At 39.5% G+C, this 288,358-nt stretch overlaps 9 protein-coding genes and 3 pseudogenes across 27 annotated transcripts; 9 read left to right on the top strand and 3 right to left on the bottom strand.

Annotated features, from left to right (window-relative positions):
- Positions 1-1,108: 1,108 nt before the first annotated feature.
- On the bottom strand, positions 1,109-37,856 carry LOC148369324 (peripheral plasma membrane protein CASK-like). 10 transcript variants are annotated; one of them, XM_088331286.1, is made up of 29 exons: positions 37,032-37,856; positions 32,307-32,419; positions 29,847-29,952; positions 29,271-29,348; positions 28,801-28,873; positions 24,633-24,735; positions 24,366-24,541; positions 23,975-24,097; positions 23,816-23,899; positions 23,600-23,699; positions 19,949-19,966; positions 18,746-18,870; positions 18,435-18,512; positions 18,276-18,356; positions 15,811-15,999; positions 15,592-15,670; positions 15,432-15,517; positions 15,212-15,280; positions 15,055-15,135; positions 14,908-14,943; positions 14,198-14,236; positions 13,194-13,390; positions 12,964-13,079; positions 6,696-6,776; positions 6,526-6,606; positions 6,198-6,400; positions 4,553-4,636; positions 4,338-4,364; positions 1,109-2,615 (listed from the first exon to the last, which is right to left on the bottom strand). In XM_088331286.1, exons 1-29 carry the CDS (start codon positions 37,088-37,090, stop codon positions 2,439-2,441), a joined length of 2,862 nt encoding a protein of 953 aa, XP_088187412.1. In that variant the 5' UTR covers positions 37,091-37,856; the 3' UTR covers positions 1,109-2,438. The 10 variants fall into 10 exon arrangements, with proteins under 10 accessions (XP_088187412.1, XP_088187415.1, XP_088187414.1 ...); XM_088331289.1 differs by having other exon boundaries at positions 6,696-6,761; XM_088331288.1 differs by having other exon boundaries at positions 15,055-15,123; positions 18,746-18,867.
- LOC148369325 (putative G protein-coupled receptor 34) lies at positions 27,080-28,991 on the top strand. The gene has a single exon (XM_088331311.1). It carries the CDS (start codon positions 27,113-27,115, stop codon positions 28,265-28,267), a length of 1,155 nt encoding a protein of 384 aa, XP_088187437.1. The 5' UTR covers positions 27,080-27,112; the 3' UTR covers positions 28,268-28,991.
- Positions 37,857-47,257: 9,401 nt separating the features above from the next.
- pou6f1 (POU class 6 homeobox 1) lies at positions 47,258-58,882 on the top strand. Of its 3 annotated transcripts, XM_088331303.1 has the most exons (12): positions 47,258-47,593; positions 48,146-48,221; positions 49,592-49,671; positions 50,580-50,751; positions 50,840-50,976; positions 51,074-51,302; positions 53,507-53,739; positions 53,815-53,943; positions 55,674-55,907; positions 55,970-56,111; positions 56,188-56,359; positions 58,287-58,882. In XM_088331303.1, the coding sequence occupies exons 4-12, from the start codon at positions 50,589-50,591 to the stop codon at positions 58,630-58,632; spliced, it is 1,785 nt and encodes a 594-aa protein (XP_088187429.1). In that variant the 5' UTR covers positions 47,258-47,593; positions 48,146-48,221; positions 49,592-49,671; positions 50,580-50,588; the 3' UTR covers positions 58,633-58,882. The 3 variants fall into 3 exon arrangements, with proteins under 3 accessions (XP_088187429.1, XP_088187428.1, XP_088187427.1); XM_088331302.1 differs by lacking the exon at positions 49,592-49,671 and having other exon boundaries at positions 56,191-56,359; XM_088331301.1 differs by lacking the exon at positions 49,592-49,671.
- A 3,275-nt stretch (positions 58,883-62,157) lies between these two features.
- tfcp2 (transcription factor CP2) lies at positions 62,158-74,182 on the top strand. The gene is made up of 16 exons (XM_088331309.1): positions 62,158-62,466; positions 62,692-62,875; positions 63,879-64,030; positions 64,659-64,735; positions 65,518-65,623; positions 66,401-66,507; positions 66,679-66,831; positions 66,918-67,028; positions 67,328-67,416; positions 67,488-67,536; positions 69,297-69,390; positions 69,533-69,623; positions 69,718-69,824; positions 71,198-71,340; positions 73,187-73,238; positions 73,302-74,182. The coding sequence occupies exons 2-16, from the start codon at positions 62,754-62,756 to the stop codon at positions 73,337-73,339; spliced, it is 1,491 nt and encodes a 496-aa protein (XP_088187435.1). The 5' UTR covers positions 62,158-62,466; positions 62,692-62,753; the 3' UTR covers positions 73,340-74,182.
- LOC148369322 (U2 spliceosomal RNA) lies at positions 72,726-72,817 on the top strand (annotated as a pseudogene).
- Positions 74,183-75,496: 1,314 nt separating the features above from the next.
- Positions 75,497-85,908, top strand: csrnp2 (cysteine-serine-rich nuclear protein 2). The gene is made up of 5 exons (XM_088331310.1): positions 75,497-76,082; positions 79,137-79,307; positions 79,409-79,671; positions 80,875-81,171; positions 82,301-85,908. The coding sequence occupies exons 2-5, from the start codon at positions 79,151-79,153 to the stop codon at positions 82,955-82,957; spliced, it is 1,374 nt and encodes a 457-aa protein (XP_088187436.1). The 5' UTR covers positions 75,497-76,082; positions 79,137-79,150; the 3' UTR covers positions 82,958-85,908.
- A 55,307-nt stretch (positions 85,909-141,215) lies between these two features.
- Positions 141,216-196,434, top strand: itga5 (integrin, alpha 5 (fibronectin receptor, alpha polypeptide)). 2 transcript variants are annotated; one of them, XM_088331276.1, is made up of 30 exons: positions 141,216-141,660; positions 157,402-157,532; positions 164,259-164,359; positions 164,811-164,934; positions 165,951-166,012; positions 166,089-166,134; positions 166,219-166,344; positions 166,427-166,471; positions 166,718-166,761; positions 166,914-166,970; positions 167,193-167,245; positions 167,372-167,580; positions 168,535-168,726; positions 168,796-168,841; positions 169,887-170,000; positions 171,731-171,786; positions 173,471-173,628; positions 173,700-173,837; positions 180,545-180,612; positions 184,247-184,397; positions 184,492-184,584; positions 185,672-185,751; positions 185,837-185,917; positions 186,014-186,119; positions 187,681-187,839; positions 188,199-188,306; positions 192,867-192,980; positions 193,120-193,221; positions 194,576-194,698; positions 194,778-196,434. In XM_088331276.1, the coding sequence occupies exons 1-30, from the start codon at positions 141,455-141,457 to the stop codon at positions 194,859-194,861; spliced, it is 3,177 nt and encodes a 1,058-aa protein (XP_088187402.1). In that variant the 5' UTR covers positions 141,216-141,454; the 3' UTR covers positions 194,862-196,434. The 2 variants fall into 2 exon arrangements, with proteins under 2 accessions (XP_088187402.1, XP_088187401.1); XM_088331275.1 differs by having other exon boundaries at positions 184,489-184,584.
- Positions 196,435-197,929: 1,495 nt separating this feature from the next.
- Positions 197,930-262,266, bottom strand: rapgef3 (Rap guanine nucleotide exchange factor (GEF) 3). 4 transcript variants are annotated; one of them, XM_088331281.1, is made up of 27 exons: positions 262,161-262,266; positions 238,508-238,552; positions 230,508-230,614; positions 227,730-227,851; positions 225,774-225,945; positions 224,470-224,554; positions 224,295-224,355; positions 222,051-222,127; positions 220,315-220,461; positions 220,133-220,233; positions 219,542-219,630; positions 219,388-219,466; positions 217,782-217,932; positions 215,850-215,932; positions 215,674-215,704; positions 212,247-212,322; positions 211,100-211,237; positions 210,911-211,008; positions 209,238-209,363; positions 208,213-208,397; positions 206,644-206,734; positions 206,504-206,554; positions 204,649-204,736; positions 202,879-202,943; positions 202,755-202,809; positions 202,586-202,660; positions 197,930-198,792 (listed from the first exon to the last, which is right to left on the bottom strand). In XM_088331281.1, exons 1-27 carry the CDS (start codon positions 262,194-262,196, stop codon positions 198,674-198,676), a joined length of 2,553 nt encoding a protein of 850 aa, XP_088187407.1. In that variant the 5' UTR covers positions 262,197-262,266; the 3' UTR covers positions 197,930-198,673. The 4 variants fall into 4 exon arrangements, with proteins under 4 accessions (XP_088187407.1, XP_088187403.1, XP_088187404.1 ...); XM_088331277.1 differs by lacking the exon at positions 262,161-262,266 and adding an exon at positions 245,424-245,821; XM_088331278.1 differs by lacking the exon at positions 262,161-262,266 and adding an exon at positions 245,424-245,821 and having other exon boundaries at positions 202,586-202,657.
- LOC148369318 (U2 spliceosomal RNA) lies at positions 247,179-247,334 on the top strand (annotated as a pseudogene).
- A 3,237-nt stretch (positions 262,267-265,503) lies between the features above and the next one.
- Positions 265,504-271,576, top strand: slc48a1a (solute carrier family 48 member 1a). Its single transcript, XM_088331274.1, has 3 exons — positions 265,504-265,964; positions 269,341-269,508; positions 269,582-271,576. Exons 1-3 carry the CDS (start codon positions 265,835-265,837, stop codon positions 269,716-269,718), a joined length of 435 nt encoding a protein of 144 aa, XP_088187400.1. The 5' UTR covers positions 265,504-265,834; the 3' UTR covers positions 269,719-271,576.
- A 2,675-nt stretch (positions 271,577-274,251) lies between these two features.
- Positions 274,252-281,764, bottom strand: tmdd1 (transmembrane and death domain 1). Of its 4 annotated transcripts, none has more exons than XM_088331273.1 (6): positions 281,691-281,764; positions 279,918-279,998; positions 279,632-279,805; positions 279,001-279,114; positions 277,384-277,560; positions 274,252-274,591 (listed from the first exon to the last, which is right to left on the bottom strand). In XM_088331273.1, exons 2-6 carry the CDS (start codon positions 279,991-279,993, stop codon positions 274,329-274,331), a joined length of 804 nt encoding a protein of 267 aa, XP_088187399.1. In that variant the 5' UTR covers positions 279,994-279,998; positions 281,691-281,764; the 3' UTR covers positions 274,252-274,328. The 4 variants fall into 4 exon arrangements, with proteins under 4 accessions (XP_088187399.1, XP_088187397.1, XP_088187396.1 ...); XM_088331271.1 differs by having other exon boundaries at positions 281,509-281,746; XM_088331270.1 differs by having other exon boundaries at positions 281,513-281,746.
- Positions 281,765-281,958: 194 nt separating this feature from the next.
- On the top strand, positions 281,959-282,073 carry LOC148369314 (U2 spliceosomal RNA; annotated as a pseudogene).
- The last annotated feature ends 6,285 nt before the right edge of the window (positions 282,074-288,358 follow it).

Raw genomic sequence — 288,358 nt, 5'->3', positions numbered from 1 at the left:
GATTTGCACCTGATATACCATCTTATTTCTCTTCATCAGATGTAGTTTCACCAAAGCCAGTGCCCATCCTCGGAAAAAAACTAGAAGAATGAGAATAAAATTAGCAAAGGCAGATTGTTGGCTGTTGTAAAAGGATAGTGGGATGTTTAGACGTGTTCCAAGGGATGGGCAGGGCACCTGTATGATGCGGCGGGGGAAAACCAGAGAAAGCTGTCGGGCCCTGCTGTTGAACAGAAGAGTGTGTTGTGTCACCCTGACCCGAGTGACACGGCCGCTTTCTTGTGTCCCGTCTCATCTGGAGGGACAAAAGCATGACCAACTTGGGTTGAGGTGCATAATTTGTTTGGGTGTTTGGGCACTCGGGTTGGTCATGGTCCCAAAAACATTTTTGTGTGTTTTTTGCTAACCTTTCCCTTTTTTTATTTGCTTTGGTTTTGTGTATGCGTTTGTCCTGCTGTTGGTCAACCATCTCGAGGGATATGACCATGACTGTTGGCCACAAACACCAGCATTCATAATCTGAATACTCTTAAAGGGGATTATTCCCCCAAATAATAGTACGTGTTTGTGTGGTGGGGGAGCTGGACATATTTTAAAAAAATTAATTAAAAAAAATTTAAAACCCATAAAAATTAAAAAGGGTGCAAAGCCCTACAAGGCAGCATCCGCTCCCATTCCTCTACTCAATACACTCCCAGAGGCACACCAATCCCAGCCCTGGCAACAGCACCCACCAGAGATCTGGCCCTGGGCCACAGAGCTACACCACAGTGACGACCAGCCAGCCCCCAGCCTAGCGACGAGCCAATTAATTTACAAGTACAGCCCCATGAGAATGTTTTTTTTTTTTTTTTTTACCATATGGCCGCCTGAGCAAAATTTAGTTTGACATTCGTGCACTCGAGAAAAGCATGTGGATTAAGGGTTAAAAAAGAATCAGGAGTTCATTTCGGATGGGAACAGTTCACCATTTTCAGCCAAACTTAATGAGTCTCTTTGCTGTAAATCAGGTTCTTACTGTGCCCGACACCCACCAGGTGATGGTGCATTTATAATAAAATGTTGCAAGTTTTCGTTTTGCATAACAAAGATCAAAACAGACAATAAATTCAAGATAATGTATATATTTTTGTTTTTTACAAAATGAAATAACAAAAAATGTCATACACAAGAGCTGCTTTGGACATTTACATAAGTCATTTACACACAAGTTAAAATGAGAACACTTGAAGAGGCACAAAAGCAACCGTACACTTGGAAAGAATCATGATGTCGCGTGTGACGGGGGAAGCATTGTGCTACTTCTGGTAAAGCGTCAACTTCATGTTAAACACCGAGCTTCTTTTCATCATAGAACACTGGCTCTTTCTCTGTAGTTCACACAAATGGCATACCATTGAAACATTTATACGTAAAAGGTTTGACTTATTTACTCACCCTCGAACAAGAATACAGTACCAGACTTTTTTTTTTGTTTAATAAACATCTGTTAAGATAAAAAATATCGGCTCCAACATTTGATTTGTCTCAACATACATGAAGTTGGACAATCTTCTTGCACTGTCATGACACGTCGCACAAAAGTAGTAATGAAAGTAGAGTAGAGCAATGGCCCTGGTGGTGTGCCAAAAGAAAAGGGGGGTGTGCATAGATGTTACAAATCTCTTCCCCGTGCCTTTTCCAAGCAGTTCATTTCAACTTTGCCTCTCTACTTAAGTGCTATGCGGACCTGAAAGTTACAGATGATTCTCCGGGCAGACTCGAACGAATAACACACACATCAAACTGTGTGAGTAAAAAAAAAAATGTTCTTTTTGTGCAAATACCAATGTAAACAAAGTTTGAGAGGGACACGAGGTACAATAGATGATTTAACAAAATGTGCTCCTTTGACAAAATGGTGGGATCAAAAGAGGTTTGGGAAAACAAAACTGCCAAGTTTACTGTGCTTTTTGTTGGGTTTGGTGTCCAGCCACCTACTTGTGCACACTGTGGCAGCTTCTGATGTGCTTCGAGGTTCCACCGGTTTAGCCACCCGGTTCCACAGAGTGCCTTTGAGGACACATGTAAACCTGCTTAATGCGCTAACTGCTATTGCCGTATCAGTCATCCGTCATTTCAAAAGCATACGTACAAAATGTACTATGGACCACACCGCCTTCATCTATGCAAGGACAGAAATGTATTCACTTATTATCTTTAGCATCGCTATCACTGAGGATGGATATGTATATATGTACACATTAAGACCTTCAAAAGCATTGAAAGACCAAAAATATGCCACAGTGGCATCTTCATGAGGTTGCACATTATTTTCTTACAGCTTCATCTAGAAAACATAAGATTTTGATCAACATTCCAGCTAATTGCACTGATGTGACACATCCTTTCTGGAGGCACTGCAGATGCCTCAAGAGTTAGTTCCTGCTGAGACGAGCTCAGTACACCCAAGATACAGGGACCCACTGAGGGGTGTTGCACGCCAGCTCCACAGCTTCCTCCAGCAGGCGAAGAGTGTCCTCTATCTCGTTGTTGATGATAGTTTGATCAAAATAATGGGCGTACATCTGCTGCAGCATCTCTGACTCTTTCTGGATCCTCTGCAGGGAGTCATCCTGACAAAAACATTCACACATGACAATATATGAGATAAAGTAGCCGGTGAATGCATTCTCTCAATACCGTTTGACGGATGCTTTACTGAGTAAATGAAATTAAATGATCTGCATTTATATAGCGCTTTTCAAGTCAATGACTTCCCAAAGCGCTTTACAGTGTGCTTCACATTTCCCAATAGCGGCAGTGATCTGTGCAGCCATGTAAGGCGCTAACCTGCTTATTGGGGGTATTGGGGGTTCAGTGTCTTACCCAAGGACACTTCGGCATGTAACACGGACAAGCCGGGATTCGAACTGGGATCCCTTAATCCTAAAACGATCGCTCTACCTCCTGAGCTACTGCCGCAGTGTTGGGCCTAATGCGTTACAAAAGAATGTGTTCCAGGAGCTAATTACAGTTTTCGGTAACATGTAATGCAACGCGTTGTTAAAAAATTGTAAGTCAACTGATTTTTCACACTAGTATTCCAATTTCGATGTGACTTTTGATTGAGTAATGATGAGTAAACAATGTCGACAAAAATCGACAATAGAAATGGTCGACAATGACAACTACTTTTGCCAGACATATTTTTTCAACAGACAGAGGCAGCTCTAAATGAATAGAATCCCTGCAGGGAGTCGCACATGCGTAATAGCATCTCTGTTGAGCGGTAACTATAGCATACAGAAATGGCATGGTCAACATCAACTACACGTACCAAAACTCCTAATCTTTGGAAGGATTTTAGCCTGGATACGGCCAATAAAAATACTACTTGCAAAGTTTGCAAAGCAGAGCTTTTGTATCATGGCAGTAGATCAGTGACGCACGAAGATTTAAAGAGCACATGGACTATTGAACAAAACTGAGACTTACCTTAGTAATTTTCAAGCAAGTCAACACACTTTTGATGACAAGTATTGTACAGGTATATGTAGCTATGGAATCATCTTGAACGTAGAGGTAAGATCTTAGGCCTGAATTTTGGCTTAAAATGTCAATCTTTAACTCAGGTCGGTCGGGCTTCTCATTTTTTTTTTCTCTATGGGAAGATCTACACAGCATGTACTTTTACTATTATTATTATTTCGATAAAAAATGCTTACCTAACTATCAGTTTAACTACAAATCACTTGATCTCCTCCACTGTGTTGGGGTAAAAGACACGCGGCTACCTCCCTTCACCTCCCTCACGTCAGACGTCATTTCTGCTTCAATAGCTTCCAAGCTTTGTTAACTTTCTGTTTTTTGGTCAAATCTTTCACTATTTGCTGCTTGTAAACATGAGCACATAATTGATGATATAAGTGTGCAAAATTTTGGTCTTTTTGTTTTTTTTAATTCATCAGGCCAGGAGGAAAAAAAGAAAATGTTTTGTATAGTTAGTATACATGTTTTTTCCATTTATTTTATTATGTGGCTGCTTTAAAGTAGTTTTATTGGTCTGGCTTCTATGAGAGTATATAGGTAGGGTCAAGTCAAGTCAAGTCAAATTTATTTATATAGCCCTTAATCACAAAAATGTCATTTGTAACTAGGGAGTAACTTTCAGACTACTGCGCTACTTATCTGGTGGGTAACGAGACTTTTTAAAGTAACTAGTAATTAACTAACCACAGTTTTTCAGTAACGCGCCCAACACTACTGACTAAACACACTCAAAGGGGATGTAGGGAGTTGATGTTGAGCAACCCACACAGCTAAATGCGCTGAAGATGAGCAATTATAGTACTTACAGGTAATTTGCGACACCACTTGGGAAGCTCCATTGCAAATGGAAAAAAGGCATGCCAAATAAAAGACAAACAATCTTAAAGCAAAGACGGTAGGTGATGAATGCATAAAAGGTTAGGACAACACTGGCTGTTCAGAAAACTGGATTTGTACAGCCAATGTGTGCACACATGAAAGCACACAAACAATAGGGAACAACGGAAGGCGGCTATTGTACCTCTGTTGAGCCTGGCGTGACCATAGGAGCTGCGATGAAGACGACATAGGGAGCAAACTCAGCTGTTCGGAGAATCTTTAGGGCCTAACCGGAATCAAAGAAAAATTATAAACACAATTATACTTTTATTAATTGCTAGTATTTGTGGGTTAATTCCCCAAAAAACAAAACTGATGACATAACTTCATTAGTGCTTGGGATAATTTTTGGGATGGAAAGATGCGTGTTATCGATATGATATTAAAGTTATCAAAGATGTAAAGTGAGAGTAAAATGTATTTGATCCCTTGCTGATTTTTTGGGGTTTGCCTAGTAATAAAGACATTATGATTCTAGACTCTAAGTATAGATGTATTTTAACTTAGACAAAATATATATATATCAAGAAAAAAAACTTAATATATTTTAACTCTTACTAAATTCAATGAGGGAAATAAGTATTTGATCCTCTAGTATGTATGAGGAATTCTGGCATCCACAGAACAGTTTAGAGACTCCGAGTCAACTCGTTAACTGAATTCAAGTCATCAATACTTACTATCACCTGTACAAAGGACACCTGTTCACAGAATCGGACAATCAGACAGATTCCAAAATCTTCAACATGGGCAAGACCAATGAGCTTTCTCAAGATCTCAGGAAGACCAACAGAAAGACTATTTGCAACACTTTGCGTCGCATTGGATTATAATCCTGCAGTGCCCGAAAGGTGTCCTTTCTTAAAAAGGCAAATGTGGCAGCACGCCTAAAGTATGCCAATGATCACTACAAAGATACACAAAGTTACAATGAGAAGGTTCTGTGCTCAGAAGACACCAAATTCAACTAGATAGATAGATACTTTATTCATCCCCATAGGGAAATTCACACTTCTAGCAGTATCCTTTTGTTGTTTAATAACAGATTAACAGGATGGCCAATTAGCGGTGCACAAGAAGGATTGGAGCAGCGATTTAATACAGTTCCAAAACGATAAAATATTTTCACTTTGCAAATGTCTACAAGAAAATTAACGCATTGTGTCACGATCAAGACACTAGGTTGGGAAATGCATACAAACTCTCACTCTTTCCTAGCACAGCAGACAATCTTAATAAAACAGCGATCACTCAAGCACAGCAAGAAAAAAAAAAAAAAAAAACATTGTTGGTAAATAGCCGTGACTTCATATTTTGTTATTGTCCCGGTATTTATTATGCATCCTGATTGTTATGTATTATTAATATACTTTACATTTTAATACTAGCTCGGTGGCCTTGGGGGTATGGCGCCCGCCCCGAGACTGGGAGGTTGTGGTTCAAGCCTCGGCCGATTCATACCTAAGACTTAAACACTGGTACCCGTTGCCTCCCTGCTTGGCGTTCAGCATTAGGGGGTTTGGTCACCTAATGACTCCCAACACCTCAGTTGGGTTGAGCGAGGGGGCTGGGAATCCCCTCCTCTGAATCAATCTCCCAAAAAGAGTCAGAAATGACTCTAGCCACCTCCCACTAGGGGGATATGGCTGTGGTATATATAATATACATTTTAATACAGCGTATAGTTCTTATTGCATTATTTACTCACACCTTATTTCAAAAATTTTAAAAACAAAATATTTTACTTATGATAATGTGTTGTTCTCGTCTAGTGTTATGCGCTTCACCTGTGGCTCAACATCCAGAATGGAGATCATGCCCTGAGCATGGATCTGCCGAATGGTTTCCAGCCTGGTTCCGTACATGGCGTCTTCGTGACTACCATATTCCAGGTAGTCATTGTTGCTGATGTCCTGCATCATCTGATCATGAGATACAAAGTAATAGTTCTTTCCATTTTCTTCATCCTTCTTTGCAGGCCGGGTCGTGTCTAATGGAGACATGAAGAGAAGTTTTCATCTTCGAATAAACAAGTACAGGTGGAAAACAATTCAGACAGCCAAACAAAATAATAGTAATGAGTGATTGTGCATGTTGGGCACAAGTTTTTCTTACGAGGGATGGGGTAAGCAAAGCGGTCCGGATGTTTTGTGATAAGTGTGTTCTTTATGTGCCTCCTGCCAACTCCATGTGCACCTGAATAGAATTAGAGATATGCATGAAATGACAATTTGATTCTCATAATAAGTGGAAGCTTAATAGAAGTTTTGACCAACCCTACTTACCAAGTAAAACCAGTGTTTTTCTCTTGAATGAAGGAACCCTGACAACTTCCTCGTATGTAACGAGATCTAGTTGATCAAACACTGCCAAGAAAAGGTGTTATTAAAGTAATGCAAAATATGTAATTGAATGTTTTCTGGGTTAGAGAACACAAACAAAGTAAGACAATTGCATGACATTTAATAACAGTACTTGTCTATTGACAAAACATGTTTTTGCATTCAAAGGTCAAAAACATAATAGGGAGGAAGACGAATAACAGCAATGATGAGTAGAAGTAGACTGAGATACAAAAAAGGGAAAGGTTGAAGAGGAGAAACAGAGATATAGAAGTAGGAGAAGAGAAAATGTAATAAGAGGGAAGGGAAGTATAAAAAAAGGTGAACAAGTAAAATATAAGAGGAGTAACATCAGAAGAAGCAAAATATATGAGGAAGATTAGCAAAAGAATAGGAGAAGATTGAGAAGTAGGAATAAAGAGAAGCAGAAGAGCAAGAAATAAAAAAAAAGGAGGAAGAATGAGTTAAAGAAAAAACAAGAGAATGAAATTGAGGATCAGGAGAGTCAGAATAAGAAAAAAAGACTAAGAGGAGGAGCAGCAGAAGGATAACAAAATGAAAAAAACAGACGCTGGACAACAGCTCGTTGAAGTTACTTACATGCAGCCAAGTCATTGGGAATGAGAGAGCATGAAACATGGGCAGAGGGTGGGAGCGCAGGGGTTAATAAAACACACATTCAAATAAAAAGGAGACCAAAGTTGTTGTTTAAAGTGGATATTTAGATTGGATAGTGTCTTTAGGGGGGCAGGAAAGCAGGACAAAAAAGATAGGTGCATTTGATTGTACATATTTCTGGATGCATTTCGATGTGTTAAGAGTCTTGTGAGTCTCAATCTGAAAAAGCTAAGTGTGTATGGTGTTTGTGCAAGAACGCAATAGTGAAAAATAAACTTGAAAAACAAAAACATTTTGTGTTATATTTTGTATGTGGGATTGCACATTAAAGTTTGCTGAGAATGTTTACAATTTAAGTGATGGAACAACGGCCAGATTTATTTTGTGCTGTGTTGAACTATAACTGATGAAATTTATAGACTGAAAAAATTAAACCTAACTGAAACCGAATGAAACCACGAAAAACAAACGTAAAAATTGACAATCTTAAACTTTAGTTTCTGCTCAAAGAACTTAACCTGGAACCGTTAATCTGTCACAATTCAATAGGGAATACAATCCATAACGACAAGAGGCAAAAATATAAAATATTCTTTTTCAGTTTTATGTAACTGAGGGAACAGACTAAGGCATCAAGGTAAGGTTGCTGGCATTGATGTGCAGCATAAATAGAACCAAGAGTGGTTTTGCCATGAACGGAGGGCACGTGTCCCCACGAATATCGACCAATCATCGTTTTGTCCCCACCAATTTTATGTGAGTAATTAAAAAATGTGCTATGTCCTCACCAATGCCAAGTCCAAACATACGCCCTTGTCAACAACAAAGGATCTACCTGCCAGAAATTGTTTTCTAGTGAATTTGGCAAAATAGAAATGCTTTTACTTTTGATTGGATTTAACTACTGACGTCTATTTTATCAACTCATTCGGTGATTCACTTGTACCAGCTGAGACAAACTACAATGCTACATAGGGCACACTACAGGACATGCTGCCAATTAAAGCCCATTGACAAACTCTTTGCAATGTCCCCGGTATTCACTATGGATGCCGTCCGTCATAGCATAGCCCGGTGCTACTCATTGCCCTACCCACAATGCCCTACTTGACTACATGACACACTTTGCTTTTTAGCACTACAGTGGAACCTCGGTTTTCGAACGCCTCTCAGTTCGAGCAAATCAGTTCTCGACCAAAAATTTCGAGAAATTCTTGCTTCGCTTTTCGTTCAAAACATCGGAGTTTGAACGCCGGTACGCTAGGGGCGATGCTGAGCAGCGTACGAGTGTAGATTGCCCCCACCCCTCGTGAAGAACTGTTGTTACGGCAACGCGCACTCCTTCTCTGCTTTCGTTTTTCAAAAGCGGTGAAGGGAGTGTTTTAACTCCTAATTATGCCTCGGAAGAAGGTTGGTGCAAGCAGCAAAGTTGCTACAGGTGAAGAAAGAGGAGTAGTGCCTACAAATATTGCATTTAAGAAAGAAATAATAGCAAAATATGAAGAAGGTGTGCGAGTTTCCCTTCTTTCAGGAATACAGCATGGCATCTGCAGACAACCGCCAAGGTAAGAAATCCTACTCATAATTATTTTCTTTATCCTTTAACAGCTCACCACTTGTTGTGGAGACCCGGGTGCTAAATGACGTGTAAACGACCTGATTTTTTTATTTTTACATGTTCATGTTAGCGTAATCTTTCGTACGGAAGATTACGCTAACGCGAACGTACGATTAGCCTGGGTTAGCTTCATGTTTACTTTCGTGGTACACACGAGGTAAAGACGCGGTATGAACATGCTAGGACGTGCTACGGCCGCGGCCAAGACGTGGTTACACGCGGGTAAGACGCGAAATTTTAGCGGGTAATCGCGGGTGGAGCACGGTCATAGCACGTTTGTTCTGCGCCTGTATCGCGGTGTTATCACGTGCATTAGCGTGTGTACCGCGTGTAAGCACGGTCAAACGCGATGCAGCCGCGGTTACCCGTGATAAGGACGCGGAACAGTCGCCGGCGTCCGTTTCGCGGGCATACCACAGGTAAACAGCGGGTTTAGCCAATTTTGCACATTTTCCACCACGTCTGCTTCACGGGCAGAAATTTCTGGCCGTGATTCAGCCTCGATACGCCCGTGAAAGGCTGTGTGACCGGGTCTTTACATTTACTCAAGTCATTATTGAGATGACTGCTTTTTACTTCTACTTGTGTAATATTTTTCTTAAGTAACACTACTTTTACTTGGGTAACACACTTGGGCCTGCAGTTTGGCAGTGAAGTTATATTATTCAGATAACCATCATAAATAACATGCTTACCAAACCATCAGTTTAACTCCAAATCAGTAAATGCAAAGAATTTTTCATTCTCGGTTTCACAGTAAAATATTTTTCTTTGCACCTCTACAAAGCTTACGTCAGAAGTCATTTGCACTTCTCGCCAAAAGCTTACCGTATTTTCCGCACTATAAGGCGCACCGGGTTATAGGGCGCACCCCGAAAAAATAGTTTTTGGTCCTATTTTTGACATACATAAGACGCACCGGATTATAAGGCGCTACAATGGGAACGTGGACAAAACAGTCAGATAGTTCAGTCCAACTTATTACCCCCTTAACATTCCCAAAGCTTGCAAAGACGCAAATACGTGTCGAAAACACGTGCGGATGCGGTGTCCGTAAGATGTCACTCAAATGCATCGTTCCATCATTCGGAAGGTTAAAGTCTTGGGATTCAAGAAATGATAACAATTCCTTCGTATCTATTTTCTTTTTCGCTCGCAACTTTACTGTGCATATGACAATAAACACTTGGAATTGAGTTGAATTTAAAAATAGACACTCCATTATCTGCACCGCTTATCACAGAAACATCGAGTTCAGTCTGAAACAAGATACAGGGATCATATAGAAAGCCGGAGTAGCTCACCGAAGTCGTTGTGTTCATAATAATGTGCAGGCAATGTCCTCTTATATCCGTGAGGGTAGTAAATCCAGGAAAATACAATATTTACAAATACAGAATAGAAAAAAATGCTTTCTCTATGCAGTCAGCCACATGCTATACGCATACGTATTTTCGGCCAATTGCAGGCTTTGTTTCGCTGTTTAAGCCAATGGCAGCCTGTAAATTATAAAAAGGATCCGCCTCTTGACCTCCGAATAACTTTAGCCAATAGTGATCGTTTCAACTGATGATTGACACGTCTTTTTCGGCCAATTGCAGGCTTTGATTGCCGTTTGAGCCAATGGCAGTCTGTAAATGATAAAAAGGATCCGCCTCTTGACCTCCGAATAACTTTAGCCAATAGTGATCGTTTCAACTGATGATTGACACGTCTTTTTCGGCCAATTGCAGGCTTTGATTTCCGTTTGAGCCAATGGCAGTCTGTAAATGATAAAAAGGATCCGCCTCTTGACCCCCGAATAACTTTAGCCAATAGTGATCGTTTCAACTGATGATTGACACGTCTTTTTCGGCCAATTGCAGGCTTTGATTGCCGTTTGAGCCAATGGCACTCTGTAAATGATAAAAAGGATCCGCCTCTTGACCTCCGAATAACTTTAGCCAATAGTGATCGATTCAAATGATGATTGACACGTCTTTTTCGGCCAATTGCAGGCTTTGTTTGCCGTTTGAGCCAATGGCAGTCTGTAAATGATAAAAAGGATCCGCCTCTTGACCTCCGAATAACTTTAGCCAATAAAGATCAATTCAAATGATGATTGACACATTGGTTAGCCAATGAAACGCCGGTAAATAAATCCCAGCATCCACCGCGTACTACTTGGCGTTCGGGGGAAAATCTAGTCGGCGGCTGCAAGTTAGTTGGAAAACTTAATTTTGATCCATAAATAAGGCGCACTGTATTATAAGGCGCATGGTCAGCTTTTGAAAAAAATAAAGGCTTTTGGGTGCGCCTTATAGTGCGGAAAATACGGTACAAGCTTTACAAACTTTCTTTCTACCTTTCGGCTGTATATTTCACTATTTGCAGCTTGTAATCTGCAGAATATGATTTTCTTTTTGGTGCCATTTTGTTCAGTTTCATTTCACTGAACTTCGCCCAAATGCACACTTTGATTTGAGGAACTAAGCCCGAAGGAAACCTGAAGCTGCGTACTTAAGCCGAAACGCACATTTCGGCGCTAAAGCTCCTGGCTTCTTTGGCTTGGTCCCTTAAATCCAGTTAATTGGTCGGGTTTGGGTTTATATACCTGCGGGCAGGGTCGGGTTTGATCTACCTCAAATCTAGCGGGCGATGCGGATCTATAAAACCTAAAACAAACAAGACTCAAAGACAGCATCGTCCCTAAAGCTGTCACAATACTTAACTCAAATCTGCACTGAACAGACATACTTTGCACTGGGTGTCATCTGCACCTCTCGGTCATATCAGCTGTATATCAGTGCAGCTGGACAATAAACTGGACTGGAATGCCAACACAGAAGCTCTATGCAAGAAAGGTCAAAGCCGACTGTACTTCCTCAGAAGGCTGGCGTCCTTCAACATCTGCAAAAAGCTCCTACAAATGTTCTATGAGACTCTTGTGGCAAGCGCCCTCTTCCTTGCGCCAGCGTGTTGGGGAGGCAGCGCCAAGAAGAAGGATGCCTCTCGTCTTAATAAACTGGTGAGGAAAGCGAGCTCTGTTGTGGGTACAGAGCTGGACAGCCTGACAACAGTAGCTGAGAGACGGGCACTGAAAAAGCTGCGGTCAATCATGGACAACTCATTACATCCACTACACAGCATCATCTCCAAACGGAAGAGTAGCTTAAGCGACAGACTGCTGTCACAGTCCTGTTCCACGAACAGACTGAGGAGATCATTTCTTTCTCATGCCATGAGGCTCTTTAACTCCACCCGGGGGAGTAAAAGCCCACATTAAACCACACCCCCACATTGCATATTACCCTATTTTTATTAGAGTGTGTATCTTATGTAGCACTATTTAAATACTCTATATCAACATGTTCCATTGGGTATTTATGTATTATATTCCTTTTACTTTATTATTGTTTTATTTTCAACACAAGTATACTGCAGGAAGTGTGAATTTCCCTATAGGGATGAATAAAGTATATCCATCTATTTATATAGGTATTTTGTATTAGCATTATAAAAAAGCTATATTTATCATTGATTGCCTTTATCACAGTTACAGCCTCCTGGATTGCATATTATGTTTTCCCTTGTGTTGTGTAAAACATGTTCCATTGGGTATTTATGTATTATATTCCTTTTACTTTATTATTGTTTTATTTTCAACACAAGTATACTGCAGGAAGTGTGAATTTCCCTATGGGGATGAATAAAGTATATCCATCTATTTATATAGGTATTTTGTATTAGCATTATAAAAAAGCTATATTTATCATTGATTGCCTTTATCACAGTTACAGCCTCCTGGATTGCACATTATGTTTTCCCTTGTGTTGTGTAAACAGATACTTTTCTTTGCATATTGGTTGTACACACTTCGAAAATATATGTGTGTATGTGCACTATATGGGGCAGCATTGAATTTAATGACAATATGTGTAATGACAATAAAGGCGTTCTGTTGTATTATATTCTATTCAAACGGCACTTGGTTACCTGCATTGTGCTTGGCCAAGTACTTGTCTTTATATTGTTTTTTCTTTTTGCCAAACCACGTGCAACTGGCTTGCTGTTCCTGTTTAGTCTTCTCCATGGCTATGCATGCTACACGCCTTCAAAAAACACACGGCATAGTGACAATATTTTAAGTTATGAGCCCATGCTTGCAAATGAACCAAGACAAAACTTCTGAGGTGGTGACCTCAAACAGTCATTTTGTCACTCACCATTCTTGCAGCTCTGGAGAAGGGATGAGACCTGCTGTACCATTCTTGGTGTTCTCCAGCTTTCCTTGCCACCAATTGTGGTCATCCTTGGAGATAATCTGAATGATGTCACCCACTCGGAAACAAATGCCTGCTTCCTTACAGGGTATGAGGTCATCTTTTGTTGGGTCATATTCAAACTGAGCACGAACATAGATCTGCGGGAACAGAACAGCCAAGCATGAATTTTATAAAATATCAACTATGATCATGATTGCCATTGAATATGTTAACACGGTTTTTTTAACAGTTGAACAAATGCAGCTTTTCATCTGAACCAACTGAAAACACTCAACTCTATTGAGAGCTATGAATAAAAATATGCTTCCCTCAATTGTCACACTGTTATAAAATTTAAAAAAAAAACTACAAAATAAGATTATTAACAATGAACCAGCAGATACAACTACCCGGCTGGGCCTGCTGAAGCTGAGAAAACACTGCACATTATTGTCTTAAACATGAAACCAGAAAAATCTTATTTTTAAATATATGTGCAAACAAATGTCATGTTATCACACCTTTTAGCCATCACTGTAATTGCACCCCTGCAGTCTACTTGCTGATGCAGGCTCTTGAAATTTTGCATCCTTTTTCCTTTACAGGTGCACCAATGTCAGATTTCAAATCCTGAGTAGCAACATATTTAACATTCATGTTTTTGTTTGTTGACCTTGAGAGCGGCTTTGTTTTATTATTGTTCATCAAAGAGAACACCTGTTCACAAATATAAGTAGTCCCAAACATGGCTAGCACCTTTGCTGGACATCAGCTTTTTTACACCTTTACTGCCCTCTAACAGCAAAAATTAGCATTTGGTTTCTATGTATTATAAAACAACATAAGTTTTGATAGAAATGAGCTAAAGACTTTTTTGACATACCCAGAATTTTACGGCGGAAACGGGCTGCACGGCGTAGTTTCGACATGCTTGTTCTAAATGCATCCACGAGAAGACATCTTACCTTAATGGACAATTTGTCCTGGATAGCAGGTCTGGAGATCTATGGAGTTGAGAGAATTACAAACGTATACATAAATCATGCAGTGGCATATGTTGTGGGGTGCAAACAAGGGGAAGAGAGCTTCACAACTTTAAGCTAAATGATACATAGGTCACGGTCAGAAAATATAACATCAGAAGTACAGGTGTGCCACTTATGAACTTTAGAGCAAGTCATGTTAATTTGTATAGTCCTTAATAACAAAAAGTCTCAAAGAGCTGCACAGACCAAAAAAACTAAAAAAAAAATGTTCCCAAAAATGTTAATTAAAAAATATAGGGTTTATGTAGGATCAAACCAGGAGGTAAATGCAATTCTTTATAAGGTCCACAAGATAGCGACAAGTATTAGGTAAACAGGATCTTGTCCTTAAGCCATTCAGTTGTGTAATAGAAAGGCAAGGTTATTTTTAAAAAATAAAATTTGACAGTACAGAAGTTACTTTAAAAAAAAAGTTTATTAAAAAACGGTACTTTTACTGGTCAATTGTTTTTTCCTTGAGTAATAAATAAATAGATAACTAAATAAAGGTTTGTAGTTAGCGTGTTGCGGGACATTTTTGGATTGCAACCTCTGCGAAAAACTATAGATTACCGTAAACACATACATGCCTCTTTGGCCAACACTGTTCAGTCAATAGTGCAGTTAACCGGGGGACAAAAAAACCTCACCTGACGAGCTTTCGGTTGAATTGTTGCAGGCAGATCCTATAGGGTAACGGATATGTTGTCAGAAACATGAATTGCATTACTACTGATGCTACTTTATGTGTATTGCTTACTTTGTAAGTACACAAATGACAATAGAAGTATGCTTACCAGGATAGAGCTGTTGACACTTGCATGACCATTAGTAGCCGAATGTTGAGATAAATCCGGTGACTCCTTCTGCAACAGAATCTGTTTCAAATGTTTTTGTTCTCATTTACCAGTAATATACAGACTAGTAAGAATAGAATACAATTTGGTTCCGTACCTCACAAGATTTGGACTGTGACCGGTAACTGGGTACTATCTTGAATGTGATACTTCCCCTCATTTCCCTCTGTGGACAGCAAAAACTTTAAAAACATGTATGCAAACATGATGGGAGTAAGATAACTCATATGAAGGCTTAGTGTGTCCTTTCAGAAATATAGACGCCTTCGTGCTTCAGGCGATTAAACTAACACTAGGTTACTAAGTTGCCAACTCACAAGCATTTTTTGGAGCTGTTCTACAGTTTGATTTGCAACACTGATGCCATTAATCTCTCTGATTTCATCTCCTACGTGCAGGGTTCCTGAAGTAAAGGAGCAAAAATTGTATGAATTTACATCCTATAACATGTGAACGTGACATGAAAAGAAAGTTGACCTTGCCGATGAATCATTCCGCCATGCATTATGCGAGCCACTATGCAATGGTTGAGCTCATTCATTTTTAGTGTAATGCCCTGTCAAATACAAACAGCAGGTCTGAGAGACGTTTCAGTGAGCATAATTTTGAAAAGTTAATGCAAGTATAAAACAAAAAAGAAAAGTTTTTAATCTTCGGAAAAAAAATATATGCATGTTTGCGTGTGCGAGTGTGTACCATGGCTTCATCTGTGTTCTTCTGGAACTGTACCAGGCGAACTCTGGTTACATTTTCCAGGTCCATGTCACCGTTGATACTGTCTGGTGAGTCTCCGTTTAGGTAAGGGGATGTAGGTGGGGGTGTCACTCTAAGTGCCTCATCACTGTAGACTTCATGTGCCACCACATCATGGGTCTGTAGCAGAGCCTGTGCAGCAACATAGAAAGCATTTATTTAAAGCTAACAACACACTAAGTTTTTAGCATATGTTTTTGGGGAAGGAATTAAAGAGTGTGGCTTACACTAATCCTCTTGAGGACACTGATCAAGTCACCCCCCAATGTATGTTTTACTAACATTTAAAGTACACTGTATCAACATACTTGCTTATACTTGAGCATGGAAAACAGGTTTCTTCTAGAACTTAGAAAGTAAGACTACATTTAATATGGGAACGATCATCAAATTCACTTTCAGAAGTGATTACTTAACATGAATTCTTTAAAAGTATTACTAAGAGCTTGGCACATATAAAATAAACACCATTAATAAGTTTGCAAGGTATTGCACGGTAACAGGATAGAAGCGGACCAAAAGTGTATGACAATACTGAAGTAAATACCAATTTAACACGCACATCCATTAATATTGTGTCAATGCATGCATAATACTGCTGCTGTATTCCATGGGGGAACTATTCTATTTTTCACACCATGACTTTTCAGGAAGCAAAGAAAGTAGCATTTCTTTTTAGGGAACACTGTGTTTACACTAAATTTTGAAAAGTAGAAAATTGATTATATTTTGACTGAATGTTTGGCCCAACATCAATGATTTACAGATGAACCCAGAAGTTTGAATGCAATGTTATAAAAATTGTTAGGAAAAATAATTTAATTTTGCCCTCAACTTACCAAAAGCAGATAAAACTGGCATATTGCAATGCCAATATGCTGTCCATTGACTGAATGCTACAAAAAACAAGGCCATACCTAAAGGCAGACCTCAAACCTGGGTTCATCATAAAAAATTATGGGAATGTAAAAAGCAATTACAAGAGACTTGTACAAGTCTGGTCTTTTGTTTTGTGAGATATCCAAATGAGTTTAAGTTCCACATGTTTTTGTACTAATAATTTTATAAATCTTTTCAGAAATGCCAGGTATAGGTTATTAACAAGATATGTAAAAAAGATGCGGATGCAGATGCAAACAGGGAATAAGCCTTAATTTTTGGAGGCATGCTCCATGGTCTGAGACTCAAATTCAACTGTGTCTATAATGAGCATTGTTACAAGATACCTAGGTATAAAAGTAAGGGCTTACAAGCCAGACAGCCCATCGCTCATTACACTAACCAAAGAAATAAAGCAAAGACGAATGCTCTTCCCCCTGAGATTCGATCTGCAACCTAAGTGGAAATGTTTAAATCTAAGCTTAAAACACACTTCTATTCAATAGCATATGAATAACCTATATTTTGTGTTGATAATATGTGTATTATTTTCCCTCATGTAGGTTTTAGATGAGGGGATGGTGTCATAATGGTCTGTAGTTTGCAATAGTCTTTGATCTGTGCAGCCCTTTGACTCTTTGTGATTAAGGGCTATACAAATAAACAGGACTTGACGACAAGTTGACAAACAATGTTGACCTGGCCTTTTTTTTCAGCAATAAAATTATGTATTTCATTCATATTTATCAATTCGACAATACTACCATGACAAACATTACTTCTTTCCCATTACCAAGAGCGTGAGTGCCAAATTGTGGCAGTTTAGAGCGCTATGTAGGACATTTTAAGAAAATAGCAAAGACACGGTGAAAAAGACTAAACATGTACAAGCATTCCTAAATAGTAGAGCTAATCGAAAAGTTCACATAACATTCAAGTTTAAAAGTTACAGTAATATGTTCATATTAGCATACATAGATTTTTCTGTTCCTTACATTTAAACACCAAAGCTCAGATATAAAAGGTAAAAAGAAATTCACCTTTCAAAAGAAATAGTCCACACATTCCTCGTGCCTCTCTAATCAAGCTCTAAGTTTGTCCACAACTTCCCTTCTGTTTCCGCTTTGACCATAATTACCAGAAGAGCGTGAAGCCTATCAGAGTGACTTCTAGTCCTCATTTCTGTCCCCAAGCTTTTCCCTGTCAGGTCTAACCTCACTAACCCAGCTCAGGTGTTAAGCAGCTTTGGGTGGCCAGGGTAGGTGTGCAAATTCCATGCAGCACTCTACCCCCGAGACACAGCCTGTAATTGCACTCATGTGCACTGGCACAAACAGACAAAAATCCCCCACAAAATAAATAAAAATATTAGTATCCTACATTTTTTCCTCTTTGTATTGAGCAGTTAATCTATCTGCTCAAACAATGTTACCAAACAAATCGTCAAAAACTCAAAATCGAAAATTATAAATGACCGTAAATGAGATTGACTATTATTTGAATGCATTTGTGTGCATGTGTGTGAGCACCATAAAGTGGGGTTGAGTAAGGATCCTTCTGAGCTCTCTGGCTTCTGTGTTGTCTGGGTAACAGGAGACCATCTCCAACACCTAAAATAATGTAAAACATTAATAACAGACACAAAAAAAATAAAAGACTTTTCCTCATTAAAATAGCAAAAATCTTACTTCTTTTGCCCTCTGCACTCCATCACTGGGGGGATTTCGAATTTGAGGAGACGACCTGCTGTTTATTTTGTCGTATAACTATGAAAACAAAAAAATAGAGGGATAAAAACGTACCAAAACCTCCTTCAAAAAAATAAAAAATATTCAAGCAAAATAACTTCTTGTCAAAGCTCTAAGCATGTTTATTTTCCATTGTGCCTGGTCACTAGCATTTTTTCCCGATAGACAAAGGAATGGCTGGCTTCACAAAGATATCATAGGTCCAAATCTTAGTGTGACCAAACAATGTAAGCTTATAAATGTCAACTCACATCTAACAGGGTGTGGAGTTGCTGATCTTGGAAGACACTGTGGAGAAAGTCCATATCTTTCTCGCTACAGTCTGTCAAAGCATGAATCTCCTCTAGACTGTCCAAAACCTGTGATACTGCCCCTGAGTATGGAAACCAAGTAACCAAGTAAGCCACTCAAAATAAAATGGATGTCATTTAGTAGGGCTGGGTAGTACGGACAAAAGGTTCGACATACTTGGGGGTAAGTACGAAGTACAATGAATACCCTAATATCTAAGGGTTTTATTTTTGTAGTGAAATGAGAACAATTGTTAATATTTTGCATTTGAAATAAGGCATGCCACAAGAAGACAAGGGCCATATGATAACCATTAGCAAAACTATGATGATGCTGGCAATACTGCAAAGCGCTGTGTCTCTCTTCAGCCCTTTCAATTTGTTTCCCATGTTTTGCAATTTCTCAGAAGGAAAATGGGTTTAATTTTCATCAATACATTTCAAAGAGACTGCTAATACATTCTGCAAAGTGGGTGCACATCATGCAAAGTTTGTTTAAGTCAGTTAGTAATGAAGAAGGGGGGCAGAGGTGCTCAGAGTTCGGTCGGTGGTAACTTTAAGAATATTGAAATTGACAAAGTTAAATGACAAATTTAAAATAGTTCAGCATATTTTTAAGATTGATAGATCACCCAGCCCTACTCTACACTCAAATAATGTCACAGAGACCTCTCCCAAAACAGTCAACACAGCACAAAATGCAGTGGTCTTACTACTCGAAACCGGCTTGCACAGACACAAAACAACAAACAGGCAATGAAGACAAATGTAGAATGATAGTGCAGACAAAGGCACAAACACAAAAACGGGTAAGCAATTATTTAACCTGAAGTACCTGCTACATTGCCCATACATGCAGCAAAGCCAGAGAAAGAGTAACAGTAACATCAATATGACAAGAAGGAAGTCAGATCAAAGTCACAAAGTGGTTGGTTTTATAAAGATGCACATTCTTAAAGAAGGAAAACATATCTCAAATATTTTCACTTTTTTTTAACCAGTTTAAAATAAATTACGTGTGTTAATTCTTAAAATGGTTTTGGTCAGCTTCTTAAAAGGAAGATAGGGGGATAAAAGGGCAGGAACATCTAACACAAATACAACTAAAAAGGGACAGGAATCAAGTTAAGACAAGGTTCTAGATGTGGGGGCAAGGGTACGTACTTTCTGCAGCTAGAAGCCCTAAGAGCAGCAAAGCAAAAAAGAAAAGCATTAAAGGAGATTGACAGAAACAGTTTCGCAACAGTTTGAATTCACAATTTCAAACAAGTATATGTAAGGACATAAGAACAGAGAAAGAGCACTTGCAGTGTAGTGGAAAAGTAATATCAGCAGAAGCAAAAATATACCCTGCACAAAGAAAAGTAAAAAAAAGTCTCGGACAGACTGCAACAAATGGACTAGGAAACAGGAAACCCTGCAGCAATTAAGAAGCAAATGTGTAGTTCTAGGTTGTTTCATAATCAATGCACTTGAATGGAAATCTTGTTCTTAAATTTCATATTTAAGACGTCACTGCTCGTCACAGACGAGGTGGGCTGAAATGTGTTCGCCAAATAAGAGTTAAACTTTAAATAACTTGCATTGCAAAAAATATATATATGGTGGCCTTCAAGTGCAGAGAAGGAAACATGCATGCTTGCCTGCCCAGTCTGCAGCTCTCATTGAAGGAAGTGAGAGTTGGCTGTGACAGGAATTTGGTGCAAATTGTGTATCAGAATCAAAAGAAACAGGAAGCACTAACCAGACAGCTTGTGGTCACTTCAAAAATTGCCACAACCACAAAACCAAAATAATTGACCTAATTATGTAGGTCATTTTACATAATTATGTAATTATGTAAAATGACCTAATTGTTGATCATTTTCAATGTATTGTTATTTTTTGCACAAATATTCTGAATGTGCTATAATGTGTGCAGTATTTTTTACCCCCAAGGTGTTAATGAAACTTATTTACCACAGAATATAAAGCTGTGTTCAAATGATCCTAAATCAATTTTATTTCTGTACAATATGAGTCTCTTTCTAATCTTAGTTATATTTTTAACTGTAGTATTGTAGCACTGCGATTGCCCAAATTCAGCTGGGATGGGCTCTCGCATCTGCATGACCTTTGTGAAATAAGCCGTTGGTAAATAAATTAATGTAGTCTTGAGAGCTTACAAAAGGCCAACAATTATGCCACCAGATATAAATGTCTTTAAACATTGCATTATAATTTATATTAGTGAGAAAATGATCCAATATTAAGATTATCATGATAACCAAAACTTTGGAATCACTAATATAAGTTTGCAAGAAAAATGACAGGTTAAGTGAATTGCATTTAAAAATGAACAATGATAAACAAATACAATGAACAAGCTTTATAAGAATCTTGCAATCCTCAATCATTAAAATCACGGACGAGTCGGGGAAGTAAAACATTTCCGATTACAAATAAAAGTAATGTTTACATATACGACACTCAAGAATGTGTCTTTTGTGGACGGTCTCTAACAGGCCGGATGCCCCTATCAGGCATGAATTCTTCGCTGCTTTGATGACAGCTGAAGAGGGCATAACAAGAGTAACGACAATAAATCTTTGACACACAGCAGCAATAATCAAATCTTTAATTCTATACATATAGTGATTACAGTGGGACCTCGGTTATTTCAGTTAATGGGGACCAAAACCACCCGCGATAAGTGAAAATCCGCCAAGTAGCGGCACACATAAAATAAATAAATAAATAATATATTTTTTTTTTTTTTTTAATTATCTTATTATTCTTTAGACCTGCAAAGCTCTGAACCCGCGACGCCCCTTCAAAAATGCTTAAAAAAAAAAAAAAAAATATGATTTTATTTTATTATTATTATTTTTTAGACCTGCGAAGCTCTGAACCCGCGAACATGGAACCACAAAGTAGCGACGCCCCTTCAAAAATGCTTAAAAAAAATAAGATAAAATAATAATAATAGTAATAATTATTATTTTATTCTATTCTTATTTTTTAGACCTGCGAAGCTCTGAACCCGCGAACGTGGAACCACGAAGTAGCGACGCCCTTTCAAAAATACTTAACAAAAAAAAAAAATATATATATATATATATATATATTTTTTTTTATTATTATTTTATTTTATTACTATTATTTTTTTTTTTTAGACCTGCGAAGCTCTGAACAAGCGAACATGGAACCACAAAGTAGTGACGCTCCTTCAAAAATGCTTAACAAAAAATAAATTAAAAAATTACAAATAAAAAAAATAAAAGTTAATTATTTTATTTTATTATTATTATTTTTTAGGCCCGCGAAGCTCTGAATCCGCGAACATCGAAGTGCGAAGTCCCACTGTATAAACACCTTGACTTTTTTGTAAAATTTGCCAAAAATCCCAATCCAAGACATACAAAAAAGTCAATTTAATGCTGTTTTTGAACCGTTTTGGCCCACCAGGGGAACGCTAACGGGATAAAACAGGAAGGCGACGTGATGTGCTATGCACTTACACATCAGTGGAGCTGCAAAAACTGACAGTCGCAGCAGAAAACTTTGTTTTCGTTTCCATAACAATTGCATGAATGAGGTAATAAAGTATTTATGCCACGTCACAAAATATTACATTTGCAATGAATCACTCAGTTAATTAAAAATTACGTGTTATATTATTTGTATGCCTAAAAATCCATTATATATTCAACTCTGTGCACAGCCATCAATTTAGAGCACAGGTGTCAAACAGGCGAGCCGCGGGCCAGATCAGGCACGCTTAGGATTGAATCCGGCCCGTGAGACAACACACAGAGAAGCGCAAGAGAAAAACAAGCTGCAGGTTGAAATATATCAACTTGATGTTGCCAAAGCCAGGTGCCTCTCACAAAGACACTGTACTTGTATTCATTTCTCTCTCTCTGTCTCTCTTCCACACCTTTTCTCCCACTCTCTGTCTCTTTGTCTCTCTGTGTCTTTTTAACTTATTTGACTCTAACTTCCTTTTTTCCTTTTATCTTTCTCTTTCGCTCTTCCTACCCTTTGCGCTCTCTTTTCTCTCCATCTGTCTTCCTATTTCTCTTTGGATTTCCTTCTTCCTCTCTCTTTCTTTTTCCCTTCTCATCTCTTTTGTTTCTCACGCTCTCTCCCTCTCACTCTTTTTCTTTCTTTGTCCTGCCCTCTCTCCTTTTTCCTCCCTCTTTCTCTTATTTCTTTATCCCTCTTTCTTTCTCTTTAATCTACTAGTCCGGCCCCTGACAGAATGTTTGTTCTATTGTGTGGCCCCAGAGTTAAAATAAGTTTGACACCCCTGACTTAGAGGAATATTTATTGTGAAGGTACAACAATATTTATTTATTTTTAAACCACTGAAATAACCGGAATGAGATTCATTTGGACAATGGTGGTAAAATGCCTTTTTTTAATTATACCACCCAAACTAGTAACTAAATCCTGATTGATTTGTTTGTGCATTACATGCAAAGTTAGTTAAGACTAAACCTTTTTTTTAGTACAAGGAAGATTTTTACTATCCAAGTCATCTAAGTTATTATCCAACTCTATTTTCAATTTTCAAATAAGAAAAATTTAAATCGATAAGTAATTCTGACGAAGACATGGTTATTCTTATCTATCCCGGCTGACGCTCAAGGAAACTGTGCGGGTCAGATGTATCGACATTTCGTTCTGTATACACGTGTACATGTGTCAGCCTTTATCTAATGAAACACAAATCCTAATATGAACTTGTTGTTTAATAATGACTTGAATGTTCCTAGATTTAGGAAAATGCTTAAATGCATTTATTGTACAAACTGTTATGTTGGGATTCACCTGATGAAGTCGGGTCATCGGAAAACTCATGAAGCTCCTCAGGAGGATCACCGTAATAGGAATTAAATTTGTGGCTTGAGACAGCAGCCAGGACCGCACCCTGCGACATACAGAGAAAATAACGTAAATTGGAAAGTCGGTAAAGAGGAGAGAACACATCCTCTCTTTAAATATAACTTGGTTCACAGAGCTTAGTATGTTCAAAAAGATGCAGACCTTCAGCTTCCTCCTAGCGTTAAATTTTCTCAGCTGTTCCACGGTTTCGGGAAGGTGGATCTTATAAGCATACCTGTCCCTCTCCTATATAAATGCAGTCAGCGTTAGAATACACGCACAAGATACAATTATGTTTCAATGTGAATCTTTCAAATTTGCCTTAAGCCAGGGGTGGTTGAGAGCCTCGTAAACAGTGATTCTTTCTGCAGGGTCCTGCATCAACATGCGTCTTACTAAGTCTTTGGCACTCTCCGAGATGTGGGCCCATTGGCGAGGGTTCATCTAGACAACAGTTGCACACAAATATTTTAGAACAGCTTATTAATTTAGCCCCAAGCTATAAATAAAGCTATAACAGCAAAATTTTCTATACAACCACGAAGGCTTTACAGGTAGAAGCTACAAGACTTCCTGTTGTGACATGCAGGAAAAATAACACAGTGTGCAGTATTTCCATGGTGAGATGAGAAATCTTGATTTTAAAGACTAGCGCTGTTACAGCATACAGCCTGGAGAAATACATATTGAGGCAAAAGGAACAAAAACTCACCTTGTATTTTCCCTTTATGATAGCCTCAAAAAGGCGATCCTTTGTGCCATAGAAAGGTAGGCAACCGGACAGTAGGATGAAAAGTATCACCCCGCAACCCCACACATCCACTGGCTTGCCGTACGGCTCTCTCTTGACAACTTCTGGAGCCATAAAGTGGGGTGTGCCAACACGACCTGAGAAAAACAGCCACTTGTCATGAGAGTGAAAATTAAACATACAATGTTAACAAGGAAAAAAGGAATGTGTCAAATGTTGTTTACACACCTCCAGCTACCAGGCCTGATTCTCCCAATTGTATCGCCACTCCAAATCCCCCCAGTTTCACTGGTGCCGAATTTTCTTTAGAGGCCAGTAAAACACAGTGGGGCTACATACAAGGACAAGAAACAAGAGCCGTACAATTTCATAAACATCAGGAGTGACAAAATGAGGATAACTGCTTATCATTTACCAAAAAAAAAAAGAGGTTAATATACATCCTGGCTTTTTATTTTGGGTCAAGTATACATCAGTAAAAACTGGTGTCAATTTTACCATTGTGTCCCACTTTTGAAAGATTTGTTGTTGTAGTGCAACTTCTGCAAAACATTTGTCAAGTACCCTGTACAGAAGCTTAATACATGCGCCATCTATTTGAAAGTGAAACTCTTTAAACCCTACTGGAGTTTACAGGTATCATCTCGACTTTTTATCTCCTCCTCTGCACTTCTTACCCATATTGTCATGTGCACTTGAGAATAAAAAAAAAAAAAAAAAAAAATCACACTTAAAAAAGGTCACTATTTTACGCCCTTCCCTCTTGGTATGATATGAATTGATAATAATAATAGCTCATTGTATTAGAGTTCCATATGTTCAACATAGGGCAGCACGGCGGCACAGTGGTTAGCGCGTGTGCGGCACAGTTCTGAGGTCATGAGATCGAACCTCCTGTGTGGAGTTTGCATGTTCTCCCCGTGCTTGCATGGGTTTTCACCGGGAACTCCGGTTTCCTCCCACATTCCAAAAACATGAATGTCAGGTTAATTGGCCGGTCCAAATTGTCCCTAGGTGTGACTGAGCAAGTGAGTTGTCCGTCTCTGTGTGCCCTGCGACTGGCTGGCAACCAGTTCAGGGTGTCCCCTGCCCACTGCCCGAGGATGGCTGGGATGGGCTCCAGCACCCCCGCGATCCTTCTGAGGATAAGCGGTGCAGATAACAGATGGATGGATGTTCAACATATTCTGTTGTCATTATTGTATTTGTTCTTGTACAACACCCACTCTTAGGTGCCATGCTAGTAACAAAACAATTTTACAAGTGGATATTTCTCTTGGTGGTTGGTAAGAAGGTGATAAGTTGTGGAGCGTAGTTTAAAAAAAAAAAAAAAAAAAGGGTCACAGACAGCCCCACTTCCTCTCTTGATATAGAACTTCAGAAAGTACTGAGACTCATGACAAAACTCACAGAGATCAGAGGAAAGACGCATCATCAAGTGCAGAATTCAACAGAAAAGTAAGCCAGTCAAAAGGTAGCAGAAAATACCTTATTTTTTATTGTATGACATTTAATCTTGTTGATTTTTAAAGGTGAGAGGAGGAAAGAGCTTTGGACCTTTAACGTGCGGATTTTGCTTGGACTTATGCAACACTAAAAAAAATTTGTGCTGATGGTAAGTGTAAAGGATGTGTGATTTTTTTGAGACAGGTAATAAATAATAGACAAATTAAAATAGTTTTCAGCAGAGACCTTTTAGGTCCAGATGTCGATAGGCCACCATTTTGTCAACCAGGGGAAAACACAATTGTAGTCTAATAGTGTTTCAATTTATCTTTCAATCCGAAGGACTGGAGGGAAATCGAATTCATTTCTTTATTATGTAGGATTTTGAAATTGGATTGCAAAGGCAAACCAACTTTTTTTTTTATGTAAAAAAGGGAAATTGTCGTTCAAGTCAAACTAAAATATATCATTAAGTTGCAATTTTGTAAGTTTTATCATTTTAAGCAGGCTATGAAGACACAATATTAAAACTGATTCCAAATTTATACTATTGTTTGAACATTTTGCGCAATATTTTTTAAATTACTCTTAAGTACTTGTTGGGTTTAGTACTTAGATTTAAAAAAAAACCAAAGTGATTGATAAGAGTGACAAAACTTTAATATTTGTATAATTTGAATTGCAAAGCCTTGCCTATATTATCTTCCTTTTTTAAAATTTCAGTTAAAAAGAAGAATGTCTGAAGATTACATGTTTGAGTTAAGGAAATTTACCTTCACCCGTCTCTAAGGGGCCAGAGATGTGACGTGTCCAATCAGTGACCCAAACTACTACATGCAAAAATAACTAACATGGATGTCTTTTCCCTCCTCAGAATACAAAATGTATTTCCTGATAAATTATTGGCTGAGAACATAAACAATGGATTTTTTTAAGTATTTGCTTATGGTTGAAAGATGTCAAATGTGAAACTCTTTGACACCATTTCTGATTGTATGAATGCAAGTATTGATGAGACTTTGGATGAAGCTTTTGAGGAGCTTTGTCTTATTAAAACAGAAAAAAATGCATCCTTTGCAGTCTCTCATTTCTTGGAGGTCCTCTGTTAATACAATCTGTTTCAGCAGTGATCAGCAGGAGTTTGTATCCTTCATAGTTTTACCATTTTATTGTATTTTAAATGTGTTCCTTTTTTGTATCTGTCAAATCTTTTAGATTTCCTGAAAACTGGTCAACTCCAAAGACAGCAACCATCAAGCAAAATGGACATCTCCAATGCATCGTCCCCAATATTGGTCAATAGTACTCCCGCTCACATTTCTCTGTTCTCACAGTCAGCCACATCCCTTACCACATTAGCCCTTATGAGAACCGCTGAGGACATTCCTAACCGGACTATTTGTTCATTAGATGATGCATCACTGCGTCTGCCACTAGCTGTTTTCTATTCCCTGTTGTTTATCCTTGGCTTAGTGGGTAACCTCTTAGCCTTGTGGGTCTTTCTTTTCGTTCAACCAAGCCGTAACTCTGTGCATGTATTCCTCCTCAACTGTGCAGTGGCAGACTTAGTCCTTTTGGCATGTCTCCCCTTTCGAATCTTCTACCACATTATTGGAAACCGCTGGCTACTGGGACATGCAGCTTGCAAGCTGGTGGGTAATTTATTTTATATGAACATGTACATAAGCATAATGCTATTGGGACTTATCAGCCTAAATCGTTACTTGCGGCTTAGAGGGAAGGGTAGATTGACAAGAGAATCAGGGTTGCGACTGTGTGGTTTACCATGGAGTTGTGTGGCATGTGGAGCCCTTTGGGGGCTTTCTCTGGTCGCATTGGTTCCCATGATTGCTACAGCAGAAGACAAAGAAGACAACCACAAATGCTTCCAATTCAGGCAGCGCTGTTTTGCCAGAGGGAAAGCGTATTTCAATGTGGTACTGGTAGTATTGTTTTGGATTGTCTTCCTAATACTCATGCTGTCCTATGCCAAGATTGCAAATAGGTTGATGAAAGTGTCACGAGACAAGCCAGAACTTCCCAATACACATAGATATCAACGCACAGCAAAAAAATCTTTTTTTGTACTTCTCTTGTTCACCCTCTGCTTTGGTCCCTACCACATTTTTCGGCCTATCTACATTTATCTACAGCTCAACGAGACAGTATCATGCAATTACTTGTATGTGGCAGATCACATCAACGAGATCATGCTGGTATTCTCTGCATTTAACAGCTGTTTAGATCCTATCATGTACTTTCTTTTGTCAGGCTCGGTGCGAAAAACCGTCCTCAATGCACTTGAAAACAGATTATTTCATCGACTTTTTTTCCAAAACGAAGTCACATCCAATAGCTCAATAACAGAATTCCGTAGGACCTCAGCATCTTTGGCTTTACCAAGAACTGTAGACTGAGTATTCCACACAGGTGCCAATCAATTGGGTAAATGAGCTGAAAAATAAAATTCTAGTTTTGTTTTCTGAGAACTTAAATACACAAACTGTGTTAAAACCATTTAGAGTGTAATGAGACGACTTGGGTTTTGGGTAAGTGCCAGATATCTCCATCTGGTTGTTCTTTTGACTATGAGAAAAGAGAAATGTCAATATGTTGGAGATCATTGCATATAACAATTATAAAAGGGCCCGACAAATCATAACTGATAACAGAACAATGGATCATCAAGTTATCATCCCCTATTATAGTTCATTGGAGGTCATTCATTGGTAGGATCCAAATGGGTCCTTTGAAAAACAAAATGGTCCTTGTCAACATGCGATTTCTACTAATTTCTACAACACATTGAATAAAACAGTTATACAAGTCATTAAAAAGTTATATCTTTAATAAACTTGTTTGTATATATCATTGTGTTTATGTTATTGTAATCAGAGAGGAATAATGTTAAGCAGAATTTTAAGTTTCTTATACTATTCAACTCACTCACCTTAACATCCCGGTGTATGACATTGTTGTCATGGCAGTAGCGAAGTGCTTCCAAAATTTGCTTCATGTAGTGACTATGAACAAATAAATTGCATACATCAATTACAGTCCTATTTCACAGAGCTATATTACAGGAAATTGACTTTTTAAAAACAGACATGATTTGTAATTTGAGGTGCCAATCTTCAAGAGCATATGCAACTTTGTTTATTGTTTTTTGCAGCAGCTGCACAGACCAGAATGTAAGAATGATTTACTTTCCTTCTGACAATTGTAAAGACTCAAATATTCAAAAGATCATCTACCCAGATTTTACTGCCAGGTGTTTGGTCTTCCCTGAGCAAACATGCAACTGTGTGTGTCTCATGAAATGCAACAATTTTGAAAGTACAGTTTTTTTAACCAGACAGCAAAAATAACCACAATCCCACACACTTTCCATTCAGAGAACTCTGATAACAGGCATCTTACCTGGCCACAGCTTCACTGTACACAAATCCAGCATCTGCTCTCTTCACAATTTCAAAACAGAGGTCAGCTCCATCCATACTAAGGGAAATACAGAATTTGATTACATTTGGATTTTAAGCAATTGCTGATAGTTACTAAATCCTTCTGGAAATAATGTAGAAGGTGACCTGCATTACACAGTTCTTTTTTAATCATTTGTTACAGTCAACAGTTATAGCAAAAAATCATTTTTTTAATATGTAACATGTTTTGTAGCAGAATAGTGATTTTTAATACAATAAACCATTACGCAAACAATGAAAATGTGCCATTTCATTCCTGATAACATTAATTGCTTCATCATCATTAGCAAATTTTGTTAGCAGCATACTTATCAATATCATATACGTAACTGACAGTCTGGTCGCGATACAACAACAAAACCCCCGGAACAAATGTTAGCTGTTCAGCAAACAAGGATGTGACTAATGAATTAAAGCAGTTAGTTGCTTGCTTAAGCCCTAAATTCATTTTCAGTATATAAAACCGCTCAATATGAACAATATTAAGAGTTCTTAGAGTGATGGATTCACGTACAATTCAAACACCATGTATAGCATGCCATCAGAGCTGTAGGTCTCCAGCAGTTCCACAATGTGTGCATGTTTCAGCATGTGGCAAATGCTCGCCTCACGCTTTAGATCTAAAAAAAAAAAAGATGACACAATAAACTATCAGACTTGATTGGAAATAACAGGCGAGTGCTCAAAAGTTCTACGTGTGTTTTAAATTAACATCCAAACGGTGAGAAATGAAGTACGTTTATGTAAACATATAAAGTGAGGAAGTCCATGTTATTAATCATACTGAGGTAAAGGTGTCACTTTTATTTAGTAGCCTGCTGTGTATTATTGTGCATCCATTTTCCAGCCTTTTGTTACGACTACTTTATTTTTACTCCTTATTGGATTATTAAGTGTAATCCCATTTGACAAAATCGTCTTTAGGATAAAAAAGGAAAAATTACTTGTTTCGGGGTTTATAATAACGACACAATGTCGCTCTCTCTCAGAGCATAAAGCATTTCTCCAATACACTCTTTTTATGCAAGGTAGACAGACAGAACGTCTTTCCCCAATGAACAGGTTGTTTCATGCACTTGTATTCAATTAAAAAATACTGCTATTTTCTGTACACATACTGCTTACTCACCACACTCAATATGAACAGCTGTCCGTGCAGATATATTGAAGAAAGTTTCAACCATGTTTTAAAGTTGTTAAGTGCTAGATTTCCAGAGTTTAAGCATGTTGTCAGTCGTTACTCATTCCTTTTTTTGGTAGTGTTGCTGTTCAAATCCTGACAGGGGCACTCCAGATGGCCCATTGTGTGTGCCAAAGTGCAAGAGATTCAGACATGGATGCAAATAAATTCGATTCTGTCACTAAAAGTTGTTTGAAATACACAGGAGCAGTGTTGAGACCAACGTGTTACAAAGAAACGCAATTATTTTTCTCAGTAACGAATACTGTAACCCTTATAAAAAAACGTTGTAACTCAACTTTCATTATAACATGATACATTACTCTACTTATTAAAAGCGGATGATTAATTACAAAGTTCTCTGAATCCTAGCTGTTCCTCTTTTACTTGCAGTCTAGATTACAACCCAACATCCACCAACAATGGTGAACTGGTTTATATTGACCAACAAAGCACAACTAAATGCAGTTACGGTGGCGCTGTCTCAAGCAGAGAGTACCAGGAAATAATTCTTACAATACACCATACCTGGGAAGCTTTTGGACAGAACCTAGAAATGGAGAAGGAAATCTTCATGTGGTTTGAAACCCAGAGACAAAATGGATATGAAGTGTCTCAATTAGGTCTTTATTTGCAAGCTCTCGAGATTGCACAAGCTAACAAATATAAAGGGTTTACCACTTCCACAGGTTGGTGTACACGTTTTATTTCATTATGTGGCTAGTTTAAAGCAGTTTTAGAGTGGCCAGCTTCAATGTGAGTGCATACAGTAATTTGTAACAATATTTTTACAAAAAAAGCATAAATAAGAAGGAAAAAAAACAAATCGCACTCGGAGTATAAATCACATTTGGGGGGAAAACATATTTCATTAAATCCAACACCAAAAACATACATGACATCTTGAATGGCAATTTAAAATTAAAATGAAATAGAGAACAAGGTATACACATACGTGCATATCTTAGACATGCGTGTCACTAACAGTACAACATATTAAGAGTTATTCAGATAAATCTAGCATAGAGAACATGCTTACCAAACTTTCATTTTCACTCAAAATCAATGAATGAAATTTTCATCCTTTGTGTTACTATAGACGAACCGGTGTTCTTTTCCTTTCTGCTTCTACGTCACTTACGTGATACTAATTGTCGCCAGTCCGTTACAAGTCTCTTGCTAACGCCATACGTTGTACTTTTTGCATTTTTGGCTGCATATTCTCTTTGCAGCTTGTAATATGCAGAATATTATTTTCTTTGTGGTGCCATTTTGTTCAGTCTTCTGAGTTGTTTTTTATCATTTACCAGTGTTGTGGTGAAAAATGTCCCCTAGCGTGAAATGCCCCGTACTCTGCATACGTGATTTTCGCAATCATCACTAAAATGACTCTGCATTTCATTTGGGGGGGGGATTTTAAAGAACAGAAAGAATAGAACAGTAAATCACAGAGTGTTTTCACATAGCTCAAAATCCCTTTTGAGCTGTGTTTTCACATAGCTCAAAATCCCTTTTGAGCAAGTTGAAAATATTTACTTTGGCGAAATGATGCTTTATCTTCTGAACGTTCGTGTCCCAATTGATAAAAAAAGGGGGACAGTAATTAGTAACTGTAACCATTTATTTCTCAGTACCGTGTCCAACACTCTGCATGAGGAAAAAAAATCTGATTTATTTATTAATGTGCAAATTTTGGCTATTTATTCTGTGCTCTTGCTTACAAAAAGGTTGCATCTTGCCCATCAGTGATTCAGGTGAACAAATCTCAATATTTAAGTGTGAAGCCTTTCTAACCTTCAGTGCTGAGGCCGGGACTAGAGGTGAAACTTGCCACATCGACGATCTTCACAGCAAACTGCTGGCCTGTGTCTCTGTTGATGCAGCGGCGCACAACGCTGAATGGTCCCCTAAAATGAATAGCACTTTATTTTAGATACGTTTGCATGCATGTGTACACATACAGTGAGCACTCGTGTGTTTCCAAAAGTTGGGGAGGTTTGGAAACAATCACCCTCTTAAAATAAAAGCCATTGTATCTTTTACATAAATATCATCTGAATGTTGAAGGTGCATTGAATAGTGTTAAGTTTAAATTTAGGACCACATACTCTGGCCATATACAGAACTCCATCTTTTGTGTCGGGTTGCTGGGTATATTCCTCAGAGCATGTAAAAACAAAACAAGCACCAATCTTCAAGTAACCAAATATTAGAAATCTTTGTTCTATTACCTTTTAAACAATACTGAAAAAAACTTTGGCTGGCCAAAACTTGCTAACTTTTGAGTAGGTTGACCTCAAAATTGCTTATTCTGTTAGGATACTAATTACATTATTTTACCATATTGTTATAAAAAAATATTAGATATGGGCAAAGCAGAATGTATGAATGGTAGCAAAAAGGAGTTGTGCTACCTAACGTACTTTTAAGAAGGAGATGAGATATTAGGTGTGACGGGTAGAAAAAACATTTACTATTTTAAGTGAAGACAAAATTGCCTCAATTTAATAGCAGCATATGTTTCTAGGTAAATGAGAGACGTTAGATGAGATTCTCAGTAGAAAGATATGTGTTATATCGATTGATGGTTACCTGAACATAAACTCCTCACCTCTTGAGCAGCCGTTCCTTATTGGCAGCTCAACAGTGGAATTAAAGGAATGGGACCAATAACTTTTTATGAATTAGATAGATAGATAGATAGATAGATAGATACTTTGTTCATCCCCGAAGGGAAATTCACATTTCCAGCAGCATCCCTGAGCTGAGAACAATCGAGAACAATCGAAAATAACACGGGAGCTGCTGGAGTGGCTGCCATTCGTGACGGCGCCGGAAGAAAAGATTCAATTTGAATCATGTACAAACAAACAAACAATTGAATCATGTACAAACAAACAAACAAACAAAATATTCATGTTTCAATAAGTGGAGTGTTAGGAGAATCTTTACAGATAGTACAGCAATTAAAATGTAAGCTTAGCATTTTAACATTTTAGGACCGACCTAACCCAAATTCCGGATCGGCTTAAGATCTTACCTCCACGGCAGAGTAACTATAATATTCTTCCAGATCAATAGATGGCAGAAGATTGCTAATTGATTATACTTTGAGACCAGTGATAGATGGACATGTTTTGAAAAGGTAATGTGCCAAGGAACTGGACCCAGATAAAGGTGAAAATAAAGGTTAAAAAGGAAACTAAGGCAGCAAATAGCTCAAGCAAAAGCAATGGCACCATTTGCAATTAGGATTTATTTTCAGTGGGTTTTCAATGTTGGGCACCCTTAATCCCTTTGTTGTCTTATGTGTAACTTATGGCGAAAAGATATTGGTGCTGGTCCAAAATACAATGCAAAAAGTCAAGTACTAATTTAGAATAAATAAATGGGGAGAGCGACAGCGAGCAAGCTAGAGCAAGAGAGCGAGATTTAAATGTTAAAACTATATACTTGGCTGAATCACGGCCATAAATTTCTGCCCGTGAAGCAGACGCTGTTGGACGCTTTGAGATCGCAATACAGACGCGATACAGCCGTGCTTTACACGCGGTAAGAAATTCACACGCAGATGGCCGCGCGAAAAAGTTTTGCGCTGCGCGAAAAAGTTTAGACCACGGGCGGCACAGCGATGCAGCCGCGGTTACCCGCGATAAGGATGCGGAACAGTCGCCGGCCAATTTTGCACATTTTCCACTGCGGGCAACCACGGGCAAAAAAAAAAAAAAAAAAAAATAAAAAAAAAAAAAAATATCACAAAATTTTACACGAAAGGCTGTGGGACCGGGCCTTTAAAGGCTAGACTGAAACCACATCACCATTTTGATACCTCTGATTGTGTGGTCACGCTATGTTGCCACCAAAGTAAATCAGTAAATTATTTTTAAAAAGACAATTGACAAATGTTACCTAATCTTTTTTGATAATACAAACATAAATCTCATTCATGCATTGACATTTTTAAGAATTGCAAAAATTGGATTTAAGACATTTTAATGCCAATTAAGGCCTTATTTTAAGAATAATGAAATCAATTCCCTCTAAGACGTTAACGATCCGCAGGAACCCTGCCTCTACACTAGGGGTAGGGCTACACGTTTTGGGAAAATACTTAATTGTGATCTTTCAGACCAGTATTGCAATTTCGATGCGATTTTCGATTTTAAATGGAAAGTGCATTTTATGTGCCAGTTTTGTTTTTTGTGAGTACTTAACCCTTGGATGCATGACCTACCAGTACATACACCTTTCCATGAGTGGGGTCAATAATGTTAGTGTGACCTGTACAAGTTTGATATAAATGCTACCTCCATGCTTATTAGTTAGGCAGCGCTCAATTTATACAAGCTAATGTTTGAAATCTTTGTAGGCGTAGCCTGTAATATGATTGGCTAGCTACATCCTGGCTAGACCCACAGTAGTGCATACATATCACATCCAATAAGTTTTAACAATTTAGCTGATTTGATTCATTTTTTTGCAAACTCATCACAAAAGGTTTCTTTCAAATAAAAAAAAAACGTGACACAGTTCTGAGGTAATGGGATCAAATCCAGCTAACAGCCTTCCTGTGCAGAATTCGCATGTTCTCCCCGTGCTTGCGCGAGTTTCCTTCGGGCACTCCGGTTCCCTCCCACATTCCAAAAACATGCATGTCGGGGCAATTAGCCGGTTCAAATTGTCCCTAGGTCTGAATGAGTGAGTGAGTGAATTGTCCGTGTATGTGAGGCTTGTGACTAGCTGGCAACCAGTTCCGGGTGTACTTTGCGCACTGCCCGAAGACGGCTGGGATAGGCGACCCTACTGATAACAAGTGGTGAAAATAATGGATGGAAAATCAAGTACGAGGGGCTACCGGGTGTGGAAGGAGATAGTCACTGCTGTCGAACAGAAGCTTAAATGACATTATATGCTTCCTACATGTAAATTTCACGGAGTTTCAGCCTTTGAAAACCAGATGCTAAACTACTCCACCCAGAACCTAGTTCCAGTGGCCCTAAAGAAAATTGAGTTTGAGACCCCTGCTCTACACACAGTGAACAGTTTTTAAGAAATAACTTTAAATCCCACCATATGATTTTGTTGATAAAGCAAAAATGGGAATTAATCGCATTTAAATTTAGACGATGATTTTAAAACGGCTATTTGAGGGTAGCACTAATTTCATACAAATAATGTGCATGTTATTTAACTCTGTTACAATGAGTTAAAAAGTAATCAAATTCAAAAATAAGTAAAACAAAAAAGTCAATAAATAAATAAAATGCCAGAAATGTTCGCGGCAATCGGGTCAGTCGTCTAGGAAGGGATGCTATTTTTTCCATAGAGTTGGTGATTCTACACAGTATACGGCACATGTGTAAAACTCATGGCCTGCGGCAGTGGCTCATGAGGTAGAGCGCTCATCTTGGGATCAAGAGATCGCAGTTCGAATCCGGGCTCCTCCGTGTTACATGTCGAAGTGTCCTTAGGTAAGACACTGAACCCCTAATACCCCCAATAAGCAGGTTAGCGTCTTACATGGCTGCACGGCCGCTATTGGGAAATGTGAAGCACACTGTAAAGCGCTTTGGGAAGTCTTGACTTGAAAAGCGCTATATAAATGCAGATCATTTCATTTCATTGCCACATGATTTTATGTGGCCCAAGAGATCAGGGGATTGTGCAATTGTGGCCTGTGCAGTCCTTTAAGACATTTAATGATTATGGACTACACCTGGGGTGGCGAACAAGTTTGACTCAAAGAGACAAAATTTTGAACCGTGAGAGTCAAAGAGCCACGCCACGCACTGACCCGCATTAGACGTAACCTACGCAGATGATTGGCAGTCAGTTGTGTCCGGAGCCGCATAAAAACAGCATATCTGCCAAATTAATTTCAAAATATTATTTATTATTAACTCTGATGGATTCTAGTGTGTTTTAAGAGGGGGAAAAACTAAACATAAGCGAGGCAAAGAACCTCAGTATATAGAAAATATGATGAGGCAAAGAGCCGCATTCTTATTGGCCAAGAGCCCTGGGCTATACTAATAAATGTGACTTGAAGCTCATGAGAAAAATTATTTGCAGTTCCAAACATATCCACTAGATGTCGCTAAAGCTAAACACCACTCCCAATGTTGTATTTGAATACGATTAATCGACCAGAGAACATTGCCCAAACCCATTCTGTTAATTTACTCTGAATAAGTAATGGACGCAGCAATTAGGTCGCTATGAAAAATAAACGATTTAAAAAGGCACTTCAAAAATTGTTATATAATCAAATCTTACATCTCTGAATGAAATTTAAATGTTGAGCCTCCAAAAGAACCCCTGTCCTCTAATTTAAGACACCAGAACAAAATTAAGACACCAGAACCAATTTAAGACACCCAAACCAAATTAAGACACCAGAACCAGGCAAGGTCTAAGTATTTTGAGCAACGCCAACTCTGAACTATTCCGTCAGAAAGAATAGAACGTAATAAGGTATTTTAAATGACAACAATATACATGTACAAGGCCCATACTCACTTTCCAATCACCTCGCACAACTCGTAGACATCTTCGAAAAGCACGTCGTCGTCCGCCATGGTCCAAATGGGAACCGGGCTGGAGGAGCTTGCCAACCGCCCCTTCACGATAATTTATAATTTGCACACGTAATCACTATGACTTTTATACCAATAATGTGTTGACACTGTTGTGAAACACAAGTATTGAATGGAAATAACTGCGTCCGTCACTAGAGAATCTCCAACGGCCCGCCCCACCTTCTGGTACTAAGATCCCTGTGAGTGGGCTAGCCAGCTAACGGGCTAGCTGAACCAGGGACCAGACCGCAGAGATCGGATAGTTTCCTTTTCGCATGACTGTAATCTGCATTATTTAACCAAAAAGTAACGCAGAGTGTTTGGCCCCATTGGTAAAAAGAAAAAAAGAAGAGTTCCAGTTCGGACCACGGTGCTGATCTTCACCGCAAGCTAACGAAGCTATCAAAAATACTTGGCTTTCTGGGTTGAGAGGCTAGCTGATGAGCTGGTTGACTCCGGTACGCCCAATACCTCTCAAAATGCATGAAGGAAAATTCAGCTTCCCATACAAATGCAGGAATCCCCCGGGATGGGGTCGATGACAACGCCGACGCATTCACCGAATCTGCTTCTTGTGAACGCCCAAATAGCATCCAACACTTCAAACGTTGGATGCTGCCAGTCGCTCTAAGATACACAAATCTGAGCCGAGTGAGCCAAAATGGCGACCCCGCCAGGGCTAGTGTCACAGATCTTTCAATGGCAGAGCCAAAATGGCGATCTCCGGGTAACTAGTTTCCTGGGAACGGTCCAGCCATCCGGAGTCATTTTTCTGCGCATGTGCCAGTTTTCCTCCAATTCCACGTCTTACGTCACCTTTCTTCTTCACATAGCTGGCCCAATGCACAAAAATACGGCATTTCACTCTGTGTGTTTCAGTGACCACGTATTTGACAACATAGACGTATGCAATTTTTGACACCGGGCTCAAAAGCGGGGTTGTCGATAATACGCTTTTTTTCGCGATGTCTGCTCTTCGTGTCCTTGCGTACCGCAGTTTCAGTGGCCTTGCAGCAGCCCTTATTCCTGCGTCCACATTGTCGTATAGTACTGTATTCCGATCTTATGATGTGGTCATCGGTACAGCTTAAAATATTTTATTGCTTTTAAACGCAGCATAGCTTATTCATTAGCAAGCTCTGAAGAAACTATCAACAATCTTGTTGATGGGGTCTGTGTAAAGGGAACCTCATGTTGTGTTGGTGGGTTAATTTTACCCGGGGTCTAACTAAGTCCTGGGAAGTAGTTAGTTATATGCAATGCCGGAGTGGCTAATTGGGAAGAATGGAAAATTTCCCGAAGGATCGACTCATGTCAATGTGGAGTTTGGCCTTGCTGGCTGAGAAAAATAATGTGAACATGTATCTGTCACTTGCATGATCTAAACTTACTCATACATTAATTCTCAAATCAGCAATTTGGCCACATTCAGCACAACAGAGGAGGTGAGTTTTACTACCTGGGGAAATTCTCCCATCCCAAATTGGAAATTGTTTTGGCCCACCACTATTCTGTAGCAGTCAAGTCACATTTTTATATAGCTCTTAATCACAAAATGTCTCAAAGTAAAATGAACACAGAACCGCACAAATTATATGAGACGGGAAAGATGGAGGGCATAAAGGTGCTAGATGGAAAAAAAAGCCACCGGGAAAAAAGAAACGTGTTAAAACAAGGACCTTTATCATTTATTTCACTTATCTTGCACTTTTTGCCTGTCGTCTGTGTCTCACCAGTTGTGTGTTGTGCTATGTCTTTGCAGAATTTAGCAGTTAACTGGCTTTACCGGGTGGCTCGTCTCACTCAAATAAGCTCGAAGTGATGGAAAATCAGTCTCTTTTTCGAGAAGCAGCTCTTTCGGTTTGGCTCACTTAAAAGCCAACTCTGACAGCTCCCAAAATCCTCTTCAGATTTGTTTTTGTGGTTTATATCCATATACTAAAAATATAATGTAACATTATGCACAAAATTACCTTTGGTGGCAAATAAAGTTAAAAAAAAGAAGAAAAACAACAGTGAAAAAAGGAAAAACAGGAGAAAAAATGAAGAAACAAAAATAAAGGAAGAAAAAAAAGAAGTAGAAGACTCAAAAGAATCCAAGCAAAATGAGAAAAATGAAGGAAAAGCAGGAAAAATAAGAAATTGAGCAAACACGCTGAAAAAAGAATAATCAAGCTTTGGAACTTACTTACTTACTTATTGCTCCAGCGAAGGTCGGGGGGTCCCGTCCCTGTGCGTTGAGCCGACCAGATGAACCAGGTTTTTCCAATGCTGGCGGTCTTGTGCCAGCTGTTCTGCATCCTCTACGGCAACTCCGTGTTGTTGGAGGTCGCCCGCAACGACGTCGAGCCATCGAGTGCGGGGTTTCCCTCGTGGTCGTCTCCAGCCTGCGGCCTTTGGGTCAAACTGGAGAATGGCTCGTGTCGGATGGTCTGGTGGTAGACGAAGGACATGGCCAAACCAGCGGGTGCGGCGTTGTGCGACCAAGGAAGATGCTTGGGGCTGGCACGTGCGGGCTCTGAGCTCTTTATTGGAGACTCGCTGGGGCCACCTGATGTTCTCGATGGTTCTGAGAGCCCTGCTATCAAAACCATCGATTCTTGTGGCCAGGGTGTCGTTCAGGGGCCATGTTTAAGCTTTGGAAAAAAAGGCAAAAACATGAAAAAGAAGAAAAAAGCAGGACACTCACAATATACAGTAACTTCCTCATCTACCATTTCGGTGGGCTGCCATATAAGTTCCTGTTGAGCCTTTCCTGTACTCAGGTTGCATGTGAACGGAGTTTCTCTGCTTTAAAATGTGTGAAAAATAGGATAAGAAGCTCACTGTCTTCATGTTGATGTACACAGAAAAGGAAATTTTCATACATATAGACAATGACATTGTCATCAAAAAAGGTTGCAGAGACCAGTGCTTTGCTTAGGAGGTTTGAGTTTTAAGTAGCATATTTAAAATGTGTGTAGTGAAGCTACTTAATAAGAGTTTAGTGTAAAGCCTAACAATCTGTTGAGAATGTAAATGCAATTTTCATATCAAATGACCGATACTGTACATAGGTAAATATGTTTTCATCCGTATCAGCATCTTCATATTGTTTTCTCATCTCATCTCATTAGCTGCACCGCTTATCCTCAGTAGGGTCGCGGGGGTGCTGGAGCCCATCCCAGCAATCATCGGGCAGTGGGCAGGGGACACCCTGAACTGGTTGTCAGCCAATCGCAGGGCACACAGGGACAGACAACTCGCTCGCTCATTCACACCTAGGGACAATTTGGACCGGCCAATCCACCTGAAATGCATGTCTTTGGAATGTGGGCGACGGAAACCCACGCAAGCACGGGGAGAACATACAAACTCCGCACAGGAAGTCCAGTAGCTGGATTTGAACCCACACAGGAGGTTCCCAAGACCTTAGAACTGTGCCTGCACACGCGCTAACCACTGTGCCGCCGTGCTGCCCTAATATTGTTTTCATTGAATAAAAATGGTGACGTGTTTTCTGTTAACCTATCAAGAAATGCCGGAATTTCCTAACAGTAAATATGCATCATAAGAGCACGCTGCTGTTCCAATCATTCAAATTCCTGGGCTTTGGGTAGAAAATTCCCGGGCTGAAAAGGGGGCCTACTCCGGCCTTAGTTATTGGTACTCACTACTTCTTCCAAAGAGTAACCGAGTTAGTAACTGAAATACTCTGTAAAAAAAAGTGACTAGTTACCAGAGAAAGTAACTATTTTGTTGTATGTCAAATAATTTGAAATGTTCTGAGCAGTATTTGAGTCGGTTGAATAGAAAAAAAACCTGACAATTGTGTTATAGAATCTGGTAATATTTATTGCACCTCACTAGCAACATATGTATCCTACATTTGAAGTGCAACAAATATAAATCGTAAACAATATAAAAAATAACCATCAGCAGTAAACGACTCAAAGTGTGTTTATGAAATTTCACAAAAATAAACAAACAAAAGAAAAATTGAATAACAAAAGGAGCTAAATGAAAAAAAAGATCTATCTATCTACCCTGGTCATATCCCTCGAGAGGGGTAACTGACAGCAAGACAAACAGAATAAATTTGACATTTTAACATTAACACATTAACACTGCAAAACATCCATCCATCCATCCATCGATCCATTATCTGCACCGCTTATCCTCAGTAGGGTCGCGGGGGTGCTGGAGCCCATCCCAGCTATCTCCGGGCAGTGGGCAGGGGACACCCTGAACTGGTTGCCAGCCAGTCACAGGGCACACAGGGACAAACAATTCGCTCGCTCAGTCACACCTAGGGACAATTTGGACCGACCAATTAACCTGACATGCATGTTTTGGGAATGTGGGAGGAAACCGGAGTGCCCGGGGGAAACCCACGCAAGCACAGGGAGAACATGCAAACTCCACACAGGGGGTTTGATCTCACGACCTCAGAACTGTGCCACACACGCGCTAACCACTGTGCCGCCATGCTGCCCGTTAATCAGTATATTACCAACAATAATTTAATGCAGAAAATGAATTAATAATTTGAATAAGAAAATATATCATTCTCCTTTTTTCTACAGTGAACGTCCAAGCTACTTAATTTTTGAACTTTTTTTGTAATAAACCTCATTCATGTCCAGCAACTCAGTATCTCACAACAAAATGTAATTCAGTGGTACCCAAAGTGGGCGATCTGGGGGGGCGGTGAAGACGAAGGGGACGGCAGTCCGAAGTTTGAACGTTTGTTTGACGATTTGTACACAACACTTTAGGGCTGCACGATTAACCAAAATCGAATCGACTTCGCGATCTGACGTAGTGCGGTTGTGTAACCGCAAAGCACTGCGCTTTTTCAAGGTTTTGTACTGAGTTTTGGCCAACCGCAACTGTTACTGTTCGAGTTTTAAAAGCGCCAGCCAATCAGAGGCAAGTTTTAATAATAGCACAAGCCAATAAACGCGATTCAAAGTTTGCAAGCACCACATTATGCCACACCCACTGTGTGAGGTCATTGAGAGTCATAGCGGACTCCCTAAACATAGTCCCAGAGTCAACAAACAAGAAGCAAACGAAGCTTGCACCGAAGAAGTGCGGTATATCACTAGTTTGGACCTATTTTGGTTTTGACGAAGCGGACGTGGAACAGAAGAAAACGCCCGTTGCAGAATTTGCTTTCGCGTAGTCGCTAGGTCCAGAGGAAACACAAATTAATTTGTTCCAGCACTAGGAATTCACTTGGGATCCAAAGGGGCGCTAGCCTCCAAAAGTTTGGGAACTATTTGTCACGGTCGCCTTGGTGACCAGTCTGCCCCGCCCTCTGGGCAACAGCTGAAGCAGTTCAACTAATTGTGTGTCTGATTTAAGGCTGCATTGTGGGCTCTGCGGTTGCTGGTTCATTAATACTCATTCTTCACAATCCCGGTCTGTTATGCCTTGTCCTGTTTTAGTCTGTTATGCCTTGTCCTGTTTTAGTCTGTTATGCCTTGTCCTGTTGAGTTCGTGCCGGAGGAACTCTGTATTGTTCTGTTTTGCCTCGGAGTATTGGGCGACTTTTATTTTATTAAATAAAACCTATGGATCGTCAACGCATTTGAGTTCTCCCTTCATGCCTCCTGCCTCCGTTCTGGTCCGGTCCCCTTCCACGCCACCACGCCTCGTGACAGAATGAACCCGCCAACAATTGAACTCAGCGAACGATCCCAGCGCGACTTGGGGAGAGCTGGAGTGCGCAGTTTGGCAGGCGCCTACTGAGTTGGCCTTCCCTGCCCGTTCGAACCACGGCCCCGCCCGTCGTGGCCCTTGCTGTGCCTCGAATGGGGTCCCAGGAAGAATTGACGCCTGCCTGCCCGACTCCCGTGCCGATTGCCTGCTATTCCCTCTCCCCTGCGTGCAAGTCCGACTCCGACTCCGCTGCCCGTCGGGCCAACTCCGACTCCGCTGCCCGTCGGGCCGACTCCGACTCCCAAGCCTGCCTGTTCGACTCCCAAGCCTGCCTGTTCGACTCCCAAGCCTGCCTGTTCGACTCTTCATGCCTGCCTGTTCGACTCTTCATGCCTGCCTGTTCGACTCTTCATGCCTGCCTGTTCGACTCTTCATGCCTGCCTGTTCGACTCTTCATGCCTGCCTGTTCGACTCTTCATGCCTGCCTGTTCGACTCTTCATGCCTGCCTGTTTGACTCTCCCTGTACTGATTTTGTCCAGTCTTTCCTGTCTTGTCTTGTCTCTTCTGAACCTGAACCCCCAGAGTCTGACTCTTCTGAACCTGAACCCCCAGAGTCTGACTCTTCTGAACCTGAACCCCCAGAGTCTGACTCTTCTGAACCTGAACCTCCTGAGTGCGACTCTTCTGTAGAGGCCTGTCCTGTTTACCTGTTCTGATTTTGCCTGTTCTGATTTTGCCTGTCCTGTTCTCGTCGGTTGTAATTTTTTCTTTTTGGGACCTCGGGAGCTGTCCCTTAAGAGGGGGGCTCTGTCACGGTCGCCTTGGTGACCAGTCTGCCCCGCCCTCTGGGCAACAGCTGAAGCAGTTCAACTAATTGTGTGTCTGATTTAAGGCTGCATTGTGGGCTCTGCGGTTGCTGGTTCATTAATACTCATTCTTCACAATCCCGGTCTGTTATGCCTTGTCCTGTTTTAGTCTGTTATGCCTTGTCCTGTTGAGTTCGTGCCGGAGGAACTCTGTATTGTTCTGTTTTGCCTCGGAGTATTGGGCGACTTTTATTTTATTAAATAAAACCTATGGATCGTCAACGCATTTGAGTTCTCCCTTCATGCCTCCGTTCTGGTCCGGTCCCCTTCCACGCCACCACGCCTCGTGACACTATTGTGCTAAATGGTTGCTATGCTAACATTGAGCTAATACAGTATGACGTTTTTCAGTTGTAGACCATCATTTTTGTAAGGTTAGAAAACGTTTTGTGTGGGGCAACTTTGTGTTAGTTTAATATGTTTAGTCCTTGCCAGAGTGCACAGCTTTTGATTTAACGGTGACCTAATGTTAACCCTAAGTTAATATTAAGCTCCTGCTGAGGTATTCTGGGAAGAAAAACATCCTGATAAGTAGAAAAAAATGTTTCTGTTATTTGTCATTCAAATGTACTAAATGGTTCTGTAAATATGGAGAAAGTTTGTGTGGTGTAAATCTTGTGATACTTTTGTGTTTAATGAAAAAAAAAACAGGTTTGAAGCCTCCCAATATATATATATATATATATATATATATATATATATATGTAATATAAGGAATGTAACACATACTGTATATATCTATATTAATTGGAAAACATTTAGAATAATTGTGTGATGTTTGCCCTCAGAAACCATTTGATTTTCCAATACCAAACTTTTTTTTAAAGTGCCAGGGTGCCACTAGGGTGCACCAAAGAGCCGCGTACGGCTAGAGAGCTGCCTGTTGCTAACCCCGGGATTAGGCTAAGGAGAAAAAACACTTGTTTCTTGCCCAATGGTCCTAATCCCCAAGTCCTCTTTTATTGTATTTCCAGTGCTACCAAATAGTATGAACTCAATGAGTTTTTTGTAGTTTACTGCACCTGTTTGCAGCAAAATACAACATACTTTTTCATTTTAATAAAGCAATTCTTATTTTTGCATTGACAATATTTATAGTTTCATGGTCCCCTGCCCACTGCCCGGAGATGGCTGGGATTGGCTCCAGCCCCCGCCCCCAGGTGTTGTTGGGTTCCATCAAACTTGGTGAACAAAGCTGCTCCAAAAATGTTCCGGCTTTAAACATTCAATGTTTAATGCTGCCTATAAAGTTTAGGGATACGTCATATTTCAGAGCAAGATTTGACAGCTGTTCAATAGTCAAACTACTACTACTACTTAGAAGAAGCTCAATATTTGTGCATATTAAGCACTAGTACAATCCTCCCTGGTCTTGCAATCGCAGAATTATTTCCTGATTTCTTCTTTATTCTGAGTGTCTTATTCACTGGCAACATACGAATGGAACAATTACTAACAAATATTATTATAGAATAATATTATAATTGCCCCCAAATCTAAATATATCCCCTGTTAGGTCCCCACTGCACCCTTTTAGGCCCATAGACCTAAGGATGTTTTGTTTTTTTTAGCTAATCTAGCTGTAGCTCTTTAGCGGATCAACTTTTAGCTTGCTAACTTTCAACAGAAAAACAACATTTTAATAACTAAATGTAATGTGTTTTTTATTTTATTTTAAATGTACTCATTAAACATTTTCCATTATTTGCCATAACAGGGTAAAACTTTAAGATTGCCTCATACAAGGATAACACATTAAAAATGAAATAAAATCAAATAAAAAGTAAGGAGGGTAGAAGTTGAAATTTACTTCTTTTTCAACAGTTGAACTCAGCCAAAATCAAATGAATTCACTTCCTGTAAATGGCTTGAATAGAATTGTAGCCTTTAGGGGAGGGGAATTTAGCACATTTAAACCAGGTGGAAAATTACTACTGGCACTCTTAGAATTTTAACAAAATAGCAGGTAAAAATATACATTTACAACATTCAATTCCACAATGAAATTAAGTTTAAAGTAGTTTAGCAAATTATCAGAGGGCAAAAATGGATTTAGGGTGTTATGGCCAACAATTTTTCAGGAAGTAGATTACATTCCACAGCGGACACGATATAATTGAGTATATGTGTCACCAAAAACGTTATCTATAACCCACAATAATATTTAAAATGCATTTTATTTAGGTTTACATGATTGCAAAAACTTAACGTGATTATTTACAGTACTTTTCATACAAATTGTTCAGATTTTGCAGAAAAAATAGGGTAAGAGAAAGAGAATCATACAAATGTTATTGCACACGATTGTGAAAACGATATACCTTGAGACTTCAGTTTTTTTTTTGTTGCCGCTAATTGTTATTGCACTTATTTTCACTGACATTTTTCCATGATATACTTTTTTTTTATTGCAGTATTATCATAACGTGGGCCAGTCTCAAAGCACTACGTTGTAAATGTTTTTGCCTATTCATCCTGACAGTCGTTTATCTTTTTTTTCTTTTTAAAGGGACACAGTGTAATATTTAGTGTCTCCATTGATTTAAATAATTGGCAAAACTACATGAACTATTATACCCATGTTAATTTACATATATAGTCAGTTGAGAAATATGTATTTCTTTTACATAACGGAGTCCATACCAAGTAGTCGCTGCCATGTTTGTCATGGACAATCCATCGCATCCACTACACAGCATTATCTCCAGACAGAAGAGCAGTTTCAGCAGTCTTGTACTACGGACAGACTGAAGAGATCTTTTCTTCCTCATGCCATGAGGCTCTTTAACTCCACCCGGCAGAGTAAAGGCCCACATTAAACCACACCACCTACATTGGATATTACCGAATCTTACTGCAACATGTATTCTGTGTAGCACTATTTAGTTACTTTATATAACACGCTACAGTGGGCATTTGCACGTCACACTGGGTATTTGTATATTGTATTCTTTTGGCTTTATTATTGTACTGTTCTCAGCTCAGGGATGCTGCTGGAAATGTGAATTTTCCTTCAGGGATGAATAAAGTATCTATCTATCTATCTATCTATCTATCTATCTATCTATCTATCTATCTATCTATCTATCTATCTATCTATCTATCTATCTATCTATCTATCTATCTATCATCTTGCTGCTGTGCTGTGCTCATTTGACACATGTTTCTGTTTGCCGGCTTAGACAATACTGTGACATCAAGTGGTCAAATATTACACAATGTACATTTAAAGTCTTTATTACATATTTACCCTGGAGTGCCATGTCTAATCGTTTCATACAAGGTTTTAAAATGTTGATTTCAAAGACAGTCAAGTCAATTCAATTTTTGGTTTAGGATTTCTTGAACGTGTAAGAGTATAGAAATATGTATTGCAGATTTTATACTGTATCTTGCAGAGCTTTCGCATGAAGTGTTTTTTCAAGTAATATTCCAAACACTTTGTGATGAGTTACTCTGGTCAAGTAACCCATTGCAGCAAAGAAAAACGACTATTGAGAATCCCTAGCTAATTGAAATCCAAGTTAACCGAGAATAACACAGGTACTACTAGTTTTGATGAAATAGTGCATATCTTCGAGACGCCCTTGTATTGACTGTATTTGGGGCGCGGGCCCTTTAAGAGCGCCAGGGAGCCACTCAACTCGCGGCAGACATTTTCAATGCAAGATTTTTTTTTCTTGCATAAATTATGTTCATGACGTAGTGGCAAAAAGGACACATTTCTATTGATTCTCGCAGACTTTTTGCTTCACATGGGATATTGGGAGGCGCCCGAAGGCTCTTTTTGGTTGGTGGGGGGAATGAGCCCAAATGTTTGCATCGCGGCGAGTCGAGACGAGAGGCCAGATCCCCCAAAACATAGCAGCCCTCCTTCTTATCAATGCAAATGGCTTTTGTGTGTGCAGCCACTGCGCCTGTCTGGTAGCTGAGATGCATTTTTAATTAGCTGCGACTGAAACAAACTGTGGCGAGGACCCTTTCGAAGAGGTAAGTTGGCCGTTTTAAAATTGCAATACAAAAACACTCTAAAAAGGCACGACTCTCTCCCCCTCATTCACGCTCAGCATTTATACAGCGACGGGAAATGAGTTGGGGTTAATATGAAATGCTCGTAATTAGCATAATTTATATATTTATGATCAAGAGACACTGATTCATGACAGCGAATATGGCAGTTTAGCGGCGATGTCCTAAAGTGACCGAGAAGACTTTTATGGGTTAGAATGGGGGGTGGCTTATGAAGGCGAGATCATAAACCCAGCGAAACTTTTGGGACATCCGCATTTTTTAACTGCTCCCCGTTGGCGGGAAAGACATCGTCAGTAAATATCTTCTGCTTTTCCATTTTTGTATTCGTCTCATGCCCGCAATCTGTGGAAGTCGTCCAGCTTGCATCTTGTCCGCAGCCAAGTGCAACACAGTCGGGCCTGTTTATAGTCCCCCCTAAATAGTTTCCTACATAAATAGACAAGAATACGAAACATTCCATTTATAAAGTATATATAAACTGGCTGATCAGGTGTTTTATTTGTAACCCAGGAGGGTAGAGGTGGCGCAAGTCATGAAGTCCCAGGATCTTCCTCTCGCAGATGCCAAACTTACTGTCAATGAGCAGGTAAATCAGTTAGCAAAGAACGCCTGACACACATACTGAACATCATCATATAATGAGACCATGTACGCCACTAATGTCGAACATACGACCGTTTGAATGATTCAATCCGTCCTGCCATACATTTTTGAGCATACCCAAAAAGTTGTTTCTATCAATAGTCATGATTTTTGCAAACATGTTTTTTCATAACTCCCACTTGAGTTTGGTTAGCGTGGTAAATTTATTCAGGTGAAAACTGCATTCACTTAACTGTTAAAATAAACCAATTATTCCATTAAATGCCAAACATTAAAGTCATTTTTTTCCCTCTGAGTAAATGTGTTATACTTGGAAAGATCCCTTGTCATCTGTAATTATATGTAGGGTAGGCAACTGCAGTAGCCTGGATGATAAAGCATACTGGAAAAAAACAAAGCTAAAATTTTGATTTTAAAATGGTTTCACTGATCTGGCCCACCTTGAAAAAGAAAGTCTGGATACGATCCCATAGCTAAAATAATATTGACATCCCTTATGTACACAAACATCTCATCTCATTAGCTGCACCGCTTATCCTCAGTAGGGTCGCGGGGTTGCTGGAGCCCATCCCAGCAATCATCGGGCAGTGGGCAAGGTACACCCTGAACTGGTTGCCAGCCAATCACAGGGCACACAGGGACAGACAACTCGCTCGCTCATTCACACCTAAGGACAGTTTGGACCAGCCAATCGACCTGAAATGCATGTCTTTGGAATGTGGGAGAAAACCGGAGTGCCCGGAGGAAACCCACGCAAGCACGGGGAGAACATTCAAACTCCGCACAGGAAGTCCAGTAGCTGGATTTGAACCCACACAGGAGGTTCCCAAGACCTTATAACTGTGCCTGTACACGTGCTAACCACTGCGCCGCCGTGCTGCCCGTACACAAACATATGCCCACTAATTATTTTCCATCACATCCATTCCAATCCTTTGATTGAGATGTTTATCAGTACAACCGACACCGAATTTTGAGAAACTATTAACACAGCATTCATACATTACTAAAATGCAATCATTTAATAGACAGTAGTAGTGTAAAGCAGTGGTGAGCAACCACTGGGCCATGAGCCATTTGGTCCCAGCTTAGCATCGTCGTCTACTCCCTGTCCTACTTTGTATGCTTTATGTATGATAAATTCCACCCTGCAGCATTTTACATGCTCTAAAAAGGGTTGTTGTGCATGGATGGGAACTGTGGCTCCTGACTGCTGTGCCAAGGGATGTTTGAAAGAAAGCACTGCTTAGGCTGCTTGTTGGCTGATGCTTACATTGTTTGTCTCTGTTGCTGTTGTACTCATGCACCCTTCATCTGTATTTTAACATGCGTGGCTTCTTTGTCCTCCTTTAGCTGTTCACTGTCTGAGTGCAAGAGTCTTTTTTTCAGCTATTTAGACTCACCATTTGAAATAACCTGCCAGAGGCAACCAGGTATGCATTGGCTTCTTACTACCTCTTTTTCATTCTCTCTTGCTTGCCCTAAATGAACTTTGTACTCCAGTGACCATTGTTTCCCCCTAAGAATTTTGAGAGACCCTTGTGGGTGGACAGTCTCGGGCAAAGTTCTTCATGTCTCATGTTGGTTTAAGACCAGGCGATGGTGTAATTGTAATCCGCTGCAGTCCTTTGAGACATTTTTGTGATTAAAGGGTATACAGATATATGCGACTTTAGGCTTGTGAGGTGATAGTTTGAAGCCTTCACTTAAAAATGAAAGTTTAATAGGGACAGTGGTGGTTTTTAGAACCTTCTAGTGGTAGAAAATAATAAAAATATTGATTAAAAAAATGAATCCAAAATACATGGACTATAATTTAAATTATCTTTTTAAAATAAATAAAACTTGCATGTATTTTACATAACATGAGCTAATTGTCGTCCATCTTGCTGCTATTGGTACACAAAAGACATCAAAAAGGCTGGGCAAGAAATTGGGAGGTACAACCCCGAGCAAAAAGTACGTAATCACCAGTCTTGAGACATTTTATATTGTAGAAAAAAAACTTAAGTCACAAACATGAAGCAATCGTAAGGTTATTCCAAAGTGCAAAATATTGGCATTCAGAAACACTAAATTAAGAAAAATTTTGCAATGGTTAGTAAATGTTACTTTTATAGAGTAAGTGCAGGGAAATAGATATGGAATCACTCAATTCTAAGGAAAAACATATGGAATCATCAGTTTTTGCTCTGTGGCATGATGCATTGTCATCTTGGAAAATTAGTTCATCATCCCCAAACATTTTTTCAATTGAAAAAAAAATGGAATTGCAAATAATTAATAGAACAAAGCACAATGTCTATCAGTTGTTCAATACTTTCCCACCCTTCATCTTTAGGTCATTGTGATGTCAAGTCATGAGACGATTCGTGTCCTCGAGGTTGAGGTTGATTCATCTTTGTCGGTACCTGAGGAGAAGAAACGTGAGAATAAAACTGAGGGCGGGGCTGAACCTGAAGGGTGCCACCCAAAAGAGGACCACGCTGATGCCCACAAAGCTCCGAGAGATGGTGAGCTGAAGCGGCGCAGTAATTTCCAAATTTGTTCGTGAAGAAATGTGCCAAAGTCTCTACCTCACTCACTGTGCTCCTGCAATAGCTGGAAAGCAGCAAGTGACATTAGGGGAGGAGCAACCTCCTGCCATTCAAGGCCTCAGTCCAACTTTGCCAGTCAGTATATCATTGCCGCAGCCTTCTGTGCCTGCCGTGCCCATCACTGTGCAAGGTTGTCCACAGGTATGTTTTTTTGTTTTTGTTTGTTTTTTGGAATTACAAGAGTATTTTACTAGGCCAAACAACATCACATTAGCTAGTCTGTAATTTTACCACACAGATTCTCTCACAAGAAAGTCTTGCCACTCTGATGACAGGCATGTTGGCCCAGACGGGTTCCCTGGGCCAACCTCTGCTCATCCCGATCAGTATGGCGGGCTCCATCAGTGGCCAGGGTGGACTGGCTGTTCTCACCCTTCCAACTACAAATGTGGCCACGCTTTCCGGACTTGCAGCCGCCGCCACACAGTCCACAAACTTGCTTAAACTTCCCTTTGCTGGCTTTCAAGGTAATTACTACAATGAGTCAGGGTTTGTATTTATGGGTCAGAATAACAAAGTTGTTAAAGGGACATTGTGTATTAGTTAGAGCCTCCTAGAGGTAAAAAAAACTCAATTCACTTGAAAAACAATATTTATTTGAATAATAAGCAAAAATGCATGAACTATGATAAATGTACATTCAATTTTAAATGCTAATAGCTTAAGAAATTTGTATTTATTTTGCATGACATGAGTGAGGCTCACCAAGAGAGCTGACATGGTTATCCACCATTTTACTGCTATGGGTCACACAAACATTGTGAAAGTCGGGACAGAAAAATAATAAGGAAAATATTTTGGTTGGATCCGTTTGAGTATCATGATTGTCTGCCATCATACTGCTACGGGTACCCTAATAAACCAAAATCTTTGTTAAAGTTAGATGAAAAATTATGTGATTTGGTCACTTTGACTCTCCATTGTTAGTATTTTTCCCTGTGCTTTGTAGCACTGTTTTGGGGTTGTATTATACCAGGGGAACCTTTTTTTACGCACAACAACAGCAAAAAACAAAACAAATAGAACTAAAACCAAAAAAAAAGAACCCACAACAACAAAAAAGTACCTCAGCATACTCAAGAAGAGCAGGTAAAATGATTCACCCCGCTGGAGTTGGTGGTTACCCACTCATGAGACACCTGAACAGTATTGCAGGAAAAAGCAAGATAAGTGCATAGATAAATAACCATGCACAGTAAATTATACATGAGACAAAGTTAAGAGTCCAGTGGGGTGGGTGGGACAAGCAACATGTAATAACATCAGGTAGGATAATCATTCTGGGATGTCGGCAAAGTTCATTTCCCTTCCACAGTTAAGGAAGCCAGACCATCTTGAACATATTAACATAGCCCTTAAGTGTATATCTAAATGTTTTCTAAGTGCAGGTACTGTAGGGTAGACTGGATCGACACAGTGTACAATGGAGGGACTGATTTATTTTATTAGGATCAAGCACCGTGCTTGTAATGCGATGAAGGTTATGATGTGTTTGGTTGCCTTAGGTAATTTTAATGTGATTGAGGAAGTTCCAAATAAAGCTATCATATAATCTATCCGGTTTGATAGGAGAGCCACATATCTTTGAAATGATTTGAAAAATCTCCAGAAGTAATGCAGAGAAGAGCATGACTAGAACATGTGGGTGTGATTAGTTGGGGACTGATGGTAGCGTGCGCAGTTTGAATTAACATTCTCAAATATTGGGACATTGTTTGATCCAATCAGCTCTGTGAAGAAATTTGGTCAATATGAGGCCCTGTCGTGCGCATATTGAAGGTGTATGTGTTCTCTTTAGAACGTGTAAGTACATCTGAAGGTATCTAAAATGGTTGTTATGATGTATGTTGAATTTGGCCATAAGTTGCTCAAAAGTTGCAAATACGTTATCGATATAAAGATCCTTAAGTATGCTTATGCCCTTATTAGACCAGAGAGAGAAGGTATTGTCATCTATAGATAGTTGAAAGCTAGGGTTTGAGTTATTGGTGTGGAGAAAGGGATTGCTTGAAGACCAAAGTGGCGTCTAAATTGATTCCAAATTTTGAGTGTCATTTTAACACGTGTTTTTTGTATAAGAGGATTTGAGATGGGGGAGTGTAGTTGAAAAGTAATTGATACTGGCTAAGCAGTAGTTTCTTCCATTCCCAGCCAAATTGGAGGTGAAGTCATATGCTTGCGCACATTGCAGCCTATACTGAATGTCACTCTGATTTGCTGATGCAAAACTTCAACATCTTTAAAATCTACTACCGTTTGTCTTGAAAGTACACTTGCACATCCATTAATCATTCGTCATTTGCTCAAACTATACACTGGAAAAATTATCAAGGAAATGGTAGAAAGCAGATGTCACACTCCCATGTGCATTATGATGCATCTCATTGGCTAATCGTTATGGAAAAAAATCCTCATGGCAATCCTTACTAGCCTTATAGGTAAAAATGCACTACAGCGCTTGTGGTAGAATCACTGTGATTCACCCCTGGCTTTAATTCATTAAAAAGGGGAACTTAGAGCCAGATGTACTCATGAAAAGAGCCACACTTGGCTCATGAGCCATATGTTCTCAACCACTGCCCTAACAGGATCAATATCTATATTTGCCAATAACAAATGTAGTGATCATTTTGTCAATATCTTTTCAGCTCTTGGTTATTTTCCCTTACAGCTGCTACAGTGCTAAATTCGGTTCAACCTCAGCTACAAACCAACACACAAACAGTGTTCCAGCCTCCAGCAGGTTCCATACAACCGGTGCAGACGGAGTCGCAGCAATCTTGTAGTGGCTTGACGTCTCAAGAAGCAACAGCTCAAGCCGCCCCTGCCACTGCTGTATCTCCCCAATCCAACATATCGGTGGCTGCGCTGCAGACTGCAGGGCTCTCTATTAATCCAGCGCTCGTAAGAACGTGCAGGACATTTTAGCCTAACTACTCTTGTTTATATCATTTTTAACATTTAATTGTCTTTACTCAGATCAATGCTGCATCACTGGGAGCGCAGACCCAGTTCCTCAGTTCTCTCACTTCCAATCCCATTATCACCAACGCTATGTCCAACATGGCAGGCATCACAAGCCAGATCCTAACAACCACACATGGACAGGTGGGTCTCAGGCTAAATATGAAGTACCATATTTTCTGCACTATAAGGCGCACCTAAAAGCCTTTATTTTTTTCAAAAGCTGACCATGCGCCTTATAATACAGAGCGCCTTATTTATGGAACAAAATTAATTCGCAAAGTCTTGCAACTAACTTGCAGCCGCCGACTAGATTTTCCCCGAACGCCAAGTAGTCCGCGGTGTATGCTGGGATTTATTTACCGGCGTTTCATTGGCTAACCAATGTGTCAATCATCATTTGAATGCATCACTATTGGCTAAAGTTATTCGGAGGTCAAGGGGAGGATCCTTTTTATCATTTACAGGCTGGCATTGGCTTGAACGGCAAAACAAAGCCTGCAATTGGCCAAAAAAGACGTGTCAATCATCAGTTGAATCGATCACTATTGGCTAAAGTTATTCGGAGGTCAAGGGGCGGATCCTTTTTATCATTTACAGGCTGGCATTGGCTTGAACGGCAAAACAAAGCCTGCAATTGGCCGAAAAAGATGAATGCGTATAGCACGTGGCTGACGGCATACAGAAAGCATTTTTTTACTATTTTATATTTGTAAATATTTTATTCTCCTGGATTTACTAAACTCGCGGGTATAAGAGGACCACGGCTGCACATTATTATGAACACAACGACTTCGGTTAGCTACTCTGGCTATATATATTATCCCTGTATCTTGTTTCAGACTGAACTCGATGTTTCTGTGATAAGCGGTGCAGATAATGGATGGAATGGAGTGTCTATTTTTAAATTAAACTCAATTCCAAGTGTTTATTGTCATATATACAGTAAAGTTGCGAGCAAAAAACAAAATATAAACTAAGGAATGGTTGGCATTTCTTGAATCCCAAGACTTTAACCTTCCGAATGATGGAACGATGCATTTGAGTGACATCGTACGGACACCGCATCGGTACGTGTTCTCGACACGTATTTGCGTCTTTGCAAGCTCTCGGAATGTTAAGGGGGTAATAAGTTGGACTGAACTATCTGACTGTTTTGTCGACGTTCCCATTGTAGCGCCTTATAATCCGGTGCGTCTTATGTATGTCAAAAATAGGACCAAAAACTATTTTTTCGGGGTGCGCCTTATAGTGCGGAAAATACGGTAATAATAACATATTAACCATACTGTGTGTATTTTTTACTCTCATTTTGAGAGCGTCCTTTGCATCTCAATAATTAGGCTAATGATATTAGTATAAGAAATACTATTTTGTTTTCACTTGTGGAGACGGAATTGATCTACTCAAAAGGTAAGAACAGGCCTAAATTTTAAAAATCCAGGCCAACTTGACCCAGGCCATACACAACCCATTAACTTTATTTTTCGGACTGAAATGAAACAAACACGAAATTGCATATTTCATTTGTGAGGACTGTGGAGGGAAAAGGGAGGGAAGGAATGGATGCATCAGTCAGAGCACTGCTTCGGTAAATGGGTGGATCACAGCGTTCAAATGCGCAGGAAATCTTCTAACTCTGTGCCCCTTTTTATTAGATAAAATTACATTTAAAATTCAACGCCTTTCCTATTCTATCCAAATTATTTGTTATGTAACTTGTATTCCTTTGTTTTTACTGTTCATACATCACTTAAATATACATAGCTGGTAAATAACCATACTATTTTTATTCCATTAAAAAGTTTAATTAAATGCTTTTTGCGCGTTTCCTGTTTTGGAGTGATTAATGATCTTATGGCCTTTCGTTTCAGGTGATTGGAACTCTTCCTTTGTTGGTTAACCCTGCCGCGCTGGCCACGGGGGCTGCCACTCAGAGCCTCCCCATTCAGGGTCTGCAGGTCCAGACTGTCACACCGCAGTTTCTCCTCAACACCCAAGGCCAGATTTTTGCTACGGTTGGGAACGGAACTGCCGCGGTGGGCGCTCCTGCTACCGTCCTGCCCAAAGCTGCTGTTCCCCACACAACATCCAAACCAACCACCCAGGTAAATGTAATGCCTCGTCTTGGGTCAAAATATTTCTTATTCATTTTGTCTATCTCAATCAGTCACAGGTATCCTCAACAGCTGCCACCCAGTTACCAGTGGTCATTGCTCCACAACCGTCGGTACTCAAGAGCGCCACCTCTCCTCTTTCATCGCTCCCCATTTCCTGTGGTGACATGGCCAAAGTGGGCCATCTTGTCAGCAGTACGTACATTTTATACGTATATGGATCATTAATATGTACTCGTAAGTTTTGCACAGCATATTTATTCCCTACCAGCAGAACCTCATCAAGCTGCCAGCAGTGAGGAGGGCATTAATTTAGAAGAAATACGAGAGTTCGCCAAGAATTTCAAAATACGACGGCTTTCGTTGGGACTGACGCAGACTCAAGTGGGACAGGCTTTGACTGCCACAGAGGGCCCAGCCTACAGCCAGTCTGCTATTTGCAGGTGAATATAGTCAAGTCATGTTTATTTGTAAAGCCCTTAATATACTGTGTATTGTCTTTTTTTGCAAACATCCATCCATTATCTGCACTGCTTATCCCCAGTAGGGTCGTGGGGGTCCTGGAACCCATCCCTGCTATCTTCGGGCAGTGGGCAGGGGACACCCTGAACTGGTTGACACCCAGTCGCAGGGGACACAGGGACAGGCAATTCGCTCTCTCATTCACACCTAGGGACAATTTGGACTGGCCAATTAACCTAACATGCATGGTTTTTTTGGAATATGGGAGGAAACCGGAGTACCCGGAGGAAACCCACGCAAGCACGGGGAGAACATGCAAACTCCGCACAGGAGGTTCGATCTCATGACCTCAGAACTGTGCCGCACATGCGCTAACCACTGCCCCGCCGTGCTGCCCTTTAGGCAAACAAGTAAGAACAATTAACACAATTAGCAACCTTTACCATAAATATTTACTAATTTACCCAGGTACTTTACACACAGGATAAATCTTTCAATCAGCTTGATAGTACATTATAATGTAATTGCATCAGAAAACTTGTACTCATATGTCAAATTAATCTTTTATTTTTACACTGCAGAAAAGTTCCATGCAATCAGTTATTGATAATCATTTATGTCACAGCAGTGTAATAATGCTCATGATACTGCTCATTTTAAAGGATTATCTCATTCTTATTTGTTAAGAAAACAAATATAGTAATATGTATACTTAAAATTATATTTTAATTTAGACTTGACAACAGTTTTGATAACTGCTCCGTTATAAATAAAATATGGCCCGGTATTGTCATAATCTAACAACACTCATGCAAATGAGTTTTAAAGAAAAATGTATACGGCCAGGGTTCCCGCAGATCATGAATCTTGAAAGGCATTATATTTATTAGTCCGAAAATTAGGCGTTCATTGGCAATAAAATGTCTCAAATTTGGCTTTAGTCGGGCCTTTCAGGGCAGACGCATATCTTCTGTCTTTCCACAATACACATAGCAACTTCAGACGTTTACCATGGGAAAGTGTAAATTTAATGAAGTGGCTGTCCGCCATGGCTCAAAGCTGTGCCAGGTGATGGGTATGAGGCACTATATATTGTGTGTAAGGAAAACAAAAAAAAAAAAATATATATATATATATATATATATATTTTATTTTATTTTATTTATTTTTTTTCCCAACTTGTTTTTTTTATTTTGTCGGCTTGGTCTTAAACTTTAGAATCAAATGCATTAAAAGTCTTCAGTCTTGAATTAGGCTTGCCTTAAGCTATTGTTAGATCTAAAGCGATCGTTTGCGTCTTGGAGAGCTTAACAATATTGACTGATAGTAGGAGAAATTCAGACAAAGACTTTTGGTATTTTCTCAATTGCAATTGGAGAGAGAATTCAAGGTTTGAATCTCCCATCATCCCGTTTCTCTCTCCCTTGCTGCTCCACCTTGCTCATATTTTTATTGCAATCCCAACAGGGCGGAGACAAAAAAAGAAAAAACTACTATCCCTCCTGGGAAACAAAGAAGCAAAGAAAACTGTAGAAATGCACATTTTTGAGTAAATACATTTTAAACCTACTTAACAGCTATAGGAACCCTTATGTCGCAATGCTTAGAGCAGTGTTTTTCAACTTTTTCTAAGCCAGGGCATGTTTTTTTACATTGGAAAAATTTTGCGGCACACCACTAACCAAAAACGTTATATAATGATAATTTATAATACCCCCAGTTTTTACAGCACAGACACTTAACAATGGCATAATATTTGCAGAAAATTATTCATATATGTTTTATAAAATTTTTAATTTAAAAAGTGACATTGGATAATTTGTCACGGCACACTAGTGTGCCGCGGCACAGTGGTTGAAAATCTCTGGCTTATGGGGACCTTCAAAAGGTCTTCTTTTATTTCTGTAGGTTTGAAAAGTTAGACATCACCCCGAAGAGCGCCCAGAAGTTGAAACCAGTGTTGGAGAAGTGGCTCGCCGAGGCAGAGCACTGGAACCAGAAAGGGCAGCAGAACCTGATGGAATTTGTCGGTGGCGAGCCGTCAAAGAAACGCAAGCGACGAACCAGTTTCACGCCTCAAGCAATCGAAGTCCTCAACTCCTACTTTGAGAAGAACTCGTTACCGACAGGTCAAGAGATAACAGAAATCGCCAAGGAGCTCAACTACGACCGGGAGGTGGTGCGAGTTTGGTTCTGCAACCGGAGACAGACACTGAAAAACACAAGCAAAATTAATATTTTTCAGGTCCAGTAAAAAATTGAATTTTGTAGATTTTGCTGTTAATACAAGGTGATTTTATATAATGTATATCTCGTCTAAAGCAGGGGTCGGGAACCTTTTTGATCCAACAAGCCATTAAAGCAAATTAATAAATAAATAAAATATATACAGACGCTGCCCTACTTACGAACAAGATACTTTCCAGACGATCATTCGTAAGTTTAATTTGTTCGTAAGTTGCTTCAGTGCTATATTTTGTATGGAATGTATGTTTAAGGTTTAAGTATGTTTAATGTTTGTATAAGTATGTTAAGGCTTGTATCAATAACTTGTATTGTTTTGTACTAAAAAATAAACATTTAATAAAATAAAATGCTTTATAAAGATTAAGTTAAGTTTAACTTACCTTTGGAAGATAAGCTTCAAGAGTTAGGGGACATCCTCCTCCATGGTAGAAAGTGGCCGAAAAAAAGCGATCCAACCATTTTCTCAACCACATCAAGCTTTCTTATTCCACTTTTTATTTCAAAAGAAATTGCTCGCCTTTTCTTTACACTTTACACCAACCATATTAGATAGATGCACGTGAAATTAAACCATAAAAATGTCAAAGTTCTGGAGAGACAGTATAGTATATGTCTACACACAAACTAGAAAGAGGAAGCCGGATTTCTTCGGAGTGGATGCTCGGTGAGCTCTCACAGCGCCACTGTCCTGTACTCGGAAAAAGGTGCATAATACGAAATCTAACTTACAGCAATGTCCAAGTATTTTTCGACCTCCCCAAAAAGAATCTTCGTTTCTACCGTTTTTCGTAACTCGAATGTTCGTAAGGAGAGCGTCTGTATATGCAATAAATTTTATGTATATATATATATATATATATATATGTATATATATATATATGTACATCAATTTTTGTGTTTTGACAGAGGTACACCATATATTTTAAGGCAAAATGCAACAAAACTGCCAATCCTGCCCTCCAGAAAAAAAGATGCTTCTTCAGCCCATTTTATTTGACTGTTTGATGATTTTGTAAAATCTATGAAACAATAATGTGAAAGCCTGTGTCCCATATGAAATATATATATTTCTAAAATGTGTTTCCCTTCTGCAGTTAAGAGTGTTGAGGCTCATTTTTGTCCCAAATAATGGTTTCAAAACAAGGTGCGAGCAAAGTTTTGTTCTAAAAATGTCACACAATACTGCAATTGATGATACTAACATTTACCTTCAGTGCAGAGGGTTCTGGATGAGGATGAGCTCTGCCCATTCCTACCGCTTACCCAATCAAATTGCTCTAGAGCTTTTCGGTGTTTAAAGTTTGACATGTGTCTTTTCATCACAGCCAAAATGGGGTCTGTTGGTGTGATACCTTGACTGAATACTGTTGTTAAAATTGTATCCAATATATTCTGGACCGAACCCAATAAACAGCTAGTATTGCACGTACGATAATCAACTCCCCATGTAAAAACAATAGTATAAATTGTGCATGTTTTGATTTTATCTCAGATTCACATATACTCATGAAAAGAGCCATAGGTTCCCGACCCCTGGTTTAAGGACTAAGTGCAAATATGGTACTAAAATGAATCCCTGGGTTTCAAGGCCAATGAAATATTTGCATGGTCGTCTTGTTAATGTTAACACATTTGTTTGACTTACCTGTGTGTATGTTGTTGCATCTTCTCATATCTGAGTAATGTGGGACCTCTGACAAGGAACACACCAATACTGATAGCACTTAATTATGTTAATCTGTTTGTAAAATTCTACCACAGTCCTTTATTATTACAGCATTTAGAAAGTGACAGGTTTGTCACAGTGGTTCTAAAATGTCTGGAAATATGAAATGGTTTCAAACCGATGTAACAATTGAGATTTTACTGATAGTTTTTTTTAGGGGTTTTTTGTTTTGTTTTTAATTTAACCCTAGAGGACAATTTCATTTTCTTGTCTATGCAGCCACAACAATATCCTGCAATTGGTCAGAGACAATCATCTGTTTGATAATCATGAACGATAAAGTCTACTGTGTTGATTTTATATATATATTACATCAGTATTAGGTGATGGTGTTTTTAAGTTGTAGTTGCATTGAGGCCACTAATGCAAATGTAATGTCTTAATGCAGTTCGTTGAAATTGTCATTAACCTGTATTATTTTGTCATAAGTATTGCTGTTTCCATGCCTTTGCTGTCCTTGATCGATGATATACATCCATTCTCCAGGTCAGAAAGATATTTAGTATTCTGGGAAGGTACCTGATTTTCATGATACTCAAACACCATATTTCTGTTTTGGGAAATGTAATTGTTGTAGTAAAATGCAAATTACGAAATGTCATGACTTGAGTGACGGTCTTGTTTGTGGAATATTATTTTTTTTTAACAGCCTGTATATTTAACCTAATGTTAAATGTAATTGATTGTTTGCACTTTATTGTCACGGATGAAGTAAAACATGTTAAAGATTTTTGAACTATACAAAAATTACAACCATGGTGGTGTATCAATAATGACTTCTACATTCTTTTAAAATGTTTGAACACTATATTGAGATTATAACAGAAAAGCTAATGCTAGGTGATATTAATGTGAATCTTTGTAGATAGATACATTTATATGATGCAAAAACTTAATTTGGGGGTTTTCTGTGAAGGAAATCATACATGACATTCAATTCGATCGTAAAAAAAACGTCCTTTAATTTGAAAGTTGTTTAAAAAAGTGAAACAAAGATTGTGTTTGTTTTAGGCAAAAATGTAAATAAATTGTCAATCAATTGATGTTTTGTGATTACACAAAAATATACCCTCACATTTTAAAAGACCCCTTAAACGATGCACTCCACCTTTACATTGAAATAACCTGTTTTCCAGCTGAATTTCAGAACATAGCAACTGATCAGAGATGACTGAAAAATAACCTGGAAAAAGGGTTAATGTAATTCACTTATTACCTCACTGGGCGGCAGTAGCTCAGGAGGTAGAGCGCTTGTCTTTGGATCAAGAGATCGCAGTTCGAATCGAATCCCGGCTCCTCTGTGTTACATGTCGGAGTGTCCTTGGGCAAGACACTGAATCCCTAATGCCCCCAATAAGCAGCCTTACATGGCTTCATGGACGCTATTGGGAAATGTGAAGCACGCTGTAAAGCGCTTTGGGAAGTCTCGACTTGAAAAGCGCTATATAAATGCAGATCATTCAGTGCCATAACATATAAATATGTTTTCAGAAGCATTGTCCCAAAGTGTAAAAATGTATTTTATTATTTGTTTTACTGAGAGAAAAAAAATTAAAAGTTATGTCGCTGCTGATTAGTAAGAAATGGCAAAAATTGCCTGGTTCCAATTTGAAACGTCTGGCATTGAATGAGTTCAAAAGTCAACTAATCATTTTTAGTTACATCAATCGCGATGGAGTTTGTATTGATGATGAAGTGAAGATGGAGAAATCTGCAGCACTTTCAGAAAATACCAACTCCACGGAGGAACAATACAACCGTCACTCGACTGTAGGTGGCAGCATTGTACATCAAATTGTAACACGAAGAAGAGCCATGCACGGAATTTACGGAGCTCAGTTTCCTGAGCAAGATAAATAAACAAAAGGAAGTTACAGTAAATAAGAAATCTGTTTTTTTGCCTATTTTGGCAAATTCAGGGTTAAACATATGTGTGTTAAAAATTATATTATGTAGTCGGAAAACCTAACGAGCAGAGCCAATTCCTTCGCATCGCTTTGGTTAGCTGCTTCCCGTGACGAGCTGGACATGTTTATTATAGTTAACAGGAGCGGCGGCGCACATGATGGCATGAAAACTTTGCGCTACTAGCAAGCAGCTCTGCTCCGCTTCGTCGTAAGTAGATATTTATTAACGTGACCGCAAACTCTCCAAATATTACCAATGAATAATGTGGTGAGCATTTCTGTGGTATGCATTACTTCAAAGCAGTATGAAAGTTCAATGTACAGTGCTGGTCATCGTGTTACCGTTAGAACTTTGCTCGACATATCACCCATCGTTTAGTTTTTAAAAAAAAAGTTGTTTGGTGCGTGGCTGATGTTGTTTTTTTTACCTTAGGGGTAAACCTGATTGAGGGTCCAATCAGAACCAAACCCCATCGAGATTTACACTCTGTCATCATGGCTTGGGCTCTGAAATTACCGTTATCTGACGAAGTGATTGAGGCCGGACTGGTGCAGGACTTTGATGCCAGCCTATCGGGCATTGGTCAGGAGCTTGGTGCAGGGGCATACAGTATGAGGTACTGAATGATTTAGGAAAACTGATCCCAAAAGATTTCTTTATGTACTCATCCCTAGGACGTTTTCAGGGGTTAGCACATTTTCCTTGTACATAAAACGCCCCCGGTTCAATACCGGGTGGAATCTTATGTTGGCCTTGAGAGGCATGGGCGCCCCCAGGCTTTACCTGCCCAAGACACACCGCAGGAAATGGTTCCCCCACGACCCTAGAGGTTAAGGGATCCAACCAACCAACTCACCCTTAAAGTAACTTTAATGCTCTTGACTCTGCTGGTGATGTCAGCAAAACCTTATGAGTTCATATTTGCAAAACATTTGGCATGCTGTGTCCTTCATCGGGCACATTTAGAAAATGTACTTACCCAGAGATGTGACTTTAAAGACAGACACATAGAATCAAATTAAACATTTAATTACTTTGCAGAACCAGCATGTGATTTTTCAACATTTTTTACCAACTCCAAGTATCTTGGCGTTGGGATTTGCTAACAATCCCTAGATTATAATGAATCAACTGTCAGGGTTGGATAGGGTTACTTTAACTGGTTTACTTTCAATTACTTTTGGATTACTCCAATACCAAATATGCTAATAAAAGACAAAAGAAACAAAATATGAATAAAATTATGACTCACAACACTTGGTAATCTTTCTCTCCTGGCTTTGATCTCTTTGATCTCCGGCAAAACTAACATAAAATGCGACAGAAACAAAATAAAAATAAATTCGAACAGCTTGCCAACATCATTTTTGCCGTTCCATGTATTCCGTGACTCCCTAGGCCTGCACAAAATTTAGTCATTTTATTCATATTTAGTTTCTTTTGTCTTTTGTTAGCATATTTGGTATTGGAGTAATCCAAAAGTAATTGAAAGTAATCCAGTTACCCTGTCAACTCTAGCAAGGATGTCGTGAAAAATCGTGAATATAAAGTTGCATGCAATCATCTGTGTCACTTTTGTCACTGCACTGACAGTTATTTTCTGTGTATTTGACCTTTAGCGACGTACTTGCCCTGCCCATCTTCAAACAGGAGGAGTCCAACTTGTCTTCGGACACCGACAACAAGATACTTCCTTTTCAATATGTTTTGTGTGCTGCTACCTCGCCTGCTGTTAAACTGCATGATGAAACACTCACCTACCTCAATCAAGGTCAGCATTTGCACGCTTAACTGGAATTCATTTGTAATGGATTTGTTGAAAGCCGCTAATTATTTTATTTTTCATAGCTGTAAATGTGGCATTTCCTACAATAATATATTTGAAAGGCTGTTGGGAGGATGTGTTTTAAGTTTTAGTTCTGTGTTTTGTGAAATGTAACAGCACACACATAATTTTTTTAATATTCACGTGAATACATTTCTATGAAACATAACATATTCAGAAACAAACACCCCCCAAAAAGAAAAACATTTTATAGTAATGTATGGATTTTCATTTAGCTTTTGGTCTTTTCAAGATACTTTATGTTGAGAATAAGACTGATTGTTTTCTTAAACATCGTTTGAATCAAAATGGTTTATTATTCTAATCTATTTTTATTCGGCACCTAATAATGATGATCAATTTGTCTTGACTTTGAAAAAGGATATTAGTTATATCCTGTAACAAACGAATACCTTTTGAAAATGTTTCTTGAAGCAATTTGCAAATAAACCAAAGTCCTAAAATAAATTGTTTTCAATGTGGATATTCCATTATCTTTGTTAAGACAGTAACTTGTTTTCTATGTTAACTAAGGGTTAACTAATCGCCATTTCTCATGCACTTGTCAATACAGGGCAGTCTTATGAAATTATCATGCTTGATAATCGGAAAATTGGGGAACTTCCGGAGGTATCCGGTAAAATGGTTAAGGTACGTCATTGTAAACAAATTATGTATTTTTTGTTTGTGTCATTTTTGGTCTTGTTGGCCATTGAGCTTGGTTTCAATATCATTTTCCCTATTTGATGGTCGAGAATGTTAAAGAGCGGTTGGAATATGATCAATTGTTCATTCATGTTGTTACGCTTTGATTAAAACAATTGAGCGTCAACACTGGCAACAACAAGGTTGGGAATTTTTTTATCTCAATTTGTTTCCATCTAAGCCCACTGCCTATGGTATAGAAATGTAAAATAATAAACTGTTTTCTTCTATACAAAGGGTGACAGTGCAGTACAATATTTCACACTACTTATGTGACAGAATTTGTGGTTATATTTGGATTTCTCTTTTTCCTTTTTCTAATTCAGCTGATGGATCTGTCAACTTAGTTTTTACGGTTACCACACAGCGAAAAAATGGATCACTTTTTCACAGCAACAAAAAGGTTGCTTTATGGGTTTTTGAAATCATTTTAGAATATTTTTTTATGAAATCTGTGTTCTGGGAGTTGTACTGTTTAAACCCGATTAAAATTGCAATTTTCCAGACTGACGGATAAAATCGAGAATTTATTTTATAGCCATATAGCCCAACTCTAGATTGTAACCAGGACTCAATCATATGGATGGAAATTTTCACAAAATGCTAGAAAATTATAAAATACTTTTTCAGTTTGCGTTTTTTGTTTCCACCAGATAATATCTACACAACCATCCTAGTGGTAACATCAACACAAACTTCATAGATATGCAAATATGTGTGATTTGCAGAGTATCATTCGTGTGGTGTTTCACGACCGCAGACTTCAGTATACAGAGCACCAGCAGCTGGAGGGCTGGCGCTGGAACAGGCCCGGTGATCGCATTCTGGACCTGGGTGAGTTGTTGACTGTTGTTGTTTAAGACAACGCTTGTTTATTTGATGGAAGCAAAGGTATTTCTATTGATCATGTATCTCATTTCTGGACAATCAAAGGATTTAAGAGGTCTTAATAGAATATTAACAAAATAATCTTGAAAGTGAGACAGTACACCTGTACTCGGTCCCATTGGTCTATACCCGTCCTGACCCCTGCGCCGTCTTGCTCACGGCCGCCTCAGTCCCACCCTTAGTCTAGGCTTGGCCACAGCCGGGTCAGGGGCCAGTCCACCCTCGGTGCCAGTGTGGTCTGGCCGCCCTTGCAGACAAAACCTCAGCCGCCTGGTATGCAATAACTTCACCGCTCCTTCGCCGCGGGCCTTTAAAGTGCAGGCCGCCGCAACCGGGGGGCGTCCGGCGCTGGGGTCCCTCCCGACTTGGGGCCTACGTCTGTTTGTCAGAATAGGTGCGAGATTGGTCTTAAATTTAATTGGATGTGGTCTTGAAAAGTTCTTAAAAAGTCAAACATTTAAATGGAGAATACTGGGGGAACCCTGATAGTAAATAGGTGCATAGTAACAGTGGCAGTTGCACAGTACATTGTGCTAATGGTCACTTTAGAGGGGAATTCGGGGTGGTTATAGCACTTGGAAAGAAGCTGTTCCTCATTGATGGCAAGGACATGGATATATTGCTGTGGTTTGAAAAATACGACCTAATATTTGCAACCGTGATGTATGTATTTTATCTAGGTTTTCTGTTGAGAGTCTGTTGGTCATTTTTTATCTGTTCCAGATGTCCCCATGTCAGTGGGCATTATTGACCCAAGGTCTAATCCTACACAACTAAACACTGTGGAGTTCCTTTGGGAACCATCAAAAAGAACCTCAGTTTTTATCCAGGTACCAAAATCCTCCTGATTGAATTAATTTCTCAATATCCATGTGCAGCTTACAATATAAGTAAGGCAAAATTACTAGTCACAATTATTTATGGAATTAGTAAATGACTGTTCTCATTTCTAATTCCATCATCTGTATTGTTTTTTTTTTTTTACTTCTGAACAATGGTAGGTTCACTGCATCAGCACAGAATTTACTATGCGAAAGCATGGCGGTGAAAAAGGGGTTCCCTTCCGCATCCAGATTGACACCTTTAAAGAGAATGAGAGCAGCGAGTACACTGAGCACCTCCACTCCGCCTCCTGCCAGATTAAAGTTTTTAAAGTGATCTTTTCTCAACCAATTTTTGACTTTTTCATCTGTATGATCTTCTGGAGTGGAGTCGGTAACACAATGGGATGTTTTTTCAGCCTAAAGGTGCAGACAGAAAGCAGAAGACTGACAGGGAAAAGATGGAGAAGAGGGCACCACAGGAGAAGGAGAAATATCAACCTTCGTATGAAACTACAATCCTCACTGAGGTTAGTTTATTTATATTCTTGCTTTTAAGATCATAAAAATAAATCATAGCTCAATTTAGAATGGTGCCGAAATGTGTCCTTATCAAATGTAATAGTATTCTTCTTGCTAAAATGATCGCTGTGTCACTTCTTGCTGCAAGTAAGCTATTTTTATAATGTTGATAGAACCATGCAAATATTATATCTATATCTGAGCACTTACTCTTTAACCTTCCTTGAAAAGTCGAATCAGCAGCCTTGGCACAGCAACACACAAATACCCACTTGATGCAATAACAGAACCATTGGAATCTTCACAGTGTTCGCCCTGGCCCGAGATCACATACGTCAGCAACTCTCCATCACCATGCTTCAATAGCACACAAAATAGCTTCCCAGTTGCTGAAGGGTAACACGTGTTCATGCACTTGGCTTCTTCTTACTTTCAATCACACTGAAAATATTTTTCATCCTTTTTAGAAACGGGTCACCTAACCACCAGCCTGAGCCTGTTGTTCAAATAGCAGATGTAAGTACAAGTGACGTTATTACGAATTGTATTTTTTTCTTTTCAGTCATCCTGGAGTGTCGTGTCTTATCTCATGGCTTACAATGTTCACTATGTTGTTATCAATAAAAATAAAGAGTATTGTAGTCTATTGCATTGCCAACATCAGAGTATGAATTGTTAATAAATCTTTAAGAGCATAAGCATTGTTTTATTTTAGTGAATTTTGGATTTTTAATTTATTGTAAAATAGAGAGAAATGTTATTGTATTGTCTGAAGGTTTTGCCCATATCAACTATATTTTTTTGTAATCATCAGATGTTTTAACTTGTTCTTCCCAGTTAAGTAAAACACATTATAATTAATATCAGCAAAATTGTGTTATCTAGCAGATGGTTGATTGTTTCAGCATTTTTTTCTAATCTGGTAAATACTGTTTCTAGGTGGGTAAAAAAGCTATGACATAAGATCATTTTGTTTATTTCAAAGATAATTTTTTTTGTTTTATTCCCAAAAAATAATAAGCTATCATTTCGTACAAAGGGGTTAAAATGCTTTTTTTTCGGTGCATTGGCTTTTTTAGCTTATACACTGCTTTGCTCAGTCTAAGTATCAATTTTCTTATTTTATGATATTTTATCTTGGTTTTTCTAGTAAAGTAGGAATATATGTACTACAAATGAGCAATCTCGTCGAGCAAGTGGTAGATTGTTTTGCTCATCTGAAAGTCTTTTTTTTATCTTTGTAGAAACATATTTCTGAAAATAAGCGCGAATATCTACCATGAAATTCGATCATTTTTCCCTTTTAAAAATTATTGTTATTTCATGCAAAAAAACCAACAAGATAAAATATCTTAAAATAAGAAAACGTAGCCTTTAATTGTGCAAAACGTGCAAATGCAGTAAGATAATACATTTTGGATGAAAGTCAAACTAGCTTCAGCAAAACGTGTTCAATCTAAACCTTTCGATACCATCAATTTATGAATATTAATGTCTATATACGAGGGGTTTCTTGTACTACCTTAGACGGTAAAGGCTGAAACAAGATTTTTTTTTTAAATAATTCGATACTTAAAAATCGGATGAAATGCATTGGGATCATATAATGTGGCGCCCCTTTCCAGCATTTAGCGGTTGTCAATGGGACTAGTAGATATACGAATACTAAACTACAGGTATCATCCGATTTTCGACCTGGATCCGTTCCAACCTATCGGTTTTTAATCCATTACAATGGCGCCATCTGCTGCTACGTACTGAGTGAAGTGGTAGATTGCTGTAAAGGTTGGCTACCAATATTGTCGTTAATGTTACCTGGCTGCTATTTCCTGCGGTCTAAGACCTTGAATCTTAATTGTTTTTTGCATCTGCTTGCTGTGGTCGTAAGTACAGATAGACATAAATCGAGCAGGTATTAAGTCATATATTACCTTTATTTGGTCACAGCAGCCCTAAATTTATCGCACTCTGTTTAAACTGTTACATTATTGATACTTGTTTCAAGATGTATAATTCCAGGTTGAATGCGATGCTCTCTTCGCACACCTATTATTAATATCGTCCAAGGTATTTTATCTCTTTTGCCAACTTTACCTTGCACTATGTTGTTTTTTTTCTTTTTAAATTTACTCTGGTTATCACATTTTTAGAATTGAGAAAACAAAGAACCTGTATTAACATGTATATTAAATTTGTCTTAGGATAAAACCTTGCTTGCTTTTAATTGCCTTTACCTTGTGATACTGCAAACCTGATTGTGCTCTTTCCCTGTTAAGAATTTGTTACCTGCGGCGACGCCACAAGATGCACAACAGTGGCTTCTCCGAAACCGTTTTTCACCTTTCTCTCGCCTCTTCACTAATTTCTCAGGTAAATACTCAAGCCCTCATCGACTAATGTTCGAAGAGTTGTTTTGTGTCAAAGGTACTTCTGCCCAATCATTTTTACAGTTCTTAAAAGTACCATTGTAAACATCTTTGGATTTGCTTTTATAGAATTGTTATTTTTCCAGGAGCAGACCTGTTGAAGCTGACCAGGGAGGACGTTATTCAGATCTGTGGCCCTGCAGATGGCATAAGACTATTCAATGCACTAAGAGGACGGTGAGTACAAGGCGACATCACGCTGTAGTTATTTTTGTCAAAGAAAAGTAAAATCAACTAAAAAGGGCTTTGAAATGTTCTGTGTCTATGACAGGGTGGTCCGTCCAAGATTAACAATATATGTGTGCCAGGAGTCTCAGCAGGCACATGATCAACAAACCAAACATGAGAATGGAGATGCTGCAAGCAACACTTTCTTTAGTCAGTGCACATTAACTTGTTTCCTAGTTGGATAAAAATAAGTAAATCAGAACATACGATATCAAGGTAGATATTCTTAATACATTTGTAAACGATTGTTGTTCATTTCATAGTAGGGCTTGAAAAAATTCTGGATTCAAAAATTTAATTCGGTTAAATGGAATGCTCAACTCCACACAAAGTTAGGTTAAATTTTAAATGCAAGTAATGTTGAAATCAGTCAGTGAGAATGTGATCTACAACATGCATTTGTCTTTCAAATTGATGTGTACTTGTATTAAAAAAAGTAATATCTGATCTTTATTTTACATTACATGTTCTTTGTAGCCTCATGAAAATTAGCATTCTGTGCTTGCCTGTAGATGCTAAGCAACAGATTCCAGCCATTTTAGCCCTCATAATGGGGTTGCATATTTGCCACTTTTTTCTACTGAAAGTGACATAACTGTGTCTCAGGGTTCAAATAACCAATCACAGCTTAGCTTTAGAACCCAGTTGAAGCTCTAGGCCTGTGTTGATAATTCCTACATTGCCAGTAATTTATAAATGCAACTCAGAATGGCTGAACAAAATGACACTGAAAAGAAAATCATATGCTGAAGCTTACCAGCTGCAAATAGTGAAATAGACATCTGGAAAGTAATCGTGCAGCAGAAAGAAAGATGGAGTTAGTGAGAAACTTGTAAGTTACTGGCAAAACGCAGAGGTGACAAATGAGTGTGACAAAAGCGAGGTAGAAGAGGAAGCGGCACATCGTCTACTTCCCGAGATGGGGGAATTGTTTAAAAGTGACACTGAGAACCAAGATTTAATTGGATTTATATGTATATATAATGTTATTTTCCTTCCTAATTATGCGTGGGTTTTTTGGGGGGCTGGTGCAATTCATAATTGCGGCAGTAGCTCAGGAGGTAGAACGCTCGTCTTGGGATCAAGGGATCCTAGTTCGAATCCCGGCTCGTCCGTGTTACATGTCGAAGTGTCATTGGGTAAGAGACTGAACCCCTAATACCCCCAATAAGCAGGTTAGCGCCTTACATGGCTGCAAGGCCGCTATTGGGAAATGTGGAGCACATTGTAAAGCGCTTTGGGAAGTCATTGACTTGAAAAGCGCTATATAAATGCAGATCATTTCATTTCATAGTCCGGAGCGATTAATAGTCCGAAAAATGTTGTACAACTCTTCCTACGTGTTAAATTGGCAGTTCAAGAAAATCTGACTTTAACACTGCAGGGAAATTACTTCTTTTGATAATTTACACAAAGTTTGACCAAAACATCAAAATCAATCGTCCAGGTGTCATGTTCACAGAGAAAATAAATTTTGATGCTTAGAGTGATTGACTGATGCCATTTACCTGTCCCTCTTCAAGTATATCATGCAATCTACCTGGAGGAACTTACAGCTATTGAGCTGACAGAGAAGATCGCGCAGCTCTTCAACATCTCGCCTCGACAGATCAACCAGATCTTCAAGCAGGGTCCTACTGGCATCCACGTGCTTGTCAGTGATGAGGTGAGGGCAGACATCTTCACTATCGTACAGCATGTTGTATTTTCTAAACTTTTTCTTTTGCTATGATTTAGCATAACAAAATAAGTCCTTGAAAGTTTGAACGCCTGCTAAATGGCTACAGATACAATGCAGTAATATTATAGCTTATTTTATCTCACTTGAATATGTGAGGTAAGTAAGTTTCTTGCTTTTTGACAAACAAAACAAAAAAGAGCTAGTGCAAACAGTTTGCCACCCACTTTTTTAACGATAATCATAACATAACCGTCAAAATCCTTGTCCTCTGTTTCTGATCAGAATATCCTCTCTAAATCTTCATTAAAAGATTCGCTCTCTTCACTTTCAGAGTTACGTTCAGGGTCACTTTGCGAAAGCTCGAACAACATTCCCGCCCAAGCATCGACTATCCGTAATTTCATCATAATCCGCTGTAAGTTTCTGTGCCACCATAGTCCTGGTCAGGGTGGAAAAACAACAGTTTCATGAAACGAAAGTACCAAGACAATGACTACCTCTCTAATTGCTAGATACGCCACGGCGTTAGCATCTAGGGTGGTACTTCTGCAAACAGTGGACGCATTGTGTGTGACGTCACATATCTTTTTCTGCTTATAAAACTTGTGCCGAACACTGGAGAAGGCATAAAAGTCACAGGAGATCGCATACATGTCGCATTTAGTTGAAAATGTGAACGATCTCACAAAAACATCAAAGTTCACGTAAATATGTTTTCAGTCTTGACTCGGCTAAGAACCTTCCAGTCTCGGGGGTGGGCGCCCAAATCCTTAGATCACCAAGCTGGTCGCTGTCTGCCGGTACACATGAGACGCAATGCCCGATGGGGTGCACACCGCACAACCTCTAGCAAAACGGAGACTTTTATGTGCGCCTAATGGTCGTGAAAATACAGTTAGCATTGTAAATTGACAAACGTTTTTTAATTTATGCGGCTATGTATTTATATCTTTACGGATGACCCAACTACTTCCCACAATGCTGTAATCTTCATTCAGTTTATAATCCTTATAAAGACTGTGAGTCGGTGATACTCTGCTGTATTACAGTGGTCCCCAACCATTTCTGTACCACAGGACGGTTAATGTCTGACAAAGTTCACGCCGCCCAGCCCAAAAATAACATCAACAACATGGTACTGTGACTAAAAATAGTTTGATAATGACATAAAATCGAATGCCTTCTGTTGTGTCATCCGTATCCCTAGCTGTCTTGTGGAAAAGGCCGCAGCTTCAACTGTGATTCTGAACTTATCAAGGAACTTACATCTTATGAGATCCTAGATGTATTGGAATGTGAAAAGTGTTGGCATGTGCCGGTCGGGCCCCTTGTAGTGTATCGGCAAGTAAGGAACTTACAGCAATGCTGCAAGTTTGATTTTTGCAATCTGGAGATGGAATAAGAGCTTGCTCTGTCCACTCCACGGATCGGCCCGGTGTTGCAGTACCTCCGGGAACGGTGCATTTGCACTGATCGCTGCATGGCTTTACGGTACGGCTAGGACCTTGACTCGGCCTCTTGGCTGAGAGCAAGTGTCTCGGCCCCTTGGCTTTGTAGCGTATTATGATTTGACCGATAATGGATAATTGATAAAGAATATAGAACAATAAACCTTACAAATCTTGATCTTGGCTACCTCAGCCACTGTTTGCACTATTGAATAAAAAACAATTCTAAGGCTGAGAAGTAAACGTCGAGTTGAATGAAAAACAGAGTTTAATTTATTTGCATTCATATTTTTCCTTTGTCAACTGCCTTCATGTGTTGAAGCACTATGAGATTTTCCTTTTACACTTTGAATATTTTCTTTTCCCTTTCTTCTGCTTCTTAGATGATTCAAAACTTTCAAGACGAAGTTTGTTTTGTTCTGGACACAATGAAAGGTATTTGACCAAATAATCCGTATCAGTATTATTTTTTTGTAACCACGACTGTTTTTAATGCAGATGACTCAAATGATGGTTACCACATCATCCTGAAGTGAACCAGATCGAGTTGGCCCTCTCATCTGTCTCGCTTCGCCCTCCTTGTTTTTCCCGGATCACATGGAGACGCTGCAGGAAGCCTCTTGAGGCTGCACGGCAAGATACCAAACACCTGGCCTCTTCATGTCTTCCTTGGGAGGGAGTGACTCTGTTACCACGGTGACCAAGCATATCGCCCCTTGTCACCCTGTTGTTTTTTCCCCTATATGGCTGTGTTCTCCTGCTCCTTTGCCCATCTCTTCAGAGTGAGTTACGTTAATGCAACTAATGCATTGGGTTTTCAAAGACGTCAGTGCTCTCGAATAATGGTTTTCTTTCTTTTAACAAATTCTAAATGGAAATATTACTCGAATCAGTAATAACTAAATTAGGTCTGGGATTGAACTAAAAGTTGAGCTAACAGTGACATCGAGAAAGAATGAACTGCAGTTTTTAACATTTTTAGCATCTACTAACTAGGAGTTGCACTAATCATATGTTAGAGACAAAAATGAGTGAAGTACTCAGCACAAATATTAACTTTTCTTGAAAATCGCATTAAATAAACAGATATTAAAAGTATGTTTTAACAAAGCATTACATTCATTAATTTAATGTCTATGTGTATGCATCCAAATGTTAGCAATAGAGGAGCATGGGGTACACCAGTGTCTCAGCTGTAAAAAAAATGTCAGTCTTTGCTTTCGTGATCAATTAAACAATTTACATCCAAGTATGTCATATCTTGTCAGCCTTGATATGTATGCGGCCTTGTTACAATTCCCCACATGTTGTCTCTTTGAAATACCAGCTAAATAAACTGTTTTTTTTTTAAATAAAAAGGATGGATTTGGTTCTCTGGGCAGATTCACCATGTCAACCTTTGTCAGTTGCAGTACATTATAAATACAATTGAGCTACTGTACTCAAATACCATTGGACACTATTTTGGAAAAATTGGAGGTACTTACTAAGTCGCTCTTTTAACATTTGTTGATAGTTTCTCAGATTTCCATCAGAGTAAATTTTCATTAGTAAAAAACCTTCATTGAATATTCTGCAGCTGACTCAATACCTTCCACTATCCCAGGGGTCTTCAAATGTGGTGCCCCTAAAGACAGCTAAGGTGCCTGCAGATCTGGTTCGAAAAATGCTCACCAGTACTGGTTCATTGTGATTTTCTAGTAATATGTTTTTTAGTGGTTGACTGACTATTAGACCCTACATCCAATAATGTACGTGGTTATAACATGGCAACGTCCTCGTAATACATTACAAGTTATTTTAGAAATGTATAGTAAACTAGGTGCCCTTTGCACTAATGGGTAACAAAAAGTAGCTCTCAGCTTAAAAAATGTTTGAGACCCCTGCACTATATATACTATTAGAGACGAACACTCTCATTATTATTAATTCTTATGTAACGTGTATGCAGCTATATGTAATGCTGCTATGAGTTAAGTTAAAAGAGATAACATTTACAAAGTACCGTATTTTCCTAACTATAAAGCGCACCTAAAAAAACAATATATAATCTGGTGCGCCTTATAAACCTAAAATTCGGTGGATAAAATCGGATATGCGTAGTTACAATTAATTGACTGCATGCACAGTAACCATTTATGTTTTTTTTTTAATAGTTTCATTTTAGTGGTGACCCCGGTCGTCATAATGTTCATTCATATTCTATGAAATCAACTATTTTAATTTAAATGCATTTTTATGCCACCCACTTCTTACAGTCAATTTAATTTCATGCGCCTTATAGTGCAGTGTGCTTTATATATAAATTATATATCACAAAAGTCTATTTTTTTGGGCAGGGTGATTTATATTCGGAAAATATAGTCTAATTACAAGAGGCCCTGTTTTTACGTTTTTTAGGTTGAGCAAGTCAAGTCATGTTTTTTGTATAGCTCTTAATCACAAAGAGTCTCAAATGGCTGCACAGATCGAAGACTATTGCAAACTACAGACTATTATGACACCATCCCAATAAGTCACTTTTGAGCCATTGCTTTTTTAAATACCCACTGGAAGTAGAAATATACTCTTAAACTATTATAAAGCATACCGATTAAACAAAGACAACACAAACACTCAATTTCCCAGCATCCTTTGGCACAGAAAATAAATGCAACGTCATAAGAGACTATATATACACGCGTCCGCCGGGAGGAATTTTGGGTTGCCATTGTTAAATTGTAGCGACCGGGGCCGGTCGGGGTGAAACAGGGTCGTAGACCGTCTTTTTGCCCCAAAGACGGCTGCGACGTTAACACCGGAACCGCAGAAAGAATCTGAAGAAGAGACTTTGCCCTGCTTACCGTTACCGGCCTAGCGAATGTTTTAGAGAAGAGGCAAGCGAAAGGGAAAGAAGAAAAAGCCGACTACGACTAAAGATGCCAGCGAGGCTCTCTATTTAAAGCCCACATTCAAGAAAAGGAAACTAGTTTACATTCATGAAAATATAATTTTCATACGGCGACCTTAAAGCGAACGCTCCTTTCGTGTCCGTTAAACTACATCCTAAAGAAGGCTACGGTTCGGTGTTCTTTTTTCCACCTCCTTTTTAGAACAATGAGTAACGAGTCCCAGAAGCCTCCTACCGTCTCATTGAAAAGTGCTACGCATTGACAATCACTTAAAAGAAATTGCTGCGAGGCCAGGTGCCCAGAAAAAAAAAAACGCTTGACAGGGTGTTGCACATAATCCATGAACGGAGAAGAGAAAGGAGAAACGAGCTGGTATTAGCCAACCCAGGTAAGAACAATCGTCTTTGTCATTGTAAGCGTGCTTAACCACGCCTCACAATTTGCACGTGAAAACTATTTTTACAGACCCACTATTACCAAATCATCTCGTATCACATTTAACTGTTAAAGCCATGGTTGGTTGCACAATGGAAGCCTGCTTGAAATTCTGTAAACTGCACTGTCATCACCAGCTTTTCACTCTTCATCCTTCATTTAAAAATCTTTTTAAAATGAAATATTTTTCACAAGCATGTATATGTTCAAAATCCACATAAAGCCAGTTACAAACCGATGAACAACCCAAGTTGTAAAATGCTGTTCTTAAAATCGCTTCTTGATGGCTTGAATAGGTTGACAGAGGGCATTGCACTTAAAAAATCGGATAAATGATTACTGCACACATCTTTGCTGCTTCTTCAGAGTGTTCAAATGCGGTAAAAAATGCTGCAATACAAGGTCGCTCGTCAGTGATTTGATATTGTCTGGGAAATGCAGCGTTGTTTGTTAACAACCTTAACCCGATTAGTCGAGCATCCCAAATTTGGAGGGACAGAGTAAAATATTATCACGTTGCAACAGTTACGTATCATCTAGACATTTTCCAAAGTATTTTGTATTTTTTGTAGTAATTTAATTTAGAATACTTATAATATATAGAACGTGACACCGTTTGAGGCTGTTAGTTAACATAGTTCCCATAGAAAATTCTAATAGATAAAAGAATCTTCACCAGGGTTCTCCAACCTTTTTATTACTATTTAACACAAAGGGGACCCAATTTGATGTGCATTTCTAAAATAACAACTTTTCATGTTTTACTCTTTAGTTACTATGTCATTACCAAGTTAATTGTTGGAAGTAGGATTGAATAGACTCATTTAAACACTGAAAAAAAATCATTTTACTATAAAATCACAATGACCGAACACGTGTGACGTATTTCCAAAAGAGGTTAGCGGGCGCTTTAGTTATCTTTGCAGGCACCACGTTGGCGACCCCTGACCTGCACTATCGTTCACTGTGTCCATAATAAAAGCAAATATAATGTTACCCCTAAAAATCGAGGGTTGATGCCCCAAAACATACCCAACCTACTACAATTGTTCAACTTTGAAATGGTTCCCATAGGGTGTAATACACATTTTATGCTTCTCTGACACACATTTTTACACCTCTTAAAGAACTCTGCTGCTCCATAGCCATTTTGACATCATCCGTGTCTTCAAAAGGGAATCATTGATGCAAACATGGCAATGTTCTCTTGTCAGGAACTGTAAGGTGATCATTGATTTGTGTGCAATGTCATAGTCAAGCAGCCATGATGATGAAATTTTTTTTTTTGGTTTGAACAAATTTATTGACACTAAAAACAGAAAACAATCATGACAATCTCAACAGCAATTAAGCACATTCACAATTCACGTGCAATAAAACACAGGGAATTTGTCCTTTGTCCAGCTAATGACAATTATATTAAACCGTTAGGCAATCAATTAGGCTCATATTTGCAGTGTATTAGAGACTTACCACTTTCCTTCATTATTTAACTGTTGGTTTATGACATGATCATTGAGCAAAGGGAGTTTGCCAACTTGGATTAAACAAACTCTACCAGGTTGTTTAAGCATTTAGTGGCTGCTAGGAACCAACATGCACAGAGGTGTTTAAAAAATAAACATCAGAAAGCGCACACACACCCTCATTTGTATATGTCTAATAAAATCCCTTTATTATTTCATCTTAGATGGTACCCTTATATGTACCTGTACATTGATGTGGCTGCTTTAGCATGTTGGCTGCATGCAGTAATAATAATAATAATAATAATTTCCTTGTATTGTCATTCTGTGTAACAATGTACACAGAACGAAATGTCGATTGCACCTGACCCGTTGTAGCGAGCCGATGCAGCCGCAGCCAACAGAGGGCGCCGCCGACCACTTTTTAAGTCTTAGGAATGACTCGGCCGGGGAGCGAACCACCGACCTCCCAGTCTCAAAGCGGGCGCCTTACCATCTAGGCTACTGAGCTGGTATTGGTTAACTACAATGCAAAATAAATAAATAATGTTTATTAAAGACTTTTTGATGCCCCGGGGAATATATATCCTGTGTATTAATTACTCAGAATTTTCTCAGCTTTTTTTAGTCAGTGCACATTAACATGTTTCATTTTTTGATTGAGCAGTGATATTTGTTTCTCCTATAGGTCGTGTAAATTGATTTGGCATATACTTCCTTTTGAGGATAAAATAATGGATAATAATTGTAATACTGTCAAAGTTCTAATCCTCACTAAAGTAATTAAAAACTCCTAAAATGTCGAGTGGCCCAAAAGTTAAGCCTTTCTCCTTTCACTGGCTGATGATAAAGCATGTCCTTTGGTGTTCACACATCCAGGTTGCTTTCTCTCACCCTCTCAATGCTTGTGTTCCCAAATTCTCATGTTGTGCCAAGCACAGAATGCACACTAAATCATTAAATACATTTAGGGTTAATTAAATGCTTAGTCATAGCACACGGATGATGTCTAAAAATGTTTCCTTTTTATTACGTTATATAACATTATAACAAGCCAATTTAACTATTTGCATCATTAAAGCTCTGAAGTGACAATGCAGTTACTTGAAGTTGAGTTTAAAATGTGTTGACATTTTTATCTAGTTGTCATGGTAATGCTACAGTTAAAATTTCCTTTCTTCTCAGTTTGTCTTGCATAGTTTGTCTTGCATTGTTCGTCTTTTACTTTTTTTTTAACTACATCATTTTAGATGATATTTGTTGTAGATTGAATTTGTTCATGAAATGTCGTTTGAAAAATCTATAAAATACATGCTACGTAAAGATACTTTATTTTTGCTACACAAAAACATTAGAAATTGAGGGGCATATTTTCCCATGGTTGATTTTCAATCTCAAAACTCAAACCCAATGGCCAACTTTTTGATTAGACACCCATAGTAGCAACAGTTGGTCACCCACAAGCTGCCTGGATTTGCTAAGTGTATTTATTTTTAGTTTTTGTGCACTTTTTTGTCTCTATGATTACTGGTTTTTGCCAGCAAACATAGTTTCCATGGAGGCAGGTTCGTCCCTTATCCTCAAACGAAGATATGAAGAAGTGGACAACTCTCCTTTTTCTACCCCCAAAGACTCTGACGATGACATTTCATGCAGCGACAGTGCCGACAGTTGTGACAGTCTCAACCCACCCACGAGGTCAGAGCTCAAACGTAAGGAACCCTCCTGATTATATATATATAATGTGTGCACAAAATAATTGAATATGTAACATAAAAGACATAATTTCCATTCTGAATGTTTATCCCCCCAGCCACCTCAATCCTCAGACAGCACAAGCTGACGCCTGGAGGCAAACGGGTGCGTTTTGATGCAGTGACTGTATATTATTTTCCCCGGAGGCAGGGCTTTACTAGCGTGCCCAGCCAAGGGGGCAGCTCGCTGGGCATGGCCCACAATCACTCATCCATCCAACGTTACACACTGGGCGAGTTTGCTCGGGAGCAAGAGAGCAGTCACAGACATATGCTACGCCAACACCTACGTCAGGAGAAACTCAATGCCCGCAAGATGAAGGTAAAGAAATAACATCAAGCGCAAGTTGGGCTCTAAACTCGTTCAGTGCCATTGACTGCTACAGTGGTCAAATATTTATTTTCAGCAGGCTGGCAGTGAATGAGTCAATTGGGTACATAAGAAACCAGTTTATGGTTTCTTGTTTTGCCTGCGTCTACAGATGTCTGACCAGCCATAATCTGAGATGTCACCATAATACATTTAGCCAATCCAGTCAAGGTGACATCATCATTATGCATATAAACCAGTAGGGGTATCGACATTCGTGAAGGAGGCTGAAGCCGAGCAAAATGACTTCAAAAAAGAGGTCAGCAGTTTTTACTGTGTGAGCAGCGGTTGGGAAAGAATGTTTTGCTCTTATTATGAGCTCATCTGGCTCAGAGATAACATTCTCTATTTAATGCATTTAGGCAGGGGGTGCAACAACGTGTTTCTACCATTAGTGGGAAGAGCACTGTCGCACCGTTTTACCTTTTAAGGCTGGTAAAAAGAAATGTCATTGGGATTCCTGGATATTTTTTAAGTGTATAGCTTGCACAAGTTGAAAACAATTTACAATCAACAACTCGCATGACAAATGTTTGTAGATTTTAAATATGTCCAAGATTTACATCCATAACATGCAATGGAGGACAATAATGAAAAGTGATTACCAATGCTAGAACTCTGACCACCTAACATAGCTTAAAATAGTCTCATATCCTTCTTAATTAATGCAGTATTTTGTGACCTTGTTACTAAAGCACTCGCTTGCATATTTTTGGAAGCCATTATTTATGACAAAAATGACAGTCAAAATGAACCTCAACGATTATAAGTAACTGCAGAAAAAAAGACAAATTTAAGTCATATATTTGTTGAAATCGTACACAGGCTCTGGTATAATTTTTATTTCATATATTTTCTAAAATCATCAAATATCACAGTGAAATAAAATAAACTGAATAATTGGGTTTTGCCTGGACTTCGGGTTTAGCGGCATTATTAAATTTAAGTCTTAAAATATATGTTGTGGCTCTCACTGAAAAAATAATTCTATATATTTTGCTCTCATGGCTTCTTGAATCAAAAAGGTTACCGACCCCTGTTTTTACAATCTTGATCAAGCCAAAGCACATAATTACAGGAAAAAGTGTGGACAGGATCTGTTTTGACGACACACTTTACTAAATGTACTGTAGTTGACTTGGTTGTCGTTCACAGCTGACCAGGAATGGCACAGTGGAATGCGCCCAAGCAGAACTCCTTACTCTGGACGACGTGTCGGACGAGGACCTTGATGTGGACGCTGTGGAGGTGGACGACTGCTTCTTCCTTCAGCCACTGCCCACTAAGCGGCGCAGAGCTCTTCTCCGGGCCTCTGGAATCGCTCGCATCGACGCCCGAGAGAAAACGGAGCTCCGAGCCATTCGCCTTTCCCGTGAGGAGTGTGGCTGCGACTGTCGTCTGTACTGTGACCCTCGACACTGTGGCTGTAGCCAAGCTGGCATCAAGTGCCAGGTAAGAGGGAGGGTCACCTTCTAAACTACTACCAAAAGTTTCTCATCTCAATTAATCTAATATTGCTTGTTATATATTTGTTTTACAATACAAGCTTGAAGTGACACTATTACACTGTTTTCACTCTAGGAGCACAAAAGAGCGCAGTTTACCTATGTGAATAAAGTCCGTCCTTTTTGGAATGTGGAAAAATGATCTGATATACAAATTGATTGATGGGCTTGCGCCAAGAGAAAGGTGGGAAAAGCAAGCACTGTAAATGTGAGTTGCAGCAAACGCATATACAATTAAATATAATGCTGTAGATTTTATTTTTTTTATATAATTAATTAATGAAATACTTGAAGACAATTGCTTTGGTTACTCTTATTTAAATCAGTGTCAGGATTAGTCATTCCAAGTGAACTAAATGCTGTTTAGCATTTAATCCCAAGGCTTTGTTTAATTTCCCTTGTCCTCAGCTTGCTCACAAACTGACATGAAGGCTTTAATTTTATGAGCAGTCTTATGTGTCACATAGCATTACTTTGAACGGAGGTGGGTTTGGTTGCATAGCTAATCAAGTCGTGCCGCGGGATCAGAGACAGGGGGTTCTGCACAGATTTTATTCTGACGCCTATGCTTATTATTTAAATGCAGGACATTAGGTTAGAAACCCGATGGCAGTCTCTTCACAACTATGTGTTAACAGCTAGTTGCTGAAACTTGATACAGGAGAGGCAGGTCGATAGGCATCCTAATATTTTTTCATTATTAGTCTTTTATTCCAACTCTTGCATATTTATTATCAAACTATATTGAAGATCAAGACTTCCACAGATCGTGATATCCTGATAAAATTCCCTGAGCAAAAGTGGTATTCTCCTGACACATGTCACTTGCTTCTGTGTATGCCTAGTTCAGCAAGGATCTATTCGCCAAACTGCATTAAAATCATGTCCCGCAAGTATTCACACTTTGCCACAGATGATCTTTTTACAAAAATGGAGCCCATCATTTTGTAACTGCAATCTTTGTAAAATAAGTTTGTGATGATATACTGTATTTACTGTTTACTTGTGTGCATGACCCTGCAATGTAAATAAAGTTGAACACTACTCACAATAATAAAGCCTGTTTTGTCTTTCAGGTGGACAGAATGGCCTTCCCATGTGGATGCTCCAGAGATGGCTGCGGCAATTTAGTGGGCCGAGTCGAGTTCAACCCGCTTCGTGTCCGAACACACTACCTGCACACCATCATGAAGTTAGACCTGGAGAAGAGGAGGGTGCTCCTACAAGTGCCAGGGGAAACGTGCGCTGAGTCGGTGCGGGTTTCATCCCCGCTATCCACTTTCTCTCCAAACCAGAACTTGCAAGAGAGCGAGGCGCGTGGTTGTGTCTTTGAGACAGAGGAGGAAATCCTTGAGCGGGAGAATGAAACCGCCGTGTTGCACCTGCAGAGTGCCGAGGAGCAAGAAAGGAGAGAGAGGGAGTCTAGGCCGGAGGAGCCGCAGGTAGAGGAGGTTCTTCTGCAGGGGCCTTTCCCAAATGGGCCTGCTGTGCTTTGCATTAACCAAGAGGAGGAAAATCCCAGTGACCTCAGAGACTCCACCCCTCTCCACTATTACCAACTCAACTCCATTGAGCCAGTCATTCTGCAGACAGCTGGGGAGGAAGTTCAAGAGGGTGAAGGGGATGAGTTTGACCGGTTGCCAAGTGACCAATTAAAGCTCCATCATAAAGGGTGTCAAAAAGAAAGAACGGAAGAAATTGTGCCCTCTCAGCCGCTCCATCCTGATGTTTAGGAAGATTTTCTTTTTTTTTTCTTTTTTTGCAGACGTTTTGCACAAATAGCGTCAAAGTAGTAATAACATAATTGGCGGCAAACTATGTTGCATTTTTGTCAGCTGGAGCACATGGAGGTCAGGAGTCTAATCGGTATACATAGTCACATTACTTGAATGTGAATTTTGTTGGGATTGGTGAACACAGCCTTATGCAAAAAAACAAGATGAAGTCCTTGGTGACATTAGAGGAATTAAAACAAGTGAGTTACATAGTTAACACTTTGTATTACAGCAGATGTGCGCGTGTGTCTGTGTGCGTGCTGCAGTCAAGCCAAATGACGGCAAAAAATGACCTAATAATCCTGGAAAATACTTGTTTTCATGTGTACTGTATAAGAGTTGGTGTGATTGTGAGGTTGTTTTAGTGTCGCACCTACACACACAGAGATTGTCTGCGCCGGCCTATGCTTGTCTTTCTCAAGCGAGATCTTTGTGTTGTAGTTACCAATATATGTGCTATTATTTTTTTTGTGTGTGATGGATCTCTTGTAGAAGATGAGCTGGTAGGACTTTTCCCCACCTAAAATGTGGTGAAGAGCTAATTTAACTGATTTCTGCATCGTGCTCGCTCTGCTGTTGAAATGGCATGCATTTGGGTCATTAATTGCCAGTCTCAGTTTTACAGACTTAGATAGCTGTATTTTGGATTTTGCAAGTGGGAATTAAAGGCTGGTCTCGGCTACAGTCTGCAATAAGCAATACCACGCTCTTTTCAAGGGGACTGAACATGGAAAGGATGGCACTTGTAGCCCTTATCTAGAATGTAACACTAGGCCTGTTCTGGAGTGTAATCATTGGCTTACTTTATTGACCAACATAAATAATGGCGGGGCTACTTGGACGCTACATTTTATTATTCACATACTATTGGGCAGTGCAAGACATGGTGTGAGCACCATTAATGCATTTATAAGATCGAGTAGTCAATGGACACATTTCAATGTAAGAACTGTGCAATTATGCTTTTGGAAAATCAACCAGGCCACTTGGTGGATGGCTAAATTTTACTGAGCTGCGAGAAAGTGTGAGTATACTGAGGTCTCTTTATGAATGAGTGTCTGGCTGTTTTTTTGCATGTAACTTTGGATGATCATTAAAAATTGTTCTGAGGTCAGTTCAAGAGTTTTAACTTTGGACCCGCCTCACAGTGGCCTTGCATGGGCCTGCTCATTTGCATCTGGGGTGTAACACCCTCTTAGTTGTGTCCCTTAACTCTTTTCCAGAGTGTGAGTCTTTTTTGTTCTCAAGTGTTGTCTTTTACTCAACTGCCTTTTCGTGATTGACTGACCATTGACCCATACTATGCTGCGCTATCATCATGTTCTCAAATTTTTACCAGTGATGTATTCTTGAGTGAAAAAACATTTTGTTTATGCCTAACCTCAGTCCATAATTAGAGGGTTAACACTAGGGTGGTAGGGATCTAGTGTTGTGGTTGCTCAGCTGTCTTACCAAATAACAGTGCTCTTGCTGCAGAACGTAACCTTTTAGGGAGCCAGTTATTGAGTGTAGCGCTGGAGCCGTCTTTGTGCTTAAGAAAATGCCGCAGATTTTCTCTGGAGTCAATGTGCTGTCTTGAAATGACACTCCTGGCCTGATCCACAATGTGGCTCTGTTTTAAAGGCCAACCTCTGGTTTGTTCAGGAGTCAGTCTTCTGCTGTTTTTATTGTTATATCCTAGGCCAGATAGACTTGTAACACGAAAAATATGAGATTTTTTTGGGAGTAGAATACTCAACCTGTCTTAAAATGTCCTAGGTTCAAATCTCGGCTTGCACTAGAGTTGGAATGAATCTTCTGATCCAGAAGGGCTAACTCTCACAAGCCTTGAGATTTTATTTTGAGAGTTCCAAGGAGAAAACTAAGCATATTTTAGAACCTTGGGGTTGCAGTGTCTTCCAATGCAAAGCCTGTACTGGAAGTTAACCACCAAAACTGTTTGTTTGTGTATTGCGTTGGACTGTCATGAGCTGTGCTGAAGTAAAACCCAATTTGTTTTTTATATGTTAAAACGTTTCTTTTCCGTTCAGAAAGGGGGCCATACTGTAAGATGTGTTGCTTTTCCCATTTCCACGTCTGGCAACTTGAACCCGTTCTAGGGTAGCAGGCCTAATCTTGAGTTCAACACCAGGCAAGTTGTGAATTCAATCGTCAGCTCTAAAATTACCTCTATTAAGTTCAATTAAGTATATATAATGGTACCAATTTAGTGAAATTAAATCGTTTTTTACACAACTGCTTCTGAACAAGAGATGTGTCATATGAATAAAAGATCATTTAATGGTAAATGTGTCATTGTGATGTGCTTGCGTGCGAGTGTTTTTCTATAGTTCTACTGTATATAGGAAACTTGGAAAGCATAATAATTAGGAAATACTGTTTTTGAGGAAGGTGCTCATGCTAAAGATCTGGTTGCTCGTTTAAGATTTCGTAATTGGTCATGCAGTTGGAAAACACGACGACACAGCTTTTTTTAAAATTTTCTTTTGTTTAACCGCAAGTTATTCTAGTGAGCTAGACTCTAGGGTATCCATTTATTTTTAGATGCTTCATATTTTTTTGCATTGGGTGTGCTAACGATGATTGCATGTAATTTTTAATATAATTGTTTGTCTTTAATTTATTTTAAGTCTTGTACCAAGTGAGCTCCACCAAAGCAGTGGTCTTCCCCATCCTGTGAGGATGTTTCTCTTGGCTTTGTGGCATCCCCTTCTTCATGCTTGGCTGTTTGCCATTAATTTAGCCTGGGCCCACTTGCATATGCTACTTGTGTCTGTGTGTTGGAGATAAGTGCGATTGTTGAAATGCGGAAAAGGAAAATACAACTCGTGAAACTTACCTTGAGAAAATGGGCTAGTGAGTAAAAAAAATCAATATGAACAATAAAGCGCATATTTAAGCAAAGTAAATGTGTGTCTTGAATTCCTCATTCGATGTGTAAGTCACAAATGTTGCAACGCTAATATGAACCCATGTTTTGCTTTCGCAGGCCTTTCCTAGGTGCGGTATTTTTTAGCAGCCAGTCGAGGGCAGCACCTGCTCACTGCTTGTCTGCATACTCATCGAGCGGTCGTCACAAATTGACCCTTTGCAGGCTTCGACAGGATATGTAAGGTCGAGTAGACGATTCCAGAAAGGAAATGACTGAAACAAAAGTTTTCAGTTTAGCTCTGTAAATACGATCCATCCAATTTGCTCTAATATTGGCCGTGTGCCCTGCTTTGTGAATTGGAAGCTCACTGCAGGGCCTTTGTGAATTCTAATGAGGGAACACACACACTACAGTCAGTGCTGTCGCAGCAGAGCGTGTGACAAGTGGCCTATCACAGCACCTGGTATTGCTAGGCGGACTTCCATCGGAGTATTAACCAGGCTCGACCCGGCTCAGCTTCCAGAGACCGGACCTTCTCAGGGTAGTTTTAGCTGTAACAGAAATAAATATTTCCTCTAGAATTTTTAATTCAGGGGTCTCAAACTTGAAATCGTGGCCTGTGGGATGATACTTTGAGGTCCCTGCCTTAGTCAATCAATCAATCAAAATGTATCTTTTATTATACTTTTTAAGACAACAAATTGCATGACAAAGAGCTGTACTGTACATCCTTGGCTAAAACGATGTCTATCAGTGAATTACTACACATTCTCACTGAAGATTAGGCAGAGGGGCAGGAGCTCCAGCGTTCACTAATGTCTATCCTAGAACCCTACATGTTAAAGGTGTGTGTTTCAAACAAGAGTTAAAAGGGACAGTGAATATTATACACATTCTGGTGATACAAAAAAAAAAAAAAATAATAGAATAAATCAATATTGTTTTGAAAAAATATGAGCTGAAATATGATGTGAACTTGCATGTTTTTGAATAGGTCAAAACTTAAGCCTTTTTATTTCAACATTAGCCTCACCTATTATGCAATATGGTTACTTTGAGTATTAAGTGTTTGTATTCTTCCTTGTACTTTATAACACTTTTTTATTTGCACAACACAATTCAGCTCCATTTAGTGGTCAAATAGAACACACTGTCCCTTTAATGTAAGCAGATGCAAATTATGGATTCGTTTCTTAATGAATGATTGATATATTTTCATATTAATTAATGTTTTTTCAACTTTAAATTATATTTTGTGTGGCATTAAAAAAAAAGATTATTGAACAGTGGAATGCCTTAATCAGAGATTTTCTTGTGAGAATTTTGCTTCTCAGCCTAGCGCTGGCTGCAGCCCAAAAATAGAAACTCTAGACCCCTGGTCTATTGAAACCAGATATCATTAGTATGTATTGGAGATCACCCTGATTGGACTTTCACAGACTGTGACAACCATGAATGGTTCCAGACTGATATTTTACAAAACCAGTAAGCATAAAAGATGAGAACAAGTAGTACAAAACACAAATTTGGGAATCTGGGAACGGAACTGGATTAATTTCCTGTCCCTCTGTCTCATTCGCTAATGCACACTTTGAACGAATCCTATAAAAAGTCCCTAACCACCATCTTGTCTCTTGGCGAATACCACATGTCTGAAATCCATGTTGTTAAATTCTTGCTGGTATGATAGGCCATGTTCCCAATGTGTTGTGCAAACACATAATGTTCCAGTGACCTCATTTCCTGTTAGACAAACATGGGTCCACTGTTGTACCTGCAAAAACTGGTGGGTGTTGAGTGAGTGTTTCTTTGAAAGATTAATGAAGCGGAGTTTTCTTAAGGCCCAAAATTAGATTCAAATTTTGTCCCACACAATTTTAAACCATTTGTGTCCGTCAATACAATTAAGTTTGTATGGGAAAATGAAAATGGATAAGATTGGGGAGCAAGTAATTTACAACACGGTGTGGAGTAACACTGGTGAAAAACCAGTATAACTCACATTAATAAATAATTTCTACCCAAAAAGGAAACTGGATAAATGACAAACATTGACCTTTTCATGCATTGCCTCTTTGTGGCCATGACCCGCTCACAAGATGAAGCTGCACAATAACTATTGAAGTGAAGCAAATACAGAGCGTATTTCAAAAATATATACCCAATAGACTACCAGATATTGCAAATTTAAAAAACTGTAAATGTGAAAACACAGCTGAAGTGCAACTACGTTGGGCCATCTGTGTGTTGAACTTTTGCACGTCAGATTTATTTTCACATTTCTAGAATATTTTCGGAACATTTTTTTTTGTTCGAATTTAAGTCTAGTATCTGTCGTTCCTACACCAAAATCGAATCGGAAAAAAAAGATCATTCAATGAGTGTGTACATTTATAGTTGATTTACTTTTTGTTTTTAGTCTGTATTATTTGGCGCCTCCTAGTGGTGAAAAATTTGATCAGTTAAAAGAAAACAATATGGAGTTAAAGAATAAGCAAAAAGCACTCTGTGAGCGTTTCAATCGCATCATGTATTGACCCTTTGCTCATGTGACGACACCATGACGGATGGCAGTAAAAGCTAGTAAATAGTGGGTGAGTCTAGTAAACGGTAGACAAAATCAACAAAACAGCTGTACTATTCAACCCCATTGGCAACAACTAGTCAAATGAATATTGTGCAGCTGTCGAATGAGGTGGCTCCCCTTGTCGGAAAGCACAAAAAAAAACTGAGAATAACATGGGTAGATACCTACCCGTACCTTTTTCCTCCTGACATTCACCTATCTAACCAAATTGATCAGTATGCCTGACTTCAGTTCAGATGAGCTGTACAAATATATTGTAGATGGAGTATCCCAATACACTGGCACTGATGTAAAAGCTTATGAGTCTGGTTGCTTACCAGTGCTTATGGGTTTTGAGCCTAAAAATGTACTCCCAGCCCCCCTCACGTAAACATACTAAGATGACTTCGTATCTTAATTTTTGGGGGATACGATAGAACAGTAAAGCACGGAGTATTTAGAAATTAGTTTTGAGCATGCTGAAAATATTTACTTCCGTGAAATGATGCTTTATCTTCTGAACGTTTGTCTTCCGTTTGATCCGTTCATAATCCAACAGTTAGTTTTGACGTGATAAGATTTATGGTAGAGCACATAACAATTTTCAATACATGTTATATTTGGAAGATAACTTTTTTGAATCGCTGGTTAATCCGAATAAAAGCAGCTCTTTTACGTATCCATCGATTGGTGAGAAATTGCAACAGTTAGACACCAACGTTAGCTAATTGTCTATGACTAACTTAGTGGTAGCTATATTGAGTGTGTTTGAGGTAATTCATACTTACTTATCATAGCATTGCTCTGAAATACATCACATGTTCCTTGTAAAAAAATGCTAGCTGTCAGTGTTGTGCCTCAGTCCCTTTCTTTGATTGCTTATAAACATCGCTATCTTCTGGTTTTATCAAAAAAGATACAATAAAATGCCAAATCGGGCTTGGAACCTTGCCGGATAGCACAGCCCACCACATAGCAATACATCACCACCGTAAAACGTTATGGTTATATTCTTCTGTCGTCATTATTGATATTTGTTTCAACTCAAATGCTTGTTTAAGCGCTGAAGGCTACGGTGCTTCTGCCGTCCATCCTGGCTTTCATTCTGCCGGGGAAAGTAGCGTGACGTTATACTCCAATGGGCACTCCCTTCCCTTTCCCCATCATTCAAACTCATATGAACAAGCCGTCATTCAATTTGGGTTGGAAATCTCAGATATGGGCTCAGGTTGCACCTTGGACAACAATAGAATAGAATAGAATAGAATATACCTTTATTGTCATTGTTACAAATGGGCTAACATATTGTGACAACGAAATTGGGCATGACACTCCAGTTTTACACATAGTGAGGGTATGAGCAAGAAGATAAAGGAACAGAGAAGATAATGTTATAAAACAAGGGGAATAAGGCTATAGTTATAATTTACATGGTATTTACACAACAATGTCAGCATGTGGGATGTTACATACAGGGTTGTCGTGATAACGTTGTATCGTAACGGTTGTGCAATATTGCATTTGGTGCAAAGTCATCATGGTGCAAAAAATAGTCCGCATATACATTGGTGCAAGCATAGACATCATAGTGCAAAAAAAGGAAATGGTCAGACATTGTGCAATTTGAGCATTAAACGTAGTGCAGTCGACATGTGCAAGAACAAGACTTGAGTAACATTATTTTCGTATGAGGTAGTGTTGGCACGAGTTTTCAGTTTTTGTGCGGTGTCTGTTGAGCAGTGAACAAACATAGTGCAGACAGCATGTACGTGAGTACCATTTTACATACGTGTGAGGTATTTTTTTTTTTTTTTTTTTGCAACAGTTTTCAGTTGTTTGTGCGGTGTCTGTTTAGGGTGGTAATGGCTGTGGGGAAGAAACTGTCTCTGAGTCTGTTCGTTTTTGCTTTGTGTGACCTGTAGCGCTTGCCGGAAGGCAGCAGGTCGAAGAGATGGTGGCCGGGGTGAGAAAAGTCCTTGACGATGTTTTCTGCTCTGCTGAGGTAGCGAGAGCAGGCAATGTCCTCCAGACTGGGCAGAGAGCAGCCGACGATTCTCTGGGCTGTTTTTATGATCCTCTGGAGCTTTTTCCTGTCTGCTGCTGTGCACCCCGCATACCACACCGTGATGCAGTATGTTAGGATGCTCTCCACTGTGGCTTTGTAGAAAGACACCTGCAGCTGCTGTTTTAGGTTATTTTTCCTGAGCAATCTCAGGAAGTGCAGTCGCTGCTGGGCCTTCCCTACCACCGCTCTGGTGTTTGCAGACCAGGAGAGGTCGTCGGCGATGTGCACGCCCAGAAATTTGAACGAGTGGACTCTCTCTACGCAGTCTCCTTTTATGATGAGTGGTGCTGGAATCCTGCTATTCCTTCTGAAATCCAGAATCAGTTCTTTTGTTTTTGTTGTGTTCAATATGAGGTGGTTTTCCGAGCACCACGTTGAAAGTGACTCAACCTCATCCCTGTATGCCGCCTCGTCCCCTTCAGAGATGAGGCCGATCAAGGTGGTGTCGTCAGCAAACTTAATAATAGTGTTTGTGGGGTGGGTCGGTGAGCAGTCGGAGCTGTAGAGGGTGAAAAGCAGGGGGCTCAGTGCACAACCTTGGGGGGAGCCAGTGTTCAGTGTTAGGGTGGGAGAGACGTGGGTACCGAGTTTCACCGACTGTGGGCGGTTGGAGAGGAAGTCCATTATCCAGTGGCAGATGGAGGGAGAGAGTCCTAGGTGTGCAAGTTTCTCCACCAGGATCTCCGGGATAATGGTGTTGAAGGCTGAGCTGAAGTCCAGGAAGAGCATTCTGACGTAGCTCCCCCGGTGGTCCAGGTGTTTCAGCACGGTGTGAAGTGCTGTGTTTATGGCGTCGTCAGTGGAGCGGTTTGCCCTGTAGGCAAACTGGTGGGGGTCCAGTGTGAGTGGCAGGGAGTTTTTGATGTGCCGGGACACTAACCTCTCGAAGCACTTCATGACCACAGGCGTGAGAGCTACAGGCCTGTAGTCGTTGAGGCTTTCCACTGCTGACTTTTTGGGGACGGGAATGATGGTGGAGGTTTTGAGGCAAGGTGGGACGGTCGCCTGTGACAGGGACCGGTTGAAGATGGTGGTGAAGACCCCAGCCAGCGGATTGGAACAGTCCCTGAGTACCCTCCCTGGTACTCCATCCGGGCCAGTTGCCTTCCTGGGGTTTATGGTATTCAGCGCACGCCTGACTTCGTGCTCCTGAAATGTGAGGGAGTTGCTGCTGGTTGTTGATGGGTGTGATGTTGCTGTATGTGGCCTACCAGCTTCAAAGCGAGCGAAGAACTGATTAAGGTCCTCAGCTAGTGAAGCCTCAGCCTCAACAGTTGCCAGGTTGTGGCCTCTGAAGTTGGTGATGTGTTGGAGGCCCTGCCACATCCTCCTCGGGTCATTTCCAGCGAAGAGGTGCTCGATCCTCCTTGTGTAGGCTGATTTTGCTTCCTTGATGCCTCTCTTCAGGTCAGCCCTGGCCACCCCGTAAAGAGCCTTGTCTCCAGACCTGAAGGCGGTGTTGCGGTGTTTGAGGAGGGTGCGCACCTCGCTGGTCATCCAGGGTTTTTGATTTGGGTAGTTTTTGACTTTTTTATATACTGTGACTTCATCCGTGCAGTAACGGATGTAGGATAAAACAGTGTCAGTGAATTTCTGGAGGTCATGGTGTTCAAATACCTTCCAGCAAGTTTGATCAAAACAGTCCTGCAGCTTGGAGAGGGCTCCCTCAGGCCACGTTTGTATTGTCCTCGTTACAGGTTTTGTTTTCCTTCGGATGGGGGTGTATGAGGGGGTAAGGGATAGGCATATGTGATCCGAATTTACTAGGTGGGGGAGGGGGGAAGCTTTGTATGCGTTTTTGATGTTGCTGTAAACGCGGTCCAAAGTTTTTTCACCCCTTGTTGCACAGTTCACATGTTGATAGAATTTTGGAAGAACAGTCCTTAAACATGCATTATTAAAGTCGCCAGCGATAATGAAAGCTCCGTCGGGGTGTGCAAGCTGTTGAATGTTTATGGCAGCGAGTAGAAGGTTTAGCGCTGTGCTAGCGTTAGCATCCGGAGGAATGTAAACAGCTATCACAATGAGCACAGTTAGCTCTCGCGGTATATAGAATGGTCTACACGATACCGCGAGAAACTCTAGATCGGGCGAGCAGTGTGCATCAATAATTCTGCTGTTATTGCACCACGCATTATGTACGTAAATGCATAGTCCCCCACCTCTTTTTTTGCCGGAGTCTTCGTTGCGGTCGTATCGGTGTAGCGTGCGTCCTGTTAGCTGAACTGCAGCGTCGGGGATCCGCGGGTCAAGCCATGACTCCGTGATCACAAAAATGTTGCTATTCCGTACGAAGTTGTTAGTAGCTATCCGCAGCTCAAGCTCACTGATTTTGTGTACGATGGATCTGGCGTTGGTCAGGAAGATACTCGGAAGCGCTTGTCGGTGTGGTAGTCTTTTTAGCTTCTTCGCTAGGCCTCCCCGAGAACCTCGTTTTTGTTTACTTTCCCTCCGCCGTCTCCGTCGCTTGTTGGGCGGGCAGGCAACCCAGGGAGATCCCGGTGGTCTTCGTATGTCCTTTGGGATGTTGTTGTTGGTGTTGTAATCGTGAAATGAGTCGAAATCTAATCTTAGACCCAGGTTAATAAGTTCCTGGCGACTTAAGGTGATAGTTGCCGAACAGGTATTTATCAAAGAAAGGATGAGAGATAAAAGAACACTTAAAGTAAAAAGATTTACTGGAGAGCCACGTGAAGCCGCTGCGTATAGTCGCGCCGCCATGTTGGAAAAAAAAATAGCAGTGTGGGAACCACGGCTGACAGCTTCAAAAGGCCCGGTCAAAACATCGATGTTGTAGGAAATCTGCTTTTGGAAATTAATTACACATTTCAGATGAATTGAAAGGGTTATTTACGGTCGACCTGAACGGATTTTGTCAAAAGAGGATTCCTTCGTGCTCCTGATGAAGGACTTGAAGTATCAGCATGCAAAACATAGGACTTGCTGGCCTCACTGGGCGTTTAGCTTCAACGTGGCTCTGCATCTGTGAGCTGATGTCAACTTTTGTGAGTATTTGGAAACTTTAATAGATAACAGATCGCTTCCAGCAAGAGGCTCTGGAATGTTAAAGTGGTTTCTGTTTACATGTTCCCGGTTGTCCAGTTGCATCGTTATTCATCTTTTCCGCCTGGGGCAGTAAATGCCTCCTTAAAAGATTTTAGTTAAATGATTTTTTTTCTTCAAGTGGCTAAGATGTAATCCTGTAAACGAGAAAAACTACAGTATACCCTACATATATACTTTCCAAAGAGATACAGTATGTCCGGCGAAGTACCGAAACCGACATGTGAACGTCAGCATGGTCTAACTGCATTCTGAACGCTGTAATATTAGAAGAACAAATGAGATAGCACTAAGCTAACTGTTAACATATCTGGTAACTACAATACCTGCACCTGTTTTCCAGTGTATTGCACATAACTGTAAAGGACTAACAGGATCGGATAAAAAAGTCATATGTTTTTCAAGTCACACCCTACAAAAGCAGACTTGTCACGGATCAAATTTCAATCTCTAGAAGACTCTTCAATTTGAGTGTTTGTTGTGTGTTGTTACCACTTGTGAATAAAGCAAGGGTGGTGATAATGTTTTCATTTGGGTTACTGCCCGATGATTGCTGGGATGGGCTCCAGCACCCCCGCGACCCTAATGAGGATAAGTGGTACGGCTAATGAGATGAATGAGATGAGATATTTGAAATATAATATTGCCCAGGACACACCACAGGAAATCGCTGCCCCTCCAACCCTAGTGGTCAAGGGATCAACCCACCATATATTGTAGGGGCACCATTTCCTGTGGTATTTGTATATACAAACATAATGTGCGTTTTGCTGTTCAAAATAGCAGAGCAATGTGACTAACTAAAATAAAGACATCACCACCTTTTTTCCAGACATTCAAGTAGGTTACCCCAGAAGTGAAAATTTCCCCAAAATTTTGGAATTCTTGGTTTTGCCGACTCTGCAGCTTTCCTGGAGAGAAGTACTCTCCCAGGCCAAAACAAGTTTGGCCAGGAACACAATCTTTCAGAAGCAATCAGGTAGGTCACTCTAGAGGTAAAAATTCCCCCCCAAATGGACTCAGAACCGGACAGACACTCCCTCCTGACTATCTACGCCATTTTTAGAGGCAGGTTGCCCCAAAAAAGGCTGATTGGGCTTTTTAGTTTATCTGAGTCAGCAGCTTTCCCAGTAAGACACACTACACTCTTAGACATGTGTGGCCAGGATCACAATCTTTTCCAAGCAATCTGAAAGGTCACTCTAGAGGTGAAAATGCAGACAAAAACGGACCCAACCCAACTTTGTTTTCCCCATTAGGGCTGTTCGAACCCTCATTTCAGGATTTTAGATTCCATTGGGACTCAATCTTACTCTTTTGGTTTTCCACTCTCTTGTGCCAATGACCCCTGCCAAAGGGGGAAATATCACCCAAGAATGGTTTCACGTCTCAATGCTAGTGAAGCTCACATCCAGTTTAGTTTTTAATATGCTTTCCCTCCACTTTTAGGATGTGTGGAGCCTGCCCCAATTTTTTTCATCCAGAAGGTGCGAAGGAATTGTTTTTGTTTGTTTTTATTTTGTTTCAAAAACCTAAAGGAAACCAGATATTCATTGGCATCTTTAATCCTCTCTAAAGTAAGCTATAAACTTTTTTCCTAAACAATGTTCGGGTAGGGCAGCACAGCGGCGCAGTGGTTAGCGCGTGTGCGGCACAGTTCTAAGGTCTTGGGAACCTCCTGTGTGGGTTCAAATCCAGCTACCAGACTTACTGTGCGGAGTTTGTATGTTCTCCCCGTGCTTGTGTGGGTTTCCTCCAGGCACTCCCGTTTCCTCCCCCAAAGACATGCATTTTCAGGTGGATTGGCCGGTCCAAATTGTCCCTAGGTATGAATGAGCGAGCGAGTTGTCTGTCCCTGTGTGCCCTGCGATTGGCTGGCAACCAGTTCAGGTGTCCCCTGCCCGATGATTGCTGGGATGGGCTCCAGCACCCCTGCGACCCTACTGAGGATAAGCGGTGCAGTTAATGAGATGAGATGTTCGGGTAAATAAAATGTACTTTAACTGAGAAAGTTGTAATTTTTTTCTGTCCTACTGTCAAGGTTTTCAGCGTTTGGGGGTGGTGTAGGTAGCAGTAGAATTGTCAGAAACTTTAAAGGCACACTCTGTAATATTTTTTCCGCTAGAGGTCACTGTACTGTCGTGCAACTGGAAATGAGTGTTATGAAGAATCAGGCAGAAAACAAATTATGGAGATTCAAAGTGGTGATATCACGCTATTTTTCTTCTCTTTTTCTTGCCGAGCCTTTCCTGCCCACTGCCCTGAGATAGCTGGGATGGGCTCCAGCACCCCCGCGACCCTACTGAGGATAAGTGGTGCAGATAATGTATGTAGCAGCTTCCTCTAGGTAAATTAAATACAAATTTCCTGACCTAGTAGCACATATATTAAACAATGCATGTTTATATGACTGTTCATGTATTTCTTATTGTTTCGATTAATATTGTTTTTTTTTAATGAATGTAGTTTTATTTACGACTAGAAGACGCAAAATAATACATCATTTCTCTCTTAGAAACAAACTCCGTTATTTATATATTATAACTCAGGTAAAAATGAATGCACTTGTTGACTTCAGATGATGAAATACGTTTACTCTGAGAAAATGGTGGTTGATTATTATTATTAAAAAGACCTAGCTGGTCTTGAATGTTTGAAAGGTTTATAGAGTTCACCAGGCAGTCATGTTTTCAAGAATGTAAAAGGAGGACAGTCACTGTTCTCTTAGATTCTAAGACTTAGAATCAAGTTAGTATTTGGAGGGAAATAAAAACACTGATGAATGGGTGGGCCTAATTGATGTTTTATTTTACATTAAAAAGTAAAAGGTCTGATTCTCGGACAAGGGCGTAGGTTTTGTCTTGCCATGGGTAGGGACATAGAGCATTTTTTAAGTGATCACATAATATTCGTGGGCACAAAACGATGGAGGCTCGATATTGGTGAGGACATATCCCCTCCGTCCATGCAAAAAACATGCCCTTGTTCTCAGTTGTATTGGAAAAATAATCCTGTGTGGTGTGACGGGTTTTTCATTCAGCACAGTAACAAAGCACATTCGGTAACTCGATAAAAGTATTTACCCGGTTTAACAAAGGTCCTGCCATGCTATTCTATTATTATGTCTTAAATATGAGAAGTGCAACTGGCAGACATGGAGATTATGCATTAGAAGCCAAGAAGTCAACATTGGGTCCATCCCACGCTCCAGCTGCTCCTAGGGAAAACATTATGGTTGAGTACTTCCTTGACATATGTTACTTTTCCCACCAGACCCCCACCGGGATCCCGCAGAAGTGGGATTACGTTTTGGTGAGAATGATGCCAGGCAACGTCCCAGCAGCAGATCAGAGATAAAAAACTAATGGTAGAGAAGCTGTGTTGAAAGTGATTTAGTATGAACATATCATTGTTTTTCAATAAACTGCTTGAATCAATAACATTCTGCCTTTACTCATGGCAAATGTTTTTTTTTCTCAATGAAACAACACAGAAGAGGACAGAAGAGGGTAAATAGGAAAACAGCAAACCTGAGAAAAGAGAAAACTTCTGTTAGTGAGGATTTTACTGAAAAATAAAACATAGATAGTATAGATATTATTGAAACTCTACGTTTACTCAAAATATATCCGTATAAAGCCGTGTATGAAAAAAATTGTGTTCGTCATTCAACACTTGTGAGAGTAAGTTAAAGACAATGAATAAAATAAATAGTGTTGGGTAGGATTTACACTGCACAAGTTACATCTCAACTCAACTCTTCAGTGTTGAATGTTAACAATACCAGTGGTGTGACTTTTCACCTCTTGTAAAACTTGACTAACTCTCTTTAGAGCTGGGGAGAAGCCACCAAGTCATGTCACATTTATTTTTATTGCCCTCAATCACAAGATGTCTCAAAGGACTGGACAGGTTGCAGTTACACCATCCGCTGATCTTAAACCAACATGCGGGCAAAGAAAAACTCAAAAACTTCAGCATGAGGACAATAAGAAACCTTAAGAAGAGGCCTCACAAGAGGTAATCCCCCTACCTTGATGACCAGGGTGCAGTAGATTTAGCATTGGGTAACAATACACACATCACGTCAGTAAGAAAAACATAGGTAAAATGTAAAAACTTGCCCGGAAAGTGCATGACAGCAACAACGCAGCTACCCATCTCTGCCCGCTGGTCGATGCAGACGTTGACTTGCTTCAGGTTCAGACGCTGACTATTCCGGATTCGTCCTTCTCCCTCGTATCACTACCAACCAGGCCGCCGAAAAAGACAGGACCAGAAAAGTATGAGATGGGCATCAATCATAAATTAACACTGGTTATTTTACTGTGTAAGTGGCAATTGAGAGACTGAGATACTTGAAATAATTGGATTCTTGTGTCCTTTAGATCCAAGTTCCCTCCACCCAGTGTTTGGTCTCACGAGATTAGAGAGCACCGTAGTGTGTCAGCATGTGACCCCCCTTCCTATGGCCCCTTCATTAGGCCCCTGCAGAGTGCAACCACTCACCTGAGTAAGAGAGGTCACTCTTCTGCCCCTAAACAGTACTAATCACAGACTAAAGTGCCGAACTCCGCCTCCTAGCCAGCTACCGGCAGGTGGATCAACGCACTCTTTGTGGCATCACCTGAGGGTCTCCTTTCTTGTTTGTTTGCTGATGACGGCTGTGAGCCACACACAAGCCTTTTATGTGGAGTTGGGGTCCGCAGCTGCTTCTGCTGAGAGATCAACATATGTACATGTCTCCTTTGCTACCGAATCACATGTTCATTGTTGTCCATTTTGATAAAAACAGTGTTGGGTACGTTTCTGAGAAAAAGTAATTAGTTACAGTTCCTAGTTTCGTAATATAAAAAGTGATTGAGTTACCCCTCAGATTACTGACACCAAAAAGTAGCGGATTACTTGGAAAGTAACTACTGTATCTAGTTTCAAATTACTGTATACACTCGAATAGAAACAGCACCCCTAAAACTGCTTTAACATAACCACTTAATAGAAGTAAAGGAAAACGTGTACACAATGCCAGAGTGAATAATCAGGAAGAACGGGAGATTTCCTGAAGGGACCTCTCGTGTCAAAGTTGAGTTTGGGCTGGCTGGATGAAAAATGAAATCAATCAATTGCACTAACTGACCTTACTTGTTCATTCATTCTCTGGTTAACTATTTGGGCACATTCAGTGCAACAGATTAGGTGAGTTTTACCATTTGCGAAAATTCTCCCTCCCTAAATTTTAACTAGATTTTGCCCGCAACCACTCTTCTTCTCTGTAGATGTAAAATGAACACAAAACAGCGCGGATGAAATGCGTCAGGTATGATGGAGGGCAGAAAGGTGTAGGTGGAGCCGAAAAAGGCAGTAAAGGAAAAAGAAACGCATCAAAACAAGGACTGATCTAATTCATTTCACTCATCTTGCACTTTATTCCTGTCATTAATGTGTGTCTCTGGAGGTCCATCCATCCATCCATTATCCACACCGCTTATACTTAGTAGGGTCGCGGGGGTGCTGGAGCCCATCTCAGCTGGCAAGCAGTTCAGGGGGACACCCTGAACTGCTTGCCAGCTGAGATGGGCACACAGGGACAGACAATTTGCTCGCTCATTCATACCTAGGGACAATTTGGACCATCCAATTAACCTGACATGCAAGTTTTTGGAATGTGGGAGGAAACCAGAGTGCCCGGAGGAAACCCACGCAAGCACGTGGAGAACATGCAAACTCCACACAGGAGGTTTGATCTCATGACCTCAGAACTGTGCCGCACACGCGCTAACCACTGTGCCGCCGTGCTGCCCGTCACCGGAGGTGTGTTGTGCTATTTGTTTTCAGAATTTAGCAGTTAACTGCCTAGCTCCTCTCACAAGAGAAATTAGGATAAGGAAAGAAAAAGAAAAAAAAAATAAGAAAAAAAGGAACAAAAGAAAGAAGAAAAATGAAAAGGAAGAAAAAAGCGGGTCCTCTCACAATATAACCTCCTCACAGATGCCTACCTTGTCATCAGGCCGGCAAATGAGTTCATGACCCTTCCCTTTACTCTGGTTGCATATGAGCGAAGCTTCTCGGCTTTAAAATGTGTGAAAAATAGGCAAAGAAGCTTCCAGTCTCAGGAACCCTTCATGCTGATGTACTCTAGAAAGGAAATTCTCATATCTATAGGCAATTACATTGTCATCAAATAAGTTGCAGAGACCAATGCTTTGCTTAGGATGATATCAATGTTTTAAGTGAACTTTATAGTGAAGCTACTTCATAAGAGTTATAAAAGTTTAGTGTAAAGCATAACAATCTGTTGTGAAGGTAAATGTCAATTTGATTTCAAATGACCGATACTGTACATAGGTAAATATGTTTTCATCAGTATAAGGATCTTTCTATAATTTTCCTTTGAAATAAAAATGGTAAAGTGTTTTCCGTTAACTTACCAACATACATGATGTTCTTCCCAATTAAAATTCATCATAAGAGCTCGCTGTTCCAACTAGACCACTAGGAGGAACTAAATATCACATACTTTCCCTTTAAGTATCGATCACCACTAAATGACCTCCAAAAAAGAAAATTGCAGCTAAAAAGCGAAGGATTGCATTTTTATGTTCTAAGGGGTTTGTAAATTACAGATCTGCGAATGGTGCATTCAGGAGTATTTTGCTAAGACGAGCCCCAGTTGGCCAACCCCAATAAGAGATATCTATCTATCTATCTACCCTGGTCATATCCCTCGAGAGGGGAACTGACAGCAAGACAAACACATACAAAAACAAAGAAGATAAAAAACTGAAAAGTAGCAAAAAACACACACAAACATTTTTGGACCATGGCCAACCCAAATGCCCAAACACCCAAACAAGTTAAGCACCTCAGCACCCACGTTAGTCATGCTTTTGTCCCTCCAGAAGAAACGGGACACAAGAGAGCGGTCGTGTCACTCGGGTCAGGGTGACACAACAGACTCTTCTGTTCAACAGCAGGGCCCGACAGCTTTCACTGGTTTACCCCTGCTGCATCATACAGGTGCCCTGCCCATCCGTTAGAACACGTCTAAACATCCCACTATCCTCACCTCATCTGTTGCACTGAATATGCCCAAATAGTTAACTAGAATAGCAAGCACTATGAGGTAATTGTTATGCTCTTACCTCTTTATGGTCATTAACTGCGAATTGAAATAAACAGCAACATCCTTCATTATTTACTTACAAATTCAAGAAAGACATCTATACAATTCCTGACTCTTTCTTGTGTTTTATGAACGCAGGCAACAGCCAAAATTCCCCAAAGGATAAAAAAACAAAAAAACAAGGACGTTTTAGCGGGAGGGAAAGCAGGATAAGGGTGATTGATGTTTTATGAAAACTGATAAAAAAGAAAATTACAGAATGGGTGTGTCCCTGCTTCAAATATTTGTGAGACAGTCTGTCCATCTATCATTACAGTAGTAAAATAAATTGAATATGTAAAAGCATTCCTCAGATACTCTCCATATCTTTTCTTCCTTATTTTTTTTACAGTGAACTGGTCCATATCTTTTTATGGTGCTAAGTGGAAAATCCCAAAAATATAGAAGACACCTGTTGGACATTCCATCTTTAGATATAGGTCGTATAGCAAAGTTGCAAGATAATATTTTTCCAACGTTAGTTTTCAGTGGACTCGTTAAGTCACAATTATATTGTTCACAGAAAGGCTGCCTAGACTACAGACCAAGGGCCTTTAGTGGCCCACAGATCATTTTTCAGTGGCCCACAGGGTAGACTAAAAATGATGTATTTCCCTGAAAATGTGTTAAATACAACCTGCCAAATTTTGTTTGTGTGTTGTTTTCGTAACATCATCAACTCACTTTATTTAGATAACTTTTTTGATATCTGATAACAACAAAAAACATTCCCAAAACGATTACAATTGTCTTAATGTCATTGATAACATGTTAACAACAAGATTAGACATGGCACTCGAGGATATACATGTAATAAAGAATCTAAAGAGAAACATAAAAATGTCACAATAAATAGTTAAAATATTTACAAGGTACTGCTTGGAAACTGCCGTAAGCTGTAAGTGCATTGGAACAAATGTGCAATGAAAAAGGGTACGATAACATTCAGCAGCAAGATAATTGCAAAAAACACATGTGTCTATACATAGGCAAGCTCTATATCTTTTACAGTCTTGTACGCCTGTCTAGGGTAGTGATGGCCCTGGGGAAGAAACTGCGAGCCTGTTAGTCCTTGTTTTAATGGACCTTTAATGCCTACCAGAGGGCAGCAGGTCAAAGAGGAAGTGCCCGGGGTGAGAAGAATCTTATATAATGTTGTTTGCTCTGCTGTAGTATCACAAAAAAAACAATCTTCTCCAGACTGTGCAGAAAGCAGCCAATAATCTTCTGTGCTGTGTTGATGACTTTCTACATTTATTCTATCTGCTGTCGTGCTTACCACATCGTCACGCTGTATGGTATTTTGGTATGCTCGTTAACTGTAAAAAATATTATAATGTAGCGAGCAGAGACGGGAGTCGTAGGCGGAGTGTCAAACAAAGGTGCCAAAGGACGCTGCTTTAATAACATGTAAACTTGCGATAACCAAAACAAACACACCAGAGTGGCTAGAACCGGTCGAATTAAGAGTCCCCCTAGGAACTCGCTAACTAAACAATAGTTCCGTGGGTGAATTATGTACAACCCACTACACAAGCCCCCCCAGAATTCACCCAGAGTCAAAGTCTCTGTGCCTGGTTGGGACGCTGACCCGGCCACTGCGGGTACAAGGAGTTGGAATAGCAGGGGGGTGAGAGCTTGTGTACTCAGTTGGAAAGCCCACAGTTGCTGGGGGCGGAGGGTCAGAGTGGGTACCCACGGGACCGAAGGGTCGTGCCGCAGGAGGACGGCCGCGCCGTGGGGCTTGGGCCAGTTCCAATGGCTTGGACATATCCATGTGGGCAGGCTTAACCCTGTCCACGGAGACAGTCTCTGGCCTACCACCGATGTCCACGACCATGGTCTTGTCGCCATGCTGCAGGACCTTAAACGGTCCATCATAAGGAGGGCGCAATGGTCCGCGGTGGGCATCGTGGCGAATGAAAACAAAACCAGCCGAGCGCAGGTTGGAGGGAACCCGTGAAACTGGCCTGCCGTGTCGCGATGTGGGGATAGGCACAAACGCTCCCGCAGTGCCCTGCAAGATGGACTTCTCCCTGGATGCAGCCCAGGGTGTCGTTGGGTCTGGGATGAAATCACCTGGCACCCGCAGCACTTGACCGTAAACCAACTCAGCTGAAGAGCACTGAAGGTCCTCTTTGGGAGCGGTCCTCAGTCCCAGCATGACCCAGGGTAGCTTATCGACCCAGTCCCCATCGGTCAGGCTGGCGCGCAAGGCCGCTTTCATCGAGCGGTGGAACCGCTCGCACAACCCGTTAGCCTGGGGGTGGTAGGCAGTGGTGCGGTGAAGTTTGACTCCAAGGCTCTCGGCAACCGTGTTCCACATCTCGGAGGTGAACTGTGCGCCCCTGTCAGATGAGAGATCTGCAGGGGGTCCAAAACGGGCGACCCAGGTTCCGATGAACGCCCGGGCCACATCGACAGCTGAGGTGGAAGTCAGCGGAACTGCTTCAGGCCAACGGGTCGTCCTGTCCACCATCGTCAGGAGGTAAGTGAAACCGTGTGAAGGGGGCAGTGGGCCCACCAGGTCAATGTTAACGTGGTCAAACTTCCGTTCGGGGATGGCAAATGGTACCAATGGGGCCTTGATGTGACGGTGCACTTTGGCGCGTTGACATGCCACGCATGAGTCGACCCAGTCCCGGACGTCCTTTCTCATCCCTTTCCACACAAACTTCTGGGCCACTAGCTTAATGGATGCTTTCCTGCCAGGATGAGACAGGCCATGTATTGCCTCAAAAACAGCCCGACGCCAGCCAGCAGGGACAAGCGGCCTAGGCCAACCCATGGAGACGTCACAACAAAGCTTGGCCCCTGAGTTTCCGACCGCAACCTCCTCCAGCCGCAAACCAGTGTCTGAGCTCTTGAGCGTTTGGATGCCGTTATCAGAAGCCTGGTCCACACTCATACTGGAATAATCAAGCCCCAATTGCACAGCGCTGATGGTTGCTCTGGACAGGCAATCCGCAACCACGTTGGACTTCCCAGCAATGTGCCTGATGTCAGTCGTGTATTCCGATATGAATGACAGCTGGCGCTGCTGGCGGGCAGACCATGGTTCGGACGTCTTGGACATGGAGAACGTAAGAGGCTTATGATCAACAAAGACGATGAACTCACGGCCCTCCAAGATGAAACGGAAGTGGCGAATCGCCAACCAGATGGCAAGTAGTTCTCTGTCGAATGCACTGTATTTACGTTCTCTGGGGACCAGCTGGCGACTAAAAAAGGCGAGTGGCTGCCAAGCATTGTCAACCCACTGCTCGAACACAGCACCCACTGCAAGGTCTGATGCGTCTGTAGTCAGTGCGACTGGGGCTCCGGGGGCTGGGTGAGCCAACATGGCTGCCTGGCACAGCGCGGTTTTTGTGTCCTTGAATGCCTTGATCCTCTCAGCGGTCCATTCAACAGCTTGATTGGGTGACCTACCCTTGAGGGCTTCGTAGAGTGGGCGCATGACATCAGCGGCTCGGCGAATAAACCTATGGTAGAATGTCACCATGCCGAGAAACTCCCTGAGGCCCCGTGCTGTTGGCGGCTGAGGAAAGGTGGAGACGGCCTCTACCTTAGACGGCAGGGGGGAAGCCCCATCCTTGGTGATGAGATGCCCAAGGAAGTGGATGGAGGGTACGCCAAAAACACATTTCGCGGGATTTATAATCAGGCCATGCTGACTGAGCTTGGTGAAGAGGTCTCTGAGGTGCTCCAAGTGTTCCTCTTCTGAGGAGCTGGCAACCAGGACGTCGTCCAGGTAGACGAACACAAAAGGCATGTCCCTGAGCACTGAATCCATCAGCCTTTGGAAGGACTGAGCGGCATTTTTCAGTCCGAACGGCATCCTGAGAAATTCGAACAACCCAAATAGAGTTATCACGGCCGTCTTCGGTATATCTGAGGGATGCACTGGCAGTTGGTGGTATCCGCGCACGAGGTCCACCTTGGAAAAGAGAAGTTTGCCCGCCAGGTGTGCAGAGAAGTCTTGAATGTGCGGGACCGGGTAACGGTCGGGCGTGGTAGCCTCGTTAAGGCGGCGATAGTCCCCGCATGGGCGCCAGCCACCGCCTGGTTTCGGGACCATGTGTAATGGAGAGGCCCAGGGGCTGTCTGATCGGCGAATGATGCCGAGACGTTCCATGTTAGCAAATTCGGATTTAGCAACTGCCAGTCTGTCTGGATTGAGTCGTCGGGCCCTGGCATGAACCGGGGGCCCCTTGGTTTCAATGTGGTGCTCAACCCCATGTCTGGTCGTGGAGGCTGAGAAGGTGGGCTTCGCCAGACTGGGGAACTCGGCGAGGAGCCGGTGGTAAATATCACCGTCCAAGAGAGAGCTGGACAGACCCTCAAAAATCCCCTTGTCGCGGACACACGCGAGAGAGGAGAAATTCAATGCGTCAACGAGGCGGCCATTTTTCACATCGACGAGTAATCCATTGGCACACAGAAAATCTGCACCAAGAAGAGGAAAAGCAATATCCGCAGTGACAAAGTCCCATGTAAACTGCTGACCCCCAAAACACACGTCCACTGTCCGTGTCCCGTATGTGCGGATGGGGGTGTCATTGGCAGAAGTTAATGGAGGTCCATGTGTTCCCCCCCCCACATCGTCCACAGTGGCAGGGAGGACGCTCCTCTGGGCGCCGGTGTCACACAAGAACTTTTGGCCGGAGATGGCGTCCCGGATGAACAGTAGCCGGTTTCTTGCGCCTGCACTCACGGCCGCTACAGAGTGCAGGCCTCGAAGTTTCCCGTCGCGTTGGAGGTGCAAGGGGGACGGCACTTCTTGGCCCTGGGCCCAAAACGTGAATGGTAGTAACACAGACCTGACACATTCTGATCGTCGGTGGCCGCGCGTGCCTTGCTGGCTGGGGGCGTCGCACTTGTTGGTGTGTAGGCGCGTGTAGGGGCCAGCACCTCATGTGTGTATCTATGCGTGGCCAGGAAAAACCGGTCCGCTTCCTCTGCCAGTGCACGCGGATCTGTAATGGTTGTATTTGCAAGCGCCGTCTGGACATGCGGCGGCATGTGACGCAGAAAAAGTTCAATGAAAAGAAAATTTGGCTCTTCGGTGCCAAGCAAGTTTAACATCATTTCCATGTGATCCGATGGCTTACTGTCTCCTAAGCCCTGAATAGCAAGGAGGCGTCGAGCACGCTCAGAACGCGACAGTTCAAAGATTCTGAGGAGATATGCCTTCAGTCCCTTATATTTATCCAGTTCAGGAGGGGATGTGATGAAACTCACCGCTCTGGCTGCAGTTGAGCTCCCCAGAGCAGACACCACGTGGTAATAGCGAGAGTCATCGTTAGTGATTCCGTGCAGGGCGAATCGAGCTTCTGCTTGTGCGAACCACGTTAGCGCTGATGACTCCCAGAACTCGGGGAGCTTGAGAACGGGCGCGTATGCCATGACGGTATGCTCAGTAGTATGCACAGCCTCGGAAACTTCCACGAGACTAATGTCGGGGTCACCAATGTAGCGAGCAGAGACGGGAGTCGTAGGCGGAGTGTCAAACAAAGGTGCCAAAGGACGCTGCTTTAATAACATGTAAACTTGCGATAACCAAAACAAACACACCAGAGTGGCTAGAACCGGTCGAATTAAGAGTCCCCCTAGGAACTCGCTAACTAAACAATAGTTCCGTGGGTGAATTATGTACAACCCACTACAATAATATTACTAGTGCCCCCTTTATTCTATTTTTCTGAATGTTGTACTCAAAGTAAAAAGCCAAGGCACCTCTGGACTATAGAGTCAAAGAGAGCATTTATCTTTGCATTGTTGTGAGTGTCTCAACGGATCTTAAAAATGAATTTTGTGTAATATTACTGCCATCTAGTAGTGAGGTAAAAGATCGATTCTGTAACACTTGTGCTACTGAAAGGTCCCACTTTGTGAGTCTAACATTGACTTGTACTAACAGCATAAAAACTAAGCAAGAGATGACTTGCTGAAATAACTAAGAAGACCTGAAAGCAAGAGTTAGCTGCAGTGGCTAAGACCATCACTAGCAAAGGCTAGCTACATCCGCTAACAAGATCTGCTAGCAAGAATCAGCTGGAGTGGCTAACATGACCGGCTAGCAAAAACCAGAGGTGGGTTGTAACCTGTTACATTCATTTGAATAAGTTTTGGGACATTTTGAACTTTTAGTACTATTTTTAAACCACTATTCTTTTTTACTTTTACCTGGGTAGATTTGTGAGGAAGAAACTGTACTCTTACTCCGGTACATTAGCCTATATTGAAGCTGTTACTCAAGTACATAATTACGTGTCTCTCTCAAGTGTAAACAGCAATAAGCCAGTTGGTTTGCAAAGAACATTTTCCCCCCAAGGATTCTGTGTCGTTAAAATTGTTCCGTATTTAATTTTATATCAGTGAATATATTAATTTATTACCCTGTGTTTTTAATTCAACATGTTTTACATAAAAAAATGTCAACATAGTTTATTTGTTATTGCACAGAATAGTCAACATGATTTATTACCATTTTGTTGTGTGTTTTTCAGAGTTTCTGAGAGGCTTGACTTTTGCCTAGTGTGTTGTCTGGTACGAAAAAGTTTAAAGGTTACACAACATAGCTGCATCCTGTGGTAGAGTAAAATTATTATGATATTGTACAATAAAACATTATTTCCAAATTATTAATTCATTTGGTGCATAATGTCACATTGTTATTGGCAATAAACTCCCCAAAACCTGCCTTTTTCGTTTTCTATTTTTTTCTTTAGCTTTTTTTATTATTTTTCCTCACAGACTGAAACACACATAGACACACAGACACACACCTTTTATACGAGTTTATGAGCTAGTTTGTTGTTCTGTCTTCAGAGCTTGTTAAGAAAATACCAGGGCTTTAAATGTGCTATTTGTACTTAATTCTTTTTGATTTACCGGCATATGATTATTGTTTTACTTTCTATTAAAGTACTTAAATTTACCTTGATTATTTTAATCTATTTTAAAATCAAATTTAATATATTGCTGATTGGATCGATTTTGATGGTTTGATGATTTCATTGAATGGTTGTATATTTTTTTTGTTTTTTTAAATAATCAAAATATAAGACATTGCCCGCTCGGTGACCTTGGGGTAGGGCGCCCGCCCTGAGACTAGGAGGTCGCTGGTTCAAGCCTTACAACATTGGTACTCATTGCCTCCCTGCTTGGCGCTCGGCATTAGGGGCTGGAATTGGGGGGTTTGGTCACCTAATGACTCCCAACACATCAGTTGGGTTGGGCGAGGAGGCTGGGAATCCCCTTCTCTGTATTGATTTCCGAGAAAGAGTCAGAAAAAGACTCTAGCCACCTCCCACTTGGGGGACATGACTCTGGTATATATATATATATATATATATATATATATATATATATATATATATATATATATATATATATATATATATATATATATATATATATATATAGAGAGAGAGAGAGAGAGAGAGATATATATAGATATATATATAGATATATATAGATATATATATATATAGATATAGATATAGATAAAATAAATTGCTGCAATTATTCAGTACTCGAGTGTTTCCTTTATTCAAGTAATTATTCGGATGACTACCTTTATTCTACTCGAGTCATATTATTCTGAAGTAACAATACTTTTGCGTTAGTACCATTTTTGGCTACTCTGCCCACCTGCAGCATAAACAAGCAGGGCCACATAGCAAGGACTAGCTGGAGTGACTAAGAAACCATCTAGAAAGCTCACTGGACTGACTAACAATAGTGATCGTAGGTAAGATCGGGTGAGTTTAAGATCTTACTTCTAATCCTAGCATAGGCTAATGAGTATAGCAAAGAAAATGTGATGCAGTAGCTTAAATGAAAGGACTCAGCAACAACTTAGCTTCCTTTGGCTGTGTAAAATGTTAGGCAGTCGTCACAAGACACTAAAAACTTTTGCACAGTTCTTCTCTTTTGGGTATCAGTATAAGAACGATAGCAGCCTCCCAGAGGGTTTGGTGTACTTGTTTTCTCTGGGCAGTTTCCGCCCACATCTCAAAAACATGCAGGTTAGGTCAAAATTGTCTGTGGGTATGAGTGAGCGTGTGAATGGTGGTCTGTCTATGGCAGACCTGGGCACTCCGGTCCTGGAGGGCCGTATGTTCTGCATGATTTTTGAGGTTTCTCTGATCCAATACAGGTGATTCCAATCACCAGTATCGTTAACGAGCACTTGCTAGCTTGCTAACGAGGTTATAATTTGTATCACCTGAGTTAAAGAAGAGCAAACTTCTAAATCTGGCAGGACGTATGGCCCTCCAGGACCGGAGTGCCCAGGTCTGGTCTATGGTGTGCCCTGCGCGGGCTGGCAACCAGTTCATGGTGTCTTCTGCCCACTGCTCGAACAAACCTGGGTTGTGCTTCAGCACCCCACAACCCTAGTATGGAAAAGCGGCAGGGAAATGAATGATATAAAACTTTTTTTCCATAACTGTACGTGACATTTGAAGTTTAAATGATAAGAGCCTCACAGAAGTTTAACCTGCTCAGCAGTCTGTTCTCAACAACAAGGAACTTTGGCATCTGGTATGCACCTACGGAAATTCCTCCAAAGCATTCCTGCCTGCATATTTTTTCTGCTTTTGGATAACCTTCTCTTCCAGAGGTTTTTCGAAATAGACCCCTTCTGTGTGTGCAAACAAGTGTTACATAGCCAGGCTGAGCACGCATTGTTGAGCCACAACAGCAGAATACAAGTCAGTTTAAAACCAGCCAATTGAGAGAAAAAAATGGTTAATTGTAGGGAGCAACATATCAAACACAAAATATGCGAAGGCAGCAAGATAGCAACTTTATTCTAGTGATTAAAGTTAACAAAAAAGGTTCTTATGATCGGCGCTGCACATAGATTAAGCAAAACTTTTTTAAGAGCTTTTGTGTATTAATTTTTTTGCCTTATATACAATGTCGGTCCATATCAGGTAAGTAACGAGCAAAATACATTTTTATGACAGCAAGTAAAATGTAAAAAATTAGGGGCTCAGATGACCAGTTCATATTTACAGCAGTTCGTTTCTGTCATGATTACTCATTGCCCTCACCTGTGCCCACTCGTTCGGCGCCAGCTGCTGCTTGTTGCCTGATTGATTCACCTCATATTTAAACTCAGTACTCCAATCACTCCTTGTCAGTCTGTCAGCGAACCTCCGCATACGCAAGGCAAGCACTTTAACTCTGGCACCCGTCGGTCCAAAATCTTCATCCGTATACTGCTCGTCTGCTCCTGATTTTCCCGATCGTCTCTGGTTAGTGACCCATTTTTGCCCATTGACCACCTTCTGATCTCCCGCTCCGGCTATTGACCTGTTTTTTTACACTGACCACGCTCCGATCCTCCGCCCCGACGAATCACTTCCGCATTCCTATCACGCTCCGATCCCGTGAGCTGCTTGCTCCTCCTGTCCAGCAATCACTGGATCGCTGGCGTTTGTTTCCTCGCACCTGAATTCCTCTATATCCCAATACACCTTTGTGTGAAACGTTAAGCGTTTGGGTCCACCATATGTTCCGGTTCTGACAGTTTCATACATAAGTTAAAAATTAGCGTTCACCCACCTTAAACACATCATTATTGTTGTTGGGTAAAAAAAGAAAAATGCCAACGACAATAAAGCATAATTATTACAATTAACAATATCAGAATGTATTGTTAAATATTTAAAATATACTTTACTAATAATGTTAATAATGTTACTATTATTATTTTTATATTTATTACTATAATAAGAGATCTACTAGTTAGCATCAGTAGTAGCAAACTTACAGTCTTTGGTAGGGACTGGTAGAAAATTTTCCAAGACTTATCCTATTTACACTTATTAAGACATTCAGCATTTAAATAAATCCTAACCAGATCATCACGATAACTAAAATGAGCACCATAAATGAGGGAATTACCAATGATATCCTTGGTCTATTCAGTTATTTTAATGGCTTGCAGCCAAAGGTGCTTTTGAAAAAGCCTGTTTCCTCTTGAAATTTGACAAAAAATGGGGTTTCTTAAAATTTGTGCACTCGTACACACAACAACTGGGCATGCTTTTTTTTTTGTAAATTGCAACTCTAAAACGCAATTTAAGATACAAATCTTCTCTCACTCTGATCAAACTCGTACTGCTACTCCTGCTGTTTTGGGTCAACAATGTGCACGGATCCTTTGATGATCCAGGAATAACATTGGCTGGAACGGGGTCTATACAGTGAAGCTACCGCAAAGGGCACAATACATTAGGAACCTTGTTAATCAAGTCAGGTTGACAGAAGGGATGTTAGAAATGATAACAGGAAAGAAAATTTGAAAACCGAAAAGTGTCCGAAGAACAAAGGCAAGACTTGTTTGCGCAGCACACTGCACTTCTTGGCCGTGTCGTCAGCATCCGAGCATTCTTTATTGAGCTCCGCTGAGCCAGCGAAGCGCCCTGCCCAGCTTAGCCAGGCCCGTACTCCACCTGTGGCTAACATCATCAGTATGACCTGCACCACAACTGAGAGTCATGGAAGCAATTACAGACATGACAACGCACCGCGCCATGACAGTGGAACATCAGCGTAAGCAACTTCATGACACATTTGGCTCTCTACCTCTGTAAAAAGGATGTTGTTTGGCTCGTCACTTAGCTCCAAATTGATAACTTCCAGAACTTCCCTGTAAGTTTTCAGGGCTTTGGCTAAAATATTCCAGATTGACTTATCTCAACTTGGACTCTTGGGAGTTTGTTTTCTGTGGAATGTCAGAAGTAGAGGAAAAAGGTAGAAAAGAGACTGTCTAAAACACAAGCCACAAAACATTCAGATATCATTATTGTTTAAGGAGACCAAGTTGAGTTTTACACCCTCAAAATGAATATGAAAGTGTTATAGTAATACCAAAAAACTTCCATAAGGATCTGGTGCAAAATACAAATCTGCGTCAGGATTGTGACTGTTATGTAAACATGGAAACCCTGATTATTTACCGCAGAACACAAACCAGCATTTGGGCCAAATGGCAAACAAAAAGCAGACGTGTGAGGCTGAAGTTGACACGCAGATGAGTGAGTGTTAACTCCCTTGTGGGAATTTGAGACTTGTCTATGCACCACAACTGATAAAAGAGGTGCCATGATACGAGAGCCTTCAAATTCAAATGAGAAAATTCTCCAAACCTGACACATTGAAAGATAATATAACTTAGTTGACTGGTTCCCTTTTGCAGCTTTATAAGTAATCCTATGTGTATAAAATCAGAAATGTGAAGTTATGTAAATTAGGGCATTTGTTCTCCCTTCTGATAAAAAATCAGTGAGGGATCAGCCCTCATGTGTCTAAATAAAAACTTTAAGGTGTTCACTTGGCCATGGCACTTGAATGTGGCATGACATATTAAGCCATGTAGCTTTAAACTATCCAGTTTCGCACAAATGGATTGAAAATGTGCTTTTATTCAGCATAAATTCAACCAAACTGTGCAGTTTCACACTAATAAAGGTGTGACTGAATTGAAAGAAAATCATTTTGGTAGCAAAAAATAAAACAAATATCCCTGTAATAAATTTTCGGTAGCATGAGAAAATGCCGAGTGACATTTTACGCATTGTTTGTGGTAAAGCTGTTCAACAAAGCTCAAAATTAATAACAGGTGATCCGTGAGGACAATAGCTACTTAATAAGTTTGCACAGTTGCTGGACACAAATTGAGAATTCATTGTACGATTGTCTTGTGCTTTGACTGCAATTCATTAATCAATGTTTCAGCCAGTTTTTCCAACTATCATCGCAAAGTCCAATTAAACTAAGTGCAAATTAAGTTCCATTCACACAAAACTTTACACACACCCAAATTATTTTCAGGCAATGGACGCCTCGCTGATGATTACATGGTGGCCGACGAAGTGTCGGCGCCGATTGACGCTCCCCCAGATAACATCAAGTAGACGTCTCTTTTGCAACTGAAAGAGAAAAAGCAGACGGAGTGCTGTATCTGAATGAGATAGCAAATATATGAAAGTGGTGGTAAGGTTGTGGACCGTTCTGGGTTCCTTTTGATCAGTAAATTTGAAATGCCAATCTTCCAGTCTGTGTTTTAATCCTAGGAAGGTCCATTATCACCTCATCAAAGATTGTTTTGCTCTATTTATGATGACAGACAGGATTTTTGTGGTTATACATGTATTGCTTTCCCACCAAATTTCCACAGAGGATGTTAACGTCATCTTAAATACCAACACTTGGTCATCAGTAGAGTTAAGATCGGGCCTAAAAAATCCAGCCCAACCTTTGCCCGCATGTATAAAAGCCTGCCCCAATCCGAGCCGGACCAATTAACTTGATTTGCAGGACCGAGCCTGAAGCAAACCCGAAATGTTATATCTATCTGTGAGCACTTGGGAGTAGATGTTAATTTATGATAACAAATTGAACCTGTCTTTTGTATCAAAATCTAAATTAAACTAGAAAGTATAAACACTGAGCAGTGATTAGCGCGTGTGCGGCACAGTTCTGAGGTCATGCGATTCCTGTATGGGGTTTGCATGTTCTTCCCGTGCTTGCGTGGGTTCCCTCCCACATTCCAAAAACATGCATGTAAGGTTAATTGGCCGGTCTAAATTGTCCCTAGGTGTGAATGCCTGAATGGTTGTCTGTCTCTGTGTGCCCTGCGACTGGCTGGCAACCAGTTGAGGGTGTCCCCTGACCACTGCCCGAGCTGTAATGGGCCCCAGCACCCCCGCGACCTTACTGAAGATAAGCGATGCAAATAATGGATGGATGGACCGCGATCTCTTGTGGCCAAAACTCCCGGCCTTGAAACACCTCAGTGCACTGTTATGTTAGCGTAGCAACATCACAGTTAGTTGTGACATTATATTGATGTAATCACAATGTTGCCATGGTACTAGCTCTGACACTGACAGGGTGTTACGTGCTCCTCCAGACATTTATGCACAGTACATGTAAAAAAAAGGCAGTTAGAGAGAAGCCTGGCCCGACCCGAACATAATGATTGACAATTTAGGCAAGTCCCGGGCTGAATTTTGGGTCGAGCTCTAGCTCGGGCTTAAGTTCTTACCTCTGGTCATTAGTTTGACAGCTAATGATTGATTGAGGCACTTGTTACTATAGGTGGTATGGTTGTCGGCATTAAAGGGTGTCTTAGTCCTACCTACCATTGAACAACCTACCGCCCTACCAGTGATGAATGCTGGCCAAATCTTAAATATTACCAAACAAATGGTGTTCAGAAAACAGCACTGGAAACATTTGGCTATACTTCCTCCTAAATCAGCATGTCACTATGTGTCTTTCCCCTAGCACTTTCATTCAGGAAGTGTGAGAGTTAGCTTGTATTGTGATTCATCTCTGCCACCTGGAGAAAATGTCTCACTTACTAAAGGCACTGACCATTCATGGTAATACCTGTCGAACATGGTCACCGACACTCGACGTATGCTCTCTTGTGCTGATTCATTTCCCCTAATGATCAGCCCCCCGCACCTTCTGACTCAAAGCCGTCTCCCGACGTTCCTCTAAACAAGGCAGCGTGCTGCTTTTGTTGCTCGCCTTGTTTCCAAAGCACTGCGTTTGCCTGTTCCCAACAAGAGACTTCTTTTCACACTCCAGATTCTCACACTTTAGTGTTTGGGTGTTCAAACGACATCTTGTTCACACAAAATTTTCTCTATGAATCATCTGTTTTTTTGTGCCCGAATTGCACAACAAGCCCATCTGTTTGAAAAAATACAATCCTTGAAAATAAAGGGAAGTTACTCTGAAACTACAGAAATTAATTACTGAAGCTTGAAAAAGTAGTAGCAAATATTCTCATAGTTTGATAGGTAAAATTTATTGTGTCTGCATTTTTTTCCTTTACTTGTGACTAAGTCTACTTGAAAAATGTTTAATTGTCTGAGGTGAGATTCATCCAAAGTGCCGCATAACACTACCAAAATAAGGCTTGTTTTATGCTATAGAAAGACTCACAGTTTGAATAGGGAATATTCTGCAGTTCTGCTCTAAAGTGGAACAATATGTAATTGGAAAAAGAAAAGAAAAATAAAGAAAATGTGCTGTCTTGAATGCTTTAATCAATTTAAAGTTTTAAAGGTGCTTTAACTCGAGAATTTAAGCAACTTTAAAGTTCCATTATTTATTATGCATTCTCAAGTGGAATAAAAATATTACCTGCATGAAGAAAATATAATTGATTTAAATATTAAGAATAAACACATGTGTTATCACTGAAACAAGCAATTTTAAAAATAATAGTAGGTCTATAAATGTGTAATTATAATCCATGGCTTCCTAAATGACAATTTTTCAAAGTTATCTTATACCAGTTGTGTTTTTAGCATTGGTTTGTCCCAGTAATGTGCAGTGGGGTTTTGTGTCTGGTATCACAGGACAACAAAAAACATTGTAGTCAGTGCTTATAGGTAGCGAGCTAGCCTGCAGTTGGAGCATTACACTACTTTGGATTTTCTATTTAAGATGAAAGGTAGGTTCCAAATAAAAAATGGAGCACAGTGAGGACCAGACCCATAAGAACATAGCATTTAAAGCTCAATTTATATTTACTTTATACTAAAAAATAATAGCGTGTGTCTGTGTAGTCTAAGGCAAAATATATAAAAGACCCTAAAATCGAAAAATAAAATTTAAAAACATGGAAAATTTGGACATTGTAATTCACAGGATCAGCTGAACGACATCTAAAATCATGGAGTCATCTTTCCCGAGCCTTTGGTGCGCAATAATAATCGCTGGTGGAGAGTCACACAACCGCCCCATTGCAAACAGTGGTACATTCATAAAAGTCAAACATTTTAGCTAAAACAGTGGAGTGACTACATCTGTCCTGTTACGGTACTTCCTACACACTGTCTTTGTTTCGCCTAAAAAATATTGGAGGGTGGGTAAAATGTGGAGTTGTGGGTCCCGTCTATTTTTGGCCTATTGTAGTCTTTTGTCTATTCTCTCTTCAAAGTCTCTATATTACATGTTTTTCCCTGGAGTGCCATGACTAATCTCGTTGCAACATTGATATCAATGACAATAAAGACAATTGTAATTTTAATGTACTATATAACTGGCACCGCGGATGAGTGGCTAGTGTGCAGCCCCATGGTACCAAGGTCCAAGGTTCAATTCGAGCTACTGCAGCTGACCTGTGTGGAGCTTGCATGTTCTACCCACCTCTGCGTGGGTTTCCTCTGGGCACTTCAGTTCCCTCCCACATTCCAAAAACATGCATGTCAGGTTAATTGGCCGTTCCAAATTGTCCCTAGGTGTGAATGTGAGTTGTTCTCTGTGTGCCCTGCGACTGGCTGGCAACCAGTTCAGGGTGTCCCGTGCCCACTGCCCGAAGATAGCTGGGATGGGCTCCAGCATCCCCGCGACCCACTGAGGATAAGCAGTGCGGATAATGGATGGATGCATGGGTATGTGGGTTCCTTTGTAATTTGCTGAGAAACACTTTCCTTAGATGTTTGCAGTCAAAGCACATACACTCTATATTAGCTTTCAGCTAAAGGTCTATATCAGGGGTCTCCAAACCTTTTTCAAGGTGAGAGATACTTTTTGTTACTAATCAGCGCAAAAGGCACACAGTTTTATATGCATTTCTAAAATGACAACTAATCATGATATTACTATGTTACCACCAGGTTAAATATGAAACGTAGGGTTAAATGTCCTCAGTCAACTAATAATTAATCATTTTGCTAGAAAATCAAAATGACCCAGTACTGGTGAGCTACTTTCTGAACAGTTCCCAGGCCCCTCAGCTGTCCTTTGAGGGCACCAAGTTGGAGACCTTTGGTCTATATTTTTCCTCATTTAATCAATTATAAAAGCAATTTAGAGGGAAATTGTCATTTGTGTTTTTTTGTTTTTTTGCACCCTTGTGCAAAAATAGGCTAAGCAACCCTCATGGCAGTTTTTCCAGGTTTACAAACATTCTTCTTATGACATATTTAGACATTTAACAGAATTGTCTGAAGTTTTCAATAATCTGTGCTCTGTGCAGGCCCTTAAGACTCCTTGTGATTAAGGGCTATACAAATAAACATGACTTGACTTGACTAGAATGAAATAAAAGCTAAACCGTTCTTCTCCATTCTCTTTTTGGAGCCAGTCAGACGTGGCCAGGTCAGGGGTTCATCTGACGACGTTTGGCCTATTGTAGAGCCTCCATTTCAACCCCCAACCTGATCATGTGACACAATCCTCCTTTTTTTTTAACCATTAACCATGGGTGAGATAGTGTCTTTTCCTGTTGGGTGTCATGAAAACGTGAAACATTTTGTTATTGTAGATGGAATTAATCGCTCTCCCTGCACAGAAACATACTGGGCTTAGCTGCAGCATAAAGGAGAGCTCAGAATATGATCTACAGTATATGATACAACTTAAATTCGCTAATTATCACCAGAGGTGGGTAGAGTGGCCAAAAATGTTACTCAACTAAAGGTACTGTAACTTCAGAATAATATTACTCAAGTAAAAGTATTTACTTGAATAAAAGTGAAAAAAGTACTTGACTCAAGTACTAAGTAACTGTAGCAAAGTCGTAATTATTGATTTTGTAAAACAACCATTCAGATCATAAAATTATCAAAGTCCATCCAACAAACAAAAAAACACATTTGGAGTGCAAAAAGAAAGAAAATGTCTTGAATGCTTTAATCAATTCATGAAATGAAATGAAATGATCTGCATTTACATAGCGCTTTTCAAGTCAAGACTTCCCAAAGCGCTTTACAGTGTGCTTCACATTTCCCGCAGTGGTTAGCGCATGTGCGGCACAGTTTTGAGGTCATGGGATCAAACCTTTATTTGTGAAGTTTGCATGTTCTCCCCGTACTTGCCTGAGTTTCCTCCGGGCACTCCGGTTTCCTCCCACATTCCAAAAACATGCATGTCAGGTTGATTGGTCGGTTCAAATCGTCCCCAGGTGTTAATGAGCGAGCTAATTGTCTCTGTGTGCCCTGCGACTGGCTGGCAACCAGTTCAGGGTGTCCGTTGCCCACTGCCCGAAGACAGCTGGGAGGGGTTTCAGCACCCCCGCGACCCTACTGAGGATAAGCGGTGTAGATAATGGATGGATGGATACATCAAATGAATTAAGCACTTGTGGCACCAAGCAGCGCATTTAAAGCCCCAATACTTATCTTATCAGGGTTTGCAAGCAGACCAACGAGCTAGCCCATGAACTCGAACAAAAGAGACATTGCATATTGTAGCTGGTGTTTGGAACCCTTTTCAAGGGAAACATGCTTTTGATGTGAGGCCAAGGGTACACTTCCTCTTTTCATGTTTTCATAGTCGGTATTGCTAAGCGACATTTTCCATTTGTTTCATCCGTAAACAATCTCCCCCCCCCACTGGAGTTGAATATGGCCCGTGACGAGGCTGCTACGTTTGATTGGTTGAACATGGTAGAGCCTGGTGGAGTTCTGCGTCAAAATAAATGTGCCTTAGAGGAGACAGACATAAACGTACTTACGTGGGGGGATTTATTAAGTAATGAAGTAACAACTTCGATGTTGCCTAATAGCGGAGTAAAAGTATGTTTTTTTTCTTCACAAATTTATTCAGGTAAAAGTAAAAGTAGAGGGATTTGAAAATACTCCTAGAAGTACAAAATTTTCCAAAACACACTCAAGTAAACGTAACGGAGTAAATATACCCACCTTTGATTATCACACACACACACACACACACACACACACACACACACACACACACACACACACACACACACACACACACACACACACACACACACACACACACACACACACACACACACACACACACACAGGTATTGTTTTCACATGGGTTTGTTTTGTCTTGCGTGTTCAATCAGCATCATACAACTCAACATTCCTAAACACAAACACAGGAACTTGGGGATTGGGTGTCTCCCAAACCTGCTCAGCCTACCTTATAAAGTGAGCACAAAATGTATCACGCTGAATCTATTTATAGTCCAAAAGTGGCTCTCGGAAGAACGGATTCCTTGCGGCCTGGAGAGGAGTCATATAAACTGCAGCAAATCGACTATTAAGGACAGTCCTGAAAGCACAGCACCTCATTGGAAAGATTTTCTAAGATGATCCTTGAGCTCCATTCGGCTGCAATAAAAATTCCTGCCTTTTTTTTCTTCCTTGTAGAGCATTGTTTTTAGTTGCAGCAATGCAAGCCACCAACATATTACATATTTAAACATCTATAGAATAGAATAGAATAGAATATGCCTTTATTGTCATTGTTACAACATGGGATATGCTGTGACAACGAAATTGGACGACTCCAGTTCCACATTTACAGTGAGGATAAGGAAACAAAGAGATAAAGGAACAAAGAACTAACTGACTTTGTTGTAAGTAGGCTTACATTATACATTAATATACATTAATACATACATATTTAGAGTACGAAGCTGCATACAACTTTGGGTGAAGGTCCTAGACATGACGAAGGACATGATTAAAAGCTAAAAAAAGAGAAGTTATGAATGCAAATCATTCATTCATCTTCCAGCCGCTTTTTCTCAATAGGTTTGCGGGGGTGCTGGAGCCCATCCCAGTTGACATTAGTCAGTAAGCAGGGGACACCCCGTACTGGGTACCAGCCAATCACAGGGCACACAAAGATAAACTACCATACACCCACACACTTATCTTTTGGGACAATTTCAACTGCCAAGTATGTTTATGGTAAGTAGGAGGATTGGGAGTCCCCAGAGAAAACTCACTCAGGCACCGGAAGAACATGCAAACTCCACACAGTGAGACTGGTAGCTGGAATTGAACCCATGACGTGTTAACTGTGAGCTAGACACGCTACCACACACTCACTGTGCCATCATTAGTGAATGCCAAAACTGGTAAATACTGCAATATTGCAATGTCTGATTATTTAAAAAAAAAAGCATACAGAATTGAACGGCGGCAATGTTTGGAATAGTGGTTAGTGCATCCGTGGCACAGTTCTGAGGTCATGGGTTCAAATCCAGCTACCTGCTTCCGTGTGCAATATATATGTTCTCCCCGTTTCTTCCGTGCACTCTGGTTTGGTCCTACATTCCAAAAACTATTCTACGTGCGAATGAGCGAGTGAGTTGTCTGTCTCTTGGGCTGCCGACCGTACTGAAGATCAGTGGAAGTCTTCGTCCAAGGAAAAGTAAGTTACAGTACAAAAGACAACCCAAAACAATACTTGTTGTAAAATACAAAAGTGATTCAAGACCATCTCGTGGAAAACCTTCTGGCAGGCCTGCGGTCCCTAACTTTGACATATGTGCTCTAGATCTTAGTGAGGATCTGAATGGATAAATTAATCAAAATGGGGATATTTATACATGTTTTGGGCAGCCATCTTCCTCAAGAAGCTGGGCTAATAATGGAACAGACCACCCCATTGCCGCTGTGACCAGAGAATAAGCAGACATAATAAGCATACACAATTGCGGCATATTGAAAACATACACTCGGGTTGGCCATAAAATGGGCCGAGGGGGCTCTTATATTAACCAGACTGTTGAACAAATAACTGAACGGTTCAGAGAGGTAAGCAGGACCAGGGAAACAGGTGTAGATTCTCCGTGAGGATGTGTCACGTTTCAGAAAGGTTGCGTCTGAAGGATAATAACGCCGTTGACCCCAAAGCCTTTCATTAGAGGACACCTCACTTCCCGTCTTATTCTCTTCGAATGTTCTCATGCTCGACTGTGTTTGCCTAGAAACCCAATCCCTACTAAGGATGCGACATTCGCAGAGGCTCCCCAATAAATCTACTGACGTTGCGCTGTCAATCACCTGGATTGCTCTGATGTACTTGTCCAGTGTAGTGGTAGACTTCCCCCTTGAACTTGATTTAACCTCTCGCATAAGGCGACATAAACCCGGTCGTATGCCGACTTAGGGCATCTATATAAGGCAAGCCTGCCTTGAACAGAATGTGAACGTAAACATAAAAGGAAGCCTGCAAATGTCACACTGTAAAAGTTGTTTTGTACTCAGCCTGCACATGATGTTTATTTGAACGTGACGCTGCTTGCTAGAGTGCGGCATTCTTGCAAGACCTCTGTTAAGTTCCACGGCGGCTTGCCTTCTGCACCTCAGGGCCGTCTAGACAGAACAAATATTGGTGTGTCCTGATTTTACAGCACCTTAAAGCCCATTTTCAGAACTCTGGAGTGTTTATTATTCTTTGTTACACATCTGTATGGTTTGACAGACACTGGTGTGAATGTGTCAAATTTAACCCTTGGATGCATAAGTGGGGTCAAAAATGACCCCAGGGGTTTTTATTTCTTCATTATCTTTAAAAACAAAAATAACTGCATTATTGTGATATTCTAGGTATTCCTTTTTCCTTTTTTCTTTTCTTTGTGTTTGTCTTGCTGTTGGTCACCCCCTCTCGAGGGATATGACCAGGGTTGACAGACAGACAGACAGACAGACAGACAGGTATTCCTAATAAAGATTCTTTACAACATGATGCCTTTAGCATTTTAATTTTTCCCCACTTATTTTCAACCAAAATGAGTTGAAGTGACCAAACCGCACGATTCTTCTTCTAATATTTTGCCAGCCTTCTGTTAGTTAGTTTTTGATTTTTGAGGGTACCCATTGTCACGACCAGAACGGAATCAGGACCCAATTGCGTAACGTTTACCACAAGTTTTATTGAAAGAAAGAGGTCCACTATCCGGTGTTCGCTGGACGCGGGAATCAAGTCGCTCTTGCAATCGGATTGTGATCCAAATACGGAAGTGGGTCTTCCGTAGTGGGCGATGGCGGTGTCAGGGACGGAAAAACAGGTCGATATTCGGGACAGGAGAGCAAAAACGTGGTCGGGGTCAGACACTGGTCGTAAGCCGGGACGAGAGAGCAGACGTGGTCCGGATCAAAAACGGGTCATAATCCAGGATGGGAGAGCAGACGTGTTCGGGATCAAAACAAGTCATAGCCGGAGAAAAACGGGGAGATCAGGAATATGTGTATATATATATATATATATATATATATATATATATATATATATATATATATATATATATATATATATATATATACATATAAATCCAAATTCACTTGAGTGTGTGTGTGTGTGTATGTGGTTTATAGGCTCCAAAACGGCTGAACCAAATTTCTTGAAAATGTACACAGTTGTACAATAGGCTTCTGGGAGTGTTTTAGCTGTTTTTTGTGTCAAGGCACCCTAATAAATTCCAAGTATCTTTATAATCATTTGCTTTTGTTTACAAGCCACTCTGGAGCTGCATGCATCTCTTTGGCACTTCTTAGTGGCTACCTGACCATTTTTTAACAAACCACGGCCCCCTAAACCTCTCCCAAGTCAATATCAACGCAAAGCTTGCTTAAAATGAGAGAAATGTTCTGCTTTGTGCCATTTCTTCTGGCCCGCATACTTTTTAAACTCCACTAGAAAATGAGTCAAAATGATATTGAAATAAGAATGTGAGGAGTTTGATTTCATTTTAAGGGACACAGTCATTCTACCCATCCCAAAGGTATGAGTTCTTTGAACTGGGGTGGAATGCGAATGTTTAGTTCTCTCTGTTGTAACAAAAACGCACATCCCAAAAGGGTGGAAAGAAAGATAAAAGGGGAAAATATGGTCCTCACAAAATGAAGGCGTACAAAGTCCGATAATCCAAGAATCTAAGAATCTAAGAAGGAGAGTCTTTGAAAAAGAGAAAGGGAAATGGTCTTGGGGGTACAGGTGTGTCTTTTGGGTCCACGGCCAACATAAGAAGGGAGAAAAAGAAGAAGGAAGTAGTCGTTATTGTTATGGACTTATTTGCCCTACAAGAACATTTTTAAAATGAGTAGAATTATCTGATAATGGAACATTAATTTTATTTTTTGTTTCGGGTAAAACAAAATTTTGCTGTTCAAATTATGTTAGCAAATACTACTTTATAAAATACAGACCTAGGACATTTTGTGCTATAGCTCAATATGAATTTACTTCCTGGTTCGACCAGATGCAATTCAAATACAAGTTTCATAGATATCTTTCCTTCATTCCTACCATGATAATTCTCCTAAAACACGCATATTTTTTATTGCACATGTTAGCAAAATATTCTCTGGCACTGTTATTAATTTAGCCACATCTTCACTTTAACCGCCTTCAGGTCGAGTGTGGAGCAGATCAAGGACATCCTGGACTCATCATTTAGTCAATTATTATTTAGTTTTATTGCCATATTACCAACACAGGCTTTGGAGTGTTTTAAGCCAAAAGCTAGCTCATCCTTTTGCTCTCAACCGTAAGTTACATGCGCTAACCGCTGAACCACCGTGTTGCACAATAATAAAGGAACTGCAACAATGTCTACTATTACACATGGTTTTTGGGAGAATATTGTTGCCATTCCATGTCATTGCCGTCTACATGCTGCAGAAAAATAAATGGAGTGGGCATGGGTGGGCCTTTGTTGTTGTGCGCTATCTAGCATCCCAGGCAGGAGTGGTATTTCCCTGGCATTGTTATTTTTTCTGTAAACAAGCAGTGCAGCCACCGAACTTCCAAAGGTAAAGAAGAAAAACATGTGGCCAATTAATTGCGGCAGGCTTGTGACATTAGTGTTGCTGTTTTGTTTGGCACTCCTAAATGGTTGCAGTGACACGGGACGAAAGGCCCTCTGTTGGGTGAGGAACCATATTTGGTAACCTTGGAGTGAGAAAGTTCAATTCGGAAACCACATGACTTGTTAGTATCGTGCAAAACCATGTGACCGCTACCAGTTCATTTGGAGCAGCATTTCGCAATCTTTTTTTCAATGCATAAAGTACATTTTTTTCAATATAAAAATCTTGAGGCACACAGCCTATGGGAATTGTTTTAAAAATGAATTGTTGCCTTCAGTTTTGTTTGTAATAGCTAATTTGTCTAAGCAGGATGTAACATAGCCTTCTTATATGCTGTACTCATCAAGTTGTTCTTAACAAGTGTCTTAAACAGAATCCATTATTTGTGGTGGCCATGGCTCAGCACACATATGTCAAAGTCAAGGCTCGGGGGTACTAAGAAGGTTCTCTTTGGCTCCTGAGATGTTCTTGATTCGTTATTGTAGATGTACATTCCTTTAATTGTATATTCAGGAATTGTTGTTTGTATCAGTGGTTGACAACCACCGTTCGTTTGGTACAAGGGCGCACTGAGAGAAAAAAGTGTGCATTATTTATTGCCTCTAGCTTATTTATTTTTGTATAAACGCATTTTTTTTAGACAAAAAAAAACCCCTCAAAGTTAGTGTACGTGTTACGGTATTTGCAATGATTTATCGGTCAATAGTCATGAGATCGAACCTTCCTGTGTGGAGTTTGCATGTTCTACCTGTGCTTGCATAAGTTTCCTGCGGGCACTACGTTTCCTCCCACATATCAAAAACATGCATGACTTGTTAAATGGCCGGTTCAGATTGTCCCTAGGTGTGAATGAGCGAGTGAGTTGTCTCTGTGTGCCTTGCGACTGGCTGGCAACCAATTCAGGGTCTCCTGGGCCCACTGCCCGAAGATGGCTGGGATTGGCTCCAGCACCTACGCGACCATACTGAAGATTAGCGGTGCAGATAATGGATGGATTGATGGATGATCGGCCAATAGGTATCCTTCACCTCATTTGTTCTTTAATGGGAATTAAACCACCCTAATCACAAGACCCTTGGAAACTAATGAAAACGCATTTTATTTTATTTCATCATCGGATTATTTTTACTTGTGGCCACGTTGTGAAACGTTGTAATGGTGCATTAGGGGAAAGAGTTCAGCCAAAACAATGTTGTATTCTTTAGATCCCATTGAGGGGCAGGTGTAGCTGTGCCTCACATCTTATTATGTAAATATAAAATGCAATATATATTGAATAGTTATATTTATACAGTGTTCAAGTTCTTTCTCATTTAACTTCACAATTGATAAATTTTCTTTTTTTAAATCACTGAATTTTCACATTTATATTAAGAATATTATTAATCCAATTGGTATGTAATGAATTATTGTGCTTAGCGTCTCCAGATGCAGAGTGAGGCCTGCTATTCTGTTGCCTCATGCCTCAGTTTTGTGCGCAGGGGCTGGAGGAACTTTGCAAACGCAAAGATCAGTACAACAAAAGATGACGAAGAGGAGTTCAAGTCTGACGCTGATATAAAAAACGTAGAATCTGTGATTATCATGGCTAATACTGTTTGAAGAAATGCTGAGCTTGACGGAAGAATGCAAGGTCCGACCGAGAGTTAGGTCTTTTTTGTCTCTGTCAACAAGCATCACCTTTGTGTCACAGCTTTATTGTCTGATAATAAGTATTTATTGTAATTCATGCGTTATCATTACATGCACAGACAAATAGGCTTTCCAAGTTAAACATCATCCATGTTTCAGGGTCTTGAGAGACCCGCTTCCTATTAGGTCTTGTTTTAAAGTTATTGTTTTACAGCCAGCTTACAAGTTTTTTTCGAGTATAAATTCTGATTTGGTGCACACTTCAGCCCCAAACAATAAAATTGGTGATAGTCCTGGAAAGCTAACAGCTAGTCAAGCCATTCAGTCATTGTTTTCTGTTGTATATTTTTTTCACAGTACTTGATTACCCATCTATTCTTTCTTTTTTTAATTTTATTTTTTTAGAGAGCAGCGCATAGATTTTCTTTACAAGTTGAGGTAAGACAATAAAGCATTTGTATATTGTTTTCTTGCTCCGCCAATGAAATGATGAAGATGATGTACATTCCTTTATTTTTATATCTGGCTGTGCCTCACCTCACCACATGTCAGTAATCATTTTATTATTATTGTTTAAATACTCTCTGAAATGTTTTTTCTTGTAAATAAGGAAACTAACGTGTAAATTTTGACGATTTTCTAAACACTGTTAGAAAAACACTTGATTAAAAGGACCAACATTTTGGAAACAGTAAAAATGAGAGCTAAGCTAATTTATTTTGCTCTTCATTGAAGTTCTGGGGCTTTTTTTGCAATTAAAGGGTAATATTTCATTACACTTGTGAGGCATTGTGAGAAAGTTATTCTCTTGCTGCATAAGTATAGTTTTGCTTAAATTATGTCATTTTGGCACATATAGAAACCCTTGAGTGACCCCAAAAAGAAAAAGAAAAATCAATCACAAATATATGGTGAAATTGCTATTTATGGCATGTTTCTGCTGTTTCTGAACACACCAGAAATTTAACCTTTGGGAAAAGTGGGGCGGCTATTTCCATGTGCATTGTGTCAAACATATTTGGGTAGTGGGTGTGGGAACATAGCAGCGACAAATTGGTGGGAATGTTTGGAGGCCCAATGTGTGTGTGTATGTCGAAACAACACCTTGAGGCTGTACCCACACTTATACACATTTTACGGCTCCATTCGGGAAAATGGCTTCCCCTGTACAAAAACACAAGGGGGGGTATATGAGGCTACATCATTTCATGCACAGACAAACAAATAGGCCATCCAAGTTAAACAAGACACAGGACGGCCTCTAAATTGTGTAGGACGGTGCATCTATGTTTAAGGGTCATGAGAGGGTCTTCACTCACTTCATCTTAGGTCCAGTTTAGAAGTTATTGTTTTATTGCCACTGAACAAGCATGATGACAGTTACACTTTTTGCCCCAGTTTTCAAGTATACATGTTACATTTGAAGTTGCTGTGTGAAAGCAGTGTCGAATGGGTATCTTTATACTCCAAAGCACCAGGGGGAAGCATCATTTCCTCATGGCTGACGCGGTTATATTCCATCATTTGAGAATACGATCTCAGTAGACATGAGAAAAAGCAACAATGAAGATTTTTTAGTATTACTCACCCTTCTGTATGATACAGTTGTTGACTCAATAAACAATATTAGTTTACTGCAAAAATGTGCAGTTAAAGAAATGAAAAACATATCTTTCCTACAAAATACTTCATGTTCAATAAGAAAACCATTTTTCCGATTCAAAATCGTTTTTAACGTTTCCAATTTATCTGAGGATTTCTTTTTAAAATGGATAAGAAAAATACTGCTTAAAATGATCAGCTAGGTCAAATAGTTTTTGCTTCATTTAAGTGCCGTAAATTCCGGACTATGGAGCGCGCCTGATTATAAGCCGCACCCACTACATTTCGGGAGGAAAACTAATTTTGTACCTACACAAGCCGCACCTGTATAATAGCCGCATGCACCCACATTGAAAAAAACGCAATACAAACACGAATTTAACCCGGTTTGAACAAATTTATTGACACTAATAACAGAAAACAAACAGTGTGAGGTTTGAACAACCCCTCTTGACAATCTCAACAGCAATCAAGCACATTCACAATATTATATTTCAATATGACGTTTAACAGCAAACACAATGTGAGGTTTAAACAACCCTTCTCGAAAATCTTAATAGCAATCAAGCATACCCGATACAGTCCAAAAAAAACACAGCCGGCAAAATGAACGGAAAATGATACCGGTACTTAACATTTAATGCAGACCTGCAGAGTCCAGGTGCCCGTTGAAAGTAATCCAGGGAAAAAAGTGTATATTTCCAAAGGTAAGGGTGGGAAAAATATATATCCACTATTGTCGGCCACGTACACAAACACGTCTCACCTTTACTCCACTTCCCGTCAGCCCGCGTTTGCCCCACCACTTCTTTCTCATTTGCTTGTACAAAACATATCAGAATAAGTTTCTAGAATAAATACATTACAAAAATATACAGTTGCAAATACATATTATACATGGTTACACATATTTACAAAGAAAGACGGTACACTGAGAGAGTTTTCAAAGCTTTAATAATAATATTAAAACTTTCATCCCTAATCGTGGCTGTGAAGGGTAGCAAAACGCTACTAGGAACACGCTCGCAACACAGTAAACAGCTCTGTTAAAAAAACATACCGTACTTGTGGTGAGCACGGTAAAACGTCCTCATCTTCTTCCTTTTAACTGACGTCTTCAAAGACGTCTTCCTTCAATATGGGAAAGAGACTTTGTCATGATGACATGGTCCCATACTCCCTTATTTAAAAATACGCTAGCAAAGTAAGTCCTATATTGGACTGCTCGACTGCGTTCAGCTTTAATGTTGCATCATGTGCCTTTCTTTATGCAATTTGCATAATGAGGATATGTCTACGTTAATTTAATTTGTGCACAGGCTAAGAATTTGCAGTTAAAATCTTACCTTTTTGTACCCGAGCGCCTCTGGCGGCTGTTAGAAAAATTACACAAATTGGCCGCATCACTGAATAAGCCGCAGGGTTGAAAGTTTGGGAAAAAAGTAGCGGCTTATAGTCCGGAATTTATGGTAATTTTTTCTCAGTTTTGCAAAAAAATTATGTAAAACATAACAAAATAAGAAAGACACTATCTAAAGAGGGTAATATGATATGCTGAGCAAGATATTAGGTATTAAAACAGCAATGCATTCATAAACGATGTTAAGTGGACAAGAAACTAATATTTTAACGTTATATTTGCATAGTTTTTTTGCACTGAGCAAAATCTTGGTCTTTTCGCTAATGATTTTTCCTATTTGATTACCATTTTTCTTACTGTTTTACTAAAAGAAAGTATTAGTATAAATGTAGTAAAACAAAAAAAGGTGCTTAAAACGACTAAAATTGTCTTGAAATACTACTAGCTACTACAAAAAATAGGTACAAATATCTTAAAAATAGCTAACGTTATTAGCAAATGGTGCCCTACAGGAATGAATGAGTATCTATCTATCTATCTATCTATCTATCTATCTATTTTAATTGGTTAGTTAGTTAGTTAGTTAGTTAGTTAGTTAGTTAGTTAGTTAGTTAGTTAGTTAGTTAGTTAGTTAGTTAGTTAGTTAGGTTTTTATGCTGTTTCTTGTCTGCATCACATCTTGCTTTGGCTTCTCTCAGTTGTATTGTTGGTGATTTGTTTTCACCTGGATTTGTATTTTTATTTTTTAACCTGGAAAAGGTGTTCATAATGCATTTCAAAAACAGGAAAATAATAGGTGTAAACCCTAGATTGATCAAATTATAACTACCGTATTTTCATGACTACAAGGTGCACCGGGTTATAAGGCGCACACCCCAAAAATATTTTTTTTGTCCTATATTTTCCATACGTAAGGCGCACCGGACTATAAGGCGCTACAGTGGGAACGTCAACAAAACAGTCAGATAGTTCAGTCACACTTACTGACACCTTAACATTCCGACGGCTCGCAAAGAAGCAATTACGTATCTCAGACACGTACGGACACGGTGTCTGTTTTGAAGTCACCAATCACTCAAATGCGTCATTCCACAAATCATTAGGAAAGTTAAACTCTTAATATTCAAGAAATGCCAACAATTTCTTAGTTTCTATTTTCTTTTTCGCTGGCAACTATGTGGAGAGCAAAGTAAGAATTTAATTGTGCAGGGAAACATGGTTCTTTACAGTGCATATGACAATAAACACTTTAAATTGAATTGAATTTAAAAATGGACTCATCACAAAAACGTCTGGTAAATGCTAAAAATGACCCGCCTCATTTACCTCAGAATATCTTAGCCAATAGTGACGGATTCAAATAATGATTGACACGTTGGTTAGGAAATGAAACGCCGGTGTATATATCCCAGCATACACCGCGGACTACTTCACCTACGGGGGAAAATCTAGTTGGCGGTTGCTTGCCTTAGTTGCGAGACCTTGCGACTCAATATTGATCCATGTATAAGGCGCACTGTATTAAAAGGCGTATGGTCGGCTTTTGAAAAAAAATAAAGTCTCTTAGGTTCGCCTTGTGGTCATGAAAATACGGTACCTTATATTCTAGATCAGGGTTCTTCAACCATTTTTAAGCTGAGAGTTTCTTTTCTTTACAAACAAACGCAAAGGGCACCCAATTTGAAATGAATTTCTAGAATATCAACTCATCATGTTGTTCTTATGTTATTTCAAAGTTAATTGCTGGAAGTATGGTTAAATAGACTCAGTCAACCTCTAAAAATCATTTTACTAGAGATTCACAATGACCCAGCACTGGTGAGCTATTTTTAGGACAGGTCCGCGGCTACCATGTTGGAGACACCAGTTGTAGAGGGTTTACATTATGTTAATTATTTTATTAGTTTCACAAAAAACAGTTTTTTCCATTGTTGTTGATTTTGGTATTCACAATGAGCAACGCACTCCCTCGGGGTCCCCAAAAATAGCTGTTTGGTATTGTTTCTTGTAAACACTGTGACCTAAATGCTTCAATAAAGTCATTCCATCCACCATGTCCAACACCCTGTTCAGTTCCAGTCACAACTCAAAACAGACCGCAACAAAGTAAGGAAGTCTTGAACACGTCATCACAAATAATGCTATGACAACCGAGCATTATGATGTTGAATTCATCAAGGAGTTGACTGTGAACAAACCTTTGCCCCCTCAAAAGCCCCGAGGAGATTCCTTCATCTGTAATAATCACGTTGTGTGGCGTTGCTAAGCGCGTGTGTTGAAAACACAGGGCGGGCCAGCCTACAACCGACTCATGACTTCCGCCGCTTCATGACTCATCTGTCATCCAAACGCTCCATATCGCACAGTCTGGAACAATCAGCATCACTCTGAGGAGGTGGGACACGACGCAATCGAGCCCCTCAGACCGAACAGAGTGACCAAGAACAAGAAGTTAATGAAACAGGAAGCCGGAGCCGGCTTTTACACCCGAGGAATTTCCTGTCTGTTCCATGTGTGCTACTCCATCTGAGGAGAGACGTGAGGAAACAGGAGGAGTAGGAAAATGAATATGTGTTTTAAAGGAAGACCAGCTTAACATTCGGGTTATTAGACAACTTGTTTCACAGCTAGGGAGTCCATTCCAACCAGAGGATCACTCTCTGTCAACAGAGTGGGTGTCCACCACCCCACACACAGGAACCACATTTTCCATCATTAAAACCAATGTCTTCACCTGACAGCATAAAATTCAATGGGAGAAGGGAAACTGCTCACGGGAACAAACAGACATGAAATTCCCTGATTGTTCTGTCTTGCTTACAGACCGCTAAGCTGCCTCTCCTGGCTTTTATTTGCTGCCTGTGCCCAAGTAGTAAAAGGGTGTTTATTCTGTGTCTTAAAAGTTGCCTAATGGCTGGCCTTAGGGTGTCCCTGGCCAGCGAACCAAACAGTAAAAACCAACCAAAGAGGGTTGAATCAGCATGAAGGGATTCTGATGTCCTAAGGCAGTTGTTTTCAACCATGGATCGATCGAACATAACGGGTTCGGTCAGTCAGTCTCAAGGGTTTGTTGGAGCCTCTGCCACAGAGGCCAAGACCCACCGACTCGTCATGCCAGGTGTCAGATGATCATGTGACATTTCTTGACCAATCAGTGCTGCATGGAATTTAGCGCCCTTTAGGGGTGATCCAGGGCAGCACGGTGGCTGGGTGCAGAGGTTCAAATCCAGCTACAGCACTTCGGTTTCCTCCCACATTCCAAAAACATGCATATCAGGTGAATTAGCCGGTCTAAATTGTCCCTAGGTGTGAATGAGCGAGTCAGTTGTCTGTCTCTTTGTGTCCTGCGACTGGCTGTCAACCAGTTTAAGGTGCCCCCTGCTCACTGCCCAAAGATGGCCGGGGTGCTCCCCAGCACCCCCGCAACGCTATGAGGATAAGTGGTGCAGATAATTATTGAGGGGCGATCCAATGGGTGAATGTCACGTCCTACGTCATGTAATTGCTTTTTCATATTTGAATCTATACCAACTATATTGATCAATAAAAGACAAAGATCGGATGAATATGTATGATATGGATTCTCATGTATTAAGGATAGCATGAGAGTCAGCGTACAATCTGCTACCTCATTTATTTGGGGTCAAACTTTGGAACAATTTACAAGACGAGATAAAAAAATGTCCAACTATTCATTTGTTAAAATTTAAAGACAAAAAAACATTACTGGTGGAATACAGAGATGAAGAAAATGGGGTATGAGTGATACGGAGATTGGGAACAGAGCGTCTAGAACTATGGTTAACTTTGTTGTTATTGTTGCTATTGTTATATCATAACTGTTATTTTTAATATTATTACTATTGTTGTTATTATCATTGGTGTATTTAATAGGGAAGATGAAGGGGTAGGAAATATAAGCATCTGTTTCTTACTACCCCTTTTCAAACATTTATGTAACATTATTTTGTTGTTGAGTTATTGTTTTGGTTCTTTTTTTTATTTTAATGCTCGAAATAAAGTTTTCATTCATTCATCCATTCATGGTATCCAAGGAAGTTTTTGCTTTGCCCAATTAAGGAAAAGTACGAGGAGAAAAGGAGAAAAAAACGCGGAGATCAATGATCTATTGTGCTCAAACTGTTACAATTTAATAGTCTGCCTAAATAGCCCTAAATTACTTTGCCATCTTGTCCCAATTGGGGTGGTTAACCCCTCAACGTTCCTGTGCTAAAATCCTAATCCAAGACGTACCTAAAGTAAATTGAATGCTGTTCTTGAACTGTTTGTAAAATCTGGACTGTTTTGGTCTCTTTTGAAAGGTAAGACCCTGAAGTTTTGTCTCAAACTGAAAAAACACTGCACATGCTACTAACATTAAATAATCTGAGTAGGAACACACAGAAACAGAAGTTTTTTATTCTTGCCTGAATTTTGTTTTTGCAAGTAAATGCCTGTAGATGAGTGTAGCATGGGCATCATAGCTGGAAAACAGGTGAGACAATAGCCTTACATGGTACATTGTCAAATTCTAAATCTGAAAACCATTGTATTTTACACATTTGTCTAAGGGCAGTTGTCTAAGTTGAATACACGCCACAACATTTGCCGTATCGTTCTTTTCAGAATTTTTGTGGCCAAACAATGTGTCAAATATCATTTGAAATTGTTACTACTGGCTAAAGATATTCAGAGCTAAAGGATGTGATGTACGTTTTATCAAAACAGGCACTTATATTCTAACGCAGGCTATGGATCGTGAAAAAAAGCCTGCTATTGGCCAAGATTGGTGTCAATCGAAAGGTCGGAGCCTAACGGCCATATTGGAAATTATTTTACAAGTCTGTTTATTTGTAAACGGTAATTATGTGGCGAAACAGACGGATTGCAACAAGGAACATCCAACGATGCAGACATGCTTTTAGGCTGATTTTTTTTTATCTGTCGGCATTATCCTGTGTTTTGGAGTAAATATTTTACAAGGTTGGATTCACCTTGATGTAACGACTCCATGTTTGCAAAGAATGATCTCATTAGGTGACTACCTGGGGACTTGTTGGTGTTGGTTTTAAAGTTTTAGGGAGTTTGGTTTCAAACTAATCGTGATGTTATTGTGATGAGTACATTGAAATGGTAAGCATATCTTGAATCCAAAGAGCTTTGATTATATGTGGCATGGCGTATTTCAGTTACTGTAGACATAGTGAAGACGCAACTTTGCTTTAAGGGGTTTTTAAGTGTAACCCTACTTTATGTCTTGCATAAAACATTTTTTTCTTCAATTTGACGCACTTCCTTTTGGTGTGTTTTGGTGCTTAGCATTTATTGCATTCCTTGGTGCCCACTGTACACCACGTAAGTGGTAATGGCTCATCCATGGTGGAGGGTGAAAAACTTTTAGGTGTTCAGCTAGAAAACAAGGAATGAGTCAAACTTACAAAAAATGCTACATATTTCTTCATAGCCAAAATTTTAATGTTTTTTTAGTTTCCATCCCATTTTTGGGAAGTTAGCAAATCATAATTGCGGAGTATGCTAGCTAACAACACATTGCATAAGCATGCAATGAATAAATAAATGTGTTGAATTTACAGAATCGTATTTTGTTAAGTAGCTAAACACGATAAAATAATTTTGATCTATCGAGATATTTTATGTAGTTGTTAAAAATAATAATAATAATAATAATAATTTCCTTGTATTGTCATTCTGTGTAACAATGTACACAGAACGAAATGTCGATTGCACCTGACCCGTTGTAGCGAGCCGATGCAGCCGCAGCCAACAGAGGGCGCCGCCGACCACTTTTTAAGTCTTAGGAATGACTCGGCCGGGGCGCGAACCACCGACCTCCCAGTCTCAAAGCGGGCGCCTTACCATCTAGGCTACTGAGCTGGTATAGCAAGATACATACTTAATAAAATATGGATTAAAGTACTTTTACTGTGTGTGTTGCAATACTGAAATGTGTTGCTGGCTAGATATTGTCATTTCTTCATTTATAACTTCTTACTTTATTCAGTCATAATTGTAGGGCTTCTCCATTGTTTCATTTGTGTTTTAATTTTGTGGTCAGACGCTGTTTGCGTTCATTATATCAATTCTTCTAAGAACCGATTTGAACAAATATGCCACTTTTGAGTGGAAATTTCCGCGACCACTTTGTATTTCGTTTTTCTCAAAGATATGGTTTTGCTTTTTCAGACCTTCCTTTCAATTTAAGGTTTATTGTCCTCTTTTTGTATATTTCCTTAGGTTATGTTTCACTAATGGAGTGCCCTAACAGTATAAAAGTAGTTATCAGCCACTTTGATTTGGCACTTGTAAATTCCGCAGCCATTGTCCCTTAGCTCATATTCTGTAATAAAAATTTGGAAGAAGATGGTCATATCAAGTTTTTTTCTACTGTCTCACAACCCAGATAAAAAAATGAACACACTCGAAGAAGTAAAATTGGTAAATTCAACTTCCTTTGATGTTTTGTGGCTTTTAGTGTAACTTCTGCAAAGCTTTCAGATGAGCTGGCCATTTTAATAAGCTGTGTTGGAGAAAAAGACTATTTGCCTATTTATATTGTAGCAATGCATTCACTGTTGTAAAACAATAGGTCTCTCGCTCTAAAACTCACGTAGCCTGGTGACCACCTTTAACTTTTCAGTTGAGCATGTTCATTGTTAACGTCAAGTCACACTTTTATATCGCACTTGTGCAGATATGAACTACTTGTTGAACTATTAATATGTACCCCACTCTATTGCTAACATTCTCTTACACTTCAAGAGCTGGTGGATGCATGCCTTACATGACTCTCTAAGAATATAAGTGACAATTCTATTTTTAAATTATTGTGTCAGCTGTGTGAATTTCTTGGCAAGTATACATGTAGTTCAGCTGTGTCTCCATGGCGACAGAGCATGATGATAATGCTGAGGCACCAGTATACAACCTCATACCCTATTTTTCATCACACTAGGACAAAGACAGTTTATGTAAGTCAAGGCTAATTACTGTGCCGACGGTTCGATAAGCATTTGGTCTTCATTTGCTGGCATGAACAGCAGCTCTATTCAGACAAGATAGTCACACATAAAAATAGTCTGTCATGCAAGATCTGATTTTCTATCATTTGGAATTAGAAATATTGTAAGAGGGTCATCTATAAAACAGATTGCTGTCAACGACCGTATTTAGTTAGATTCTTGAATAGGTCACCATGGTAAAAAAATAAAACGAGTGAATATAAGAGGTGCAAAGTAGCAGGCAGCCACTTTGAAAGACATTAGGGGTGCAAACAAAATTATTAGTTTGTCTAGACTGAGCAGAGAGAAGAACATGGCCTAACTTCATAGAATCAGTTAAAACATAATCATTACTTAAGAAGAGATTTTTCAAAATGGTATGATGAGCACTGGTATATAGTACAAACTTAAAAAAAAACGAATGGATGTCTTCATTTCCTCAGTTTGTTTTTTAGCAAACTTGCAACCTAAATAAAAAGTCGCTGCGTTTGCATGCAGGGAATAGTCCAACTTGAATCAGGATTCGGATTTTTGGACCAAACCAAATTAATTGCCCATATAACAGGTGATGAATGCTACAACCCAGTATACATGGCGTTTGCACACAATTTCATTCATGTCACACACCAAAAACAACCAAGTATCATGCTTGTTCCCTCCTTTCTCAAAAAGTGAGCATCATTGCTGTGTCTCGTGTGTTTACACGCTGTGATCGTATGTGGCTTGCCAGAAGGATTGATTTACACTCTATAATAGGGGTCGGGAACCTATGGCTTGCAAGTCAGATATGGCTCGAAGATAAAATGCTGCCCACTCATATGTACTCGGTAGCGTTTCAATTATGATGAGAGAAATGCTGAGCTTAGTGCATGTATTGCCAAAGCGGAGCTGATAAATAAAACGGTTCGCTCCAGTATATAAAGGGCATCGTTTAAATTACATTTTACAGTCAAGGGAGTCACACCCACAGACCATGTTTTGGTTGTATGTCACTAAGGAATCCTTCATATGGAAGCTTATTAAATAATGTAAGTTCACTGTTGAGACTCTTTGTGATAAAAGCCCACAAAACAATCTATAAACACTCAAAAACACCAAACGAGCACACAGAGTAATTTGATTGGGTGAGCAGTGGGAGTCGCTGGATCTTTGCACACATGGCACGCTACCTTCTCTCTTACACAGGGCCACTGTGCTGAATGGAAATACTGTACCTTGGTGAACCTTTCGTTTGCATTTTTAGGGGCGGCAGAAGCTCAGGAGGTAGAGCGCTCGTCTTGGGATCAAGGGATCCCAGTTCGAATCCCGGCTCGTCCGTATTACATGTCGAAGTGTCCTTGGGTAAGACACTGAACCCCTAATGCCCCCAATAAGCAGGTTAGCGTCTTACATGGCTGCAAGGCCGCTATTGGGAAATGTGGAGCACATTGTAAAGCGCTTTGGGAAGTCATTGACTTGAAAAGCGCTATATAAATGCAGAGCATCAATCTTGAGACTATTTTACAAATTAACTTTTTAAAATGTAAATTTTTTCAATTGTTTTGAAACCATTATTTACAAGGAAAAAATTATGGTCAAAATAAGCCTCAATGATCTTAAGTTACTGTGGGAGGGAAACAAGTGTAAAGTGTTATATTTGTTGATATGGGACACAGGCTCTGGCATTGTTATTATTTCATACATGTTATCAAATCATCTGACGTCACACAGTGAAATAAAATGCACTGAAAATTTAGGTTTTGTCCGGAGAGCGGATTTGCTCAACTTTGTCTTGAAAAAACATTGCAAGGATCTCTCTAAAAAAACTAAGAAAAATGCTATTATGGCTTTTTGGGTTTAAAATGGTTTCAGACCACTGCTCTATAATGTATGTATAGATACAACATTGCCAGGTTCACTCAAAAATAAAATGGAAATTTCCCGGGGAAATTAACAGATGTTCTGTACATGAGACTTGTTAAGATGATATGCCCGAGTGACCGTGTATTATTCGTCTCCACTGTGCTCTGTGAAAAAGAATAAAGAAATACCCCGGATGGAGAAATTGTGCATGTGCAATAATGTGCACAAGTAATCAGATCAGTCTAAAATGTATGTACGTGCACAAGTAATCGAAAAATCAGCAGACAAACCAACTACATTATGTCAATCAGACTACTTACGATCGGACTAAAACCATTATCTGATTTTGTCCATTTACATGGCTTTATAATTGGAAAACTAATTAAAATTGGACAATTGATTACATACCCTATGAGATCAGGTCCATTCACAAATACAAAAATAGGAGCAAACAAGGGCACCTGTATGCATTTCTTCATCATAGTGTACATGTCATGTATTGCATACAAAATATGCATTTAATATTCCCTCTTGTTGATCGCAAATAAAAATTTGTTTAATTCTTTAAATACTTAGCACGTAATTTAAACTCCCCGTTGATAACAAATCAATAAGAATGAGTGACGAAATATAGGAGTTAATGCTACAATAATTGTATGTTTTCCAGGCTGTCTGTGTAATTGTTTAGAGATGACAGCACGGTGACATTATAAACAAAAACAAAACAAAAAAAGACATTTTGCTCATGAATCGGTTGGGAAACATTTCTAACAGACCCCAGCAGTCGCAAAAATCCTTAACTGAGTAAAAAGGAAAAAACGTTTCCAAATGGATACTCTTCTAACAGAGGCTCATTATTACCTGGTGATTTTCTGTGCACGGTCCTGAGTAGAGTTAAAGATTGTTAACATAAAGTTGAGTTTCAAAAAGCAATTTTAAATCCTGAACAAAAAACAATACTGGACCGTGTAATCTGCTTACTTTTAAAGTTAACTTTAACACAACGCTATTTTCTTATAAGCATTGTGTTAAAGTTAACTACTATGGAATGATGAAATCCTGCTCGTGGCTCTAAAACGTTGAAAGGTCATCAACTTTTGATGAAATATTTGATTTGAAGGGAATTTCAGCCCCACCGGGATTAATGCAAGGATAATCCCCGACCCCCCAACAGCTGCAAGAAGTCCCCGAGACATGGTGGATTACTACCGTCAGTCAGCTCCCTGCCTGGGCGATGGACTATAAATACGGTCATGGATGGATACGTTCATGTTGCTGGGACGGCGCAGCCAAATTTGGGCTAAGTGTTGCATCCCTGACGGCTTCCAGTGATTCAGCTGAAGAAACAGTCACTCATTCCAGGCACTAAAATTCAGGGTCTATCTTCAGGGAGTCGGTTATGAACGTCATTAGAACGGTCCTGCAGTTATTCGTGTGAGTCAGATCCAGAATTTCAAAGACAGCAGCCCAATGACGATCCCCTTGCTTCCACTAATCCCAAATAAAACACATCAGTCCTAAATTTGTTCATCAAAGTCATCACACGAATATGGAATCACTTGGGATCTTCCTTATGACACATTTGGATTCTGATTTAGAATTTAAAAGCGAAAAATAATCATACCAGTATTGCGATTCTTACACATATGTCTGGGATTGGTTTTCAGATTTCAGACATAAAACTCTTGAGAGAAAAAAATTAAATACTCACACTCACCTCAAATGTCACCAAATAGCAGATTATCTTATATAATTTGTCAAGAAATTCTAAAACATGGCTTAATTTGTTTTTTTTAAAGGGACACTGTGTAAATTTAACCAGTAGATGCCGCTCTATAGAGTAGTGCAACCAGAAAAGAGTGCCACAAAACACAAGGAAGAATACAAACTACGCAGACTCAAAGTGACCAAAAAGTGTCATGATTTGTCAATTACCCTCACCTGCGCTCACCCTTTCAGCCCCACTGCCACTCGTTCCCTAATTTGTCCTCCTCCTATTTAAGCTCGTCATTCTCGTTCAATCCTTGTCAGTCCGTCAGCAAACTTTCGCACATGCAAGGCAAGCATTTTTGACTCGGGCTACCGTTCTGTTCCCGACCTGTCCCGTATCCTGTTCGATCCCGTCCCCTGTTTCCTGTATCGATCCCTTGTCCCTGGCTTCCCGATCGTCTCTGGTTACCTGACTGGTTCCGATCTCCGACCACGCTTCGTTCTCCCATCCCGGCTTATTTGACTTTTTGTCATGATTACCGATGTGAATCACCTGTGCATGCTCCTTTGGCGCCAACTGCCTCGGATTCTGATTAGCTCCCTGTCTCTATTTAAACCCACTCCTATCTGTCCCCTTTTTTCAGTCCGTCAGCGTATCTCTGGTTTTACACGGCAAGCCCTTTTTCGACCCTGACTCACGCCTGTCACGTTTTTGCTCCTGTTTGTCTCCCGCTACGACCTCTTTTGATCTTGACCACATGTTGCTCTCCCAGTCCCGGCTACAGACCAGTTTTCCACCCCTGACACCACCGTCGCTTGCTACGGAAGATCCACTTTCGTGTTCGGATCACAAGCCAAGTACGAGAGCGAACACCGGATAGTGGGCGCACCCCTTCCTCGTTCCTTTAATAAAACTTGTAGTAAATGTTACGCGAGTGGGTCCTGTTTCTGTTCTGGTCCTGACACTTTTTTGTATCTGGTATTAGATCCGACATCATTAATACAAGAGGAAAAAAGATAATGTAGAGCTATCCAATTCCCCTCTGGCGTGAAAAATAGCAAAATCCATAAAAAAGCATTGAAATACAACATACAGTGGAACCTCGGTTCTCGACCATAATCCGTTCCAGAACCCTGTTCGAAAACCGATTTGTTCAATGACCGAAAACGTTTTTCCCATTAAAAGTAATGTAAATCATTTTTAATCCGTTCCAACACCCTGAATGTTTACCATAAACGTAAACATGAAGCTAACCCAGGCTAATCATACGTTCGCGTTAGCGTAATCTTCCGTACGAAAGATTACGCTAACATGAACGTGTACAACTAAAAAAATCTGGTCGTTTACACGTCATTTAGCACCCGGGTCTCCACAACAAGTGGCTAGCGTTTCATTGGAAATGGGGCTCCGTTACAACACCCTGAATGTTTTACGCAAACAAAGCTAACCCAGGCTAATCGTACGTTCGCGTTATGGTAATCTTCCGTACAAAAGATTACGCTAACATGAACGTGTAAAAATAAACAAAGGGTAAAGAAAAGAATTATGAATAGGATTTCTTACCTTTGTGGTGCTCAGCAGAAGCCATGCTGTATGTATAGCAAGATCGGAAACTCGCACACCTTCTTCATATTTTGCTATTATTTCTTTCTTAAATGTTGTTGTTGTTGTTTTTTTTTTTGTTTTTTAAATTGTTTCTTAAAAAGTTGTACGCACTACTCTTGTTTTTTCACCTGCTGCTTGCACCGACCTTCTTCGGAGGCATAATTAGGGGCTAAAACACTTGGTACACCTATATTAAAAGCGAAAGCAAAACGAAACACGTCCGCACGTGATAACAGTTCTTCACGAGGGGTGGGGGGCAATCTACACGCATACCGGCGTTCGAACTTCGATTATTTGACCGAACAGCGAAGCAAGAATATCTCGAAATTTTTGGTCGAGAATTGATTCGTTCGAACTGAAAGGGGTTCAAAAACCGAGGTTGTTGTTGTATTTATGAGGTATCAAAGATTATGTATTATAAAGGTACACATCCTTATGTCCAAATAATGTTCATAGCATATTATGTGGTGAATGAATGAATGAATGAAAACTTTATTTCGAACATAAAAATAAAAACAGGACAAAAACAATGAGTCAACAACGAAATAATGTCACACAACATGTTCGAAAAGGGGTAGTCAGAAGCAGATGCTTATTTTTCCTACCCCTTTATCTTCCCTATTAAATACATTTTATAGATAGCTCCTCTTGTGTCTAATACAACAAAATCTCATGGATATACTTATTACATATTGGTTGTCTCCCAAATGCAATAACATACAAATCACAGTACGTTTTTTCAATGCTATCGCTTTGATTAAAAATACAAAAACATGAAAATGTACATAATACGTTCTTGCATGTGACGAGGGTTAAAAAGCCTGACGCCCTGCGTGGCCTGTGACCCGCGGGCCGTAGTTTCCCTACCTCTAGAAAGTTATCAAACGGACTACTGTCCAGTTGGCTAATCTGATAAGTGTAGCACAAAAGTGCAACACATTTCCAACTCAGAGGTAAAAAGAAGATAAGCGAATGAAATGCAAAAAAAAATGTTTATTTTTTTCAATTCTCGCGGGGAAGCACGGGCTCCTCCTCTACTTCCAAACTTATGTTTCCCAGCTTTGGGAACTCCCTGCTGTAAATTTGCTTGTGAGAGGAGGACGAAGAGAGGGAGGTTGAGCCTGGATCTCACTTCTCAAGAGGCGTGGGGCTGGAACGCACGCGAGCGCTGACGGTTCGAATACTTTGCTGGAAGTCGAGAGGATGCGCCTGTAATTTCTTTTATCGTGTTCTTTACCCCAAAAGACACAAATCTCAATTTAAAAGGCGCACCATTTTAGTCACTGGAAACCAACATAGGCGGACGTATTTCCCACTTTTCTGTCAACATGTGTTCGGGGCGAGTTGGCTCCGAGACGCCGGGGACTGGTGCTCCGGTGGCCCGCTCGTTGCTGTTCCTCGCCGGGCTCTTGTTTGCCTCTCCTCCTGGATATAGAGGCTTCAACCTGGACGTGGACAATCCTTCAGTTTACAGCGGGGACGAAGGCAGCCACTTTGGATACGCGGTCGACTTTTATTTGGCTGACTCTGCCAGGTATGTTAGGGAAAAGGCAGCACGTTTTCATTGCCATTTATTAGTGGCATTCCTAAGTTGTACTTAACGCGAAGCTGCTATCTTTCTGTTCAATTTATGTTCAAAGTGCTTTGTATAACCCCCCAAAAGCGTCCCTACCTAAAACAATTAAACCTCAACTTAGTTTACCTGACATTGTATTGTTCTTCCAACTGGGACGTTTATTGAAAGAATCATATTCAATTGTTTGTGATGCTCCTGTCTGGTATGCTCAGCTGATCCATCATTTGAAATTCATGCATCTTTGTGTTTCTCCTACTTTATAAAATGGAGGTTCCTCCTCAGATTCATTTTTTAACCCCCGATTACACGTCAACTGTGTTAAATTAAAACAAAATTGGAAATTTAAAAATTATGGGGCATTGTTTTTTCGTTTTTAAAATGGTTTCAAGCCTGCTTAAATGTTAAATGGACTCTCCCAAAGGGCTTTACAATGTGCTTCACACTTACCCATTAACACCCACGCTCACACACCGATAGCAACAACAGCAACCTGCTTAACAGGGGTATTGGGGGTTCATACCTTTCAACCTCCACGGCTCCATGCCCATACAAACTGTCTTATTTTCCCGTACAAAATACAAAATAATCGTACACCATATATATATATATATATATATATATATATATATATATATATATATATTTTGGAATGATTCATAATGGGAAATCCCCAGGCGGCAAGCGCATGCGCACAGTAGCATACTACCGCTCGCTTTGTTTGCAACGAAAAAAACGATACCGAGATAGAGGCTTCCGGGGGGAACTCCTTTGACTTGATTGATTTGCCATTTCGTGATAGTCGGTGTATGCCGGATGGTACCCATCATTGACAAATTTGCGTTTTTCCATACAGATTTCCTTGTACGTCGTACTTGTCTTAAAATACATAAAAAACGTACTTTGTACGGCAAAACCGTACAGGTTGACAGGTATGGAGGTTTAGTGTCATTGCTAGGAAATTCAATATTAACTGTCATGATGTTTATTGGTTGACTGAGCGTCATTCACTACCAATGACAAGGAAAACATCTAAAATCAGTTCTGAATTTAGCGCCATGGGCGAATTTAGACATCAACCCTCCATTAGTTAATTGAGGAACCATTTTATATTTTCATCACATTATTTTACCCTTTAATGAAACACCACTTGTCAATCACAAAATACATATTGTGATGAACATAATATATATTACCACAAAAGGCCTTAATCAACCTACTTTGCATAAATGGTAAATGGATAATTGACATCTCAAACCGTCAATGGCACTGAATTCATAACCGATTTTCAAGGTTTTTCGTCATAATTGGTGGTAAGTTTACAAAATATCAATTAAAATGTACTAAAATTAAGGCATTTATTGACTAAAAAGAAACTTAAAACGACCCAAATCTTGATCCACTTTTTTGATTTTAAGAATTATTTTTTTACAAAAATTGTAACTTAACTTTTTATTAGCAATACAATTATTCAAAGCATTAAAATGGGTTTTCCTTAAAATGAATGCTACTGTATAGTGTTTTAATTAAAAAAAAATATATATATATACTAAATGGGCAGCACGGCGGCGCAGTGGTTAGCGCATGTGCGGCACAGTTCATGTCATGAGAACCTCCTGCGTGGGTTCAAATCCAGCTCCAGACTTCCTGTGCGGAGTTTGTATGTTCTCCCCGTGCTTGCGTGGGTTTTCTCCGGGCACTCCGGTTTCCTCCCACATTCCAAAAACATGCATTTCAGGTGAATTGGCTGGTCCAAATTGTCCCTAGGTGTGAATGAGCAAGCGAGTTGTCTGTCCCTGTGTGCCCTGCGATTGGCTGGCAACCTGTTCAGGGTGTCCTCTGCCCACTGCCCGATGATTGCTGGGATGGGCTCCAGCACCCCCGCGACCCTACTCAGGATAAGCGGTGCAGCTAATGAGATGAGATGAGATATACAGTTAAATATGCAAATATATTGATAGAAAAGACAATCAAGTGAGAACATTATTTTCTTTGTTTTTTCTTTTCTGTCTGCATTTTTGGTTGAGCAATCACAGGTTCTGTGATTTTACATTGTTGCGACTTTTTTTAAAGATCTGTTTTGAAATTCAGAGAATCCCTTGAAGAGCCTTCAAGTACCCCTTGGGCTTCACTTAGCGTGTTAGAGTAGCAGATAGACTCCGTTGCATGACACTTAGAAGTCTCAGTTTTTATGAGGTGTGACACATGACATATAGGAAGGAATGGCTTCACAGATTTGCTGATGGGTGTTTTTTTTGGGTGTGCTGCACTGGTAGTAAAGTGAAATGAGCCTTGAATACAAACCTCTGCATTTTTAATCATCATTACTGCCTGAAATTGTTTAACTTTTGCATTTTTCCTTTTACATGCCTAGCTGTTCACCCAGACATTTGGCAACCACCCCCATTCTCCCACCATCGTCCCACTACCTATCTCCTGTCCTGGCTGTCTTTTTCAAAAGCGGCACCTCGATCTCTGGGAAATTTTGATGATTTAGGACTTAAACTTCCCTATCTCTTACCACACCCCCACCCTCTTACAACCTCACAGGCTGATGTCATCCAGCAGAGCATTTTAATTCACCCACCCCTCATATTCCTCTACACAGACACACACACACACAAGCTTTCTGGCCTCCCCATCCTCTCTCTTCACCTCATTAAGGTTGAGGAGACGTCATCTTATTGATGATTGAAGTTTTAATGCTGCGCGACGCTTTGCCCAAGAGGGAAGATCAAACAGAGAGAGCTTACTCTACAGTGACTGAGCTGATTATTAGAGGACAACGCGCTATTAAAAACTGATGTTGTATTCAGAATTTTTTTTCAGAACACAGTTTCATTATGTTGTTATATATATATATATATATATATATATATATATATATCCATCCATCCATTATTTGCACCGCTTATCCTCAGTAGGGTCGCGGGGATGCTGGAGCCCATCTCAGTTATCTTCTGGCAGTGGGTAGGAGAGACCCTGAACTGGTTGCCAGCCAGTCGCAGGGCACACAGGGACACACAACTCACTCGCTCAATCACACCTAGGGAAGATTTGGACCTTCCAATTAAACTGACATGCATGTTTTTGGAATGTGGGAGGAAAGCAGAGTGCCCGGAGGAAACCCACGCAAGCATGGGGAGGACATGCAAAGGCCACAGGAGGATTCGATCCCATGACCTCAGAACTGTGCTGCGGACGTGCGATTTTGATAGTGATTTCCATTAAAGTACTGAAAATGGAAAAATACACCTCTTTTTCAGGCCCTCAATAAAAATGTTTCACATAGATACTTAAAACAAGAATATGTAGAAAAATAAGAAAATTTAACTGTCACAGGTACGTTTATTTTTCAAGTTTTCTAAATGTTTGTGGTGACTGACTTAAAAAGAAATAGTGTAGTACTCCGATATGTCTGATTATGTGTAAAGGTTGTGGATGGGCACTTCATTTTGTAAATGGGCCATGTGCAAAACTGGAACACTTTGCATAGTACCAAGTAATCATGCACTAACTCTGTACTGTACTGAACTGTAAAAGTCTTCAGAAAAAGTCTTGTTTCAAGAAATAGATAATTATGCTTTGCGTCCTTTGAAGTTAGGCCTTGTTTAAAAATATTTTTCACTTTTCAAAAATTATATCTGTTTAAGTGTTAAGTTAGAAGTAAACATTTATACTTTACATTGTACGTGAATTTGTATATATTTTCAACATCCCACGTGGTGATCTATGCCTTCATTTTACATTCGTCTTGTCAATCTCTTTACAGCTGATACTTGAAAAAAAGTCACACGAGTTGTGCAATCATTCTCCCCCACCCCAATGATTCTCACCAGTGCTGTAGAGACTCGTCTATTGGAGAAGTCACAGCAATCCCCAGGTGGGGTCATGTGAGGGCTACATGCGGAGGAGTCTCCCTCTGTCGGGAGAAGTTGAACGGCTCTGGCTCCGACCTTGGCAATAAAAAATATGTCTGCCTTTGAGAAATTGCCAGATGTGCGCGTCCCAATGTTGTTGTGGTTGGACTCCACCACATCCATAAACCTGACGCCAGGCCCGCAAAAACAAAGGCATACTTTCTCCCACTTTGAGACTGACAATACGTTTGTGTATGTAGCTGCCTGTCTTGCCCTCTGGCTTCATGTAATAAAATTAAATCAGCAGGCTGGCAGGCGGCCCACCAAAGAAGGAGGCTTTGGGATATTGTCCAGGGACTGGGAAGCGCATATTGGCAAGTTCAAGTCCCACTTACGCTATGTAGTACAGAGGAAAATCGGTACACAAGTCATCCTTAGGAAGAGAAATGGACAGCACCACCACTTTCCCTCCCCCCATTTTATCTATGATAGCTGCTGCCACTCCTCTGGGAAGACTTGCTCCAAGATGAAAGTGTGTCTTTGGGAGTTTTGCCCAGTTTGGAAGGTCAAAAGCCAAAGATGATGGAGCTCAGAGTGGGTGAGAGGCGGTTGGCTTTGCTACTTAATTTGGTCCCGTTGTAGTCCATCTCAAAGGTATTCCTCTGACTAAATCATAAACAAGTAGGTCCGTTCAGACCAAAAAAAAAAAAAGCATAAACATTTTCAAAAAGCAGCTTTTAGTCCAAGCCAAAGTGTGTATGTCGTTGTATTTAGTAGTACTACATCTGTGACGGACTGTGGTGACAAACTGAGGATCATGGAGTGCATCATACTGAGGTTGTGGTTGGAGGTGTTGCAGAGGTCAGGGGCTGTAAAAAGAATTAACAGACTTGGAAACAAGTGTATGAAAACTGATGCTACTATTGAGTAGGGGTGTTTATTTAAAACCAAGGCGGTAAACCAATTCTTTTTTTATTCAAGTTGGGATGTGAGTAGGTGAGGAAAAATTATTCAGACTTCTTGGATCCACCCAGAATGTTTTAAAGTTTTATTAGAAAAGGGATAAAGTGTGTGTCATGATTTTTAGATTCCAAAGCAGATTGCTAGTCTCGGCTGACTAAATGATGAATCTCCCAAAGAACTTGCTTTGAGACCCCAAAACCAGTTGATCATTTGTAAATTGATGGTAAAAATAACAACAATCCTTTCACAGTGTCATATATTCAGGATATGTAATGTAATGTAATATAAAATTTACAAAACTGTGACCCAGTATGAATGAACTTTATTTGAACATCAAAATAAATTAAAAAAAAACGGAACAAAAAATAACAATAACTCAACAACAAAATAACGTTACATAATATGTTCGAAAGGGGTAGTAAGAAGCAAATGCTTATATTACCTACCCCTTCATCTTCCCCACCTGTAAATTAGGTTATGAAAGCAGGGAAATGTTGCCCATTTTGGATGAATAAAAGTGGTATTGTTTCTTTATTTAGAAAAAAAACAATCTTTAAAAATGGCAAAAATCTACAGCTAAAAGGTATCTTAAATGTAAATAATTGCAGTTAGCGATGAATATGAGAAATTATTAGTTGTCATTAAATCACTAGATATGTTCAACGGCAACAAACCCACAAAGGCTATTTCTAAATTAAATTGCATTTTAAAGATTTTGTGTACGCAGGATTTCCTTCAATGTTTCACACAATGAATGGACTACTTTTAAGGGCCTATATTCATATTTGGAAAATGCATATTAATGTATAATTTATTTTGATTTTGAAATAAAATAGTACATCATCAGGTTAGGTATTAATCTGTAGCATCTTAGGTGTTTTTATCTTCTTTTTATACACCTTTGCAATGTTGTCTAATTTGTCTGTTAAACAAATAATAAAAGTGAATATTATATAAGTATTTGAAATAAGTCATTGTATGCTTTTTATATCTGTCTTGTCCAGAGTACAATTTAAAATTTTGTTAAAATAAATGTGTAATTGAATAACACGTAATGTTTCATGTTTACATCATAAAGTCATCATCTCATAAATCATCCCACTTATGCATCGTACTTCCACGTCACCAATGTCCAACCAAAACATTTTGAGGTCATCTGTTGTACGCAGTCAACCTCTGCCAAAAATGACCTTTGTAAAAAGGCTTAGTTAGGCTAATATTGACATTGGCCCAAGGTCCGTTGAACCCACTGAACTGGCAATGAGGGTGAGCACTTAAGATCCTTTGCTATCACTGCTATTCTTTGCCTGTGTGAGCCCATTTCTAAATTAAACCGTCTTGTGTTTAGAGGCAATGAGTGCACGTGCACACGCACACAATGGCTTCTTTGTTGGAGGAAACTTTTCAGCATGACTTTTTCTCGCCGGAGTCAGTTGCCCGAAACTATTTGAGATGTCAAACTTTGCTGCTTGATACTGCAATATACATGACTCCCACCACACTGTCGCATTTGTTTCACATACAAAGCCCCTGTGTCGTAACATAATATCTGGGGAAAGTGGCCTTAAAATGTGCCAGTGTTTGACTTGCAAGTGCGGTGACGCTGTGAGTGTGTGTTTCTGTTTTTTTTTAAAGGTTTTTAAAGGGCTGCCCTGACGTTTGTGTTGGGGAATGCCCCTGAGACTTCAGGTCTGCTTTGGGAGGGCCAACTCTAATGATAAATTTAATCGGCCGCTGTAGGAGTTGGACATCTGCCCTTTGCCCCCATTGCACATTCCATGAGTCACCAATCATTGATGGTCATCTGATTTGGACTGTGCCTGTATTTAGCATTAAGATGGCCCGGTCATAGTTTGGTCTGATTGAACCACATAGATGAGCCACTGGCCATTATTGCGAATGTTTGTGTGTATTTCTACAGCTGTTTCTACCACCCCCACTTTGCTTAATACAACAGCATCTCTGTGTTGAGGTGAGAGGACTCAGACCCCCTGACGTGGCCATTGTGGTGAGGTGTAAACTACCAACACAGCAGGAGAATTTCAGGGGTCCGTGAAAGAATTGGTGGCTGGGTACATTTTATAGTGTTGGGGGTGGGAGCAACAGTTTGCTATGCACTCGTAGGTATTCCCACATCTAGTATCATGACAATGTCTTTCCTTCTTGTCACTTAACACAGAGGTTTTTCACAAAACAACTGCAGGATTTAATGCACAACCACAGCAAGGCCACATTGGATTTTTTATTTGTTCTACAAAAATGAGTGCATGTGGATTTTCTCCCACCCTTGCCCTAACTGACCATAAAAGGCTGTAAAAGAATAAAATATCCTGTCCCAATGGCAGTTTTTCCCATTTTAGCATCTATATTCTCAGAATATTTGTAGTATATAGTTTTTGCAGAGCTTTGTAAAATAAGAATGAATAAATCATAAAATAGTGAAAAAATATAGTTAAATTAGATAAATAATACTTAAAATGGGGAATATTAACTGCCAACAAAACAAATGGTTAAACTAAACAAAATTAAGAGACAATGAATGTGAATGAATAAAGGCCTTTGTTTTACCAACTTTTTTTACTGATTTCTCTTACAGATATTCACCCAATTTTCCAAATTTCAACCAGCTCATTCAATATTCAACAAGTGTTTGTGGCATAATGACTGAAAACGTTTTATTTTGTGGAATCAAAATCAAATATTATGACCAATTCAACTAATGTTGTATTTTAGAAAGAAGGAAGTTAAGTGATGTTAAGTTTATCCAATTCATTCATTAATTGACAAAGATAATAAAAATGTGATCAAATATTAAATACATTTTAGGCTTCATCCCTAATTTGTTATACAGGATTGATACATGCTGAAAATATTCATGTTGAGATAGAGATTATGTGTAACGAGATAGTTACGTTAGTTTGTGTGTTGATTGTTACTAGTATCAAATTCATATGCTTTGTATTAGGACAGTGTCATTATGCAAACCAAGATCATTCCAACTCACTTTTAATTTTCTATGACCATTTAAACGTTTTATATTAATGTCAATCACCTTTCCTAGTATTAAAAAAAATCTTGCTCTTTATTTGAGCTTATAAACTGTGCACACCTACCCCACAGAATCGTTGACCAGACAACTATTCTAAAATAGATTTTTGTATTTGAACGGTGTATAAATTCAAATCTAATTGTTAGAAAATTTATATAGGTTAATACTTGAGTATATGCTTACTTTTCTACAACGTCAGGATGATTTGGCTCTTTTCATACCAAAGAACACAGAGGGTAAAGTTTTGTGCGGGTGGTCAGATCGAACTACACTGTTTTTCGAATCAAGATGTCAAGCCTCAGATCTGTCCTGATGTTCTAAATTCTAAAAGAAGATTTCCAACTCTTCGGTTACCGGCAAGGTGCAGGTCAATGTGACAGAAGGGAAATGTCATTTGCACGCAGCACACTGGACTCTCTGTAGTCTGCACACGACATCCCGGCAGCCACTGCTACTCTCATCAGCAACAACCTTACGTGTGTGTGTGTGTGTGTGTGTGTGTGTGTGTGTCCATATGACAACTTGAGCAGAATCTGTCTGGTTTCTACTCTGACAGGACAGGCCTGGAGGCACTCTTCCAACTGCACATGCTGAATCTCGCATGTCCAACTGTGTGGAAAAAAAGGAGCTGGGTTGGATAAAGCCCCTTTGTTGCAGATTGTCCACTTCAGCTTTTACTTTTAGAAATAGGGCATCTGCAGTGGAATAAAAGTACTTCTGGGTTGCTGCATGACCTATGTTTAAGAACCCCCTCTGTTAAAATCCTTAATATTATATCCTGTTATTACTAAAACATTTCATGCACTATTGGCTGGTATGTCGATTCAGTGAGATTGTGGCCTGTTCAATAACATCACAAAAATGCATGTTCATTCGGAACAAGTGATAAAAGGATTTTGCGCTGGAAGTAAATCAATGGTGCCAACAGCTATTTAAGAGTGATGTATGCACATTGATTTGGTATTGTATGTATTTACCCGTCTTCCTTAGCAGTAATACATCTTGAATTATTTATTAAATATCATGATTTTAGTAGTAGGTGTAGTTGGGAATAGAAACTATTGCCGGACTCTAGCACATCCTTTTGAAATGTGAAATATTAATACTGAGTAAACAAAATGTTTCATCCATCCGTCCATCCATTATCTGCACCGCTTATCCTCAGTAGGGTTGCGGGGGTGCTGGAGCCCATCCCAGCCATCTTTGGGCAGTGGGCAGGGGACACCCTGAACTGGTTGCCAGCCAGTCGCAGGGCACACAGGGACAGACAATTAGCTCGCTCATTCACACCAAGGGACAATTTGGACCGGCCAATTAACCTGACATGCATGTTTTTGGAATGTGGGAGGAAACTGGAGTGCATGGAGGAAACCCACGCAAGCACGGGGAGAACATGCAAACTCCGGTTGGTAGCTGGATTTGAACCCATGACCTCAGAATTGTGCCGCACATGCGCTAACCACCGCGCTGCCCCAAAAGGTTTCACTGATTAGTAAATCAGCCCCTTGGAATGGAATATACCATCATGAAATAACTCTTCAACAATGATTTATGAATGTATTTATTACTGGAATACATGTTGATCGCATCTAAAAACATCTGCCTTGATATTATTGGGTAGCGGCAAACAATTTTTAATTTTTGGACTGATGATTATTTTGTCCATCTTCCGATGAACCAGAAAAATTGGAAATACTTTAACATCAATTCTTCTACAGTAAATTATTGTTCCAAAAAGATTTATCATTAGGTGAAATCTGTGAAGGACAAACATTTATATTATTAATTTTTTTTTGCAATTATTGAACAAATAAATACTTTACTATGCATCAAAACCAAAGAATAAACCGTTTTTACAGGCTGAAGCATTTGTCTACAAATAAAAGCTATGTATGAAGGTTTGTTTATTTTATTTTTTTATTTACACATAAAAACTGTATTATCAAATAATAATTTTAATCATCAACAAGAACTGATTTCGTAGCCAATCAGAATGCATAATGCATTACACAATGTAAATCAGTTAAGTTGCATGACTGTGTCAAGTGAACTGAGTTATTGAAAGAGTTCATGAGATACTGAACAGGGAATACTTCTAATTTGTAACTCCTAATTTCTTAACATTGAAAAACATTCTACTTTTTTTCCATGACTGTTTTTTTCTCATAATGTTTTAAAAAATACTAAAATTCACCCAAACATGTATATTGCATTTTTGTACCTTAGAGAAAAATGTTTTAATTAAATTGGAACTCAGTTGGAGTTCTTGTTGATGCTTTTAACAAATTAAGTCCAATTGATTGATAATAGGCGAAATTGAATTCGGACGCTATAAAATAAATCTCTGATGAAACATGACAACATATGCAAATATTCATCTTTTGATTTCAAATGCACACTTTGAGGTTCAAAACTTTATGATATACCTGGAGAGTCTTGTCACTTCTTGTGAATGAAGGAGCCCTGGTGTTTCTGCTTTTGTGAGCACTTTAGGAAAAAGCAAAAAGTGAACGAATTGAGGGTCTTTCATTGTATTGGCAGAGTCGATGGTTGGAAAAGGTTAGGCGAAATGCATTTGTAGCAGGGTAGTACCTTAGTTTTGCAAAAATATCAAAAATTTATGACCACCGGGGTTTTAGTCCAGTGTCAGGAAAATAATCATTAATCCTTTAAAATAGAGGAAATGGAAATGAGAAAATATTCAATATTTGGGTTTCTAAAGATTTAGTAAAATTCCAATATATCCAAACGAAACTAAAACACAGTGTGTGGTCCAGCATGTTTCAAAAATGCGTTGATGGCTCAAAGAGAGCATTCTTGAGCAAAACGTCTACATAATTGAAACTGATCCAGTTTCTTCTTCTGTCCGAGTGACGTTTAGGATGATGGGAGACAATTCTAATTTTGTCAAATGAGTCAATGCTATGGCCCAGTTAATTTCACCACAGTTTTGTGGGGGTAACTCCACACGCGTGGGTGGGCTACAAAAAAAGCATGACATGCTAACATGGTGACATTTAGCAACATTCTAATTAATGTAGACTAGCAGGCCAGTCAACATTTGAGGACATATATACATATATCGTTGATGTGTCATCATTTTAACAGTAATAACCGTTATCTTTATATACTTAAGGAACAAAACGTCATGGAGATGGTCAGCTATGAAAAAATTAGACCCTGAGATACAAGCGTAACCCTGTCCCTCTTGGTCTTGACCTTCCCCATCTACGATTGAGCACTAGAATGACTAAGAGTCAGGTTGTGGGTCCCCAGCGGGTGTCGCATATTTGCCTTGCTCGGGAGCTGCGGAAACGCCCGTCGCTTGCACAAAAGGAATTTGTGATGCAGACGGAGCTGCATTAAATGCTAATCGGAGCAAAGCTTCACTTGTTGACAACAATAGCTAATTGAAGGAAAATGTGGGAACTCCCTGGAAGCTATGCTGATTTCTCAAAGATAACATGTCATCATGTTTTAAACCCTCTTTTACTGTTAAGTCGTTTTAGATAACTATCCTGTTGTACTAAATGGTTGCTTTAACCCCTCTGTGAAATCACCCTTTATGTTTGACTTGTAGATTTGGGAAGCTTGCTTTTTTCCGGTGTTCTTTTTTTGGGAAAAGCTGCTTAGCTGGTTGTGCGAACTAATACAGTACTGTCTCAGGAAATTAGAATATTGTGATAGTTACTGTATTTACCTTCTGTAATGAAATTTAAAAAGCCCTACATTCCGGATGAGTTACAAGTGAACTTAACTACAGCAGACATTTTATTTTTATATTTCTTTTTATGGCTTACAGCGTACTGGAATACTTTTTCACAATACAGTAATCCCTCGCTATATTGCGGTTTACTTTTCATGGCTTCATTGGTTCACAAATTTGCATTGTGTTCCGCATTCTGATTGGCTAAACAGTCTTCCTGCGTGTTATTATTTGAGAGTTGGGTATCATTTGAAATGCTTTGCTTCTACAGTCATTTCAACTGTCAACGAAATGGTTGACCCTGTAAAAATGGTTTCTCTGTAGTTTCAATATATAGCAAAGTTTTTAACTGTATAATACTTGTATAAAAATAAAAGTTTCTACTGCACGGATTTCACCTATCACAGGTTCTTTGTGGAACTAAACCCCCCGCGATAAATTATGTATTGCTGTATTCTAATATTTTGAGATGGAGATATTTGAGTTTTCCCCTTAACCATCATAGCTTATATGTACCCACAATAAATTGAGGTCAAACACAAACAACACACCAAAACTAGTTAAAAATAAACAAATCTGGTGATCCGGAATTAGTAAGATGAGTACTGAATTAAATGCTTGATATGTGCCAGAATCCAGAAGTGAGTCTTCTGTTTGGGTATTGTTTACATTTGCACTTTATTTATTCACTATTTATTCCTTCTGTTTTTTTTAGGGTTTTAGAACTCGTGTGAGTTCACTGTTAGCTTTGTTGGCCTTGGTTGTAGTTTTTTTTTTTTTTTTTGCAGTTTTGGTCTTCACCAAACTTTGAACAGATGTGTGTCTGATTAGAATTTATACTGAATGCTTGACCATTGGCCTCTGAGTTTGACAAAAAAAGTCACCCTACAGGAAGTGCCTGTGAAGTTCATTATTGTACAGGTGCTGATGTAATCATAAATAAAAAAATCGGTTCTTTGATTGGTAGGTTTCTTACGGTCTCCCTTTTAAACTCCATAATATAACAAAAGCTTCCCATGGGAATGATCTGCTGAGATTACGAGGTCATTCTTGCATGAAGAGGAAACCTTCAAGGGAATGCAAGGATGCAACGTTGGTAAAAAGAAAAAAGCAATTGCTCATGCGTGTGTGGAAAATTGGAACAAGGGCACTTTTCCTATTTCGAAGGTCCCCAGAAGCTGCTCTCTTACCTTCTTTAACCACCTGAACGTTCGTGATGCCTGTCAGGGCAAGTGAGTCAACATTGAAGTTGTCATCAGTTTACACCATTTAGTCTTTTGATCCCCATGTGGATGTGCTTCTTTTTAATAAGACTTCTAGTAACCTACAGAAGTGTGTGTGTTTTTTTATCACTATTTTGAGCCTCACGACAAATCACATTTTTTTTCCAACACCAGGGGGCACTAAACAATACTCACTGTCCATTTAAGTGCTCCACTTACCTTTTCAGCAGTAGAATTAGGAGTGATGAGGTCTTAGCATGCCACCGTCAATGGAATGCAGCCACTCCCCTTGAATGGAAACAGCTCCCCCTGATCTAATTAAAATCTGTGTGTTAATGGCGCTCGACATTGCAAAACCATAAATAGACTTTTAATGTTAGGATTTGTGAGATTGTTATACATAAAGTGTTTTGATGAAAATAAACTAAATTCAGTATATCATTCACAAAGGGCACAGTCAGCCTGGGTGTAACCCTGACACAACCCAGTTTAAAGTTTTAATAGTTTTAAAGTTCTTCAGAGAGCAATGTTAAAATATATTTAAATGGTGAATGGACTTTAGGGGCGGCACTGCGGCTGGGTGTTTGGCGCACAGCCCTACGGTGTAGAGGTTTAGGGTTTCAAGTCTATCTACCGCAATCGCCCCATGTGGAGTTTGCATGTTCTCCCTGTGCCTGCGTGGGTTTCCACCTACATTCCAAAAAATAACATGCATGTCAGGTTAATTGGCCGGTTCAAATTGTCCTTAGGTGTGAATGGGTGAATGAATGGTTGTCTCTTTCTGTGTGCCCTGCGACTGGCTGGCAACCAGTTCAGGGTAATCCCTTGCCCACTGCCCAAAGATAACTGGGATGGGCTCCAGCACCCTTCTGAGGATAAGCGTTGCAGATAATGGCTGGATGGATAGATGGACTTTTAGTACAGCACTTTATTCTTAATGAACTTTCAAATGTGTCAAATTTACCAAATTGGTTTAAGTCGCTGTTTGGACACACATTTTCTTTTGTACTTTTAATCGCCAATTTAAGCCGCGATTTATTAATTTCCTCCACATGGAAAAAGTTGACAATATTCAAATATGTTACTCAATATATTATATCATCTTTTGTTTGGGTAATTGAATTGCTCCTTTTATCGTTCCAAAAACAATGGAGGGACTTGCACCCAACCCGAGGCAGAAATGTTAGTCTGGATTTCAAACTTTTTTGCATTTCTTAAGGTTGTGCAAGTAGTTAAATATCCCTTCTTAAGGCCATCCAACAATATCAAATTGCCCAACACGTTCCCGTCAAAGCATATGCTACTAATTAGATTCCAAAACGGCCACAAAAGTGTTTGCTCTTCTTTTTGCCACTCATTCATGGATGCGTGCTGATGTCACAATTTTGGAAACAAGAGCATGACTCCACTTAGCAAACCTTTTTTTTTTGCTATCCACAGTTCCTGACTGACTGCAGTGGTTTGTCCCTGAGTAAGACCTCACTCATGTAGGAGTATTGTATTTTGGAACCACAGCAGCCAAAAAGGGAGATGAATTAAGTTACATTTCTTATTGTGTTTATAGAAAAGGCGGCACGGCGGCTGGGTGGTTAGCACGCAGACCCACTGTGCAAAGGCCTAGGGTTCTAATACAGCAACCGGAGCCTCCTCGTGCGGAGTTTGCATGTCCTCCACGTGCCTGCGTGGGTTTCTTCTGGGCACTCCGGTTTCCTGCCACATTCCAAAAACATGCAAGTCAGGTTAATTAGTCCAAATTCTCCCTAGGTGTGAACGAGTGTGTCAATGGTTTTATGTCTCCGTGTGCCTTGCGACTGGCTGGCAACCAGTTCAGGGTGACCCCAGCCCACTACCCGAGGATAGCCGGGATGGGCTAACGCAACCCTTGTGAGGATAAGGGGCACAGAAAATGTATGGATGGATGGATCTTGACAGAAAAGTGAACTCTTGGTTTTGATACTCCTTCAGTGGTAGAACATTGTTTTGACAAACCAGAGAAACTGTATTGTAAACAAAATAAATCACATAATTCTTACGGTCCCCTAAGCCACAACTGCAGACAATCTAAATCCACAACTTTCTGTAATTATGCTTGCTTCTGCATTATGAATTGATATTATTTTTAATCTGTGAGCTCCCGTTGTTGGAATGACATTACAATATAACCCTGTGAATATCAATTTAAATCTTGCGTTTTTAAAGTTTGTTTTCAAAGTATTGACAAAAGTATTTAATAGTGTTTTATTTCAACATATCTGGGGACTTGGTGGGCAAAGATCCTCATGGATTGTATTTTCTTCCGTCATGTTGAAATGCATTGTTGTTACTTGGTATGAAAAAAACTAATTTGTCACATGTTGGAAATCAATTGTTATCTTACACGTGCACAGCAATTAAGTGTGAATGTACGTTTTTGGAAGGCACACTTCCAAAGTTGATCCAAACTTTCCTTTAGCATTTCATTGGGCTCTTCCATTTCATAAGCGCTAGGCTAGTTATGTTTTAAAAAAAAACATTTATTAAAATTAAAATGGATACAACTCTTCTTGTCATGTGTGTAGCAATTTCACTGTTAACACCTACTTGTGTGTAACCTAACTGTTTAAAGTAGACTTTGGGGTGCCAGAATTCAATAGATTTGTGACATGCAACACTGTGCATTTGAGGCACTTTCACAAAAGGAACTTTTTGAATGTGCATCAGCATTCTTCATTAATTGTGTTCCTTTTATTATTATGTTTTACTGAGCAAGAAAAGCCAATATGAAAACCCAAGACAAAATGTTGGTTTATCTTCCAGCCATTTTCTAGTATCTGCCTATCATTTTACGTCAAACTCTTAAAAATGCCGTACAACAGGAAACCTAATAATTTTAATAATTCTGGTGTACCGTGTTCCCGTTAGTGCCAGCGTGGTGGTAGGCGCTCCCAAGGCTCACACGAAGCAAGTGGACATTGTTGAGGGTGGCTCCGTCTTATACTGCCCATGGAGTCTTGGACAAACTGACTGCCACCCCATTGAGTTTGACACAGAGGGTAAGTGTCTGGATTGGCATGCATGTTTACTTCATTAACTGTTGATTTAATCAAATATTCATTCAGTTTTTAAATGGTAACATTCTCTTGGCAGAGTATTTTGTTTACATTCCGCCTCCATTTAGCAAATAGCACATAGTATGAGCATCAAGTATGAGATGTTGACACAAAGTAGCGTGGACCCTCAAATGACCTCATGAAAAAAAATAATTAACCCAGATGAGGAGACAGGTGAGGAGAGATGGGGTAAAGAGAAACGAAAATTTCCTGAGACGAGGAAGTTTGACGTAGTGTACCCAAGCCGTTCATTGAGATTACAGAGTTGGAGACGAGGAGACACTGTTGTTTTGCCACCAGATTACTTGCTATGTTAAAATAATTGGCAGCGGACAGCATGAAGCCACATAAATTAAGCTGTCAGTTCAAGACATTACATCCTAACCGCGATAATAAGAGGCTAGTTTTTTTTCCAGCAAAAACGTCCAAGAAAGAAGATTTGGCGAGGAGATGTTTTACCCCCAATATTGAGCCCTCATTGTTTTGTCCCCACATATATTATGTGATCACTTAAAACAAATGGATCGATCAAACCTATGTCCTTGGTGCCGAATATTCAGAATCATCCCGCTCTGTGACTCCTACGTTAGTAAATCAGCAAGCCTAGAATTGAGAAACGAGAGGATGTCATCTTCCCACTGGGGCCGTGACAGAAAATAATTAAAATACGCTGGTTTAGTTTAAGCAAAACTGGACTTGGAAGCATACACCAAAATTCCCAAAGCGACGTCATTGAATGAGTTTATCATCATATCAGCTGAATTCTTGTCAGTTGGGTCCGTTCCACAAATGAAATAAGCAATTTTTATCCTGTTTATGTCTGCAACAGGCTAATTGCTTGTTGAGGAAGGCTTTTGAAGGGTGCTCTTTCCTTCCTTCCTCCAGGTCCTTTTTGGGAGAATGGGAGTAGCTTTAGCGAGATAAGAATAGATTCAACAAATAAGTGAGACAAAGCTGTGTTTGCAAAATAGGTGAACATGATACCAGGAATCTTAACCAAAGGGATTCAGGTGAGCTCAAGGAATGACATAAATAGATCTAATGAATGGACATCTCCTTTGAGCAGTTGATAGACAACCAGGGAAGTTTTTTTTCCCAAGGCAAAACAGTGAAGTGAGGACAGGAACAGCCAAACTGAAGGATATTCTTACATTTTTTGTATTCTGAGCCCCACGCTTCAGCTAGACTTTATTGCTGTGAACCATTGGCGTTATATTTCATAAAACTATTTCATTTTTTCTTTGGCATTTGAGACGTTTGCACAATTTTTTTCCCCCTGCTTTGTTGGACATCAATGACTTACGGCTGCAGGCCATCAGGAATGATGTCATCGCAAAGGTCTAGCGGCGAATACAAGGTTCGCCTCCGAGCAGGCGCACCCCCAGGGTTAATGCGCTTGTTACTTTGGCCAGAGCTCGTTCTGACGTGCAGAACTGCGCTCCATTGGAGGAATTCTGACAACATCTGCAAGCAACTCTGCGCCAAGCAGCTGTTGCATAGATGACATTTAGTGTTGCATTTCTTTTATTATAGCTGTGATCATGCTTAGTATGCCAGCTTCAGCAATCCTGTCGGTCAGTGGTCCATAACATCATGTAGGATGCATGTCGGACAAAAGCGATGTCGTACCGACTTAAACTGAGTTTCAGCCTTGATTATACAGTTATTGAATTAATATTAAACACAAAATAGGCTGTTTATAAAGACCTGGTGTCGGCTGCTTAGCATTACTAACTACTTAATTTTGTCTATTAATGGTTATCTTTGGCTCAAGCCATTAATGATAAGACATTTTTGTAAATAATCTTTAGTCATTAAACACTCTGCAAAAAAAACAAAGATCATGTTCCTTACAGATTGTCAGATGGCTAGTTTTCTCTGTGTTAGTTTTTAAGTGATATTCTTCCATTTTAAAAGTAACTAAGTTCTACTAAAGCTAGAAAAATATTTGTTAAAATGATCACTAACCCTAAATTTAACTGTTACTTTCATTTTAAACCATATTTGAAGATTAGCCATATTTAGAAAAATATTCTTGATATAATTCAAATAAGTATGCCATCTATCGAAGAAAATATTTTCAATGTTTTTAAGATGTATCTATCTCATTTTACTAGAGAAAGTAAGTAAATTACCGGTACTTAAAAGTGTAGTAAAACAAGAAAAATAATACTATAAATTATCAAAATGTTATGCTAGTGAGGAAAGATCGATGTTTTTTACAGTTTTGCTGGGTATTTTGAAAATAGTTTATTTGAGAGTAATCAACATTTTATTTAAAAAAAAAATTCTTTGGGTGTATAAGAAAAACTTTTGAAATCTATGATGATTAAGCCCCCGTATAATCTAGATTTACTATGCAGTTAAGGAGAAACATTTTACCAAAATTCAAATTTCCCTGAGTAGCTGGATATTAAATAATTGGCAATTTTATTTAATCAAACAATATAAATACCTCAAGCCATTGATAATCTTAAATAGTACTTATACACAATAAAATGATTGAAATAACAACACAATTATCAATTGCAGTTACAATAACGTGGAGCCATTTTATCTTTAATGACGCTTAGAAACAATTTCAAATTAAAAAGTTTTTCAAAAGATTTTTTAAATAACAGAATATCTTGTCCTTGTGCCTATCGTAAATGTAAAAGTATATAGAAAAATAAGATAAAATACAATTAAAACAAATCAGACTTTTTTTCCATGCACTTGGTACCTAAATGCTTGGCGAGTTTGAGCTCTGATCCGTTGCGCCACGGACCTACCTTCTTGATTAGCCAAACTAATTAGGTCAAAGTGGCCCACTCCCATCCACTTCCTCACCCTTGGAGATAAGAGCCTGGTCTGTGAGGAGGTGTGGGGAAGGCAAGGGCATCGGAGAAGCCCTGAGAGGATCCCATTTAGAAAAAGGAAAGGGGTGAGCAAACCCCCACCCAACATATGGCTTGTGATGAGTGAATTTGACCATTTGTCTTGGAACCCATGGACACACAAACACACATCCATGGGCTAAACTCCCGTCTAATGGCTACGATCTAGTTTGCATGTGCACCCCCCACGCGGCAGGCACATCCCGACAAGGGCCTGGTTGGGTGTTAGGCAACCCCCCCCCGGAAGGGCCTTGGTCACATGTCAAGTCGTGAATGGCCACTATCTGCTTTGGAATCTCTATTCTTTTCATCTACTGCTATTACACGTTGTTCCAGCTTGTAACCTAAAATCAAATTTTACTTGTCATTGCTGGTTACAGTGACATTAGCAATGAGTGAATTAGCACTGATTTGAACCAATGAATTGGAAGGCTTTCATTCAGCTCTCCGATCCAAAAGAGTATGATCTCTCACCTCCCCCTTCCCTCCCTCATGTTCGGTAATGGTGATGCATTAATGTGTCCCTCTTGTGAGTAATGTCCATAATGAGCTCAAATCCATTAGGCAATCCAGAGCATTTACATATTTGGCTATTATGTCCATTCTAAGTAGGCAATCAATCACATTTTCTTCCTATTTCAATGATTGTTTATCACAAGTTATTTTCAAAAGTGTTTCGATATCTCGTTTTCAATGGTCACATAAACGATAAGTTATGCCTTTTTGTCATGAGTATTGTATGCAAATGGGAAATTGAGTTACATGTCAAAGAAAACAAACTTTGCTAAACTGCAAATAAAATGTTTAATAGTTTTTTCAACATATTAATATAAGTGAGGTTTAACCTAAAAGTGTTTCAAAGACAAGTTCTCATGCAACATATGATGTCATGTCAGATAGATAATAGTGAATAGCATGCTTGGTAGGGGCCATCCCTTGCAATTTATGCCTCTGTCTAATGATTGCATAAGAGGCTAATTCCTAAACACTTGGACGATTAGATAGGAAAATAGATGTTGAGGTTCTGCTCGATGTCAAAGGCGAGTTCCTGTTGAGTAAATGGAACTCGAGTGTGCATTTAAATTAATGGAAAAAGTATCTAAACATGAAAATGGCAATCTTTGCATAAGAATGTTCAAACAATGAATGGTGACTGTGTTGCTACAAGGGCTTAAATCTAAGATCTATTGTTTTTGTTAGACCCATGTCTTTGTGCTCTTTCACAAACGGTATGGAACACAACCTAAGAACAGAACAGATTTTCAGTTTTGGCCGTGAGCGCGCTTTGCTTACATCCACATACGAATGAGATACAAAGGAGAAGGACTACTTGAGATGAGTCAGCGGACCAGCGTCTGACCTTAAGCATGCCAACGCCTGCATTGACCAGCTGGCAGAGATGGGAAGCTGCATCGTGGCCGTCATAGACTTTCTGTACTAGTTCACAGGCTGGGGGCGTCGTTGCTGTCATGCACTTTCCGGACAAATTTTCAACATGTTACCTAGTGTTTACTATGTTTGTGTACTGTAATGCTAAATCTATTTCAACCTGGTCATCCTGGAAGGGGGATTACCACTTTTGAGGCCCCTTCTCAAGGTTTCTCTTTTTCCTCACGCTGAGGTTTTGAGTTGTTCCTTGCCCTCATGTTGGTTTAAAATCAGGTAATTGTGTAATTGTAATCCTGTGCGGTCCTTTGAGACATTTTTGTGAGCAAGGGCTATATAAATAAATGTGACCTGACTTGACACACGTGTCATTTCGATTATTGTCTTTTTCAGATACAGCAACACACTCGCAGTTTGAATATTTTTAAAAGGTTTTGATCGTAATCTGTTGCTGTATCACCAGCCTGTGAGGCAGTTTTTAAAAATGTAAACTTACCTTCTAAATTGATGTTGTTTGCATTGCTTTGTGGCTGCAGCGCAGATGGAGCATCTGTCTGCCAACGTCATTTCAAAAGTTTAAACCTGACTCGGGTGACCATCTGTCATCACTTGTTTCCTTGCTGCCACAGTGTGGAAGTGGCAGATCAATGGCCAGGTGGTCATTGAAGTTAAGCTAGACTGTCTCCTCATAACACAGTTTGCTACTCTCAATGACATGCATCAGTCTGTTTGATTGTGAAATTGTTCTATTTTTATTTTTAATTTTATCTATTCTTTAACATGCAATGTTTAAACCAGTTTTTATAAACCAGTGTGTTGCAGCACACCACTGTGCTGTGAAACCTTATCTAGTAAGTTAGTCAAAAGAAATATTTTACTTAAAATGAGCCAATTTCGCTAAATTACATGCTGTCTGCCACACCAGTCAATGCTGCTTGTTGTATGTTGATATTATCATTTAAAAAAAACCCATCTGCTCAGCAGGTACTTCAGGTAGATAATTTGGGTAACAAATTTATTTTGAAGATGACGTTTCAGTTTGTGCTGCTTAATATAAAAACAAATGAAAAAGTAGAACTAAAGTAACTTTAATGTTAAATAATTAAACAATTATATATATAATTTATATGATCACTTGAAGAAAGCAAAAATATGAAACAATGGCATGCATGATAATGATATTGGTTTTTGTCCATTATACTATTTTAAGAAAAATGTACCTGTGTATTCATGTGAAACGCACATTATTTTTACCTAAAAAATAACTCAAAGTATGGGCTTTGGGTTTTATATACGACATTTGCGCAAATATATAGCCTTAGCTCTGAAAATGCTGGTCTAGTAGTGATCCCAAAAGCCAAGAAGAGATCCGCAGGTTCTAGAGTGTTCACCATTTGGGCCCCGGTGCTGTAGATTGATCTGCCCTCTGAGATTCAACCTGCAACCTCTGTGGAACTGTTTGAATCTAGGCTCAAAACACACTTATATTCTATTGCCAAGTAAAGTGTAGTCATGTTTTTTTGTATAGCCCTTAATCACAAGGAGTCTCAAAGGGCTCAAATATAAGGGCAATACTCAATATATCTTATGAATGAGCTATGTTTTATGTCATGTTGACAATATCTGTGTATTTTTTGGTAAAGCTAAATCCTTTGCAACCTGTTTATCCTTTTTTATTTTATTTTATATGATACTTGAATTATTTTATATTTTATATTTTATTTCATTGTTTGTTATTGTAACGTCCATTGCACCTTGATCATCCTGGAAGGGGGATTACCTCATGTGTGGTCCCTTCTCAAGGTTTCTTAATTTTCATCATGCTGAGTTTTTCTTGCCTTCATGTAAGTTTTGGATCAGATGGTGTAATAATCGTCTGGATAGCCCTTTGAGGCTCCTTGTGATTAAGGGATATACAAACAAACATGACTTGACTTGACTTTTTTTTTAAACTCAGAATTGGAAAATTTCCTGTGTCAGACTATATAAGTTCTTGTGTGCTTCAACACATTGGTTGAGAAAAAAACTGGGCTGCATTGCTCCATGGCTACATAATATAATGGAGAAAAATGAATTAATTAAGAAATCATAAATAATATTGATTAATTTAAACATAGTAATTTAAAATATTTTGATAAACACTTTCTATGGGTAAAGAGCCTCAAGATTTACAGAATTAAATGAAAATAGTTTGCCTTGATTCAAAAACAGTTGAGAAACGCTGGTATAACCTTAAAACAAAATTCTTGATTGCAATGCAGTAGCAAGTATGACGTTGCGCATGTGAAGCTGAATAAAAACCCAATAGCTGATAATAGTTAAATTTATTTATCATTTTGTTCAATTTTTAACAATTATTAATATCTCACTGTGTTGGTGTCGATTAAAGTCTCTGTCTCTGTTCCAGGAGCTCGTGTCGTTTTTATCAACAACACGGCACATCAGATCGAGTTCAAGTCTCATCAGTGGTTCGGCGCCACTGTGCGTTCCCACGGTGACACGATACTGGTGAGTTAATTCTTACATAAATGAGTGCATCATATGACTACTTCAGGAACACACAATAATTGCTGGTTAGGTTGGCATGCGTAACGACCTGCTGTGCCAGTGATCATTATGACATACTGCAACTGTGTAACATCGTCTTACCATTGGCCATGTTTACGTATAATTTAACCAAACTTAGTATTGTTGCGTCATTTGCATGACATAGAAATAACTTTCCATCCCCACTATCCGTCACTCCCCCACCCGGTGACGTCAGAGTGGATCCCCCCGTAATTTGGTTTATCAAAGGCTATTACCTAGGTTGGGTTTGGTGGTTCCCCTGAACCAGATATAGTTACTCCCTCAACTAGTGTCCCCTCTTGATGACTGTTTAGCAACCTGGAAAAAAATGGTCCCTGCTAAAATTTTGCCCATACTGAATTGTGATGTCTGTCTTTTTTGTTTCCTTCAGGCCTGCGCACCTCTTTATTCTTGGCGAACAGAAAAGGACATTCCGCGGTCTGACGCCACTGGGACTTGCTACCTCTCCGTTCAGAATTTCACCAAATTTGTAGAATACGCCCCCTGTCGGACAGGTGATGGTCACCTTTTTATGTCAAGTCACATTTATTTGTATTGCCCTAAATCACAAAATGTCTCAAAGGACTGCAGATGTCAAAATTACACTAAAACAGCACAAGGTTCAGCAAACACAACACCTCTCCTCATTCAAATTGTAACTGATTTTATAATAGATGAAAATTATATCCACCCATATAATAATAATAATAACAATAATAATGATGATAATAATTAATGGATAAGGAATGTTTTTGTATTTTTATTTTTTATTTTTTGGGAGCTCAGTGTATCTTATCTGAGATCCTGAATTATAGCATAGGTGCTCCTCTTTTCTGTGTGTGTGAGTGCCTGTATTCATGCTCATTGGTATATCTCTTCACAATACTTCGGCCATTCCTGCACATCTTTGACTCCTAGCTGATTCAAGTAGACCGAAAACCCACAGATGTGAATAGTAGTTGTAGCATGGAATTGTACCTACAGTAAGAGCTACTTCATTCATCGTTTGCACATTTTATATAATTTAAAGCACAATGAGGGGAAACAACTCTCTTGTGTAGCTGATGATGAATCCGACTTTGTGTTTATTTATATCTTTCAGGGCGAATTTTGAGTTTCCTCCCTTCTTTAACATTAGTTTCTGGCACGTGAAAATAGTGCGACAATGAGAAAAGATCTAATGCCTTTTCATCTGTCATCTAAACTGCTGGTGGTGTAGTGGTTAATTCTCCAGGCTCTTATCCTGCAGCCAGGGTTTGATTCCCATTGCCTACAATGTTTTGTGATACGGTAAAAACCTCGTGTAGCAATGCACACGTACAACTACTGTTTGCATTTCCAAAATTATCCACTGTAGTTTGTGCTTCATAGTCCAGAAAATACGGTACTTATGTTTACAGAACCAGAACGCATCTTTTAATATTGTATATAAATAATAATAAAATACACATTGACTGATATGTATTAAATATTTTATTTTCAATGCAGCTGATTGGCTGTTTCCTAATTTTGTGACCGATCTGTTGCCTAGAAATCAGTGATGAGGGAGGACAAGGCTACTGCCAAGGAGGATTCAGTGCAGACTTCACGACGGTAATTGTCCCATTTAAGATCAGTGTTTGTCCAAGTCGTCTTGTCAGTGGAGTAAAGCCCAATTTTCATCTTTCAGGATGGTCGAGTGGTGTTGGGTGGGCCAGGCAGCTACTTCTGGCAGGGTATACTTTAGGAATATTCCCAAGATACCTTCTTCATATTGAAACGACTAATATATTTTAAAATGATCATTGGCCAATCCATAGGTCAGGTCATCTCTGCAGATAAAGAGGACATCATTAAAGCGTACTACCCGGGCTATTTCATGCAGTCTGTGGATGGTCAGATCCAGACCAAACAAGTCCAGGCTAAGCATGATGACAGCTACCAAGGTAAACTGAAGTTGCCCCATTACCCTTTTCACTTACAGTAGTTTTCAATTAAATTTAAAATTATATTTTCATGCCCAACAAGGTTACTCTGTTGCTGTTGGGGAGTTCAGTGGAGATGAATATGAAGGTAACCATATTTAAATGTTTATAGCAAGGCCAGCACTTAGTAACTCACACACACACACACACACACACACACACACACACACACACACACACACACACACACACACACACACACACACACAGTATGCAGTAGACAAAACAAGAAACTAAGCCAGCCATGTGGGATTTGGACCGGCACATCTTCTTTAATACTAGACTGCTCGATTTCTTCCTTCTATAAAACTTTATTGTGCTTTATTTCCCTTAGATTTTGTGGCGGGTGTTCCAAAAGGAGTCATGCTTTATGGTTTGGTAAGAAATCGTCTCTCTTTGGGTCTCTTGTTTGATGTTTGCAGTTTTTCTGGATTTTAAGAGCAATGTTGTAAAATATAAGAAGGAAAATGTGGAGATAACGCTTTTATTGGGCCATGTTCATAGAGTGTCTTTGACGTTTGTGTTTTAAGGTGTCCATTTTGAATGGAACAGACTTGAAGACCATGATCAACTACACAGGCGAGCAGGTGAGGTTGACAGTTTACACATTGTTTCATTGGCTTAAATCACAAGTTGGAATGTAATTTCTGAAAGTAGAATGAATGCAAATAAATGAGGTTATAGTTATGATTATCTGTGAAGAACATCTGTTTGACTAATAAGTCAAGTAGCAGTTTAAAAAACAGAATTTATTTTGGTGGGGTTGACTCTCGCACTATTCAAACAAAAAATGTTCTTTTGTCTTCCAGATGGGGTCATATTTTGGCTATGCAGTAGCCACCACTGACATCAACAGTGATGGGTGCGTTTTTTCCCACCCTATCAAAACATTCAGGACATTATTGAAGGCCACCAACGAGTCATTATACCTCCGGCGTCAAAGTGTCTGAACCTAAATGACTTAATGCTTCTCCTTGTTTTTTCGCAGGATGGTGGACCTGCTGGTGGGCGCTCCCATGTTCATGACACGAGGCTCCGATGCCCGGCTGGAAGAAATGGGCCGGGTCTACGTCTACCTGCAACGCACCCCTTTGAACCTGGAGCTAAGCCCAGTTCACCTGACTGGCACTCAGGCATTTGGGAGATTTGGCAGCACAATTGCAGCATTAGGAGATCTGAACCAGGATGGATTCAATGGTGAGAACTGGCATCTGTGTTGAATTAAAAAATCTGTTTGCAGACAATTTTGCAAATTTAAAGCATAAGAGTTTTTTTCACTGTATATATTGTCAATATATTTCATATCAGTACCTTTTCATCTGATTTTAACTGAATAACTGAATATTTTTTTCACTTCCCGAAAAATTAGACATGCATCAGTCTGATATAAGAAACATAAATTAAAGAGAACAATTTGATTTGTTATAATACAATAAAATTTAATATGCTGTAATTTACAATAACCACAAAACATATTTATAATATGATTTCAAGTATTTTTCTCTTTATTTTTTCCCAAGTGTTTTCAAGATAATTTAGCACTATATATTTTTTCTAGTGTCACAGCCATTTGACGCAATCAATGATGCATATCTGCATTGTCGGTAAATAACAAATCTGTCTTAAGTAATCTCAGAAAGGCTCTGGTCAGTAATTGAAGTGGGGTGACAGGAAGGCCAGGAGGTTGACAAACCTTCATCAAAGCTAAACAATAGGAGAAAATAAATCAAAGAGCTTTGGATTTAAGTTTGTGTTCATTTTTTGTAAGCTAGCAGGTTATTTCCTGATTAATGGATTCAGAGAAACAAACACAGTGAAAGTTTGATAATAGTTTGACAGTTAATTACTTACCAGCATGAAGATAAATACTAATCTATATACTTCCTAAAATGGACAAAAGTACAATAAGTATCTAAAGAATGCCATGCTATCTTTCCAAAGCAGTCATGCATATGTTCTAAAGAGTTGGTTGGAAACATGTTTGCACGGTTTAAATGCATTTGTGCACTGCTCTGTATGTGCAAACTTTGTAGTCTGTCATTTTCGTTGGCTTTACTAGCTTGCACATGCTGTTCCGTAAAAGTGTCAAATGGAATACCCTCTCTACACTCAACTCAACCCTAATAAAATATTTAATGTCTCGCTGGGCAGACGTGGCAGTGAGCTGTCCGTTTGGTGGGGAGGAGCAGCAGGGCTTGGTCTACATCTTCAACGGCTTTGACCAAGGCCTCCGAGAGAAATATTCCCAGGTGATCGCTGGCCAGTGGGCTGCAGGTTCCATCCCTGCCAGTTTTGGGTTTGCACTCAGAGGAGCCAAAGATCTTGACAGAAATGGTTATCCAGGTAAGTGAGAGAAACAAAAAATGTTGTGAGCTTATTAAGCCCTAAAACACTTCCTCTTGATTTTCTCAGATCTTATTGTTGGTGCTTTTGGTGTTGATAAGGTGGTTCTTTACAGGTAGGTTCCCTTTTAAAGGGGATTTCAAATAATCAAAATTATGAATCCAATTTCTCAATGAGTTTGTAATTTTATAGCTGTTTTTTTTATCTATACAAGTTTCCAATTCACCTCACTGATTCGGCTAGCATGCCCTAGAATAACTTAAAAAGCACAAAACAGTTGGGTTGGAGATGTTCAGGAATTTATATATATATATATATATATATATATATATATATATATACGAATTATTTAATTTTATTTATTAAACTTTGTTGCATAATTTGCATGGTGGTCTTATTTATTTTGCCATAAAAAAAAAAAACGAAAAAGAAAAAAGTTTTACACCCCCGCAACCCTAGTGAGGAAAAGTGGTTCAGATAATTATTGAAGATTGTTCACTGCAAAAAGTGTGTTACAAAATAAAAAAACATTTAGTAAGATTCTTAAAATAAACATCTTTCCAAAAAAAACATTGGGACATGATTTTGTTAATTCTGAATAATGTCCCCCCACCCCTATTTTAATGTTTTATTTTAAGATTTAAAAACATTAACACTTAGGATTAGATGAATAATCATCCATATAGAATACTTTTGTTTCTTTCATGTAATATTTTCCTTATTTTATGATTAAAAAAGGTTAGAAATTATAAATCCTAATTAGTATTCTATTTTGCTGATTTTAGGTATTGCATTTTTGTTTTACCATAAAAATATATACTGAACTAAGAAAACTTATCTGAGCAAATAACATTAACAACACCATTTCATGGCCTCCTTGGGAGTCAAAGTGTAAATCTGTCCTGAAACAAATGACATTCATATTTCACAGTATTTTCCTGACATAATTTGATAACAATCCATTTATGTATGACTATTTTAAGTTTATTTAAAAGTTTGATACCCCCTGTTTTAGACCAGTTGTTTTAGTATTGACATTTTCCTTTCTATGTAAAGGTTTCATTCTGTTAAATCCCCATAGGTGGCTTATTCATCAAATACATTAGCCATTGCTTAGCCCGTCCCCTCTCGTAACCTATGTTTGCAATGGTCTTTCACAGATCCCGGCCCATCGTCAACACCACTGCCTCACTAACTGTCTATCCCACCATGATTAACCCCGAGGAGAAGAACTGCGTAATCTCCAATGGGAACACAAGCATTTCCGTTTCCTGGTGAGTAACCACAAGTCTACATCTGTAAACACGTATTTCCTGTGTGATAAGGAATATGCATGCCATCAGCATGAGGTGAGTGCTGCTATAAAGTGACATCATGTTTTTTATTGTGCATTTGAACAAAATGTTCAATTGCAGCATTGTTGAAGATTGCGACTTCCTATAAATGTGCATACTATTCCATTTTGGAGGAGAGGAAACGGAAGGCAGTCCTTCGATTTTCATCATGGTTGACACAGCACTCATGTGTGCGCCCCTCCGCCTTACTCTATGAAGGAAACTCTTGTATACACATGTGTCTTGATTACACGGCTGTGTTGCTGTGGTGATGAAGAGTTTTCAATGGGAATAATGGCAAGGAGAGTGGGTGGGGAATGGCTTCAGTTTTTTTCCCCTCCCCTTTTCCTTGCAGTTGCTTTGAATGCAATATTGTTTGGTAGTGAAACACAGCTGGGAAACATCAGGACACGCAGACTACCAGTTGTGCTGAAGCATTCACACACAGGAGCTTGTGTGAAGACATTATGGTGGTGCTCCTCAATAGAAGGCCTTGTACTCGTTTGGTTTTCTTTGGGACAGGGTAAAAGACAAAGGGGAGATTTAGAAAACGATGTATTCACATTGTAGCAATTTAATTTTTAATTTACGTTTTCCTGATAATAAAAATTACTAAAAAAATCAGTTTATTTGACACTTTAAAGCATATGCTGTCCATCATCTGACAACCGCCCGACACATTAGTTCCCTTTGACAAATTCTTCCCCGGGTCAAATTACATTTCCAGTCCATCCCATAACCAACAAGCTAAGTTTTCTGGTAGAAAAGTGAAAAGAGCAAGTTTTTTTAATACACTCCCTAAAGTTGAATCACATCAATGTTTTTGTCACAAGTTTATCAATTTAATTTGTTGAATAGCTCAGTGGCGACCAATCAGAACTTAGCTTTGTACTGTATATTATCTAATTTGTTGTTACCTGAGCCTTGAGCAACTGTAAGGCCATTTTTATTCAATAACAGTTGGAAAAATGTACATGAATGGTTGCTTATTCTATCATAACACTTCTTTTCACAAACACAATATGACTCGGAATGCTGTTTAGACTAGAAAGGGCACAAACTAAATACCATTTTTCAGCTAAATAAAAGTTGTCTTCCCCTTTTAAGTATAAACATCAACAATGTACATTTTTTCTTTGCAAATTCATCGGTCAAATCCTGTGGTCCTATTGCTTCATTAAAATAGTACTTACAATTCAGATTCCCAAAACTTAAACACAGGCTAGGAATATGCCCTTTGACATTACACTGCTGCCCATCAAATGATACTACCTGTAAACCAGCACTTACTCTAAGTAACCACAAGCGCAAGTCATGATAACGCTGGCTGTACAATACATAGCTACTATGACTAGTGAGTAAAGGTCTGGGTCGGTTTTAGCAATGTGTTATGCAGTTGATGACATGGGAGCCGACTTCCATGGGTAACCTTTGAGCACTCATTGTTGAAACTCAAGTACTTGCCCAATTTCATCCCTCTTGACTTGACTACTTCTCTTTACATGCATCAATCCACCAGGCAGCCTCCTGAAAACTGGCTTCATGACATTCTCAATTTGTTGGTAACCGTGTTCATAAATTTGAAATGAATTTGGAAAATATGCAGAATTGTCTTGTGCATTATTTGTGTTTTCAATTTATATTTATAATTATATTTCTGTCCAACACAGCGTCAACTTGAGTTTCTGTATATCCGCAAACGGGAAGCGCGTACCAGACGCCCTTGGTAAGATAACATTCCACATTAGTATCACATCTACATGGCAAAAAATAATTGTTGTGAATGTTTTCTTTGGCTGTCAGGGAACATTTTGGCACTATTGCTGGATTTTTACTCTGTCAAATATTATATCTAATAAGTCCCTTATGGACATTGTACTAAATATTAAGTTTAACTTTTTTTGTCCACTTGATTCATTCCACCTTTAAATTTATCAAGCACACAAAAAGCTCAGCTCAGAAGTGTCAGTTTTTAAGTTATGTTTTCATGGTATAAAAGAGGCCTTAGTCACTAGAATCATTAGGCACATTTTGGTCACACTTTTTGTTATTGTACAGGATGTCCATATCAAATATTTTCATCTTCATCCATTGTGAAGCAAGTAATAAATCAAATAAGATAATATTAAAAAAAAGATTTTCTGTGACATGTTTTCACTGTGGGTATGTGCGTGTATGCCAAGGGGCAAACCCAGAAGTAGCCTACCAATCATATTGCAAGGCATATGTACATCAAACTCAAATGTTATTTCTCCCCCTTTTAATCTTTCAAATGTTCCGGAACTGCACTGTTGCGCATATGTGCAGTTTTAAAGGGAACGTTGATTACAAAGCACAGTATACTTTGGGAAAAACTGCTACAACAGCCTAACATAAAAATGAATTCCGAATTTTACAATATTTAGGTGTGGTAGAGGACTTGAGACCCAATAGAAAATCTTACATTGAAATGCAATAAAATCCAAGCTGGATGAGTGGTTAGCGCATCCACCGCACAGTTTTGAGGTCATGGGATCTATCTAGCTACCAGACTTCCTTTGCGGAGTTTGCATGTTCTCCCCTTGCTTGCGTGTTTCCAAAAACATGGATGTCAGGTTAATTGGCCGGTCCAAATTGTCCCTAGGTATGAATGAGCGAGTGAGTTGTCTGTCCCTGTGTGCCCTGCGACTGGCTGGCAACCAGTTCAGGGTGTCCCCTGCCCACTGCCCGAAGATAGCTGGAATGGGCCACAGGACCCCCGCGACCATACTGAGGATAAGCCGTGCAGATAATGGACGGATAGATGGAAATCATGTTGGTGATACTGTATGTTCATACATTGGAATTTGACAAATATCAGATGTTTTAATTACAGCATTGATAAGAGAAACTTTATTTTTTAATTTTAGATGATTATTTCATATGAAACTATTTAATCAATAGGAAAGACGCCTACCGATAACAAATATAAGCAGCGGTTGGGAACTTATGGCTCGCAAGCCATATATGACTCTTTTCATGAGTGAATCTGGCTCGGAGATAAAATAGAATTTGCACAATCATTTACTGTGTTGTTAAATTCATAGATTGAAGCATGTGCAAAGCCATGACAGGACTGAATGATTGTTTATTGTATCTGTCTGAAAAAATGTATTATCCAACCTCCCTACTTATTGTATTGTATAACTTTGTGTTCAGAGTTAATAAAAACCTGTAGTGTAGCACCTTCACATCGTAGATAAATTGCCAATGAACGTGGACCAGTTTTTTTGGGCTGCGATGCATATCCAAAGGTTTTTTAAATACATCTTTATGTTGTCACTCGTGTCATGCATCATTTGTCTAATCATCAGTGAATCGACATTTGATTATTTCTCTGACAGTGTAACTCTGTCATGCAGTGAATGAACAGGTACCTTTGTTACTTGCAGATTTCCAACTGGAGGTGCAACTTGACAGTCAGAAGTTCAAGCAGAAAGGTGCGGTGAAAAGAGCCCTTTTCTTGGACTCCAAGCAATCTATGCTGCAGATGAACATGATGGTGCGCCATGGGGAACGTGTATGCAACCACACCAAGATCTACCTAAGAGTATGTTCTATATCACATCACATATATTTTTAACCTAACTGGATTTCAAAGGCAATTATTTTCTGTGACAGGATGAGAAAGACTTCAGGGATAAACTTTCCTCCATCATGGTGACGTTGAACTTTAGCTTGGATACCAAAGCTTCTGCGGATGCTTACGGTCTGCGACCCATTCTCAACTATCAATCCCCCAACATTATAGAGCAAAAGGTACTTATGATTTAAATGAAAACATGATATTATGCTAAGGCACAAGTACTACACAACACAATGTGAACAAGATTCAACTAGAAGTGCATTAGTGACATGAAAAAGTACATTTTTCGCCAGGGGTCCCAAACGCAGGAGATACAGTAGGTCTTTTTGAGTATTGAGCTACTTTGAAAATGTAAATGTAAATGAAAAGATTCATAAAAAAGTGTTTTATGTTGGTAGAATGTGCCTTTTAACTGAAATAAGAAATCATTAAGATAATAATTTTCATGATCCATTTAATTAATATTAATCATGGACATAAGAATTGGTTATTTATGTAATCACTCCGTGCCCTTTTTCAAGAAAAAAATATTGGTGGTTGGTTGAGCCTATTTAACCCCTCTAGCAACCCTTTCCTAATAATAATAGTATAGTAACAACATAGTAATAACATGATAACAGTTGTTTTTTGGGAAAGGGACATAAACCGGTTAGCCCTTTGCACAAATGAGTAAAAAAGAAGTTGAGTGGACTTTCAAATAGGTCGGTGACCCTTGCTTTACACAGTTTAATGAGGTGCAAAGCATGTGATAACATGGATACACATCACTGATGCCTCAAAAGATTATAGCAGTGAAAAGAAAACCTCTTCACACAAGAAAATAAGGTGATTTAAAGGGGATTTCTGTAAAACTGTAGTAGTACAATCTCCTCTCCCAGGTTACTCTTAGATGTGGAAATGCAGTGCACCAACAAAATTCCTTCTCCCAAACCTGGATGACTTGTGGAATGTGTGAGTGCAGGTATCTGTTTCTGTTTCTGAGATTTTGGACCTTATTTTAAACTTCACAGCTGTGTGCGTGTGATTAAAAAAGTTGCTTGCCAAAACCATGGAATAACACATTATATAGATGGATATACCTATGGCCTTTTCAGAGAGACTGCAGTAAATAAAATGAAAATTATCCATCTATCTACCTTGGTCATATCCCTCAAGAGGGGTGACCGACAGCAAGACAAACACATACAATAACAAAGAAAATAAAAGGGGGAAAAAAAGCAAAAAAAAAGAACACAAACATTTTTGGACCATGGCCAACCCAATTGCCCAAACACCCAAACAAGTTAGGCACCTCGGCACCTAAGTTGGTCATGCTTTCGTCCCTCTAGATGAAACGGGACACAAGAAAGCGGCCATGTCACTCGGGTCAGGGTGACACAACACACTCTTCTGTTCAACAGCAGGGCCCGACAGCTTTCACTGGTTTACCTCTGCCGTATCATACGGGTGCCCAGCCCATCCTTAAGAACGCATCCACAATCCCACTATCCTTTCACAACACCTCTCCACTCCTTCCCAACAAGAGCTCTAGCTTTCATTATATTTAGACCTCTTTCCTGCAGTGCAGTCATAACACCATCCATCCACGTCAATTGCGGCCTTCCTCTTGGTCTCCTTCCATTTACTTCTGCTCTGTAGATCCTCTTCAACATTCGCTCTTCATCCATCCTCTCCATGTGTCCAAACCAACCGAGTACTCTCTTATCAACACGCTTGCTCAGTTCCACGACTACTCCAATTCTGTCTCTCACAATTTCATTTCTCAATCTATCCAATCTTGTCACTCCTAACATACTCCTCAAACACTTCATCTCAAAAACATTCAATTTTCTTCTTAAATCTGCATTGAGGCTCCAAGTCTCTGCACCATACAACACAGTTGGCACAGTCCCCTCTTAACATCCATACTCATACTCTTGTTACTCATCACTCTCCTCAAAGCACCCAAAACCTTGCTTCCTTGATTCACTCTGTGCAATACCTCGCACTCCATTCCACCAACTGCAGCCACATCACAACCCAAGTACCTAAAGCTTTCAACTTCTTCCAGCACCTGTCCATGCAGCCTTATATCTAACGTTATGCCCACTTCATCACATGAACACTTCATCACCTTACTCTTCCCAACATTGACACATAACTTACGCCTATCACATACTCTTCCAAACTCCGTTACCAACCTTCTCAATGTTTTCTCAGAATCAGCCACAAGCGCTGTGTCATCTGCAAACAACAACTGACTTACCTGCCACACTGTTCCACTGTTGTCCATCATCTCTACACCTCTGCCAAATACTCTTGCATTCACCTCTGGTAAAATGAGAATGACCCATGAAAATCAACAAATACACATGAGGCTTTTTTAGTGAGTTTGCTTGTCTTCATTTGTCCCATTACTATGAGTCCCACAGTGGTTCTCGGGATAAAAATAACATCTAAAGTATTCGGGACATTAGATACGACTTTCTTTTTCTAACAACTACTACGAGTACTCATGCTTCTGTTATCATTAATACTGACCCAAACCTAGTAAAGCGCTTTGAGTGCCTTGCTGAGGGAAAGCTTAAACACATAGTCTAGTCCCCCTGGCCATTAGACTGTTAAATGGTCAATCTAACATATAGTTAACTTAAATCTAAACGGCTGCTAATCTGACTTTTGCACTTCTGGCAGTTTTTTTTATAGCTTGCCACTCCTTGCACATTGCTCTCTGCACTATTGTAATTACAGCGTTATTGTTACAGTGTTAATGTTACTGTGTACCTGACTTGTTAACCTGACTGCCCATTTTGCGCATCTGGTTTGCTACTCTTCTTGCACTATCGGCACTATGGTAAAATACTATACGTAGCCAAAATACAATACAACATTATTTATATCTGTACATTCAAGGAAACTGTGGGGGTCAGATGCATCGACATTTCGTTCTGTATACACGTGTACTAGAATGACAATAAAGTAGATCTGAATCTGAATCTGAATCTGACATACATTAGGAAAAAAAGTACTTTTGATGAACACTATATGCTTTATTTATTTTTATTAACTTTAAAAAAAAAACATTCATTCTCAGCTTTAGTTTTCTTCACTTGAGTCGACACAGTGATCTTTAGGTTGAATTACTATTAGAATTGTCTATATAGTCATAGATCCAAAATAGATTTTCTTTGCAATATACCTGTACAGTACCTCCCTACCAGTTAAAATGGAGTGTTCTGGTTATAATTTTGTTTATGTGCCAGTCATTTCCTGTATACACTCTTCACCAGGGGTCTCGAACGTGGTGCCCATGGGCATTTGGGTACCCCCTGAGTACAGCTGGAGGTGCCCCCATACCAGTGCAGGGTAATATAACTGGGTGCCCCCTTCTCTAATTATTAACAAAAAGTAGTTCACGGCTTGAAAAAGGTTGGAGACCCATGCTTGACTGCTGCAAAATTTTACCCACAACAACATATCAAAAATACTCAGACGACCCATCAGTTCTTGCACTCCTCTGTGACAGTCAATCCATCTTGGAGTACTAGAACACAATCAAACATTTCACAAAATCATGCACAACTGCTCACCTCAAAATCAATGTCAGTAAAACAAAAGAAGTATGGTTAAGCTTTAGCAGGGCCTGCCTCAGGAAAAGCCTGATCCCCTCTGCCATTACCTTTTAAACAACAGGACCCTCTGACCCATTCAATCAGTCTGCTCTAATTGTCCCCCTGTCATGTAGGTTTGTCATTTTGGGCTTTTTGGTATGATGTAATATCTGTTGTTTATCTCTGATAGTCGGTGGAAGTGTATTTCCCTAAGGCGACCAATACATTAAATCTAATCTAATTTATTATGAGATAAGTAGCAGAATCAGCCTGTTTTTTGCTTATGTCTGACCATTGAAAACGACATCATTTGTTAAGACTTCAGAACAAACAAGGTTTTGCTTCAGAGGGCAGATGAATCATGATTGGTCGTTCTGTGATCAGCAGCAAATTGCCACCTCCTAAAATAAATTGTTGGATTTTGCTTCTTAACTCACATTATACATCATCAATAGTCTTGATAACTCAGTGTTTAGGCTAGTCAGGGTTCATACAATGAAATGAAATGAAATGATCTGCATTTATATAGCGCTTTTCAAGTCAATGACTTCCCAAAGCGCTTTACAATGTGCTCCACATTTCCCAATAGCGGCCTTGCAACCTGCTTATCGGGGGTATTAGGGGTTCAGTGTCTTTCCCAAGGACACTTCGACATGTAACACGGACGAGCCGGGATTCGAACTGGGATCCCTTGATCCCAAGACGAGCGCTCTACCTCCTGAGCTACTGCCGCCCACAAGATGAATGTTATTTTTTGGGTTGACTTCTAGTTTAAATATATCTACATTTTTAATAAAAATATATATTGTATTGGTCCTTTAGACTATACTGTATTTGATCAAATTTGGAATTGGATCAAAAGAAACAAAGTTTGGAACAACACGTCACAAAAAGGACTGTCGGCTTGATGTGGTGTCTGTCCAAAAGTCCTCTAATTGAACATCTTTTATTATTACAAAACTGGAGGATAAACATGTGTCAGGCGCATTTTTATATCCTATATGTTTTTCAGACATTGAATGGCATAATACGTCCGTTGCTTTTTAAGAACGGTGTCCTAAAAAGTTTTTCCGTGTTGATTTGATGCTCGAGCATCACATGTGCTTCCCACACAGGTCCAGAGAAACATGTGCATCGTTAACATGGCGGCTTGCATAATTAGAGCCTGTTGATGGTGTAATAACAGGGGGGGGGGTTGGGAAGGCATGTTGCTCTCTCTAATCACCTCCTTATATTTATTTTCTTCGTCATCATGACACTGACAGTCGCAGCCTGATGCAATTTAGCTCGCCGCACGTAAAAACGTGAGTTCAGCGACAGCACTTTTTGGCCTGTTTTAGATCGTTATCTCATTAGCGATTCAAGCAGCCTGTGATGCTATTTGCGGTTATCATGCGAAGCTCATTTCAAGCACTACTTAGATGTCAAACATATCTAACATAAATGAATAAAATATTTGATAATTGTATTTTCAAATATTCAGACCTCAAAACCTTTTCTTTCAGAATATTGGAAAGTTGCGACCGTATCTCTTTCTTTGAACACATCGCGAATCCATTGCAGACGTGACCAGTTGTTTTTCCCTAAAAGAGGCATGGTTTTCGTCAACCGTGTGTCTTACTTCTGGGTGAAAACCGTCTGCAACAACAAATATTCTTTACAGTGTGTCTTCACACGGGATAGGCAAACTACTGGCCGCATGTGGCACAACAGGCTATTCTTTTTTTTAATCAAGCCCGAAAAATATAATGAAAGTATGTTTTAAATAATAAAAAAAATATTATTAACGAAAATGTGTTGTTTTTGTCACCGTTCTTGTTTCCCCAACACTCAAAGAGCTGGGTATTTTTTTCTAGCTATGTTTTTCAATTTTGTTTTGATTATCAAGATATTTATCACATTTTCAATGCATGTGATCATGTTTAGTACACGATTTATTGTTTTGTGTTAATCCCGAGCTGTTCAAAACCATTTTGAACAAAACGTTTATTTATAGCCCAAAAAAGAACATGTAACTTGTGAATGTCTGCATGTTTGTTTATTCAAAGATGAATATTATCTCTATTTTTCAAAGGGACAGTGTATATTAGTCAGCGTCTCCTAATACTAAAAAACATCTTTCATTAAAAAAAAAAACAACTGTGATTTTTATAATAAGCAAAATAAACATACCTTTTTTCAAAACATTGGTAGGTCTAATTTTACACAACTTGAGCCTCACCTATAGGGAGCCAACATATTTGTCCACCATTTTAGAGCAATGGGTAAGAACAAAAAGCATGTAAAAGGCTTGGCTAAAAAAAAATGAGAAGAAAAATCATGTTATTTGGTCATTTTGAGTTTTCTTAGTCTGTATTCTTCCTTGTATTTTTTAGCACTCACTTTTGGTTGCACGACACAATACAACAACATCTCGTGGCCAAATAATACACACTGTCCCTTTAAAATTCCCCAAAAGAGTTTTTGAAATGGCATAAGTTGTATAGGCCTACATTGTCCTTTCCCCATACGTATTGCAGCGGCATCTGATTCGAGACTGTATCAAAAGATACAAAAAATAAAATCAATGTTTTTTTCTTCCCTCTGGCCCTTTTGCCACATGTCTTCAATCCAATGCAACCTGCGATTCAAAAAGGTTGGCCACCCCTAATCTAAACTAAATGTAGCGATCATTTGATTTAAGACGGCAACATTTTGAAAGGTTTTTGTGCAGACCCTCGGTTTAATAGTACCGTTTACATAACACGCGGTTGACGCGCGCAATCAGAGCCTCGAATCATGCGGCGTTAGCCCAACTTCACCAACGCCGCCTCTTGGGTTTCAATAAGGTGCCGCAACATTCGGGAAAAAGCTTGGCCGCCGCAGTGCTCTGTGATGTGGGAATGCGGCGAACTCGGCCAGCTCGCAACCACATGCCGCGTGCCGCAAGAGCGTATCCTTCCCCTTTGGCTGGACTCAACGCTTCCTCCTGCGACGTTAAAAACACGAAACACATGCTTGCCGACACAGCTGGCTGAGGAGTGCGTGTCTGCTCCTATCATTAGCTCACTGGGGTCGTCCCTATTGAGCCTCTGCAGTGTTTCGGATCATCTATCCGTAATCCTATAAATAAAAAGCGCGGGGTTGTGATCCAGGTGTGCGTCCAAATGTCATCAGTCACAGCACATGTTGCGTTGTGCTACAGTCGTTCTCATGTCTGCCTTCAACGCGTGTGATTTATCATCCATGCAATTTAAAAGAGAAGTGTGGCTTCTGCAGTATATTTTTTCTAAAATGAATTTGTGTTTCAGGCTCATATTCTGCTGGATTGCGGAGAAGATAACATCTGCGTCCCCGATTTGAAGTTGGCAGTCAATGGGTGAGTCTTTCATTTCCTCTCACATTTCTTGGGATCCATAGAAGGAAACTGATATCATTGGCTGTTTAATGGGGGCCAGGTAATAACTCTAAAAAAAGATTTTTAGAAGGAAACTGATTTCATTGGCTTTTTAAACAGGCCCAGGTAATATTAACATAATAAGATTTTGGTGAGGCACAGTAATATCTCCAAATAAATGAACCTACTGTACAGCTTATTCATTGTCTGAATGGCAACATACTGTACAAACGGCAGCATAGAAAAAATGTAAAATGTTGTCGTCTTACTTTTACCCATCAATAATATCTGTGCGCTGCTAATTTGCTTTACTCCTGCGGAATTTTAAAGTCGAGTTTGGAAAATTTCTATTTCAGGATAAAAACCTGCATTTTTGAAATAAAGGCCAAGCAACCTTACAAAAAATTCCAGATGGCAGCACTTAAATTGCTGTGGGCTTGCTTATTCTACTATTTCTATTGATTGACCCAGAGGAAGTCCACCATATCAGAATGATTGGTCGTGTTCTCACCATTGCCTCCTGACACAAGGCACGCAATTCTCCTATCACCTCACCTATATGATGACTTTGAAAATGTTCACAACAATTTTAGAATATTTTTTAATAAGGTAATTGTAAATATTTCAATCTGATTTAACAATGTTTTTTCCTGCTCTTTTTTGCTTATTAAGGCATTAGGGTGTTTGGGCCCTCTCCATTAACAATTGTGTTTGACTTACGTTGCATCCATCCATTCATCCATCCATTATGTGCACCCCTTACTGAGTAGTAGAGTCGCAGGGGTGCTGGAGCCCATCCCAGCCATCCTCGGGCAGTGGGCAACCCTGAACGGGTTGCCAGCCAAGGCGCACAGGGACAGACGAGTCGCTCGCTCATTGACATAACCTAACATGCTCATAACATGCATATTTTTGGAATGTGGGAGAAAACCGGAGTGCCGGGAGGAAACCCACACAAACACGGGGAAAACATGCAAACTCCACACAGGAGGTACGAACTCATGACCTGAGAACTGTGCCACACACGCGCTAACCACTTTTCCGCCGCACTGCGACTTACGTCGCAGCACCCACAAAAACTGAATGAAATGACATTTTGTGAAAGGCATTCAAATTTCTATATATTTTTAACTTCACACTGAAAATTAGATAGAGAAGCACTAAAAAGTTGGATGTTTTTAAGCACATACGCCTACAAAAATCAATTTAATGATGGTTCTAGATAAGAAGGGATTTCTTATGTGGAGCCTACTTAACTAGTATACTATATAATGAGATAGGGTATTTGAATTTTAGCCATAATTAGCAATATTAAAACATTAAAAGACTTTCATAAAGTATGGCATTTTTGTGTGTTTAATGGCATTACAGAAAATAAAGTAAGCACAATATTCTAAATTTCTGAGACACTCCTGTAAATCTTTAATGTAAAATGCACGCTAAAGGTTTTTGATACTAATCAGGCCTTTGCACTCAAACCTGGCTCCATCTGTTTTTGTTACACCACTATCAGCTTAAACACAGTGAAAAAAAAGGTCAAGTGTCAGCATTTCAGCATGAGAAATGGCTCCACGATGTTAAAAACAGGAAGCGTGTGCACTGCGCAGGTGCTACGAAAAACGGGGGACAGGCAAATTTTGGGGAACTTTGACTGTCGCGTGGCAAGAGTGCAAAGGTCCCGCCTGATGCAGAGGTTGCCACACGCTGCTTTGGGAAATCTGTTAACATTTCTTCCACCCTGATACTCCCTTCTCTGCTCTGTTATTTAGATTTCACATTCCTATATTTATCTGCCATCTGCCTGAATGGGCTACCCCTCGCTTATGGAACAACCTGCTGTGGATGCATTGGAAATGCACTCTAGAAAAGGGTGATAAGCAAAATAAGAAACTATTTCCGAGTTTTTTTTATTCCTGCACTACTTTGTCCAAGAGTTAATGTAATAGCCACAATTTTTGCAGCCAAATAAAAAGAGGCCATAACTCCTGCAGTGTTTATTCTTGCATTGGGCTGCCAAAGCACACAACCTGTTCAAGGAAAGCGTCCCTCGGGGAGGCTTCTCAGTGTTGTGGCCTTTCACTAATTTGCAGCCTTTGTTTGGCTTGAAAAAAAAGTGCAGAGGCAGAGAAAAGGTGACTACAGTTGAGTTACAGAACGGCTGCTAGCCAGCTTTGTATTTATGAACGCGGATGTTAATTAGAAGCATATGCGTGACTCTCGCTATGGAATTCTTCATTGTTCCTTGGAATGGGAGTAGGGAGAAAAAGAGAAGAGTTGTTCCATGGTCTCAACATTTTGTGCAGTTTGTGACAGATTGCTTAGTGACTTTTAAAGTTCTGTAATGTGTTGTCATAGCCTGATGTCATAACACTCGGTAAAAATACTGTTCAATTTTGGAGCTGCTATTTGGTGTGCAGCCTTGTGTGATTATGAAGCATTTTTCTGGACTTAACTCATTTACTTTACAACAGAGAAAACGTGGATTACAACGCAAGAAAATATTAGGTTTCCCACATTGTGTCCATTTTGTATGAACTTTGCTCCCAGCATTAATGGTTTACAAAGAATAGCATGGTGCTATTTTTACAACGTCTTAGAAAATGTTAGCAGGGTTTTTTCTTTAATGAAAAAGAAATACTAAAAATGCCTACATGGTGCGCATCAAAAATGAGATTCTTCTATCATTGTTGTAAAATGTTAGCCTAATAATAGCTTTACTTTTTTCATTTTGTTATACTGTGTATTTCACTTATTTCTTTTAAAAAATACAAATCCAAATAAAATAATCCGATACAGCTGATATGTATTTTCATTTCAATAAATTATTTTCTACGCACCTTTATGAGTTAAAAGGTTGAAGACAGTAAAACAATTTGCCATAACAGACAATATTTTTGTACTTTGTTGGAGAGTGATTTTACAGATGTGCTGGTGGTTTTCTTTTATTCTAAGATTAAAATGCTGGAAGTAAGAAAAGGACTGTTCCATATATGTAGTCCAAATGCCAATCCAAACCCCCCAAAAATGAAAAAAGTAGAGTTTATTCGAACGCATCTAAGATCTTCACATACTTGCACGATCAACAAAAAGAGATTGAAAGTGACTGCAATGACGATTTTAGCCAGAAGAAAGCAGCAGAAAGTAGAATATTTTGAAGTTACATACACTTCCTTTAAATAATAAGCATGAATACATGAATTATCTTTTAAATTTACATTTTTTAAATACATGCAGATTGAAAAAATTTAAAAAAGAGAAATTAAAAGTGTGGTTTGGTCACTTTGAATCCCAGTAGTTTGTATTTTTTCCTGTGCTTTTTTAGCACTCATTTTTGGTTGTACCACACGATACGAGACACCCGGTGGTCAAATAATACACAGTAATTTTAAACATCCCATCATTATTGACTTCAGTAAATATTTTAATAAATACTTTTTTTTTTAAATTGATGAAAAAATGGAATTTCCAAAATTCTACTTCAAGAGAGCACACGGACACTGTAGACCTAGCACCACGTAGTGTCTAACTGTTGACAGTTGTTCCACATGTATTAATTGACCGGGTGAAATCATTTGAACTCAATTAACAATCATTTACTGGCTTTACTGCTCCACAGGGACAGAAAGGAAGTGTACCTGGGCGACGAAAATGCCCTGACGTTGACTTTCAACGCCAGAAACGAGGGCGAAGGCGGCGCTTATGAGGCTGAACTCTACGTGGTGCTGCCACCCGAAGCTGATTACAGCGGCATCGCTCGTAATAATGAAGTAAGCGCAGCTGCATTTCCCCAATAAAACCAAAAAACACCTCACGGAACTTTGGGACACATTCTCACTCTTTCCTCTATGTTTGGGCCAGCAGAGTTTGAGCCAGCTTACCTGCAGCTACGACACAGAGAACCAGACCCGATACCTCAGCTGTGATCTGGGAAACCCAATGAAGTCTGGCACAAGCGTAAGGACGCCGTGGAAAGGCACTTCCTTGACCAAGGATGTTTTATGCTCTTACGATAATGAAGCAACGGCTTAGATTTGCTTCCCGTTATGAGACAAGCAAATTTTAGGGAAAGTCTTGGCATTATTTTATTTTCTTTGCACACATAACTCGTTTTTTTGTCTGGGTTCAATTTTAATTTCTTCTATAGAAAACCTTATGCAAGTTTATTTTATTTGCAAACATTTTTATCTTTCCAATTAATACCTTCAGCGCGCTTAAAAGCGCGATTGCAAATGTGAGAAGTTTGCCACCAAACTCTCTTGAAAACACAGGAAGTAGATACAAACTTTACACAGGAAGCCGGAAACTGGGATAACCACAAAGCTAGTGCGCTAACACCCATATTGCAAAATCTATGAAATTTCATAATAAATGCACCAAAATTGCTGATTTCAAATAGCTGACATCTCATTTCTGAATTGTTCCGCTGACAAATAATTTTCCCCCATGGCCCCACTAAAATGAAGTTTTTTTTTTGTTTTGTTTTTTAATATTTGAGAAGTTTAGATTAAATGATAACTTTCTCCTGGAACAAAATCAGCTGCTATGGGGTGTCTGTATTTTATTAAATTAAGGCACTTTCAAATTTGCCAGACAGAGCAATTTTACTTCTATTGCACATTACATAAATAACGCAACTTCTTAAAGGGACAATGTGTAATATTAAGCGCCGCCTAGTGATAAAACATTATTGATTTAAAAAAATAAGCAAATAATTGTGAACTATCATATAAACGTGCATTTTTTTAAACAGTCGTAGGTTCAGACGTTTTATGTATTTTACATAACATGAGGCTCACCACAAGAGAGCTGACATAATTGTCCGCTATTTTGCTTCTAGGGGTATGCGAAAAAACAACGGAAAACTGTTTAGTTAGTGCTTTAGGATCACATACAATCTAAGATACCAACTCTCCTCGGGGATATTCACTTCCTAATCCATGGAAGGCAAGGTGTTCTTAGAGAATATGCCACTTTCTTCTTCAACTGTTTTTTTCTTTTTTTAAGTGTACTTCAGCAGTGCTATTTTGAATGTTCTCCCCAGCTTTGGGCAGGTCTTCGTTTCACGGTGCCTCGACTGAAAGACACGCACAAAACTGTCCAGTTCGAACTGCAGATCCGAAGGTATTTCACCTGCACTTAAAAAGTCCCAAATCTTCTTCTAGGCTCTTGAATCATCTCACTGTAATCTTGTTGTCGGTGTCTGCAGTAAAAACGAGAACAACTCCCACAGCGAGGTGGTGCTGCATAAGTTGGACGTGGTTGTCCAGGCTGAGGTCATCCTGCAAGGGTGAGCAGTCTGAAGCATCAAAGAGTTTTGGTGCCCCATCAAAACATGTTCTCACTCCCACATACTCTTCCACATGTCTCTTTTTTTTATTGAAAGGGTGTCCCGTCCAGATAAGGTCTTCTTCCCACCGGCAAACTGGAAAGTGACCAAGAGCTATGAAGTAGAGCAGGAAGTGGGGCCAGCAGTGGAACACATCTATGAGGTAACCCTCCTCTTTTCACCCTGCCAACCAGCTCATGTTGGGGAATTGTGTTTACACGGGAAAGGAAAACTCACGCTTGAAATATTTCGCTTGTGAAACATGTCCTGATAGTTTATGGCCACACCTCATGAAACTTGATTGTCATCACAATTTGTCGTCCTGTAAATAGTATCAGCATCCTTTTTAGCAGATGCAGGTGGCATTTTTGAAATTTTACAACTGCAAGAGAGATTCGATTTTACCATTTGATCACAATGTCATAGGTTGATGTTTATCTAGTTGGTCTGTCATTTTCTGTCATGATTTTCTGAGTCTTATTTATGTATCTTGCTAAAAAAGTAAACCAAACGAAACCCACAAAAATCTTGTTGCTTTCTACAGAAAGTCTTACCACATTGGACAATATGCCATATTTTAGATTTTTTTTGTGGGTTTATTTTTATTGTAAAATAAGAAGAAAAGCATGCTTAAAATTAGCTAAATTGTTTCATTCAAAAAATAATTATGCTTATTATCTAGATAATTTTTAATTTATTGTTTACTAAATAAAGTTTGACTTAAAATGTATTTTATACATTATTTCTTTGTTAAAACCAGACATATTACTTATTTTATAAAACCTATTTGATAAAAATGAATTAATCCAAAGACATTTTGTTTAAAATGATTTTGACTAGTCAAGTCATGTTTATTTGAGTTATAAATCTTCATTTCAAACGTGTTACAGTACTACAGTGGAACCTCGGTTCTCAACCATAATCCGTTCCAGAACCCTGTTCGAAAACCGATTTGGTCGATCACCGAAAATCGTTTTTCCCATTAAAAGTAATGTAAAATCGTTTTAATCCGTTCCAACACCCTGAATGTTTACCACGAACGTAAACATGAGGCTAACCCAGGCTAATCGTATGTTCGCGTTAGCGTAATCTTCCGTACAAAAGATTACGCTAACATGAACGTGTAAAAATAAAAAAAGGATTATGAAGAGGATTTCTTACCTGTGTGGTGAATGGTGGGGAGAGAAAAATCATCAAAAGTTTTTCAACCTCTTCCAAAACTTGCGGCAGTTGCTTGCTTATAGCGCTAACTTCCTTAGCCGCATCACTCGATTTCACAGCCTCCTTATTCTTTACTATTGACTGATAGTAGATTTCGCCATGCTGTAAGCACTAGCAAGATCGGAAATTCGTACACCTCTTTCATATTTAACTATTATGTCTCTCTTAAAGGCAATAGTTGGACGAACAACTTGTTTTTTTTTTCACCTGTCCTGCTTGCGCCGACCTTCTTCGGAGGCATAATTAGTGGCTGAAACACCCGTACGCCGCTCAGCATCGCACCATAGCGTACCGGCGTTCGAACTCCAATTTTTTGACCGAACAGCGAAGCAAGAATTTCTCGAAATTTTTGGTCGAACACCTATTTGTCCGAACTGAGAGGCGTTTGAAAACCGAGGTTCCACTGTATTTAATGAAAAAAGTAATTGTATACTAGGAATGCCTTACTTTGTTATGGGTAACAAAGGTACCAACAAATGTCAACACCACATTTTGTTTTGCAGCTAGTGAACAACGGGCCCAGTCGGATCAGCCGCACCCTGCTGGAGCTGCGCTGTCCCCTCGCTGCTCAGGGCCAAGCTCTGCTTTACCCCCTGGAGTTCTCCACTGAGGGCCCAATCAACTGCACCTCTGACGGCAACATCAACCGCATGAAGCTCAAAGTGAGTGTGGGCAAACACAGAAAAACTTGAATTATGACCTCTCGGGGCCTCACCCAACTGTTGAAGGCCACCCCATTGATTGCTGGTGGGCTGTATGATTAACCGTTCGCCGGACTGCCAGCTCCAGCCGGGACGTTCACAACCATAACAGCAAATGCTCTCATTTTTAGCGGTGTATCCCCTCACTTCAGAGAGAAGGGATTTGTACGTGTTTACAGATGTTGGGCCGAACTCCTCTGCTCATCCTCTTATGGGGAAGCTCAAGCCGACTACGCTTGCGTGCGCCTGATTAATGGCACGCTGACATTGGGGCCTCCGAAAAGCGTGGAAAACATGTAACGCGCTTTTCTTCCTTGCAGCTCAAACACACTGCAACAGAACCGCCTTATCTGGCTTTGAAGGCTCCCGAGCACCGGGTGGAAAAGCGGGATGCGCACAGGAACCCACTCGCACACTTGACCAACTTGGTGAGATATTTCCCCTTTGAATCTGCGGTTACCATGCAACAATCGGAAGTGTTCTTAACATAGTCATATAATCATAGCTTGGAATGGACAATACAAAAACTAACATTCATGATAATTTTGATTGATATTAGTACAAGATTGTTCAGACTTTTTCAATTACTAAAACTAAAGTACCTTTCCACACAGTTAATGCTAATTTACTGTTAGCATTTTTATGCTAGGCTAGCAAAATATATCTATGTATATATATATATATATATATATATATATATATTCCGGGCAGCACGGTGGTTGGCGCGTGTGCGGCACACTTCTGAGGTCATGAGATCGAACCTTCCTGTGTGGAGTTTGCATGTTCTCCCTGTGCTTGTGTGGGTTTCCTTCGGGCACTCTGTTTTCCTCCCATATTTCAAAAACATGCATGTCAGGTTATGTCAGGTCTGTCCCTGTGTGCCCTGCGACTGGCTGGCAACCAGTTCAGGGTGTCCCCTGCCCACTGCCTGAAGACAGCTGTGATGGGCTCCAGCACCCCCGTTACCCTACTGAGGATAAGCGGTGCAGATAATGGATGGATGGATATATATTCCTCTCACTTCTTCTGATTAAAATACTTTTTATGATGGCAGAATCACACAGATTTGCTCCGGGCTTGCTACAATCATCTCGGTGCAGAAGAGAATTTACAAATACTGGCTGACAGCATTTCCCGCCCCCCTTTCTTCATTCATTCATTCATTCATTCATTCATATATTCATTCATTCATTATCTGCACCGCTTATCCTCATTAGGGTCGCGGGGTGCTGGAGCCCATCCCAGCTATCTTCGGGCAGTGTGCAGGGGACACCCTCAACTGGTTGCCAGCCAGTCGCAGGGCACACAGGGACAGACAATTTGCTCGCTCATTCACACCTAGGGACAATTTGGACCGGCCAATTAACCTGACATGCATGTTTTTGGAATGAGGGAGGAAACCGGAGTGGCCGGAGGAAACCCACGCAAGCACTGGGAGAACATGCAAACTCAACACAGGAAGGTTCGATCTCATGACTTCAGAACTGTGCCGCACACGCTCTAACCACTGCCCTGCCGTGCTGCCCCTCTTTCCTTAAATTATCCTCAATTATTTTGACAGGAGGAGGGATGCCACATCAAATTCGAGATAAGGATTTAATCTATTGTGGCCTAATCACAATTATGAGGTGTTAAATATTCAATCATAATTTTAATCAGGGGGCAGCACGGCGGCGCAGTGGTTAGCGCTTGTGCGGCACAGTTCATGTCATGGGAACCTGTCGTGGGTTCAAATCCAGCTCCAGACTTTCTGTGCAGAGTTTGTATGTTCTCCCCGTGCTTGCGTGGGTTTCCTCCGGGCACTCCGGTTTCCTCCCACATTCCAAAGACATGCATTTCAGGTGAATTGGCCGGTCCAAATTGTCCCTAGGTGTGAATGAGCGAATGAGTTGTCTGTCCCTGTGTGCCCTGCGATTGGCTGGCAACCAGTTCAGGGTGTCCCCTGCCCACTGCCCGATGATTGCTGGGATGGGCTCCAGCCCCCCGCGACCCTACTGAGGATAAGCGGTACGGCTAATGAGATGAGAGATGAGATGAATTTTAATCAGTGACAACGACAAACAAAATATTGAATTTCTGGATTAATATGGATGAATCGTTTTACATACAACAAGTCCAATAGTGCGCTGGGACATAAAAATATCCTGGACGAGGAAAACTGCGCATGGGCACAAGCAATTATATTACTCGAATACGTTTAGACGCCAAACGATCGCAAAATGGAAGAACTAACCTCAATCACGTCAATTAAAAATCTTGCCATAGTACTAAAAACATAATCTGATTATTGTGCGCATCTACATGTTCTTTCAATAGTGGAAATATTCTATTTCCAATAGAATTATGCCTTCATGTAATATCCATGACTTCCCGCATTTTAATTTTTTGGCCTCATGTTTTCTTCTCTGGATTGTTTTGCTCCCTGACTCTGCTCCTTATTTATTATTTCAATAAATTGTGGGAGCAGGATTAAAAAAATGCCTCTAAAGATTGTAAAAGGATTTTCACTATGGACTCTGATGCATCAAATATAACACATGTATTATGATGACGCTTGAAATTATATACTACCAGAAACTTTTGAGTTGTTCATTTGCAAAAAGTTACTCTACAAAATCAACACAGTTCAGATGTAGAATTCTATTAGACACCCGCAAGGATGTGTTGGCATTACCACATTTCATTGTTTGTTTACAAGAATCAATGACAGACAAAGACAGCGACCACAATCACTCAGCAACAATCGCTTAGTTTCCTGCTGCTTCTTTTAATGAAAACAACTGCAAAATTTTTGACCTTGGCATTCCTACCACTAAAACCCCCAAGTCAACATATTAAAACTGGCAGGAAAAATATCACTTATCCCCTTTGAATATTTTTCTATTTTTGCCGTGGGCAACGATGAGGTTTGAGCAGGAGGACGCGGCTGTTTGATTGGCCTTAATAAGTCCGTCTCACTTCGGGTCTCCTCTTGCTGCGTTGGCCTTCATCATTGATCCAAAGAGAAAACCCTCCTGTGGTCGTCTGACGGCTGTTTAAGGGGGGCCTCATTACACAATCCTGAAGCTACATACAGTCGACTACTTTAAGCAGTAGGGCACCATTATGCAGGTTTTTACTTTTTTTAATTATTCTTTTTTTCAATTCAGAGAACATTCCATTGAATCTAATAGGAAACAGGCATGGTTTAGGTTCTTAACATCAGACACTGTTATATTTATTTGACCTGCAGCGGTTAAAGTGCCTCTCGCTCACTTGACTTGAATTAAAATGTAAAGAATGCATATTTCCCCTTTGCGTATCCTTCACCTGTCAGCAGACGCAAGGGCTTTGTATCTGGCCTTGAATTTACAGTGAATTTACAATCTTTGGCCAACCGTAATGACTTACAGAATGTGAGAAGAAAGCTGATTCGTTTGTGATGAATTTCTCACAGGAAAGGATGGAGAATGACATCTTTTCCAGGCTATCATCTATGATTTATTGCTCACATGTGTAAGGTTTTTGTATGCAATTGGTATTTTCACTATAAATTAACAATTAAGTGATATAACATTCAAATCGGGGTTTTATTTAAAGGAGCTGTACAGATTTTTGGAACTTTGTTACTCTCTGACAAAACAACTCATGATAGCAGCCTCAGTCAGCTCATTCATGATGCGCATGCAAGTGTGTGCAGTTCTCGGAACCGCTCTTTTTTTCATGTTTTGGGGGGTTTGGGTTGGCATTTGGACTTTACTTGAAGCAGGCCTCTTCTTACTTCCAGCGTTTTCAGCCTACACTGACAAACACAAAAACAAATAAAACCTGTGGGGCATGACATCACTATATCACTCCCCCTGCTCCCATTTCTTGAACCTAATTTGTTCCGCCCCGAACAACTTTGATACAACTAAAATAAAAGCAGATAGTTACAATGGAAAATAAAGCATTAGAGCTCTTTGAACGTATTTAGGCATTGCTAACATATACTTAACCCTTTTGACATGTGGAATGTGTCAATGGGTTTTCTTTTGAGACACAATGCATGTCGGTGTACATTATTTGGACGTGAACTCAAAGTGTTTCAACTCAGCCATTTATGAATATTTTTTTACATGAAAACACTAAAAATGTTCAGTGGAATGTTCCATACACATATATTTTTTCATTTAGTTATTCCCCCCGCCGCCCTTTGCCCCTTAGGACAGTACAATTCCTAAAAGCAACTATACAGAAAACTGAACTGCATGTACATACAGTATACATAATATTTTCAAGGTGAATATTTCACAAGGTGGATGAGTGGTTAGCGCGTCCACGGCACAGTTCTGAGGTCATGGGTTCAAATCCTGCTACCAGCCTTCCTTTGCGGAGTTTGCATGTTCTCGTGTGCTTGCGTGGGTTCCTTCCGGGCACTCCTGATTCCCCCCACATTCCAAAAACATGCACGTCAAGGTAATTGGCTGGTCCAAATTGTCCCTTGGTGTGAATGAGCGAGTGACTTGTCCTGTCCCAGTGTGCCCTGCGAGTCGCTGACAACAAGTTCAGGGTGTCTCCTTCCCACTGCCCCAAGATAGCTAGGATGGGCTACAGCACCCCCTTGAGGATAAGTGGTGCAGATAACAGATAGATGGTTATTTCACAAGGCCTAGGTAATTAGAAATTTAACTTTGTCAAAAAGTGGTAGCAAAATTATTTTTAATACATGCCAATTTTCCCCTCAAAAAACTCATATAATTTTGCCTGAAAACCACAATTATTTGGACTTTAGCGCCACCAGTTGGTGTAGTTGTGTGAACACTCAGTGAAACATTTTACTTGGCATACAATTGACTTCACGCCACTTGCTAGAAAAATACCAAAATCCTGGGAAAAGCATTAATATGCATTCAACTTTTTTAGGACACCTCAAATGACACACCCAACCTCCCCAAAAAATCTCCAGAATAAAATTTGTTTTGGCCTGGAGATCATCAAGCCATGTTGTGTCTCCTGTTTTTGTTTAGTCCTGCTCCAATGTGGACTGTTGGGCCCTGCAGTGCCAAGTGGGCCTCCTGGAGAAGGGGACCACGGCCATACTCAAAGTGCGCTCCCGCATCTGGGCGGGGACCTTCATGGAGGTTTGAGAAGATTTCCTTTCTTTAGATAACAGATGAGAAGCGCTGTCGTCCAGTTCGACCCACTAAAGTGTTTTAACTTGTTTGTGTCACTCCCTAGCGTATATTTGTAACAATATATGCACTTGACCGTTCCCTGCAGAGAGCTTATAAGCAGTATGTGCTGGAGTGCCTGGCCAGATACAGTGTGAAGACCATGCCCTATGCCATCCCACCCAAACACGTTCCCAGTGGACACAAAAAGGTATTTAGGAAGAACCAAAAGACATCCCAAAATTCTTATGTATAATTATATATGATAATGACCAACGGCATAGATTTCGCAGGGAAGGAGGGGACTTGTTTCAGACAATATAAAACTGTTTTTTTCCCCACCAATATTATAATATAATTTTTAAAAGTGCGCTATGTCACCACCAATGTTAAGATCAAACCTACACCCTTGATATACACACACACACACACATATATACACATACATACATATTAGGGGTGTTCATCACCAAAATGGCTGGACAATAAATCTAATTAATTAAAATCTTTATACATATTTTAGAAATTGACATTTTGAAAAACCGCCCAGTTGAAGGACTTTAAGAGTTGGTGCTGATAAGTTTTTAACAATTTGCAGAATTCCGAGATTCACAAGACGTGCTTTTAATAATTACTGTACTAAGCACCCATTAATAGTTAGGCACACGAAACAAGTAATATTTTTTTGCACCAAACCAGAATGTTAATTTTATTTTCTAACCTATTTAAAATCAGTTGGAGTAACCTTACCTGATTTCACATCATGCTTGCTGTATTATATAACTTGAAATAAAAGTTTGTCAGGTTAGGAAATGAAATGTAATTTTAATCAATGTTTAAAATTTGTAAACATTTTTTGGGGAGGGGAAACATTCTTATATTTATCTATGTGGTGTTTTTACAATAAAAAAATAAATGAATGATCTCCTAATGGTCAGGAATAATTGCAAAATGTCAGATTTGGGCCTAAAGCCCAGCCCCCAAATACCTTTAGTACACAAAATTCCCTTGTCTCTGCCAATATGAGTGTATTCTACTTAAAGTGGACATGTTATTATTCAGCACTTCTGTGTGTTTAAAAAAACAATATTCATCCATTACAAAAACAATATCAATTTTAGTAATAAGCGAAGATACATGGTCCATGACATAAAATGTAAATTTTACAATATTATTAGGTCAGGAAATTAATATTTATTTTACATTACATGAGCCTCACCTTGTCCGCTACGGTTATCCTAAAACCTCAAAAAGGCAGAGGAAAAAGTAAAATGGTGCATTCTAGTCACTTTGAATCTCTGTCATTTTGTATTCCTCCTTGTGCTTTTTAATACCCGTTTTTGGTTATTTAAAAATGTATTTCCATTATATCGTATTAAATTTATCTTGATTTGTCATTCATTTTATATCTGGTACCCGATTGTTAAATAGCCACTAAAAGGTATCGGTTACCATTGCGAGCACCAATACCTCTAATAAAAACTGGTTTCGAAGCTTATACCTTGTACCAGTACCCTGCCATCCCTAATATCTGCTCTTTGTATGTTTGGTTATGTAATACACAGGTGGTGACACCGGTCATGTGGAACAAGCCCGACATTGAGAACTCTGTACCCCTTTGGATCATCATCTTGGCCATCCTCGCAGGCTTGCTGCTTCTGGCATTGCTCATCTTCGTCCTGTACAAGGTCAGCGACATTGGGGAGACAAAAATAATGCGCTCAAAGTCTACCTTGACTGACGTGTTGTCTGGTGTCCGTTCCACAGTTGGGCTTCTTCAAGAGATCCCTTCCGTACGGCACCGCCATGGAGAAAGCACAACTCAAGCCGCCAGCTACCTCGGAAGCTTGAGCGGCGAGGCAGAACCAAACCGGGCTGCACGATCGCAATGGAGATGCTTGATGGAGGATCGGAAAGAAGCAAGACCACTGGAACTACTACACAAGCCGAGACTTTGAGACGGACTCCCAACCCAATGAATGTTTGTTTTGTATTTATGTTTGGCGGCAGGTCGGTTGGCAAGATGATGATCAATTTGTAGGTAGTTGAATGAGCTAACCTCTCCCCAAGTGCATGCTGGGAAAATCTTTCAGCTCCTGGGACAGGTCAAGCGGGTATAGACATGCGCCAGGGCAGATGCTCCAATGAGCTCTGCCTCTGTTGGGAGGACACTAAACAGTGCTGCCTTGAGTTTTTGCACTCAAAGAAAATCTACTGATTCGCTTCCGAAAATGCCAAAGACTGACTCGCACTCCTGACGAGTTCTCAAGACGCCTGCTACTGATTGCTTCACTGGTTCACCCCGCCTCAGACTAGCTCCAGAATGGGACTGGGACAAGAGTGTTTTTAACATAGCTTCAAAGGGCAGTTTTGTATTCTGAAAAGTAGCCATTCGTGGAACCAAACTTCCACCCCGACAATCAGCAAGTGTGGTAGCATGGGCATCCGCAGCAGGTGTCGCTATTTATGCAGGTGTGAAGGAGTCCGTTTCCACCTCGGTGTTACTGTGACCTACTCTATTTATGACACTTTCCTAAGAGAGAAAATAATCAGCCCATTACCAAAGACTGCAGGACTGAACTTGTTCTAGACAACTGCTTTTTTGTGTTTTTAATATGAACTGTTTTTTTTTCTGAATACTTTTGAGAGTGCTCGCTGAAATGCATTTGTCTGAATGATATATTTATGAATGTTCATTTTCCTTGTTTAAGCTCCCGCACCGTTCCCAGTGATGAGTCCTGGTTAGGCCCACTAAGCGCTGACATCAGTGTTCTATCAACATGGCGAAGTAATTGTTGGTTTAAAAATCATGATAATGTATACATGTATGTACTGGTATACTATTTAGAATGATGTTTAAATTGCCTTAAAATGTTTTCAATTTTCAGGTATTGCCATATCAAGTGATGCGATGCATTATGATACATATATATTTTTTATATTTTATAGATCAAGGGTCATATCAGTAGGGTTGTGACACTGCTGGGTGGGTCCCTTAACCACTAAGGTCGTCGGACTATCGGTTCCTGTGGTTTGTCTTGGACGAGTACAGCCTGGTGGGTGCCCATCCCTCTCCAGGCCATTAAATGTTTCTTCCCCGTCTCGAACCGGGGACCGCCTGTGTGAATGTGCTAATCACTGCACTACAGAAACACTTTTTGTTATCTAATCAAAAAAGTAGTGAAACATTGGTCATGATTTAATTCTAGATAATTGTTGAGACAGTGTAAGGATAGTTAAAGTTATTATTGGCATATCAGTATCAATACACTGATAATGTGAATATAATTTTGTCATCCTTACATTGAACTCCTGGAGATGATCACAATACTTCTGCTATTGTTAGGTGACTATCACATTTAAGACTGGGCAAAATATTGATTTCTATCATTCAGCCTGGAGAATCAAGATTTAAAAAAAAATAGGCCTCCATTTATATGAGGAAGTAAAAAAAAAAATACTTTGTGACAATAACTTTCTCAAAAAATAGGTTTTAAGACAAATCTATCCATTGGAGCCTGTGCCTCAGTTGCCTACATGTCACAATTTGTTAGTTAAAGTGACAATGTATAATTTTTGCTCCCTAGAATTTACTGTATTGTATGGTGCAACTGTAATTGAGTGCTAAAAAGCACATGGAAGAATACAAACGCAAGTGGCCAAGAGACACAAATTTTCTTCGCATTATTTTGCCCAACCTTAAGTGAGGTTTTCGGGTATCAGTAGCATCAAGTAGTTATTTCAGCTCTCTAGGTGAGGCTCTTTTTATGTAAAATAAACGTGTATTATTTAAAGAAAAAAAAGCATGTTTACATAAGTTTGCTTATTTTTGAAGCTACAGTTTTTTAACCACTCACTCACGGCTCAGGGCTCCTTTAACCGCCAGGGCACCACTTCCTGTGGTGCGTCTTGGACAAAGACACCTTGGCGGCGGCCATCCCTCAGCAGGCCTTTTTTGGGATAGGGGTTTGATTGGCTCTAAATCATAAACAATATCCCATTTATAATTAGATAATAATAAGCAACAGCTTTGACTAATTTAAACTCCATAGCTATATTACACCTTCAAACTTTCAAGTTGGCTTTTTTTAAAATGACAAATTAATTTGACCTATAGCCGAACCCTGATTGCATCACGACAATTCTTATTATTATACTACACAATCATTAAAAACACATCTTCATTTATGTCTTTTTGTTTTACATGACATTCAACAAAATGGTGCCAACCAGCTGCTGGGAGCTAAATGTTAAATGTGCAATACTTATAGTAACTATTATTTTCCATTATTTTAGGGGTTTCAATTGTGACAAGCTTTGTTGCGTGATCTAAAGTGCAGCATGTTTGCGATAAGCACATTTTCCATACAAGTCCAGGTTTTGTCGTTGCTGATTTTCCACTCTAAATGGACGTGGCAACCTCAGAGAGCTGATGCCGCGAACGATAACCCTTTATGGTCTGTCCAAACGCATTTTTCACAACTTGTGCATTTTTTTTCCTCATCAAACATCTCGTTCAGAGATTTCACGTGTGGTCCACAAGACTCTTCCTGCAAATGTCAAGGTTTTATTTATGAGAACAGGGTGTCACCTCCGTTGGCCGCCGGGGGTTACATCATGTGAAGGCACTGCACCCCTCTTTATTTTATTTGGGACATGTCCTTTCTCTCTCTCTCTCTGTGTACATATTTATAACAAAGAGAATACTTCTGAATTTAAATGATAACTTGTGAATTTTTCACCCCATATTGGGGATTTTTGTTTCGTTTTTGCAGGAAGATAATGAAGTGGGTTGTCTTCTGGGTAAATTTGTTCCCGTTAACATTTTTCACATTTCTACTTTGTATGATTTGTATTTGAAATAAACTGCTTTCCATTCTAAAAAAAAAATATATCATGATTTGATTGAACTCACAACATTTAGAAAATAATTTAATACAAATAAAAGTACGAAAGATAGATGTAGAGTACAGTGTTGTGATTTGTAAACATTTGTGCATAAACGACTGACCGAGAGTGGAAAGTTAAATGTGTTCCTATGGCATTTGAGTGAAACAGCATTGGATTTTAATAGGATGAAATAATTTAGACTGTTTCAAAAATATTCACATCCTTTGAGTTGTATCACAGAAAGTACACGATTAAAGCAAATGAAATTAAAAAATATTGATAAAGATCATAAGATTTATTCTTCCAAATCTGAATGAGAAATTCAAAAGCATGCGGATTTTTTGAACGATTTCACAAATGTTTAATATGCGCACCGGCTGGGACACGGCATGCGTCAAATCGATCATCCTGCTCCTGCCAAACACGCTGAAACATATTCTGGGTAAAAGTCAGATCGCTCAAAAAAATCCATGTTTTTGAATGTCTCATTCAGATTTGGAAGAGTAAATCTCATCTTCAACATGAATACTTTATTTTATTAGACTTAATCACAAACCTTCTGCAATTTTCACTCCTCAAATGAAATCCTTTTTTGCTAACACACTGTATACACAAGCTGGTGTGTTACACGAGTACACGACCTTCGATTCGATTCCGGCTCAGCATAAGTAAGCTTTTCCATGAGTCAGTCTTTTGGACCCCCAACCAATAGTTCCTCCAGAAGTTGCCTTTCTTAAAACAAGTTCTCAGAATATATTGGCAAGAGTTGTGTGCTAGCGTTCTAGCGTCCTCGATAGCTGCGTTAGTTTGCGCTGGCTGTCAATCACTTTCAAGTTCTGGATGTAGTGTCGGATGTTGCTGGGACTGCGCAGAGGGAGGCTGTGGTCCGAGTCTGTCCAGGTAAGAGGATTTTAAAAGCAAGATGGTCAATAACAGCAAACAATTCAGCAATAAATTTAAAGGGAGAAAATAGTATTTTCATGTACATTTATCGTGTTTCACGAGCAGATGTTCTTGTAAATATTTTCCATGTTTAAATATTGGATAGGTTTATTCTGCTTGTTTTTGTTTTTAATATTGGACACCTGCAAAGTATATTGTATAGCAGGGGTCTACAACCTTTTTGAGGCAGAGAGCAACTTCCAGGGCACCGAGTAACACAAAGGGCACCTTCAAAATTTTAATTTATTGAAATATGAGGAAGGCCGCGATTGACATGGATGGATGGTGTTATTAGTGCACTGCAGGAAAGAGGTCTAAATCTAGTGGAAACTAGAGCTCTTGTTGGTGATAGGAATGAGTGAAGAGGTATTGTAAAAGAATAGTAGGATGTTTAGACACGTTCTAAGCGATGGGCAGGGTACCCGTATGATGCGGCAGGGGTAAACCAGTGGAATCTGTCGGCCCTGCTGTTGAACAAAAGAGTGTGTTGTGTCACTCTGACCCAAGTGACATGGCCGGATTCTTGTGTCCCATTTCCTCTGGAGGGACGAAAGCATGACCAACTTAGATGCAGAGTTGTTTGGGAATTTGGGTTGTCCATGGTCCAAAAACTTTTGTGTGTGTTCTTTGCTACTTTCTCCCTTTTTTAATTTTCTTTGTTTTTGTATGTGTTTATCTTGCTGTCGGTCACCCCTCTCGAGGGATATGAACAAGGTAGATAGATAGAAATAATTAAATTTTCTATCTTACTGATATTTTACGTGAGAAGTGATTTTTGATGATCAATAATTATTCAGAATTATTTAACAAGGTAGGAAACAGAAACAATATTTTGTTTCATTACCTTTCCAATTGTTTCAATTACAAATGCTCACAAGGAAACACACAAAAAAAGACAACTTTGATGACATTTAGCAGGAAATCACATAACATTTTTCAAGACGACAACATCAGTTTCATGAACACGGCAACTTTTTTTTTTTTTTACAAATGATAAAATTATGTAGTGAAAAATAATCATAATTTAATAAATAATTTAAATAAATATAAATCATCACATTTCTATTAATCACTAAATATGCAGCCATTAAAACAAAACATATTTTAAATCTAGAACATTTTTAACAGTAGTCAATATTTTGACTGCATATTTGCCATTGCACTGAACTGTTGCCAGCAACGACACAATCATCCGTTTGTCTGCCTGTCAGTGGGAAGGCTGGCATTGCGAGCTCTTAACCAGTTTATTGTAATCTGGAGTGTAAACTGGCCATGTTCGCCTCCATCTGGACATCGGAGAAAGGGGAGGATATCGCTTCCATTCTTTCCATTGTTAAGTACAATGTTTGCAATAATCATCATTGCTTCTTTAAGTCTATTTTTAGAAGAGGACCGCTGGCATGTGATAATGTCGCTGCTGGAGTCAGTGTGCATGGGGTTGGCGACCCCTGCTGTATAGGATGCCAGTTTATGATTGCAACGTATTACTGTTGTTCAGCATTTCGACTATTACACTCTGTTGACATCGTTGTCAATATTGGCCACAATATGTTGCTGTTCTTTGATTCCCCACCTTTTAAGGCAGATCTGCTTTTTGTAACTTAGGAGAAATAATACGAAATGGGCTTTATGAAGGGTTGAATAATGCATTACAGCTACCGCAGCCTCCCCTGTGCTGAGTTTGCATGTTCTTCCTGTGCCTGCACTCCAGTTTCCTCCCACATTCCAAAAACATGCATGTCAGGTTAATTGGCCGATCAAAATTGTCCCTAAGTGTGAATGTGCGAGTGAGTTGTCTGTCCCTGTGTGCCCTGCGACTGGCAGGCAACCAGTTCAGGGTGTCCCCTGCCCATTGCCCGAAGACAGCTGTGATGGGCTCCAGCGCCCCCGCAACCAGAGGATAATGGCACAGAAAATGGATGGATGGATGGATGGATGGATAATGCACATTGAGGGTTTTAGTAGTAGTCCTCTCCTGTTCTCCTTGTTCCAAAGTATTTAATCTATTCTCTCATTATTTTGTGTCTACTAAACTATAAACTAAACAGTTTTTATTTTAGAATAAGTGTTTTAAGTCAAATCTATTCTTTTTTTATTTAACAGGAAAAACAATTAAAAAACAAAGTAACATTTGAATATATCTCATCTCATCTCATTAGCCGTACCGCTTATCCTCGTTAGGGTCGCGGGGGGGCTGGAGCCCATCCCAGCCATCTCCGGGCAGTGGGCAGGGGACACCCTGAACTGGTTGCCAGCCAATCGCAGGGCACACAGGGACAGACAACTCATACGCTCATTCACGCCTAGGGACAATTTGAACCGGCCAATTCACCTGAAATGCATGTTTTTGGAACGTGGGAGGAAACCGGAGTGCCCGGAGGAAACCCACGCAAGCACGGGGAGAATATACAAACTCCGCACAGGAAGTCTGGAGCTGGATTTGAACCCACGACAGGTTCCCATGACATGAACTGTGCCGCACAAGCGCTAACCACTGCGCCGCCGTGCTGCCCATTTGAATATATTGATACTTTAAATTACTGATATAATTTCCGATACTCAACTCTTGAGTAAATATCATAATACCACTAGTACAATCATGGTTCCTTTCCACTGCAATATAAGATTGATATTTTAGAAAAAAAAACACATTTGTATCTCAAATACTAAATGTTCCTAATATATTTAATTTAATCAACGCCAACTCATAATTCCTTTGATTTCCGTTTTGTGCTCAACCTCATGAAAATTATATTATCATTAATGTCAAGCGATTTATAGAAGAATATTATCTCGGGATTTACATAAGAGTTGACTATTGCCATCAGTCTGTAAGAGGAGGTATTGTGCTTATTAAAACGGTAGCAATATTTTCCAATTTTACCAGACATTTAAAGGGACACTGTGTAATTTTTGACCATTATATTTCGCTGTATTGTGTTACGCAACCGAAATTGAGTACTACAAAGCAAAATGAAGAATACAAACTACGGAATCTCAAAGTGGCCATGTAGCATTATTTTTCTTCTATTTTTTTTGCCCAGCCCGTCATAAGGTTTTTAGTTTCGGGGGTACATGTAGCAGCAACATGCAGGACATCTGTCAGTTCCCTCTAGGTGGGGCTCATGTCATGTAAAATAAATGCAAATTTCTCGACTATCCATCTATCATCTTTCCCTTACGGTCAGACCACCGCAAGGAATCCCAGACCTCCCAATCCCAAGCCAATTCTCCCAGTTTATCTGACAGGACCAACAAATATTCTTAACAAATGCATTTTTACGTGATTAAATTATTATTGTTTTTTCCTTAATTAATAAGTCTTTTTTACCACCAGAGCAAGGTAAATAATACACAATTTCCTTTTAAGCGCTACGTGCCTTTATCTACCATTTTCTACTGTTATTTTCGTTTTGACAGCTAAATTGTAAAACATAATGCAATATGACAACAATACTTGAAATTATTGAATTTATCTGCCAAATTCTGTCAGATCTTGATGCAAAATGTATTCAGAGAATCGCGATTGGTCTGAAAAAAAAAAGGTATTGTGCCCATTAATTTTACCAGAGAATCAAGTTAAAATGTAGCAAAGTAATAAAGCAAACTATCATAAAATCACCAAACTGATCTGCAATTGAAATTTCAATTACAGCACATTTTGCAGTGTTCTGGTTGGCTTCATAAATAAATAATGATAAAATGATCAAATAAAACAATAAATGAACAATCTAATTACTTACAGGTAGATATTCGAGTAGCCGGGCTCTCCAGAAACATTCGATCAGCAAGTCCTCTCTGTGGCGACGAAGGCACTGCTAGGTGAGTGGAAAAGTGTCATTTGATGATGTCATTTAGCACAGCTTTTAAAATGTGTGTCCTAGTTAAAAACAGTTCAATTATTATGCTCACTATGAGATTGGCTCCGGCAAGCTCGCACCGTTTTCAGAGTCTTGGCGATCATGCGCTAATGAGGACAAACAGGTTACAAAGCAGTGTTTATCATTTTCTTTTACAAACTACAAATCTGTCTTACCATCTTCTCAAAATTAACTAGTCTGTCTAACAGGTTGGGGTTGCCCTCGTGGATAAATGTCATATCTGCGAAAAGACACAAGAACCAGCCATTTTTGCCACTGATGGTGCTGCAATGTACTTTTGTCAAAAGTCTCAAACTCGCGGCACATGTTACGATAGGTTACGGCCCCCGGCTTAAAGGTGGGGTGCGTCGTTGGAGGTGTAGAGGAAAGTAGAATATTTTCTTCATTAAGTATGGTCTAACAGTGCACAACTGAGTTCAAAGAGCCTTTATCTTTTTTCCCCCTCAACGCACTTATCTGGTTTGTTCTTAAGTTTAGTAACGCTGTTCCGGGACGTGCAACACATTAGGAAGCAGGAATGGGGGACAAGGTTGGAAGGGGGGTGATTCCATGCTCCTTCCTGAGTTTTGGTTTTGTTAGTGTAGCATGAAAATGGAGAAAGTAAGAAAATGCCTGTCTCAAATACAGTCCAAATGCCGACCCAAACACTAAATAATTAAAGACTTCATTTGAACGCTTCCAAGAAATGCACAGACTTGCACGTGCCACAAAAAGAGATTGACTGTAGCCGCAATGATGACATAAATCAGAAGATTAATGTTAGGGCACCCCTCGCAAGATTGAAATGGATCCTACATCCGTGGCAATTAGTCAGGGCTCGAAATTGGGATCAATTACATGAAACTTGCAACAGCGAACAATTACAGCGCAAGCGATTAAAAAAAGAAAAAATCAAGCTCGCAAAGGGCGACTTCTGTTTGAGGTGTGCTTTAAACACAGTATTTGAAAGTTGGTTTACTTGGGTAGTCATTCTCATTGAAAGCATGAGACAGGGCAAAACAGAGAGACAGAGAACATGCACTTCTAATTTTTTTTTTTTTTTAGCTCACATGTTGTATTAGGTTTCTCAAGTCTTTTGTTCCCTATTATTATTATTATTATTATTTACTTATTGGCGATTTTTAACTTTTCTTAAATTATTATCTCCACAGTGTCGCTGTCCTTTCACTGATCCCTTAACCACTATGGCCATAGGGGCACCTCTTCCCGTGGTGTGTCTTTGGCAAGTACAGCCTGGGGGCGCCCATCCCTCTCCAGGGAATTTTTGGGTAGGAGTCTGCTCGGTCACATGAAACAGAAAGTACTGGTTTCCTTTATCCCCGATTTGTCATCCCGCTATCCAGAAATGAGCCAGATATTGGCATTGACAGGCTACTGATACTAGAGCCTAAATATCTTAAGATAATATATTGTGCAAAAAAAAAACATATTTGAGGATAGCTGGGGCAGCACGGTGGCGCAGTGGTTAGCGCATGTGCGGCACAGTTCATGTCTTGGGAACCTCCTGCGTGGGTTCAAATCCAGCTCCAGACTTCCTGTGCGGAGTTTGTATGTTCTCCCCGTGCTTGCGTGGGTTTCCTCCGGGCATTCCGGTTTCCTCCCACATTCCAAAAACATGCATTTCAGGTGAATTGGCCGGTCCAAATTATCCCTAGGTGTGAATGAGCGAGTGAATTGTCTGTCCCCGTGTGCCCTGCGATTGGCTGGCAACCAGTTCAGGGTGTCCCCTGCCCACTGCCCGATGATTGCTGGGATGGGCTCAAGCACGCCCGCGACCCTACTGAGGATAAGTGGTGCAGCTAATGAGATGAGATGAGGATAGCTGAATCTTTTTATGTTGTGGAAAATCCAATGTGACCCCACTTTACCAGGAACCCAAATTGAGTTTGAGAGGCCTATCATAGGTGTGTGTGACTTTTGGTTACCTTTGAGTAGGAGAGGCATGAAGGGGATGTAAGGGGGGTTGAGTTTGGCCACCGCCAGCCTGTAAGCTCTGTGATTACGGGAAGGGTCCTACAGCAAGAGGAGAGAGCAACTTTTGAATTAGGATAGCGGCCACGAGATGCCAGCATTTTTCCTCAACATAATATGCATCTAAAACAAGGTGGGGGAACTGTTTATGTCAACGTTGACGACGTTTTGTGTATTGTTACCAAACGCAACATCTATTGCAGACTGGTCATGCTGAAAGGGGGATTACCTCTTGTGTGGCCCTTTTCAAGATTTCTTATTTTCCTCATGTTGAAGTTTTGGAGATTTCTCTTGCCCGGATGCCGTTTTAGAATCATGAGATGGTGTAAATGGAACCTGTTCAGTCCTTTGAGACTTTTGTGATGGAGGGCTATACAAATAAATGTGACTTGACTACGGCCGACGAGCCACATACAGCTCCCAACAGTCTATTTAACCCAGCCCGCCAAACCTCTCCGGCATGTCTTGGGTCACCCCAGGGCCTCCTGCCGGTGGGACATTCCCAGAACACCTCCCAAGGAGGCATCCTTGTCAGATGACCGAGCCCCCTCAACTGGCTCCTCTCAATGGGGAGGAGCAGTCGCTCTACATAGAGTCCCTCTCGGATGAATGAGCTTTTCACCTTATCTCTAAGGGAGAGCCCAGACACCCTGCGGAGGAAACTCATTTCAGCCCCTTGTATTCAGCCCCTTGTATCTGGGATCGTGTTCTTTCGGTTATAACATACAGTTCCTGACCATAGGTGAGGGTAGGAACGTAGAACGACCCGTAGATCGAGAGCTTTGTCTTTCGGCTCAGATCCCTCTTCACCACGACGGACCATTAAGGCGTCCAAATGACGGCAGACGCTGCACCGACCCGTCTGTCGATCTCTTTTTCCATCCTACCCTCACTCTTGAACAAGACCCCATGATACTTGTACTCCTCCACTTGGGGCAAGATCTCATCCCCGACCCGGAGGGAGCATGCCACCCTTTTCCGGCTGACTACCGTGGTCTCGGACTTAAAGGTGCTGATCCTTATCCCGGCCGCGAATCGCTCCAGCGAGAGTTGAAGATCACGGCCTGAGGAAGCCAACAGCACCACATCATCTGCAGAAAGCTGTGATGCAATGCTGAGGCCTCTCGAGAGGACTGGTACCGGAGCCCAAGCTGTGTGTGGAGGTAAGTCTGACTATATCTAATCAGAACTTCTCAACCTCACACACCAACTCGGGCTCCTTCCGTGCCAGAGAGGTAACATTCCATGTCCCAAAAGCCAGTTTCTGTAGCCGGGGATTGGCGCGCCAAAGACCCCCCCATTGGCTGCTACCCAGCTCTCTACACACCCCACCCCTTAGGCCCCTCCAACAGGTGGTGAGCCCATGGGAAGAGGGACCCCCTTCGTCCCTTTGGGCTGTGCCCGCCGGCCCCCGTGAGCATAGGCCCGGCCACCAAGCTCTGGCCTGGCTCTAGAAGGGGGCCCCGCTAACCCGCGTCCGGGCAAGGGAAATTGTGGACCATAAGGGGTCTTCCGATCTGCGTTTTGTATGGCCCCTCACTTAGAACCTTTTTGCCATGGGTGACCCTACCAGGGGCTTAAAGCCCTCAACAACATAGCTCCTAGGATCATTGGGACACAGAAACTCAAGACTGTATCTGCAGATACAAAAAAAAATCTTTTTTTTCCTGCTTGCCTTGCCATTCTAACAATTTTTTTAACCCAATGTGGTCCCCTCCTCAAAATGTTTCCCACGCCTGAGCTACTGGACAGGTTACAGGCGTGTTGCAATTGTTCATTTGAGATCCAAGTTAAATATATGACACTTACCATCAGCCTCTCATAGGTGCAGTAGATTCTTTTCGTTTTGCTGGGTATTCTCTAGTGAAAAAAAGAACAGCGTATGCAATATCGTTGATATTAATTGTACACGCAAAATCGGAAAAAAGTTGTCAAAAAGAAAGTGTCACCTCCCAGGTCTTGTAAAGCCGATGCACAGCGCTATTGCTCAAACCAAACATCACGGCAAAGAAGGAATTGATATTCTTCTGTTCCTTTAATCTGAAAGAAAACAAATATAAATAAAATGCTAACATCTCAACTAAGTCCTTTTTTCAGGTGAGGACTAGTCAAGTTTTGTTTTGCCGTTCTACTCCACGAAATTGAGTTTTTTCTCCTTCTTCGAAATGTTATGAATGTATCATAAATCACACTCTTGGAGTTTGAGTTTCAAGAAAAAAAATACTACACAATGACTACAAAACTAAATTTTAAACATAGTGCTTAAAACAGGGACCTCATACATTATTTTGCTTTCATTTAAAAAAAACAACTATAGAATTACTACAAAAATACGATTACAGTAATTCTTTATTACAAAATGCTACTATAGAATTGTTTACTCCAAAAATATTACAAAAAGACAACGACAGTAATATCACAAAAATACTAAAGAAATATGAGAAAAATACTACTATGGGAATACTACAAAAATACTACTAAAATACTGCTTTGGGAATACATCAATTAAACTTCTACTGAAATGCTAAAAAATATAAATACATAATACTATAATATAAAAAAACTAGAGGAATATTACTACAAAACTACTACTACAAGAAGTTTACAACAGAAATACTGCATATTACATTTATAGCGATGCTAGAAAAATTATCCTATTGAAATATGACAAAAATACTACAAAAATAAAACTATGGTAGCACTGTACTACACAACACACTATAGAAATACAACAGATATACAACAAACATTCTTATATGGAAATACTACAAAATACAACAGAGATAGTACAAAAGAAAACAATACAAAAATAACACTACAAAAATACTATAATCACAAAAATACTGTAATCATAAAAAAATACGACAAAAATACTACAGATATACAACAATATATACTTTCGAAATACAACAAAAGTACTACAGAAATACAAACAAAAATATCACTATGGAAATACTACATAAAAATACTTTAGAAGTACTACTAAAATAGTACAAAAATAAAACTACAGTAACACTACAACAAACTACAGAACATCAACAAAAATCTGACTTTAGAAATACTATAAAAAAAAAATTAAAAAAAACCCTACAGTAATATTTCAAAACTAAATAACAAATGCAGTGCTTAAACCAGGGACCTCATATACAATTTTGCTCTAATTGAGGTCGTTTCAAAACTATTTGATGAAAACAATCTATTTAAAAAGAAGTATAACATGTCACATGCGGTCCTTGACCCTAAACAGTAGCCCACCCCTAGAGTAGAACATGGAATGAATTCTAGTGGGTATGCAAATTATCGAGTAATAAGGGGCCGCAAATCTAATTTTGCTTAGGGCCCTATGAAGACTTGGGCCGGTCCTGACTGCAATACATAAACATAATCAAGTCTGCACGCTTCTATCAAGTAGCGACTTTGCGGTTGCTACAGTAACCCCATAGCAAATGTTTGCAGATTATGAAACTCCCGGATATGACCAATCATGGTAGCTTTTTCTTTCTTGACATGATTCTTACACTGCTGCGATCTTGATGAACTTCTTGAGCAGGACGGCTCTCTTGACCAAGTCTTCACAGAGGCAAAGCTCGCTCACCACCCAGTACTGGACCTCGTTGAAGTGGCGCACAAAACGCTCCAAGTTGGCTGTCACGGCGCCCGCTGGAAACTTTTGACGTCCAAATACGTAATGGACCAGCTCGGTCTGGCGGAAGTGAAAGGAATGAAAGCAGAGCGGTCACAAAATGGATAAACGTATCAGATGATGATAAAGTGTGGGCTAAGATGGTCCCAAAAACTAGTAATAATTTAAATCAGGGTACGTACACCTTTTTCATGGACAAATTCAAGTACTTTTTAAGGACTTTCTTAGCCATTTTTTCCATTTCTCCAGTACCACTGAAAGAAGACATCCGGTATGAATCATGTATTTTGTAGGACCACAAATATATCTGATTTTCATACGTGATTTTTTCAGAACTTGAATAAATCACTAATATTTTTGTGGACCTGAACAATTCGTGTGTAACTATTTTTGAGACAAATCTCTCCCCATATAGTTGTTGGGTAAAATGAAGGAAATATGCAACTTACCTGTTCCAGTTGCAGAAAGTTCTTCCCATTTCAAATTACCACTGTTAAACGCTACAATTTTTTGGCATGGCCCACAATAAATATTTGATACGTAATTTCATAGTGCATGCACCCGTGGAGGGCGATGCCGCTTCATAGTACAATTCCATACAAACTAATGCTGGTAATCATGAGGAAATAAATGCAATAGCAAAGCAAAGCCACCAGAGAGCAGTGACTGAACCATCTTTAAGAAGACTTGTGAAACATGGCAGCAATTTCAAGTATTTCACCCAAAACCAAGCACTTTTCAACCCTTGAAAACACAACATTAAAACTCAAGGATTTTCAACTATTTCAAGCACCCGTATGAACCCTGTCAAATGATAAAATCAACATGTAATAAGTAGATATGAAAAACATTTTGAAAACTGAGCAATGGGGTTCAAGTTTGAAGATAATTGTATTGGACCTCATGCATGGCGTTGAAGAGTTCCCAGTCGTACTTGGTAAGTTCACAGGCCATGTCTTTGGAGGACATTTGCTCCAGGATGTTGGCGCTTCCTTGCTCAGGACCCTCCTGCTCCTTCAGGGGCCTCTGTGTAAACAGAGAAGGGACGGGATGTGGGATGGCCATAATCAGGTGTGGCTAGGGGCATGCACAGATATTTTGAGGGGCAAGTGCCTGATGGGGAAATAGAGAGCAATAGCAGAACAGTATTTTATATCATGTCAACTGATATCAGACAGGCATCTCAGGAACATAAGTATATTTTACCTGGGTCAAAGTGGGGCGGTGCTGATCTCTGTAATTTGAAGCCTTCAGTTAACGGTGATGATTTGAATTATTTCTTGACAGTACAGTAGTCAGAAGTTTTTTCTCCTTGTTTCAGTTTTTAATATTGGACAACTGTAAAAAAGATTGCATAGCATGCCAGTGCCTTATTTTTACTATCCTGTACTGCTTACCTTATGTTTACCATCAGCCAATAATGATGTTGTTCTTTGATACCGACGCCCTTTAAGGCTGGTCAGTTTTTTTGTAACCGAGGAAATTCAATAATAAAAAATGCCACAGAGTAGGGCTTTCCATACAGATTTGGAATTTGGCATTGTGAGGGCATTTTCTGTACAGTACCAAGACACTCTCCTATTCTCCTTGCAAGTTCACAATTCATTGAAACATGCCAGGAACTGTCAACAGTGGATAAATCTGTCCAGAGTTGTGTCTTCATTGGTGGCCCGATGACCCATGCGGTTAAGTGATCAATGAACCGTGAATTTCTCTCCTCATTTTGAGTTTCTGCTAAACTATAAACTTATCAACTATTTATTTGAAAACGTTTGTACAATATTTTATCTGTTAAAGAAATGCTTGAGCCTGTAAAAAGGGTCTCTTTGATTTCAATATACACTACAGTATTTGATAGTATAATACAGGTAATTGTCAAAAATAAAGGTTTTTATTTCACACATTTCTTCTTTTGGAATAGAAATCCCGCATAAACGAGTGTTCACTGTACATAAAATAATAATAAAATTCCAAAAAGGCTCTTTTTTGAGAGAATGCAGAGGACAGGAACTCTGACACAACCAAGTTTCTGCCTATGTATATAGTTATTTATTCTCTTAAATACATTAATAATTTGAATATAGGTACAAAGGTTGTACCGGACAAAGGGCCTTTGAGCCTTCTTACATAGGCAAAGGATGCAATATCACCGCCACAAAGTTGGGGTTTCAACAAAATTATGAAAGCTACAAGTGATGCAATGCCTATTGTATGATGTGATGTATTCAAAGTTTCGGAACAAAATAGTTTTCCACCGTGATTTGGGATCAAAAAACAACAGCGATCAGATAATGAAGGTGCTGTAACTGAGATCTGCTACCGGTATCCTTGAAAACCAGTAATCTTTTTCATGTCCAGGAGAAAACCCCTACCAAAAAATACCGGTCTGTAGGCTACCAGGCTGTACTTGCCCAAGACACACCACTGAAAGTGGTACGTCGACAACCCAACTGGTTCAGGGATCTGTGAACACCCACCCTTTGTGGGGTGAACAGCTTAAAAAAGTCAAAAACCCCGATTTGGAGTTTTTCTGCTGCCCAATAGGAGTTCCAGAAACACGATTGGAGCCTCACCAGTTTTTCAACTTGGTCACTGGTGCAGATGAAAAGTCTCTCATTGATTCCCAGCGCAGTAAACACAGCAGTGGCATCCAGTTTTAGCTCAGCTCTTTCTGTCAGGATGGGAAATAGTAATTAAGGTTTTTTCTGAGTTCGAGGGGAAAAAACACAAAATATGCTAGAGTGTGGATTTGCGATTGTTACCTCCGGCAGAGTTCATCTTGATGAGCACATGATTTCCTCCAGGTTTGACCAGCGACAGCATCACTTCCTGGACAGTTGCATTGACTGGCAGTTTCAACGTGATGGCTTGATGGTCTGCTGTGTAAATCTCGTACAAGGCTGCGCAACATAGAGAAACAACCACACATCTATTGAAAGCTCACACAAACTGTTTCACTTTGGAGGCAAAAACATGTGAGATAAGGCTTTAAGTCAACTCAAGTCATGTTTATTTGTATAGCCCTTAATCGCAGGAAGTCTCAAAGGGCTGCACAGACCACAGATGATTGCAAACCACAGACTATTATGACACCATCCCCTGATTTAAAACCTACATTAAGGAAAGGAAAAAACTCAAAAACCTCAACATGAGGAAAATGAAGAAACCTTGAGAAGGGACCGCATATAAAGTAATCCCCCTTCCAGGATGACCAGGCTGCAATGGATGTTGCAATAACAAATAATAAACAGATATTGTCAACATAAAATATAGGTTATTCATATGCTATAGAATAGAAGTTTGTTTTAAGTTTAGATTTAAAGATTTCCACTGAGGTTGCAGATCCAATCTCAGGGGGAAGAGCATTCCACAGCACCGGGGCCAAAATGGAGAACGCTCTCAAACCTGCTGATCTCGGTTTGGCTCTTGGGATCACTAGTAGACCAGTATTTTCAGAGCGAAGGCTCTGGACCGGAACATAAGGGGAAATTAAATTTAGGAAAGCGGAATCTTTTAGATTGGATTGTTTTGTTTGGGGACAGTACGGCTGATGAGTGGTTAGCACGTTCGCGGTACAGTTCTGAGGTCATGGGTTCAAATCCTGCTATCAGCCTTCCTGTACAGGGTTTGCATGTTCTTCCCGTGCTTGCGTTGGTTTCCTCCAGGCCCTCCGGTTTACTCCCACATTCAGAAAACATGCATGTCAGGTTAATTGGCTGGTACAAATGGTCCCTTGGTGTAAATGAGTGAGTGAATAGTCGGTCTCAGTTTGCCCTGTGACTGGCTGCTAACCAGTTCAGGGTCTCCCCTGCCCACTGCCCTAAGACAACTGGGATGGGCTCCGGCAACCCGCAACCCTATGGATAAGCAGTGCAGATAATGGATGGATGTTTTGTTTGGGAAGCTTACCTTTACCTTGGGATGTGATTGGCTGTATGTGTCCAGCTGACTCCTCATTGTGAGGGAACCAGTCAAATGCGTAGTTCTGTTGAGAACATGCCAGCATCACAACAACAACAAAATAATTAGATATAGATATCAGTCCATACCAGAAATAATCATATTTTTTACATGAAATTGAGACAAGAAATTGATTCATATTAAGCCCCAACCTTAAATCAACAGGATTGACATAGCACTAAAGTAAACGGCTCTGAGTCCAACATCATAGTTGACGGTCATAAAGTAATATGAATTAAAAGTTTGTTGGAAACCATTGTTTAAAGATGCAATTGAGATTTATAACAGCAATCACTGCTTTCTTTGCTAGGCTAAAGCCTATTTGTTGTTAGCATGCTAACATTTTCAATCATTACACCGCAAAAACCGTCCTGTTCTAGCGTCAGATACTTTTGCACATTTTGACAATTATTTTCCTGATTTTGTGTTATTCAAAACTGTTTTTTTAGTTAATTAGGACAAACATGAGCAATCATGTTGTCATCATTCCCTGACAAACTCTCAAAATGGTCATCCCCAAAGAGAATGGGCAGTTTTTTTTTTTACTCAAATACCATTTTTCTCACATTACCATACTTCCTGATTATACGTATTGATTATATTCAGAGCATGTTTTAAAGTAACATCAGAAAATAATGGGCATGATTATTTTGATGCAGTGTATTTCAGATAATTTTACAATTACCGTATTTTCCGCACTATAAGGCGCACCTAAAAGCCTTTATTTTTTTCAAAAACTGACCATGCACCTTATAATACAGTGCGCCTTATATATGGATCAATATTAAGTCGCAAAGTCTTGCAACTGAGGCAAGCAGCTGCCGACTAGATTTTCCCCCGAAGGCGAAGTAGTCCGCGGTGTATGCTGGGATTTATATACAGGCGTTTCATTTCCTAACCAATTTGCCAATCATCATTTGAATCAGTCACTATTGGCTAAAATTATTCGGTGGTAAAGGGGGCGGATCCTTTTTATCATCTACAGGCTTGCATAGGCTAAAGGGGCGAAACAAAGCCTGCAATTGGCCGAAAAAGATGAATGTGAATCACACGTTGGGTTGCACTACGGCATAGAGAAAACATTTTTTACTATTCTGTATTTGTAAATATTTTACTCTTCTGGATTTACTACACTCACGGTTGTAAGATGATCATGGTTTCGTATCATTATTGAACGTGATGGCTGCAAGAGAACTTAGGTGAGCTATGCTGCTTTATATTTTCCCGGTATCTTGTTTTAGAATGATCTTGATGTTTCTGTGATGAGTCTATTTTTAAAATAAAGTCAATTCTAAGTGTTTATTGTCATATGCACAGTAAAGAACACAGTTTCCCTGCACAATAATATTCTTACTTTGCTGTCCACACAATTGCCAGCAAAAAATAAAATGGAAACTAAGAAATGTTTGGCATTTCTTGAATACCAAGACTTTAACCTTCCGAATGATATTTGGAACGATGCATTTGAGTGATTGGTGACATCGTACAGACACTGTTTCCGTACATGTCTGAGACACGAATTTGCTTCTTTGCAAGCTTTCGGAATGTTAAGGGGGTAATAAGTTTGACTGAACTATCTGACTGTTTTGTCGACGTTCCCATTGTAGCGCCTTATAATCCGGTGCGCCTTATGTATGGAAAATATAGGACCAAAAACTATTTTTTGGGGGTGCGCCCTGTAACCCGGTGCGCCTTATATTGCGGAAAATACGGTACTTGAAAAAAATTCTAACAAAATAAAAAAAAATACTCACAATAAGCAAAATCATTAAGCCAGCAAAACTAGATTTTTTTTTGCTATTTGACCTATTTTACATACCCGTTTTTTTTTTCTAACTAGTATACAATGATCTGACCCTGCTGCATGAGATACACCCATTTCACTACAAAATGAAAACCGCTAATCAAGATAATTTTGCTCTGGATTTTAATCACTATTGTTCATATTCCATTACATACACAATGCATAACAAAGTTAGAAACATTATTATTAAATTTACCAAAATTATTTAACAAGGGGATTTATTTTGCTAGGTTATGCCATTTTGTAGAAAAGTCAAAGAAGAATGCCCCAACTAAAGTCCACACGGGAAACCCTCTGTGACTCAACATGCCTAGAAAAATAAATATACCAACTGAATCTGTTAAAGACAACAGGATACAGAGCTGAACGAATAATGGAGTAGGTTGGCAAAAACAGGCACATCCTACTTTGGGGGGAAAAAAATCCGTCTGAATACCTGTTTCGTATGAACCTTCTGTGTACAGCCATGTAGAATGTGAAAGCAACGAAAATCTACATTTAGTTTAATTAATCAATAGCAAACATAATCTAGATATACAGAATTAATAAATTAAATTATGTTGATGGTTGGTGGACTGAAAATGTTGTCTAAGATTCAGGGCAGGGGTCTGGAACCTATGGCTCACGAGCCATATATGGCTCTTTCTATGAGTACCTGTAGCTCAGAGACAAATTTGATTGCATGCAAATTTTCTCCATCTCGTTCAAAACTTGAGCCATTAATCCTGTTCAGATACACGCAAAGACAAACCAAAGCTGAATTACAAAGCAGTACTTCGCAGAATATATAGGGCACGATTTTCACTACAATTTACAGTTAAGGTGTCACCCCAAAAAAAAAAAAAAAAAAAAAAAACCCTAGTTTTGGCTGTACAACGCTGAATAATCCTTTATATAAAAACTCACTATATAATCTGTGTTCAGTGTTCAAATACCTTATGATGAATCCACAGAACAAACTGTAAATACGCCAAAACACCGTGGGGGAACTTAAAGTTTTTTAATTGGGCGAGTGGGAGGGATGGGTGGAGCTATACAAAAAGTGCAAGCACTCCCTCCAATCTCTCACCCTCGTCTGCGCCAAAGGTAAGCACATCAGGCTCCCTGTTTGCAGAATGTTGTGACGTTTTTACAAAATAACTGCTTGCATCTGGTTTTGAAACCAATATGTATGAAAAAAAAAAGGGTCAAAATGTGTTTAACCGATCTTGAGTAATTGCAAGAAAGAGACAAGTTGAAAGTGGTATGTTGGTTGATTTTGGGACACTGGCTCTGGCATTATTTTTTTTTCATAATTTTTATCAAATCATCAAAAATAAATGTGCTGAAGACTTAAGTTTTTGTCTGAGGCGCGGGTTTAGCAATTTAGTAAATGTGTCTCATAATATATGGTGTGGTTCTTTTCCAAAATAAAATTAATATATTTTGCTTTTATGGCTCTTTGAGTCAAAAAGGTTCCCGACCCCTGAACTAGGGTATCAATGAGAAATGAGTCTCTTTCGAGTTAAAAGTCAGCTCTACAAACAATACACTGGACTGACAAAATGACAGAGAGACTATTTGATTCCTTACCCTTCCCAGGGAGTGGTAGCCATTTTCCAACCTAGACAAGATAATAATGAATGAATTAGGTGTGTTTCAAGTCAATTCAAGTCATTTCAAGAGGAACTAAAAGATAGCTTGAGCCAGTGGTTCCTAATTATCAGCTATTTGAGAAGCACTGGTTTAAGCCAAGATAACAGCATTACACTTTGTTTCTTCTTCTGTCCCGGAATTGATCTTTCAGAACGCCATACAAACGGAAGTTGGCTGCAATGTCCTTCTTCAACTTCTGTTTGACAAAATACAAGAGAGACAATTAAAAGTGTACTGTATAGCAGGAATGTCAAACTCAATTTGACACTGGTGCCAGATCCAGGCTTTTTGTTCTTCGGCGGCCGGATCAGTAAAATACTGTCAACCCCAAATTTTCAGCTTTGTTTTACAGTATTTGTTTGTTATTCAGCCCGTATTAGTAACATAACCTCCATAATATAATTACGGATGACAAGGGATCTTTTTTAAACACAAGACATTTATTTACAACCAATGGAAAAAATATATATTGATATTTGGCTTTGAATGTGTTAACTGGAGTTTTTAACCATTGAGTGAATGCAATTTTACACCTGAACCAAATAACAATGCTACACAAACTATTCACTTCCTTTTTGACATACTGTATTCTGAAATTCATGGCTGGCCGGATGGAATCATCCAAAAGGCCGAACCCGGCCTGCGGGCATTATGTTTGTATTGCTTCTAATCTACCTAATACAGTTTTTAAAATATATTTTTGGGGTTGAAATGAAAAATGATTTTTCAAAAGTGCTAAAGTATTCAATTAGTTGTATATTTTTTGCATTCACTATTTTTAAAACAGGGTTACAATAAATACACATTGGGCCTCTGCGGAGACCGTTTTGTAGGTAGAATCATTTCCCATTCTTGCTTGATTCACAACTTCACATTGTTGCTCTCTGTTTGTATTGGCGTCTTACAAAGCCTACCAAATAAATGGATAGGGGTGGGCAATGCTGGAAACTTAGGTATTGATCTGATCTAAGTAAATATGGGCAAATATCTTTCTCTATGGATACGATTTACTTGGAAATGCCATGATCAATGAATATTTTAAAACCCTCCGCCTTGAATTGGGTTATAATCATGATAAACACAGCACTAATATTTTTGGCAATAAAATAGAAAATACATAGTAACTAACAAAAAAGTAAACTTTACAATAGAAAAGTATTCATATAACAGTTCTGGGACAACTGCTTCAGAACAAAAGTCAAGAGAATCCAAATAAAAAGCATAAAAGTAACGAAAATACAAATACTTTATAACTTTGCCAACATTGCACAATATTTGGATATTAAAGTCAGTTATGCAAATAAAGTTGTCACGACCGGATCAAAAAGTGGACCGAAATGCGTAATGTTTCACACAACACTTTTCTAAAGAATCGGGGGGATCAGTGAGAGGAAAAAACAGTGATCTGGTGCTTGCTGGGCAGGTGTAACCGGAAGCCCTGCGGCCGGTGACAGGTGGCGAGGCGGACGACCAGGGCCGGAGAGCAGAGCGTGATCGTGGATCGGAGCAAGTCGGGTAGCCGGGACAGGAGAACAGAGCATGGTCGTGGATCGTAACAGGTCGGGTAGCCGGGACAGGAGAACAGAGCATGGTCATGGATCGTAACAAGTCGGATAGCCGGGACTGGAGAACGGAGCGTGGTCATGGATCGGAACAAGTTGGGTAGCCAGGACAGGAGAACGTGACAAAACTGTCAAATGTCTCTCATGGCATTGTTCTTTTCTGTAGTTGGAAAAAAAAAGTGCTGAGCACAGAATCAGGGCGAAGACAGGGCGTTGAGGAAATTGACGGAGGAGCGGAGTAATGATCCCAGGACAATCGTATTGGTCAGATACCAAGTACTTGCTTCGTATCGATAATTTCAATATTTTTATTGATCCGCCTACCTCTGAGACCCACAGATGAAAAATTTATTCACGTGACAATAAGAGGTCGACACCTCCTGATAAAAAAGCATTTCAACTATTTTTTTTTAAAGGGGGTGGATCAGACTCTCTTAATGGGAATGACGTTTTTACAACTGTGGTATTGATCTCCCGTCTCACCTCCAGAAAGGTTAAAGCTATAGGATTTTCTTTCAGCAGAACTCCATAGAGGGCAACCCACTGGCCGACCAGCTTTACCACCTTCTGCTTAGTGTTAAGAATGTAGGCAGCCCGTTCCTGCTCCGATCCCTCAGAGAGCTCCGCCTGGTAGGTACATCGCTGGTTAAGGGACAATGATTTTTTTGGCTAATGATGGAGGAAAAGCTAATGACATCAAATAAAACATAACCTATTTGTGAGTGAGGCAATCACTCCAATAGTTAATACAGAATAACCAATACTGAATTGTAGTTGAAATGTTGAGATTGATCTCTTAAATTTACAATCTCATACCTGTCAACCTGTACGGTTTTGCCATACAAAGTACGTTTTTTATGCTTTTTAAGACGAGTACGACGTACGAGGAAATCTGTACGGAAAAATGCAAATTTGTCAATCTCATGCGTCTGCCACCTGGGGATTTCCCATCATGCATCATTCTGAGGAAAAAAATATGGTGTACGATTATTTTGTATTTTGTACGGGAAAATACGACAGTTTGTACGGGCATGGAGCCGTGGAGGTTGACAGGTATGCAATCTAGTGATGTGGAATGATTAGAAGTTCAAATTGGCTTCAAACGTAAAGGTTCTTTTTAAAGCCCCAAAACACTTTATAACTGTAGTTCAAAACGAAACCCTATTCCATCAGCTTCCTAACCCTAGTATTTTTCGTGACTTGACTAAGGACTCACTGTGTGTAAAAGGCTAGTGTCTCACCAGTTGAGCTACAAGAGATGTGAGATTATTATAAATTCAAATTAGCTTCAATTGGTGGGTTACTTATAAACACTGACACTTTAAGCCCTTGTTCAGGATTGAACCCAAACCCAAGGTCAAATGCCAATCCTAAACCTAACTTCAACCAGAAACTTAACCTAAGCTGCGACCAAAACCCTAAACCTAATTCCAACCAAAACCCTAGCTCCAACTGAAACCCAAGGTCCAACCTAACACCAACAAAAGATTCTTCACTGGGTTGACTATGGATGGAATCCATAACCCTGTGTGTATGAAGCAAGTACCTTACCATTTGAGCTAAAATGATGTTGTTTCGGTTACAATTGGTGACAAATGAAAACCCTAAAAAGTCTTAAAACCCCTAATTTATAAGTATCGAGGCACGCATTTTACCAGTTGAGCTAATGATTCAAAACCAAAATGTTTTAAAACTCTCTCCATACTTTGTATTGTGTGTGCTTTTGAGCACTCAATTTTGGTTGTACTACACCATACAGCGCAATTGAGTGGTCAAATAGTACACACCTGAAAATGTGAGCTTGTTAGCTATGAAACATTTTAGGGACAAATACTTTACTGTGTTGGGGTTTGATTAATTCAAAACGTGAAGACTTTCAAAATATCCACACAGGGTATGATAAAGCTAAAAACACATGAGCAGAACCTGACTTTTGTGAATAAATCAGAGAAAGCACGTCTCTGTTTAAGATGGAATGTTAAAGCGCCAAGGGGCAATTTAGACCGTATAGTATTAATTTAATGGTAGTTGTGCTCTACAAGATGAAATACTTAAATAGAAGTGCTTTGAACATTTGATTTAAGGATATTGATTCTGCAATGCAGCACACAGTTGACTGCAGGGCATAAAGACTCGGTGGGTGAGAAGGAAGTCATTCACACATGAATCTAGCGGGAAGACAAAAATTGCACAACAACACTTGGATGAGCAATCCGTAAAGAAAAGACGAGACAAATGCTCACCGATTGCATCATTCCCATTGGAGTCCAGCTTGACTGTTTCCAAGAGGTGTTCCAGGATTTTCTCTGGTGTTCCTGACATCACCGTGTATCTGCGCGGACCAATGGCAACATTAGTTTCACACGATTTCTACATTGACCTTTTTTTAGATGGATATGTCATCAAGCAAGTAAGGAGCTATCGAAGACAATAAGGTTTCATACTGGGAATTTATTTACGCTCAGGTTATTCATTTTACTTTTTATTTTGAAAAAAATCATAAAACCATCCAGCATTAAAGCTATTGATATGATTAAAATAAAAATGATTGTTTTTATGTTGACCACTTTAAGTTTCTTTGCTTTCCTCTTGGAATAAGAATAAGGACTGTTACTATTAAAAAGTCAGCCCTTGATCTACTAAGACATTTTCTCATTTCTGAACTACAACCTTAAATTTAAACTCATTCATTGCCATTGATGTCAACAGCTAACCGCCAATTGCAATTCATTGGTCAAGGCCAATGACATCTATAGCCGTTAATGGCAGAAATGGGTCAATCAGAAAATAATGAAGTGGATGGATCAATAAAACAATATTTAAAGGGCCCTTACTTATTTCCAACTGCTCCATGCTCGTCTGGGTCGGCGCATTTCTCCAGGACCAGCACGGTTTTTCCATGCTCCTCCAGACGCACCGTGTTAGCCTCCACATCCTGAAGTCAGAGCCAATAACATGAATAGCTCGGCACAACAATAGCACAAGTGCAGTGGGGGGCCCTACGCAATCGGCTGACCTTGAGAATTCGTATGAAGTCTTGCTTGTCCACACGCAAGAAATGGCAGTTATCCTCCCTCAAAATTATTGTGGCGGCTCGCGGGGCGTCATTCAGCAAAGCCAGCTGCCCAAAATCCTCACCCTCGTGAAGAGTGGTCACCAGACCCTGAACAAACACACACCTTAAAGCATGTTTTTTTTTGTTGTTTTTTTGTTTTTTAGATCTACACAAATAGTGCTATACAGTGGAACCTCTAGTTAGGAGAAATTCGAGATACGTCTTTCGAGCAAAATATTGCCCGATATTTGAGAGAAAATCCAGGTTACAAGAATTTTCAGAATCTACCACTAGAGGGCCGATTTCTAGAAAGGGACTGGCATACCCTCTGAGGTACGGCATGGGGAAACAGTGAGAACAGATCCCAAAGCCCTAGAAGAGTTAGTCATTCAGTGTTCTCGTTTGCCCGCGTCCCTGCGTCCTAGACGCATAATTTTTGCTGGAGACCCATAGTCTCAAATAAACGTGCGTCCCCGGGACGCAACTTTTTTGACACAAAATTGTCATTATTACCAGATTACATTTTTTTTTTTAAGATTTACCGCACTCCAAACTTTTCGTCAGGCAGATCCGGCAGATGTTGTTTTGGTCTCGCAGTTCGAGTTTTCGTCTGCACGCCGATCTCGAGGTTATGTGGTGAAAAGTCAGTCTCTTTTGAGAGAACCGACTTTTTCGGCTCAAGTCATTCAAGAGAGCCGGCTCTCAAACGGCTCACTTGCTTTGATGCATTATATTACGAATTATTATGTTGTATAAAGAAGTTAAGAAAAAAAGGAAGTATAAAAGGAGAAAATGAAAAAAAGCAGGTTGGTGGTTATCCCTTTAATCGGTATATTACCAACAATAATTTGATGCAGAAAATGAATGAATAATTTGATGATTAAAACTGAATGAATGTATAGATTTTTATTATATATTTGTCACCGATTTACAATTCCAACCTCGATAACACTAAATTTTGGGGACCCATAGATCTCTGTTGGGACCCATAGATTTTTGAGCGTGCGAGTCCCCGGGACTCATCACTTTTCAGAGTTAAAATGAACACTGGTCATTTTGTTTTACAAATTTCTGAAGAAGGTTATATCCAGTAGCATTGTTAAACTGAGGCAAGACAGGCCTTTTTTGGAAGAAAAATGTCACGCAGGAAATTTATGACCGCTGACAAAAAGCTGCTGGGCCTCAGGACAATCAAAGTTCATCTACCCATTGCATTGTGTGCTCATGCCAGTGGCAACGAAAATGTAAAGCTGCTGCTGGTGTATCATCAAAAGAACCCACACGCAATTAAGATTTATGAAGTTAGCGACCGCAACTTCTTCCAGGATGAGTGCTCATAATAAACTCCATTTTATTTTGTCTATTCAATCATAAGTATCTTATTACTGTATTTTAAGGTTAAATTACTATTTGTATGTGTTTTTAGTAGTCAGGAAGATTTGTTTTATCACTATTCAAGGTTAACTTAGATGATTTTGTGAGGCGGGGAGTAAATGTATTGGTTTTCAGTCATTTCTTATTTGCTCAAGGTACCAGGAATTCTAGAAACGAGCTCAATCCGGGAACAAATTAATCTCGTATGCAGTGAGTCCACTGTATCAGAAAAGCTGAAGGCTGTGATAGAAAAGGCAAAGTGAGATTCCACCAATAGCATTAAGTTAGCTATTTTGAAGCTAACCTGGGGAAACGTCACCCACCTTTCCGTGGGTGATCACATTGACAGAGCCTTTCCAGATGATGTACCAGGAAGTGCCTTTGTCCCCCTGACTGAACACTTAGAAAAACAAACAAACAAACCCCTCGATCAACATGCTTCGAGATTAAATATGCAAAAATGACTTCATTTTTTGTGTCAGGGGTCGGGAACCTTTTTGATTCAAAGAGCCATAAAAGCAAAATACAGTTTTTTTTTCAGTGCGATCCACACATATATTTTAAGACAAATTTAAAGAAAGATGTCAAACCTGATCTCCAGACAAAAACAGATTCTTCCGTGCATTTTATTTAACTTTATGAAGTTTGATTTGATAAGATATATAAAAATAATAATGCCAGAGCCTGTGTCTAAAATAAATAAATATCCTACTTAAAATGTGTATCCCTTCCGCAGTTACTTAAGATAGTTGAGGTTCATTTTGACCGTCATTGTTGTTGTAAATAATGTTTTAAAAACAAGGTGCGAGCAGACTTTTTCTGCAAACAAAAAGGATAAGATGTACAGTGGCTTGCGAAACTATTTGGCCCCCTTGAACTTGAATTCTGGAAGAAAATCTGATGGAGTTCGCAAAAGACCTAAGACTGGGACGGAGAATTGTCTTCCAACAAGACAATGATCCAAAACATAAAGGAAAAGCTACAATGGAATGGTATGCCCAAAAAAATATCAAGGTGTTAGAATGGCCAAGTCAAAGTCCAGACCTCAATCCAATTGAGAATCTGTGGAAAAAACTGAATACTGCAGTTCACAAACGCTTTCCATCCAACCTCACTGAGCTCGAGCTGTTTTGCAAGGAGGAATGGGCAAAAATATCAGTTTCTCGCTGTGCAAAACTGATGGGGACATACCCCAAGCGACTTGCAGCTGGAATCGCAGCAAAAGGTGGCACTACAAAGTATTAACTCAATGGGGCTGAATAATTTTGCACACCCACTTTTTCGTTTCGATTTGTTAAAAAAGTTTAAAATATCCAATAAAGTGTGTTCCACTTCATGATTGTATCCCACTTATTGTTGATGCGTCACAAGAAATTACAGTTTTATATCTTTATGTTTGAAGTCTGAAATGTGGCAAAAGGTCACAAAGTTCAAGGGGGCCAAATAGTTTCGCAAGTCACTGTATTTGCCTTTAGCAACATGACAAATTCCTCTCAGTGGCTAAGAGACACGGGAAAATAATTGGAATATACCAATTAGGGCTGCAACAACTAATCGATAGAATCAATGATTAAAAGCGTTCTCAACAAATTAGTTCTTAGATGCGTTGTACACGATTTATGAGTCACTCCGCAGGTCGCAGAGCCAATGACGTCACACGCAGCAAGAGTGGGCGACAACAACAAAGCAAGGTGGAGTGCGATCTAAGGCCCTATTGTCAAAAGCCACAGTCAATTCAACTCGTGAAACATGACAGACACGGAGAAAACAGTCTGACCAAAGTCCGCAAAAGTGTGGAAGCACTCCACAGTTCATTGTGAGAGAGACATCATGCACGTCACAGCAAGCAGCTGTCATCACTGAGAGCATCCTCAACATGATCGTCATTCACATGCTCACATTTTTGAAGTGCAAATGTGTCTCTGGGTTTTTAGATTTGCAATTATTTTTTGTTCCAAAAGCTCATGTCCAACAAAGATGTCTTTTTTCCACTTCATGATTTTTTTATGTTTTTGCAGGTGTATAACATCCATTTATTTATATGTATTTTGTCTGTTACTGTTTTTTTATTGTTTAATATTGTAGATTATTCTTTTATGTGCATGATTTTCTTACTTGTCCACAAAATTTCAATAATTGAATAAGGAGGAGGAAATTAATCATGTGTTTTTAAAAAAAAATCCGATTCGAGTATTCGAAAAGATAATCGTCGGATTAATCGATTGTCAAACTAATTGTTAGTTGCAGCCCTGATACCAATATATATATATATATATATATATATATATATATATATATATATATATATATACATTATATCGATATTATGCTTAAAACTTACTATTTAATGGTAGAAACATGGTGTTGTACTCCTGGTCAAAATGCATTAAAAAAGTACATTTTATTTGAGAGTCAGATATACTCATGAAAAGAGCCACACCTGGTAAGCGAACTGTACGTTCCCAACCCCTGATTTACGTTGCTACACGTGAGTAGTGTAACATTTTTCTGCAAAGTGTGTCGCTACTTGTCTCAAAAAGATGTGTGTAAAAAGTCAGCTAACTCACACACAGTTCCGGCCTTAGCGTGTGATTCAAAAACCAGAACAGAAGCCAACTCCTTCCGCACCTAAAGGTACAGCATGAACAAAGATTTAATTCAAAATATAAAATGTGTTGAATGGTTAAAAAAACTAAATCAGAATCAGAAAGGCAGTTATTGGAGTCAATAAGAGCGACTGACAGAGGTGGAAAGATGAGCTGCGGCCTTGACATGAAGAAGCTCCTCATAGATGACCTCCAAGTCTTCAGCGCTTCTTTGATTTGGACTGAAGACAAAAATTGTATTAGCGACACACAGAGGAAAGTATCCAGTTGTTCTTTTTGCATAAAATGATTCATAAAAACATAAAACTGAAATTCTGAACAGCTATAGGAGAATCAAGGACCAATTAAAGATCTGCTGTGTCTAGCAATTTGCAACTAGAGATAAAATAGGGCCTAAAACAATCCCGACTCAGACTTGGGAGTTCTAAAGCCCGACCCAACCTGAGCCCAACCAATTTGATTTGCAGGAACGAGTCTGAAGCTAACCCAAAATTCCATATTTAATTTTTTAGAACTGGGAAGAAGGAGAGGTGATTTAAGATAATACATTTCTCCTTGCCCAGATAACCTGTTACAATAGACTATATAGTTCAGGGAAAATTGTGGCATTTGAATGTATTTACTGTTGTGTATGTATGTACGTACCTGTTATCTATTTATTTATGTATTTAAATACTGCATCACAGACGGCTATTTTTTTTATTACAGTCCTTTGTCAAATCCCCACTTTGTGTGTAAGTATAAAAAGGAAGGCCCCGTGTTTCTTGATATGCATGTATATTATACACGGTTGGAGTTTGCTACTTAATAACTTTTACACAATTCAAGATGAACCTAATGTTTATAGTGAAGCTAGAAAATAAACTGGACTGGACTGCCAACAAACAAGCTCTGTGCAGAAAAGGACAAAGCCGACTGTACTCAGAAGGCCGGCGTCCTTCAACATCTGCAAAAAGCTCCTGCAGATGTTCTATCAAACTGTTGTGGCGAGCGCCCTCTTCTAGGCGGCACTTTGTTGGGAAGGCAGCAGTAAGAAGGATGCTTTTCGTCTGAATAAACTGGTGAGCAAGGCGGGCTCTGTTGTGCGCACAGAGCAGGACTCTCCTCAGGGGAGTCAAAGCCCATATTAAACCCCAACCTCACATTCGCATATTTTGCTTTATTTTTATTATAGTGTCTATTTTTTGGAACATTATTTAAATATTCTTTATTCTTTATATTGGGTATTTTTTTGTTTGGTATCTCTTATTTTATTTTTTAACATGAGGATACTGCTGGAAATGTGAATTCCCCCACAGAGATGAATAAAGTATCTATCTATCTATGTGTGTAAAACAATGTATCACTCAGCATTGGTTAAAATGTTTGCCCTAGCCAAAAGAGGATATCAAGTGCAATCAGTTGACTAAGGTGAGGTTGAAGAAGTTAGCCATGACTGACCATTTGCGAAGGATCATGGTGAGTAGGGCGTCAGGGCCCAGCTGAGACAGCAGCAAAAGGCTTTCCTGCAGCTCGTCTTGCGATTCCCTTGTCAAGTGCTTCAGACCAAACTCAGAATCCAGGAAGCGGTAAAACTGTGTGTCTTTGTCGTGAAAGTTCACTTCATGTTTCACTTGTAGTTGGAAATACAAGGAAAGAAAATCAATACAGAATAATTCTCTCCTTACTTTTCTGTGTATTTCAAATAGCTGTTAAAAGGAAGTGCAAATGTATTCCAAGTGTCCAACTTGAAAGGCTGAATAAGGGTTTGTGGCTTGATTGGGCATTGATTGGGCGACACTGCGCCTCAGGTTGGCGTTAGTACATACTTGACTGGGTGAATTCTGAGCATACGCACTCAAGTCGCCACAGTTAAAGCTCTTCAAATATGTCTGAGTACCGACTTAGACATCATGTTAAAAGAAATACAAAAGACGATCACGGGAATCGGTTCATTTCTTTTTCTCAGTTAGGTCTGAAAATATTCAGACACACAATTTTCACCAGTTGGGCTCCACACGCAATCATATTGGACTTGAAATTAAATATCTTGATCAGAATTGAAGTACATTATGTAATGTTTAAATCAAGTGGTTGGACAACAACATCCAACTGAAAATGTTTACGCCAAAAGACTCGTCTTGAGCAAGTAAGCATAATGCAATGCTCGATTAGGTTAAGATCTGGAGATTGCCCTGGCCATTGTAGATTATTACACTTTTTTTGCCCTATAAACTCCTGAGTTGCTTTTTCTGTATGCTTTGGGTCATTGTCCATCTACACTGTGAAGCGCCTTCCAATGAACTCTGCAGCATTTGGTTAAATAGAAACAGAAAGTATATCGCTGTATACTTCGAATTCAGCTGGCTTGTTTTATCTGTTGTAACGTCATTGATGAACGCAAGTGACCCAGTGCCCTTGGAAGCCATGCATGCCAATGTTTCTCAGATGATGTGGTGTTCTTTGGATCATGTGCTGCTCTCTATTTTTCAAACTTTCCTCTTCCCAGTACACCTTTACAGAACTGATGGCTTGTTGAAGTGTTTTTTTGGCAAAGTCAAGTCTGGCCTGTTGATTTTTGGGACTGATGTATGGCTTTGGCCTAGTTATGAACCTTCTGTATTACGTTTTATCTATATTGTAGGCTTCCTGGAGAGTGTTCTTTATTTAAGTAATTGTTGTAAACTGTTTTTCAACATGGAGAGCATTTGATCATCTGTTGCGGTCGTCTTCTATAAAAATCCAGTCCTTTTTGAAATCCAGACCTCACCAGAGCATTTCTTTTTTTCTTAGAATGGACGAAACTGTTGAGTAGGCTTCTCCAAGCATTTTAGCCATCTCCCTCATGAATTTCTTCTTTTTTAGTCTCAAAATCTTCTGCTTCACCTCCATTGTGAGGTCCTTTGAACAAATAATGTGTGGTCACAACAACAGCTTCCAAATGCAGAGCCACACACGTAGAATCAACTCCAGAGCTTTTCACTTCTTAAATGATGACAGATTAACAAGGGAGGGTTCTTTTGAGTTAATTACAGCCCACTGATTCTATTGTCTAATTACTTTTGGTCCCTTAAAAAGGCAGATAAAGCGTGTACAACCCATATTATATTTGGATGTGGAAAGTCTCAAATTCCAGATGAAATTGTGAAATTTAAGCCCATACAATTTGTATTACTGTATTTCAGAATGTGTTTATGTGAACAGCTAAGATAACAAAACTTGTGTTACCCACCAAATATTTTCGGGCCTAACTACTGTAAATAACATGTCAGAATAAAAACAAAAGATAATTGCGGGAATTGGTGGAGTTATTTTTATTTGAGTGTTTGTTACTAGCAATCACAGTGCAACTCACCGAGCAATATCTCGAGAACATACTTGTCTTTGTTTTCATATGAAAGTCATTGGATGTCCTACCGTGAACAAGCATTCCTTCGTCCACCAAGACCTGCCACATTCCCACCGCCTGGCTTCTCGACTGCAGACCTTCGTTTTGTCCCATCAGCCAATCGACAAGTTCCTTCCCGGAGCAACATTGTCTATGACAGCAATCACACGTTTAAAAATGTTTCTTTCTGTTCATTTATTTCCTTGTAAGTCTGTTAAATAAAAAAAACAACATTAATAACATAAAATCGGAAGATGAGTAGATTTTTGTTTTCTGCATTATTACATTAATATATAAAACATTCACTGAAAAAAACAACATTCTTGGTTTGTTGGAATTAGGTCATTTTAAGTATTATTTTTGTAATTAACCTTTACTTGAAAAAAAACACTTCTTTTTAAGAATTCCAGATCATTTTGGTCATTGAATCATATTTTCTTAATTTAGAACTGTATATTTTCAAAATAAGTTTAGCACAATAAGAAATATTTAATGTTAGTTCCGTATTTTCGGCACTATGAAGGACACTGGATTGATTTATGGTATGCTTTTTAAATTTCATAGTGAGTATAGTGGAGATAGCGGACGGGGTAAACCAGTCTATGCTGTCGGGGCTCTCTGCTGAGGAAGGGTTGCATGGCACAGTAATTCAGCCCTTGTTGCGTTGTGGGCTTAATGTTCGATGTCAGGTTGGGAAGAGCGAAGGGGAATGAATGTTTGGTGAGTGTGTTCTTGACTCTAGCCATCTCCCACGAGTGGGATACGGCTTTGTTATAAAGATAATAAAATATATAGGTGCACCGGACTATAGTATAAGGCGCATAAAATTAAAACTACAGTATGGGCTGGGGTTCCAAAGACAATTAAAAAGGTCAGTATTTGTGCATCGATTTATCAGTCAGAATACATTACTGATCACAATTGCATAACATTGGATGCAACGAGAATCGAATCTGGATTGCAGCTGGGAGCGCGCCTAATTCTATCCACTACACCACAAGGATATAGACGACACATAAAATGCATTAGGTTTTATTTCATTAAAGCACCAATTTTAGTCTGTACTAAATTGTTGCTGTTAATATTGGGTCAGCCTGAAAGAATATTGTCAGCCATTTAACCGGTCCATGGTAGTATGAAATACAGTATTGTACTGGCCAATCAAAAAGTCTCTATGAAGCGCACAAGCTTCTGAACCGAATTAAGCGAAAGGTATTGTGGGAAGTAATTTGGCCATCATGAAATACATAAATAAAGGTATGCACATGTTCAAAAAGTTTATCACTTACACTGCTTAGTTTTAGCTGAGAAAAAGTGAAACAAAATTTTACACAGATTTTCAGTCACTTCCTGTTTCTCATTTTTCAAAAATATCAGTTAAAGTGACTTAAAATAGCGTGTTAATGAGCTAAGAAATTTTCATGTGTTATGTGTATCCCTAATGGTTTAGGAGACATGATCCAGTGTCCTTCCCGATGGATACGGGTCTGATTCCCATTGCATAAAACGTCATGCAATCGTGAACAACAATCGAGCAGCCTGGTGGTTAGGTTTCGGGGCTCTTACCCTTGCTGTCTGGTTTGATTCCTATCGTTATGCAATTGTGGTCAGTGATATTTTATCGACGGATCTATAATTAAACAAAAATCGTAGTGCTTTTATTATTTTGTCTGCATATAGAGCGCACCAGATTATAAAGTGCACGTTCACATTTCTGACCAATTTGGAGTTTTTGGGTCCGGAAAATACAGTAATCCATTTCTAACAGGAAACAATTTCATAATTTATACATATTTTTATAAGATGGAATAAATTGAGCAAGACCATTTGATGAGAGTTGCCAGATAATGTAATTTATCTTAAGTATTGTATTTCATGTTGTACTATAAATTCAAATGAATTTAGCGGGAAAATATGAACATAACAGTTAAAAATATGGTAAACTAAGAGAAACTTTACTTGTATTATTTAGTTAATTCTAGTGGTTGTTTTTCGGGTACTCGTAGCAGCACCTTTATAGGATAGTCAATACTTTTTAATGAATGACCTTTCATTACTATGAAGACACACTGAATAATACACACTTAACGGATTATGGATAAATGTATTAACAATTGATTGATTGCTCTCATCAGTTTTTTATTTTATTTTTAGATCGTAATTTGTGCAGGGAATTAAAAAAAACAACAACAATATTTGTGGAAGGTTTTTTATCAGAACTTGTTTGTGGAAACCCCAATTTGCCCCAACCTCATGCAGACCCTAGCTTCAGCAGACCCCAAGTAAATTGTGTTTGAGACCCCTGTAATTGCCGATCATTTTGTTTTAAAAATGAATTAAATTCAAGTGGCATTAGCTCAGGAGGTAGAGCTCGTCTTGGGATCCAGAGGTCGCAGGTTCGATTCCTGGCTCCTCTGCGTTATATGTCGAATTGTCCTTAGGCAAGACACTGAATACCTAATGCCCCCAATAAGCAGGTAGGCGCCTTGCATGGCTGACTCCCCATTGGTGTGTGAGAGTGTGTGTGAATGGGAAAGTGTGAAGCACATTGTAAACCGTTTTGGGAGGTCTTCATTGACTTGAAAAGCGCTATAGAAAATGCAGACCATATACCATTCAAGCTGAAGTTTTTAAAAAGCAGCAGTGAACTAGAAAAAATATTGTTCTAATTTCTAATTCTATTTGTTCTAAAACAAGAAAATATAAATTGAAAATTAAATAAATACCAAAAGTTTTAAAAAAATACATACATATTTTTATTGAAGTGCTTTTACACATGAACAAAATAAAAGCTTGCTTCATGCTACCTGTAAGTTTTGAGGTGATGCTTCCGATCTCGAATCAATTCCGGGTTTAGCATGACCATCACGCTGTACATCGACCTTGCGGCTTTCACTACACGATCTGAGAGAAACTTTGAACCCAAAGAAGAGAAAGGTGAGCCATTAAACAAACAACTACATAAAAGTGACATTCACTTATGTTTTATGAGGTGAAGAAGTAGGCTGAGAAAAAGCTATAACATACAAGGTTTTGTTTACTTAGTTTCAGAGGGGAACGTATAAGGGAGAAAATGGGTCAACATGATGACACAACTTTACAACCCTGGCTTATGACATCCAGGGTCCTCCCAAACAGTCCTCAAATACAGTACATACTAAGACCTGAAAAGACCTTAAATGCCCTGAACCCTGTTAGCCACTGGTGCTGAAAGAAGTCTTACATAACAAGAATGCGCATCAGCGTGACAATGCAGTTATTTTGTTATGCTCCTTTACGCAGCAACAAAATGAAACGGTCATTTGGTTTCACGCGCCTCGCCGAGTGCTCGGCTTGGTTTCTGTTTGTGTTGCAGATTTTCCCATCAGCTCGTCTTGTTTGTCCAAGTCGGAGTCAGTGTCAAGAAAACCCCTGCATAAATTATGATGTAGACGTTGTGGGATTGCACAGAATTTACAGGCAACTATTCAAGCAAATAAAAAAATATACTAGTGTAGATAAATACACAAATATTGAAAATGCTGTTCCATCAACCAAGTAGAGAGCTTCCCCCCTCCAAAGATTGAAACGCATCTTTTTTTCTAGATTGATGTAATGGGATTATTATATGCTTGTTTTACACCCAACAAATTTAAGTTGAATCACCTCCACTGTTTTTCCTCAATGGGACAGTGTGTATTTTTTAGGGCCTCTTCATATACAGTACATGAACTATCAAACAAAAGGGCATTTTTTTTACATACTCAAAGGTAAAAAATTCTGTATTTATTTTACATAACATGAGCCTCACCACGCAGAAACTGACATAATTGTCCGTCATCTATCTGATACGAGTGCCCAAAAACCTCAAGTAAAATGGTGCATTTTTGGTTACTTTGAATCCCTGTAGTTATTTTTCCTTGTGCTTTTAAGCACTCATTTTTGGTTGCATTACACAATACAGTGACATCTAGCGTTCAAATAATACACACTGTCCTTTTAAGTAGTTAATGAAAAAAAATGTACTCCCATTGGCAAAAAAACGTTGTAATTTTAATTTATTACTCTGTGATTTTTGTATTTTTAAGGCAATTAAATTGTTAAAATAAGGAAATAATTTTATATGTATGTATATATATGTATGTCTACAAAGTAAATTTAGTAGACAGGATCTAGATTGCTTTTATTTTGGTGTTTTTGGTTAACAGTTCTCTGGAAACCTGAGATATGCTTTCCTAAATATTAAAGAAGATTTAGTCTTGTGTTTTAGTAAATATTTAAAGGCCTTTGATGAACATGAAGGACAGGTTTTTGTTAACACCAACAACTTTACTGAAAACTCTATTGACTCATGTATCGCCTTCATGTTTTCAAAACAGCAAAGACAATGTTAAGATGTACAATGGAACTGATCTCCAGTCTTTTATTAATTATTAGCGATTAGCTTACACAGAGTATAGTTCATCACATTAATATCTGGTCACCGAAAAGGAAAATAACGTATTTCTTGGTCCTTTCTGTCATCTTTTCACATATACAATATTTTTTCACATGACTGGGGGAATCTGCCCTTAAATTTAAATCACACTTAAAATGTTTTGCAAATAGAAATGCCTCTTAAAGTAACTAAGAAAATAGCAGGAAAAGCAGAAGTTGATACCAGAATAAAATGTGGTCTATGTTTTTTTTACTTGAGCGTGACTGATTGCGTATTGCACGTCCATTCCAAGATCTTCACTCGGCCTGTTCCCAGAGCTAAGGCCCCTTCAGGATAAATTCAGCCCAGGTCTGTCCTTTCCGACTGCAGTGACGAAGTCATGATTAGGGCGTTCATGACGCTTTCCCAGGGCTCTGCTTCCTCTTTTTATGCCTACTAGGACTTTCTCAATTTCTCAGCTGGCAGCTTGCAATTTATCTTTTGAAGACGCAAATAGTCAATGACCTGTGGAGGCCATTATAAAAACATATCAAATGTTATAAACTATTTTGTAAGAAACAGTATGTTTACATGCAGGGAATCGTTAGATTAAGATCAGAGTATTGCAGATATTCAGGTTTGTAAGTTATGTTACGTGCAGAGAAAAACAAATATTCTTTTTTGGGGACTGCTTAAAGCAGGGTACTTCTGAAGCTATGATCCATGGGATATTGGGCCAAATTGGGTTTTCCATAAGAATGAGCTGATAAGAACATTCCGCTGTTCTTAAAGGGAAATGTTATATTTGTCCACTAGATGTCGCTGTAATGTGTAGTACAACCAAAAATGACTCCAAGGAAGACTACAAATATTTATTTTTTAATTTGTTTTCATTTTTCTAGAGTTTTACTTATTGTCTTTTTTTTTAATGTTTCTCTTTTTTTGATGTCTTTTTTTTCCTTTTCTTTTTTTAAATCAAATTTTTTTATTTTATTTTCTCTTTTTTTTAATTTTCTACTTTTTAAAACTAATCAGGTGCGTTTTGGTCGTTTTGAGTCTCTGTATTTTGTCTTCTTCTGTTGTGCTTTTAGCACTCGTTTTTGGTGGCACGACAAAATACAGCAACATCTAGTGGGAGCATAATAATAATACACTCTTGTTTTAACTTTCATATTAAGGTGGGGGCCTCAAACTACCATCCTGTGACTTTGAGGGCCCTGGTTTATATATAATTATCTTAATGAGTAATAAACATACTCATGTGGGATACAGTCAAATTTAAATCGATTCTTTGGTGGGGATCAATCAGGATAAATCATTTACAAGACTATTGACAAGAGTTTAACCCATACACCAGTAGCGTTCCGTCGATTTCACACCCAGGCCTTAGGTGATGTCCTACTTAGTCCGGCTTTAACAAATATCCATCCAAATACCATCATTTATGGCATCATGATTAGAGAAAACCTACACAAAAGCCTCCCCACAAGGTTTTGCTTCTCCCGAAAGGTCAGTCTTGAAAATAGCTTTGCAAGTATATCTGTGACCAAATACTTGCTGTAATCTCCTTAACCCATAGTGGGTTACAATTTTTAACATTTCTAAGCTTAAAAAAGCTATTATGTAGCTTGGTTAATCTGCATAGTGCTGCCTGCACTTGAAGTGTGTATCCAATCACAAGACGTAGACATCTCATGTTCAACACGAGACTTCTAGCTGGCCTTACTGTCGCCATCATGGGATCTGATTGGCTTTTGCAACTATCTTTTAGCTACACGTGCCATTCATTTACAGTGCTGAGATGCCAGCACTGTTGATTCTGAAAGGCTTTGGACAGATTTCATACAGGGTACCACAAGCAAGCGGAATTCTGATGAAATCAACAAGGAAAAGGTGAGTACTGAAAGATCAAATCATTCTTGATAGATGATGAAAGACGTTGTGTAATCTGGCATCTCTATTTTATCTGCAGATCATCACTGAAAAAAAATTCATTTCCATATACTTTTAAAATGAAATTCCACCCAAACAATTTCCTAACAATATCAAGTCTTTTGGGCCGCCACTATTTGCCATTGCAAAATACAAGTCAAAAAGCAAAATCCACCCATCTTTACCCATTTCTGGTAGCGGCTATGTTAGACTTTGTGTCGAGGGAAGGTGAAACCACAAACACTCAGCTAATGACCAATCAGTTTTTGAAGCACAGCCGTTAGTGGACATTAGTTGAAGTCTGAGCATTTATGACATCAACTTCATTTGGCAGCATTCTCAAATTGGCCTCCAATATTACTGGTTAAAACATTCGGATAATACTCAACTCATATTATACAAATAGAATATTAATCAAGATATCGTTTTTGAGCGAGATGGAGCCTATAAAAGATACCGTCATATATTTGAAAAATCAATTGTGTCTAATGCCACTGTAAACCATTGTGAGGTTTATGACAGTTTTTGAAATGCTGTTATGGTTCCTGTTTTTTATTGAGCAACAAATTGAGGTCCTAAAGCTTGTATAGATGTATCTTAACTTTAAAACAGTTGAGACCCCAATTTGCATCCAATACAACCCAAATTTTGAAAAAAAAAAAAAAAAAAAAGTATTGTTTATGTTTATTTTATCGTCAGATGCAACAGCATGAACGTACTGTAGCGAACTAAAGTGACAAGTAGCTGCTAAGCCATTCTAGTGTAAACAAACATGTTAGTTGGAATAAATATATCCTAAGGGAAGGTGCAGTGCTGTTCAAAAATATAGCAGTGCAATGTGACTTACCAGAATATCTCAGGTTTTAGTATATTTTTTATTGTTAGATGCCAAACAAGTTACCAGTAGGTGCCATAGATTCATAGAAAAAAAGACCAAGCATTCAGCATTGCTTTTGACTGTACAAACTTGAAACTATTTTGTATTTGTCCCCCAAAAAAGGTAGGATTATATTTAGTTGCATGGCCAAATCTTTTATAGCTGCTTCACATCTGTGTGGCATGGAGTCAAACAAATTGTGCCAGCTTGGGGCGGCATTAGCTCAGCAGGTTCTGGTTGGGATCAAAAGGTCGCAGGTTCAATTCCCGGCTCCTCCGTGTTATATGTCAAAGTGTCCTTGGGCTGAATCCCTAATGCCCCCGATAGCAGGTAGTTGCCTTGCAGGGCTGACACTGCTATCGGTTAGTTAGTGTGTAAAAGGGAAAAATTTAAAAGCACATTGAAAAGCACTTTGGGAGGTCTTCATTGACTTGAAAAGCGCTATATAAATGCAGACCATTTACATTTGACATTTACCTTCCAGTTGTTATTTCACCTTATGATTGCTTAACAACATTCCACAATTCGTTTACATTTCTTGGTTTTGCTTAATAAACAGCATTTTTGATGTCACCCCACAAATTCTCAATTGGATTGGGATTGGGCAGGCCACTCCATTACCTTGATTTTATTGGTTTGGAACCAAGACTTTGCTTGTCTACTGGTGTGTTTGGGGTCATTGTCTTATTCAAACACCCATTTCAAGGGCATGTCCTCTTCAGCATAAGGCAATATAACCTTGTCCAAGTAGCTTGACATACACAAACTGAACCATGATCCCTGGTATGCGATTAATGGGCCCAACACCAGTGCAGGAAAAACATGCTCAGACCATGATACTTGCACCGTCATGCTTCACTGTCTTCAATGTGTACTGAGGTTTGAATTCAGAGTTTGGGGGCCGTCTCACACACGGTCTGTGGCCCTGGTCCCAAAAAGGACAATTTTACTTTCACATAATATACCTCCATTTTTCTTTAGGCCAGTTGATAACAGAAGGACTTTGTGTGGGATTTTTGAAAATAAATTTGTTTCACACAGACGTCTAACTGTCACAAGACTTACAGATAACTGCAGACTGTGTTTGATCATCGTCGAGCTGAACATTGGCTGAGCCTTTGCCATTCTGGTTATTCTCCGTTTTTCTTCTTCGTATCTCTGGTTTGTATACCCATTTTTAGGAATTGGAGATCATTGAAGCTGAATAGTAAACATTTTTTTGCACATCTTTATAGGTTCTACCCTGTCTAGTTAACTTTTTAATCAAAGAACCTCATTCTTTGGAGCAGTGTCTTGAACGACCCATTTTGGCAAATGCATGTTCAACCTGTGCTGGCTTCATCATCCATAAATAGGCACCACACAATTCACACCTGATTACACCTGTTTTGGGTTTTTTTCTTCTCCTACATTGATTAACTCACAGATTGGTTGCCACACTGCTATTTTTTCACCACACCCTTTTGAACTGTTCGCCCAATTGCACAGCCTACGGAGCAAGCCTATTATGAATGCTGGGTCTTGTTTGTTTTCTGAGAATCTACTGCACCTCCCGGTAACTTCTTTGGCATTGCACTGCAATTATTTTGAACAGCAATGTTTATTACCAGTTAACATTTCAGGGATTTTGTTTTGAGAACAAGTACATTTTAGAAACATGCCAATTTGCAAAACACGGCATTATTAATTTTTAATGTCAACTATGACGTGCAGCGACTTGTATCATCACACGTGCTTGAAACCATTTCGGACCCAGATTCCAATTTTCTACACTTCTGCGACAGCATGCGTCCAGTGTGCATTCTTTCGGTCATTAGTGCTGTAGGGCAGGATGACTCCGCCCACCCTGTCAACACTGCCTGATTTGATGGGGGGATTAAAACGGAACAGGAATGGCACACTTTCTCGTAACTGCTCGGAGTGCTACCTTTTAGACTGGTCACAAAAAGAGGGTATTCACATGCCACAGTCTGGGCTTTGTTTACAGCCATGATGTCATTGTTTTTATTTTTATTTTGTTTCTATTTTCAATATTGGACAACTGCGAAGGAGTTTGCATAGGATGTCAGGGTTATTTACTATTTTGACTATTATGCACTGTTTACTCATTGTCACTGTTGGCCAATAATGTTGCTGCTGTTTGATTCAACACCCAGTCTGATCTACTTTTTGTAACCTTGGATTTTTAATAAAAAGAAAGGGCTCAGGGGAGGACATTTAAATCAGCTTGGAATTATCTTTTCATGAGGATTTCTGTACAGTCTTACTTGTGCTCCTCAATTCATTCAATGCCTTTTTTCTTTATTTTGAGTTTCTAATTAACTATAAACTTATAAGTCACCACTACTTTTTATACTTTGGTTGTTAATGCCCAGTTAAACTCTTAACAATAGATGTATTTTTTTTTTTTTTTGTGTAAAGCAGTAAGCTGCATTTTCATGTTCAACAGCTGAATTGCTATCCAAACTATATGATGTAATGTCAATTAGGGGCAATGTAAATTTGAAAACATTACAGTAAAAAAACAAAACTGGAAAAGCAAATCATTATTTTTATGCGAAAATGTCACTACGTTTTTTTTTTGTTTGTTTTTTTTTACGTATAGGAGGTAGGGGGAGCGTCTCAGTTTTTATATTATCATAAATTTTTCGATACTGGAATTATTAATATCCCAATTTCTATCTTTTAACTGTTGGCATGTGACGATAGCCTTAATTAACTACATACCTAGTAAGCGAAAATGGACAATATACTGTAAGGCCAGTATCGCATACTATATCATTTTGAAATCCAGTATTTTTCTTGTTAATGTTTCCGACAAATTCTTCATGCCCGACACCCACACATAGATATTTATGAAAAAAACCGCAATGATGCTATGATGAATGGTCTCAAATCAGATACACTGAGCACCCGGAGGGACTTAAAAACACACACAAAATAGATCATCAGATGTTGGTAAGGCAATTATCGCATGAGATATCTGTAAACCGTAAGAAAATTAAATTATTATTTGCTAAAAGTTGTTTTGACGAACTTCTTATGCCGTACTAATAGAAATTACTTTTTGATTTTAAAAAAATAAGACTGATTTAGTGCAACTACTGTTTTCAAAATTCAACAGTTTTTAGCCTTTTTCTCAAAAAACAATTATTTTTAGTAATCCCATGTTCGCATTAAGTTAAAGAATGACATCAAAGTCTTAATATTAGAATTATTTTACCCCATTTTAAATAACGTGTTCGATGACAAAAATTACATAAAATTTGGTCAATCCATTTTCCCCTCCAAATACTTCTTACTATTACCATTTAGTAAGTGTGCCAAACCCTGTTTGTCAGTGTGTCGCTTATTTTCTTACCACTTTGTTAAAGCTAGCCAAACGGCAAAGCCTGAGTTGACGAAGAGTGTCAATTTAGTGTGAGCACTCAAGTGCCCTTTAGCCTCGCTGTGACTGCCTGCCTCGCCTGGAATGTGCTTTTTAAGACAAAGAATATCAAAAATCGACAGAAGAACAAGTTCAGAGCAATAAGGGGATGGAAATGCAAAAGATTTCTTGCAGGAGGGAAAGACGGACTGTTGACAACTAGAGAACCACACACCTGCTTCATTGTGTCCTTTGAGTCCAGCGCTTCAGGAAGTGGAGTCTATGAGATTAAGAGAATGGAGTCATGTTTTTATTATTATTGTTGATGTACTGTGTTAACATTTCAGAACAGCACATCAAACACCACGCAAAAAGAATTATGTAAGTGTTGGAAACTGAACAAAAAATAATTGACTGAATAAAAAAATAGACCATGTTCCAGCTTTTTTAAGATCACAATAAGGGACATTGTGTATTAATTACCCCCTTCTAGTGGTAAAAAATTTCATTCATTAAAACATTTTTAAGAATAATAAAGAAAAAAAAATGTAACATGATATAAACCGAACGTTTTATTTAAATACTCGTACGTCAATAAATTTGTATCTATTTCACATAACACGAAGCTTATCTAGAGAGAGCTGACGTGATTTTTAACCCCAAAAACAAATAAGCTTGTAAAAGGCCGAGCAATAAAATGGGGAAGAAAAGTTTTACGGCTTGGTCACTTTTGGGTCTCCATTATTTGTATTCTTCTTTGTGCTTTGCAACACTCGTTTTCAGACGCACTGGAGGTCAAATATTACACAGTGTCCCATTAAAGTCCTAAATCAATCTAATATTTTCCTCTTTTCAAGACCTATAAGATACTGTATTTATTCAATAATTATAGCATGCACACATGAATAATACGCATCACTGTTTTTTTTTATTCAAATTTGGTTGTAATTTGGTTTAACTTTTTCGCTGCTCAAACTAAGAACTGTGCCAAACGTTGAGGCGAGGGAGTTTAAGGGAATGGGAACCCCCATTGTGCAATGGTATGCCCCAGCGGCAGTGTTGTTGTGCGTGGGCCCCAAATACTGCAAAGTACTGCCTTAATGCGTCCTAGTGTGTCACTCTAGGCCTATTTCATAACATTTGACTGACTGGAGTTTTTAGGAAAAAAAGGGTGGGCGTTAGCCTAGATGGGAAGGCGCCCGCTTTGAGACTGGGAGGTCGGTGGTTCGCGCCCCGGCCGAGTCATTCCTAAGACTTAAAAAGTGGTCGGCGGCGCCCTCTGTTGGCTGCGGCTGCATCGGCTCGCTACAACGGGTCAGGTGCAATCGACATTTCGTTCTGTGTACATTGTTACACAGAATGACAATACAAGGAAATTATTATTATATTATATTATTATACTCTAATAAATACGGCCACTTTTCAGATTAAACTCCCCAAAAATATGAATAATTTAAGGGGGAAGAAAAGGAAAAAATAGCATACATAAAAGGAACAGTGTGTAGTGTACTATTTGACTAATAATGTTGCTGTATTGTGTGGTGCAACTGAAAACAAGTTATAAAAAGCATAAAGAAGAACAATAACTAAAGAAATTTAAAGTGACCCAACTGCAACATTTTTCTTTTTTTTCGCCCAGCATTTTGGAAAGTTTTGGGTATCTGTAGCAGCAAGATGGCAGACATTTATGCAAAATTGAACGTTTTTTAAAAATGGATGTTTCTGTGATAGTTATGTATATTTGCTTATTATTTGAATCAATCTTGATTTTTTTTAACGAATGAAGTTTTTTTTAACTTCTGGGTGGATGGGTGCCTAAATCCCTTACCCACTAGACAAGTACAGCCTGGTGGCGCCCGAATCCTAATGTCTCTTTAAAATAAGCAGAGTGACCTGGGGAAAGATTTTTATTTTTTTCAATGTGTGACATTTTGCATAGAAGGGAGTGTTCAATTTAATATTTTGGCCTAACAGTAGCAATTTGAAATCCAATTTCTCACAAGGAGCAGTTTAGAATTTACAATCACATTTTGTTTTTTTGTTTTTTTATCAGCCATTTAAAGATATATTTGAGTCTTTTATGCATCGAGATTATTTTATATCATCAGTTATGTGTGATTAACAACTCAGTATGTGTGTGTTGCATTTTCTTGATTTTTTTTTTTTTTATTATTTGTATTTTAAATTACATCTCCCTGCTTCCAAGGAGCGATGTTTACTTCATTCAGGCCACTGCAGCTTTTTCGATCAGGGAACCAGAAAAGAAAATAATTCAGGTCAGAAATGTGCACTATAGTGAAGATGTGTGACTTAAGGCAAACAATTTCAACAGTTTGATGAGTACAAATTGTATCATGTCTGATATAAAAATGTCTATTCCATGCGTACTTTTGTATTTCCTCATGATGCACTCGTTGGTACGGATGCTTGTCTAATGGTCATTGATCCTTGTTTGCACTTGGAAAATATATTTAAAAAGGTGGTAACAAGCTATGATGCATACTTTCATTTCATGGTAGCAAGTATTTCTTGTGACGACCTGGATCAAATGATGAAAAGGGCCATATGCAAGAAATGCAGCAAAACCTGTTTGACCCCAATGGACACACAGATATGATCAGGAGAATGTTAAGTATTTAGTCCGTTATGCGTTCTACAGGACAGGACTGCAGGAAAGAAATTTAGCAAATCACAATAAGGAGGTCAGACAAGAAACGAACACCTGATGCCAAAGTATAAGTGTATTTTCACAAAATTTTGTCTGGCAAGTCAGCACACATAGGTATGTGTAAAAGCTATGGAACTGAATCAATTGTATGTTCTGTGATGTCTATGTGTTAAATTTGAAGACTACATTTATTTTTTCAATCAATCAACCTATTTCTTGTAGTAATATTAATAGTGAAAACCACATTATATGGAGTTGGGGGAAATACTCACAAATCAATGGCACACAACCTGAGTAGGTGTTTGTAATATCAGGAGCGTGGTTGTGGTTTTCTTCTATTCCAGGATGAAAATGATGAAAGTAATAAAATGACTGTTACAAGTACAGTCTCAATGCCAACCCAATCCCCAAAAGGATTTATGAGGAATTTCAAATACATGCACACGCACCAAAAAGCAATGAGGAGTTGAGCCAGAAGCTGGCATCAGCAAGTAGAATACCTTGAAGTTACTATTAACAGGTTCTTAAAACCAAATAACTTCCATCCATCCATCCATTATTTGCACCGCTTATCCTCAGTAGAGTCGCAGGGGTGCTGGAGGTGTAAACTGCACGGTTTGCCACTGAGATGGTGTAATGATAGTCGGTAGTTTGTAATAATCTGTGGTCTGTGCAGCCCTTTAAGACTCCTTGTCATTAAGGGCAATACAAATAAACATGACTTGATTTGAGACAGACAGATCCCTATTTACTTGGAGGGGATTAAAGTAACAGATTCAACGTAGTCTAATGTAACGGAGTAAGTTTGTTCCTCGAAAATCTACTCAAGTAAAAATTATGGTGATTTATAAATACTCCCAGAAGTAAAAATGTCTCAAGACGTACTCAAGTAAATGTAACAGAGTAAATTTAACTCATTACCCACGTCTCCCCTCATACGTCTGATGGAATTCATAAATGTAACTGAATCGCCTGGACAAAGCGTCAAGCCAGTATGGGATAGAAATTAGCACAGAAACAACTAAAGTAATGAGCAACAATCCCCAAGGTATCACCACAAACATTACCATCAACCACAGAGAGCTAGAACCTGTCACCTAATTTAAATATCTCGTAGATATTATACCAGAAGAAGGGGTCAGAACCAGGAATAGTGGCCAGGAAAGCTAAATTCACAGCCGCACTTGCCAGAGTTAAACCCATAAGGAAGGACAAAAGCATAGCAGTACAATCAAAGATCAGACTCAACACCATCAAATTGGACCCTATGCAGAACTTTTGTCAACTGTTGGCAGATGGAAACTTCTGTGGTTTGGTCACATTACAAGATCATCAGGGTTGGCCAATGTAATTCTCCAGGGGACAGTCCAAGGGGACAGGAGGAGAGGAAGACCGAAACACAACTGGGCCGACAACATTGAGGAATGGACTGGTGCCAACTTTCCAACAACCCAAAAACAGGCCAGGAGCCGTCAACAACGGAGAAAGTTGTCCAGAGTAACATCCTCATTGGTACCTCGATGACCCATGCGGTTAGGGGATCCGTGGATCCTAAACAGTGAAAATAAATAACTTCTCCTAAATGTAGTTTAACTCTCACCTTTTTACTGATCGAAGTCACAAGCATTACAGTTGCATTGAAAATTTCTAGCTACACATACAGATAGATGTGACTTGAAAACAAAATATCCCCCCCAAATGTTGTGCTTTTTAAGAATAACTCCTTAAAGTCACTTATTGACATTTATATAGAAACATTGGCGTGTCGTGACGCTGAGCTGGCTCTTTGCATATATTGTAGTAGTCCGGTATTGTTCTTTTTTGTTTTTTTACTTTCTCAGGCCGGACTTTTGACTTGTGGGCTACTAATGAGGACTTGCTTAGTGTTGACTTTTCTTGCTCAATTTATTATTTAAGATTACTTTGAGACACAAAATGCGACACTTCGGATCAGCACTATGTAGAACAAATTGTTACATAAAAGATACTGGGAGGGAAAATAATTGAGATTTACATTAAAAGCCAGAGACAAGCCACACATCTGGTTAGAGTGACCAGGAAATGACATTTTTCCTTCTGTACACACTTGTACAGGCTTTTCCAAGAAAAGGAGTCGTGTTGAAGGTGAACAATGCACAATACTCTATTTATAAACGGGAATGTAAGAAAATAATTTCCAATACTTTCCTTTAGGTATCCACCCAAATGGTGGCACAAATATTGTATCTCAAAATATCACAGAAAAGAATAGGACTTGATGACTACATTTAGGTTGACAAGTTTGTGTCCTTCTAGCTGGTTTTGTTTATTCACCGAATATGTAAACATATGTACAACACAAGGTTGTGACACTTGTTTTAAGACTTGGGGGGGGGGTTGTCTGGTCAGCGTAAGAACCCTTATGGCCTGCTCATAGTGACAGGCCTGATTGGGATGTAATAGTTACGATATCTCCTGAACTGTTTTCATGGCCAGGGCAAGCGTAGCCGAATTGGGAAAATTGGTGGTTTGCCTTCTTTTTGGTATTTTACGAGACTAGCATGAAGGAGGATGTTTTCACCGTTGTAGGAGAGAACATGATAGGCATGCACCAAGTGTTTTTTATTGGGATTTACACATTTGGACATTTGGGTTTACACATTCTTCAACCTGTGGGGTCAAAAAGAACTCATATGGGTGAAGATTAGGCTGCTCCATTACATGGTTTATCCAACACAAAGTTCCAGGTTGAGTTGAACAAAAAAAACGCTTACATGGTTTAGAATAATCCCCAAAACCGTTTAATACAAAGCAACCTCGAGTAATTTCTGTCCTAAATTTTGCTAGAAATACCATGAAAGAAGGATTTTTATTTGTTAAAAACGAAAACACGGTTATTTTGTTAGAGACAACTACAAAATACAACAGTATATTTACCATTTGAAAAACAACCCCAAAAAACATTGTTTTTTTTGTACGATATAACTTAATTATTCACTTGTTTGTTTGATTATTGTTGTATGTATTTATTACTGACTTTTTTGCTACCTTATTGTAGTGCTGTATACTTTATTTTTATAACTTATTCTTAAGTTACAGTGATCCCTCGTTAAAACGCGGTTTACTTTTCACCTGTTTGCTATTTCTTGGATTTGCATCATGCATTGAGTGCTGCATTCTGATGGGCTAAATTTGATTATTTAATACTGCCAGCCATGCATTTCTGAGTATGTCAATAAAAAAGTGAGTCTTTAGGTACTTTTTAACAAAAGTTGTAAAAAAAAAATGTCTTAAATAAATAGAAACCAAATGCTCTCTCCGGGTACTAAAGGGGAGTGTTGAGTTTGTTTGGTGAGTTGGTTCAGGTGTAAAACTGCAGTCACTCAAATGTTTGAATGTACTAGTTAATAAATCCAATGCAAAACATGAAAGAAATCCCCATTGTGACTAAATGTGCTGTTTAGAAAAGATTCCTTGTCATCCTTCATTAAAATACAAAGTATAGGGGCGGTTACATCTCTAGGCTGAATGATGAAGCGTAACACTGAAAAACAAAGCCTAAAATTTGCAGTTGACATTTTTTTACTGGTTTGCCCAGCTTCAGAACAGAAAGTCTGGACCTGGCCCCAGAGCCAAACTAACTTTGACATCCCTAGGCAAAACAGTCCCAAAGATAGTAGTTATTGGACGTTAAAAAATAAATATTTACAGTATTCAGTACCCTTATTCATTTAACGGATGCTTGAGCCTGCCACAGGGTTTTGTTTTTTTATTTCAATGCATTGTAGAGTATTAAATTGTATAATCATTATAAAAAACAAGTTATGTTTATTTGTAATCACAAGGAGTTCAAAGGGCTGCACAGACCACAGACTATTACAGACTACAGACCATTATTACACCATCTGACTAAAACCTACATGAGGGCAAGGAAAATTTTAAAAATCTCAGCAAGAGGAAAATGAAGAAACCTTGACACAGGTAATCCCCCTTCAAGGGTGATCAGGCTGCAATGGATGATGCATTAAAACAATTAAAACATTTTTTAATCAAAGCATAATACAAAATACAAAATAAAAGATAAAACAAACAGGATGACCAGGTTGCGATTGATGTAGCATTAACAAACAATACACATACAAACAATATCAACATTGAATCTAGGGCATTTATAAGCTATAGAATATGAATGTATTTTAAGCCTAGATTTCAGTTCCACTGAGGTTGCAGATCAAATCTCAAAGGGCAGAAACCAAAAGTGTACATATCTTCATTTTGGAACCTAGCCCCCGCGATAAACGATGGCAGTGGAAGTTTTAATCAGACATTTTGTTTTGGAAAACTTAATTTGGCCCCACCTCACCCAGACCATTGCGACCCCCAAGAAAATTGAGGTCAAAACCTCTGTGTTAGCCGATGACTTGCAGGAAATAATATGTGCGTGAAACTTGTGTCCATTTCACGTGCACCATTCAATAATGCAATAAAATGTGAACACACATACCCAACTGATGCCGCGTATGGTCGGCGTGTCCAAAGAGCCGCGGTCCGGGAACACTTGATAATTATAACTCCTAAACAGATGCATCTTGTTTCGCATCCGCAGGAGATCAGGCGAAAATCGGGAAAGTTCCACCAAGTCACGCAATCTGCGCCCTGGGCGCACACACCCTCAGACGATTGACATTTGGACTTAACAGAAACTGGGTACTGAACCCGGACCTCAGATGCTCCTGCATCTTCAAGTCAGTCTGTTTTGCTGTGCTAGGTTTTCGTGCTGCGTCACACTTTTGGGACAATCTTCCACAGGAGTGGCATGCGTGCACGCGCACTCGCCCGTGCACGTGTGGCGCACACGCACCGCCAATGTGCCTCAGTCGCGTCTCAAATGGTTCGAGAAGCGTGACGGTTGACGTTTACACTAATACCAACAGTGAAGTGCTCAGGTGTCACGTGACAAATACGTTGCGGGACAGGGGCGTGGGGCAACAATCGGAAAAAGGTGATATTATATCACACTACAAACATTCTACAGAAACACTACAAAATCGTGCAGTAATACTCCATGTGAAATGCTACAAAAATACATCTACAGAAATACTAAAAACACATGTGTCATACTACAAAATACAACAGAAATACTACTACAGAAACACTACAAAAAGGAAATAAATACCCCAGAAAATACAGGAATACTACAAATATACTACAACTGAAACACTACATTTTTTTACAATAACACAAAATAAATACTACAAAATTACTACTACATAAATATTTGTTCATTTTCCTTGTGTTGAGGTTTTCAGTTTTTCCTTGCCCTCATGTGGGTTTCAAATCCGGGGATTGTATAGTCTATAGTTTACAATAATCTGTGGTCTGTGCAGCCCTTTGAGACTCCTTGTGATCAAGGGGCTATACAAATAAACATGACTTGACTTAAATACTACAAAATACTACAGAAACACTACAAAACACAACCACAGTAATACTACAGAAATACAACAAAAACTACTACAGGAATAGTACTGAAATACTAAAAATATTACTACAGTAATAGTACAAAAATATCACTGAAAAACTAAGAAAATATTGTAAAAATACTATCAAAATACTACTATAGAAATACTCTAAAAACATTTACTACCTAAATACTACATAAACACTTCAAAAATACAACTACCGTAAATGAAACACACTGTCCTTTAAGTATTTAAGAAAACTATTTTTCCCCAAATAGTTGATGTATTTGCTTGTCCCTAGTGCCACAAAATTTGTATCCCTCCTTATCATATCCGTTTCCGGCTCTGATTTGTTCTAGAACTTATAGTATACCAGCTCAGTAGCCTAGATGGTAAGGCGCCCGCTTTGAGACTGGGAGGTTCGGGTTCGCGCCCCGGCCGAGTCATTCCTAAGACTTAAAAAGTGGTCGGCGGCGCCCTCTCTTGGCTGCGGCTGCATCGGGTCAGATGCAATCGACATTTCGTTCTGTGTACATTGTTACACAGAATGACAATACAAGGAATTTATTATTATTATTATTATTATTATTATGTCACAAAAATGACTATTGGTACACACCTCACATTTTCTCCTTAAAAAAAATAAGACTAGCAGCTAAACCCCTGGTTAAGTGAGTACACCCTTAAGTTAAAGTTCCTGAAGTTCAATAATTTGTGTGGCCAACATAATTTTACAGAACCACTTTAATCTTCCTGGCATGTGTTGGTCGGGTTGTTCATCTGAGTACTTTATGCCCATGTTAATCTGAGTACTTTATGCCCAGACGCCTGTGACAGTGCAGGCCTTCGACATGTAGTTGATTTTTGCAATCCGGAGATGGAATAAGAGCTTGCTCTGTCCACTCCACACATCGGCCCGGTATTGCAGTACCTCCGGGCACGGTGCATTCGCAATGATCGCAGCAAGGCTTTAAGGCTAGGACCTTAGCTTGGCCTTTTGGCTGAGAGTAAGAGTAGGCTCTGTAGCGTATTATGAACTGACCGATAACATAATGGATAATGAATAAAGAAGATAGAACAATAACCCTTAAAAAATCCCCCCCCCCCCCATGGGTTTCACAAACTTTTGTAATTGTATTTATATTTAGTTTGTTTTGTCTTTTATTAGCATATTTGATATTGGCGTAATCCAAAAGCATTTGAAAGTAATCAAGTTACATTACTTTAACATTATGATATTCTAATTACGTTACTAAACCCCTTTTTCAAGAGGTAACTAGTAACTGTAATAGAATATTTTTTTTAAAGTAACCCTCCCAAACATGTTTTCCATGATGGCTAAACAACGTTTTTAGATAGGTCACAACTAGTTCGCAGCTCAAAGTGGTACTACTACAAAAGTACTGATACATGTTGTCTTTTTGAAACAAAAATATCAACAAGGCATATGCTGTTTCCCAATGCTACATTTTCCCTAACTTTTAATTACTTATTCTCATTTAGAAAGAATATTCAACAGGTACAGTGCTGTTCAAAATAATAGCAGCACAATGTGACTAACCAGAATATCTTAGGTTTTAGTATATTTTTGATTTTTACATGCCAAACAAGTTATCAGTAGGTGCAGAAGATTCTCAGAAAACCATCAAGACCCAGCATTCATAATATGCACGCTCCAAAGGCTGTGCAATTGAGCAAATAGTACAAAGGGGTGTGTTAAAAAAATAGCAGTGTCTGCTGTTGACTGTACAAACTCAAAACTATTTTGTATTTCCAAAAAAGGTAAATCCTAATATTTAGTTGCATGACCACAGTTTTTAATAACTGCTTCACATCTGCATACCTGTACGGTTTTGCCGTACAAAGTACGTTTTTTATGCATTTTAAGACGAGTATAACGTACAAGGAAATCTGTACGGAAAAACGCAAATTTGTCAATGATGGGTACCATCCGGTATACACCGACTAATACGAAACGGCAAATCAATCAAGTCAAAGGAATTCGCCGCGGAAGCCTCTATCTCGGTATTGTTTTTTTCCGTTTCAAACAAAGCGAGCGGTTTGATGCTACTGTGCGCATGCGTCTGCCGCCTGGGGGTTTCCCATCATGCATCGTTCCGAAAAAAAAATATGGTGTACGATTATTTGGTATTTTGTACGGGAAAATACGACGGTTTGTACAGGCATGGAGCCGTGGAGGTTGACAGGTATGCATATGTGTGGCATAGTGTCAACCAACTTGATACACCTTTCAGTTGTTATTTCATGCCCAGACCATGATACTTACACCACCATGATTTCACTGTCTTTAACGTGTACTGCGGTTTGAAATCAGAGTTTGGGGGTCATCTCACACACGGTCTGTGGCCCCTGGACCAAAAAAGGACAATTTTATTGTCTTCATTCCACAAAATGCTCTTCCATTTTTCTTTAGACCAGTTGATGTGTTCTTTGCAAATTGTAACCTCTTCTGCACATGCTTTTTTTTAACAAGGGGATTTTCCGTGGGACTCTTGAAAAATTTGCTTCACAAAGACGTCTTCTAACTCTCACAACACTTACAGGTAACTAAAGACTGTGTTTGATCATTGGCTGAGCCTTTGCTATTCTGGTCATTTTCTGGTCCATTTTAATAGTTGTCTTCGGTTTTATTCCACATGTCTCTGGCTTTTCTACCCATTTTAAGGCATTGGAGATCATTTTAGCTGAACAGCTAACAATTTTTTGCACCTTTGTATAGGTTCTTCCCTCTCCAGTCAACTTTATAATAAAAGAATCCATTCTTTGGGGCAGTGTCTTGAACTACCCTTTTTCCTCAAATGCATGTTCAACCTGTGCTGGCTTCATCATCCTTTAATAGGCGCTACCCGATTCACACCTATTTTTGTTTTATTTCCTTCCCAAAATTGATAAACTCAGAGATTGGTTCCCACAATACTATTTTTTAACACACCCCTTTGAACTATTTGCCCGATTGCACAGCCTCCAGAGCGTGCCTTTTATGAATGCTGGGTCTTGTTTGTTTTCTGAGAATCTACTTCACCTACTGGTAACTTGTCTGTCATGTAACAATAACTAATGTACTAAAAACCAGGGGCATTCTGGTTAGTCACATTGCACTGCTATTATTTTGAACAGCACTGTGTGTACTGTAAATCACAAAAGTGAACACACAACTCAAAGAGATTTCATTACAACCTTTAATTGAACATCTCTGAAGAAACATCGCTTTGACACAGTGAAAAGAAGTATGTAAACAAAAACCATGACTTACTGGAAGTATATCCTCTGGTCTGAAATATAAATTTACACTGCTTTATAAGCTTTACACACACTACTTTTCATTGTGTCAAAGCGATGTTACTTCAGTGGTGTTTTAATAAACATTATGATGAAATCTCTACAGAAATGTGAGGAGTGTACTCAATTTTGGGTTTATACTGTATGTGACGGCAGTCCTAGTTGTTGAATCCCTCCCCTAGAAGGGCCGGGGCCAGTACAGTGGGACCTTGCTACTTCGCGGTTCGACGTTCGCGGGTTCAAAGCTTCGCGGGCCTAAAAATTATAATGATAAAATAAAAGAATCTAAAAAAAAAAAAAATGTTTTTTTTTTTTTTGTTTTTGGTTTGTTAGTTTTTTTCGAAGGGGCGCCGCTACTTCGCGGATTTTCACTTTTCACGGGTGGTTTTGGTCCCCATTAACCGCGATAACCGAGGTCCCACTGTATTCATGTCCCCATCCCTAGAACTGATAAATTGACAAGCCAACCTCCGGGAATGCTTCCTAAATAAATGTTTTGCCCTGTTGCTTCTTGAAGCAGCTGATGTAACTAGTCAGATGCATGTCATGTTATCGGGTTTACCCAGCTTCTGGTCGGATAAACATTTAGTTGTTTTTGGTGATGTCAAAATTCCAGCTAAAGCTCAGGGGTCTTGGTTGTCTTTTTCTGACGAATGACTACACTTTGCTCTGCTATAAAAGGGACACTCCAGCTTTATAGATTCATAAAGCTGCCTTTTGTGTCGCCATGAGCCTTGGTAGTTTGCAGCCACAAATTTGAATCGGGTGAGAGAACAAGGTTTTAAGGCTCATGAGGTGTTTCAGTGATCCTGATCAGAACATTTTAAGACGTCTTGAGTTTTTCACCTTGATTTCTAATGCGAAAATACCCGGTTTGTGGATATGTTGGAACACAGAAACTTCTTTAGGTGCTGCTAGCGTGAGTTTTCTGCTCCTTTCCATGCAGTGCTACATGACAAAACATGCAAACTAGTCTAAAATGTATGAAATCTACTCTTTGAAGGTTTGATTCTGAAAAGTAATTGGTATTATTTGGGGTGAGGGGGGCTTTTGTTTGGCGTTGTTTTTATGGTTCCTCCAATGATAAACATGACACAATAATGGATTGTTCCATTCACAGGCATTTTTTTAGAATTGATACCAAAGTAATTTTACAGATACAGTGGCTTGCAAAACTATTTGGCTGTAATCGGAGAAAAAGGTGGCGTTACAAAGTATTAACTCAATAGGGCTGAATAATTCTGCACACCAACTTTTTGTTTTTTATTTGTTAAAAAGTTTAAAATATCCAATAAAGTGTGTTCCACTTCATGATTGTGTCCCACTTATTGTTGATGCTTCACAATAAATTACAGTTTTATATCTTTATGTTTGAAGTCTGAAATGTGGCAAAAGGTCACAAAGTTCAAGGGGGCCAAATAGTTGCGCAAGCCACTGTAGTTCAGGACTACAAATGATCAAATAGACTATTGAGATAAGGGTGGCACATCGGCTGAGTTGTTAGCACGTCTGCGGCACAATTCTGAGGTCACGGGATCAAATCCAGCTACCAGCCTTCCTGAGTTTGCATGTTCTCCCTGTGCTTGCATGGGTTCCCTTCCACATTCCAAAAACATGCATGTTAGATTAATTGGCCGGTCTAAATTGTCCCTAGGTGTGAATGAGCAAGTAAGTTGTCTGTCTCTGAGTGCCCTGTGACTGTCTGGCAACCAGTTCAGTGTGTCCCCTGCCCACTGCCTAAACATAGCTGGGATGGGCTCAAGCACCCCCACAACCCTACTGAGGATAAGCAGTGCAGATAATGGATGGATGGACTATTGAGACAAAATTGAGAAAAAGTATGGTAAAAGGAAAAAAAAAATTCTCCCCGGTAATATTTTCTCACCTCCATTGGCGCATAAATGTAGTCATTTTAAGTATTGTTTGCTATTTAACTTATGTGACTTTTTAAAATTTCTCTTATTTCAGCTCGAGAGCTAAAAATCCCCAAAACTAATTAAATTATCAGGGAAAGTTATAAACCAACGGTAAACCAAAATGTATTTAGATACTTAGGAAAATTGAGTTTAGAAATTCTCAATAATTCTTCGTGTGTTTGTCATTAAAAAAAAAAGATTTGCATTTATGGAATGTTTACAACGTTCTGATGCAGCTACGTAAATATTCCATGCAAAACGTCTCAGTTTATTATTTTTTGCAATCATTTTATATTTGCAACGTTACAACATAAACATTCCATAAATATAGAAAAGAAAGTGGAATAAATGATGTTTTTTCACATACAGTAACAGCAGTGATATACAGTGTTGCTTCTTCTTGTACCTTTTTATGTCAGTATTTTTTCTGCAATATGATTTATTAGTTATATAATGTTTGAAATACACTGATAATTCAATAATTGGATCTAAATTGTGAGGTAGACAAGTTTACCACACAGAATGATCCGCAAGAGGTCCCGGACTGAGCATGTTTACAAAAGGGACAGTAGAAATTAATTCGTTTGACATCATCATATTGTAGCTGTTTTATTTTCACTCTCAAGATGCAGTTTATTTTTTTTGCATTTCCTTACACTTAACATAACAGTTCACGTGCATCTTAGCATTTTATATTTTGGTTTGTTCTTTAAAATGGATGTCAAACTCAGGCTTTCTGGTCTTAGGCGGGCCGGATCAGTAAAATAATGTCTCCTTTAAATGTTTAGCTTTGTTTTTCAGTATTATGCTTTCTTATTCAGCACAAATTAGTAACCTTCCAAGTCAAGTCAAATCATGTTCATTTGTATAGCCATCAATCACAAAGAGTCTCAAAAGGCTGCACAGACCAGAGATTATTGCAAACCACAGACACCAACCTCTGATCTAAAACCTACATGAGGGTAAATAATACAAATATATTGTCAACATAAAATACATGTTGTAATAATAAATTTTTTCACAACCAATGGGGGGAAAGATGTTCATGGTTGGCATTGAATGTGTTTAGTTTAACAGTTGCGTGAATGCAGTTTTATACCTAAACCAATTCACCACGACCTAAACCCTGTCACCTAGCGACCGGAGGGGGCATTTGGTTAGCATTTCTTTCAATTAAACTTATGGCGGTCCATATGTCTGACATGCCTGATCTACAGTGCATCCGGAAAGTATTCACAGCGCTTCACTTTTTCCACATTTTGTTATGTTACAGCCTCATTCCAAATTGTATTAATTTAATCTCTTATCTCAAAATTCTACACAAAATACTCCATTATGACAATGTGAAAAAGTTTTTTTTTTTTTTTTACTTTTTAAAAATTTATTAAAAATACAAAACTAAGAAATCACATTTACATAAGTATTCACAGCCTTTGCCATGAAGCTCAAAATTGAGCTCAGGTGCATCTTTTTTCCACTGATCATCCTTGAGATCTTTCTACAGCTTAATTGAAGTCCACCTGCAGTAAATTCAGTTGATTGGACATGATTTGGAAAGGAACACACCTGTCTATATAAGGTCCCACAGTTGAGTGTGCATGTCAGAGCACAAACACCGAGCATGAAGTCAAAAGAACTGTCTGTAGACCTGCGAGACAGGATTGTCTTGAGGCACAAATCTGGGGAAGGATACAGAAAAATTTCTGCTGCTTTGAAGGTCCCAATGAGCACAGTGGCCTCCATTATTCGTAAATGGAAGACATTTGGAACCACCAGGACTCTTCCTAGAGCTTGCCGGCCTTCTAAACTGAGCGATCGGGGAAGAAGGGCCTTAGTCAGGGAGGTGACCAAGAACCCGATGGTCACTCTGTCAGAGCTCCAGTGTTCCTCTGTGGAGAGAGGAGAGCCTTCCAGAAGGACAACCATCTCTGCAGCAATCCACCAATCAGGCCTGTATGGTAGAGTGGCCAGACGAAAGCCACTCCTTAGTAAAAGGAACATGGAAGCCCGTCTGGAATTTGCCAAAAAGCACCTGAATGACTCTCAGACCATGAGAAACAAAATTCTCTGGTCTGATGAGACAAAGATTGAACTCTTTGGTGTGAATGCCAGGCGCCATGTTTGGAGGAAACCAGGCACCGCTCATCACCAGGCCAATACCATCCCTACAGTGAAGCATGGTGGTGGCAGCATCATGCTATGGGGATGTTTTTCAGCAGCAGGAACTGGCAGACTAGTCAGGATAGAAGGAAAAATGAATGCAGCAATATATAGAGATATCCTGGATGAAAACCTGCTCCAGAGCGCTCTTGACCTCAGGCTGGGGCGAAGGTTCATTTTTCAGCAGGACAACGACCCAAAGCACACAGCCAAGATTTCAAAAGGTTGGCTTCAGACCCACTGTGAATGTCCTGGAGTGGCCCAGCCAGAGTCCAGACTTGAATCCGATCGAACATCTCTGGAGAGATCTGAAAATGGCTGTGCGCAAACGTCTCCCATCCAACCTGATTGAGCTTGAGACTTATTGCAAAGAAGAATGGGCAAAACTGCCAAAAGATAGGTGTGCTAAACTTGTGGGATCATATTCAAAAAGACTTGAGGCTGTATTTGCTGCCAAAGGTGGATCAACAAAGTATTAAGCAAAGGCTGTGAATACTTATGTAAATGTGATTTCTTAGTTTTCTATTTTTAATAAATTCGAAAAAAAGTTAAAAAAAAAACTTTTTCACATTGTCATAATGGAGTATTTTGTGTATAATTTTGAGATAAGAGATTAAATTAATACAATTTGGAATGAGGCTGTAACATAACAATAGAATAGAATAGAATATACCTTTATTGTCATTGTTACAAAATGGGTTAACATATTGTGACAACGAAATTGGGCATGACACTCCAGTTTTATACATTCACAGTGAGGTATGAGCCAAGAAGATAAAGGAACAGAGAAGATAATGTTATAAGACAAGGGGGATAAGGCTATAGTTATAATTTACATGGTATTTACACAAGAAATGTCGGCATGTGGGATGTTACATACAGTGTTGTCGTGATACCGTTGGTATCGTAAGGGTTGTGCAATATAGATAGATAGATAGATAGATAGATACTTTATTCATCCCCTAAGGGAAATTCACATTTCCAGCAGCATCCCTGAGCTGAGAACAGTACAATAATAAAGCCAAAAGAATACAATATACAAATACCCAGTGTGACGTGCAAATGCCCACTGTAGCGTGTTATATAGAGTAACTAAATAGTGCTACACAGAATACATATTGCAGTAAGATTCGGTAATATCCAATGTAGGTGGTGTGGTTTAATGTGGGCCTTTACTCTGCCGGGTGGAGTTAAAGAGCCTCATGGCATGAGGAAGAAAAGATCTCTTCAGTCTGTCCGTAGTACAAGACAGTGACAGCAGTCTGTCGCTGAAACTGCTCTTCTGTCTGGAGATAATGCTGTGTAGTGGATGCGATGGATTGTCCATGATTGACCTCAGCTTTTTCAGTGCTCGTCTCTCAGCTACTGTTGTTAGGCTGTCCAGCTCTTTGCCCACAACAGAGCTCGCTTTCCTAGCCAGTTTATTGAGACGAGAGGCATCCTTCTTCTTGACGCTGCCTCCCCAACACGCTGCCGCATAGAAGAGGGGGCTTGCCACTACTGTCTCATAGAATATTTTCAGGAGCTTTTTGCAGATGTTGAAGGAGGCCAGCCTTCTGAGGAAGTAAAGTCGGCTTTGCCCTTTCCTACATAGAGCTTCTGTGTTGGCAGTCCAGTCCAGTTTGTTGTCCAGCTGCACACCCAGGTATTTGTAGGTCTGGACAAATTCTACACATTCTCCCTTGATGGTTACAGGAACCGGGTGAGTTCTGGTTCTCCTGAAGTCCACCACCATCTCTCTGGTCTTGGTGGTGTTTAGGTGCAGGTGGTTTGCGTCGCTCCATCGGACAAAGTCCTGAATCAATTTCCTGTACTCCTCCTCCTGCCCGTTTCTGATACATCCCACGATCGCAGTGTCGTCGGCAAACTTTTGCACAAGGCAGGACTCAGAGTTGTACTTAAAGTCCGATGTATATAGAGTGAATAGGAACGGAGAGAGAACGGTCCCCTGCGGAGATCCTGTGCTGCTAACCACAGTGTCCGATGTACAGCCCCCCTGTTTCACATACTGGGGTCTGCCTGTCAGGTAGTCAGTAATCCATTCTACAAGGTGTGAGCTAACTCCCATCTCTGTCAGTTTCCTACTCAGTAGCAGAGGCTGTATGGTATTGAAGGCACTGGAGAAGTCCAAAAATGTAATCCTCACAGCCCCCTTCGCCCTATCCAGGTGAGAGAGGGATCGGTGTAACATGTATACTATAGCATCCTCCACTCCCACCTTCTCCTGGTAAGCAAATTGCAGTGGGTCGATGGCGTGACGGACCTGTAGCCTCAGGTGGTGCAGCAGCAGCCGCTCCATGGTCTTCATCACATGTGATGTCAGGGCGACCGGCCTGAAGTCGTTGAGTTCCTCAGGTCTTGATTTCTTTGGGACTGGGATGATGCAGGATGTTTTCCACAGCTGAGGGACCCTCCCCTGTTCAAGGCTCAGGTTGAAGATGCGCTGTAGAGGGTCTCCCAGCTCAGACGCACAGGCTTTCAGCAGTCGGGGGGATACTCCATCCGGACCAGCTGCCTTGCTGGTTCGTAGCCTTCTCAGCTCTCCACACACCTGGGCTGAAGTTATTTTTAGTGGGGGGATGTCTTCCATGCTAGTGTCCAGAGGGGGAGGGGGAAGGACAGCTGCATTACTCAGGGGTGAGGATGAGGCGGAGTGGTCAAACCTGTTGAAAAAGTTGTTCAACTAGTTGACTCGCCATATGCATTGGTGCAAACATAGACATCATAGTGCAGAAAAAAGGAATTTGTCAGACATTGTGCAAGGTGAGCAGTAAACGTAGTGCAGTCGACATGTGCAAGAACATAGACATAAGTACCATTATATTCGTATGAGGTAGTGTTGGCACGAGTTTTCAGTTTTTTTGTGCGGTGTCTGTTTTAAGCAGTGAACAAACATAGTGCAGACAGCATGTACGTGAGTACCATTTTACATTCGTGTGAGGTAGTTTTTTGCAACAGTTTACAGTTTTTTTGTGCGGTGTCTGTTTAGGGTGGTAATGGCTGTGGGGAAGAAACTGTCCCTGAGTCTGTTTGTTTTTGCTTTGTGTGACCTGTAGCGCTTGCCGGAAGGCAGCAGGTCGAAGAGGTGGTGGCCTGGGTGAGAAAAGTCCTTGATGATGTTTTCTGCTCTGCTGAGGTAGCGAGAGCAGGCAATGTCCTCCAGACTGGGCAGAGAGCAGCCGACGATTCTCTGGGCTGTTTTGATGATCCTCTGGAGCTTTTTCCTGTCTGCTGCTGTGCACCCAGCATACCACACTGTGATGCAGTATATTAGGATGCTCTCCACTGTGGCTTTGTAGAAGGACACCTGCAGCTGCTGTTTTAGGTTATTTTTCCTGAGCAATCTCAGGAAGTGCAGTCGCTGCTGGGCCTTCCCTACCACCGCTCTGGTGTTTGCAGACCAGGAGAGGTTGTCGGAGATGTGCACACCCAGAAATTTGAAAGAGTGGACTCTCTCTACACAGTCTCCTTTTATGGTGAGTGGTGCTGGATTCCTGCCATTCCTTCTGAAATCCAGAATCAGTTCTTTTGTTTTTGTGGTGTTCAATATGAGGTGGTTTTCCGAACACCACGTTGAAAGTGACTCCACCTCATCCCTGTATGCCGCCTCGTCCCCTTCAGAGATGAGGCCGATCAAGGTGGTATCGTCAGCGAACTTAATTATAGTGTTTGTGGGGTGGGTCGGTGAGCAGTCGGAGCTGTAGTAGGTGAAAAGCAGGGGGCTGAGTGCACAACCTTGGGGGGAGCCAGTGTTCAGTGTTAGGATGGGAGAGACGTGGGTACCGAGTTTCACCGACTGTGGGCGGTTGGAGAGGAAGTCCATTATCCAGTGGCAGATGGAGGGAGAGAGTCCTAGGTGTGCAAGTTTCTCCACCAGGATCTCCGGGATAATGGTGTTGAAGGCTGAGCTGAAGTCCAGAAAGAGCATTCTGACGTAGCTCCCCCGGTGGTCCAGGTGTTTCAGCACGGTGTGAAGTGCTGTGTTTATGGCGTCGTCAGTGGAGCGGTTTGCCCTGTAGGCAAACTGGTGGGGGTCCAGTGTGAGTGGCAGGGAGTTTTTGATGTGCCGGGACACTAACCTCTCGAAGCACTTCATGACCACAGGCGTAAGAGCAACAGGCCTGTAGTCGTTGAGGCTTTCCACTGCTGACTTTTTGGGGATGGGAATGATGGTGGAGGTTTTGAGGCAAGGTGGGACGGTCGCCTGTGACAGGGACCGGTTGAAGATGGTGGTGAAGACCCCAGCCAGCGGATCGGAACAGTCCCTGAGTACCCTCCCTGGTACTCCATCCGGGCCAGTTGCCTTTCTGGGGTTTATGGTATTCAGCGCACGCCTAACTTCGTGCTCCTGAAATGTGAGGGAGTTGCTGCTGGTTGTTGGTGGGTGTGATGTGGCTGTTTGTGGCCTTCCAGCTTCAAAGCGAGCGAAGAACTGATCAAGGTCCTCAGCTAGTGAAGCCTCAGCCTCAACAGTTGCCAGGTTGTGGCCTCTGAAGTTGGTGATGTGTTGAAGGCCCTGCCACATCCTCCTCGGGTCATTTCCAGCGAAGAGGTGCTCGATTCTCCTTGTGTAGGCTGCTTTTGCTTTCCTGATGCCTCTCTTCAGGTCAGCCCTGGCCACCCCGTAAAGAGCCTTGTCTCCAGACCTGAAGGCGGTGTTGCGGTGTTTGAGGAGGGTGCGCACCTCGCTGGACATCCAGGGTTTTTGATTTGGGTAGTTTTTTATTTTTTTATATGCTGTGACTTCATCCGTGCAGTAACGGATGTAGGATAAAACAGTGTCAGTGAATTTCTGGAGGTCATGGTGTTCAAATACCTCCCAGCAAGTTTGATCAAAACAGTCCTGCAGCTTGGAGAGGGCTCCCTCAGGCCACGTTTGTATTGTCCTCGTTACAGGTTTTGTTTTCCTTTGGATGGGGGTGTATGAGGGGGTAAGGGATAAGCATAGGTGATCGGAATTTACTAGGTGGGGGAGGGGGGAAGCTTTGTATGCGTTGTATGTATGTGGAAAAAGTGAAGCGCTGTGAATACTTTCCGGATGCACTGTATACACTGTCTTCAAAGTGCCATATTGCTAAAACAAAAAATTAAAAACAAAAACAAAGACTATATTGTATGTTACATGACCACTAGAGGAACATAAACGTCCAGGTACCGAATCACTGACATTTTATTTTGAAAACCATACTTACCCCTTTCCACAAAATTATTTGAAATACTTGATTTTTTTAACATGTCAATTAGCAACAGAACCTACAACAAAGAGCTAATTGTGATTACAAATCTTGGCAACATTTAGAAGTTTGAAGAACAATAAACAGGAAGCATTGTGGTCTAACACATCAGGGGAAGAATATCGCCATTCATCTTCATTGAAGAAAATTGTTGTACCGTAAATTCCGGACTATAAGCCGCTACTTTTTTCCCAAACGTTCAACCCTGCGGCTTATTCAGTGATGCGGCCAATTTATGTAATTTTTCTAACGGCCGCCAGCGGCGCTCGAGTACAAAAGGTAAGATTTAGACCGGTGGAATATATGCGCCGAGGAAACCTGCAACTTCTTAGCTTGTGCACAATTTAAATTTGCGTAGGCATATCCTCACAATGTAAATTGCAATAAGAAAGTCACATGACGCAGCTTTCAAGCGTAAAGCAATCCAGAAGTCAGTTAAAGAAGGAAACAGAGCTACTGCATGTGATCTTTGCTTTGCGAGTGTGTTGCTGGCGTGTTTTTGAATATGGGAGCGAGGGACGACGCCTACATGGCAAAGTTACATGGCAAAGTTACATGGCAAAGTCTCTTTCCCATACTGGGGAAGACGACTTTTATGACGTCAGTTAAAAGGAGGAAGAAGAGGACGGCTTACCGTGGTTTGAACAATTTTATTGACACTAGTAACATCAAATAAACAATGTGAGGTTTGAACAATTTTTCTCGACAATCTTAACAGCAATTAAGCATGTTCACAATTTCGTTATCCACCATTTCGTTATATCTGACAATATGACGTTTTAACAATTTTTTTTAACAGCAATTAAACACATAATTTCATTATATCATATCCCAACAATATAAGTTTTTATTGACACTTTTAACAGCAATTAAATACTTCTTGTTTTTTTTGTTTTGTTTTTTTAGCAAATAAACAATGTGAGGTTGGAACAATTTTTCTCGATAAGCTCATCAGCAATTAAGCATACTGTATTCACAATTTCGTAACGTTGATTTCTCCGATTACCGTATATTTTTTTCACAGACCTCTTTGTAGAATTGCGAGCGTGTTAGTAGTAGCTTTTTGCTACCCTTCACAGGCACGGTTTGGGATGAAAGTTATAATATTATTATTAAAGCTTTGAAAACTCTCTCGGTGTACCGTTTTTCTTTGTAAATATGTGTAACCATGTATAATATGTATTTGCAACTGTATATTTTTGTAATGTATTTATTCTAGAGACTTATTCTGATATGTTTTCCACGGACGAATCAAAAACGCGGGCTGATGGGAAGTGAAGTAAAGGTGAGACGTGTTTGTGGATGCAGCGGACAATAGTGGATATATATTTTTCCCACCCTTACCTTTGAAAATATACATTTTTTTTCCTTGGATTATTTTCAACAGCACCCGGACTCTGCAGGTTTGCATCAAACGTTAAGTACCGGATTCATTTTCCGTTCATTTTGCCGGCTGTGGTTTTTGGACTGTGTACTTTATATTCGGTAAATGTCAGGAAAAAATGTTAAAACGTCATATCGTCACGTCATATTGTCAAATATAAAAAAAAATGTGAATATGCTTGATGGCTGTGTTTTGCTGCTGTTGGTGTCGGTGGATTTGTTCAGACCGAGGACAATCGACTTTGGCCTGGACGGATCTATTGACACTAACAAAGATGTTATATAATGAAATTGTAAATATGTTTGATTTTCGAGAAGGTTTGTTCAAACCTCACTTTGTGTTTGCTGTTAAAAACGTAATATTGGAATATAATATTGTGAATGTGCTTAAAAAAAAAAAAAAAAAAAAAAAAAAATAATCGCTCTTCGGGTTTGGGTCAATTTTTGTAATTGTGTAACATGTCTTGATGTGGTGGGTGCGGCTTATAATCAGGTGCGCTCTATAGTCCGTAATTTACGGTAATTCACAACGAACGTGTTGTCTTGCACGAATTCATTTTAGAGTGTGTACCTTCATATAGGCGTATCATTTTAATTCCTTATATCAACATTTGTTTTGTTTTCGACCACACTTGTGACTATTCGGATCATTTGAAAGAGTGGGTCTTCCACAGACAGACCAACGCCCCCATGGAATGCTCACTTTGTCAAATGCCTTTGCTGTGTCTGTCTTGTGACACACAAACACACAAACACGTTTTTGTCAAGTTCGCTAAAAATAAACATGTTAAAGCCACCAAAATAAAACCAAGATAAGATTTCTTTCAACTTTTGCTAACCTTCAATTCAGCCTGAGCGACATACAGTATTAGTATTTCACTGGCTTGTGTGAGTGTATGCTTAAAGTTAAATCTAATGAGTACAGCAAAAGGCTATATTAATAGTGAATTTGTATAAGAGATTACTCTTGTTAAAAACGCAATTGTAATCTTACGAGCACAATAGAAACATGAAATGAAATGAAATGATCTGCATTTATATAGCGCTTTTCAAGTCAATGACTTCCCAAAGCGCTTTACATTGTGCTTCACATTTCCCAATAGCGGCCGTGATCTGTGCAGCCATGTAAACATCATCAAAACTATTGACCTAAGTAATGATATCCCATTTTGAATTTTGAACAAATTTTAGGGCCAAACACAGCTAAATGAATATTGCAATTATCGTGTTTTAGGGCATTTATTTTAAATTCTAAAATGTTATTCTAACCTGAACTATTTTTTATCTGTTGTGCAGTATTGCGATGAAGATAACAAACAATCACGACTCCTGTAAATTCTATTTGAGTTGATGTTCCAGTTTGAGTAACATTTATGACATTTTGAGAGACTCACTTTCTCTAAAGGAGGTTAAAGACGGTTCACTGTCAATTTGAATTGCCACCAAAAGCGCGGAAAACAAAGTGGAATTGATTTAATTGGTCTGATTTTTTATAAAACTCCTTTTTAGTGTTGAAACGATAAAAAAAACTAGAGCAAAATGTTGATAGTTGAATTTTATATAATCTGAGTTTTTTTCTACCTTTGACTTTAGTTTTCCTTTAAATTTACAGGACGTTAACACTAAACTTTGCCGATTTATTGACCTTAGAAGTACAATAAAAATTGAGTTCATTTGAACTCCATTAAAGACAGAAATGTCTAACACAAAAGGACACTTTTAAATGAAATTCTTCTTAAAGTCAGTCAAACATTATCCCTCTATCAGTGAAAAATTAGTGACTCACCGTAGGAGAGCGTGTGGCACTTTTCAGCATGTCCATAGATTCCCAAAATATTTGTCTTGTTTTCTCATGTTTTTTTCATCAGCTATTCATCTGTCCCATGATATATGTAAGAAAGATAACTCCCCAAACAAACAAGGCGGTGTGATTTGTTTCTCCAGACGCCATTCAATCTGATTGGCCGTAAAAATGTTGCCCTACGGTCGCATGAATAATTTTCTTTCACATGGTCGCGACATGAAGACTTCTGTTATGCAACTTGATTTAAAACCAAGAAAATAATTGCATGCATTAGACAGGACGAGACCGTTTAACTAAAGGGACACATTGAAGTAATTGTCACCATCTAGTGGTGAAAAATAACGTTCAAAATTACCAAAAAATATTGATTTTATTATGCTAAAAAATGTTCTTAAATTCTATTTGCACAACAGACATTGGTTGCAAAACAGTCTGAGATGTTTGGCTGACATCTTTGTGTTTCAGATATCGCAAACAAAATTGCAAAAGTAGTTCATCCCTGTGGTATTTTGTGCTACTCGGTGAATTGCTAGTTATATTTCATGACATGGTTCTGTTAGTGGTCATCCCGGAGTTCCATCTTGTCTGCTTGTCACCTTCTGCTTTCTTACAAGCTTTTACAAACCTTTTCAAACCAGTTTCCCTGACTAGCCTCTCATTTTAGCCTTGATTCCGGCTAAATCCAGCTCGCTCCAGCATATGTGTTTGTATGATGGAGGGAAAAAAATCAATGTCGACTTTGTATTTCTGCATATGTATGCAAATGTTTGCATTAATAAAGGGACAGTGTGTATAATTAGATCACTAGATGTAGCTGTATTGTGTTGTGGAACCAGAAATACTGTAAGTGCTAAAATCACAAACTACGGCGACTCAGAACAAACCACATCATTTAAACTATTCTTTGTGTACCTGTAGCAGCAAACTGGCAGACAATTGTGCTATGTAAAATAAATAAAAATGTATCACGTATATAAAAATGTACATTTGCATGATAGTTTGTGTTGTTCTGCTTATTATTTAAATCAATATTGTTTTGTTAATAAGTTAAGTATGTATTTACCACTAAGAGGCGCTAAATATTAGACCCCGTCCATTTAAATCAAGAGTTTCAAACTTATTTTACCTCCTCATGGTAGAAAAAACATTCTCACAGGACTAGACTCATGAATTAATTGCATAAAAAGTTTGAACTGCCTGGGTTATAAAGGAATATAGAAGTTTGAATTTGGGTTTGTCTGTTGGGCTCTCTGTGTTTTGTGCAAAAGTGTTCTGGAGCAGATTCTGATGTGGGGCAGCTCACAGGCAGTGGGAGGTGACCAGCTGTCTGGGGGCCGAGGCGGAGGAGGTTGACGCGCCATTCTTCCGGGAACGGGAGACCAATGGGAGCGGGCTGCGCCGCCACCAGGCGGAGTCGACGCAACATTCTTCCGGGACAGAGACCAATGGAACACGGCGAAGTGGCGGAGGAGATTCTTTGCTGAGCAACTCGGAAGAAGGAGAGGAGTCAGCTTTTGGAAGGAGAAGCGTGCAGAGCTGTATTGATTTGTGTGTTAGAAATAAATCCACTTGTGAGTGAAAATGCCGGCTTCTGGAGAACTTTCTATGCAGAAAAGAGCGCGCAAATTGTTTGGATGAGTTGTGATTGGGAAAGGTCCCAAATTGGAGTCAGATGATTAATTGAAGTTTGTGTTGATGTAACAAGAAATTCCAACAGTTACTGGAGGTCTTTTTAGAGGCTCACAATTAAATCATGATTCGGGGATGCAAAATATTATTAAATAATGATTGAATGTTTTGTTTTTGTTTTTCAATATTTTTTTTTCTTTCAAAAACAATTCAATTAAGTCCCACTACAGTTTAGTTAGTGTTACCGTAGTGCAGTGATTAGCACATTCGAATAGCACGTGAAGGGTCCCTGGTTTGAGACATGGTGGAAACATTTGTTGGCCTGGAGATGGATGGGTGCCACAAGGCTGTACTTGCCCAAGACACACCACAGGAAATGGTGCCCCTACGACCCTAGTAGTTGAGGGAAAATCCACAGTTTATTTAACTTGAGGGAATTCAAATGATTCATTAAATAGCCTGGTCGGTCGTATGTATTTGAGGATCTTGATGACGCTCTGTATCGTCTTGCTGGCCACTGCTTTTTTCTTGCCCTTATGTAGGTTTTAGATCAGGGGATGGTGTCATGATAGTCTGCATTTTGCAATTGTCGTTGGTCTGTGCAGCCATGAGACTCCTTGTGTTTAAGGGCGTCACAAATAAACATGACTTGACTTATAGGAGGGGCGTGAGGCACAGCCTACTTGTCATCATGGAAATGTGAATTTAAAATATTTTTTTAATTACTTATGTTTATTACGTGTTAAAGTTCTAAAGTTCTATTTGACTTCACAATTTGAGTATGAATTTTCACATTACATTATGTCTCATCTCATCTCATTAGCCATACCGCTTATCCTCATTAGGGTCGCGGGGGGGCTGGAGCCCATCCCAGCCATCTCCGGGCAGTGGGCAGGGGACACCCTCAACTGGTTGCCAGCCAATTGCAGCATTACATTATGTGTATTATGAATACAATAAGTATGTAACACATTACCGTGCTGAGCATCTGCAGTAATTTTTATCGTTGCATTGACTTTTTGGAGGATGAAGAATTTATCACTTATCTATTGGGGCTTTTATTCAAAAGGAGCAGTATGTAATGTATCACTGTGCTGAGTGTCTGCAGATGCAGGGTTAGGCACGCTATTCTCTTGTTTCATGGCAGAGGGCGATAATGAAACCAATGATTCTGATTAGGGGCACACCTCAGCCCCAAATCAACGGTTTTTTTTTCTTGTTGCATGGACTAAATTTTATAAAGGAGGATTACGGTACTTGGGAATCAAACCTTTTATTCAAAAAGAAGCAGTGCATAGACTTCATTTATAAATTAGCTAAGACAATACTGTAATCCGTTTTTATGATATCGCTTTCTTGGTCTGTAGGTTAATTAATTGGCAAATCTGACTTTGTCACATCAGACAGAAACTTCAGACCATTGGAGAAAACGAATTAGTTAAGACACATTTGCAAAAAGACCTTGTTTTAATGGTTTTCTGTGCTTTATTTTGAGTCTTCAAATTTTGATTGTATGGGATACACGGAAAACAACTCTGTGTGAATGTATGAACTGCTTTAGAAGGGATCATTAGTGTTGGATTGTAGGCTAAATTACCTTATAATTTGAAGAAAGTCAGTTTATTTCAAGACATTAGACAATTCAACCAAGTTTGACTGTCTTGTGGAGGGAATTTCGCTCTTGTCGTTTGTGTCTCATCTTTGGTGCGGAAACCGGAAACTCCGTCATCTTGCTGCTGTGTTGTTGCTATCTCATCTTCTGCGAATGAATCCTGCATTTATTTTTTACAAAAAAAAAAACACATTTACTATAATTTTTATCGCTCTTTTGTTGACTGCTACAAACCCCAGGCTCTTGCTCGATTGATCCCCCCCAGACTGCGTCGCAGTTATTATTAAATGTGCCGCGTTGTTAGCAAACGAATTACATAATGTCGCTATAAGACAGCGGCTTAGGAGTGTTTTTAAAAATAAACACTGTTTTATCACTTCACGCACGCGCCCTGAGTGGTCGCTCGTCCTTTCAAATGGCTATCAAAAGGATACATATCAGCATAGTCTATGCTAGTTTCGGTGTCCTGTTTGGACTTTCAGCTTTTTTGGTGTGGAATATTGTTTATCGACAGCCATGGACGGCGGCCATGGGAGGCCTTTCAGGTACGTAAACAAGCGTTTACTCGACAGAAGTGATGGCGCTTGTTTTATTTGTGTCCAATAATGAGTAAAACGCGTCGATCAACATATCAAACTTGCTAAAGGGGAATTATCTAGCTTCAGTGCGATCAAACTACGACAGAATTATGTATTGGGTGATGCGTGCGGTGAGGCAAATACAGATTTACATTAATAAATCTACCTCGCACTCGTCATGTCTTGGCAAAAGAATCAATGCATAAACCGTAGCATAGAAAAATGTCTTATTGCCTTAACTTACGAATGAAATCTATACGCTTCTAATTTTGATATAAAACATAAAAAAGTTAATGTAACGAGAAAATGAATACTGGATGGCTTGCCTTTCTTTTAGCTTGCTAATACTATCACTAATTCAATTGTTTTGGGCCGGGGTGTGTGCCAAAACAGAACTTGTCTCACTATCGCCCTCTACCATGATGCAAGAGAATTGCGTGCCTCACTAAGCATCTGCAGACGTTCAGGACATTAATATGTTACATATTAATTGTATAAATAATATTCATAATATATTGTGAAAATTCAGCGATTTTGAAAAAGCCAAAACTCCGAAGGTAATTAAAAAAGAACTTTAAAACTGAATACATTTAGCCACTTGATGTATTTTTGATTTTACACTTCCACGATAACAGGTGAGGCAATGCCTTACCTGCCTTCACTGACTGCTCGTTATTGGTATTATGGGTGTTCTTTATAAAATAAATCCAACCAATACCCCTCTGATGGCTAGTCATCAATACTGACCTAACTGTCCATTAGTACATAAAATTGCTTCTTTTGCAACAAATAATCTTAGTATTTGAATTTTGAGAGCAGTTTACCATTTCTTAATATCTAGATTCCTAATTATCTACTGGACTGTCTCAGAAAATTAGAATATTGTGATAAAGTTCTTTATTTTCTGTAATGCAATTAAAAAAACAAAAATGTCATACATTCTGGATTCATTACACATCAACTGAACTATTTCAAGCCTTTCATTATTTGAATATTGCTGATTTTGGCTTACAGCTGAAAAAAACTCAAAAATCCTATCTCAAAATATTAGAATACTTTCTCAGACCAAGTAAAAAAATAATTTTATAACAGCAAAACTAAATCAAACATTTGAAAATGTCCATTGATGCACTCAGTACTTGGTTGGGAATCCTTTTGCACGGATTACTGCATCAATCCGGCGTGGCATGGAGGCAATCAGCCTGTGGCATTGCTGAGGTGTTATTGATGCCCAGGATGCTTCGATAGCGGCCTTCAGCTCATTTGCATTTGTAGGTCTGGTGTCTTTCATCTTCTTCTTAACTATACCCCACAAATTCTCGATGGGGTTCAGGTCAGGGGAATTAGCGGGCCAATCAAGGACAGTGATGCCATGGTCAGTGCACCAGTTACTGGTGGTTTTGGCACTGTGGGCAGGTGCCAGATCATGCTGGAAAATCAAATCCTCATCTCCATAGAGCTTTTCAGCAGATGGAAGCATGTAGTGTTCTAAAATCTCTTGGTACACAGTTGCATTTACTCTGGACTTGATGAAACACAGTGGACCAACACCAGCAGCTGACATGGCTCCCCAAACCATTGCTGACTGTGGGAACTTCACACTGGATTTCAAGCAACTTGGATTTTGCTCCTCTCCAGCCTTTCTTCAGACTCTGGCGCCTTGACTCCCAAATGAAATTCAAAACTTGCTTTCGTCTGAAAAGAGGACTTTGGACCACTCTGCAACTGTCCAGTGCTTCTTCTCCATAGCCCAAGTCAGACGCTTCTTCCGTTGTCTTGAGTTCAGAAGTGGCTTGACCATGGGAATACGGCTATTGTAGCCCATTTCCTGGACACGTCTGTGAACTGTGGCTTTTGATACCTGGACTCCAGCTTCAGCCCACTGTCTTTGAAGCTCCCCCAAATTCTGGAAGCGGCTCTTCTTCACAATTCTGTTAAGGCTGCGGTCATCTCTCTTGGTTGTGCAGCGTTTCCGGCCACATTTTCCCCTTCCAACAGACTTTTTGTGGATATGCTTTGAAACTGCACTCTGTGAACAGCCTGCTCTTTGAGAATTTTCCTTTTGTGTCTTACCCTCCTGATGGAGGGTATCAATGATGGTCCTATGGACAGCAGTCTTCCCCATACTTGTGATTTAGTTTACTGAACCAAGCTGAGTGTTTTTAAGGCTCAGGAAACCCTCGCAAGGTGTTTCGAGTTAATTAGATGATTCAGGTGATTAGTTGAATAGCCTACTTGTATACTTTTTCATGATATTCTAATATTTTGAGATAGGATTTTTGAGTTTTCTTAAACTGTAAGCCAAATTCAGCAATATTCAAATAATAAAAGGCTTGAAATAGTTCAGTTGATGTGTAATGAATCCAGAATGTATGACATTTTTGTTTTTTTAATTGCATCACAGAAAATAAAGAACTTTATCACAATATTCTAATTTTCTGAGACAGTCCAGTAATGGCCTCTAGTAGTCAGACGATAATTGTATCTGTTGCAATCGCAATTACTGGTATCTTTGAAAAAAGGCTGCACTGATATGAATACGCCTATCCTTAGTATTACAGGTGAAAGTTTGATGCGATCCATTATTAAGGATGTGTATTTGAATTACCAATTTCGAGATAAGCATAATATTTTAAATGTTTAAAAATAAATGTAATTTCAACATCCACCTTTTAACAAACCTATTGATTTCCTCCATTGATAGTCCCCAGATGGTAAATCAATCTCTGACATACAGCTTTAAATCTTCTTTAACACAGTAGTTACTGCATATTTTATCCTTTAAGTTAACTTGCCACCACTTTGAGTATAGAATATATTATCAACTCTGCGTTGTAAAATATTAAACCTTTAGTCTTCCTTCGTTCTTATACTGTATACATTCCTAATTATAACTGGAATGAATGTTACAGGTCCCAGACTACACCGGGTACCACACAACAATATTGATTTAAAAGTTTTCTCGGCCTCACTCACTAGGTTTCTGTAAATTAAAGAGATTGTGTGTTGGAATGAGGCTGTGTGAACCACTCTTCTTGAATCCATTAACTGATTCTGATTTACAGGGAAATGACTCATACTGTCAAACACATCAGTGAACAGATACCTCACAAAGTTTCCCACCCCCATGATAACACACTGCAGCGATACTGTAAATTTTCTTTGGTTTTCAACAATGTAGATAAATAAATGAAACAATAGATATTGTGTTCAATACTTTTCAGAACAAAGTGTTGACCTTCTCAAAATAAAATACAGTTCTCCCACTTATTCATGAGGGTAGCACAAATGCTCCTTTCGGTCTCTCAATTTTAGATTCAATATGTTATACCTTGCTTTACAGGTGTGATGGCTCTGTGGGCTTTGGTCACACACATCATGTACCTTCAGGACTACTGGCGTACGTGGCTCAAAGGCCTCAAGCTCTTCATCTGCGTTGGCTTGCTCTTCAGTGTCCTTGCTGTGATTGCCTTTATCACCTTCATGACATTGGCCATCACACAGAAGCAATGTAAGAGCCTTCCACACCTTTGGTTATACTTAGCCTAAGAAGCTGAAGAGTAACATTGTTTCTGTGTCAACAGCTCTGATTGATCCAAAGAGTCTCTATCTATCGTGCGTGTGGAGCTTCATGACCCTCAAGTGGTCCTCCATCTTGGTCTTTTACTCGTATCGATATCGGCAGGAGTTTGCAGACATCAGCATCCTCAGCGATTTTTAGAGAAGCATGACAGACTTTCAAGGGTTTAGCCCATGGTGACTTTTCCTAACCAAGAGGATTTAAGGGTAAATAGTCTCCTTGACTAGAAGACCAGGTGCACTCTTGTCATCATATTTATGTTGTAACCAATAATTATGTTCTTCTGATGCTCGTGTTTGACCTTCAAAGCTACTTTGTCTCATTTTGTAATAACCACCATCTTAACTGTTTTTTTAAAGAGAGAACTACAGTGCTCAATTCCCTGAATCCCCTGAAGTTGTTTTAATAAGGCCATGAATGGTAAAGCTCACACAGATGATAATCACAGTAAAACAGTTTTGAATACGGTCAATTAAAAGTCAGCTTTTGAATCCACTTTAGATGTTCAATGGAGTCATGAGTAAGACAGAACTTTAAAAAGGTTATGCAGTGAAATTTGTGTTCCTGCGCAACACACTTTTCATAGATCATTTTTCCTGTCTCTAACACACATAGTTTTCAAAGATTGGTGTTAGTGTATAAGCTAAAATTTTAATGTGCACCACGCTTAAAACCCTTTTTTCAAAGATATATAAACTGACACACAAAGTTATGTGTGTCAGAATGAGTCAACTGGCTAAATCTATTCACAGTTGATCACAGGATATATGAAATTTCAAAAACATCTATTTACTGAGACCCATTTAAATGCATTTGGAATACACCCCAAACATTTATATCAATCTTTAAAACAAAGCTTAAAATTGCCAAACCATGTGCCACATTGCAAGCATGCAAAGGAACTGGGTTCATATCAGAAACGACACATTCAAATGTATAAAACACACAATTGTGTCTTTTCGTGAAACAGGTCAAAATCCGCTGTAAACTAACGCTGTTTTTTATGTATTATTCTTACTTCCTTTACTTTTGAAACTGTTGTAAATAATGTAGAGGTAAAGGCTTGTATAACAATCGTATCAGGATAAGAGCTGTTGGTGGGTGTTGTGCTAAAAACTATCCCCTGGCACAAAATGTCCTCCCTGGCGGAAACATAATTAAAACGACTTAGTATCTGATTTTGGGGGAATGGAACAGTCAAGCAGAGAGAAATTGCAGCTTGTATACCTTGTAGAAATGACTTTTGAGCAAGTTGAAAATATTGACTTTGGTGACAATTTTCGGCACAAGGCCGGCAAAAACAGTTGCTGTGCAGAAGTGTAGTGTCGTCTTACAAAGTGACTTTGTCAACTGCGCTTCTGGCATGCACATTAGCATTGTGTTGGTGTGTGAACAGCTTGGGCCCAGCTTCATTAACAATCAAGTTATGTTTAACAATGCTGGAACTATTCTTTGCAAGAACCTTTTTTGTGATAGCGTATGAATGGATTCAAGTTTTCAATGAACATCGATCCCCGTCATTATATTCGGATATGACCCCGATTATCCAATATCTTTTTATTGATTTTTTCCTTTTATCTTTTTTTGCATCCCATTGGTATCATGTGACAAGAGCAGCACTGTGCAAGGTGAATGAATGAATGAATGAAACTTTTATTTCGAAAATGACAAAGTTCCTTTTAAAGTCCAGCAGAGAGAGAGATGCCCTCACACGTCTTTTGTATTAGTGACTTGGATGTATGCCTATTGCACTTTAAAAAAGGTTGCTATTGTTTGCAAAGTACACAACCTCCAGTGTTTTATGTGTTGTCTGCTACATGTGTGTGTCACTCTGCTAAAAATGAGTGCAGGAAGATGTGTGATGTTAAATATTTTACAGTAAATGTACTTGTGTAGGACTTTGGAGACACGTTCCTCAGAAGTCTACGCACATAAAGCTTCATTTCTTCATTCCATATTATCAGACACTAAAAATAAAGTGATTTAGTTATCCAACAAAGTTGAAAGAGCTTTGATTTTTATGAACCCACAAGTGAAGTAATTTTTCCTGATTAAAAAAGGACTGCCGGTAAATGGAGGTCAGTGTTAAAAAGGTTAAAGTGAAAGACAACACTAAGGATTTTCGATCAATAACGAGTGAGGTCGGCTGCTGCTAGTTTAAACGTGTTATTTTGATTACCGTTAATTCCGGACAAGCCTACATTTTAATCACTGTAGCTTTTAATACTTTCAGATGCACGCCAGGCCCTTCCTGTGAAAAATACCAAGTAAAATCATTTATACATGTCGACAGTAGGTACTAAGGAGAGGTACACTATAATTACAGGGCTGACAGTTATCAGATATGTCACAACTTTTGGCCCGATTAAAAAAAATATACCCCAAAAATTAGAACATTTATTCAGTCAACACTACCTGTTTTTTACATAATATAATAACTTTATGTAGTAATACCAATAGTTGGTGTCTCTGTCACTTCAACATGTGCTGTGCGCAAGGGTAAGTTGAGTTTACACTCAGTTGCATACCTCAGCATGTCACATGTTGTGATTGCACAGGCTTCTGAATTTTAGTCAGTACAGCAAATTGTTTTTGAGAGTATTTTTGTCGCACTGCTGCATATATGTACCGGTAAATGCTCCTGTAATTAATATTGACAACTGGGCTAGTTGATTGCCAGCTTTGGGCCCAGTCCTCAAAGTGTCTTAATCATGGCACAATGTGATACTTTTCTGTACTAGACATTTCCTCTCTGATTTCTTAAAATGTTAGACGTGGACGTGAATGTCTTTATTCTAACTTTCAATCAGGCATATTTTTTAGGCCAGAATTTAAGATAATTTGTTTGTAGAATATAAAGTAAGAAGCAAAATGCTGTCCTTTCATGGGGCGGGTTCTTAATAGGTGATCAAAATAGCAACTGCTTTTTACTCTTCCAATAGTTTACTGCCTTTGCCCATGTACCTCATCTGTGTCTGCTGCTTCCATCTGGCTAGTTTATTCTGTCAGGTGCTATCTCGGGATGGTCCAGAAGAACAATGCATTAGCATGTATTAGTATGATCAAACTATTTCCCTTATTTATTGCAGGGTTTTTTACACAGAAAGGCAGGCAGTGAGGCAATGGTATCCAGAACACAGGCGGCAACCAAACCTTACCTATTAAACAAGCAAAACGTTCGGAGAACCAGTGAGGCAAAACAGAGAATTGACGGTCCAAAAGTTCACCAGGCGGCGTTTGTATGAGAGTGAGAGCGGAAATTACAGGGATGTGATTTTTCCGCTAATTCGCGGAATTCCGCTTTTTTTATCTCCAAAAATAAAATTTTAAAATTTCCGGTGTTTTAATTGGTAAAAAAAAACGATTTCGTCTCGACAGCATGCCATTTGAGTGTTTCCGTAACTGAAATGAAACGTACTTGCGATTGGTTGAAGTCTCGTGTTGACCAATAAACGCGCTTGTTATAGGAGTGTGCCATTGTTCATTTCTCACACGTTTTTGCCGGGTGTTTAAAGAAAGATGTCCGTGATCGAACGCAAAGATGCTCCGCGAGCTAAAGAAATTGATAAGATTGTAAAAAACAAGTTTCGATGGGACTGGTTGGAGAAGGAATTATCTACGAATGTTGGAAAGAAGACTGTGACGAATTTGTTCAATGACTTTATTCGGAAGATCGATCGTGCCGGGAAAGCACTTTGCATTTGGTGTCATGATACCATCGACTATGGTGGGAGAGGTTTCAAAGCTCTTGAAAGTCACGCAAAGAGCAAAAAACACGTGAAAGAACTCCAGTCAAGAACGACAAATTATTCCATCGCTGGAAGTTTCGGTGCCCAAACGAAAACTCCAAAACTTTACGGCCTCCATCCCTTATTGACATCACAATCGGAAGCGGTAATAAAGAGACGTGATCCACCCCAACAACCTGTACCAGTTGCTGATAGAGTCGTGAATTTTGAGGTAGGTGGTAAACTTTTCAAATTTATTTGACAGTTTTCCCATTTTTTTCGAAAATATTATAACGTAATAAAAATGGCCATAAATATTTAACAATTACAATAATAGATTTTCATGTGTACATTACACCAACACTTTACTGTAGGGCCTATACTTATTGTACTTTTTACTGCCCTGGTCCTACCTGGTTTCCCCCCCCCCCCCCAGCTAGCAATCACCGCCCCCCCCCCCCCCCCCCCCCCGCTAATTTTCAGATAATTTCACTTTGGTCAAATCACATCCCTGAAATTAACTCTGAGTGCCAGAGGGAGTTAGATATAAGGTTTACGGAAAATTTGTTGGACCCCTAAGGCCCACACTGATTAGGTGGCCTTGAGCAATTGCCTGCTTTGCTTAACGGTAATCTGCAATTAGTAGTTTAGTATGTTTAATGACGCAGAAGCCCTGCTGTCCAGTATTTATATGAAATTAACAATCCAGTGTCTATGGCATCAAGTTATTTCCTTTTCCAGTTCAAAGAGCCTGGCAGCTCTATGTAGGCTTGCCAGAATATAGTTGGCATGGTTGCATAATTAGTTTTCTACCATGCCAGACAGGGATCACCATCACATGAAAACCGGAACCACTTTGCTCGCCACGGTCTGTTTCCAAGTCATCTGTCAACCATCACCAAAACATGGACAAGCAGCTATTGATAAAAAAACAATGCTTCAAAAATGACACTGTTCTTGTTTGTGCTGATTTATCTGATTTGTTGTTGTGCTTTAGTGCATACCAATAACATTTTTATCCTGTCATAAAAATGGTGTTAACTCGTTTTCAATCATCAGCTCATAAGAAGGGGAGTCCTCAAATCTCTTCTGATGTCCCCGCTGGTTCAGGCGAGAAATCAGCAACGCAGCGTAGAAAATGGAGACAGCGGCCAGAAAGGTTCCCGCAAAGCCCACCAAGATGCCGTACAGAAGTGGAAGAGCCACATCCAAAGGGCGCTTGGAGTGTGGAGGTACCAGGGGCTGCTCCACAATAAGTTCGAAGTCATCCAAAGTCAGATCTGATGCTAACGCATAATCACACACATATATAACTATAGGTTAAATAGAAATACAGGTTATTTTAAGAGGAAATTTGAAAAAGACGTGGGTAAGAATTAAATCAATCCATTCTCGGGCACAAGTCCTCCTACAATGAACTGTAAAGTTCTACCTGACCAAGGCCACGAAATCTAATTTAGCATCTCATGCTACATTGCTACATATGCTACATTCATTCAGCAGGTAAATTACATTTTTCTGCTCACACAGTAGATATGATCAGTACCATTTATTATTTAACCAGACCGGGCATCTTTAATCTCACTCCTACCTCCTCCTGCCTCACCCCTGTCAATTTCATAACCCAAATGGATTTTCCGGAGAGGTTCTATGACGTATACAGATGCAAATAGTGCCTACATTTTAGACCAGATTTACATAACCTAACATAACTACATGATGACATACAGTTTTGCATACATGTTAGTTCATAGACTTTGTGAACCACACAAAAACGCTCCTGTATGGAACAACTCCCTAACACAATGCCCAAAATTTGTGAAAAGCAGCCTTTTTAGTTTAACAACTTATTTAGGAAACATTCATGTAGTATATGCCCTTGCACAATAGTATTGCCTTTTACACGCTGGTTAACTACTGTTAAAAGAAAATAACTCTGAAATTGTTTAATTGATGTTGAAAATGTCAGGAAAAAATGTTAAAACGTCATATCGTCACGTCATATTGTCAAATATAAAAAAATTGTGAATATGCTTGATGGCTGTGTTTTGCTGCTGTTGGTGTCGGTGGATTTGTTCAGACCGAGGACAATCGACTTTGGCCTGGACGGATCTATTGACACTAACAAAGATGTTATATAATGAAATTGTGAATATGTTTGATTTTCGAGAAGGTTTGTTCAAACCTCACTTTGTGTTTGCTGTTAAAAACGTAATATTGGAATATAATATTGTGAATGTGCTTAATTGCTGTTGAGATTGTCATGATTGTTTTCTGTTTTAGTGTCAATAAATTTGTTCAAACCAAAAAATATTTAAAATTGGATCTGGCACACAGTGAAGGGAGGAGGAAAACAATTTTGCATGTAAAAACCCCCCACAATTTTAAAAAAGATAAATAGATGCAATTGATGCACAGTGTGGAGCTTAAATGTAAACAAAACGCTGCCAATGAAGGCGCTACTGCTCTCTAGAGTAGTGGAGGTGCTATTGCACTTAATTCTGTGGAAAGTTGGAAGAAAAAAGTTCCCTGTGGTCAAATGGTAAATGGTATATGGTCTGCATTTATATAGCGCTTTTCAAGTCAATGAAGACTTCCCAAAGCGCTTTACAATGTGATTCACACTTACCCATTCACACACACTCACACACCAATAGCGGCCATGCAAGGCGCCTACCTGCTCATTGGGGGCATTAGGGATTCAGCGTCTTGCCCAAGGATACTTAAACATATAACACGGATGCACCCACACCCCTCTTTGAAAACGACTGATTTAGGGGATTACCACCAGCCTCTTGATTCTACTTTCTACTATATAAATGCAGAGCATTTACCATTTACTGTGCTTGCTTTAATCGTTCTTCTTCTTCATTAGGTTTTAGTTCAATCAATGCAACCCTGTATGAATACATATTTCATGTTACACTGAGCCAACATATGGAAGACCAAACTCTCACCCTGATAAAAACAAAAAAATATATACCACAGATAGACATAATTCTTCAAATTCAATTTTTTCTACACAACTGACACAAGTGTCCCACCCAGCAAAAACTTAATTAAAATATGATGTACTGTTTAGACAATTCAATTTGACTAACATTTTCAGAATGTTTTATATGCCCCCTGTTGCATAATTATTGCGATACACATACCACGACTCTAAACTTCGATCGTTTAGGAAACCAAAATTGTTGTAGAGCCTTTATGCATCCAATTTAGAGCATAACTAGGGCTGGGTTATACAGGTAAAAATAAATTCTAGATTTTATCAATTTTACCATTACAATTTTAACTGATGTTAAACAATAACCCCCATTTAACACATGTCTATTCAAAGAAGCTTGTACTGATTAAAAACAAATCCTGTGCAAAATGTTTGGACAACAGTTACTTATTTCAGGTCTTAACGCAAATGTAACACTCATAGCTAATACAACAAATACTTCCAATTAATGCCCAGCCCTGCCTTGCGACTGGCTGGCCACCAGTATAGGGTGTCTCCTGCCCACTGCCCGGAGATAGCTGGGAGGGGCTCCAGCGCACCCGCGACCCTATTGATGATAAGTGTTGCAGATAATGGATGAATGGATAATGCCCAGTCTTATTCTGTACTACTCTGATTGGTCAGGAATCTTTTTGAAAACCTTTACATTTAATGTTTGCTTTGTGATTAAGGGCTATAATTCTCTTTTGTCCACTTTCTCTCTTTTATTCTCACTTTGCAGCTTGGTCATCCTGGAAGGGGGATTACCTCATGTGCGGTCCCTTCTCAAGGTTTCTTCATTTTTCTCATGTTGAGGTTTTGAGTTTTTCTTGCCCTCATGTAGGTTTTAGATCAGGCGATGGTGTAATAATGCAACATTTGCAAAAATCTGTGGTCTGTGCAGCCCTTTGAGACTCCTTGTGATAAAGGGCTATACAAATAAACTTGACTTGACAAATAAATCTGACTTGACTTTTTCTTTTTTTTTTAATCTTATTTGACTGGAATCAGTTCTCAATCAGGATCCCCAAAATGTGTTAGGTTAAATCACAGGAATTACAATGGATTAATGCAATTATTGTAAAGTCTCACCTCTTTTCTTCCTTTTGTCTTCGTCTACGTCTACATCCACATCAACGTCCTGGTCCACGTCCACTTCTATGTCCTGGTCACTCTTGTCGGGTGTTATGGACTTGATGAAGTCATGATAGCCCTCCGCATACCGTTTCAGGTTCAAAAGTTTATCCCGGTTAAAGTTCCTTTCCATCTCTGAGGAAAAATAAAAATAAAATGCCCAAATTGCATCACACCGTGTGTATGCAGGTTGCAAGATTCAAGAGAGAGAGAGAGGTCGACCCCGTTGGGGGAGTGATCACGCAAAATTATCATAGAATCCGTTTGTCTTTTAAATGCGATTACACAGAGATTCGTAACATGTCGTTACTGTCATGTGAAAAACACGTCTCCAGTATTTGCATTTATGGAATGTTGACAATATAAATATTAAATTGAAAAATGGAGGTATGTATTTTTTAGATGACAGCAATAATATGTAGCACTGAGGCTGAGGGATCCAAACAAATCTCAGAGAACACTGGCACGGATAAACTGGCAAACGCAGCACTCTGGTACAACAAATAGAAGAGGTGTTCGACCTTTTTTCTGCATATACAGTATTTAAAAAAAGTTCTAACAAAAGGTTACTTATGAACGTCGAGCAAAAACTGTGGAAGCATTCCTTGTAGAAAAACGCATCCAGTCAATGTCACGGCCTGCAAATAGTCCAGATCTTAACCCTGAAAACCTGTGGTGGAAATTGAAAAGAAAATGTCCTTAGCAAGGCTCTGACCTGCAAAGATGATCGGGCAACTGCAATCAAAGAGAGTTGGCACCAGATTGTTGAATAATACTGTGTGTCAGAGACTGCAAGCTTTCATAAAAGCCAAACGTGGTGCAACTAAATACTAGTGATATATTTCTTTGTCTGTTTTTCATAATTCAACATTTTTTCCTCAAAATGGAATGATCCCATATTTATTTCCCTGCGCTTACTCTATAAACGTATCATTTACTCACCATTGCAATGTTTTTTCTTAAGTTATTTCCATGTTTCTGAATGCCTAAATGTTGCACTTTGGAATGACCTCACTATTGTTTCACGTTTGTGACCTGAGCTTTTTCTACAGAATAAAATGTCTCAGTGAGGGCTGCCAAAGACTGGTGATTCCATACTTTTTGCCAGGGGCTTTTTCCACTGTGAAACCTCGGTATAACACGTACCCAAACTTTTGAGATTTTTGGGGTTGAGAAAAAAAGATACTATTCACAATCAATATGGCATAAGCAAAAAATAAGGCAGCGTTTCTTTCTTCCTATGCGGTTCGATACCGGTCCTGGAATGACATGTCTAATCTTATTGCAAACAATGGTCACTATGCTTTTTTCAATTATAATTCTAACTGGAGTCTTTGCACTGTCCATTGAGCAGGACCCCACTTATGGTCTTTATGAACAATCCCTGAAAAAAAAGCAGTGTCTTATGATTACACAATCGGCCTACATCGCGACATCAATCAATTCGATTTTGCTTGATCATGCAGCCCTACTATAAACTCTACAACAAATTGCTGCAGTCTAAAGCATAAAAACAAACATATATTTGTGTAACTGTATAATCTTTCATTTTAATGAATTTACAAATAAACATACCTGTGGCAATGTCTGGTCTATTGACACGGCGCAAGGACCGAGTGAGTGCGTCGTAGAAGGTCTTTGGATTGTTATCCTTGAGCCACTTCTGCAGGTCTTCAAGGCACTTACCCGCTTTTTGGATAGTAAAAATGAAAAATAAAAAAAATTGTGTTTTGTTCATGGAAGTAATTGGATAGCTACAACATTCGTCAATGGTAAATGGTCTGCATTTGTATAGAGCTTTTTAAGTCACTGAAGACCACCCAAAGCGCTTTACAATGTGCTTCACATTTACCCATTCACACACACGCTGACACACCGATAGCGGCAACAGCAACCTGCTTAATGGGGTCTTTAGGGGTTCAGTGTCACCTAAAGTTGTGACGCTTACCAAGCTAGAGCAAGAGTGTCTCTTTACACTTCATACTAGCAACGAGCATCCCCATCCATTTTGAATAATGCCACATGGAGGTTCGGTTTTTATTTAATGTAAAAGTAAATTAAAACAAAGGAAACCAAATATCCATCCATCCATTCATTATCTGCACCGCTTATCCTCAATAGGGTCGCAGGACTGATAATGGATAATGGAAAACAAACAATTTATGTAAAATATGTGCATAAATGGTCAAAGTAAAAGAGTACTGACCTGTAAGAGTATTGATGTCCCTCTTCCTCTTCCCTTTCTGCTTCTGAACTCGCTCTATGATTTTGCTTTCAGACTCAGAGAAGGCTTTCACAAGGTCTTTGCACTCAGAAGGCAGAAGTAGCTTCACTAGGCGCTCCAGCTGATGGAAGCCGACATGTTCATCCTGTGAACTTACTAAAGGATAATGGAACTAGTTTATCAGGATCTCAAAAGTGTGCTTTATAATTCAGCAAGTTATCCTGTAGCAAAAACAACTAGAGGGGTTTATTTCCTGACTCGGACTCACCCTTGTGTTTTTCATCCTTTTTCTGTGCCAAACTGAGGGCAAAAGGTAGCAAGAAACAAAACTTCCAGACTTGCATGGCAGCTGGAACAACAATCATGTGTGAAGATTAGAATTTTAAATCGAAACAATTCCCACATACCCAAAGACAACCAAAACAAACATCAAAGAGATGAGCACAAAAAAATGGAAACTTGGTTAAAAAATTCAGAAAAAGGGACATTCCAATACATCAATAAATCGGCAACCAAATTTACATGCACATCTGTACCCATGTCAACCTCACTCTTGGAAACTGTTCAAACAATAACTAAAATTGTTTCAAGGCATTAAAGCTACACCGTGTCGTGTTTGACTACAAAATGTTACTGATTTGTGTAGTGCAACCGAAAACAAATGCTACATGACACAAAGAAAAATACGAACTGCAGAGGCTCAAAGCGAGAGTACTCCATTTTCTCTTTATTTTACCCATCCTTTAGCAAGATTTTTGATTACCCGTAGCAGCAAAATTAGGTCCCACCAGGTGAGCCCCATATTACGTAAAATAAATACAAATTTATTGACCTGCAAGTATATAAAATGCTCGTTGACTCACAATCAGAATATTGATTGGCATTACCACAAAAAGACCGACAAAACTTTGTTTGGAGCATCAATTCATCCAATAATTAAAATAAAATACACAGAATAAATATTTGAAATAAATATCCATAAAACCCAAGAGCCTTAAGAAACCATATGAAAACATTAAAAGAACAGACATGGTACCATGAAAATTTAACAGCGGCGTAAGTCAATGTTAAAGTACAATTGTTTCCGATGGTCATCATGATTCATTAACGAAGAAGGGCGGAGAAAGTGGTGAGTAATGATGATACACTGCAACAATGCAACCATTTCAGTTATTTTTAGTCGGGGGGTGAGATGCTCCATGTATTTTTGCTTATTATCTAAACAAATATTGCTTTTTTAAACGATGAATTCCTTTTTTTACCACCAGGAGGCGCTAAATAATACACAATGTCCCTTTAAGTAGAGATCACAATGGCTTTTCAGCATGTACACTTGAGAATTCACCAGTTTAATGGGTTAGGAGGACAAAAATACACTTGTTTAAAATAAATTATACTCGTATTTCAATTAGTTATTCCAAAAACTTCTTGTTTTTTTAGAAAAAAAATAAATAATTTATTGCAAATGAAACATATGAAGGCAATGTAACTAATAGAAATATTGTAGCGAGCAGAGACGGGAGTCGTAGGCGAAGTGTCAAACAAAGGTGCCAACAAAAGCTGCTTTAATGACATTTAAACTCGCAATAACAAAACAAACACGAGAGTGGCTCGAGACGGCCGAATTAAGAGTCCCCCTAGGAACTCGCTAACTAAACAATGGTTCCGTGGGTGAATTATGTAAAACCCACTACAATATACCACCACAACTGATATGAATGTTTTAAAGGAAATTAAAAAGGAGGGGAATCAAAAAAATGATTAAATCATTCCCCACAATTTACTCTTAATTTGGCTGTATATTTTCTTAGTGGTCTTTAATCTCAAATACATTATTAGATTGTATTAACTGGTTTCACCTGCCTGTCAATCACCGTTCTGCAATCGACTCTTTTGGTCTTGTATATTCTTCTCCTAAACTTCAACCTCTTAGTCGGCAATGTATATTGGATTCCTATTCGAACAATTGCTTACGTTTAGAATGCAGATGCTAGTTAAATGTGTAGTTTTATTATACAGCGAGCGTGACAAAAAAACATATAAAAAATCTTGGGTCCCAGCTACTCGCAAAGAATTGGGGTGTGTTGACGTCTTATAGTCTCCTGACGTGTTTACAAAGTCATTTTGGTAATATATGTACATAATTATAATTACGTTTTGTCACTAATGTGACGTCATTGGTTTGGAATCATTAAGGATGAAAATAATTTTGCTTTCTTTGTCTCTTTTCGTCGTCACTGTGCTTTTGAAGTATTTTGTTGAGGGAATAAAATTATGACGTTGTTTTGCCAGGGTTGGGTAGGGTTACTTTAACTGGATTACTGTCCTTTGATTTTTGCATTTTGGAGATGGAATATGAGCTTGCTCTGTCCACTCCACGCATCGGCCCGGTATTGCAGTACCTCCGGGAACGGTGCATTCGCAATGATCGCAGCAAGGCTTTAGGGCTAGGACCTTAGCTTGGCCTTTTGGCTGAGAGTAAGTGTCCCGGCTCCTAGGCTTTGTAGCGTATTATGAACTGACCGATAACGGATAATGGATAATGAATAACGAAGATAGATCAATAACCCTTAAAAACACCCCCTCAATACCAAATATGCTAATAAAAGACAAAAGAAACTAAATGTGAATAAAATGACTCAATTTTGTGCAGGCTTGGAGAGTAACACAATACATGGAACGGCAAAAATGATGTTGGCAAGCTGTTTGGATTCATTTTCATTTTGTTTCTTTCGCATTTTATGTTAGTTTTGCCGGTGATCAAAGCCGGGAGAGAAAGCTTACCACGTGTTGTGAGTCATCATTTTATTCATATTTAGTTTCTTTTGTCTTTTATTAGCATATTTGGGATTGGAGTAATCCAAAAGTAATTGAAAGTAATCAAGTTAAAGTAACCCTACCCAACCCTGTGTTTTACTAGGTGTTGATTTGAAAGTCTTAGGTAACGACATCATTTACCACAAAAAAAGATGTTTATTATAATAACAAATAAGGATAATAAAGAAGACTTTTGATGAAAGTAATTTCAATCAAGTTCACTCAGGAGCACTCAAGTTTATGTTAATTCAAGCAAATTGCCGTGTTTTTGGCTCGGTAGGGTGGTAACATGTTGGCTTGGAGAGGTATGGGTGCCACCAGGCTGTACTTGCCCAAGACACACCACAGGAAATGGTGCAACTTGTGGTTAAGGGATCCAATCAACCGACCAACCAAGCTGATCTATTGAGCTGTTTATCAACTTGTTAAAAGATTGCATTTAGAAATTCTATCAGGAGAGAGCGCTGTTTTTCAAGTTTTGTCTGTTACAATTGCGGATCAGAACGGGTCGAACGTCTGATAACGTCATTCGGTTTTCTGTGCCCTAATTTGTTCATATAGAATTAAGAGTTAGAATTGTATTTATCGTCGTTGATGACAACGCAGTGAACATTGTTTGCAAGGTGATCAGATATAGACTTGAAAGAAAAAAAATAAGATTAAAAAATGCATGTGATAGTAGTGCAATGAAAACAGTGTATCACAACAATAATGCAACGATGGTGTGCGCACGTGTGTGTTTTCTTGCACAGTGCATGTTTTCATACAGCACTTTGAGTTGCATTTATTTGTAATAAAATTGCCATGCAAATGAAGATCATTTTGATTTAAAATTATTTAATCCTGTCCATCGTCCGGGCAAGGTGCCCATTGACATGGCTCGATCCACCGAGTTATTTTCAACTAGGTTTAAGAAAAATTATATTTCTAATTTAACGGTGTAATTTCTGTAAAGACATTGGCAAATGCTACCTCAATATATTCATGATTGTTTTCGGCTGGACAAGTATGTCGGAAATTTATACAGGAAGTAATTTGTCGATATTTATTTATATATTTGTTTGTTTTTAAAGTGTCACAAAGGGAAATGATACAACTATAAAAATTCATTTGAAATATATACATAAAATGAAGTACAGTAACATGATTCATTTACCTCTAAAAATATTTCTATATGATGGACCAAAATACTAAATTGGAAAAGCGAGAAATATTAAGATCATTTTACAAAACTCTTATTCTACAAAATGATGAATATTTTCTGGCAAAATATTTGCATGCAGATCTACTTTTAGCGCCTCAGCCCCACGGTTCAGATGTCCAGGGTTCAATTCCAGCTATTGGCATCTACGTGCAGAATTTTCCTGTTCTCCCTGTGCCTTTGTGGGCACTCCTGTCACTCTGTTTTCCTCCCACATTCCAAAAACATGTATGGAAAGTTGATTAGTGACTCTAGATTGTCCCTGGGTATGAGTGAACTTGTAAATGGTTGTCTGTCTCTGTGCCATGCCGCTAGCTGGAAACTAGTTCAGGGTAGGGCTGCACGATTAATTGAAATCTAATCAATATCGCGATGTGGCGAGTCAATTGTGTCATCGCAAGACACTGTGTTTTTTTTTCAAGAGTTGATAGTTCCAGTTTGTTATTTGAGTGATGGAGTGTTTGCCCAACAAGAATTGTCATAGCTTGGGTTTTAACAGCGCTGGCCCATCGGGCACGTTGAAGGAAGGGTGCATGGTTTAAACCTTAAACTTTAAGGTGTCCTCAAAAAGTTGAAAGGTTGAAAATGTTCTCTTTTAGGTATGTGTTAACAATGCCCAACTGAATTCAAAGAGACCTTATGCGTCATTTTCCACTGCACCCATCTCCTTTTATCTTACATTTAGCAAAGCTGTTCGGAGCGTAACACATTAGGTAGGAGGAAAGGGGATTGGTGAGTGCCAGAGAGTGACGTCATGCTCATCCCCACATTTATTTAGTTTTTTATTTGTTACGGTAGTATGAACAGTGAATGTAATAAAAGGTCTACTTCAATATGAGTCCAAATGCCAACCCAAACCCCAGGAAATATGAAAAATATGCTTTTACTCAAGCATGTCTAAGAAATGGACATACTTGTACGCGCATCATGAAAGAGCTCACTGAGGCAGCAATGATGAAACAAGCCAGGAGATGGCGGCAGTGTGTAAAAAAGGTTTAAAATTCCGTACAGTTCCTTTAAGTAAATCTTGTCTGTCGGGTTCATCCATCAATGCTTGGTCCTCAATGACATCCATCCAACATTCTGGGGCCGCCCCTGACTCAAATAACAGATTTTAATCAGACCCATGTGAAGTTCGCGGTTAAGCTTTTTGCGAGGAGGCTTTTTTTTCAGGAGGTAAACGCCCAAAGTAGGTTTGATAAGCGCTGCTGTGTTGATTCTAAGCCTTTGCCCACTGTTCCTGTAAAACAAGGATTCTAATTAAAATCCCCAAATGGGATGCTTCCTTGAGCTGGTGAGCAGTTTAGAGAGCATGGCTAGGTCTTGTGTGTCAGTTAGAAAAGAAAAGCATGTTTGAGTCCTTTCCTTGTCAACAACACAAGCTAGCTGCAAGGCCGATGATATAGATTACATCTGCAGACAGGACACACTCAAGTGGATGCTGTCAGTCCCCTCTTACCTTTACTGTGCACTTGTCTCAAACTTATCAAATTTTCTCCACGCTTGAGCGCTCTATCCACATTCAGTATCTGATTCACAATGCACAGACCTCACAATGGAAAAACTGCGGATTGACAGTTTCTTGAGGTTTGCAGATATCAATAGCAGTGGAGTAAGCTACATCACTCCATTGGTGCTCTTTGCCCCTCCTGCTTGACCTAATAAGGGGAAAGACAAAGCCAAATTGCCGGGTGCGCAGCGTGTGTGGTTGTGGTAGCGCAATGCCGCCTGAGTGGCAATGCTCTCTCTCCTGTGTGGTCACTTGTGGCAGGTTGCCGGATGATGAGGTTATGGAGATGTTAAAAGTCTGCGGCCATTGTGATACTGCGTGGCTTTGACTCGGGAAATGCCATCTGCCCAAAAGGTCAGTTGCTAGGGGACCATTTTACTGCACTCGGTCTGCTTTGCAGCTGCCACTTGCATGTAGCCACACTCAAGCACATAGATACTGCCACGCCTAGCATTATGGAATTAAACTGTTGCATAAAACAGTGAAACCTCTACATATGAGATGTATTCGTTCCCTGATCATCCTCGTATCTAGGATTTCCCGTATCTCGAGCGAATTTTCTAGATATGAAATAACTAAAAACTATTCATCTGTTCCTGGCCTCCCAAAAGCATCTAAGTTAACCCTCTAGGTATAAAGAGAAAGTTATGAATGTAACTACTGTTCAATGAGTCCTATACAACCGCCAGGGGCGGTGCTTTAAGCACTGAATGTTAACTACGCATGCGCGAATTTAACATTGAGTTCTTGAAGCACCGACCCTAGCGGTCGGTAGGGACGAAATAGAACACATCTTCCTGATAACTAAAACACATTGAAAGAGAAATTGGATATAGAAATAAAGTGATAAGCTAAACTGTACGATGATAAAATGACTTTGAAGCTGAACCCCTCGCAAAAGAACAGGATGGGTATCACATACATGGAGGCTGGGTTTCAGTTCTGCGTGCAGTGTCTGCTGGCCGGGTGGCAGCAGCTTGGTGCGGACTTCAATATCATCCATCCATCATGTCCCGTTCCGCCACCCCCGACGGTTTATATAAAAAAAATAATAAAATAAAATAAAAAATAAACACAGGCGCCCGAGATGAGCTCTGTTTGTCGGATAACCAAGCGCTAACTGGGACTACCTGAATCTGGTGTCGAGTGGTCTTGAATGGTATTGTCTTAAAAATCTCATAACTTTTGGTTTTTCTCTTGTATTTTGTGCAAGATATTTGCTAAAACGATATCTCATGTCTAAAATTTCTCCAATCTCGTGTAGCTCGTAGGTTGAGGGGCCAGTAAACATGTATACTATTTATTTACCATCTATCCATCTCATTCTTCTGTCTTAGCATTCTTTCATCCAGCCGTCTGATGAATCAGATGCTGAGCTGTGAACAAAATGATGCAGTTTGGCGAAGCAACTCAAACCAAATTCTGCATTCTTGCAATTTGTACCCCCTTTCAATTGGAGGCCATCCCACCCGACAGGGAAAACATACACCTGTGACACAGTGAGGAATTCTAATGTGACGCTGTTGTGATTTATCATCAGCTGTGATACAACTGCTCAAGAATGAGTCATAAACACCATTAGGTATAAAACTGTCATAAATTAGTGGATTGGGAATAACCATCCAACAATTTTATCGATATTATTCCAACCAAAAGCAACAGATTCCAGGCCCATTTCTTCACTTGTTTAAGCCAATTCCCGTGCTGATGCCCGGCCCACACTTTCCCTTTGGTCGCCCAATCGAGAGTTTTGTTGTTTTGGGCGCCAGCCTTCACTCCACGACTGCCTGCTTGCCGCCTGGCAGGCCCGTGTGTCAAAGGTGGCTGTTGAGAACAGACTGTGGGAACAGCCGGTTGGCCTCCACTGGTCCCCCGCTCCCCAACCAAAGGGGCAGCCATCAATCCAGTGATTCCACTGCAACACAAACACACAAATGCTCAACCAAACACGCACTCACACGCACAAAATAAAAGCCGACGACCCTCACACCCCTTTCCAATAATCCTCGGAAGCAATTTCATCTCGACTCGGGTGGCAGCCCATTGTCGCCAGCCCCTTCAATCTTCCCTTATTAACTCTCGCTTTGTCCCGCATCCAAGCTTCTGGACTCATCTCTCCTACATTCCGATCGGAGCTGCTCCCAGCACACCCGGGCAACCTCCTTTCGCTAATCCCGCTCCCTTTCCCACCCCTACGAACTCTCACTTTTTTTCCCTAAACCTGCCGATCACCTACTCACACAGTAAGGTAGGGGCATTGACTCCATTGGTTTTCTGAAGGCTGGGGTGGGTGAAGTAGGAGGCGGCCACAAAGTGACTCCAGCCCAGACAATTAGAACAATGAGCCAGGCCTGTAGGGTGCTAACTTGCTGCGTCACGCCTGGACGGCGGGGTATTTTGTCAGTTTAATGAATTGTCCATCAGGCCAGGGCCACATCGCAGCCTGTGCATGGAGAGGCCAGCAGGGACCCAGACACTAAGTCGGTATTTATTACACTGCCTTTGTCACTAATTGAGCTAATTATCACTGACTCCTCAGCAGTCCCTTAGGCATTGCCCTTACCCTCCACGCTCCTCCTTCCTCTCTTTCACCCTCTACCTCTCCCATCTCACTCTGACGAATGCCATTTGAACTTTGTCTTCTCCATTCTTTTGAAAGATTCCATCATCTTTACTTTTTACCCTCACCATCAACTACGTAGCTCCAAAGGGGACGTTGTAGATAATGATTAGATGTCTTTTTGTTAAGAAAGAAAACTTGTCCCAAAGAGGGAATTTTTCATCCTATCAAGGAAGGTTTGTCAAACGTGAAAATTTCGGTCCCAACAATCAATGCTCTTATTTTAACAATAATTGTTTCATTGGAACATTTGGTTTAAAACATTTCAATTATAAATGTCACTTCTTCTGTCACTAGAAATTAAGAGATTATTTTTTACATTGTGGTACCTAATAACACCATATCAAATTAATCTAGTTAGGATGAGAACATTTCTAATTACTAATTCATTTCACTATGTGGGTGTATTTTCTATTTTTATTTGTCTTTACAAGTGATTATTTACGAGAAGCTTTCTGCCTGATTCCACCAATTACCGTATTTATTCGTGTATAACACGCACTCGAGTATAACACGCACCACTAATATTCGATTAACAATTGGTATCAAATTTCCTAATTC

The sequence above is a fragment of the Urocampus carinirostris genome, chromosome 3 (genome assembly GCF_059441175.1).
Source record: "Urocampus carinirostris isolate Australia breed hairy pipefish chromosome 3, RoL_Ucar_1.0, whole genome shotgun sequence".
NCBI classification, from domain to species: Eukaryota; Metazoa; Chordata; class Actinopteri; order Syngnathiformes; family Syngnathidae; genus Urocampus; species Urocampus carinirostris.
Note: the sequence above shows the minus strand (reverse complement) of the source record. Positions and strands in the feature narration are given on the sequence as shown.

Coding starts and splice junctions, on each gene's coding strand:
- LOC148369325 (XM_088331311.1), top strand. CDS start 27,113: ATGGACATCTCCAATGCATCGTCCCCAATATTGGTCAATAGTACTCCC.
- tmdd1 (XM_088331273.1), bottom strand. CDS start 279,993: ATGCAAGTCTGGAAGTTTTGTTTCTTGCTACCTTTTGCCCTCAGTTTG. Junction 279,115..279,631: donor GGACATCAATACTCTTACAG/GTCAGTACTCTT, acceptor CTATCCAAAAAG/CGGGTAAGTGCCTTGAAGAC. Junction 274,592..277,383: donor AGACAAAAGGAAGAAAAGAG/GTGAGACTTTAC, acceptor ATTATGCGTTAG/CATCAGATCTGACTTTGGAT.
- LOC148369324 (XM_088331286.1), bottom strand. CDS start 37,090: ATGGCGGACGACGACGTGCTTTTCGAAGATGTCTACGAGTTGTGCGAG. Junction 15,281..15,431: donor AACAGCTCCAAAAAATGCTT/GTGAGTTGGCAA, acceptor TGCTGTCCACAG/AGGGAAATGAGGGGAAGTAT. Junction 2,616..4,337: donor AGTGGTGTCGCAAATTACCT/GTAAGTACTATA, acceptor TGTTTTTGTCAG/GATGACTCCCTGCAGAGGAT.
- pou6f1 (XM_088331301.1), top strand. CDS start 48,168: ATGAAGTCCCAGGATCTTCCTCTCGCAGATGCCAAACTTACTGTCAAT. Junction 48,222..50,579: donor AACTTACTGTCAATGAGCAG/GTAAATCAGTTA, acceptor CTTCATCTTTAG/GTCATTGTGATGTCAAGTCA. Junction 56,360..58,286: donor AGCCAGTCTGCTATTTGCAG/GTGAATATAGTC, acceptor TTATTTCTGTAG/GTTTGAAAAGTTAGACATCA.
- tfcp2 (XM_088331309.1), top strand. CDS start 62,754: ATGGCTTGGGCTCTGAAATTACCGTTATCTGACGAAGTGATTGAGGCC. Junction 64,736..65,517: donor TATCCGGTAAAATGGTTAAG/GTACGTCATTGT, acceptor TGTGATTTGCAG/AGTATCATTCGTGTGGTGTT. Junction 69,391..69,532: donor CCTCTTCACTAATTTCTCAG/GTAAATACTCAA, acceptor TTATTTTTCCAG/GAGCAGACCTGTTGAAGCTG.
- itga5 (XM_088331275.1), top strand. CDS start 141,455: ATGTGTTCGGGGCGAGTTGGCTCCGAGACGCCGGGGACTGGTGCTCCG. Junction 164,360..164,810: donor CCCACGGTGACACGATACTG/GTGAGTTAATTC, acceptor TGTTTCCTTCAG/GCCTGCGCACCTCTTTATTC. Junction 186,120..187,680: donor CAGTGGAACACATCTATGAG/GTAACCCTCCTC, acceptor TTTGTTTTGCAG/CTAGTGAACAACGGGCCCAG.
- csrnp2 (XM_088331310.1), top strand. CDS start 79,151: ATGGAGGCAGGTTCGTCCCTTATCCTCAAACGAAGATATGAAGAAGTG. Junction 79,308..79,408: donor CACGAGGTCAGAGCTCAAAC/GTAAGGAACCCT, acceptor TTATCCCCCCAG/CCACCTCAATCCTCAGACAG. Junction 81,172..82,300: donor AAGCTGGCATCAAGTGCCAG/GTAAGAGGGAGG, acceptor TTTGTCTTTCAG/GTGGACAGAATGGCCTTCCC.
- rapgef3 (XM_088331277.1), bottom strand. CDS start 245,519: ATGCGAAACAAGATGCATCTGTTTAGGAGTTATAATTATCAAGTGTTC. Junction 227,852..230,507: donor CATCACCTCAAAACTTACAG/GTAGCATGAAGC, acceptor TTGCTGTCATAG/ACAATGTTGCTCCGGGAAGG. Junction 204,737..206,503: donor GCACCTATGAGAGGCTGATG/GTAAGTGTCATA, acceptor CTCTTGCTGTAG/GACCCTTCCCGTAATCACAG.
- slc48a1a (XM_088331274.1), top strand. CDS start 265,835: ATGGCTATCAAAAGGATACATATCAGCATAGTCTATGCTAGTTTCGGT. Junction 265,965..269,340: donor GGCCATGGGAGGCCTTTCAG/GTACGTAAACAA, acceptor CTTGCTTTACAG/GTGTGATGGCTCTGTGGGCT. Junction 269,509..269,581: donor GGCCATCACACAGAAGCAAT/GTAAGAGCCTTC, acceptor CTGTGTCAACAG/CTCTGATTGATCCAAAGAGT.